The 221,774-nt window shown below is 48.9% G+C and overlaps 1 protein-coding gene and 1 long non-coding RNA gene across 2 annotated transcripts; both read left to right on the top strand.

Annotated features, from left to right (window-relative positions):
• Positions 1–23,258: 23,258 nt before the first annotated feature.
• TGFBR3 (transforming growth factor beta receptor 3) lies at positions 23,259–193,605 on the top strand. Its single transcript, XM_084758044.1, has 17 exons — positions 23,259–23,618; positions 37,867–38,021; positions 85,164–85,348; positions 120,365–120,502; positions 142,268–142,451; positions 147,227–147,395; positions 149,598–149,745; positions 155,537–155,726; positions 157,322–157,653; positions 158,087–158,239; positions 161,150–161,290; positions 161,423–161,581; positions 166,391–166,684; positions 168,958–169,075; positions 179,219–179,287; positions 181,786–181,893; positions 192,977–193,605. The coding sequence occupies exons 2-17, from the start codon at positions 37,955–37,957 to the stop codon at positions 193,093–193,095; spliced, it is 2,574 nt and encodes an 857-aa protein (XP_084614170.1). The 5' UTR covers positions 23,259–23,618; positions 37,867–37,954; the 3' UTR covers positions 193,096–193,605.
• A 20,521-nt stretch (positions 193,606–214,126) lies between these two features.
• Positions 214,127–216,865, top strand: LOC311584475. The gene is made up of 3 exons (XR_014774902.1): positions 214,127–214,236; positions 214,313–214,350; positions 216,188–216,865. It is a non-coding gene; the product is annotated as an uncharacterized lncRNA (long non-coding RNA).
• The last annotated feature ends 4,909 nt before the right edge of the window (positions 216,866–221,774 follow it).

The following is a 221,774-nucleotide window of genomic DNA, read 5'->3' as shown; positions in this document are numbered from 1 at the left end:
CTGAGTGTAATTGTTTTCCTGTTCATGTTTTTGGTTAATGTCCATCCCCCACCCCCCAGCCCCCACCCCCCAGCCCCCACCCCCCAGCCCCCCACCCCCCAGCCCCCCACCCCCCAGCCCCCACCCCCCAGCCCCCACCCCCCAGCCCCCACCCCCCAGCCCCCACCCCCCAGCCCCCCACCCCCCAGCCCCCACCCCCCAGCCCCCACCCCCCAGCCCCCCACCCCCCAGCCCCCACCCCCCAGCCCCCCATCTCCCCCCGAGCTGCCATTCACATTTTACAGGCTCATTGTTTGTGGTCTATTTAAGGCGTTTGGAGCATCCACTTATTAGTAGTTTCCTGAACTGAGAAACAGTGCCATACATTCCAGATGAGCATATAAGAAGTGCGTATTTTGAAAAATGGAATTCTTACTTCTGTAGTCTCTAACTAGATAGATTTAGTGAGATGCCCAAGCAGAGGCTATGTTAGCAGAAACGAAGCTAATACATGTGCTGGCTGCTTTCATGGTGACTTGACACAAGCTGTAGTCTCCTGAGGGGAGGGAACCTCAGCTGAGAAAATGCCTCCATAAGGTGAGGATGCAGCGAGGCAGTGGTGGCACACGCCTTTAGTTCCAGCACTCGGGAGGCAAAGGCAGGCGGCTCTCTGAGTTCAAGGCCAGCCTGGTCTACAGAACGAGTTCTAGGACAGGCAGGGCCACACAGAGAAACCCTGTGTTGAAAAACAAACAAAAAAGAGGAGGCTGTCAGGCATTTTCTTAATTAGTGATTGCTGGGAAAGAGCCCAGTCTGCTGTGGGTGGGGCCATCCTGGGGCAGATTGTCTTGGCCATGGGGAACAAGCCAGTGAGCAGTGCCCTCCGGTGGCCTCTGCCTCAGCTCCTGCCTCCCGGTTCCTGCTCTGTGTGAGTTCCTGTCTTGACTTCCTTCAGGGATGAGCAGTGGCGTGGAAGGGTTAGTCAAATAAACCCTTTCTTACCCAACTTGCTCTTGGACATGGTGTTTCATCACAGCAATAGTAACCCTAGTCAGGACAACACTTTTGGTTAAATTAGATAATTTTTTTTTCTGGGGAGGGGAGGCTGCCTGGAATTCACTCTGTACACCAGGCTAACCTTGAACATACAGAGGTCAGTTGGTCTGTGCCTGCAGAGTGCTGGAATGTGCAATACCAAGCCCAACAGTAATATTATTTTTAAATGAAATTTATTTTTAGTTACTTTTATCTGTAGATTATCTTGTCTTAATTGTTGTTATATTTATACTATAAATTATGCACACTAAGCTTATGAAACAGGGCCAAAACCCAATACTTTAACAAATCTTAACTCTATTACTGATTTACTAGGTTTTAGAGAAATTCAGACTCTCTGGCCCAACAGACTTTAAGGGGTTAAAAAGAATATTTAACAACAGCAGAAAGCTAATTTCTTTATGCCAAAGGGTCTGATACAGAAGTCAAACATGCCAGAAAAAAAAAAAACCCAAAAAACATTTTCACCATTCACTTCCTTTAGTTCCATGATGCTGGGATGACACCCAGGCCTTCAGGCTAGCTAGGCACTCGCTCTACCACTGAGCCGCACACCCCTCTGTAACTAATGGAGCAGCTACTCAAGTGCCTCTCACACTGCTCAGGTTTTTGAGAAGACAGAAGTAAACTCAGGGACCAAAATCTCACCCTCAGAGAACCTCTGTGCAGATAGAATGTGAAAGAGTCGCCATTTAAACACATCTGGTTTTATTTTTGTTTGTTTGTTTATTGCTATTTATTCTGTTTTTGCTTTGTTCTGAGTCGGGGCCCTGCTTTGTGGCTGCAAGGTGGCCTCAGATCCACGTCCCTTGCCTCTGCCTCCCAAGTGCTGAGGTCACAGGAATGTGCCACAACCAAGCCCAGCTTAGCCACATCTTTCTTTATTCTGCTAACGCTGAGGATGTAGCTGATGGGTAAAGTATGTGCTTAGAGGGTGCAAGGAGCTGGGCTCAACCCCCAACATCAGAGCCGTCACGCACTGCTCTGGTAATCTCAAGTGTGGACTTTAAAGAGCACCCATGGAAGAAACATTAAGCACAGTTTGTTATTTTTCTGAATCTAAGAAAGCTATTCACCCTATTAGCTCACTTAAAGTTTATAATGTAAGTGGTTACTTTCCCATGAATAAAATTTTATGATTTTATTTTTTTATTTATGATTTTATTTATACAATATAAAGACCTAAAGAGTTTAAGGCCACCTAGTTAAGTTACTGGCAGAGCTGATAATAGAATACTATGTTTTGTTTTGTTTTGTTTTTCGGTTTTTCGAGACAGGGTTTCTCTGTGTAGCCTTGGCTGTCCTGGACTCACTTTGTAGACCAGGCTGGCCTTGAACTCACAGCGATCCACCTGCCTCTGCCTCCTGAGGGCTGGGATTACAGACGTGCGCCACCACCGCCCAGCTCCTAGAATGTTATGTTTTATCTGCTATCTTATTAGCCTTTTATTTTAAGTCCAGCTGAGCAGCAGCCTGGGCATCCTATGAGTTTACTACAAAGGCAGAACCTGGTTATGACAATCCACCCTGAGGCCGCGCTTGGTCGTTCACGCCTGTAATCCTGGCCCTGGGGAAGAGGTGGCAAGAGAGTACGGACTCCAAGGTCATTCTGGGCCAAAGCAGGAGGTTGGAACCCAGGATGCCACCGGGGTTCTGAGCTAAGTCGGTATTTTATGTGTACGAGTGCTTTCTTTGCGTGCGTGGGCCAGTAGTGTCCGTTTTGCCTTCAGGGGTCAGAAGATGGTGTCAGGTCCCCGGAACTGGAGTTACAGCTGCTGTGAGCTGCCGTATGAGTTCCAGGAATCGAACCTGGGTCCTCTTGAAGAACAGCCAACATTCTCAACCTCCGAGCCACCTCTCTCTCTGTCCCCCTAAGCTAAAGTGGAGATTGTGGCATGATAGATCCCAGAATTATAAACCATTTCCTCAGTAAGCGTCACCAGAAAAAGGCTATAGCACCAATGGTGTCCTTTCTGTGGCACTTAATTGAGTAGTGAGAACGGCTAAGAGAGGACACAGCTGCCCCTGGAGCGACGCTTCCGGTCTATTCTGTGTCAACTAGTTAGAGAGCGCTTGAACTTGAGGACTTCTAGACCAGAGTTTACATCCTAGTGTTACAAGATTTCAAGGTCAGGGCACATCATTGTTGGGAAGACATTTACAGAAGGCTCAGCTCGTGTGTGTGTGTGTGTGTGTGTGTGTGTGTGTGTGTGTGTGTGTGTGTGTGAGAGAGAGAGAGAGAGAGAGAGCGTGTGTGTATGTATGAGTGTATGTGTACATGTATGTGTGTGCATGTGTGTATGTGTGTGCACATCCGCATGTGTGTGAACATGTGTATGCGTGTGTGTGTGCATGTGCATCTGTGTGTGTGTATGTGTGTGTGCTTGTGTGCATGTGCGTTTGTGTATATGTGTATGTGTGTGCGCACACATGTGCATGCGTGTGTACTTCTTTTGCAGAGGGTCACCTTGCATCATTTCTAACTTTTCTCCTATATTTTGTCACTGCTCTTTGTTTGGGTTATGTGCCTGCATATACTCAGTTCAAAAGATTTAAAAAAAATTTTTAAGTTACATTATGGAATTTATGTAAATATTTTTCTTATTTTCCTCCCCGATCATAAACTTGCCCTCACTCCTGGGTCTGGAATGTAACCAAATTGAAAATACAAGAACATGTCTGCGGAGCACAGCAAGGTTGGAGCAAGGCTCCCTGAGCTCAGCAGGCCGGTGGCCCCCACTCATCCGTCCAGGGTCATTTAAACATTGAAAGGAAGCAAGGGACTTAGGGTTCCCTTTTCGCGTTTCTTTATATTCCAGATAAGTGTTTTTCTTTGCAAATACGATCCTGTTTCCCTTTGAGAATTTGACTCTGCCAATAATAGCTCTTTGCCATTGCAAACAATACCAACCCTCCCTTCCACTTCAGTGTGTTTATTTCTGTCATGGAGAGTTATTAAAATGATAGCTTTTGATGAGTTCTCAGGCTATTATTTATTAATTGAGCAACTTACTTTTTTAATATGGAGAACATTTCCCCCTTTGCTATTTTTTCATGTGCTTGTATGTGACTACTATCAATTGTTAATGATCTGATTTGCTTTTTCAAAGTGAAAATGTAATTTTCCTCCTCTCATGCATCTGTGCAGACATGCTGTGTGGTGCTTCTGATGCACAGTGGGTGAGATCACTTCTTCTTCCTCTTCTTCTTCTTCCTCTTCTTCTTCCCCTTCTTCTTCTTCTTCTTCTTCTTCTTCTTCTTCTTCTTCTTCTTCTTCTTCTTCTTCTTCTTCTTCTTCTTCTTCTTTTTTGCAGATGTTTACCACATGTGAGGCTTAGTTCGTATGGGCAATAGTCACGAGTCCATAATGACCCTACCCCAGTTTCCTCTTGAAATACTTTTTATGTGGTTCCATGAAATGGCTTCATGTTTAATAGATGCCAGTGTGGCTGTGCCCCAGCCTTGGATTCAGACTCTCCTCTATGGAAGCTGCTGCTCTTCCCTGCTCTTCTGCCAACCTTCTCTGTCAGACTGTGGGGGACCAGAGGGCTCCCCTAACACGCAGGAAGACCTGGCTCTTCCCTGAGCACTGAGTAAAGCAGGCGTGGGAGTGCACAGTGGTAACTCCAGCTACAAACAAGAAAGAAAGAAAAATAGAAAAGGAAAACCAGAGAATGAATACATAAGCAAGTTTTTGAGACAGGGTTTCTCTGTGTAGCCTTGGCTGTCCTGAACTCACTCTGTAGACCAGGCTGGCCCCAAACTCAGATATCTGCCTGCCTCTGCCTCCTGAGTGTTGGGATTAAAGGTGTGCGCCACCATGCCTAGCCTGGCTTATTTATTTTCGAGGGGTCATTGTCCTGCCCTGTGTTTCCTGAGCTGGTAGGTGTCTGACTTGTTGTCAGAGGCTGGGAGGCAGCCGGAGGAGAGGGTCCAACCTGCTTTGCAGGTGTGAGGACCTGAGTCTGGATCCCTGATGCTCCCACATGAAGCCTGGTCAGTGGAGCTTGCCCGTATTCCCAGTGCTCGGGAGGAAGATAGGGATACCCATGGAATTTATTGCTCAGTCGGGCCAGTGGTAAGCTTCAGGAAGATGGTCCGGTGTGTAAATACGCTTGCCATGGAGCTTGGCACCCTGAGTGTGGGACTCACTCTTGTGACCCGATTTCTCTGCCTCTGTCTGTCTGTCTGTCTGTCTGTCTGTCTCTGTCTCTGTCTCTGTCTCTGTCTCTGTCTCTCTCTCTCTCTCTCTCTCTTTCTCTCTCTCTCTCTCTGTTTCTGTGTGTGTGTCTCTCTCCCTGTGTGTCTGTCTTTCTGTCTCTGTCTGTCTTTCTCTCCCTCTGTCTCTCTGTGTCTGTCTGTCTGTCTGTCTGTCTGTCTGTCTGTCTGTCTCTCTCTCTCTCTCTCTCTCTCTCTCTCTCTCTCTAGCACTGGGATTATAGGTGGATGCTACCATGACTAGCTCAAGAGTTGTTTTGAAATTAGGATGCTACTCAGTTGGTAACCACCAGAATCAAAATCTAAGCCCATATGTTAATGTCCAAGTCTGTGCTTTACCACTGAACCTTCTAAGTCTCCCATAGGAGTTCCTGAGTCAGGCAGTTTTCCTGTAAGTTAAACATCCCATGTTAGAGTGATTCATTATATTTGCCAGCCATATTTAATTACCGCTTCCTTAAAATTCACTCATCAATTCTTCAAAATATTTTGGGAAAAAAATGTTGCTTACATGTACCATGAGCCAGATAGAAAGATTTTCAGTTTGTCTCATGGTCTTATTTCAAAACTCTTATTTTTACTTCTTTTCCTGTGTTTGTGGTGTGCATGTGCGTGGGAACACACGCATGTGCAGGTATACTGCCTGCGTGTGTGTGTACCTGGGAGGCCTGAGGTTGAGATCGCCAATTTTCCCCAACTGCTCTTCCACCTTGTTTTTCTGAGACAATCCTCGCAACCAAGGGCAGAGCTGGCTGGTCCCCATAGCTGCCTTGCACTGGGATCCCCTCTCCAACTTGGGGAAGCAAGGGCTGGGGACCAGCTGATGGCGTGTGCCCACGGTCGTGTATGTGGGTTGGGAGGCTCTGAATTCCAGTCAACTTGCTTACTGGGCCAGCGTGTTGGCCTCTGAGCCACTCCCTGGCCCTCAAAAACTCTCATCAACCCAAATTCTCCACGAGAAGCCAATGTATATGGATTTTAAATTCTTTCCTGCAGAGTTCCAGGCTAGTAAGAAGAGGAGGGGAAAGGGAGGGGGAGAGCGAAGTGCTAGCTGGCTGCTTGCAAAGCCTGGGGTTCCTGCTCCCCATCCCCACCCCCCAATCCAGGGCCTCTGGGTGGCCATGGAGGCTGGGAAAGGCTTGACCTGGGTCCAGGACCTTCTCTCTAACCAGGCCTCTAGACTGAGCCTGTTCTCTGACCCCACCCTCTGGGTGTGTGATAGTTTTCATGTTGGCTCGTCACAGCTGGATGTGACCTTGGTCCTGCCTGTTCGAATGGATTTCTCCCACGGGGACCAAGTCCAGAATGCAATTAGTTTAACCCTTCTTTTAAAAAGATGTCTTGGTTTAAAGACCCTGAACGATGTGGAAAAATCATTTGGGAAAAAATATTGTTTCAAATATAACTATGTCCCTTTAGTGTAGGAGGAAGAAGAAGAAGAAGAAGAAGAAGAAGAAGAAGAAGAAGAAGAAGAAGGAAGAAGAAGGAGGAGGAGGAGGAGGAGGAGGAGGAGGAGGAGGAAGAAGAAGAAGAAGAAGAAGAAGAAGAAGAAGAAGAAGAAGAAGAAGAAGAAGAAGAAGAAGAAGGAATTGGAGGAAGTCGCACAGCTATGACGTCGGGTGTTTGTTAAATGTGTGTCTTAGGGGAAACTGTGCGCACTTCAAACTTTATGCAGCTTTGGATCTGAGCGTCGAACACTCCTGCCTCTACTTTCCAGGTGTTAGGATTCTAAGTGTCTGACACCTTGATTTACGCAGTGCTGGGGATTAGACCCCAGGCTTTCTGCATGTCAGGTGAGCACCGTTCCAGAGGAGCTGCCTCCCCAACCCTCAGTGACGATAGTTATTTAGTTCATAAGAATACAGGGGTGCTTCAGTCTTTGTGAACCTGAAAGCGGCAAAGTTACTACAAAACTAATGCATCCTGACTAACACTGATGCGAAAATGCTTCGAGTACGGGTGAGCGACTCTGACGTGTTTGCCTTTGTAAGCTTTTGAGAGCTTTTGAGAGCAGCTAGGTCATGTTCGTAGCAGTAGGGTTATGGTTGAGTTAAAACCATCTGTAGTCTTTTGCATCTGTAGTCTTTTGCTTTCCTTTCTCGGTGGTTCAGTCAGGCTGGCTGGCACACCCTGGGTGGACCAGGCTAGCTTTGAACTTGCAGTGACCCTCATGCCTCTGCCCACCTGGTCCCTGTGACATCCATCGCATGAGTGACTAGGAAACACAGAAAGATGACCTTGCTTCCCTTTGACCCTGTGGCACAGCTTGTCACACTTGCAGTCTCTCACACCCTTCAGGTCTGCAGGGTTGATCCTGCTGCTGTGGTTGGAGGGCAGCTGTCCTCTTCCTACCTGTTGTGGGTGTGACTCTCCCAAAGCTGAGCCCGGACAAAGAGGATGACCCTCCCCAACAGAAAGGGCTGCTCCTCAGCCCTGGCACACCAGCAGCCGTGGTGTTCCTCTGCCCCAGAAACAAACTGCTCTCACTCTGACTTGAAAATGTTTGGGTTTTTTTGAGACAGGGTTTCTCTGCGTAGCCCTGGCTGTCTTGGACTCACTCTGTAGACCAGGCTGGCCTTGAACTCACAGAGATCCACCTGCCTCTGTTTCCCCGAGTGCTGGGATTTCAGGCATGCACCACCGCACCAGGCTTGAAAAATCTTTTTAAAATTGCATTTATTATGTGTGTGTGTCTCTGTGTGTGAATGGGCACACATGCATTCCGTGGCACACGTGAAATTTAATAAAGACATTTTAATCTAGGCCTTGCGTGAAAGCTAGCCAAGAAGCACTCAGAAGAAAGTAAGCGCAGTAAGACTCACCTAGCACGGCCACAGGCCTGGAGGGGCAGGTGTGGGACGCTCGGCCTGGAGGGCAGGGGTGGCACACTCTTCTGTTTTAGAAGAGAAGGAAGTCTTGCTACATACCACAGTGCGCAAGAACCCACAGACACTATGCTACATGAAAAAAAAATCCAGCTACAAAATCAATATTTATGATTCCATCTACATGAGGTGTACGCATGCACACAAAACATTAATATATGCATGCACATACACGCACACACATTCACACACATGCATGTGCACACACACACTCACAAACTCACACACATGTACACATATGCACACACACTCCCTCACAAACCCACACATGCATGCAAACATGCACATGCGCACACGCACACACGTACACACGCACACACACATACACACGTACACAGGTACACATGGAAATGGAATGGAATTACCAAGGACTAGAGGAAAGGAGAAAACGGAGAGTTGTTCAGCGGCACACATGTTGCTGACAGTGACTCAGAAGCACTTTTGTGTAAATAGAAATAAATCACTGAGGCCAGCAAGGTGACCCAGCAGGCAGTCTGAGCCCCACTCCCAAAGCCCATATGAAAATGGGAGAAGAGAACTGAGTCCACAAAATTATTCTGTGACCCCCACACACCATGCATGGCATGAGCAGCCCCCATCATAACACACACACATGCACACACAAATAATAATAAGTGATAGTAATAACAACAATAATACATAATATATTTATTAATATAATAATATATAATTTAATAATATATAATAAATTGTTGCTATTGTTATTGCTGTTGTTGTTATTATTATTATTATTAATCTATTTTAAAACACCAAAATACTGGCAGTGTGGTAGGAAAGGTTGTAATGCTCAAGTGGATACAAAACTACTCACGGGCTGGTGAGGCATCTCAGTGGGGATGACACTTGCTGGGACGCACTTGACGGAAGAGGGGAACTGACTCCCACAAGATATGCTCTGGGCTTTCACACATGCACCATGGTATAACTGGGACCCTCCAAAAATAAATGTAATAATACAACAACCAAAAAACAATGCTAAGAATAAAAAGCAGTCAAAGGGGAGGTAAGCTTTTGGCAGACTGGACTGTCTGTCAGCCGGTTCAGTGAGCCCACTTTAAGATGCCCGTCTTCAGGTGAGTTCAGATTTCAGCAGCACTGACTGGAGCCAAGTCAAAGTTCTCCCCAGCATCTGTAGTGGATGCAGCCCAGGAACCCACTGAGAGGTGGAAGCTCCCCAGCAGTAAGTTACCTAGAGAATGGGGCTGGAGAGATGGCTCAGAGGTTAAGAGCACTGGTTGCTTTTCCAGAGGTCCTGAGTTCAATTTCCAGCACCCACATGGTGGCTCACAGCCATCTGTAATGAGATCTGGTGTCCTCTTATGGAGTACGGGCATACATGCATAATAAATAAATTTTTAAAAAGTTAACTAGAGAACTAAGTGTCAAAGTCACCCAAGGGAAATCAGAGTCTGCGTGTGACAGGTTACACGTGTGTGCATATGTAAACGTACCTGCCCAGATGGACTCTGTGCTCGAAGCTGGCAGTGGGAGCAGTCTGAAACCTCCCAGACATCCCAGCCTGCACATTCCACCACCGAGACAGCTTATTACCTCCCCATCTGAGCAAGACTGGTCTAAGACACGTTCCTCTTAGCCTGTCCACCCACACCGGTCCCTACAAGCGGACAACGTGCTCTGAGACCCTACCATCCCCAGCAGAGGGGCAGGGAGCTGTGGTGGCCCCTATCGAGAAGGCCACCTCTTCGCACAGATTGGGAGATGCATGTCTGACCCCTTGTGTGGTCGGGCTGTGGTGCTTGGAACTCCCCAGAGGACTGTTGACCAAGTGCATTCCTTGCCTCCACTGGTCAGAGGAATTTCTCAACAGCAGTGTGAGGCAGTTCAGATGCAGTTGGTGGGGGAGCTTCTGAGCTTTGTGTCACCCCAGGGGACAGCTATGGCAGAGCAAGTGACACTCAGGGGCAGCAGTAGTTTCTTAGTTGCTTCTGGAAACCCTGAAAACATTATCTTCCTCAAAGTGGACAGAGCTGCTGGCATAGTGGGTCGCCTTCCAGCTCAGTATGCCCTGAAGCAAGAGAAGGGCCAAGAACCTATCTCGGGGCAGGCAGGGAATTTTCCCTCTGGTACCCACTCCCCGGCATTGCACGGGGCGTTTAAACCATGGCCTTTGAGCATTGTCCACAGCTGAATTTTCAGAAATGATTCCAAAAACTCCCTATGCTGAGATGACAGGTGTCCACTTGCTGTCACACTGGGGTCAGGACGAGCCACTCAGATGCAAGCTTTAGATCACTGAGGATAGTAACATTGTTCCCCAAACCCAGAAGGCAGGGATGGGTGTGGCCACTCAGATGCAAGCTTTAGATCACTGAGGATAGTAACATTGTTCCCCAAACCCAGAAGGCAGGGATGGGTGTGGGCAGGAGCTGGCATCAAAGTTTCTTACTGGTATTTAAATGACTTTTGGGGGTTTTGTTTGTTTGTTTGTTTGTTTGTTTGTTTTTGTTTTCTGTGAAAGGATTTCTCTGTGTAGCCCTGGCTGACTCGCTTTGTACACCAGGCTGGCCTCGAACTCACAGCGATCCACCAGCCTCTGCCTCCCAAGTGCTGGGATTAAAGGCATGCACCCAGCCTTAAATTAATTTTTAAGAATAAGGACTCCTTCGTGAGTTGCTTCTCCTCCTTGAGCTGGATTGTTCCAGTTTTATTTTCTGTGAGGTGGAAGTGTGCATTCTCATCAGACTGGAAGGTTAAACCCAGCGTGGTTAGAAGACAGAGCTTCATTCTGCAGGTGTGGTCGCCCACACGGAAAGCGCTCCTTAATTAAAACAGGTGGATGAAACGGATCGTCTAAATCAAGTAATCACATACAGAACTTTCTACCAGAACGCCCTAAACTATGCTCTGTAGAAAATTAGTCGTACACATTTTACATTTTATTTATTTATTATTTACTGGTTTTATGAGACAGGGTTTCTCTGTGTAGCCCTGGCTGTCCTGGAATTTGCTCCGTGGAGCAGGCTGGCCTCGAACTCAGAAATTGCCTGCCTCTGCCTCTTGAGCGCTGGGATTAAAGGTGTGTGCCACCACCACCAGGCTGAATTTTACATTAAAAAAAAAAAGTGTTCCGGGTCAGGAAGTGTGAAGGATACAGGGTTAAAAAGAGGACAGTACAGCAGGGTTTGTGGATCCCAGTATCTGTAGGCTGAGGCAGAGGGTGGCCATTAGTTCCCTGCTAGCCTGGGCTACCCAGTGAGTCAAGGCCAATGTGAGGGTAGAGACTGAGAGTCTAAGAAGGAAAGAAAATCTAAGAAGGAAAGAAAAGGGTTAAAGGAGAGCAGAGTGTGTGGACAGGAAGCTCCAGAAGCTGTGCCTTTCCCGCCAGCCACCCCTCTTTCCTCCAACATTTAATACTTATGATTAATATTTCATGCGTTGTTTGGTGTGGTTGGCACACGCCTGTGATCCCAGCACCGGGGAGGCCATCCTTGGCTACATAATGAGTTGAAACCAATCTGTGTTACCCTATCTTTGAAACAAACAAACAAACAAACAATTTAACATTAATATGATCATATATGTTTTCCCAATTTTATTTCATCAAGGATCCAGTTCCTGGCCCCAGGTTTGAGAACACGGTCTTGTGCTGTGAGCTCCCTACCACACCCCACCCCACCCCACCCCAGTGTGTATGACATTTTTTGTAAGGTGTTTTCCATAAGACAGTAACTTTCATTTCTTCTGACTTTGCTTTTTTCACTATGGTAACCACTGGGGAAATAGCCAGAGAATGGCATGTTTGTTTCTGTTGCTTTGAGGTCATTAAAAGACGGTCCCATGGCTTAGCTGTCATCCCAACTCCTCTCAAGCCTTCCAAGCAGTTTAAGGTTGAGACACAGCATGGACTTGCACGGGGGTCGGTTTTGCACAGGGGTCGGTATTACACGGGGGTCGGTGTTGCCTCTGGCACTAGCAAAAAAATGAGCTAACTATGTTACTCCCAGTTGAAAACTCACACATGCTGCAACTGAACTCAACATTTTGCTTTTCATTTGTACTCCAGATCAAGACACAAGATCAGGAGGACGAAGCCTGAGTGAAAACCGTAGTCGGGGGGCAGGGGGGGTTGGGTGGGGGAGTGGAGTGTCCCTGAGTTAGGACGTTAGCTCTGACCGCTGAGCTCGAATCCGAGTCTTATAAGAGACGATGGTATCATAGAAAGAAGTGTTGATTGTGTAGTCTTAAACTTCTGGGGCTGTTCTGTGAATGTGGGTTGTTTTTTTTTTCTCCTTAACAAAGGGCCATTTCTGAAATTCCCTTTCAGAAATCAACTCTCACCTTACACTCTTTATTTGTTTATTCAAAGTGTATTTATTAAACATCTACTGTCTATTAAACATTGGGTCATCATGATGGTATTTGTGCTGGGATCCTCTATGAAGTCTGTTTTATTGGCATTAAGAACAATTTAAGGAGACATTAAACACTGGGGAGGGTCACTGGGGAAACAGAGAAGATGCCAAGATGAACTTCATTATCTGCATGTTAATCCTAAAAACTAATAAAAAGAAAGAAAATTTTCAACAGCACATTCTCTTTGATGCCCCAAATTGAAAAAAAAAAAAAAAAAAAAAGAAAGAAAGAAAACAATTCAAAGTGTCAGTTTAAGCATTAATTAACTATATGTCAAAAAAATGTTTAGTATGTGTGTTTCTCGAGAAACTGCTTTAAATTTTTCTCTTTTGAAATAGGGCCCACCCTGTTGCCCTGCCTGGCCTAGAAGAGATGATACAGTGGCCTTGAACTCTCAGCTACATTCTCTTCTCAGCTGCCGAATGCTGGTATAACAGGTGTGATCCACCACGCTAGACTTAAAATTTCTTTTAAAACTGAGCCACATATAGTGACATACACAACCTAACACTTAAAAAAAAAATCAAACAGGTAAATAGTAATTCTATATATTTTTATAGGATATAATGTGACACTTTGATATGTGAATACATGGTAGAGTAATTAAATTGGGGTAATGTGGTGTGAGTGTGTGTGCGCGCGCGCGCGTGTGTGTGTGTGTGCGTGTGTGTGCGTGTGTGTGTGTGTGTGCGCGCGCGTGTGTGTATTTTTGATTTTTTTTGAGATAGAGTCTCATCATGTACCCCAGGTCGTCCTTGAACTTATGACCCTCCTGCTTCGCTTCCCAGGCCCTGCCTTACAGGTTTCTGTCACCTTGGCTTTATCTCATACTTATTTGTGGGTTTGTGTGTGTAACAAGAACATTTGAAGTAGTCTCTCAGCAATTTTAAAATATACAATACTTATTAGTAAGTAAAGCTATCATCCAATAAACTCAAATGCTCATTCTGCCTGCACACCGGAAGCCTGTTCTTTAACCCACGTCTTTCCATGGCCACACTTTTATTTATTTTTATTTTTTTAAGGTTTGCCTGATCTAACACTTAGAATGTAGCTCAGTGACATAGTGCTTGCCTAAGTATGTGTGAGGCCCTGGGTTCAATCTCCAGCCATGAAAAATAGAAAGAAAGAAAGAAAGAAAGAAAGAGAGAGAAAAAAAAGTTCTGACAGTTATGGAATAAGAAACCCAATGAGTAAAACTGAGCGGCTGACAGAGGACGATGTTCAACTTTGCTAGGAGTCTGAGAAAGTCGCTGAGCAGGACCTGCTGAGAAAACGGCCACCGTGGACCAGGAAGCGGCGGCTCGCAACTGGACTCTCTCTCCACGCAGAATTGTGTGAGTGGATGTGCTGCGCTGAGACAAACGAAGATTTAGCAAGGAGGCATCGGGGGAGGGGGATGGGGGGGATGGGGAGGGTGGGGGGGGAATAATGAAAAGAAGAGGGGAAATAAAAGGAAGAAACAAACACCACACAGAATGTGTAAAGGGGCTGACGATGTGCTCACAGGAAGGCAGCCTCGCACACGCAGGGCCCGGGCCTGACAGCATGGTGCACACGCACACGCTTACACGCAGCAAACGCTGTGAAGGTATTTATTTATTTACTCTGTCTTTCAGCACAGGCCCTGAACTGTCAGTTTGCTTGAGTTGTAAATGCTGTTGAGGAGGTTTGGATACTAAGAAAGTCAAGGCTCAGTTAGCAGGACCATACAGGTCTGTTGGGGGTTGGGGTGGCCGCTGGGCGCTGGGCACTGGGCTCTGGGCACTGGGTCCTGGAGGTGGCCGCTGGGCGCTGGGCGCTGGGTGCTGGGCGCTGGGCGCTGGGCACTGGGTGCTGGGCGCTGGGCACTGGGCTCTGGGCACTGGGTGCTGGAGGTGGCCGCTGGGCGCTGGGTGCTGGGCCCTGGGCGCTGGGCGCCGGGCCATGCAGGTAACAAGTGCTGCCTTTCCTCCTGTAACCCAGGGTGTAGCCGAGGCCTTTTAGGTCTTGTGTCTCCTTTATTTCAGAAAGCGTCTTCCAGAGATGACAAAGCAGCACGGGTGTGGTTTTTGTCTGCACTAATACAGTCCAGCTGTGTAAATTAGAGGTGCGTAGACCATGAAGGTGCCTGCCTTTCCCAGCTCACTGGTCAGCAGGTCCAGTCACTGCAGTGTCTTGTCGTTTTCCTCAGGTCCCACTGTGGTCAGAAAGCTTTCCTCATGTTAAGAGTCTCTGGCTTCCTGGCCAAATTCCACCCACAATATATGTTCTTAAGCTTAAAAATGACAGTTTTTTATATAAATCCATCCGTCCATCCACCCATCCATCCATCCATGCACTGTGTGGGGTACGTGTGCACATGCGTGCATCACGTCTGTCCCAGGAACTGAACACAGACTGGGAGGTTTGGGCCACACTGGGTTGGAACGCTGAGCCACCTCACCAGCCCCTCACTCTGTGGCGGCCTCTCACCTGCTCCCACCGGGGACAGGAAGTCCCAGTTCCTTCGAGTCAGATATAACCTTTCCCCTCATAAATCCTTAGGCCCTCGTCTGTCTGTCTCACCCGTTGTCTCACAGCCCTTCAGGGTCTCGGGCGTCTGATTCCAGGGTGAAGCCATCCTTTCATGCAACAATGCTCTGAGGTTCCTTCTCCTTAGGCAGTGTGCGTGCATGTGTGTGCACGCATGAGTACACATGTATATGTATGTGAGTACACGTGTTTGTATTTGTGTGAGTACATATGTGTGTACGTTTGTGTGTGAGCGAATGTGTCTGTATGCTAGTTTGTGTGTGAGTGCGTGCACGTGTGTGTACACTCGTGTGTGACTGCATGTATTTCTTTTTTCACTAATTATTGCATGCATGTATGTGTGTTTATATATACACATACACACATATATACATATATATATGTAATTCTTGGTCCATATGATGGTGTATGTATGTTTTCAGTGTTTTGTTTTGTTTTTATTATACAGTGCTCTGCCTCCATGTACACCTGCAGGATGGAAGAGGGCATCAGATCACATTATAGATGGTTGTGAGCCACCATTTGGTTGGCTGGGAATTGAACTCAGGAACTTTGGAAGAGCAGAGGGCGCTCCTAACCTCTGAGCCATCTCTCCAGCCCTCAGTGTTTTATTTATTTATTTATTTATTTATTTTGAAGAACCCCAAGTGGGTCTCAAGCTCGTGAGCCTTCTCTGCCTTAGCCTCGCAGGGGCTGTGATTCCAGGTGCCCTCACTATGTCCACCTTGAGGGCTGGAGAGAGAGAGAGAGCAGTCAAGCAAACCTTTCAGAGAACAGCCAGGAGAGCCAGGGCACAGTTGCTGGGAAGCACTGAGGATCATAGTCATAAATGTGAAGTAATATTTGCAGAAGGGGAAAACATGGGAGGGACAATGCATGGGAGAGCCTGGTGTGGTCCAGGAGCTACTGGAGGCGCTGCACTGGGAACAGAGAGGTTGGTGGTTAGCCCGGAATGCTTGGGAGGGTAGGGGGGGGGGAGGTGGGAGCGGCAGACACTTAGCACTTTGACCCCACCTGGAACTCTAACCTTCCAAGCCTCCCTGACTTGGTTTCTTCCAGAGACTGAAGTAAATAGGATTTTTCAGTGCTTACTGAAGTCAAGGCTTGGTCCGGCTAATGTCTCAGTCGGGGAGGCTTAGCCTGAGGGTTTCAGTTAACCCTGGAAACCACATGACAGGAGAGAACTGACTCCTGCAGGTGGGCCGTGGCACGCACGTGCGTGCACACACAGAAGCGTAAAGAAATCAAGGCTCATCTGGTAATTATCAAATGCTCTGTGCTTGGATCCACAGCTGAGGATCCAGTAAGCTTGGAGATGTTTGGGGATGTTAACTGTATCTCTATGATAAAGAAAACAACTTTTGGTAAAATGACATAGGTTCATTAGGAAACAAACATTAATAAGATAATGACACCCCCCCCCTGCCGCCCTCCCCCCGAGACATGGTCTCTCTGTGTAGCCTTGGCTGTCCTGGACTCGCTTATGTAGACCAGGCTGGCCTTGAACTCACAGAGATCCACCTGCCTCTGCTTCCCGAGTGCTGGGATTAAAGGCGTGTGCCACCACTGCCCCAGCTGATACTGACCTTTTGAGTATGGGTGTAGCTCACTTGGGAGAGCATCTGTCCTGCATACACTACACATGCCCTTCCTGCAACATCGGGCAAACTGGGCGGTGTGCACCTGCGGATCTCAGTACTCAGGAGGTGGGGGCAGGGGGTCAGGAATTAAAGGTTTCCCCTGGCTAAGTGGAGAGTTGGAGGCCAGCACAGGGCAGGCACAGAAACTCTTAAAAAAAAAAAAAAATCAAAGATACAGCGAGCGGCCTGAAGGTGGGCGCCTCGCTTGCTTGTACTTTGCAGGTGTTCCTGAACTTAGATGCAGCCCTAGAACAGGAGGGGACAGAGGAGGCCAGTGGCTCTGAGCCCACACCGACCTCTGAGCTCCAGCATGTTTTGGGCTTGTCAAGTGACAAGCTACGGTTTGCAACACCTAAAGCTATTACCACATATCCTGGGTTCCCCTGATCCTTGTATGTCAACTCTTGGGGTGGGGGGTGGCAAGAGGACATTTACTAATTTATTATAAATAATTTTTCCCCCTTATCTAGGCCCCAAACCCACAAAGAGCAGACAGAAGAAACAAATGAAGGCTAGCTCTCTTTGCAGTGGAAAAGGGCAGGGGTGTCGGGTTCCCTTTTGGTTCCAGCTTTTGGCTGTAAGGGAGAGGGAGCCCCACCCGCCCCTGCTGGGGGGGAGACCACAAAGATCACACGTAGGGATGCTGTTACTTGGAAATGGTTTGTTTGTTTGTTTGTTTGTTTGTTTGTTTTGGCTTCGCTGGAACCCCTGCTGTGGGGAAATTGAAGTCAGGTAAATTCTGGAACCCTCCATCCTGGGCCTCTGGGCCTCAGGAAATGGCAGCCTGGCAGAGGCTGTCAGTTTTTATGACAGCAGGGGAATTTGCTCTGCGTTTTTCATCGCCAAGGCCTGGCAGGGATCGCTCAAGTCTAACCCAGGTGTTTGTTTGGCTCCCTGCCCAGCATGCAGCGTCATTTTGCCTGGCTAATGGGAACTTTGCCTGTTGTATATTTTATCAGCCCAAACTAATCTTCATCCCAGATACAGTTATAGAAAAATGCCACTTGCTGGGCGGTGGTGGCGCGTGCTTTTAATCCCAGCACTCAGGAGGCAGAGGCAGGTGGACCTTTTTGAGTTCGAGGCCAGCCTGGTTTATAGAGAAAGTTCTAGGAGAGCCAAGGCTACACAGAGAAGCCCTGCTTAGAAAGAAAGAAAGAAAGAAAGAAAGAAAGAAAGAAAGAAAGAAAGAAAAACTTTCTGCTCATGTTCGTAACCGGTGAACGGAGCTTGCGTTTGCGTGTCAGTGGCAGGCAATAGCGCCATCCAGCAAACTCTTTATCTTGTGAAGTCTCTAAAGAATTGAGCTTAAAAAAACAAAAACAAAAACAAAACAACACAATAAGACTTCCTACCATTGGAAAAGGGGCCAACTGTCACCTGTGGTACAAAGTGCGGCTGCAGACCTGGCTCAGCAGCTTGCTGGGTAAGTGACCCAGCCTCTCTGTGCATCGTTTTATACTTGGTGAAGTGAGGTTAATAGAACCGCGACAGGGTTTATTTTACTATTTATGTAGACAGGGTCTCATAGCGGTCAGGTTGGCCTCACACAGCTAAGGGCGACCTGGTGTTTCTGATCACCCTCCCTCCACCTCCCAAGTGCTGGGCATGCAGGTGTCTGGCGTCATACCTAGTGCACACGGTGCCTAAGATAAAGCCTAGGGCTTCGTGCGTATGAGGCAGGCACTGTATCAACAGAGCCGCGCTCCCCAGTCCTGGCAGCAGGGCCTGATGAATTAAATTCATAAATTGTAAAGCATATGCCTAGCTCTGTATTAAGACTTATGAAATGGAGAAGCCATCATAGGAGTTTTAAAAAGTGACCGGGTCTTTCAGAAGATTGGTTAGGTACTTTTTTTCTATAAGGGGCCAGGATGAACCTACAGCATACGTTATTATGCGTCTGCTCAGTTGTCCGCTTATCAGTGGGATCTGGAGACATGCCACAGGATGAGTCACTGTGAAGGAGTGAGTCCCTGCTTGGGGAGGGGGGACCACTCCTTGGGAGAGGCACGGGCTCTGTAAATCACTGGGATTCTGCTGTCAAACATTTCTTGTGCAAGTAAGATGAAGCATGCTTTAAAAAATGTCAATTCTCTGCTTACAACTCCTCCTGGGGGAGTGGAAGGCCATTTGTTTGGCCAAACAAGACCCTGCACAATGGCAACAGCAGTTGACGTGGGGGATGTGGATGGGGAATGTCATGAGCCCCCAGCGCCCCGCCCCCCAAGAGCTACAGGTAATTAACGGCTGCTAAGGCAGGAAGAATGCATCTTCTGTAGGGATGAGCCCTGGCAGGTGTTCAAATCCAAGTGTCAGCAGGTTTCCTTCTCTCTCTCGGTTTGTGTATGTGTATGTGTGTGTGTGTGTGTGTGTGTGTGTGTGTGTGTGTGTATGTGTGTGTATGTGTGTGTGGAATGTGTGTGTATGTGTGTGTGTATATGTGGAGTATGTGTGTATGTGGAGTGTGTGTGCGTGGAGTGTGTGTGTGTGTGTGTGTGGAGTGTGTGTGTATGTGTGGAGTGTGTGTGTATGTGTGTGGAGTGTGTGTGTGTGTGTGTGTGTGTTGGGAGTGAAGGGGCAGAGGAGAAGCTGGAAAAGAAAGAAGAAGGTGTACAAATAATGAAAATACAGTATTCAAGTATGAAATTAAGTTTTAAGAACTTAAATTAAAAATGACCCCCTGTGTGATGTTTGTCTACCGTGCACGAAGTCTTGGCTGGCGGTGGCTCATGCCCAGGTGCCGTAGAGGTAAAGGCAAGAGGCCCAGCCGTTCGCAGTCATTCTGCTGCATGGCAGGGGTCAGGACAAACCGGAGCAACTGAGACCCTGTTTCAAACCAAACAAACACAAAAGACAAAAAAAACCAGATAAAGAAAATACTGACCACCAGGAATTTGTGAATTCAGGCCAAAGGGAGCTGGTCTCTCCAGTCACAGTGAGGTGGCTCAGCAGGCCAAGACACTTGGTGGCCCATCTGAGTTTGATCTCCGGAATCTGCTTACTGGAAGGAGAGAGCCACCGCTGGAAAGTCACGCCATGCCACACCACACGCGTGCAGACAAATCAGTACCATAAAGGGTTAAGAAGATGTACAGTGATGCCAGCTCTGCGCTCAGGGTCAGTTAGTGACGTACATTCTCCTGCCATTTACTAAAACCAATTAAGCATATCTGGACTCCTTTAAAGCCCTCTGATGTCAGTGTGGAAGCTTCTGGATCCAGGCAGTCAGGCACGCTGGCTAAGGTAGGCAAGTGCTCCTCTTTCTAGCTACATTATGAGGGCAAGGTAGAAGGCCTCTGTGCATAGGTCTTGGAGAGTGTGCTCATGTGCACAGAACACTTAGTATCCTGATTGGCAAAGAGTAATTGATTAAAAAAAAAAAAGGTATTGTCTGGGCTCTATAGACAGGCCCTTAAGTGCTCTTCAAAGGCAAAGGCTATGTGACCTAGGTTGGAACTCACCGTCACCTTACCATATTCATACCACACTTGGTAATTTGAATAATCTTGCCCACCTTAGCGTTCCTGTGTGCACTTGAGACTGAAGGCGAAACCCGAGGCACCAATGCTGTGTAATTTGAAATGACAAACTACAGACCTCTGGAGGCCTAAAGTTAGCCTGCGCTTAGGCCTGGGTTACCCCGGCCCAGTCTTGTTTCTCCAGGATATCCTGTCTCCTCATATTCCCAGTGTCTCACTCCAAAATCTCGGACAGTCTTAACACCTGCGGGTAAGGGTTCTGTTAGTTACTTTCTGTTGTGGTGATGAGACGCCAGGAGCACGGCAACTTCTAGAAGGAACAGTTTATGTGGCGCACAGTTCCAGGGGTGTGAGAGCTCATTACATCAGGGCAGAAACGTGGCAGCATGCCTGGGCCTGTGGAGGGCACTTCTCATCAAATGCACATCAAACGCAGAGATTTCCATAGTAACGGATTTGATTAACGATCTTTTGTCAGCAAATCCCGGTCACTATATATATATATAAACATGTGAAAGAAGTGGGAAATGTCTCCTGTTTTCTCAAAAGTAGTGGATTCCGGTAACTTCCCAAGTGGCAGCTGGAGTCCAGTCGGCAGCTGGAGTTCTTGCTTAGCGTGCATGAAGCCTGTGTCCATCCCGGGCACCACGCAAAGCCAGGCGTGGGGGCACTGGCTTGTAACCCTCCCAGAATTACGTCCAAGAGATGGAGGCAGGAGGGTCTGAAGGTCAATGTCATCCTGGGCTACACGAGGCCCCACCACAAAATGAAAATAAAAATATAAGTCATACTATGTCACAGAGATTCTCAACCTTCCTGGTGCTGCGACCCTTTAATACAGTCCCTCTTTTGTTGTGGTTGTTGTTTTTGTTTTTTGAGATAGGGTTTCTCTGTGTAATAGTCCTGACTCTACTGGACTCTCTTTGTACGCCAGGCTGGCTTCGAACTCACAGAGAGCCGCCTGCCTCTGCCTCCCCTTCTTGTGGGGATTCCCCAACCCTAAAATGATCTTTGTTGTTGTTGTTGTTACTTCATAAAGATGATTTTGCTACAGTTAGGAATTGTGATGTAACTGTTTCCCCTGCACAGTGTCTGTAGCAGCAACATGTCTCAGTGTTGGCTTTCCCAGAGGTGTGTAGGCGTCCCTGTCTCTCCTGGGCCGGCCAGGACACCACTGTTTATCTCTGCTGATAGCCGTGCTGTGTGGGGAGGTGATAGCCACGGCTTCAGTTCTCCTTCTCCGGATGATTACTGCTGATACACATTTTTCATGTCCTGTTGTTCATTTCTGGGAATACTTTTGGTAGACGTCAGTTTATGCCTGTTGTTGTTTCCTGGCTGTGCTGTGTGTGCTGCTGGAGGCTGCCCTGCTGTGTGCCTGGTGGATACCAACTGTCTGTCACATACTGCTGTTAAATACTTTCTCCCAAGCTGTGGTTTGCTTCTTCCCTTTGCTATTTGTTTCAGCTGCTGAACACAAGCTTTGTATAATTCTGTTTGTCTGCTCTTACTTTTGTGTTTGGTGGCTTGTCCAAAAATAAACTTTGCTATTTCAATGTCAAAAAAAAAAAAAAAAAGAAAAGAAAAGAAAAGAAAAAAAGAAAAAAGAAAAAGAAAAGAAAGAAAGAAAAGAAAAACAACAACAACAACAACAAAAAAAAACAAACCCCCAAACAAAACACAAACACAACCCCCCCAAAACCAAACCTACACAAAACAAAAACCCACATCTGTTTTTTGATGGTCTTAGGTGACCCCTGTGAAAGGGTCCTTTGACCCCCAGAGGGCTTGTAGCTGGCATGCTGAGACAGTGGGAAGCCTCCCTAATTGAGTGTGCTGGATGGCTGGCTGGCTCTAATTGTTGAGCTTGGGAGGTGGGAGGCAGCAGCAACAGCATGGGAGTTCAAGGGCAGGCTTCATTACTTAATGAGTTCGAGGCCAGCCTGAGTTATGTGAGCCCCTTCTCAAAAGAGGAGGGGGGAGGGGAAGCCCACCATTTAACCCGGCAAGTCAAAAGCCCAAGGTCCTAGCACCTTTACAGGAAATCTGGGTTATCTGGCATCAGCCACACCCGAAAATCTGTCTCTGAACCCCAGTCACTTCAGGTCGTAGCACCTGTGAGTTTCCTGCGATGGTGACGTAATTCAGTGGGTAAAGGCGCTTGCTTGACACGGAACCTGAAGAACAGCACCTAAGCTGCATTCCGGGGCCCCACGTGTGGAAATAGAGTTGTCTTCTGACCTCCACTCTGGCCAAGGCTAGTTTTGAACTTTTGATTCTCCCCCACTCCGCCCCCCTTTGCTTGGTTTCACACAGTGTTGGGGGATCAAACCCTGGGCTCTGTATGCTAGGCAAACACTTCTTGGTGCTGCAGCCCCGGCCGGCAATTCGCCTTTTAACAGGAAGGAGACGTGTAAACAGGAGTATCAGATTTGTGTTGGTGATTGCATTCAAGTCTTGCAAGGTGTATCTCACCTGCTCATACACGCAGAGCCCTGCGCGCTCACCTAGCCTTTACACGCCGGGGGCTCTGGGCAAACTGCGGGGACGGAATTGAGGCACTCCACGCTAGGCTGTAGAAGGACGGGGCAAGACTGCTATTCCGAGGGAGCGTGTCTTTAGATAACCAGACTGGAGGGGGGAAAAAACCCAACCAAATAACCGGGGAAGAATAAATGTGCGCGCAGGGACTTCGACGGGGAGTGGGCTTTTCTGAGATTTTTGTTTTGTTTTTATAACAATAACCACGAACCAAATGAAACCCGTATATTCTCCAGAGAGCCTTGGTTCGTTTGTAGGATCCAGGGAGAGGCAGCGAGTCCCTGCAGTGACCACCGCGTGCCCGGTACCCCACTCTTTTCCTTGGCCAAGGATGACCACCCACTACCTCATCCCGGGCCGCGCCCTTACTTCCTTTCCTTCCTTTCCAGCCCCGTCCTTCTCCTCCCGAAGGGAAGCGCAGGCTGGAGCAGGCTCTCCTGCATCTGCAGGGGGCGGAGGGGAGGAGGGGCAGCAGCAGGAGGAGGAGTTTCTCGGCGGCCGAGCCCCCGTGGCCCGCAGCGCCCTTCCCCCCACGCGCTGATTGCTGTGGCTGCGCGCCCGGCCCCGCCCGCGCGTGTGCGCGGCCAACCTAGGGCGCTGCACGGGCCCGATGGGGGTGATCCAGGCGTCTAGGGACTCTGAGCGCCACTTTCCTCCTCCCTGGCAGTGAGAGAGGGAGTGGAAAGAGTTGGGGGAGCGGGCTGCTGTCCTGTCCTGCCTGGCCACTTTCGCTGCGCTGTTCCGCAAGCTCCCGGCAGGAGGTGAAAGTCCCCGGCGGGGTCCGGATGGCGCAGTTGAGCTGCGGCTGCTGCTGAGCTCGCGGCCGCCTGCGCGTGCTGGGCGCGGGGACTCGCCTCGGCTGCTCCCCGACCTCTCGGCGGACCGTCGCTCCTAGACTCTCGGCTTGCGAGGTACGTTGCGGGCTCTCGGCGACCGGGCGCCGTCCGTGCGCGCATTGCGCTGCGGGTCGGCTCCCGCTTTGCAGGGTTGCACGGGCCACCGGGGACCCTGAGCTAGGATCTGGCCGGGTTGACGCGGAGCGGAACACGGATCCGCGGCGGTCTCGGGTGGGCAGCGCCGGGGAAGGAGTTCCCCACGCTGGACTTTCGTTCTTCCTCTCCGCGGTTTCCTAGTCCCGTGCGGGGCGCGCAGGCCGCTGCCCTCCTTGGCGCGTGACAGCGTGGGTGGGCACTCGACCGCGATGGGGAGCAGAGGCCGCGGCCGCGGGACACGCGCGCCCACGCCAGTCCCGGGTCCCCCGCCGGCCGCGCCCTGGCTCTGGGGCTCTGGGAGTCAGTCCCGAAAACGCCGCGGATGGACGCGCCCGGGTTAACCCTGCCGCGCTCCCGCTGATTGTTAGAGCCTCGGTTCGTGAGTGAACGTGGTCGGGACAAATTGGGGACTCTTGGGTGTTGCTTGAAGAATCGCTTTAGAGTTACGCTTATTGAGGGGTTTGTCCGGCACCCGCTAAGTAGTGTAGGCAGCCGGCGTGCCAAGCCTGAGCTACCGACGCAGAGGGGTAGTGTAGTACCTCGCGGCGTAGGTGTTGGTGCCAACAGTCGCCCCCCTCGCCAGCTGTGAACGGGGGTGGGGGTGGGGACCCGGTCCCGTAAGGCGGGTGTGAGGTTGCAGGAGTGCACGGACGTTCTGCACTGGGACCTCGCGGAGCGCTGCACAGGTGCCTGCGCCGCGTGCTGCGCCCTGCGGTGTCAGTGACAGGAGACCACGAGGGTCGGGATCCAGCGAGTGGCAGACTGAGGTGTTTGAGAAACTGACGTTTAAGAGGTTTATTCTTTCTTCGAAGAAGTGAGGGGCTTGGGAGAGTCGCAACATTAAAAAAAAAAAAAAGCACACACACACACAAACACCCCCCCCCCCAAAACAAAACAAAACAAAAACCCAAAACAACACACCTGTTTCAGGTCAGGATCCTTTAATAAGCCGGGAATGGTTCTTTAGAGTAACGGGGTACTTTAGAGAGAACTCAGCTGGTTCCTTTGGAGCACTTAACCGGGGCGGGGTCGCGAGTATATTGCTCCCTTACTGTGTGGCGGCACCTCCAGCAGCTAGCTGGTGTAAGTCCGCAACAGCCACACTTCCATCTCTATGGTTAAAAGGGATTTTCGCAGACCCATTTTGCAGATCCCATGCTGGACTCTAGCAGCCAGAGGCTAAGTTACTTGTCCAAGGTCACACACAGCTTTCTGTTACTTTTAACCCAAGAGCTGCCTCGGCCATGGTGGAAAGCGGCAAGTGTGGTTAAGATCCACGGGAGGGGGGGGGGCGGGGATGGGGGGGCGGGGATTCGGGGGGGGGGGCGGGCAGAGCGGTAAGTCCTTGGCCCTCGGCTCATGCCCAGCTTCCTGTCTGAGTTGAGTACATCTTTTAAAACTCAGATAAATGATCTGTGGTAAATTTAGGTGGCCGCACAGATACTTTGCAGGGGTCAAAGCCCAGCTCCTTTCAGCCCGGCTCCAAATAATTATAAATAGAATTCTGACTCGTGCTCACTTGGATTTTTTTTTTTTAATTCTTCGTTATTTTTATTAATCCACCAGACGTTGTTGACCAAGGCCACTGGGCTTCCTTAGGAAACAGCTTGAGGCTGGCGCAGGAGGTAGGGAAATAATTGCTACCCCCTGAAGGGCTATTAAAGAGGACTTGACTTCATGCCATTGTGTCAGCAGAGGATGCTGCTCGGTTTCTTGGTGTTCTGTGCTTTTGGCTCCAATTCTGCATTGTTCAGCGTTTCAAGGCTTCAGCATACTTTTTACTCTTGACATTGTTGTCCACTTTTAACGTCCCTATTGTGATGGCTACCCCACACTAGCTCTGCTAAACTGTTGCTTAAGGTATATACATTAAAAACAACAACCACAAAAAACAATAAAGTCATCAACTGAGTTTTGAACCCCAGCACTTCAAAGGCCAATGCCCTGGGGAAAGTAATTGTTATTATTAGTATTCGCCAGTAGGGGGAGCACGGCATGTTGTTGAAGTTCTGTGCGTACCTAAACCTTTTTGCACCGTGTGTAGCGGGTACTTCAGAAAGGGCAAACATCATAGCTTAATTTAGCAAAATAACTAAGTTTCTTTCTGAGTTTTCTGTGAGGAACTGGATTTAATCTCAGCTGGCTAAAAGTGGGGCTGGAGAGATGGCTCAGCCGTTGAGAGCACTGACTGCTCTTCCAAAGCACCTGAGATTCAATTCCCAGCACCCGCATGGCAGCTTGCAACTGTCACCCACCCATAAGATATGACACCCTCATACAGACGTACGTGCAGGCAAAACACCAATGCGCATAAAATAACAATAAATTAATTATTTTTAAAAAGTGGGGTGACCTTGAGTTCAGGGCCTGAGTGTTCAATGCATTTTTTCTGGGACCTATGGTGACAAGGTAGATACTTAAAAATGGCTCCTAGGGCCTCTTTTTCTTCCAGTTTTCTTTTCTTGAGGGGTACATTTATAAAATTTTGTGTTATTTGAATAATATTTCAGGTTATTTAAGGTGAACTGGCAATCCAAAGAGATTGATTTGTGAATCTTGTAATGATCCGTACTGTGTTGTGTATAAAACTGCATAAGTGAACTAAGCCATCCTCCCGGAGGCTGATGAATTTAGTGCTGTCATCACCATCTTTAGAGAGCTGCATAAACTTCAGCCATGTCTGTATCAATACAGGTTGAGTTCCCTCATTAAAAGTGCTTGGGTGAGCCAGGCCATGGTGGCCCATGCCTTTAATCCCAGCACTCAGGAGGCAGAGGCAGGTGGATAGCTATGGTTTGAGGCCAGCCTGCTGTGACAGCCAGGACTACACAGAGAACCCCTCCTCGAAAAAATAAAATGCTTGGTGGATACAGGGCTCAGAATTTCTTCAGACTTCGGGGTCCCTGTATGTACATAGTGAGCCCTCGGGAGAGCTGAACACAGCTTGTGTGCTGTATACACCCGAGAGCACAAAGGTCGTCCCACGCGGTGATTTTAGCGTATCTGCATTTGACTTTGGCTCGTTTCATGACATCAGTGAGGGCTTTCCACTTGTGGTGTCACATCTGTGCTGAGAAAGTTCTGGAGTTTGGTACATTCTGGATGTTGGAGTTTTAGGGTGGGGTCCTCAACCAGCATATGACTGTAGTTCAAATTCTTATTCTGGGACAGTACAGGTATCTGGGATGTTTAGGCAGCCATGGCTGTAGGTACGCTTTTAAAATACTTAAGAATTAGGCTCCCCCCACTTCACCCCCCCCCAGACAGGGTTTCTCTGTGTAGCCCTGGCTGTCCTGGACTCACTTTGTAGACCAGGCTGGCCTCGAACTCACAGAGATCCGCCTGCCTCTGCCTCCCAAATGCTGTATTAAAGTCCTAAAGCATCACACCGGGCTCCTCTCCCTGTTTTTAAGACTCAAAGGAATTAATCTCTTCCTTTTGCTTACAAACTTACTTTATATAAATCAGCTTGCCTAAAATCCTAGGGAAGTCCTGTGGGGTCACTTCTGGCTTCTTTCAGTACCTGAGTGATGCTCAAATGCTGAGGACCATGAATCTGAGAGGTTCTGGTATTTTAAGCCTAAGGAGAGAACTGTGATTATTGAGCGGTGGTAGGTGGTAATGTTGCTATGGTGCTGTTTTGACTTCTCCCTGTTCATGAAAAGTCATTTGCATGTCTCTGCCCCTTCTCTGTCTGTGCTTCCACACAGGTGTGTGCGCCTGGTGCCTTCCCTCAACACCTAGATACAAGAGGGTGTTGTGTTCCCTGGAACTGAAGTTACAGACATGTGCAAGCTGCCGTGTGGGTACTGAGAACTGACCTGGTGTCCCTTGAAGCACAGCCTGTGCTTTTCACTGTGCGGCCATCACTCTAACCCCTTTAGAAGCCATTTTGAAATGTGTACTGTCTGTCTTTTCATTGCTATTGGATGGGAGATTATGGTCGGATTCATTGGTTAATAAAGGCCAGCCTTTCCACCCAGCTTTTATTTTAGTAATGATTTTAATAGTGATTTCACTTCATCCTTTATTTCCTTATACTTTCAAACATTGCTTTTTTTTTTTCACATTCAAAATCCTTAACTACTTTTTGAAATTTACATAACTGGCTAGTTTAATGCTTTTAGAGGTTTTTAACCCACAAATAGTCTTTCACTGCCATAGGAGTGTGGCCAATTAGAAACGTGAGAGTGAACCTAGGTTATAAGGAAAACTACTACTATTACTATTACTGTTATTTTGAGGTGCCGGGCCTTGAGCCGAGGGCCTTGTGCACATGGGGCAAGCGCTAGGTGCTGAGCTACAGCCCCAGACAGCAGAAGCCATCCCATAGAGAGAGCCAGTGAGTAAGAGGTTCCGCGAGTTGTCTGTGTCAGTGGAACCAAACGCAGGCTGGTGGCAGGAAGTTCTCTGGTTTCCTTGTCTTCAGGCTCACGTGTGAATTGACAGCAGTGCTCTTCTTCCCAGCCTTTTGCAGAAACACAAACTGTCGCTAATTTATTCAGTTTCTATTCAGGCTGAAATAAACCAAACACTACTTAGAAAAAGCTATCTTAAAATGATGTCGATCCATCACACTGCACTGTCTTTCTGTTTCACACATTGGCTTGTTAATTGACGTGCTTGCTCCATTTGCAAAGTCCTTGCTTAAGACTCAGAGTGGATTTCCAAGCATGCTGCCTCTCCACCTTAGGGACCAATTATTTGCATCTCCAGCTCACTCAGCCAAGATGTGTGTGTGGATGTTTTGGGTTTGACACAGCATTCATATAAATTCTGCCCAGGCTATTCTTGTTTGGACCCTTATTTTACATTTTCCCCCCTTTCTTTTTTTTTCCTCCAGGCCAAAGATGGGAGATTTTTAAAAAATTTTATTTATTTTTATGTTACGTGCATTGGTGTTTTGCCTGCATGTAAGTCAGTGTGAGTGTGTCAGATCTTGGAGTTACAGACAGTTGTGAGCTGCCATGTGGGTGCTGGGAATTGAATCGAGGTCCTCTGGAAGAGCAGTCAGTGCGCGTAACCACAGAGCCATCTCTCCAGCCCCCATAGATGGAGATTTAAATAGGCTAACAACTGCTTATGAGGCATGGAGACAAGAAAGGCTAGAGTAGAACCCTAGACACATGCCAGTGGGCATCCTGATGCACCTGCTGATGCGAGTTATTCATGGGTGTGTGTGTGTGTGTGTGTGTGTGTGTGTGTGTGTGTGTGTGTATTAGCACCTGCTATTGGTGCCAGCAATTGCTGTATGTTGAAGTTTCTTTCAGACACGCATGGTGGTACACGCCTGTAACTCCAGCCCTTGGGAGGTATAGGCAAGAGAATCAGGATTCAAGATCAAGTTACAATCCACAATGAGTTTGAGGTCAACCCAGGCTATATGGACCCTGTCTCAAAATGAAAAAAAATTTAAAAAGTCCCCAAACAATAAACAAAGCCAAAAGGTTTTTCAGATCTTGGAAAAGGATTCTAAGTGATGTGTAAAAGTGGGAAAGTTTCATTTTGATTTCAAATCTAATGTCAGTTTGTCACCAGAATAATCATTTAGATTAAGTCAGAAACACAAGATTTCTCTTCACTTGAAGTAGGTATTGCTTGGCTGTGGGACTCTGGCTAGGAGGGCCCGCAGAGTTTGCGCTGGGCAGGACACCTGTTTTTCTGTCCCTGCAAACACATCCTCCTCCCCTCCTGGGTATATGCTGAAGGTCAGGTTTTTGTATACAATCACAGAAGGGCACATTTCAGTTGATTAGTTCCTGGAAAAAAGAAAAAAAGAAAAAGAAAAAAGTAGAGACCCTCTTTAGAAAGCAGCCTGTGAAGGCAGTCGTTGGGCCTCTGCGGTTGATCCAACCCTCCTGGGAGCTGATGGCGTGTGTTGCGCTGAGTGGCCCACACGGAGGGTCTGGCAGGAAGCTGGCTTTCTTTTCTACGGTGTTAGCTCTCCTCATGGAAGCTTGATTAGCACTTGATTCCACGTGGTGTGTGGAGAGGCCTTCTGGACTGTGTCACCCCGTTAGCATCTTAGCAGTCCGTGTGTTTGACAGTCTGATGTCGGTCCTTGGATACAGCCGCTGGTGGTGTAGGGGACTCCATAATCCTCTAACTGTGCAGTAATTGCTGGTGCGGAACATGACCGCCCCCCACGCCCTTCTCACATTAGGGATGACCGCCCCCCCATGCCCCCCACGCCCTTCTCACATTAGGGATGACCGCCCCCCCATGCCCCCCCCACGCCCTTCTCACATTAGGGATGACCGTCCCCCCCGCCCCCCCCCATGCCCTTCTCACATTAGGGATGACCGCCCCCCCACCCTTCTCACATTAGGGATGACCGGCCCCCGCCCCCGCCCCCCACACCCTTCTCACATTAGGGATGACCGCTGCCCCCCCCACCCCCCACCCCCTTCTCACATTAGGGATGACCGTCCCCCCCCACCCCGCCCCCCACGCCCTTCTCACATTAGGGATGACCGGCCCCCGCCCCCGCCCCCCACACCCTTCTCACATTAGGGATGACCGGCCCCCGCCCCCGCCCCCCACGCCCTTCTCACATTAGGGATGACCGCTGCCCCCCCCACCCCCCACCCCCTTCTCACATTAGGGATGACCGTCCCCCCCCACCCCGCCCCCCACGCCCTTCTCACATTAGGGATGCTATTTGAGGTCGGACGGTTTGACAGATAGCCCAGATGAACATCATTGTGCAATCCTAGCCATGTTGTTGGGACTTATCTCTTTTGTGGCTTTTATTCTTTTAAAGCAAAATGCATGCAAACAGAAACCCTTCTCAGTACTCTTAAAGGGTTCTCCCCTCTCTCTCTTGCATATGACTCTATACAGTGGGCTGGCAAATTCAATTTGACTCAGAGGGAAAGCACCACTGAGTCATATAGTGTGTCGAGCATCAATGCAGAATCAGGTCTTCCGTGTGTGTGTGTGTGTGTGTGTGTGTGTGTGTGTGTGTGTGTGTGTGTTTCGGGGGTGGGTGGGAGGGAGAGACATTTCTAATCTTCTAACTGGGCTTCTTGGCTATTTTGGGTCCACCTCTTTCTGCCAAGGCGTTTCCGTCCATTTTCATCTTCTGTTTTTTTCTTTTTATTTTTTTGTCCCTTGATTTAGTTTTATGACCTCAGGGAGAGGGTTACATGCCGCATTTGCCTTTTCAGTTTGTGGCAACTGTGTTTCCTTGTTCCAGTGTCTGTTCACTGTTTTAGTTTTTATTCCATGTGTGGGCTTAAAGAAAGAGATTTCCTTTAGAGGGAGTTCTGCAAAGCTCTCTCGAAAACGCCTCCAGAAAATGTCTCAGGTAGAAGCCGTGCTGAATAGGGTGTGAATGGGGGCTTGCTGAAATCAAAGCAAGGGTCCTTTGGGGTGAGACTGGGCTGGGAGGCTGGGGAGGGTGGGTGTCTCTCCTGTAGGAGAAAGCACCACTGTAGGGGCTGAGAGCAAGTTCAAGAGTGCTGGCGGGAGCTGCAAAGCTCGCTACGGCTGACACTGTGGCTGGCAACTCTTAGGATCCCAAAGATTCTGTCCTCCAAAAGCCAGGGACAGCAGCCTGGTCCAGCTAGATATAGTGCATGCAGGCACGCACGCAAGTGAAATTAAAATCAATCACCTGGGGGAGGGGTTGCTGTTCTGAAGAGGGGAAGGACAAAGGACCAGCGCTATGAGCCTTAAAGAATCTACTAGGGTTTTTTTTTTTTAAATGGCTTCCAGATGGTCCTCAAGTGCTCTCTGTTGGAACTTAGAAGCAATTTTAGGATTGATTTTGGTCCCTCTGGTTTCTCAGAGATCAGAAGAGCAAGCAGCTAGGCAGCTTTTGGTGATGCTAAGGGGCTGGGGTTTCTGCGACCCAGCTGGTTTGTTTCTTTGGTCTGGTTTTTCGAGACAGGGTTTCTCTGTGTAGACCAGGCTGGCCTCGAACTCACAGTGATCCACCTGCTTCTGCCTCCCGACTGGGACTAAAGGCATGCGCCACCACCGCCACTGCCTGGCTCCTCTGTATTTCCTCACGCATTCCCCATGTCTAGGTTCAGTGGTACCCTGGAGTCTGTGGGAGGAAATGTCAGGCCCGAGAGTGAGAAGATGTTGGAGGCAAGAAGTGTAAGTGGCTGGATGGTGCGCGTGAACATGTGACCCTTCACACTGGGGCGGAAGCAGCTGCCATCCTTCCAGAAGCGGGGTCTGTAGGTGCGCTCCACCATGCCTGGTTTACGCAGTGCTGGGGCTGGAGCCCAGCGCTTTGCTTGTGCTTGGCAAGTACTCTACCCACTGGGCTACATGCCGAGCCCAAAAGCTGGCCTTCTTGAGGTGCCTGCTGATGTTCACAGGATTAGTGGGTCCTGGAGACCCAGGTGGCTAAGATGTCTCCCACCCAAACGAACCCCTTACACCGACGGAAAGTGGCCTGGAACCTTCCCGCCCTCCGGCTTCAGTTTGCTCCTTTCTCTCTGTTCTCTGTACCCATGGTTTTCTCAGAATTAATTCTCCTGTCCGACCTCTCTGCTGGCTTCCTTCTCAGTACCAAGTCTGTTTGTTGGCCTCTGTGTTCGCCCCATTTTTCCGTTGCTACTGCAGCATAGCCAAGACCGAGTGATTTATACAGAATAAGAGTTTGCTCGGTTCATGCTTCTGAAGGTGGGGGCTGGGGGGAGACTCAGCTGGTGGGGTTACTTGTCGCTGCTGCCAGGGGTGGGGAGTGCCCTCTGCAGAGTCCCAGCTGAGGTGTCTCTCCTTCTAAAGCTGTAGTTGGGATGGGGGGTGGGGAATGGCCGGCCTTGTGACTGCACTTAACCGTAGCTGCCATCTCACAGTGGCCGGGTTCTGTCCTCTTGATCGGTGTAAGTTTTGGTGCGGCCATCCCAGCTGCTAGCACTTCCCTCCTCCCTTCCTTCTTCTTCTCAGCCTGCATTTAGTTGTGTGTGTGTTTCCATGTTTGATTGACCGTATTTGTTCTAGAAGCTTCTAGTTCTCTATTTCGGACGCATATTCATGGCCGTCTGTAGGCAGTCTCATGTGGGTCGAACAAGTCTTCCTGTTAGGTGAGCCTACCCCACCCCCACCCCAGTGAACCGTTCCGTGATACACCGACTTTTCTTCTTCACTTTTTATGTCAGCGATGGCACCAGAAGCCAAGCTGGCATCTCTGCCATACTTGGCTCTATTTCCTCTGTCCACAGATGTGGCCTTGACTCAGCACACACCTCTGCAGGTTGCATTTTCGTCTCCACTGTCAGGTTTACCCAGGGCCTGGCCCATCCTCCTCCTCCAGCTGTTTTTCCTGGCTTCTGCATCTGTTTGCAAGTTCTTGTCCGTCGTCATCAGGGCCTTTGAAAGCACATCTCGCTTTGTGTCTCTTGCTAGCTTATGGGAACCTTTCCTTTTCATGGCTCACAGTTTCGGAGGGTCGTGTTCAGAACTGGCCCTGTTGTGTGGTGGGCCTGTGGTAAGGCAGCACACGGGGGTGAGAGGTGTGTCAGCAAAGCAAAACAAACAAACAAACCAAAACAACAAAAAACCCCTCACTTCCTGTCTAGGCAGGAATGAAAAAGGCTGTGGTCTCCCCACCTTTCAAGGACCTGCTCTCAGGGGCCAAAGGGCCTCTCCCTAGGCCCTGCCTCCTGCAAGGCTTTACCAGGCCACATGGTGCTTACTGTGGGGAACCAAGCCTTCTAGAGATCGGCCCTTGGGGGAACAGTCTGTCCTTCCAAGTTTCTGACGCTCACTTCCTGCAGGTTCTTAGTCAAAGCAAAGAAACAAACTGGAGACTGACATGGATGCTTCCCCAAATCCTAGGACCAAGGATCGCATGTTTTGTTCGCTGTCGTATCTGCGTCTCCGAAGCACTGGCTGGTGTGGGGCAGGTCCTTCAGAACTGCAGCCTGCGATGAGTGAATAAATTAATCCCAAGAAGCAAGCCCTGGGCGTTTCTGGTAGCTTCAGTTGGGCGTACACTCAGGTGTCTCTTCTGCCGGGAGAAGAATTTGCACAGCCTCCCTGAAGACAAGGCGGGCGGGGACCCAGGCGGCTCTCCCCCGCCTTATAAGCGGTTTGGGGAGATTCCCATTTCACCTCCAGCAGGCACAGGCTTGCTGCGGTTTCTTTCTGCCTGTGGTTTGCCCTTTAACCCATCCTGCTAAAAAGATAAAAAAAAAATAAAATAAACACAGCGGCAGAGGAAGGGGCTCAGGAGAGGGTGTGCAGAGCAGAAGGCAAAGCCACGAGGTGGCCCCACATCCTCCTTTGGCTCGGAGCTTATCCTCTTGGCGGCAGTTTATTGAACCTTCCAGATCTGCCCTGTTTAGGGCCCATGCTACAATAGTCTGGAGACTGCCAGGCTGCATGTCTCTGAGAGTCTTTTTTTTTTTTTTTTTTTTTTTAAAGGAAATGTTCCACTTCAGGCAAGAAAGACATGGGAGGAAATTAAATTATACTCTTTATTTAATTATTTATTATTATTTATTTTGAGATGGTCTCATGTAGTCCAGGTTGGCCTCAAACTCAAGACTCCCCTGCATCTACCTCCTGCATGTCAATATTACCAGTGTGCATCAGCATATCCAGTTTTGTTTTGTTTTTGTTTTTTGTGGTTTTTTGTTTTCTTTTTTTTTCTTTTCTTCCTTTCTTTTTTCTTTTTTCTTTCTTTTGAGACAAGATTTCTCTGTGTAGCCCTGGCTGTCCTGCACTTGCTTTGTAGACCAGGCAGATATAGGAACCTGCACAACCCCTTTCTTTTCTTTTCTTTTCTTTTCTTTTCTTCTTTCTTTCTTTTTTCTTTGTTGTTAGCTATTTATGGCAGAGTCCCTGCTGACAGTGGCTAAGAGCATATGGGCTGTGGAATTAGGTAGCTTTGGGCTCAGATTCTGGTCCTCTGCTTCTTAGCTGGTGGCCTTGGGGTTGCTTAGCAACCTAAAGGAAGCACCCATCTCTGGATGGTTGAGAGACTCAAAGGAAAGACTGGGGTACACAGTAGGTGCTCTGCAGTTAGTGGGCTCAGAGAAGACAGCTGGGTGCTGGCTTCTCACAGGACCTCCCTGCAGGCTGGGAGGACACAGAGGGCCAGCCATGGCCCCTTCTGAATTCTTGGTTTGCCTCTGTGTAAGAGACTGTTGTCTAGCTCCACCATTCTGAGTTGGCTTAGCGCAGGTGCCACGGAACACATTACATGTGGCGTGTCAAGGCTGGGTTAGACATAAGAGGTTTTCAGAATGAGGAGAGAGGAATGGATCGGGCACTCAAACTTTGAAAAATAGCACAAAATGGCAAGTTTTAATAAAAAAAAATTTTTAATTTATGTAAATCTCATATATATATATATATACACACACACACACACATACACACATACATACATACATACACACACACATACATACATACACACACACACACACAGATACAGATCTGGTAGAAGCTGGCTCCAGATGCTTACATTGCTGGGAACATACTGCAGTTTTGTTCATACATGTCCTAGATAAAAAAGAGTGAGTGTGTGTGAGTGTCCTCTTTACCTCTGTGTTGTGAGGGTGAACGTTTTCCTTGGACCATGTGTTCCGGTTTCGCTCAGTTGTTCTGCTAGCCCTCGCATGGTGGGGCACTTGAAACTGCCGCAGGAACGGATAGTAGCTCATTTCCTGTGAGGGGCGCGCAGCGCTGTCCATTCCTATGATGACAACTATATTGAAGGTATAGAAGAAAAAAAAATGTTTACTTAACCTATTCATGTTAAAAGTTGAAGGAGGAGGCCGGGCGTGGTGGTGCACGCCTTTAATCCCAGCACTGGGGAGGCAGAGGCAGGTGGATCTCTGTGAGTTCGAGGCCAGCCTGGTCTACAAAGCGAGTCCAGGACAGCCAAGGCTACACAGACAGACCCTGTCTCAAAAACAAAACAAAACAAGCAAACAAAAACAAAACACAAGTTGAAGGACATCAAGGCCTGGAATGTTGGCAGGCTTGCCTCCTGCACTCTGAGCGTACCCAGAGCCTCCTGCTCTTCTGAGCATGCCCAGAGCTCTGTTCTGTATCTGCCTCTTGCTCGCCTGTCGCCTGTCCTGTTACTGAGGCTGTTCTCACAAATCCCTGACCATCCACAATTCCCCTGTTGTGATACATACAGTCTTCTTTTCACGGTGCTAAGGCTCTAGCCCAGGGTCTTAGGCCTGCCGCAGGTGTGGGCCCCAGCTCTGGGCCGTGCACTGGTGCTGCTTAGTTTTAGTTCAGCTTGGTACAGTGTTCCACTGCTGTGAAGAAATGCCATGACCAAGGCAGCTCTTCTCACCATGGCGGCATATGCGGCTCTGGAGCAGTGGTGAGGCACATCCCAATCTACATACAGGTCAGGAGAGAGATGGAGAGAAAAAGCCTGGGCATGAGCTTTTGAAATTTCAAAGCCCACCTCCAAGGTTTCAAGGAAACCTCGAAGTGGCACGCTTCATCCAACAAGGCCACTCCTCCTCATCCCTTTCAAGCAGTGCTGCTCTCTGATGAGCAATCATTTAAATATATGAGCCCGTGGGGCTGTCCTTATTCAAACCACCGCACCTGAGAAGAGGAACCCCAATAATCACCTGTCAGGTTGGCCTGGGGGCCGCGTCTATGGGACATTTGTCTTGATTGACACTGATGTGGAAATGACCAGCCCACGGGAGACTACAACCTACAACTGTGAGCTAAAATGGCCCCTTTGTCCGCTAAGTGGTAGCTTTTGTCACGGTAAAAGTAAAGTGAGGACGCTCACCAAGGGCCTGGCTTTTAGGATGTGGGTCTGCTAAGACTTCTTTACTGCACTGTGTAACCCCATATTTGTGACTTTTTGCCTGTTTTGCCAGACTGTAAGCCCAGAAGTGAAAAGCTATGCCTCTTGTTTGGCTTCTGCATTTCTATTGCCTGTTGCAGGGCAAATGGAACAGAAGAAGGGCAGCTGTGCAGGTCAGCTGTCCGATCCCGTGTAGCAAACGGCTTTGCTTTCGTAGAGGTTCAGCTCCTTTTCACGTCACCCTTGGCACCTGGACCACTGCCTGACACTCAGTGGCAGTAAATATTTGCTGAATATCGACTATACTTAGAGGTGACATCTGGGTGTCTGAATGGTCCAGCCTCTCTGTGTGGAGTGAGGGAGGGGCTGGCAGCGGCTGCTGAGAGGCTCATCTGCATACAGGTCTAAAGGGCATCACAGAGCTCCCAGGCAGAAAGGCCACTGCTTTGTACCCCTTCCCCCTCCCCTTCCCATCCCCCTCCCCCCTGTCCCCCACCACACTGCCCACAGCCTTCACCGAGTAACACACAGAATAGCAATCAGAATAGCGCTGCCTGCTTTATTTAATCATGTTCAAAACCAACTGTTTATTTGTCAACAACAACAACAAAAAAGTCACCCAGCTGATGAAGTGGAAATATTTAAATATTTTAATTGGAGTGTGCGAGCGCATGCCTTGAGCCATGGGCGTGCCGTGACACTCACGTGGAAGGTTAAAGGACAATTTGCGGGAGTCAGTTCTCTCCTCTTTACTGTGGATTCCAGGGGCTGAATTCAGGTCTTTGGGCTTGTACAGCAAGGACTTTTGCCTGTGGAGCCTTTTTGCCAGATTGTTTTTTGTTTGTTTGCTTGTTTGTTTTTGTTTCCAGATCCATTCTCAGTGTAATTGAATTTGATTTTGATGAGAGCCCTGTTGTTTTGAGGCTTGGTTTCTAAGCACTTTGTCTGCTTGCTGGCTGAGCTGCACCCGCCTGCTGCCCCTGACTGCCGGAGTAGCACTGTGTAACTGCTGATGTGACAGGCGCACCTGCAGTGCCCGCCATGGCCCTCAAAGCTCCACCCAGAACCAAAGCTGGTACTGTGATGCCAGCCATCCAGGAAAGCTGAAACAGAAGGGAATTGAGCGCAAACATGCTGGGCTAGCCTGGGCAGCATAGTGAGGCCCTGCCTCATATTTAGAATGCCAAGTGTAAGCATGTCACTTCAAAACTACTTTCTGTGAAAGCCTTTTTGTTAAATCATCACCACCCACCCTAATTTGCCTGTACGGCGTCCTGGTATTTCTTTCATGACCAACTGTTTCTCTTCCATACTTTTCAGAAATGCTCCATTTAACCTTAACACTTAACGTGTACTCGTTTGTGAAATTTCAACCCTGTTTTCATACTGAAATTTGCTTGCTTTTTACAGGCAAGTTGAAAAACTGCAGAGAGGGAGTTTAAGGCTCCTCAGGACTTGCCACGCCTGCCCTTGAGCTGAAGACCAGACTGTTGGAGTCATGGCAGTGACAGCCCACCACCTGGTCACCGTGTGTGCCCTGCTGAGCTCCTGCTTGGCCACTGCAGGTGATGCTCCTTTTGAGTTGTGTCCTTCCCTTGAGTGCCCGTTTTCTTCTCTGCCCCCTTTCTAACATTTGGTTAGGAATATTCAGGCCATTTTATCTTTGTGCAAATGATGAATGTTTACACTCTTTAGTATATTTAAAATATTTAAAATATTTCACTGTCATCCAGGTGCATAATATGGTTGCTTATGTTGTAGTTTACTAGGCTGGGGCTAGACATTCTAATGGGGGCCAAGCTAACTGGTGTTGAGGCAGGCAGACAGCAAAGACTCCCTGCTTTATTTGCGAAATAAGAATTTCTATTCTTTTCAAAGAATGCTCTTATAAAATAAGTAGAACTTCTGTGTGGAGGTAACACTTTTACGAGGTTTGGGGAGGGGAGGTGTTTAGCCTCAGCTACTTCAGGTATATTAATAGCATGTCTTTAAGAAGGAGATCGAGGTTCCGAGTGGCAGCTTGCACCTGTGATGTCCTCAGTAACATTTCCAAGCACTGAGGGAAAGAGAGAGAGAGAGAGAGAGAGAGAGAGAGAGAGAGAGAGAGAGAGAGAGAGAGAGACACCTTGTGTTTCCCAGAGACTGTCAGAATGTTAAAGTGGAGGTTGTGTGGGGGGTGGGGGTGGGCAAATGACTGCATTTGGGGTACCATGCTCTGTGGATGGTGCTAACATCCTAGTGTCTCGTGTCAAGGCCACTTAACACATTAGGGAGGTTAATTTGCTCTGTTTTGCCATCCTTTGCTCTGTCTCCTTTTTCCTGTAAGGAGCTGTATAAAAGCAATTCATTACACCGGTTCTGGAAACCGGCAGTTCTCAACAAGAACAGCACCAACTTGAAATCCTATATAGCCAGCCTTCTGGGCGAAATGATTGTTAGCATATAGAAAAATGAGCAGAATACTTTAATTCAATAATCAAACTCTGAGTGAGATGTAATTATTTTGACATTTTGCAGGAGATGAGATGAGTCACGGAGACACATAATTCATTTACACGAAGTTGTGTGGCTGAGAGATGGAGGGTCCAGATTTTACATTTTGCATTTTGTGTAGTGGAAAGAAGATGTCATCTGGCCAGGGAGGCTTCCGGAGACAGACCGGGGGCTGTTTGCAGACAGACTGTGGGAAAGCCAGTTGGCAGGAAGAAAAATGTGTGAGCCTAGAGATCAGAATGCTACCCCGAACCACTGCAAACATTTTAAAAGAAAGTTGTTAGTTTGGGTTTCTTGTTTTTGGTTTTTTTTTTTTTTAAATGCCAGTGTGTGAACTTGATATGCCCGTTCTGTTTGTGTGACTCTCGTCAGCAGTTTCATTTTGTGTCATTGGTGAAGAGTTACTTGCATTTTGGTGTGTGCATTAAAATAGATATTTTATTTTGTTTTATTATTTTATTTTATTTTATTTTATTTTATTTTTTGAGACAGAGTCTCTATATGTAGCCCCAGGCTATCCTGGAACACACAGAGATCCACACGCCTCTGCCTCCAGAGTGGCAGGCATCCATGGCATATGCCACCATGCATGGCAAAACTGGATGTTGCCGTTAAAGTGGGTCATGAGTGGACAAGAGGAAGTGCACTTACTATGACGAGATGCAGAACTGTGCCTGGGGTCCCGATGCGGGCTCCCGTGGACGCTGTGGAAAGCTGGGAGTGTGATGGCTTGTACTGCCGTGGTAGCTTTAATAGTAAATCGGTCTTGCCCAACGCATTCCTTCCCCACTCATGCCATCCAGGAAAAAAGAAAAAGAAACATATGCACTTAGTCTCAGAGACGTACCAAAAGCTTTGCAGAGGTGGAAAACACAGTAGAGCTGAGGTTTTTATATAGCACCACAGTGTTCCTGGTACATAAACCCCCCTCTGTGTTTTCATGTATGTGCATACAAGTGTGCGCGCACACGTGCATGTGTGTATCAGGCCAGAGCACAACTCTGGGGTCACTTCTCGGGCTCCGTGCGCTTTTTGCCGAGACAGGTCTCTCGGTGGCCGGCACTTACCGAGTGCCTAGATGGGCTAGCCATGTGAGCTCCAGGACACACATCTGACTTCCCTGGCACTGGGTGCATTGCAAGCGTGCGCTACCACACGTGGCTTTTAAAATGTGGGTTCTGGGGACTGAATTCAGGTCACCATGCTTGCAGGACAAGCATTGTACTGACGGGACCTCTAACCCCTACAGAGACTTCTTACAGAAGTTCATTAATTAATGTCATTTTGTACAATCGAATGGGGTCAGACAGACGGAGGAGACGTAGGCTTCGCCTGTGCTGATATTTGCTTCCATCTCTACCTCGTCATACAGTCCAGGCAGACCTCAGGTTTGCTCACAGCTGAGGATGGCCTTGAACTTCTGATCTTCCTGCCTCTGTGTTTAGAGTGCTGGAATCATTGGCAATGCATTCCTACGACCAATTTATATGTTGCTGAGGTGAAGCCCAGGGCCTCACACATGCTAGGCAAGCACGCTGCTGACGGGGGTCGGGGGGCACATACCAGCTCTTTCAGTAGCTTTCCAAATAGACTCGGTTGACCTCTCAAAATGCTTTTTTTTTTTTTTTGCGGGGTGGTGGTGGTGGTGGTGGTGGTATTCTGGGGGAGTTGAGCCTCAAGGCAGTCATAATAATGAAACTTTATAGCGTAATCGCTGTATGCTGGGTCGCACCCCCAGTGCATCCCACATCATATATACCACATCATTTCTCCAGAACAGTGCAGATGCTGTGATCACCCCTAGTTCATAGAGGAGGGGGCAGAACTACAGAAGGATTGGGCCATCCCCTCAGGGCCACACAGTTCATTAACAGTTAGCGGTAGATGGCCAAGCCTTTCGTTTCTGTACCATGAGAATGCTGAGGGCATTGGCTTTGCTGTGGCTTCTGCCCGTTGTTGTTGTTGTTGTTTTGAAACCGTTTTACTTTGTAGCCCAGGCTGCCCCTGTGTAGCCTAGGCTGTCCCTGTGTAGCCCAGGCTGCCCCCGTGTAGCCCAGGCTGTCCCTGGTAAGGCCAGGCTGGCCTTGAACGGAGCAGAAGGCGAGAAGGTGGTGGTAAAGATCAGTTATATGCGCTTCTCATGGGGGAAGGCACGGCAGGGTTTGCGTGACGACCCTCAGGCTTGGCAGGCCGTCTTGTGGACATCTTTCCCTCTGTGCTTATGGTGGGAAAAGGAAATTGAAGCGGGCGGGTGGCAGCTGACTGTCTGGGGAAAACTCAGCTAGCCTTTTCCTCCCCACTTCTCTTCCTTGGCGTCGTGGGAGGGAGGTGTCTGTTCTCGAAAGACACGCCGTGTAAGAACCAGAGTGCCTTGCAATGGGAGATTACCACAGGCCGCTGACTGGCCCCTTTCTGTAGGTCGTGATCTAACACTGAGAGAGCAGGGCCTTGAAGACTGCTGCTTGCTGCTGCTGCTGCTGCTGCTGCTGCTGCTGCTGCTGCTGCTGCTAGCCCAGGCCCGCTTTGGCACACTACACATCTCTAAAAGTATAGGAGCTGCTGCCTCTGAGGTCTGCAGTGTGTCCGTCAGGGCTGAGTTCCAGAGACGCAGTAATGAGGAGAATTCAGGGAAGTCGGTCAGCTTGGCTGGGAGACACGGCCTGGGCTGCACTTGCCGGCTAGCATGCCGGGTCAGGAGAGGGCTGCCCAGGTGAGGGCTGCGCAGACCCCCCACTGTGGCGCCAGCTTGCCTTCCTGCCTTGACGTGGTGTCCAGGTGCGTCCTCTTGGAAGCTCGCCCACAACCTGCATTTTGTCCAGCCTCATGTCCGTCGGATGCCCCTGAGAAGTCCCCTGCGAAGTCCTGTATCGTGACAGACAGCAAGCCGAGATACCAGCTGGGCCATACTCAGTGTGGAGCGGGCCAAGCCGGCAGCTAATAATTATATCCTGTTGTAGCTACGGTTTTCACGGTGCTTTCTCTGCCTCCAGCCTCATCCAGCAGCCTCGGGTGGGCGGATCTCAGTCTTCTCATTTCTAGAGTGAGAATGTTGGGGCTTAGAACGAGTGAGTGATTTAGAAAGATGATTCAGTTCTCAGTCGGGCTGGAACGCGAACACACTTCCACAGATAACCTGTGGCACCGTGTGTCGCAGAGACACCCCGCCCCCACACGCGCATGTGACACAGAAGATCTGTTCATTTCGTCCACACAGAAAACTCTTGGCATTCAGCATCACCGCTGCCTCTATGGCCAATATTTTAACTCAAGTTACAAATGAGAAGAGCAGTGTGGGGGAAAGTTAAGTATAGGTATACCGAGCAACAGATCAGAAGCTAACGTTCAGCCATATGGGGAGAGGGGCGGGGAAGTAGTGACTGACGGTCCTGTCGTGAGGAGAGGCAGAAGGCTGAGGAGGTTCAAGGTCAAGGCTAAGGCTGGCTTCACTACATGACGACATCTTAAACAAAACAAAACAGAAAAAACAAAAACAAAGAAAAAAGAAAAGAAACCAAGAGCTTATACTTATGTTGTCCCAAAGATAGTGGCACTCAATTCATTTTTCATTGACAGTTAAGATATGTTTGTGGAGTCTAATAGGACATTTTAAATATATGTATATATATTCTATTGTGAGGTGGCATATTTAATATTTGACTCACCTCTCCTTTTGAGAAGACTGGTTTATGTTTTACCGTGTATGTGTATGCGTGTGGGTTGTGTGCCAGGGCTGGTGTGTGGAGGTCATAGGACATCTTGTGGGATCCAGGCTCTCCTTCCGTCCTGGAACCTGGAGCGAGAACTTCCCAGGCTCGGCAGCAAGTGCCTTTGCCTGCTTAGCCATCTTGCTGGTCTCCATATTTACCAGTTTTCTTTTTAAAGATTTACTTATTTATTACATATACAGTGCTAAGCCTGCATGTACACCTGCACACCAGAAGAGGGCACTGGGTCTCACTCTAGATGGTTGTGAGCCACCATGTGGTTGCTGGGAGTTGAACTTAGAACCTTTAGGAAGTGGAGCCAGTGCTCTTAACCTCTGAGCCATCTCTCCGGCCCCATTTTTACCAATTATGTGGGACTGTGGTAAGAGCACCGAGAACTTACTCTCAGCAGTTGCGTGTGTTCCTGCGCACGTGCGTGCGTGTGCGCGTGTGAGTGCTGTTCATTGTGGTCAGAAGACAGCCTGCTGGAGCTGGTTCTCTTCTACCAGGTGAGTTTTGTCAGGGGCTCAGACTCAGATCGGCAGCTTGGGCAGCAAGAACGGCAGGGGCCCCTGCTGGCCCGAGCTCAGCAGTTCACGTCCACGTGATCATCCTGAGATTCTGTATCGCTGGACTAATATGTCCACGGTGCCTCTTCCCAGCCGCAGGCAGCCACTGCTTGGCCTCTGTTTTCTGTACATTTGATCATTTTAGGTTCTGTGCATGCGTGAGATCCTGCAGTGCCTGTCTTTCCCTGTCTTCCTTATTTCACTTACCACAATGTCCTCGAGGATCACTTGTGCTGTAGGGGGTGAGGGTCCCCTTCTTTTGGGGCTGAGTGTTTCTCCGTTAGGTCATTGCTTCATTATCCCTAATTCATTGGCTCTGTACACTCTCTGGGTTTTGCATTAATGACCCATGAGTTAGTTTCAGAGTGGGGACCAACCAGCCATCTAACCAACAGCCAACACCCAGCCCAACCCCCAAAACAACAACTGGGAGGCTCAAGGGTTGTAGTCTGCAAGGTTCATAGCAGATCCAGACATACCCTCTCTTTCCAGCCTTGTCTTGGGACACGGGAGTTGATTTGGTTTCTTTTGTGGTTTTGGTGAGAACAGCTCCATAGGCTCCTGTGTTTGGATGCTTGGTCCCCAGTTGGTGGAACTGTTTGGGAAGGACCAAGAGGTGTGACCTTGTTGGAGGGGGTGTGCCACTTGAGACAGGCTTTCTTCCATAAGTTGCTTTGGTTATGGTGTCTCTTCACAGATACAGAGATGTAATTAAGATAGCCTGTAATTATTTTGTCTTTTTTTTCTTTTCTTTTCTTTCTTTCTTTTTTCTTTTTCTTTTTTTGGTTTATTTTGAGACAGGGTTTCTCTGTGTAACCCTGGCTGTCCTGGACTCACTTTGTAGACCAGGCTGGCCTCAAACTCACAGAGATCCACCTGCCTCTGCCTCCCTGAGTGCCGGAATTACAGGAGTGCAGCACCATACCAGCTTGTCTATTTTTTCTTTTTTTTACACATAGAGAAAGCCTATTGTCAGTGAAATAACCAGCCATCACCAGAGTGCTGAGTCTTATGTTTATTCTATTTTAAATTATATTTATGCAGTTGGTTGTGTGTGTTTATATGTGTGCACCACAGCATCATGTGTGAGTCAGACGCCTGCTAGGGGGAGTCCATGTGGGTCCTGGTGATAGAGCTCAGGTCCTCGGGCTTGGTGACAAAGTTCCTTTGCATGCTGAGCCATCTCACTGCCCTGCCTGCCACGGTCCATGTATTCCAGAGAGCAAATGACATTTTTGCAAAAGACCTGGAGTGGCTGCAGTGGCCTGCAGGCATTTGGGCTGCGTTCTCTGTGGGATGCTGCACCACAACACACACACAAACACATACACGTGGGGTGACACTCTCTTGCACTTCACTGTGTGTGTGCATGTGAGGTATGCATATGTGTGGCATGTTTGTATATAGTGTGTGTGTATGACAGCTATTGGATAAAAGGATATATGTATGTATGTATGTATGTATGTATGTATGCATGTATGTTTGAATAAAAGGATGTATGTAGGTATGTATATATTAATGCATGTATGCATATATGTTTGAATAAAGGGATGTATGTGTGTATGTATGAATGTATGTATGTATGTATGTATGTATGTATGTATGTATGTGCAAGGCAATTTACTAGCAGCTTTTTGATTTGGGTAACTAGATATACACACAGAATAGGAAGGGTGGATGGCTAACAAGACAGCAAATGAGACTGTCCACAGATCTGATGTCAGAGTCTCAGCAGGATGCATTCTTTCTCCTTCGCATCTCATTATAGGCTGGGTAATTGCTACGCTGCTCTGGATTCCTGATTATTTGAATTATTTTAGGATACAAATGACAGTATGTTTTATGAACAGTGATTAGCATTTTCGCCAGGACGGAGCTTTCTGTGTGTTCCCAGACAGCTGTGTAGTTGCTGAAAGTTTATGGTTCGGCACAGTTGTGTGCACAGGAACTTAGCTGACTGGTCTTTGATACCTCAGTGGTGACGCGACGCACTGTGTGCGGAAGTCAGTGCTGCTTAGCCCCCTCCTGGCCCTGTGCCTTTTCAAGTAGAGCAGGGGCCGCGCTCATCAGTTTGTATTTGCTTTAAACTCTCAAATACCCGCTGTGCTTTAGATAAAACCTTGTCAAGAGACTCCGAGTAACCTGCTAAGTCTCAGGCACTTTGCTGGCTTCTGAGGCGCAGAAAAGGGCACTAGAGAGCCAGTGGGTTTTCCTACATTCTTTTCAGTTGTACGTCTTAAAGTGCTAATCGATTGCCTGACCAACATTCATTGAGTGCTTACTGTATTCAAGACACTATTCCAGGTGTTGGAGATATAATAGGGAAACACACACACACACGATACTTGATCTTATGAATCACGTCTGTAGTAGGGAGAGAGCAGAAACAATAATTCTGTCTCTTTAGTGGGTCCAGTCTCCGCTGGACAAAGGCAGAGGGACTAGAGCTTGGTGAGGGAGAACAATTGAAAGCTGAGTCGGAAGGCTGAGTGTTTGCTGCTGTGCACAGAGTCCTTCTTTAATCTCCAGCACTGAATAAAGCAGTCAGGCTTATGCCTGCAACCCAGACTTCACAAGGGCATCCTTGGCTATGTGGGGAGTTCAAAGTCATCCTTGGCTACATGAGACCCTGTTTAAAACACGCGGAGGAGGAGATGGAGAGGAAGAGGAGGAGGAGGAGAAGGGGAGGAGGAGGAGGGGAGGAGGAGGAGGAAAAAGAGGAAGAGGAAGAGGAGGAAGAGGAGGAGGAAGAGAAGCAGAAGAAGTGGTGGTGAGGAGTATTCAGTTGGAGAGTACTTGCTTAGATTCCATGTGGCCCTGGGTTTTATCCCTAATACCACACAAAAGTACTGATTGAACAAAAGTTGGAATTTGGGCTTGTAGCTCAATGATAGACTACAGGCATATAATGTGTAAGGCCCATAACACAAAAGCACGTCCGTCCATCCATCCGTCCGTCTGTCCATCTATCCATCCATGCAGCCACTCATCCATGCATCCATCCATCTGTCCATCCATCCATCCATGCATCCATGCATCCATCCATCCATCCATCCATGCATCCATCCATCTGTCCATCCATCCATCTATCCATCCATGCATCCATCCATCTGTCCATCCATCCATCCATCCATCCATGCATCCATCCATCTGTCCATCCATCCATCCCATCCGTCCGTCCATACACTGATCCATCCATACGCCAATCCATCCCGTCTCTCCCACACACCCATCTGCCCATTGATCCATCCACACACGTCCCATAGGCAATGGGTCTGGGAGGCCTCATGGACTTGGTGTTTGTGCGAAAGACTGAAGCAAGTGAGCTAAATGGTTTTCTGGAGGGCGCGTGATAAAGGAAGGGTGAGGTGGGAACTGGCTTGAAGCACGCAGGCCGTGGCAAGCAGACCAGGTGGCTCTGGATAGTTGAGTCAGAGAACTGACTGAAAGGTGAGGAAATCTTGGTGTGGGTGAGACAGGTGCAGTGTTATACGCAGGGCTGTGCATAACGCAGGGTCTTTTAGGCTGCATGATGGCTCCATCTCAGGACATGGAGTCATTGGAGGGTTTGAGTCAAAGATATGATCAGGGGGACTTTTTTTTTCTTTTTAAAGTTTTCATATGTGTATGAAACTGTGTATGCACGTGTGTGTATGCATGTGTGTTGGTGTGTGGGTTGTGCATGTGGAAGCCCAAGTTTAATACCAACAACTGCCCACCTTCAAGATCTTCCATCTTACTCACTGAGGCAGGCTTCTCAGTCAAATTCAGAGCTTGCTGATGTGGCCAGTCTTGCTAGCCCAGCTTGCTCTGTGAATCCTGTCTCTACATTCAGAGGCTGGGATTACAGATGGGCAGCAAAGCCCACCCAGTATTTACATGGGTTCTGGGGGTCTGAGCTCCAGTGTGCATGCTTTTGTGGCTAGTGCTTTAGTGAGCCGTCTCCCCTGCCCGAGAAGCCGCTCCCACAGGAGCACTCTAGGGTAGCGTCCCAGAGTTGTGGTAATTGTATTAAGAGATGGTGGCAACCAAGGGCCACCTACTACAAGGGAGTGATCTGCTTATTAAATGAAAGTGACGTTTCTGTGATTCTTATCGGTTGAAGGTAAGCCTTTGAGGAGGGGGCGGGGCTTTCTGATTTGCTTTCTTAAACCTCATCCCTGGCACGAGAAGGCCTGTGAACAGCCAGGCACAGCCCTGGGCCTGCCACGGCCCCAGGAGGCAGTCTCTCTGCTTTGGAGACTGAGCGAGGACAGTTCCCCGGGAATGCTGTAACATTTTCTCTTACTGACCCCCACTAGTTTTTGACCTCTTCTTCTAGGCACCCCGTACCTGTTTATCTGTTGGCTGTGTATGATGAGCAGGCTTGACTTCCGAGGGGCCTTAGGTCATGGAGGAAAACTCCCCACATGACTGAGCTCATGAGAAGGGGAGATCTTGGATTTGTAGGGAATTGGGTGAGAGGGGGAGGTGAGGGAGGAGGGAGGGAGGGAGAGACAGAGACAGAGATTGTACTTGTATTTTCTTATTTATTATTATGTATACAGTGCTCTGCCTGCATGCAAGAAGAGGGCACCAGATCTCATTACAGATGCTTGTGAGCCACCATGTAGATGCTGGGAACTGACTCAGGACCTCTGGAAGAGCAGTCAGTGCTCTTAACCTCTGAGCCATCTCTCCAGGTGTACTTGTATTTTCTTAAAGTATCTGTTTTTTGGGGGGAGGTGGGTGTGTGCCTCTGTGAGGATGTAGCCTACAAACAATGTCAAACAGAAAAAAGGTGTTTTTATTTTTATTTTTTCATTCTGTTAGTGATATAATTGGAGAGCAGGGCCTGGCCCCAGAACCTTCATTTGTTGGCAGAGGAGCAGATCTGCTGTTTGTCACCTGTTGGGTCTCAGTGTGGCTCTGGTGGGCGCCCTCCAGTCCCGCCTCCTGTATTTGCCAGGCTTAGTTAGCTCTAGAGGGTGCTATCAAAGGCTGTCTGGCAGTGGGTTGTTAATGATAGGGGACGGATTCAGAAGCACTAATTAATTGTTAGATTATTTGCAAAGCACATGTTGGAAAAGCCAGAGCCTGCAGAGAGGCCAGGCAGAGAGGGCTGGCACAGAGGCCAGGCAGAGAGGCCAGGCAGAGAGGGCTGGCACAAAGGGCTGGCAGAGATTAACCCCCACCTTCCAGGCTCAATTGCCTTCTGGAGCTGGGCCAAGAGGGGCATAGCTGTTCTTTGTAGAGGAGTACGCTTGGCTGTATTCTCCCTTGAATTGCTACTGTTGCTTTTCAGGCTCCTGAGCTACAGAGCTTCCTTGGCCTCTGGCAGACCCAGAGCGCCCAAAACACATCCTTAGGGAGTTGTGTGAGCTCACCATTTAGTGAGAGAAATACAATCACTTAACATTCATTAACTAAGTAAACACTTCCCAAGGGCCACGCTCAGAGTGCATAGGGATCTGCAGCCTGATCTCAGAAGCTCTTCAGCTTCACAGTGTTAAATGTGCAAAGGTATCCCGCTTGGGCGGTTAGGGGTTTAGGGCACTTACTGGATGTGCCTATGGCTCTGCCCTTAGTCTGCAGTCTTACCAAAACTACCTGCCCTCCGCCCCAGAGAACACCCAGCATGTTAGTTAGCACCCTCCCATTTAAGAGGGTCAGCGAAGAATAAAAAATTTAAATTCCTAGTGTATTAGGAAAACGATGCTTAAAGTTTTGATAATAATAAAATAATAAAATAAAAACCCCTTAATATGAAATTCTGTGTTCCAGTGGAAGCTCAGTGAAGGCTGTACACAGGAAAGGGGGGACAAGAGGTTGATGCCTTTTCTCTTTTGGGGGGTGTATTTGGTGTATCTTTGGTGTATCTTACAGTTCCTAGGTGTTAGTCCACCAGACTTGTGAGACACAGAAGTGGTGCCTGCCAGTTTCCCAGTGACCCCCAGTTTCTGTTGGTTCTGAGGTCAGTTCTGTGGAAGAGAACAGGAGGGATTCGGTGCTTGTTGAAGGGTTGAAGAGCCTGGCCCTAACTCCACAGGCTGCAATGACTGCCCCGTTCCCCCCCCCCACCCACCCCCAACTGGTGCCTCCGGGGCTTGGGCAGCCACGTGAGTAAGTAGCTGCAAACGCTCCTAGACCAAATCGCCCTTTATTAACACGATTCAAAAGAAAAGAATCCTAATGAGACTTTCAGAGATCTGTTCATGGTGCTGTCACAGCTTCCTGAACCCGAGAAAGGCACACGGAGGCCTCTTACTTCTGTTTATTGCTGATCTTGGAATCCACTGGAAAGTGGTTTCACAAGAAGCTTCCAGACTAGGTGCTGGCGCAGGGCTGCTGAGCTCACAGCTCGGAAGGCCCCTTGTTTACTTCCGGACCCGATGTCCTGAGAACACAGGGAGGTACCCACAGCCAGGAGGCCCCGGGAGCGGGAGTTGCCCAGGGTTAGAGAGTTTGATGAGGCTGAAGCTCGCAGAGCTGCCAGAACGAATCATGGAAGAGGTTTTCTTCCAGCCTCAGAGCGATCCTTGGGTTGATAAGCAACTGACTTAGTGGTGTGTGTGTGTTGTGTGTGGGTTAAACTTACGGCTTTGGGCATGTCAAGCGTGCACTTTGGTGCCAAGCCCTATGTCCTTGCTGTGTTTCTTTCTTTCTTTTTTTTTTTTTTTGGTTGTTGTTGGTTTGTTTCAGCTTCATTACACTATTATTTTGGCAAAGTGATGCCAGCGACTGGGGGATGCCAGTTAAGCCATGAGATAATGGCACGGCTAACGCTTGGGTTTTATTTTTGTCATTTTTAAAAGACTTTAGCTTAGTCATTTTAGAATATAACCACTAAGTACACATTAGTGGGGGGAGGGTGCCGGCTGAGAGACAGAGATACAACAAAAAATGGCCGAGAGGTTGTAGCTTGCTTTGCTGTTCATGAGCATGGTACTCCCTTCTGTTTTTCTAGTTAAAAAAAATAAATTCTGCCTCTACATTTGCAGTTTTGTTAGGTGTTTTCTTTTCACGTGTGTGATGTGCATGCATGTATGCTAGGGATTTCCTCTAGTGCCTCACGTACACTGAGCGTGTTTCCTACCACCGAGCCTCGCTCCTAGCCCTCAGTATTGCTCTTAGACTTAAGTTCAGGGACCTACTTTAGGGAATGGGGCTTTACTGGGGAAGACACCACGGAGCGCCAGTACCCTTTCCTGGGCACCTGATCAAGAGTGTGTTTTGTTGGTGGAACTACTCGATGATGTTAATCTTGGTCACTTCGCTTGAACGGCATATGCCAGAATTTTCTGCTTACTCATAAGGCTACTATTTTTTTTTTTCATTTTAAAAATGACTCACGACTTTGGAAAAATACAATGGATTTTAATGTAGTGGAGTATGAAAAGTTCATTATGTGACTCAGAGTCAGTATTGCAAGAAGCCTTAAAAGTGGCCGCCTGTCGGTCTGAGATATAACATGGGAGAGGACAAAGGCGCAAGCACATGGAGGAACTGTCAAGATCTGCAGCTTCCGATAGCTCAGGGCTGCCAGCCCTCTGCACCTGCAGGGTTCATGGCTAAGGCTTCAGCCGGGAGCAGATCGGAAGCACACAGGACAAGTTACCCCTGCACCAGACGTGGATGGATCTCCCCTCATGCATCACTGCCCAAATCAGTCAATAGGCAAACGATTTGCACAGCACTCACATTGCGCTAGGCGTGGTGTGGAGGCCTGGAGGGGACGCACGTGGGCCATGCCATCTTGCAGGGGGCGGGGCTTGCGTGTGCCTGGTGGGGGTGGGTTGAGGGGTTCCTGGAACCACTGCTAGGGACAACTGCCTCTGTGTGAGGCCACATTTCTTCGTGTCTTTCAGCCAGAGTGATGCATCATAACAAATTGGAGGCAGAAGTGGGGCCTGAAACCCAGCTGCCTTTTATTAAGCTGGACATTAAAGAGACTTGCAAATATGCAGACCAGTGTAACTCTACCCTCTGAATCCAGCTTTTTTTTTCATGCAAGATGCTGTGTGGGATGCGTTGTCTAAGGTTGGCTCTGGACAACTTAATAAGCACTTGAATATTTATCGGTTTTAATTTCTATTCTGATAAACACATATGTATGCATATGCACATGTATGTGTCTGTGTGTATATATATGTATGTATGTGTGTGAGCCATGTATACTCATACATGTATGACTCATCAAAACACAGTCTCTTTGGAGTCCTCAGTTGCCCTGGCTGGCCTCAAACTATTGGGCTCAAGCCATCCTCCTGCGTCAGCTTCCTGAGGAGCTAGAATTACCCATCATGCCACTGTGCCCAAGTAGTCCTCCATAGTTTTAAAGCGCGGGAGGATTCTACCACCTCAGCAGTCAGTTGGCACTCTCTGACAATCCAGAGGAGGAAACAACGGTTAAGGAAGGACTTTCCCGAGGAGGCCCGGCCCTGGGAGAGTTCACACAGCCTCCACCTCAGAGTGTGGGCTTACTCAACTGGCAGACAAGGGGGTCGGTACATTGGTTACTGAGTTTTCTTCAACTGCAAACTCTGTGATTTTAATCCCCATGGTTTCAGGATGCCGTCTTATCAGCCGGGGGATTATGGGTAACGTGCAGTCCCTCTACGTGCAAGGTTAAAGATGAAGAGGGCAGGCTGCCGTCAGATTCGCGAGACAGGGATTCAAGGCTTGTTCTGAGTTTGGGACCTGTAGAAGTTTAAAGTGTTGATGGAAAAAAAAATTTTTTTACGATGATAAAGGACTTTTAATTATACCACATATATAAAACTATCTGGTTTCCTAGAATTATTCTGTTACAATGTTGCATATAAATTTACTGCATGTGAATAGTTGTTTTTCATAAATCGTTGTGTTAGTAACTTTTTGAGATCAGCCCTGCCATGTTGTCTGGGCTGTGGCACTCCTGCTTCTGCGGCTAACCAGCTACCTGTGCTGTCTAGATAGAAATGTGTAAATGCTTATAATCTGTATAAGATCAGGGGTCGGGGAGTTGCTCTTTAAAAACAAAAACAAAAACAAAAACAAAAACTGACCACTATGAAGAACGTTTAGGCAGCATTAATATTTATAGATAGAGAATTTTTAAAAATAATACCAGCTAGACCACAGAATCCAATACTTTAAAAACTAAATTGACTAACAATCTCAAACTTTGGAACTGACTGCATTTTACTTTATTTTGTTCTGTATTATCCTTTGACAGTTTCATATAAGATGTGCTGAATTTGGGGCGCTTCTGTCCCCTCTCAGTCTCTTGTTTCCCTTTGAGACTCTTTTCAACAGCCCCCTTCCTTTTCCCCCCTCTCCCTCCCTCTCTTTATGCTAAGAATTCCAGGAGCCTTGGAATTAACCTTTTGGGTGTGGGGACTGATGCTGGGGATTACATGAAGGGTTTTACACATGTATGGAGGGTTTCACACATGTATGTAGGGTGTCACATGTGTGTAGGGTTTCACACATGTACGCAGGGTTTCACACATGCATGTAGGATTTCACACATGTGTGTAAGGTTTCACATATTCTAGGCAAGGACTTTTACCACTGAGCGACAACCTTGGCCATAGTGCCTTAGGTTTTAAAGTGAGGTGACAAGAAGAAGCAAGGCTATAGTGTGGCGTCTTATTAAGTGTTAGTCTAAATCAGCTTTAAACAGGATTCTATATTCCATGTAGTTGATTTTGTAATGGAAACTGCCAACGTTGAAGGCCAGCACAGCCACACTCACCCATTGGGCATATTTAACAGAAACATAAGTTTATAATACACTGACATAAGAAAATATTGTCACTGATTTTGAGCCCAATTCTTTTTTGTTTTCACCTATTTGCTTTTATGTGTAGGTGTGTTCTGTTGGGATGTATGTCTGTCTGCACACCGTGTTTGTGCTTGGTGTCTGAGAAGGCCAGGCAAAGGCATCAGATCCCCAAAGACTAGAATTGCAGATGGTTGTGGGCAGCCAGATGGGTGTTGGGAATCGAACCTGGGTCCTTTGGAAGAACAGTCAGCGCCTTTAACTGCTGAGCCATCTCTCCAGCCCTTGCACCAGATTCTTCTGATGTCAAAGCTACTTCCTGGACCTCTGAACTAACTTTCTGATCACTGGTACAGTGCAGTACATAGTGAAGTAAGCTCAGTGCACACTGCACATAGACTGCAGATGTGTGATGCCTTTGTATCAAAAGCTTCACTCATCAGACCGCAAGTTTTATGTCTTAGGATATTTATGTGGTCCAATCTAAAAGGAAAATCGTCTTCACCCATGACAGGAGAGGCTAGTTGAGTATAAGGCTCTGGAGCCAGATGCCTGGGTGCACACCCCAGTCTACCACGGAATGGCCTTGTGACCTTGTTCGATGTTTTTGTCAATAAAATGGAGGTGGCACCACCATCTGTCTCAGTGAATTGTTTTGAAGATCTAATAACGTATTGTGCTTTTATGCACAAATCCCTACCTGCCACTTAGTACTCTGCTAACCACGCCCGTCAGTACTGGTGTGGTTTGACTGTTCACTGTCTAGTTAACCTGTGGCTTAAAAAAAAAATGACATTAGAATGTTTTTGGTGTGTGCATGCATGCACGCCCAGGCCTGACGTTAACCTCATGAGCTGTCCACCTTTTTGTTGCTGTTGTTTTCTTGAGATGGGAGTCTCGCTGGGGCCAGAGCTGGGAGAACCCTCATGTCTCTGTGTCCCTGTGTCTCTAAGAACTGGAATTGTAAGCGTGTGCCATCATGCCGAGCTCTGATGTGGGCACCAGAAACCAAACTTAGCTCTAATACCTGCAAGCATTTTACCCACTGATCGATCCATCCAGCTCTGATAGCAGAATTTTTATCTTATTGGCAGCATTGTCCTCAAGTAAGTGATGCCTGGGAATATTTATGCTTACAGGGCATCATAGAATTCTAGCTGTGTGTTGACATTTTAAAGAATCTTAATCTCTGTGCAGCTCAGCCTGAAATGATACATATTATCTTTCTAATGCCCCATTAATGGAAATCTTCAGCCTTTTAAAAAACCTCCTGGCTCATGAAATTCTTTCTCCTGTTGTCCTGTAGCCAACCTCCACTCTGAGCCCTAGATCTGCCCTGCAGAGCTGCGCTGCATGGACGTATTTAATAAAAACCACCACAATGCTGATGGTCGGGGGGATGAGCTTTGGAGAGTCAGGTGACAGCGTTTTTTGTTTTTGTTTTTGTTTTTCCCCACAATCTAGCAGAAAGGACTTTGCTTCCCAGTGGCAGAATAACCAGGGGTCGTGCTTGTAGCTTGAGCTGTCCTGGGCTAGTGGGACTTTTCCCTTGAGCCTACAAGGCTGTGAGCTAGGTGAACATGGTCAGTGCTCAGGCCTCTCCCCGAACGCCCCCTGAATGGCTTGTCCTTTCCCAGGTGGAGGGCCGAGCTGGCCAGTGTGATGGCCCCTGTGACCGAACCTGAGAGACACTTAGGGAGGAAGGCTTTGCTTTGGCTCGTGGGTTCAGAGGTCTCAGCTCTTGCCTGTTTGGTGGCAAAAGTGTGTATAGGAAGAAGGCCCTTCCCTCCAGCGATGACAGAAAGCAGTGAGCCAGGCGCAAAGAGGCCAGGGCCAAGATGTCCCTGAGGCTTGTCCCTAGGGCGAGCTTCCAGCTTCTAGGGTGTCCTTGAATAGTACCACCATGTAGGGGCCAGGATGCAGCCAGAGAGTCTGTGGGGGACAGTTATATTCAAATTTCTAATTTGACTTTAAAATTCAACTCTGAGTGTTTGGCGTTTGTCGCAGCGTCCTCCCCGGAGAAGGTGCAGAAAGGCCTGCTTTCCGTTGACAGGTTAACTGGGGTCCTTTGCAACAGGGCGAGAGAGCATGCCAGCCTAGGACTCACAGTGCAGACCGAGATTAACTGTAAGTCTCCAGTGTGGACCTATTCTTTACTTAGCACAAGAAAATAAACACTGTCCCCTCTTGTGTGTCACAGCCAATCAGTTCTTCAGGCAGCAACAGAAAGGGGACCCTCCAAGGGGAGAGTAAAAGATCTCAGGAGCGCAGTAACTATGTGCAACTTTCAAAAAATAAATCCCCCCTCCCCTTTTTTTCTTTCTTTCCTCCGTGTGAGGATTTCCTTGAAAGAATGGGTTCTAATCTTATCAGGGGCGGGAGTGCGCTGTGCCGTCAGGTGAGCAGAACATCAGTGCAGCCGGGTAACAACGTCGCACTACAGCCCTGGCCAAGCTTTGCACGAGCCCAGCTTGACGTGCTAATGAAACAAGAAGCAGTAATCGGGACGTGCCATCTGAACAGTACAATATACAGGAAAGGTACAGCAAAAATTCTATGATTTTATGTCCAAGTAGTTCCATTTTCCAGGGGCGTTAATCATTTTCTTCTGTAACTTGCAAAGACTACCTGACATTGTAGAAAATATATGTAAATTTGAAATGACACGTGCTTAGGGGAACTTGGCTCCCTTTTCCTGTTCGTGTCTGTCTACCATGCCAGTGGCCACACTTTCCACAGAGTGAGGCCTGTTTGGGTCAGGGCTCCCTGGCACAGTCCAGGGACTAACTGGGTTGTTTTCTCTCGGGGAGCCATCCTTTGGTTCTGGAACCTGGAGGGAGCTTGCCTTATCAGCCAGGTTCCCACTTGCTCCACAGCCTGCCTTGGCTCTATAGTTTCGCTCACTACTTGGTGACTTGGAGTGAGTTGTTATTACGGTTCAGCTCCCAAATTTATTTTTAACCCGTGAAAAACAGGACAATGGTTGTGTATCTCAGGTGGTTGTGAGGGGCAAGACGAGACCGTGGCACTACACATGACAGTATCGCCACGGTCAGTTTAGATGTTCTGTAAGCACCGTGGTAGAAAACAGGGGAAACGGTATTGGAAAGTTTAGTGTCCCTGTGAAGACTCAAGGGGACACACAAATGGTTATCAGAGGACACTTCAGTGTTTGCAGAGTTCTCGCTGTTGGGGGACACCGTTGTTTCCGGTGTGTGCGTTCTCTTATGGTCTGTGACATTAGTGCCTGGTTAACCCCAAACTAGGAAGGAATGCTTTGGGAAGTTGAAATTCACTAGTTAGAAAATAAAGTGATGAATCAACCTACTTTCCTTCCTTTCCTTCCTTCCCTTCCTCTTTCTCTCCCTCCCTTCCTCCCTCCCCCTCCCCCTTCCCTTCCTCTGTCTCTCTCCCTCCTTCCCTCTCTCTCTCTCTCTCTCTCTCTCTCTCTCTCTCCCTCTCTCTCTCTGTCCTTTGTTTCTCCTCTTCCTCCTGTCTTATGTAGCCGAGGCTGATCCTGATCTCCAGCCTCCTCTCCCCAAGTGTTGGCATCAGAGGTGTGCACCACCACTCCGGGCTAACTTTGAATTTCTTCACTTTATTACCTTTAGGGGCGGGTAAGGATTTACCCCAGAGCCTAATGCAGCTGCTCTGCCATTAACCATACTCTTAGCCCTTGCTTTGAATTTTCCAAGCTGTTCTAGCTGTTGAATTTCTTATGTTAGGGTTTCTTAGAACAAACTACTCTTTCATTGTTAGACTTATAGAAAGAGAGACATCAAAAGAAGAAAAAGCATATGTGTTTTTAATTTTAAACTTCATTATAGAATATTATAAACTTTATTGTAAACTGCAAATTACAAATTACATATTAAAATTAATCAGACCCAAAGACTATACATATGTTCACTATAGCAAAGACTTGGAATCAACCTAGTTGTCCATCACAGATGAGTGGATGGTGAAAAATTGGAATATATTTAAAATGGAATACTATTCAGCTCTAAAGAAATGAAATAATACAATTTACAGGAAAATGGATGGATTTATATAAAATATTAAACCAATCACACTTTCTCAGAAAGAAAAAACCAACTGCATGTCCTTCCTCATATTTAGAATCTAGAATAATATACGTATATGCAGAAACAAGTGTACATATGGATACAGTACAATAATATGTGTATACCCAGAAACAGGTGTATGTGTGGACACGGTACAATGATATGTGTATACACAGAAACAAGTGTGTGTGGACACAGTGGGCCGTCTAGAAAAGAGAACAGGAAAAGATTATTGGGATGAGGAAGGACTGGGTGCAGTGATGGACAGGAGTTATGAAAAAGGGTGTAAAGCTGATTGTTTTCTAGTTATAACGCTGTCATAAATGTTTTATTTTGGTGGTGAATAAAGGCACTAAATGTGTTCAATAGTGAAAGTGTAAAATACAGTGTAAGCTCCATGGCTTACACTCTATGTGTGTGTGTGTGTGTACATGTGCGCGTGTGCTAATGAAAACCCAACCATACTGTCTTGTCACAAAGCAGACTTGAACGTGGCACACCAGCCCCTGTCCGCAGTCCGCCCTCCCTTCCCCTGGTAAAACAAATTGGCCGTCATGTTTAATAGGACTTTAAACAGAGGTAATTAATTGTGACTGCTGTTTTGATGTTCAATAGGGAAAGGAAGCACATTGCTTTACGTGAGCAGCGGTTAAGAGGGCGCCTTTGAAGTTGGAAGTTCCTTGCCTCTGAGCAAACTTCTCAGCTATTTGATTTTTCTCAGGCTTATAATAAAAATATGGGGGCAAGAATGACAAGAATTTTAGGATTTGAACGTTAAGTCCTGTGTGCAAAGCAGGTTTAGCCCATGTTTTCAGGTTTATGAGTTTCTAGGATGAATTAGGGGTTCAGCCTTGTGATGATCTGATTGGTTCTTTTGCTAAAGACAGAAATATGTGTTTTTGGGAATGATAGATCTTAATTTCATGTGTATTTTAAATGACCGTGCTTCTGAATATGGTACCATGTATGTGTGTGTGCGTGCCTGTGTGTGTGTATGTGTATATGTGTGCGTGTGTGCGCATGTGCATGTGTGTACGTGCTTTTTGAGATAAAAGCCTTACTCTATCTAGGCTGGCCTCGATCTCGCTCTGTGTCCCAGGCTGGCCTTGAACTCTAGGCGATCTTCCTGTGTCAGGAGGTGCTGGGTTCCCGAGAGCTGGAATTACAGGTGTGGGCCACACACCCAGCTGCTTATTCCATCTGTGGGTTTCAGATGAAGACGAACCTCGAAGGCAGCCAGGTGGGGTTTGTGTTCACACACATCCTGCAGCCTCCCTGGGCCCCAGTCAGGGTGATTCGGTTTCCTCAAAAGAAGGGGCTTGATGTTGAAAGTCTGCTTGTGGCTTTTCGTGTGTGCATGCACATGCATGTTCATGAATGCACATGCACACGCATGCATGTGGAGGCCAGATGTCTTGGCCTTTTGCATGCTGGGATCATAGGTGGGTGGCCACACACCCACGTGGCACCTTTGTGTGCTCTGTGGATCCTGGTTCTGGTCCTCACGCTCTTGCATGGCGGATGCTGTACTGCCCAGCCAGCTCCTCAGCCCGAGAGATTCAGGCTTCGTAGTAGTTTTTCTTACAAAGCTTGTACAGGACAGAGGCTGCATTCTGTAAGCAGAAGGCAAACTATTCCTCATTTTTTTTTCAGTTGGGATATTCCCAGGGCACATGTCAGGCTGCAGGTGCTTGCACTTGATAGTGCCTGTCACCTACTCAGGGTGTGTTCACGGGCCTAGCAGATCTCCAGGCCTTTGAACAAAATTGCCTTGGGAAGGTAGAAGCAGGAAAGTGGTTTCTAACCTGTGGGCCTTGGGGTTCCAGGTCAGTTTTTCCTGCTAGACAGAAGGAATGCTGAGCTTCCCTGTGTGTGTGTGTGTGTGTGTGTGTGTGTGTGTGTGTGTGTGTGTGTGTGTGTGAGAGAGAGAGAGAGAGAGAGAGAGAGAGAGAGAGAGAGAGAGAGAGAGAGAGAGAGAAAGAGGGGGGGGGCGGATTCTGCCTCACCCAGAAGGGGGACAGGCATATACCATGAATTTATAAAGTGAGGACATGCCCTCCCCAAGGTGAGGCTGAGGAGGTTCTTACTGTAGATAGGACGGTGAGCACAGCCAAGGCATCTGAAGGAGTCCAGGGCAGAAAGAGAGAGCAGTACACGGAGTGTGGCCGGTGGAGTGAAACAGGCCGTAAGAGAAGACAGCAGGGAAGAGAGGAAGAGAGGACGTGACAGAGAGGCCCAACACAGAGGGGCCAAGAGAGCCCGCTGGCTAAAATGGCAGGATTCTATTGGAATCAGAAGCTGGGGGAGGGGACGCCCATGAAATACAGAAGCTTAGGGTAGGGGTGGGGTGAGAAGAGCTGAGAGGGGTCACAGGTTCTGTGTGAGCCTGAGGCCAGCAGTGCTGGTAATTACTGTCAATAGCCATTTGTCCTGAGTTTCCTTTTTTTCCCTTAATATTTATTTATTTATTATTATGTATATAGTGCTCTGCCTGCATGTATACCTGCAGGCCAGAAGAGGACATTAGATCACATTATAGAAGGTTGTGTGCCACCATGTGGTTTCTGGGAATTGAACTCAGGACCTCTGGAAGAGCAGTCAGTGCTTTTAACCTCTGAGCCACCTCTGCGTTTCTTCTGTACCTGACAGTACACAAGTGTCTCTGGCCCAGGGCCAATTCTACTTTTCCTGAGACCCTTCTGCCCTGGGCACTGCTAGCCCCTAAGGGGGAAATTTCCATTCTTCCTACGCCCTTTACTCTTTTTATACCCTTTGTTCTTCCAGAGTCTGCAGGACAAGGCCTGCCGGATGTAGCAGCCAGCTCTGCAGTCCTCAGGGCCTGCACACCCAACAGGGTGATGCTGGCTCCTGTTGACCACTGTGCAAGATGCACAGGAACAGACCTCAGGGCCCGAGGAAAGCTCTGGGTGACCCCCCTGCTAATAAGCAGCTGCACACAACTCCAGTCGCTGTGGCAACTGAGCTCTGTTTACAAAAATGAATAAGGACTTGAAGCCTAGGGCATCCACACCATGGACAGGGCTCCCCTTGGAAACTGCCTGCCTGCCAGATTGCCAGGGCTAAACCAAAACAGAGATAAACCAAACAAAAGTAGCCTGGAAGTATTCTGCCCTTGGGGGCATAATACCAGGCCCCCAGATGCCAGTGTCATTCCTCAGTAGACAGAACATTCCAGGGTGAGCTTATCTGGGTTGTGTCAGAGAGACACAGAGGCCAAGACTGTGGCTCTGGTGTGGTGTTGGGCAGGACTGGCTTCTCAGGAGCCTGGGAGGTTCCATGGAGGTGGTGTTCAGTACTAAAGATTTGTGTTTTTAAAATCTTCCTTTAGACTATATCTTTTAAAAAGCAGACTTATTTTATTTGTGGTGTGTGTGTGTGTGTGTGTGGCGGGGGCATCAGGTTTTCTGGAGCTGGCGTTGCAGACGATTGTGAGCCATCTGACATAGATAATAGGAGCTAAGTTGGACCTGAGTCCTCTGGAAGAGCAGCCAGTGCTCTTAACCTCTGAGCCAACTCTTCGGTCCCGAGTTGTGTCTTTGTGTAAACTGAGGTGCTGCATATTTTTTCCAAGACAGGGTTTCTCTGTGTTAGCTTTGGCTGTCCTGGACTCACTTTGTAGACCAGGCTGGCCTTGAACTCACAGAAATCCACCTGCCTCTGCCTCCTGAGTGCTGGGACTAAAGTCTGCACCTGTGTCAGGAAATGCTAGCTTTAGACTTCACCCTCTTTGATTTCTGTCTTTTACGGTGAGCGACGATGGTCTTTTGCACCCAGAGCACCCCTGGGTGTTTGGGCTTCCCTCTGGAAACGGTGAACTGCTGACATCTTTGAGCACCTGGTGCCTGGCTCCTCTTGTGACCCCTGTCCTGGGCACTTCTGCATCATCGGGTTTCATAATTCCGAGGATGTGGCCTCTCAGCACTTGTGTGTCTTCACTCTGACAGAGCCAGAGCCGGCGCCTGGGTCTTTGGATGCCACCCTGTGTAAAGACTGTGTCTCATCTCTGGGAGTCCTCTTGGGCCGTGGCCCAGAAGTCCCCATGGAAGACACCATGCTGGGGTGGCAGGGAGGGCTGACACTGGCGTGCTGCCGACAGAACACAATCAGGGGCGTAACCTAGAGAAAGGGCAGCCTTGGCTGTGCTGTTGGCTGCGCGCGTTGAAGCCTTGAAGTCCCTCAGCTGCCCACCGCGCCCTACTGGACAATCATTGAGTTGAGGGAGAAGAGAAGAGAGAAAGAGAGAGAGCTTCGAGGTGAGGCATGACATCAGCTGCAGCGACAGTGATGGGAACTGGCTTAAACCAGAATTCCTTCTTAGAACAGTTCAGGTCTGCCTCTGCCTCCTCGGCCCTTCGTTCCTTAGCATGCTCTGAGCCCCGGGGCGTGGCCAGCTGTTTGGGACTGCAGCACTGTCTTAGAAGTGTGCAGCCCATGAGGCCGGCGCATTGTTGGCCTCCGAGAGTCCTCGTGAGGAGCTGTCCTGTTGTCTCGTGGATAAACCCACCCCAGCTCTAGTTTTCCTTTAACCAGGGATTTCAGCTAAAGCACCCACTCGCGTGCCCAGCCGATTTCCGCCATCTCAGCACTGAACGTGCACATGGGGCTATGGAGTCGGCTCCATTAAGTCCTCACGACAAATTATCTTTCCTTCAGCTTGTTCATGAGACCAAAATCGTGGTGGAGAGATGTGGGGAGGCCAGTTGGTTATATGAGAGCATTCATCGTGGGGGGTGGAGTATTGGTGCTGGCAACTCCAGTGGTTTACTTATTTGGTCCCTGTGCGCATGTGAATGCACATGCATGCCTATTCATGTGTGTTGGTGCACTAGTGCATGTGTGTACACATGCCTGTGGAGGTTAGTGGATAGCCTGAGCGTTAGGCCTCAGATGCTGTCTGAGGACAGGGTCTCTCATTGGCCGGTATCTTCAGCGACTAGATCAGGCCAGCTGGCCAGCAAGCTCCACCTGTCTCTGCCTCTGTCTTACCAATGATGGGATGGCAGGCATTCTCCACCCTGCCTGGTCTTTCAGTTGGAGTCTAGGGATCGGAATTCAGGGCCTCAGGCAGGCAGAGCAAGCACTTTACTGACTAACCCATCTCCCTGCCTCGAACCTAGTGCTTCCTGCCAAGGAACTGTAAACTGGGGGAGCAGCAGCCTTTCTGGGGCTATCCTGAAACTGTCAGAGTCCCAGGTGCTGTTGGGTTAGGGGCGAGAAGAGGCTTGTTAGAGGCCGCCTGCCGGATACTGCCCGGTTCCCTAGGGTGGTTCAAGCTAGCAGCTCTAGCTGGTGCAGCAAACTGGTCTCTCTGCGATCTGTCAGCCAATAGGCATGCTGAGAACAAGTCAGCCTGCGCTGGGCATAGCTAGCTAGCATGAGGCAGAGAGACTGAACAGATTCATTCATTCACTGAGTGGGACTGAGTGACAGCATCCTTACCCAAGCACTGACTGACAGCATCCTTACCCAAGCTCTCACTGACAGCATCCTTACCCAAGCAGGCTGGTTTTCAGCTTTTTTGATGGCATGCACCTGTTATTGTTGTAAATAGGATTGGCTGAAAGAGTGACCCTGCCAGAGTCAAGGCTTTTCTCAGCTCTCTACATACAGGTTCTGTCTGCCTGTGTCCCTGGTCATTCTGTAAATGTCTGTGCAGAGCCAGAAACTCACAGAGAGGCCTAGGAAGTGGAGGGTAACTGGGCCCCTTTGTGTCTCTTCTTGTCCATCATTTGGAAAGGAAATAGCCTTCAATTTCAACCAGGTGCTTTGCTAATAGCAGTTTTTTAAAAGGTCTGAAACAGGACATTAAAACTATTGAGAAACTGGAAGTCTGCGCATGACTGCTGGAGTCTTCTCACTCCTGTTTCCTGGGGATTAACTATCCCAGTTACCACTGGTAATTGCCACTGTCAGCGAGTTGGCGACACATGCTGAGCACAGAAACCAGTATCATCCTGTGCGGTAACTGCCATTCTGGATGTGTCCGCCCTCGCTCTGGGGCTCTGACTGCTGTGATTTGAAGCCACAAATGTGAACCGTGTGCCTAGCACTTTACCTCACACCTCCAGGGCCCCCACTGGAAAACGCTTCCTTCGCTAGAAGCCTTCCCTTATGGCACTGTAAGGCACAGAGGCGGGGAGCTCTGGCGAGGCCTGATCTTTGCTTGAACTCATGAGTACGCATGGGGGGTGGGGTGGCTCTCCAGTTTTAATGTGGAGAGCTTTTATTTAAGCAAAATTAGTTTCTTTTTAATCCTGCTTCTTAAAGAGTTTTGAGTCAGGTGCAGCAAGGATGGGCAGACAAGTGCCCTCTGCTGTATCCCTGCTGCATCCCTGCTGTATCCCTGCTGCATCGCTGCTGTATCCCTGCTGCATCCCTGCTGTATCCCTGCTGTATCCCTGCTGCATCCCTGCTGTATCCCTGCTGCATCCCTGCTGTATCCCTGCTGCATCCCTGCTGTATCCCTGCTGCATCCCTGCTGTATCCCTGCTGTATCCCTGCTGCATCCCTACTGCATCCCTACTGCATCCCTACTGCATCCCTGCTGCATCCCTGCTGTATCCCTGCTGCATCCCTGCTGCATCCCTGCTGCATCCCTGCTGCATCCCTGCTGTATCCCTGCTGTATCCCTGCTGCATCCCTGCTGCATCCCTGCTGTATCCCTGCTGCATCCCTGCTCTATCCCTGCTGCATCCCTGCTGTATCCCTGCTGTATCCCTGCTGCATCCCTGCTGCATCCCTGCTGCATCCCTGCTGTATCCCTGCTGCATCCCTGCTGTATCCCTGCTGTATCCCTGCTGCATCCCTGCTGCATCCCTGCTCTATCCCTGCTGCATCCCTGCTCTATCCCTGCTGTATCCCTGCTGCATCCCTGCTGCATCCCTGCTGCATCCCTGCTGCATCCCTGCTCTATCCCTGCTGCATCCCTGCTGCATCCCTGCTGCATCCCTGCTGTATCCCTGCTGTATCCCTGCTGCATCCCTGCTCTATCCCTGCTCTATCCCTGCTGCATCCCTGCTGCATCCCTGCTGTATCCCTGCTGCATCCCTGCTCTATCCCTGCTGCATCCCTGCTCTATCCCTGCTCTATCCCTGCTCTATCCCTGCTGCATCCCTGCTGTATCCCTGCTGCATCCCTGCTGCATCCCTGCTGTATCCCTGCTGCATCCCTGCTCTATCCCTGCTGTATCCCTGCTGCATCCCTGCTGCATCCCTGCTGCATCCCTGCTGCATCCCTGCTGTATCCCTGCTGCATCCCTGCTGCATCCCTGCTGCATCCCTGCTCTATCCCTGCTGCATCCCTGCTGCATCCCTGCTCTATCCCTGCTGCATCCCTGCTGTATCCCTGCTGCATCCCTGCTGTATCCCTGCTGCATCCCTGCTGCATCCCTGCTGCATCCCTGCTGTATCCCTGCTGCATCCCTGCTGTATCCCTGCTGCATCCCTGCTGCATCCCTGCGCCCTATGCCACTTGTATCCATTGATCCAGCTGTAAAAATAAAATAGAGCTGCAGCCCTTAGTCCTGGCTCTACAAACGCTTCCCGACCAGGAAGAGAGGAAAACAGACAGGAGCTGTGGCGGGGAGCTTTCTATGCCAAGTGTGGCCTAGCACGTGCGAGGCCCTGGGTCCCGTCACCAGCACACAGCTTCTCTGGCGCACCTAAGTCTCTGATGAATGCTGCCGTATTTGGAACATTTGGTGTATATTGATACCTCTGTACTCCCTGCGAAGTACAGATAAAACACCACTACAAGTGAGAGAACAAAGCATCAGGTGATACAGGCGGCGCCAAGGCGCAATGCCAGGTCTTCTCACAGGTGCATTTTGTATGTGTAGAGACAGGGTCTCTCTTTGGTTCAGGGTAGCCTGGGATTTGTGGCCATCCCCCTGCCTCAGCTCCCACGTGACAGGGTTACAGGTGTTGAGCATATAGACTCCAGTTCAGCAGGACTGTAGACCTGAGAGGAGGAGGAAGCTGGGCCAGAGCTTTCAAGATGACACAAGGACGCCATCTGAGGGGAAGGGACAGAGTTCTGCCTCCAAGGGGGGTTAGTGGAGTTGTCTCCGTGGTACTATCCTGAGACCAGACAACCAGGGCAGAGACTAATCAAGCAGCAATGGCCTCGGCCTAAATCACTTCCACCATAAAGGAGGGTACATATTTTAGTTACTAATTATGCAAGTGATACTCAAAAACACCTGCATGGCAAGAGATAAATTACAAGGAAGGCTGGGCGTAGCTCGGTGCTGAGTGCCCTGTAAGTATGCACCAAGCACTGGGGTCAGCCCTCAGCATTGAATAATACGACACTGTAGCACATGCCTGTATGCTAGCACTGGGAGGTGGAGGCAGGGGTTAAAGGTTACATTCCACACGCATGCGCGCGCACACACACACACACACACATGCACGCACGCACGTGCACACATATACATAGAACTAAATCAGACTTCTTCATTTCCCAGCTAATTCTTTTTCTTTCTTTCTTTCCTTCTTTCTTTCTTTCTTCTGTGTGTGTGTGTGTGTGTGTGTGTGTGTGTGTGTGTGTGTGAGAGAGAGAGAGAGAGAGAGAGAGAGAGAGAGAGAGAGAGAGTGTTTATGTGTTTGTGCCTGTGTGCCAGGGTCTGACTGTAGCCTTGGATGGCCTGGTGCTCACTCTGAAGCCCACGCTGGCCTCAGATATCCTAACCCTGCTGCCTTAGTGCCCTGAGTGCTGGTCTTACAGGCGTGCATCACCCTGAGTGCTGGACTTACAGGCGTGCATCACCCTGAGTGCTGGACTTACAGGTGTGCACCATAACAACTGGTTATTACTTACATGGTTTTCTACAACTAAAACTTCTCATCAATGAGATCCTTCTCCTGGTGTACATACCGCCATTGGGAGTGCGGCACACCTGTTTCATGGTCATAGGTGTGCCATCGGTGATGGACATGTCATTTGCTTTCTAGCGTTTATTTAAATACTGTGGAGTTAACTCCTGTGTCTGTGACACTGTAACAGTTTTACAGTTGAGTTGTAAAGTTCTACTGTGATGCTGGTTATGGTTATGCTGATTATCTGTAATTATCACGCTATGTTAATTACCATGTGGCATATTTTGGGATATGCAGTACTTTTAGAGAGAGGCTGGACAGCCCAACAGATGCTTGAATTGGGCTTAAATGTCCTTTATTATTGAGTGACCATGCCTTCTGGTGACTGCTCTCAGATGACTAAGCACCTAAGGTGTTGCTAGGTACTCGCTTACGTGTTTTTCATCATATTACATCACATGTGACATCACTACCATGAACTGATATCTGAAACTCACTCAGAAAGATTATGACCTCCATAAGGTGGCACAACATCCTAGAAATCACTTCAAGATTCCAAACATCTGGGCAGCCCTTGTGGTCTGTGCCTCTAACCGCTGTCCCCGGGAGACTCGAGGGTGCTGAGTTCAAGGCCACTCAGGGCTGCAGGGCAAGACGATGCCACAAGCATGCAAACAAACACCAAGTCAACAGCAGCAAAGGATCCTGGGTCTCATCTCTGACTGACAGGATAGTTTTCCTGCCCTCGCTGCTCTTAGTCAGTCTGTTCTCTTAGAGACATAAAGGAAAGACTAACGAAGTCACAGAACCAGAAAATACGCTGAGGTCTCCATACTGAGTACCCCAGAATAAGCTGAGGTCTCCATACTGAGTACCCCAGAATAAGCTGAGGTCTCCATACTGAGTACCCCAGAATAAGCTGAGGTCTCCATACTGAGTACCCCAGAATAAGCTGAGGTCTCCATACTGAGTACCCCAGAATAAGCTGAGGTCTCCATACTGAGTACCCCAGAATAAGCTGAGGTCTCCATACTGAGTACCCCAGAATAAGCTGAGGTCTCCATACTGAGTACCCCAGAACACTGTGCTGAAGCCACCAGTCTTGCCATCAGACCAGAGGTGGCACTGATGGCTCTGGACTCTGGCACCATGGCTTATGCTGAGAGACCTTGTTACCCAACAGGGACACATGCTATTTTAGTTGGGAGATTCCGTGTCATCCTGGGAACTCAGTCGCCAGTGGGACCCACTCCCAATGGCCTCTCCAAGTGGAGAGCATCTCTCAGCAGAGATGCCTTACTCCATGTCAGAAGGCCTGTGTCCGTAGTAACATTAGTAAATAATTTCAAATCATAAGATAAACTATCCGATGTGTTTGAGAAAGAGAGCTAAGCAAATCTGTGGTTCAAAATGAACACCCCCCTCACTCCCCCAAGGCCAAGGACTTTAGTCACTTATAGGATACGTTAGTCAAGTGAACGTGCTGGAGGGCAGAGGGCATGGCTCAGTCCTTACCTGGCGTGTGCTAGGCCCCAGGTTCAGTCCTACGTGTTGTGAGGGAAGGGGTGGGGCACGCCAGCTCAATACATTTAACAGCTGTGTGGTCAGGTGCATGGCAATGCAGTGTGGCGCTCACACACAGGCAGAAAGCCTAAGTGAGTCAGTGTTTACGTTAGGCATCTAGAAAGCACAGAACGACCCGCTGGGGTGCATGCACTCACACCCCTGGTTATTTCTTTGACCTCATCTCTTCCCTGTTTCCCCAAACGTGTATTTTGAGCCCTTCTGCAAGGAAACGCCGTATGCGTCATGTCACGCAGACCCACAGCGCGCATGCTTAGTTGACCCACGCCTCTCTGAGTAGTGTAGAGGCCCCGGGATGAGGTATTTGCAGGTCCGTGGGGGAATCCTAAATGCTAATTTCCAGCCATGACTATGCGAAAAGAAAATAGAAAACAAGGAGGCATGTGCACAGTCAGCTTTTCTGTGTCTCCCAGCTCAGTTTTTCTACTCTCCTAAACTTTTAATTAAAAAAAAAACCAAGACAGTAAGATGGCTGGAAAGGTGGCTGCTGTGCAAGCCTGGCTTTGACCCCCAGAACCCACATAAAGGTGAAAGGAGAACACAGGAGCCACAGTGTCCTCTGATTGCCACTGTGCATGTGCATCTCTCTCTCTTTCTCTCTCTCTCTCTCTCTCTCTCTCTCTCTCTCTCCCCCTCCCTCCCCTCCCCTCCCCTTCCCCCTCTCCCTCTCCCTCTCTCTCCTGGCTCTTATCTTTCCTTGGCACAAGGAACTCATTTGCTACATAAGGATTTATGGAAACATGCCTTAAAATGCAAAAAGGAAGAAAACTTAACTAATGTGTTGAGCCTTTTCTGTGAACAGTGCTGGAATCTGGATTTACACACCTCAGTTTGTGCTTCATTGGTGACAGGCTCACTCATGAGTGCTTATTAGTGACATTTCACGCACCTGTGGGTGTACACGTGCAGCCAAGGCCCCAAAGAGCGCTAAGCACCATGGCCAGGCGCATCCCGCCTTGCTCCTTTCAGTACCATCCTCATGGCTGAGTCGGGCCCTCGTTGCAGAAGCACACTTCCTTTCTGGTTGGGAAATAGTCCATATTTTGTGTGACCTTCAGAGGACTTGTGGCCTTGCTGGAGGACGTGAGCCAGAGTTTGTGCTGGCAAGGCTGGGGCTGTTAGAGGCTTGTCCCCACAGTGGCTGCTTTAAAGAGCAAAGAAAGCTGCAGGAGGAAGGTGGCTGAGGTACAGGCATCCCTGTCCTTTCCAGCCTAAAAACTGGGGGAGGGTTTAAAATAGGCAGTATTTTCAGTCAGTCAGTCTGGCTGTCTGGCGCGCGTCTCTCTTACCACCCCCCTCAAACCTCCCCTCCCTACCCCTATCCCCTCCGCCCCCCCCCCCCCCCCCCCCCCCCCCCCCCCCCCCCCCCCGCCTTCAGAGTTCCTGTTTGTCTGAGCCTCCGAGGACTTTGCCAAGGTTAGAGTGTTCTTTGCAGCTGACCTTGGTAGAAGGGGGCCTCACATCTCATTTGTCATGCTGCGCTAATGCCCGTAATCCACTAAAGTTCGTCAAATTCAAACCTTGGAAAATGGATCACATGCCTTTTGAACAGTAAGGGTTTTTTTGTTTTGTTTTTTTTTTTTGTTTTTTGTTTTTTTTTTTTTGTGTGTGTGTGTGTGTGTGTGGTTTTTTGGTTGTAAAAATATTGTTAGCTGTAATCCCAGCACTTGGGAGGCAGAGGCAGGTGGGCTGCTGTGAGTTTGAGGCGAGTCCAGGACAGCCAGGACTACACAGAGAAACCCTGTCTGTAACCACCCCTCCCCTCTAAAAAAAAAAAAAGTGTTCTGAGGGTGTAGCTTGTGCTAGCTCGCCTAACAGATGTGCAGGGCCTTGGGCTCAGGTTGGGAAGATAGTTTAGGCCATATGGTGCATGTTACTCAAGTTCAGTTGCCAGAATCCAGGTGCAAAGTCAGGCCTGGTGGATGCGCTTGACACCAGACCCTCCTGGGACACAGGCGGATTCCCAGGGCTCACTGGCCCTGCCAGCCTGATGGTGAGCCCCAGGTCCCAATGAGACACCCTGCCTCAGAAGCCAAAAACCAAAACCCAAAAAACCTCCAAACAAACAAAACCCAAACAAAGCAAAACTGGTGGAGGCTGGTCTGATGGATTTTGGTGCTAATTACTGCTGCTGTCTCTGCCCCACCTGTGCTTTGCCTAAGAGCCTAATCTATGTGACCAATAAAAGGTCACCACACCTGGGCAGGGCAAATGGGAAAGGCATGGCTAAGGGTCCAGGCCTGGGGGAGACAGAGGGAATCTTGGGAGGAAGAGAGACCGGAGGAGAAGGGAGGGGAAGGAGGCTCGCCATCATGGGTGAGGTGGAGGAGAAGCACATGGAGGAGTTGGCCCAGATGAAGAATATGAGCAAGTATGTGGGATTATGGATGGGAGGCAGCTTGATAGAAATTATTAGAGGCAGATGGCATGGGATTGGGGCAGGGATTCCATACCTGCCCCACTATGGGAAGTAGTCTAGGGGATTAATATCTGCTCTGCCCCAGCTTAACTAAAGCTATTTTAAAATATAATAGGTGTTTGTGTCTTGATTGACTGCTAGTGGGTTAGAAAATACTGCCATAATAATAATTATAGGCCTGATAAGAAACATTATTAGGCCAAACTGGTATTTTAACTGCAACACAAAACAACAACAAAAGACCCAAAACAAGGTCAATGGCTCCTGAGGAGTACGATTCAAGGTTAGCCTCTGCTCTCTTTCCAGACACACACACACACACACACACACACACACACACACACACACACACACACACACACACACCCTTTCCTGCCTGAGTCTCACCGTGTGTTGTGGGCTTTGCTTTTGGAGAGTAGGATAGAGCAGATGGATAAATGCGATACTTTTCTATTGACTTTTCATGTATTAGTGATAGATTTCTGTTTGTGTGGAACTTTCCAGTTTAGTTTTGAAAAACTTTTAAGTCTATGATCTTACTTGGTTTTATAACCTCCCTAGGGCAGCGAGAATAAGTGCTATCCTTATTTTTTAAAAAGAAAGTACAGGCATGGGGGTGTGCTTGGTTGTGAGAGGACTTGCCCGGCACATGACCAAGCACCACGGACTGTGCCTATCACCACGGTACAGGCTGTGGGTTCAAAACTACCTGGTTTTCCTTTGTTAACAGTATAACAGAAGTGCTTAGGTCCTGGGCTGCTGGAGATTAGCTCTGGGGGAGATTCGCCTTTAGTTTGGAGGAAGTAGTGAAAGTGGAAGGCTGTGTTGTAGAATCAGGCTGCTGTTTAATTCTGCCTGTGCCTGTTTCATATGCTGACTTACTCATTACAATGCATTTAGATAGAAGAATAAATGTAATTCTGTTTTGACTCCTAAAACATTTTTTAGTGTGTGTGTGTGTGGTTTTTTTTTAATTTTCTCACTTACCATCTTTAATATTCCAAGGTTTTATTATGACTGTTTCTGGCTATACAGTAAGAGAATAGTAACCCTTTGGAGGGCGTGGAGGGTGGCTCAGCAGCTAAGAGCAGTCATTGCCCTTGTAGAGGACTTGGGTTCAGTTCCTCACAGCTACCACCCCCACCCCCCACCCCCGCAACTAGAGCTCCAGGGATCCTGACGCCCCCTCTGGCCCCTGTGGGCACTGCAATGAGTGTGATGCACAGAGTGCTGAAGACGAGCAGGCATATGCATGTCTTAAGAAGTATCCCACTTTGACGGCTGCATGAAGTAATCTGGGCAATTGTACCTTTGAAGCATGCGCACACTAATTTTCTCCGATCTGGGGAATTGTATCTTTGACGCGTGTGCACCCTAATTTTCTCTGAGCGCCGGCGTCTGTTTCACAGTTGTGAGCAGGGCATGCCCAGTGTTCTGGATGAAAGAGCCAAGTGCCAGGAGCTAAAAAGCACATAGCTAACCTTTTCCTCTCTTTGCTCAAACATGCAGTTTTACCATAAAGTACTGAAAGTTTCCTGTTCTGGCTTGCTACAAAGAGATACACTTCCATTCATTGTTCCCACGTAACTTCCTGTGCCTTTTATAGTCGAGAAGATTGAAATCTTGGATGAATTATGAAGTTATCTTTGGAGGCTGAGAGACTATTTCAGAAAGGAGGTTGGAGAGTCCGCCTGTGCGTGCGCAGGCGCGCGTGTGCAGAGTCCGCCTGTGCCTTATGTAATGGTTTGTAGCGAGTGCAGGCAGACTCCACGCTGTGACTGGGTTTGTAAACATTACAATGGTATTACACCAGAAAAGGCTTTTTAAAAAATTTTATTTATTTATTTATTTATTTTTGAGTGGTAACATTCTCTGTTTCCTTTGTGAATCGACACTTGGCAGCCTGGAGCCCTTCCCGGACTACGTCACCCACGTGGGTGGCCGTGCGTGTAGAGGAAGGAACTCTTGGTGGAACAATCTGGTCTCCATGGCGGTGCCTCATGGCACTGCTTTGAGCGGACGGACGCAGGAAGGAGTAGTGAATACGAATTCCTTGGAGGGCCACAGAGAAATAATTTGCACATGGTGCTAAAATTGCAGTTAATCTGGCAAGTCAGTTACTTCTGTAGTTGTGATAAGTTACCAACAGAAGCAACTTGAGGATGGAGCGTTAACTTTGGCTCCCTGTTCACCACGGTGGAGAGGACGGCAACAGGGGCATGTCAAAGTCAGTTGTATAATGCGCTGGTTTTTTTTTTTTCTCTCAGCTTTCCTCTTAACCCAGCGATCACACAAATCATTGAGACCCTTTTATATTTGTCTAATAATCAGCTTCACAACATAACAACTGAGACATTAGCAATCTATTCTTAACCCTCTAAACTAATCTGGTTTCCTCCCAGCTCACATCCTAGAGATACTTGCACTTTGTAGCTTTCCTTGTTCCAGCTCTCTCTCCAGGTGTCTCCTGGACCTCTCCTGTGGCTGAATCCCCTACTTCCTCCTCCCCTGGCTGGCAGGAAGTCCCGCCCCATTCTCTCCCCTGCTCAGTGATTGGCTGTTAGCTGCTTTATTGGCATATCAGGGACAATTGGGGAGCAGTGATTACACAACATTGAGACAGGAAAGTCTCAGAACAAAGATTGCAATGGGGGGGGGCGACAATACAGAAGTCACAGATATGGGGGTTATTGAATGACACAGTAACTTTATGCCCACAGGGGTGTGAGGCAGCTGGTCACAGAGTGTTTGAAGTCCAGAAGCAGAGAGAGAGGCGCTGGCGCTCAGCTCACTCCTCCTCTGTGTTCACTTCAGGATTCCATCCCATAGAATAAAAATTACAACACAAGGGGATAGAGAGACGGTTCAGGGGTTAACAGCACCCACATTTGGTTCCCAGCATCTCCGTGGTGGCTCACAACCACCTGCACCTCCAATTTCAGGGGGATCTACACCATCCACTGGCCTGCTTGGGCACCACACACATGTGGTGCGCTTAGAGACATACAGGCAAGCACCTATATACATGAAACAACAAGAAATATTTTTATAAAAAGGACTGTAGAGATGGCTCAGTGGTTAAAGGCACTGTCTGCTCTTCCAGAGGTTCTGAGTTCAATTCCCAGCAACTACATGATGGCTCACAGCCATCTGTAATGAGATCTGGCGCCCTCTTCTGCAGGCCTAATGCAGGCAGAGCATTGTATACATAATAAAAAATAAATAAATATTTTTAAATAAATAAATAAATATTAAAAAACAAAGCAAAAATGTACAACAACATGCCGACTTTTCATAAACTACAATTAGTGTTTATAATGATAACCTTAAGTTAATTCAGGGGAAAAAAATACAATAAGTGGTTTTCAGGATGCTCAAAAGACTAAAGATGGCCAGAAAGTAATTATGCAGTAGTGTGTGTTAGGTAATTTTCCATTTAAAAAGATGATCAAAGTCACCGTAGTAAACATGAGTTGGCAGGGCGGGGTTTGCTCCTGTGGGGTGTCTCACTAAGCAGGGAGTTCTGAGTAAATGGGTCTTTACGGTGGGACAGGAAGCAGGGAGTGTGGTGGGAAATGCTGAGAGAGGGAGTCAGTTATTCCAAATAATAGATATTACCTTAGTGTCATTTTCCTGTTCAGATCTCGCAAACAAAGTGCCCTATTGTCGTAGGATTTAGTGTGCAAAGCACTTTTATTTTCAGGCTAGAGCGTGCGGGCCAGTCTGCATGTGAGAAAACGCGCGTTCCCGCTGGCCGAGTGGGTTTCCACCGTCACTTCAGGAGGAAAAGAGAGAAGCTCCATGATCCAGAGTGGAAAAACACGGAAGAAAATTCCCTACCCCCCAATAACACCCACAGAGTTTTAGAAAAACAGAAATTGCTTTGACTAATGTGACATACTTAAAAATAAATCCAAAAGCTCAGCTCTAGCATGGCCGCACCAAGGCAGCCCTTCCCTGAAAAGATGCTTTGTGTGGGTGTGTGCTGTGGGACCGGTATCACGTTCATCTCATGTTTAAATTTGGGGGAAGATTTTTTTTTTAAATTAAACAAGAGGGATGTAATTTCTGTAAAGCGACTTCTGATGCCACCGCACTTTTGCAGTGTGTCGATAGGGTCTCTTACGTTCAAATCTAGGAAAACTATTTTCCTGTCCCAAGAGCTTATTTGTCTGCATTTTATGAGATCTATGTAGCCATCCTATTTTCAGGTGATCTCGGTTAGTGGTTCAGTGCTGGGCTCGGCTTTTTTAGGCAGCTTCTTAATAAGATTTCTACTCTGCCGGAATGACTTTGAATTGGTTGGCAGCCGAAGTGGGCTTTCTGGGTTTGTTGTTGTTGTTGTGAGTCTTTTAAGTTTTCTGTAGAAATAAGTATAAGACTGATAAAAGAATGTGTCTAGTGGCCGGCCTTTGGGTTAGAGAAGGGCATTTCTAGGAGCGAAACTGAAGGCCCTGCCTAGATCAATATCGGTGCGTGACCTTTGCACTAAAGCCGTGGCAGATGATGTCTGAGAAATAGTATGGTTTTTATAAGGTCTTTAAGCTCATGCATAGACATCCTTTAACCCATGGGACAGCAGTGAGGACACTAAACAGCCTCCGAGGTCCACTGAGCTGTGCTGCCTCAGAGGGGATCAAGCTGAGCTAGGAAGCACTTTTCCTTGGGAGTTTGTTGGGAAGATGGTAACCACAGCGGTGTGGTAGCAGGAGCCAGTTCGTCCCGTTAGCACCCCGTTGTGTGGATGGAGAAAAGGCGTGGGATAGTTAGGTCACTGCTTGGGCTCATAGAGCTGAAGTGTGGCAGGACTGAGATTTAAATCTAAAGAGAGGCGCCATAGTAGCGGCCTGGAGCTTGGCTGCTTTGCTGGTGGAGCCATCACTCAGCCAGACTTCACAAGTGCTTGTTGTGTGTCAGGCGTGGCGCCCAGCGATGCCGCCGTAGAGGGTTAGCAAAAGGAATGTGGCTCTTGTTTTCATGGAGCTACCAGGTAAGAGGGCAGGGGGGGGGCTGGAGACAGACAGACAGGCAGACTTTCTGTCCCCTCCCCCATCAATCCCCTTTCTTCTTTTGAGACAGGGTCTCGCCGTGTAGCCCTGGAACTCACTGTGGACCAGGCTGGCCTCTTAAACTCCCAGAGATTCCCTCATCAGGGCCTCCCAAATGCTGGGTTAGAAGAGTGCGCCACCACGCCTGGCTCGGTGTATTTGTAAGGGCTGGCCTTTGCTGTAGAGGAAGACTCTAATGTTACTTTACCAGGCTGAAGAGCATCCGAATATAACAGGCTGTGGAACATGTCCCAGGACCAGGCCGGGAGCAGCCCTGCCGTGTTTCTAAGACCGTAGGTGTACATACAGAGGCGCTGTGACTCACTCTTGGTGACCCCAGACGCTCCATGAGCTACGGGAGCTCCAGCTCCTCCCGAGCCAAGCATGAGCAGCCTTGGAAGCAGCATCTGTGACATGATGCTTAAGAAACGCCCTGCAGGCCACCAGCTGTTGGCTTCCCTGTACAGAAGCACCTGGGCAGGGGGCTAGCGAGAGGAAGAGATGCAGATTGGCCTTATGATGGGGTTTGATGCACATTAAGCTGGGTGATTTGCTGTTTAAGTTAAGCATTTCCTTCGTTTGTTAAAAGCCACTGTTGATTAAATATAAAAAGCCTTCAAGTAAGCGCGTGCGGTTCATGGGCCCGCTTTGTGCACATGGCTGTAATTATCACGAGGCCAAACCAAAAGTCGGTAGGTTTCTCTTTTTAAGTCTCTTATCTGCAGTGAGGACCGGTGGTTTCATGCAATGATTCAAGTCCTCAGCAGTTGTGTTTTCCCTCTTCCATCCTTCCTGCCTCTCCTGCTGTCTCTTCTTATGCCGCCCCACTGCCTGCCCTGCACACAGTGTGACAGCATGCCTCCAGTCCAGCGTAGGCCCGAGCAGCGCCACACCTCAGGGCTCTCTCTCTGTGGTTCTTGCCTGTTCCCCACTTCCTTTTCTTACTCTTCAGACACGAATTAGATTGTAAAAGATTTAATAAGAGGCGAGAGAGAGCCAGAGCTCAGTGCTTGTATGAAGCCTTAGATTCAGCCCCCAGTGCCAGGACGGGAGGAGAAAACTTAGTTTGGGATCGTTGTGGGTTTAAGTCGGGGTCTGCGTGGTGGCGAGCCACTCCGGGACTGTCACCGTGCAGTGGACAGAGCAGCTTTCAGCCCCGCTAAGCGCTGCACAGTAGGGACGGAGTCACACATTGTACTGCTGGGTAACTGGAGGTTGATGCTATACGTTTAGAGCAGTTCAACATTTTTGTCTAAACAAAGGAGCAGATTAACTCTCGGCCATTTTATATTCCAGACTCTAGGCAGGAGGGAAACAAAGAAATCAGTTGGTTTTTCTCTTTTTTTTTTTGGGACTTTAAACCTCAAGTTTTATATATTATCATTAGTGTGCATGTGTATGGTTTACACATGTACCATGCTGCATGGTAGCTTGCAGGACTTGCTCCTCCCCTTCCACTGTGTGTCCCGAGGACTGAACTCACATCCTCAGGCTTGTTCAGCAAGCGCTTAGCTCCTGGCATCACTCCAGCCAGAGAAGCCCTGTTCCTTTTGTCCTCTCTGAGCTTCCGTTTTGTTCCTGGTCTCTGTGCTGAGTCGTGTGGGTGATGCCACCCGTTAGGTTCTTATCTGGTCACTGAGCGCTGCAGGCTGTGTCCCCTCCTGCCTCCGCCTCCTTTAGGTTAAGAAGGACGCGTGGGTGCCCTTGTGTGAGTGGAAAGTGGGTAGAAGCATGGCCAAGCTGGAGCTGAGCTAACCGTCGCCAGGACCCTGAGGAGGCTCAGGCCCGGCCTGCCTGTTGTCCCTTTCTGCGCTGCACTCCCAGAATGCATTCTGAGAACAGGGAAGAGCCTGAAGTCTTCCCGCTGTGATTCTTAGAAATCTTCGCGGGGTGGTGATAACTGTGGAGTGGCATAGGGATTCTTACTGTAGACGCTTTACTAAGCTTTGCAAAAGGCCACCGAGAGGACATTTTTCAATTGGGGGAATACTTTTCATTCATTCATTTCTCCTCCTTCTCCCAGGGCAATTTATGTCTCTTAACACCACTTGAGTTTGTGAAGTGATTTTACATATAGTGCCTCATTTTAGCCACACGTCAAGCCCTGTAAGGGAATAAGAGAGACTGTGGGATGCGTCTCAGGCCATGGCTGGAGCCCAGAGCCCAGTGGCCCAGCACCTGCCTAGCAGTTGTGAAGCTTAGGGTTTTATCCTTAGCATAGCATGAACATAATGTATATTTCCCCGCACCCCCACTTCCAACCCCCAACCTCACCCCACCCCTACCCCCAACCTCACCCCCACCCCTGCCCCCACCCCCAGTTAGACTTGGCGGCACTAACTCTGTGGGGCTCGGCACCTCACTCACTCGTCTCCGTTGGCAGGACTTACTGTATATATATATTTTCTGCTCCACCATGAAAACACACCACTAAAGTCCTAGGGGTTCCTCTTGATGTTAGTAACCAGTGTGGACAGTACTAGCTCCTGCCCCTCCTCCTCCTGGGTCCCCTCAGTAGATTCCTGCTGAGGCAGAAGACCTATGCTGCCTTTACAGCTTGGAAGTCTCCCAGCTCTGAGAACTTAGGCTCCCGGTGAATCTCTGCCCTTTGTTTCCTTTGGACCATTTTAAAGCACAGTTTGAACACAGGAAATTCTTCAACATGGTTGCCCCCAGGATTTCAACACAGCAGTATACAAGTATGCACTGGCTTCCAGCCCAACAAACTGGCATTTGACTTCTTGGAAGAGAGTTGGTATTGTCAAGAGGAAGGCTTGGATCCTGATAGTCACTTGGACTCGGGGGGCAAGGAACCCGGATGCGCTGAGCCCACAGACAGGCTCTCTTCTGTCAAGAAATATGCATTTCAGGTTTAAGATTTTTCCCTATCAGAAATAAATGTCAGATTCTAACTAAATCTTACTGTTGAAAACCCAAGTGGGAACTGTGGTCTGAGGGCCCCTTCAAGCATTTAATGACCATACATTCCCAGCTCCACCCCCAGGGGCCTGAGAGCTAATGCATTGTAACTTAAGATGGTCCAAACATTAGCTCATACTGTGCACTGGCCAGAGGCTCTGGACGCAGGGCCTCCCAGGTGTCTCTTCTCTTTGAGCTTTGTTTCTGCACCACATCCTGGTATTTGTGACATTCCTTCTCCCGGAGCTCAGTGAGAGCCAGCCTGTGCCCTTGGCTGAGACAACATCCCTGGGCGCCCCTTTCTCACTGATTCTGGTACCCCCCTCCCCCCAGTGGGTAAGGCATTTTCTGCTCAGGGACAGAATAGGTCCTACAGTGCACACTCCCACAGTCTGTGGGACTTTGTCCCCCTTCACAGTTGACAGCATTGCAGAATTCCCTGTGGTACAATAACACAAACCCTTATTAGCCAATGGTGTAGTTGCAATAAAAACCTCCCCACTGCAATGTCCTGGTCCCAGGCTATAATGTTACCCCCTAATTCCCACTGCATCTTTACCACTTTTATTGCAGCTGAGCACACGTTTCTCGTTAGTACCCTGGGTGATATGGAGAATCAGAATACTGGGAAATTATGTGGAATAGGTACCAGATGTTTGCATCAGCTTTCTGTGCGCTAGGATTTAAGGCGCTTGCAGCTCACATTGAGTAGACGTGAAAACAACTTCCTGTACCTTCCTCCAAGCAGTGTGCCCTTCCGCCCGCATTTGACGATATTAGGGGAGGTGTAGCAGCAATGATTTCTTTGGGGGGAGGTGGGTAGATTAAATGTGGTGTGTGTGGTGAATATACATCTGTTCCCAAAAGTTTCATCTGTGTTCTGTCGAGGCAGGTCACCGGCCCACAGCCAATGTGGGCATGAGGGTTCTGGAACTCAGGTTGGACCGCTGGGTGCAGCCAAAGCACATTACAGAAGGGTCCATCGACTTGTATTTTTCTCTGTAAGTAGAACTGTGAATTTAGATATTGATAATATACACAGTCCCTCATATGTCCAGATAATCAATAATTGATTGAAAAGACCAAGAGGAGATTTGGTCAAAGGAAGAGGGAACTTTTGGTCCCTTCCTCAGTGAGGACAGGAAGTCTTTTAGCTGGTGACTTCTAGTGTGAACTGGGCAGTTTAGTTCTTATTTTTTTTTCTTTTATCATTTTATCTTGTGTGTCTGCCTGCAGAGATCTTAGTGAACACCGTGAAGTGCAAAGCAAAAGCAAGTGGTATGTTGTTGTGGGAGAGGCTGGACAGAGAGTCTGAGGGAAATGGTTTTCTGCTTTTGGCTGGTGGAATGTGACTTTTGGCCAGTAAAGGACACTCCGTGTAGCCCAGTTTCCATCACTCTCAAATCATAATGTTGGCTACATCATCCCAGCTGAATTTACAAGGATCAGAAACAACACACTCAGGATGTGTGGCCCAGAGCTGGTGGTGCATGCTAGCCCTTCCCTGGGAGAGCTGGTGGGCCGTTGTCACACAAGGTGGACAGCCTTGCCTGCCACTGAGTGCCCCACAGTGTTGCTTCGGGGGTGCTGCTCTGTGATGGAGGCCTTGCCAGGGTGGCTGTGGTGGGCGCTACGCGTCTGTCCTGAGGAAGATGATGCTTGAAGCCGAGCCAACCTGAGGGAGAGAGGTCCCAGGTAAGACACTGTGTCCAGTAAGATGCAAGGAGGCTGGCGTCCTAAAGGGCCAACAGAGAGGGATCAACTCAGCTTATACCTGGAGACCACAGGAAATTCAGATGTTTGGGAGGTCGGGCAGGAGGGATGACCCGGGGCAGAGCAGGCGGCAGATGGCTGGAATCAACAGGAATGGCCAGTTGGGAAGGCTCAGGCATGGAATGGCCCCCCGAGGGGGAGCTCTGAGTGCATGGCTGCCAGGGGCTCAGCATCTTGCAATAATTTAGTTATAGTGGAATAAATAAGATTTATTCTGCCCACTTACACAACTTTCTGTGGGGATTCAGAGAAAGCATCTGTAGTGTGACTGTCACTATGAAATGTAGGGTGAGGGGGCGTGGCCTGCGTCATTCCCGTTCATTTATCTGTTGGAGGCAGCCTTGTGTTGTAGCCAAGGCTGGCCTAGGACTTGCCATGTAGCCAAGGATGACCTTGAAGTTCTGATGCTCCTGCCTCCGACTGCAGGCATGAGCCACCAAGCCTGCTTTAGGCTGTGCCTGAGCCTGAACGCAGACTTGCTTATGTGCTAGGCAAGCAGTCCACCATGCCAAACCCCAAGCCCTTTTCTACTTTTTAAACAGCAACCAAAATGTGGAGGTGGGGGGAGGGGGGCCACGAACCTAAAACCAAATGAACAAAAAAGAAAAACCAAGCACATGTGTTTATGGATACGGAGAAGAGCAACCTGTGGCCAGGACGCCGCCAAGGTGGCGAAGGAGCCTTTGTTCCTGCTTACTGGTTTCTGGATTACGGGGACAAGATTGCATAGGAGGAGGAGGACTGCAGGTTTCCAGCTGCGGCCTCAAGGGAAAACTCCAGCTTATGAAGAAGCTCCATAGCTGAGTCAGTCAGGGGTTCAGGGCGTGATTTCCTGGGTATCTCTTGACTGGAGGTGCTGCCCTTGGAGTGGGCCGTACAAGATGGAAGTTTGTCTGAATTGTAGCCAGGCCCAGCTGTGTGTGGACAGGCTGAAAGGGAGCTCTTAACGCTATGAGCATGGCATCTGCACTCCAGTCACGTGGCCGGCCGTGTGTAGCCACAAATGGGGCTCAGGCAAGCAGCCTTCATTTGGCATGATCGCGAGCCTCACAGCTGGGGAAAGAACAGTTGATGTTGGGAAGCTGATAGCAGGCCTGTGCCTCGGCCAGAAAATAGTAAGCAAGTGGCGGTGAGGCCAGGCCTGGTCCGGGCAAGTTTTGTGAGTCCTAGGGGGATATGGGGCTTGAGAGAGAGAGAGAGAGAGAGAGAGAGAGAGAGAGAGAGAGAGAGAGAGAGAGAGAGAGAGAGAGAGAGAGTGAGTGTGTGTGTTCAGAAAGCCCTTTTAGGAAGGACACTGCCACATTTATGGTTTTTGAACTCTTTCTTTTCCTTTTATTGTCTCTCTGGGTTTTGGTGTCAGCCCCTGGTACATGCTGTTCTCTGCACACTGTTCTCTATGGCGAATTCCCGGAGGAGAGCCGCTGGGTCAGAGGATTGCGTTTGCTCTCTCACCCACAGCTTGTGGTTTCTGGACGTTGCCCTGGCCTTACATATATATTTTTATAAGCGCCCCCTCCCTCTTGGCAGTTCTTAAAATGAAACATTTCAACATAAAAAGATGTCGAAACCGTACTTGCCGAACACCCCAGATTCCACAGCTGACGTCCTGCAGTGGTTGCTCTGTCCATGTGTCCGTCCATCAAGGCATCTTGATTCTGATGCATCCCAGAGTTAAGTTACAGACCCCAGGGTCCTCCACCACCTGCGCTAGGATGGCTTTTATTTGTTTGTTTTATTCCCCCAGTTCAATCTTGCCTCCTAGAGTGCTGTCTACCAAGGGAGAAGGCCAGAGGCAGGTCCTCCTGTGAGGCCGCAGGTGACCCTAGAACAGGGCTTTATCTCTTCAGGCTGTGCAGCACCCAGCTTTGCCCAGCAGAGCGGGGTGGGGGGGTGGGGGGGGTGGGGGAGAGTGGGGGGGTAGGGGGGAGTGGGGGGGTGGGGGGGTGGGGGGGTGAGGGGGGAGTGGGGGGGGTGGATAAACAGGAAAGGTTTCGTTGTTAGATTTGCTGTGTCAGTCTGACACATCGTTTTTTATAATCTTTAAAACTTGTTAACTTATTTATTTTGTGTGTATGTGTGTAGTTACCCGCGTATATGAATGTGTGCTTGTGGAGGCCAGATGCTGGTATCGGTGTCTTCCTTCATCACGGCTCCACCGAGGTTTTTGAGACCGGGCCTCTCACTAAACCTGGACCTCCCTGACTGGCTGGGCTGGGAGGCCAGCGAGGATCCACTGGTCTTGCCTCCTCGTTGCCGGGGTCACTTGCTACTGTGTCGGCTTTTATGTGGGTGTTGGGGGTCAGGGTTTGAGTCCTCATACTGTTAGAGCAGGCACTTTATCAGCCAAGCCGTCTCCCCACTTTCTTACACACACACAATTTGTACTTTTGTTTGTTTTTAGTGTATGCTTTGTAATATGCTGTGGACTTTTCCTCCCTCCTTTCATACTTGTAGGTCAAAAAACACCGATGTGTCGGGAACACTGTGTGGTGTCAGTCAGCTTTCTGTTGCTGCAACAAAACGCCTGAGGCAGCTAAGGGGAAGACATGTTTGCTTTTGACACACCATTTCAAGGTTTCCAGGCCATGGTTACTTGCCTCCATCATTTTGGATCTGTAGGGATGTAGCATGTCATGGCAGGAGTAGGGTAGAGGAGGGAGCCACTCACTTCAGGATAGCCTGGAAAGATGGAGAAGGGGCTGGAAGTCTGTCTCCTCCTTCACAGGCATCCCATGACTAACTTCCTTGCATTGTGCCCCATCTCCTGAAAACGTTGTCGCTGCTCCATAGACGCCCTGGAGACAGCCACACTGCAGGCACCTGGGCCTTGAGAGAGCCACACTGAAGATCCAGCACCCAGCACTGGGGATGTTTACACACAGGCTGCAGAGGGACCTCAGGAAGGGCAGCTGTCCCACCTCTCGATCAGTAGACTGTGTGCAGCTTCCATTAGACACTTCAGGCTAGAGCTGAACCTCAAGCAGGAACAGGCAGCTCTTCCTGGAAGCACTTGAGGAGCGGCGATGACCTTGGAGAGACCAGGTGTGCCGAGCAGGTCGCAGGCCCCTTGGTAGATGTACTTTGGGTTAAATGACGGACCGTGTTTTATTGTGTTTAGTTTGTAATCATTGTAAATCATGGATGAGGCTCGTGTTCCCAAACACAGTAGCTGTTATGTGTCATCTATGTCCCCAGAATCAGGGGGACAGTCTTTCTCTGAGGCTCACCCACAAATTCATCCCCTGCCACTGCTGTCACAGCTCCTCCCTTAGCCACCTCTGCCCTCTCAGAAAGCTTTGCGGGGCAGCGCCGGCGCCCATTTGAAAAGGCACAATACTTCATTTCAAACCAGATTTCTATTATCAACCTAGATAATTTCTGTGAGTCCTGAAATAGACTTGGCCCAGTAGGCAGGGTGCCTGCTTGTACAAAGGAGCGACTAGGCCAGAATTACAGATGCCATTTGAAATGAGGCTGCAATCAATCCTAATCCTAAAGAGTGTGTTTGTTACTTAGAGGCCGGAGGAACTCACTGGAATGCGAGGAGGACTTTGATCTGGGTTCCCTTAGGAAGTCTCTGGTGCCCTGTGCTCACAGGGATGTGTGAGGGTGGAGAGTTCTAGCCCTTCCCTCTGCCGTCCCAAGAGTCTTTGGGAAACACTGACAAACAGATTAAACAGGAGAGAAAGAGTAGGAATTTATTGTAAAAGAAGAAAACTCATGGGCGTGTGATAACCAGGAGTGTTGAGGGGGGGTGGGGTGGGAAATCTGAGTGTTTGAACGTGAGCTTTAGATAAGCCAACGGGCTTCTCTGTGGACAGTGGGCTGCCCAGTGTCCCATGCACGGCAGAGGACAAAGGTTCGTAAATGATCCTCCCTGGAACACTGAGTGCGACTCACACAGAAGACGATGGAGTGTGAGAAAAAGTGTCCAGGTGTGCTGACGCTGCAGCCTCTCTGCCCGCCGCGAGCTCAGCCAGTGCCCTGAGCCAGAGGCGACTGTCTTCTTCTTTGGGGTCCAGATTTAAACAGACACAAAGTCACCGGGGAAGTCACCTCCAGCACCCGCTGACATACCAAGATGCCGTATTTTGGGGGTGACAGTTCCTGAGTACCCTCTGTATCTCATCTCCTCCTTTTAGATGTCTGTCCATCGATGTGGGGTGAAGCTGAGGAGCAGAATCACAGCTCTATCACTGTAGCAACCCCGTTTCTCATTAGTTCCTGTGGCCAGGCCCCGCAGGCAGGGAGATGTGGAGGGAGGGAGGGAAAATGAATATGTGAATGTGACTCTCCAGGCCAGGTGCTATGGGGGAATTCTGACGACCTAGTGGTGAGTATGAGAAAACGAGCGTGTGGCCATCGGGGAGGTTTCACCTGACTGGCTGTAACAGGTGTGCACACCTGCTGTGGTCGGTGACTGCAGCAGAGCAGGTGGGTGAATAAACTGTGGGGCCATCAGGAGGTTGGGGACAGAGGACGACCTCCTTCAGCCTGGTGGTGCCTGGGGGTGCTTGCTGTGTGTGGGGGCGATTAGAGCTGAGGAGTTCCGGTGACTACGACAAGCTTAGGTGAAGACATGACGTTGAGAATCTTCTGGCTGCATCTGACGATCTTTAAGCAACTCTGTGCCTGCTCGTGCGCCCTGTTCTGGGTTCAGGTTTTGCTTGGCAGTTCTCCGAGGTCGGGTGTAGCTGCAAGAAGGAGGGTGGGCATTTGCACGTGGAGCAGCTGCGGGGTTGGGCCCCTTCCCCCCTCTCTCCTCCCCCTCCCCCTCTGTGGTCAGAAGGACCACCTTGCTGTAGAGATGGCTCCGACAGAGAGCTTGGGGTGTGGCGCCTCCTTCGTTGTTTGGGGGCAGCTGGGAACAGAGGTGCGAGGATGGATGGGTTTAGAATTGGAAGCATTGTCAGCTAGAGCGGCAGAAAACGGGAGGCAGGAGCCACATATGCGCAGGGTTCTGCCTTTTCCTTTCTGCAGCTCTGATCCTCACACTCTGCTTTTGGGGAAGGATTTCCTGACCTCTGCCCCAAACTTTGCTGTGCAGGTCTGGCTGCAAATTCCTCTTCGAACACATTTTTCTTTGTGTAGGTCTTGAGTTTGTTACATGTTTTTTTCCCTTAAAAAAGGAAAACTCTTAAAATGTTATCTTTGACTATTTGGGGGAGTACAGATACGATTATAGATATTTAATATTATTTGTGCGTAGTATTATTTGGACTTTAAATAATTTATTCCAGCTATAATATTTATTCCCAGGTTTTTTCCCAAGAGAGGAAATGAAAACACAAATGCCAAAATGGACGGTGTCCTTAACCCAAAGGGATACATTGGGGACCTGTGAGCCTAAAGAGAATTTAAAAATCAAACACACATATAAATTATGCAGAAAAATGTGAAAGGGTGAGATGTCAGATGAGACTAGCTTTTTAGTCTTTCTGGAGCGCTAGAAACAACTTAGTTGTAAAGGGTCTTCAGACAGGTTAGGGGTGAGTCCATCCCTCAGGGCTCTCTTGCTAAACAGCACTTGTCTGTGGTCACGTCCGCAGGTCCAGCGCCCAGCCCCCGATGCACACTGTCGCCAACCAACGCCTCTCATCCCGTCCAGGCCCTGATGGAGAGCTTCACCGTCCTGTCTGGCTGTGCCAGCAGAGGCACAACCAGGCTGCTACACGAGGTTCATGTGCTAAACGTCCGCACTGTAGATCAGGGACCAGGCCAGGCCCAGAGAGAGGTAAGTGTCGGCGTTGACCTGAGTCTGAGACTGTGCACAGCAGAGACTGGCTTCTGTGAGTGGGTCTCTCCTTCCATCTTGAGTTCTGGCACCGGATCAGAGTCCATGTTGTCAGCCTTGTATGGACAATGCTTCTTCCCGCTGAGCCACCTTGTGGGCTCCAGTCTTCTGAGATTTTAAACTGTCCTCTCATTTTCACACATGCCCCTCTTTTTTTTTTTTTTTTTTTCCTTCCCTCACTGGGTCCTGCAGGACAAGTCAGAAAAACTCTAGGACAAAGATCAGTAGTACTCCTGAGGATAGTTCCTTATGGCAGCTCTGGTATCTTCTCCAAGGTGGCAGTCTTGGTGGTCATGGGCAAGAAAACAGACCAGGCTCATGACTATTTGCTGTTTGCCCTGGGCTCAGCAGTGCTACACGGCTAGGTGTCTCTTCCTTATATTCATTTTACAGGTCAGGGCACAGGTGTGGGGATGTGAGGTGCAGAGGTGAATGACCTGTTCTTCCCTGTGACTGGGCAGTGGCGTAGGTCGTGGATTAATGGTCTCCTTGTAGCTTTTCTTTTTATATTAAATATATATATATATATATATATATATTTTTTTTTTTTTTTTTTTTTTTTTTTGGTTTTTCGAAGCAGGGTCTCTCTGTATTAGCCTTGGCTGTCCTGGACTCACTTTGTAGACCAGGTTGGCCTCGAACTCACAGCAATCCGCCCACCTCTGCCTCCCGAGTGCTGGGATTAAAGGCGTGCGCCACCACGCCCGGCTCTATATTTTTAATTATTTTATTTATGTACTAATAAATTTACATTACTACACATATATACTTTGAAAGTGCTACCAAGCTGCTTAGGAGAAATATGTTATACAAATTAAGTGTTGGTAGATTAAATCATGGTCATGTCAATTGCTAGTCTACTTTTATCACTAGAATATACATCTTAGGTGTGGCAGATAGATAGGACTCTATAGAAAGACAAGGTCTTCAAAAACCCCAGAGACATGCAGAATATGGCGTTTAAAAATTTTTTTTTTTTAAATTACTTTAAAGATTCATTGACAATGAGACAGGTTAACTCCTGGCAACACCCAGCCTACCTCAAGGAAGATGAAACTCCTCGTAGTCTTTACGAGGATAGGTCTTCCTCACACCGTTGCCGTTCTTCCTGTCATGTAGTGTATGTGACAACAATGTTTTGAGGCAGAATTGTCTCCTCAGGAAAAAGCATCTGCAGGAATTCCTGGTAAAGGTGGGAGTTTGGGGAAATGGCTGAAAAAAAATGGAACTTACCTTTCAGCTCTCTCTTGGCCAGAGAAGTGACTGTGTACATGTTGCCGGCATCTCCTTGCGTTTTGGGGTGCACAGTGGTGGTGCCAGCGCAGAGCCTCCACCAGGGAAAAGTGACTGTGTACGTGTTGCCGGCGTCTCCTTGCGTTTTGGGGTACACAGTGGTGGTGCCAGCGCAGAGCCTCCACCAGGGAAAAGTGACTGTGTACGTGTTGCCGGCGTCTCCTTGTGTTTTGGGGTGCACAGTGGTGGTGCCAGCGCAGAGCCTCCACCAGGGAAAAGTGACTGTGTACGTGTTGCCGGCGTCTCCTTGTGTTTTGGGGTGCACAGTGGTGGTGCAGGCGCAGAGCCTCCACCAGGGAAAACCGAACTGACTCTTTTAATCTGGTGAAAAAGTGTGCCGTGTTGGCTCGTTTCAAAGTCAGGGCATCTAACCTTTCTCAGCTCCGTTGGAAATTATTGTCAATCCTCTTGGTGGCTTGCCACTGTGGCTGCAACACATTTTTTCAGGTCAGATTTCTTTATCCCAGTAATGTGTCTTTAATTCTCAACGTACGTGGGAGAGTTTGTGGTGGGAGGGAAAGGAGGAAATACAGCCCCCGCGAGGCATTGCTGACTCCAGCAATTCCTCAGCACACAGCAATTACTCATGTCCTACACACTTCCCTCAGAGGGGCTGAGGAGGAAAAAGAAAGCCCGGGACATCGCAGGAACACCAACAACCGAAAATTCTTAGTGTTAAATCGTGCGGTACTGCTGTGGACTCTGAAAGTGGGTCTGACGAAGACTGCGGCAGAAAAAGGAGCAGACTCCAGGGATGGACATTTCAGAACGTGGCAGCACAGAGGGTGTGCGCTTAGCTGGGGGGCCTGGAGAGTTCGGTGAGAGGCCTTCTGCAGGGCAGCCCCAACACCATGCTCCTTCCGTGCTTGTTTAGTCAGTTTGTGTCTGCTCTGCGGCCCTTGGTTTAAAGGCGTTTCTGCCAACAGACCTCCGAGGGATATGGCACTGTTGCCTTCCTCGGAGAGCTTTGAGGATAGATGGCTGCAGTCCGAGGCTGCTTGCAAGCACGATGCTACGACTCTCATCTTTGGACACTCCACATCTGGCTCTGCAGAACTGTCGTGTAATAGACCTGAGGGTCTTTTACATAAACACAGGAGCATTGAGGGCGACTCCAGACAGAGAAGGAAGGAGTCCTGTTGGTTGGCAAGGTGGCTGTGAAGTGGTAAAACTCTCCTCCCCTCTTTACATATGGCTGCAGACACATATGGCTGCTGTTGCGCTAACCTTTAGAAATAGGTTACCCAGTCCACGGGTTAGCAGTTCCGCTTAGGGAGATACCCAGCAGAAACGACAGCTTAAGTGCCTAGGAAAAGCTCCTTAGAGTACTTAAAACTCAGAAATGCCTTCATGCCACCGTCCGGTGAGTGGGTAAGTTAACTGTGGCATATCCATACGCCGGGAGGTTGTCAGACAATTACAAAGGCACAGTCACAGAAATACCCCCACAGGACAGATGAAACTTAAAATACTATGCTAAGTAAATGAGACGGATGCACAACTACGCATTATGCGATTGCATCTAAGTGAAGTGTATAAAATACATAAATACAGAGAGGCAAAAAGTTAAGTAAGTGCTTGCTTAGTGCTAGACAGGAAAGAAGAAAGTTGGGGTGATAGAGGCCTTAGAAAGGGAAGATAGAAATATTTTAAAAGTTAAATTGTGTCAACGGTTATACAGCCCTGTAACTATAATAAGAAAATTTGAATTATAATGTAAATTTGATGGTAATGAATTTTATCTCTTTTTTTTTAAAGTCCTTTGACCTGCCAGTGTCTAATTAGCTCATAGAGTCAGCTTTGCCCACCCCCTATCCTTTTTTTTTTTTTAGACCAAAGTTGCTTCATCTTTCAACTTAAACGCCGTTCTTTTTGTTACTCTCACTGGACAACTTGATTTGTAGCTATGGCATTGCACGGGTAGGCAGATTGCAATGGAGGCATGTTTGAGGAATGTATGTGGAAGGGCTGGAGTTGGGCTTTGTAAAGTCTATAGCAAATATTTAAGGCAAAAAAAAAAAAAAGTACCTTCACTTACAAACTAGCTGCAGAGTCCGCGCTGCCCCAGGCCCATCTGCGTGCCTAGCTATCTCAGCAGTCGGTCCCTCATAACATTCTCGAATATGAGGGAATTATGAAACCAGCCCTATTTGCCCTCAGCTTTTAGGGGCGCAGGATCAGCACTGGGGCTATGATTGCGCCCCCTTTCTCTAACATTTGATCAGGCCCCTGCCCCCAGGCGCCATGACTGAGCTTCTCCTGGGACAAGGTTTTCCTACTTTCCTTGGCAGAAGAGGTAACAAGAGTCTCCATGCCTGGAAGTAGTCACCAGCCGGCCGAGGTGGTGAGGGTTGTGCTCAGGGAGGGAAGAGGGGGACAGGCAGCCTGTGGGGACGATCTGTTCCTGGGGCGCTGCTCCCCAGGCCACTCTCTGCTGGCGTGAGAAGCGGGGGGAAGCGAGAGCTAGATTTAGGGTTTTTTTCATGTAGGACCATGCTTCTCATTCGTAATCACAGGCTCCGGGAAATAGCAGCTTAGGAGGGAACAGGAAACTGGGCAGAGACCTCTGAGTGAGTACAGAGGAGGGCAGAAGGGTCGGGAGGCCCCGGGATAGTAGATTGTCTATGTGTTGAATATGTGTTGCCACTTTCTTATCTTTAATTGAAAGACATTATTATTGTCACCACTGCATCATAATCATCATCATCCTATATATAGGTGGGGTGGGGGCGAGGCGGCACGTTCGTGGAAGCAAAGGGTGATTGTGGAGTCAGTTCTGTCCTTCCATCTTCACAAGGGTTCAAACTCAGGCCTCGAGCATTCCCCCCCCCCCCCCCGAGCCATCTTTCCGCCCCACATTAGCCGCTCTCGTCACTGTGACTGCTCCTTGTGCCTGTTGACTGCAGCCAACGCTGTTCTCCCCTGTGAGTCGGTACCTCAGGGCACTTCCTGGCTGTGAGAGCGTGTGCTGTGGGGAAGGAACCAGGTTTAATAAAGCCACCTGCCAGAGAGCGCGTAGCCCCTCATCGCTTGATGTATTTGCTTCTCCGCCTCATTCCAAAACAGGCCCCGGTGATCTCCCGACAACAGGTGTAGCAGCCCTGTAGGTCAAAGTGCAAAGTGATGCCGGAAGCAAGAGAGAACCAGCGTGTCGGCACTGCGCGGGTCTGCACCGTGGACCCCAGCTTCTCGGCTGTGGCAGATGGTTGTGTAACCATCTCTCGTCAGACCTTCGTGTGTGTAACTTGTCCATTCCTTGGCTCTTCCTAAGGGCAGGAAAGACCAGAGTAGGAGAAGGAGAAGGAAGCGAACACCCTAAAATGTTCCGCTGGCCTTTTAGCTGCTTCCTCAGTTCCAGATACCAGTGATGGCAGCTCTGCTGGGACAGGCCATGCTGGGCCACCCCCTTACCAGGCACACACAGGAACTCAGGTGGCCCTCTGCAGCCTGAGAGGAGCCTTGGCTCGTCTCTGTTTTAGTGGAGGAGGATGTCTGGGGTTTGGGGGGGGGGGTCATGCAACCAGTGGGTGAGTGGGCTTGCTCCCTCTGAACAGTGTCTGGTAGTGCTCTGTCTCCCCACTTTGAGGTGGCCAAGTGAGCCTTGTCAGTTAACTGGGGAGGAGCCTCTCCCAGAGAGGCTCACGTTTGTGTTCAAGCTTGTCACAGGAGCTTCCCGCTCTTGGGTTATTACCATCATTGTTTTAATGAGAGAGCTACAGTTGGTCTCTGTGTGGCAGGGCCTCTTCTTTGGTGTGGTTTAGGATTAGCATAGCAAATGCCAGTAATTATGAAATGCGGGGCTCAGGCTCAGGAGCCATTGCTGGCCTCACAAGGGCACCCCCTGGCAAGGGCTTGTTTTCAGCCTACTGTCCCCAGAAACTTTCTGTGGCGACCTGAGAGCCCTGACACTTCATGTGACTACACCCGCTTTAGCTGTGTGTGGGGAGACTTGCGCTCTGACGTCACATCTTCTGGTAGCCCCACCTGCTGCCTGAGTGGCTTTCCCACACTCACCTGTCTGTCAGCATCTAATGGTCCCTTCTGTTTCTGTGATGTTAATACAAGTCATCCTCGGCTGTACTTGGGGACTCAGGAAAGGGCCTTGCCTGAAGCCTTCCCACAAAAGAGCATGTATGCCCCTTCAAGGCTATGTACTGTACGTGTCTGGAGAACCCAGAAAGCAGAGCACCTCCAAACTCCCTGCATTTCTTCCCTGTGGGGGAGCATGCCTGTTTTGCTGCGGTCACTAAGGCCTTCCCAGTAGGAGTCTCTGTGTCCATACAGGAGGGAGCTAGCCCCTAACCCTGAGGAGATATTTGTTTGTCATCTCTTACATAGGAGTTTCACTAAGCAAGTGGTCAACTCAACTCCTCCCACAGAGACATAGTGATGAAAGTTGGTTTCCTGAAAAAAAAAAATTAATGTATGTGTTTGTTTCAGTGCTGGGGACCAAACTCAGGACCTTCTAAATGGTAGGTGTGCTCCCTCCCACCGCGTTACTGTAGTTTGGTGGTGTCTGGCAGTTAGTTCAGGCGCTGCTTGCTTCCCGGTGAGAATGCATGGACCTTGAGGTCAGAGGTTCCATTCTAAACAAGCTCCAACGACACGTGAGCCCTGCCTGTTGGCTAGGAGATCATCATCATGGGAGCAGGGAGGATCATGGGACTTGTCACCTCAGGGTAGCAGGATGGATGACTTCTAAAATCATCACTGGCCCCCAAATCTGTCTCTTTCCCTACTTTTAATGATTTCCTTCAAAGGGAGGTGTCACTGACACATGGGGCCAAAGACCCTCACTGGATAGGACACTCACATCATTGAAGAAGTGTCATCCCCTCTCCTAAATGATGGTGGGCGGTGTGACGGTGTCCGCCAGGCCTAGGCAGAAGAGCGGGGTGGGGGACAGCGATCTGAGCAGCTGGAGGTGACACTGCCCGCTCTGGTCAAGTCGGGGGCAGTATGTGTAATCTAAAACTACAGCTAAGGACTCTTCGAATCCAATCTTGGTGTTCTGGATGCCAAAATCAGAGGCGCTAGTCAACACTAGCCTTGGCAAACCAGGACAGAGGCTGGGCCGAGAAGTTAAGCAGCAGCCATACCAGACTCAGCTGGTTGCGTAGTTTAAACCCTGTAAGGGCTGCTCACACGGTGTAACCTCACCTAGCAGAGCTTAGGCCCCTGGCCCAGCAGGGGAGTTGAGCCAGGTAGCCGCCATTCCTCCAGCATGCGCCTTCAGTGCTGGGATGTGTCCCGCGCTGGTAGATGAAGCAAGTCTCTTCTTCCTGCCGCATCCTCTTCGGGAAGGAGAGGAGTTGAGCCTTGACCCCTTTAAATCTGTGCAGCAACAGTGTTTCCCAACCGGTGCACTGTTTGACATCCCTGGAGGAGGTTAGCGTCACAACCTTGATCTGTGCTCCTGCTGTCCTGCCCTGGGCCCCTCCATTTTCCTGGACTCTCGTTAGAATATGTTTCTACACGGGTGCCCTCCACATTTGAAAGTGTGATTTGTTTTCCCCCTTTAGCATTGCTCGTAGCATATAAAAGCCATAGACTAATGCCAGGAGCAGATCTATCGATCAGTCCAAGCTCCCCACCCCCCTACACCAGCTGGGCAGATGCCAGTGTGTGTGGGCCTAGGACCCCGTACTTGACATTTTGTTTGCAAATAAAGGGAAATTTACTACTAATAATTTTTAATTTGAAGACTCACGTTCCACAGCAGTGTTTATTATATTACCTCCCATCCTTCCCTTGACTGTGTTTTTGAAATATTTTTGTATAAGTTAGACGTACTCGGTTTACCTTTTTTGTCCCCCACTTTGGAGAGGCCGTGTGTGAACTTGGCCCCTTTGCCTCTAGGCAATGCCTCGTTCCTCCTGCGTTCCCCCCTCCCCGCCCCCGCCTCTCCTTTCTGAATTCCTGACTGGGTGAACACAAGGACAGCCTTCTACCCTCTCTGTTGTCTGATACCTGTTCTTCTTTGCTCACCTCCGGGTGTCATATATGGCGCCCTCTGACCAACTCATGGGCTGCTGGGGGCGGGGAGGGGCCAGACCAGAGGGTAAAGCACCAATTCATCCCCTGTCAGACAGCGCTGAGGAGGCAGCTGGGGCCCCTGGTCCCACCGAGAGCTCTCTCCACCACATTACACCCTCCCTCTGCCCTTCTACTTTTGCTGCCTTCCAAGAGTCCCTTTCCTGGCGGCGCTGCCATCTTGGTTGCCAGGCACTGTGTCAGTCTGCTGGTCTGGCTTCCTTTGCGTCTGTTTTCTGGTGTCCTCAGTTTCTCCTTTTTCCCTTTCAAGGGTTCTGGACTGAGCAGCCGTTGGCCTTATTTTTGTCCCTCTACTGTCCTGGGGATGGCTTGTCTGCTCTCAGGACTTGGGCTGTCACCCCTGCCTCTGACTCCTGACACTTAGGAGGCCCCTCCAGGGGAAGCACCAATGGGGTGTTGCTCACTTCACTTGCTAGTCCCACCTCAAGCTCCTGGGTCCCCGAGATGCAGCGGGGTCAGCCTCAGCTCTGCCACTTCCCCAAGTGCGGGCTTCTGATGGGCCCCTCAACTTCCCTCCTAGGAAACGGAGACGATGGTAGACCCTGTTTGAGAGATGCCCTATGCCCTTTGGGCTGGCACGTATGCCTGTCGGTCATCAAAATAACATTACTTTAAGATCCTGTCTCTGAAGTGGAATTTAAGAGCCTCTCTGTCAGTTCTCCTTACTCCAGCTTCCTGGTGCCACCAGCGTCACCATGCCATCTAAAATCTGAAGCATCTTAGATTTACCCCCTCCCTTCAAACCCTATCTCCATTTCCTGTGCAGTTGCCCTGGGATGTCTGTTCCTCTCTACTAACCGTGTGGCCTGCTTAGTCTCCCGGGACTGTCTTCTTCAACTGCAGGCCCTCCTCAGCCCCGTCTAGCTGAGAACTACTTCATAAACGCCATCTTCATAACCGATACCCCCACCATCGCTCCTTTGTGTACCTGTTCACAGACTCCCGGGTTGAACCCTGCGCGGCTCTTACTCACCTTTGTGTCCGTGGCACCTGCTCGAGGCTAACGAAGAGTAAGTGCAATCCAGCGTGACAGGTGATGTAACTTAAGGCGTTAACAAAGTTTTGCAGGAGCGCATGAAGGGAGCGGTAGTTCTAACTGGCGATGAGAGGGGATTCCCAGAGGACAGAGTGTTTTGTGGAAGGGCTTAGCCGTCGTCACGCAGATGTTGTCTGGCAGAGGGCGAGGCCACCGTACCACAGGGAAGACAGGAGACCGCACATGGAAGCGCAAGGTCTTTGCTGTGTGTGGCGTGGAGTGGCTGTCACCTTCAGACCAAATCCTGCTCGTGGTTTTATTTGCTTTTAAATAACTCTATTGCGAGGCAGTTTGCGTTCACTAAGTTTCACCTGTCTAAGATGAACAAGGCAGTGCTTTAGTATGTTCACGGAGCATGTGACAAGCAAGTGGGTCTGCTGATAGCCGTTGTCAATTTGGCAGGATCCTCTGTGAGGTTAACTGGTTGACTAAATGTGGCTGGTACTGTCCGTTCCAGCGGGGAGTCCTGCATTGAATGAAAGGGCGGATGGGAGCTGGGTGCAAACATTCACTGCCTCTGCTTCGGACTGTGGCTTCCCCGTGGCCGTGGCCGTGGCTGTGGCTGGGGCCGTGGCCGGGTGCTTGGAGGTCCTGCTGCCACACACTGTTCCCTCAAACTTCGAGCCACAATAAACCCTTTCTTCCTTCGGTTGCTTTTGTCAAGTGTTTAGTCATAGTCAGTACCTAATACAGCCCTATAATCTAATTTCACATTTCCATTATTTCTCAAAGAAAATTTGTCATTGCCCCATTTTTCTTTTCTTTTTCTTTTCTTTTCTTTCTTTCTTTTTTTTCCTGCTCAGCCCAACAACTGCTGATGTATTTTCTTGTTTCTGTTCTGGACAGTCATATAAATGGAGTCATGTAGCAGGTGATTTTTGTGGCTGGATTCTTCCACTTCACATAATGCACTCAAGATTCACGCATGTTTTTAATGTATATCTGTTAATTTTTTTTATTCGTGAGTAGCGTTCTACCATATGGATATATTATAATTTGTTTGTCCATTAATCAGTCTGATGTCTATTTTTGTAAATGAAGTTTTATTAGGACCCATACTGCTTTTTAATGTATTGCCTGTGGCTGTTTTCCTGTTATGCCAGGGTTGAACAATGTGTAAGCTACCCATGTGGCTTTTGAAGCCTTAGATATTTGCTTGGTCCTTTGTAGAAGTAGCTTGCCAACCCTGGGATAATAGTGGGGTTGGATTAGGGCTAAGAAGTGGAAGATGAGACTGGGACAGCCACATAAATAAGGGTTAGGACATAGTCACGTGGGTGGGCGGGTGAGGCTGGTGACAGCCCCTGTATCCTTGGAGACACTTCAGAGTGCCATGGGCCCAGCTGCTTGACTGAGGTAGGAGAATCGCCTAAGCCCAGGTATTCAGAGCCAGGCTGATCGACACACTTAGACACTGTTTATTTAAAAATATAAAAAAGATACAGGGCACAGCCTCGAGAGCTGAGTCCATTGTTCCGTACTTTTTGTTTGTTTGTTTTGTTTTTTGAGACAGGGTCTCTCTGTGTAGCCTTGGCTGTCCTGGACTTGATTTGTAGACCAGGCTGGCCTTGAACTCATGGTGATCCTCCTGCCTCTGCCTCCCAAGTGCTGGGATTAAAGGTGTGCTCCATCACGCCTGGCTTTGTTCCATACATTTATTCTCCTTTTTAAAATATGATTTTAAAGATTTATTTTTGATTGTGTGTGTGTGTGTGTGTGTGTGTGTGTGTGTGTGTGTGTGTGTGCGCGTGTGCGCGCCCACATGAGTGCAGGTGCTTAAGGAGGACATTGCGGGCATTGGGCCCTTTGAACCTGGAGCTGTAGGTGGTTGTGATCTGCCGTGTAGGCGTAGGAACTGACCCCTGAGTTAGCTCAGGAGCAGCAAGTGCTCTTGACCCCTGAGCCATCTCTCCAGACCCTGCTCCTGTTCTTCTCGCATGAGTCCCGTGCCCGTGCGTCACCTGGGAAGTTGACTCCTAAGCGTGGGAGCCAGGTGTAGGGACTCTCTTGCAGCGTGCCGGTTGGCCCACACCTGGCTTGTTTCTTACGTTACCCCATCCTGCAGTGCCTGCCTGATTGACCTGCACGGTGTCAGTGGACTTGGGCTGGGTTTTCACGCGCTCTCGGATAGTCTTCCTTAGTTCAATGTCAATTCATCCAGCTCACCATTTACTCTAAAGCCTGCAGGGTTCTGTTTCAGGCTTTCTGAGGTCCGTTCTAGACCCTGACTGCATTCTTGTTTCTTCCTCAGGGTTTAGTCATTTGCTAATAAACTAGGTAGTCTTTCCCTCAGCCGGGTAGAAAGCTATAAATAGTTTGTGTGTGTGTGTGTGTGTGTGTGTGTGTGTGTGTGTGTGTGTGTGTGTGTGTGTGTTTTCCTCTGTGCTGCTCCCTTGGGTAACTCATTTGATCTGAGCCCGGTTTGAAGTCGTGCCATGTGGAATGATCTGTCCCTGTGGTGGTGGTGGGGACTCCCAGCCAGCTCTTAATTAATTTTGATTTTTTTCCAATAGAGAGAATGTGCTTTACTCTAGTGTCTTCTTAAATAACTAATAACTTGATTTTTTTTTTAATTTTGTTTTCTTCCTTGGTGACTACTTAAAATATCCTGCCTATATAGTAATTTGTTCCTTGTTTAATGTGGCTCTTCCTTTGTTTACTCTGGACTCCAGTCTTTGTAGCTTGTTTTCTAAGGCAGCTCAGAAGTTGGACTTGGCAGTGTCTTCCAAGCCTTACCCACCAGAACCCTACAGGAAGTTGTGCGTCGGCCAGAAGAATCTGTTTATTTAGAGCGTGGTGTCCAGCAGGAGCAAAGCCATTTATGAGGGTCTGGTCTTAAAGACGCAGGGGCTGGGTTGGATGGCCCGTGAGTCTGACCTCCTCTGCACTCATGTGCCCTGGCTTTTCTCTCTGCCTTACCAGGGAACTGTAGCCAGACCTCCGGCTATCCAGGCGGTCCTGTTTGAAAGGCTAGCATGCTAGGTAACCCATCTTAAACTTGAACGAGTTGGGCTTGTTTTTTTTAACAGAACCAAAGCTGGCTTTTGTAAGGATTCCGCTGTAGGTGAGGGTTTTACAGAACTCAGGACCTGGGTGAGTCCCTGCCTTCCCCCACGACACTGACAATAATACTGCTGTGAAGGCATTTTTCAGTCCCAATGTGAAAGTTCTCCGAGTGAAGCCAGAACGTTTCTCTGTGTTGGAGGTGAAGGATGAGGGGGAGAGTGGCCGAGGGAAGATGCCTTTGTAGGTGGTTTCAGCTCCTCCTGAGGGAGAGACTAGAGGAGCTGTGCATGCTGCAAGCCAACGCCAGAGCCGGCATCAGGGCCCAGAGTCACTGCAGCCTCTTGCCTGGAGCCCAAACGTCCCGTTGTGCACATTAACCTTAAATTTGTATTTGCCGGCATGCATGAACACACAGATCCTTTGTGGGTTCATCTGCCTGGCCTTGGGCCTGCCCCGGCCGGCAGCGTCTGTGCTCAATAGCTGGGTGCTGGGTTGAGTGATAGCTGTCTTAAGAGCCTTCGAGGTAAGTCTGGCCTCACTTGTGTGGGGAGCAATGGCTGCTGAGGGCTGGCAAATGACAGGTGGGACGGGGAGGGGACGCTGCGCTCCTTGGAGCCTGCTAGCCATTCCCATGGGTACTTTAATGGCCTCACTGTCCTTTGGGTTTCGGTGGAGTGCAAATTGAGATCTCTTGCTTCTGACAAACTTCTGACAGAGACAGTGAGTGACTTGATTAAAGCCTTAGGTGAGCTTAGCGCCTCGTTAGGCCCCAAACAATGCTTCTCTTTCCCATTACGCCTCTCAGCTCAAGTTTTACAGTACAGCAGCAGTGTTGTGTCCGGGAGCCAGAGGTTTCTGAAGGTGCAGAGAAGGCAGGGTAAGGGAGACAGGTTCTGTCAGGATGACTTGCTCCTGTGTGACGTGTGAGGCCTTTGGGCTGAGGCCTTCCTTTTATGGTGTTAGTTTAGTTCCCCTTTAAAATAATAATAACAACAACAACAATAATAAAAAGTATGGGATGTGTGTGTGTGAGAGAGAGGGGGGGTGGAGGGAGAGGGGTGAAAGTGTGGGTGTTTATGTGGAGGTTGAAAGCACAACTTTCGGGAGTCAGTTCCCTACTGTGGGTTCTGGGCCCCGACCTCGGATCGCTGGACTTTTCACATCAAGTGATTCAGGTCACTGAGCACATGACAACCATAGCCACTCTTCTTGCTGCTGTGACAAAACACCTGGCTGGTGCCTCTTAGGGAAAGAATGCTCACCCTGTGAGGGAAACCGAGGCAGTGGGCGCTGCCTCTGGCTTTGGTGTCCAGCGCCCCAGGCTCATCGCTCATGTCTTGGCTGACTGGGAAGCAGAGAAGAAGAGTGGGGCAACCATAAGGCCCATTCCACCCCTACCCTATGCTCCGTTTCTTAGGCCACAGCTGGGGCCCCACCACCCGAAGGTTCCACAGCTCCCTGAGCAGCTTGGCTGTCTGTTTGTGTTTCCTGCTTTCATGATTTTGAAGAGCAGCCTCCCCTGCCCCCCCCCACCACCCCCCACCTCCCGACTGAACGTTAAGATAGTAAGACTCCAAACGGTAAAGGCACCCTTGTGAACGAGAGCTTTCCTGAAAGAATCGTGTTCATTTTTAATGCCGTTAAAGATCTAATTCTCAGTGTTTTAATTGGAAGCTGTTCAAATTTCCCCAAATCATAAAATCTTTCGAAGCCTGCTCCAAGTTACCTTTTATTGATTCAGCTTTCCTCCTATTTGCATTTTAAAAAGCCCAACTTGTTTTCTTGCAAAGGGGGGGTGGGGAGTGACTTGTGTGTGTTAGGGACCCATGGCTTGCCGTGAGCTTTTTAGGTGTGGTGTTGGAGCAGCATGCAGGGGTTAATCTCCGCCACGTGTTCATATATGTTTCCCAAACACTTCTCCTGGCCTGGTACCGTGACTGTGCATGTGTCCCGCATGTGTTTCCTATTTTTTATGACTCATACTTACGGCACTCGTAAAGATTTCTTCTTTATCTTGGCTCTGAGTAGTGAGCCGGCGTGCACACTTCCAGCAGAGATGTGGGATTTTGCATGTAACGCTGAGAGAGGCCCCTTGCAGGGCACAGCGCAGTTGTCTACACATGCTGAGCACTGCTTACTCCCTGCATGGTTCAGAAACTCTGTTTTTTGTTTTATACTGTACTTTTGTCTTCTAGATTCCAACCCTCCCCCCCCCCCCATTTTTGTCAGGAAGTTTGCTGCTAATGAGTGAGGCTACCCCGGGGGTGGACAGGAGAAGCCAGCCGCTCTGTTCCTGTCCCTTGCTGGTAACTGTGGTTAAGGGTTCAGTGGAAGGAAGAAATGGAAGCAATTAACTAAAAATGACATTTATGACCTGTGGCCACAAACACATACATTACGGGGGCTGGGGGGGTTCCGTCTTGGGTTTAGAGAAATGGTCAGACCTGAGACACAGCTGGCTTTAGTCTACTCAGATGAATCTAAGACAAGGATGACAACTGATGACAGGACAGCTGTGTGTGTGTGTGTGTGTGTGTGTGTGTGTACTGTGTATGGGTGAGGCTGTGTGTTTGTCTGTGTCTCTGTGTGTGTCTATGTGTGTTTATGTATTTATGTGTTTGTGGGGTGTGTATGTGACTGTGTGTGTCTGTGTATATGTCTCTGTGTGTCTGTGTGTGTGCATAGATGTGTGTAACTGTGTGTTTGAGGCTGTGTGTTTGTGTCTGTGTATATGTCTATATGTGTTTGTGATGTGTGTGTGTGTGACTGTGTTTCTGTGTCTCTCTATGTGTTCATACGTGTGTGTAACTGTATGTGAGGCTGTGTGTTTGTGTCTGTGTGTGTCTTTATGTGTTCATATGTGTATGTGTGTATGTGTGTCTGTGTGTGCATGTGTGTGTGTGTAACTGTGCATGTACACACTTCTATGCATGTACCTGCTGCTGTGTGTATGTATACCACCCTAACGTAAAAGTCACATGCCCCGCCTAGAGCTTTGCTCCCTGGGGATTATGTTCTTGGTGCCTGTTAGGCCAGTGCTCCCAGGAAGTCCCCTCGAATTTCTTCCTGACAGACCATTAACATTTTTTCTGCAAGTACACGAGTCGCTATATATTGTGACGGGCACGCCAGGGTTACAGAGCTGAAGAATTTACAGACGATCAATCTCCACGCAGAAGAGAACAACGTCTTGTTAACTCTAGTCACCCCATGGGTCACCTCTGTGAACTGTGCAGTACACAGAGCCTGCAGATGTGGACACCCACCTTCCAGCGGGGAGGTTATCTGGGAGGCCCACGAGCTATCACGGGGGCGGGGGGTGTAGAGGGATGGGGTCACAAACCGAGGGGCTGGAAGAGGCAACCAGAAACTGCTCTTCCAGAGGCCATGAGGAGAGAATTCCGGCCTTCAAAACCAGAGGGAGCAGTCTTAAGTCATTATGGTCTTGACTACTTGGAGTGGCAGCCACATGGGGTGTGGAGGGTTTACCAGTTTGGAGAGTTAGTCTGAGTCCCGCACAGCCCTGGCTCCCCTCATGGGTTGCCCATCTCTGAAAAGAACACTATCAGATGCTTGTGAAAACCCAAGCCCTGGAATTACCTACAACTTCTAGGTTTTCTAAGATGTCGTAACCGCTCTGCTTCCTTCCACCTTGAGAGTCTCCTCTGAGTGTGCCCGTGTTCCACCCGACACATTGATGTTTGGGATGTAGCCATTTCTACCCCAATCTTAGGGGTTTGGGGTAGCGCTCACATTGGAAACCAGGTTTCTTGCTTTGGCCTCTCTCTGCCTCAGTCCCTGCCGTAATGACACAGTCTGCTTCGTAGGGTCGCTGTGACAAAGAAATAATTAAAAGATGACAGGCCGACGGTGGCTGGAGTCAGGCCGTCACCCAATAAATGCCAGGCGCTATCTTTATTGGCTAATAAGGTCTCGTTCTCTGAACTTGATTCTTTAACAACTGAGGCCCTATCGCAAGGCCCACCCATTCATATTTTTAAGCTGGTTTCTCATATCTAGAATAAAACCTACATTCCCTTCCAGGGTCCCAGTGACCTGCCAGCGCCTCTCCCGGCATTTCACCGTTTGCTGATCACTGTATTTGCATTGTCAGCCGTGATGCCTGCCTCCCCTCCTTGCGGGGGCTTGGAGCATCTTTCCCAGTTATCTGGGAGATTTTTTTCTCCCCTGTATTCGTCGCCAATCACCCATTTACAATACCCGTCTCCCTGTCCCCCTGCACTCAGCCCCGCCACAGTATACAACCTCGTTTTATGCTTAGAATAGTTTGTATCATCATCTCAGAGTCATTTTTAAATAAGCTGGTTTCTGTCTCTTCAGGGAGAATACCCAAGCTAATACAGATTTTTTTTTTGGGTCCACTGATTCTTACTAAAGCAATGCCCAGCACATAGTGAGCGCTGAAATATTTATGAAATAATGTTCTGAGTAAGCAAATACAAATTTTGATACACAGTTTAGCCTTAGCAAATATGTTAAATCTGGCAATAACATGTACTGATTTGTTACATATTTGTTTGCTTAATTTTTGAAGACAGTGCCCTTACTGTATAGCTCAGACCAGCCACAAGCATTCCATCCTCCTGACCAAGCCTCCCGAGTCTTGGAATTGCAGGCAAACTTGACCACGTTCGCAATTTTGTATTCGGAAAATTCTCATTAATTATTATTATTTTTTTTGGAAAGTCTGGTCACTAACAGCTGACTATGTTAGGGGTATGAGATTTGTTTTGTTTTGTTTTTAATCAATACACAGGGCTGGAGAGGTGGCTCATCAGTAAAGAGCACTGGCTGTTCTTCCAGAGGACCCAGGCTCAGTTTCCAGCACCCGCATGGCAGCTCACAGCTAACTGTAACTTTCATTCCAGGGGATCTGACACCCTCACACCAGTGCATATACAAAATATTATTACACTCATTATTTGTATGTGTATGTGTGAACACATCTCGGTATAGCAGAAGACAGCTTGTGGGGGACCCCAGGATCAAGCTCAGGTTGACAGGCTTGGTGGCAAGCCCCTGTAGCTAATATGCCGTCTCTCTGGCCCCAGTAGTTCTGAGCCAAGGCTTCACGGCATAACAGACAGCTTGGCGTCGACCTTGAATGACCTTCCTTTTGCTGTGCTGATGTTAGGATGCAGCCCCATCTCCTTGTTTAGGTTTAGTAGTATGTGCACAGAGCCATGTGACGCCCTTTTCTTCTTTATAGGAACAAACTGGTGAGAACAAACTATTAAGGTCTCCTTCAGCGCTGTTGGTTTCTGAGTCTGCACTGGAAATTAAGATTTTTAATAAAACTAGTCCAGGCCCCCAACATGAAAAATTGAACAATTTTGCCTCTAGTGAGAAACACCAGTAGAGCATTAGAATTGAAAGTGCTTCTGGAATTGGCAAACTAGAAAAATAGTCCTTAAAGAGACCCTCAGCAGAAGTGGTCAGGGAGCCACCTCATAGCTCAACTGGTGACTTAAAACAAAAGACTTAGATGCCACAGGGTGCAGAGACCTGGGGTTGTGTTTCCTTTCAATACTTGGAAAAACACTGTTGAGTTCAATGCTTAGCTCTTCCTCAAGGGTGAGCATTTCATGGTTTTCCCAAGTGCCCTACTGCCCCGTCAGGACAGAGTGCCCTCTCGAATCTCTCCCTCTTTCTTTTGTTTATTGAATTCTGGATGATTAGAGGAACTAATCGTTTCAGTTTGCTGAGCAAAAGGCCCTCTCTACAGAAATTAGAAGCAGGCCTTTGGACGGTGAACCATGCAGCCTTCATGGACTGTGCGCAGAGCCTTATGGGTAATGATGAGAGAAGCAGGCTTGGAGCTCACGATTGCTCCTGCCAGGGAGAAAGAAGACTGTGTGATCAGAAAGGACAGAGACCGAGAAGTGTAACGTTGCCTCAAACACACACACACACACACACACACACACACAAACACACACACACACAACAGGAACCTAACCACACAGCCTTAATCACCTCCAGCTGGCCTGAGATAAACAAGGGCTAAGTCACAGAGCGTGTTGGAAGAGCCCCGGCTGGAGTAATTGGACCCAGGTGTGTTAACCTGGCACTGCTTTTTGGAGGTGAGAATTTGGAGAAGTTTGAAATAGGGATGTGGTTTGGCTAGGGGCTGGAGACAGAATTTTCCAAGACCAGAGTGGCGACCGGTAAATAAAACAGAGCAGAGCTGAAGATGAAATGCGCTGAGGGCCTCAAGTGCCCCCACGACCCTGACAGCTTGTGCCCGCCCGCCGGTCCTGCTGGAGTCTGTGCAGAGGCATGGCACGGCATCCAGCTGTACTTTGGGTCATTATGGCCAGCTGGGTTGATACGTTGAACACTGGGCAGGGTGGCTGAGGATCTAAGGGGAGGGGTATCTTTAAGCCCCTGAACGTAAACACTTGTCCCTAACCCTCCCAGCTGTTGCTTTCCCCGGGAACCAGGGAAGCCATTCCTTGCTTTGGCCTAGTGTTTCTGATGTTCCTGGCTCGCCAGAGCTCAGCACAGAGCATAGGTGATTGCATTTTTACTCAGAACTTTGGAACAGATGAGGCACAGGTGAGCTGCTGGATAAAGGCAGAGATCTCAAAATCTTTCTCGGTCGGATCCAGAACCTCTGAAAACCGCAGCTGCTATTGCAGAGCGGGGTGCAGACCTGCCCAGGCTCTCAGGGGCTGGTTTAAAGAGTGAGGCGAGCCGGCCAGAGCGCAGCGACTGCACCTGCCCTGCCCACGCTCTTTCTCCTCACCCTCTGCTAAGCTCCACGCCCCAAAGGGGGAAGGAAAGGTCCACAAATTGCAGATGCCATTAGTTCTCTACTAGGAGGAGAACACAGCTGTCACTCAAGCTCAGGGATCTGTAGGTGCGAGGGAATGGCATCACCCAAGCGCTGGGAGCCACAAGCAACCATTAGGAGTTAAAAAAAAAAAAAAAAACAAGTGGTCTGTGCCATCTGCTCAGCACAAGGGCTATGTTCCGAGGCCCATTACACAGACTTGGAAATGGAGGCTACCCGTGCTCACGGGGACTCGGGCGTCTCCTAAGATGAAGCTCACGGGCCCGGTGAGAGGCTGTGGCGCCATAGGCTTCCCCCAGCTGGGGATGGTTCTTCAACCATGAAACCATTATTGCTGAGTCCCTGGTGCTCGCCCAGCACAGAGCCAGGCACTGTCAATCCTGACGTCCATGACTTAAAAGTTTTGCCAAACAGCGAGAACACGCAGTGGATGACGGAGCAACAGCCCCTCTTGCTCTCTGCCTCACTTAGGCTAGCGCCCTTCTCTGCCTTTTTTTTTTTTTTAAATGTGGCTTTCAGTGTTGCTCTGGATTTTGCCTCTTGAGTTAGTCACACTGGAAGCAAATCTCTGAGCTGCTGTGGGAGTTAGATGGGGCGACATGAGGAGCTCAGGAGGGGCAGGTTGGGGGCCGTGGATCAGGACTGACGTTCTATCCAAACATCTCTCTTGACTGGGTTATCTGTACCAAAATATTACTAAACAGCCTGGAGACCTCAGGGAGAAGACCGTGGCGTTGGATCTGGAAAGTTGTATTGGGAAATGCTTCAGTAGAGCTGTGTGTTGGTCACACCCTCCCAGACTCAGCAGTGTTGGGTGAGCATCCTCCGGCTGAGGCAGGCTCAGCCAGGAAGGGCGCGCTCACTCAGTCCCCAAGTTCTGGCCTATCCTGACTCATTGGAAAACATTGATTACTTTGATACAAGGGCCTTTAGAGGGAAGCCTTTCCATAGGCTTTCTGTTTTCTCTTCCCTTTGTTTTTGTTTTTTCTTTGTTTTTATAAAAGCGTAAATGAAACAGTTGTCCTGGTATTGGGGGTGAGGCTTAACCCCACATGGCAAGCAATCATCAAGCAATGGCGCCACCACGCCCGGCTTCCATCTTAGTCTTTTGAGACAAGGTCTCAGCAGTGTAGCTCAGGCTGGCCTTGAATACATGACCTATCTAGTACTAGGATTGTGGTGTGTGCCACCACATACGTCGACTTGGCTGCTGCTTCATATTCCTAAGTCTCTGCTAACCAGTGGTGACGAGCTGCCTCTGAATTGTAGACACAGAGTCTGTGTTTCACAACAAGACCTGTGGCTGTAAGAGATGGGAACAGTCCACTGGCTGCACAGGTAGGAGCCAGGTGATGAGTGGGTGACGGGTCCCCCATCTCTGTTACACCACAGCCTGCTATGTGAGTTGGACACCCAGAGACCCTCAGGGTGGACACCTGGAGTGGACTGTCACAAACTCTCTTCTCTCACTAAAAGTAAGGTTTTATTATGTCTCTGGTTTCGTTCTACAGGATTTCTTACCAGTGTTCTCACAGCGACCGGGCCCACTAACGGATTCTGATCTCACTCTCTTCATCCTCTGCTCCTGGAGCAGCCGAGGGAGGGACTGCTTGGAGAGTATGTAGTATGTGTGCCAGGAGGGAGTAAGCAGTGGGCGCCACAGGGACCGTCTCAGCTCCACACTTTGTTCCTAACAGCACCCTAACCTGGAGTTGCCTTTGTCCCCCTCAAGAAAGATTTGTGCCATCAAAATTATACTTCAAGATACTGGCAACACAACTGTGTCATTTTCATTTACTCTTGACTTTTTTTAAAAAAAGATTTATTTATTATGTATACAGTGCTCTGCCTGCATGTACTCTTGCAAGCCAGGAGAGGGCGCCATATCACATTACAGATGGTTATGAGCCACCATGTAGTTGCTGGGAATTGAACTCAGGACCTTTGGAAGAGCAGGCGGTGCTCTTAACCACTGAGCCATCTCCCCAACTCTTGACTTTTTTTTAAAAACCATATTTGGATATATTAGAGGCTATATATTTCAATACTAAATAGAAAAAAAATTTTTTTTCAATCTTCCTGAAGTCCATTCTCAACTCCTCCTGTCAAAAAGCATCTCTGAAAGAAATTAGCAAGACCAAATAACTGAGCTCGTCCTGAGGGCCACCCCTTGTCAGCACCAACTGCTTTGACAGACACCACGAAGGGCAGTTGCTCTTGGGAACTGTAGTTCATCATTTGGTTTGCTTCTGCCCAACACAAAAAGCTCCAGGGCAGTACTGTCCCGAGTAAGTTTGGAAAAGGAAACACTGGGACACGTTCACACCGGTCAGAGAAACTGGCTAAATCCATTTATGGATCTTCTCAGTTATAGAAAGGAGACTGGCCGCTCTTGCTCTCAAGTTTTCACTTTGTATTCGCTCTCGTCGATTGTCCCTTGTATACTTGCACAAACAAATTAGTGTGACTTAGCATAGTGATGACTTAGCCACAAAGAGGCGCCTGTTGGTCCTCACCGACATCCATCCCCAAATTTCTGTGTTGAAGAATTGCTACTGACTCCGTCAGTCCTGGTGTTGCCAGTGACCACGTATGGGACGTGCCGAGTGGGAGCTGGTGACGATCTGGCCACAGAGCTGAGGTGGCCAGCCTTGCTGGGCAAGCACCATTACCCACTGAGTTATCTTGATAGCTCAAGAGGTTTTTCATTTTGTTTTCTTAAATCTGCAAGAATTAATGCATTCAGGGTCATCTTGGGATAAAGTCTAACATTTTATCAGGAAAACCACTCGCCTTGTTCTTTAACCCAGCGCTGGGACCGACGTCTGTTCTAGAACGCCTGGGTAATTTGTTCTAATGACATACATTTTTACCCTGGCTTGTCTTAGACCAGATTTGAAGTGGTTGTTTTGGAAATTGTGCTGTGAGGTTCTGTGTAGACCTTCACGCTGGGGCAGGAGGTTCAGCCTGGCAAATCCGTGGCCCCTGATATGCATCTTTCATAACAGAGCGTTGACGCTTGACTGGAGACCTTGGAACCAGCACAACAGCACAGGGCTTGGGTGCAGGGTCAGCTTTGATCGTCTTTCAATTCCGGTGCCCTGGCCTTTTCACAGCGTCCAGATTGCTTTACCAGAGGTATGGGCTAAAGCCCATGGGCTGTTTTTGTAGTCTGGTTGCTATGGTGACTTGTAGCCTTCCATGGAACTTCTGTCTCCAGGGAAACTGAAAGCCTTGCAGCTCTCCCAACCTTTCTGGTGTCGTACCTGGTAGAGGTCTTCACCAAGCTTGTATCAAGCCCAGCAGTGGTTGGTTTATGTCAACAGATACTTGGAAACACAGCGTCTCACCCACAGAATGTGGTATTTCCAAACAAACGGCTCCCTGTCGCTGTCCAGTGCCCTACGGGGCCTTTGAAGCACCTCCAAGCCTGGCTGGAGGCAGAGTCAAGTGAGATCTGGGAATAAAAGGGTCTTAGGAAGGTGATGGAGCTGCGAGAAGGAAAGTGTGCACATGAGGGAGGGAGCTTGCCAGACGTGTGTAGCCAGTGAGATGGAGCTGGCTTAGGGAGAGGGTGTGGCGAATTTGAATTTGGAGGACCGTTAAGGCAGGCTCAGCTTCTTTCCATAGGAACCAAAAGAAGAGGGAACAGTTGTTGGTGACTCTCACAGGGGAGGTGTAAGGCTAGAGCACTTACCGTGTGCCTCTCGGCATTCTGAGCGACTGGCACAGATCACGTCTTTCTTTAATCCTCTGACACCTGATAAAGTAGGTACAGTAATCGCCTCCATGTCAAAACTGGTAACAAACGAAGCACACGTACTCGAGGTAAACTGAAGGCGTTAGGCTGGTCAGGGGAGAGCTGAGGTTCCAGTCCGGAGCTGGTCTCTGAGTCACGAGCCCTCACCACCTGGTCAAAGTGCCTAGAATCTAGGAAGGAAGGCAGAGTGACCCGAAGCATCACATTACGGGAGATGCCAGCCGCGGTGGGATAGATTAGGTTTTGTTTCAGAATGTGTTTGTGAGTTCACTTATTCATTTGTCCCACGCTCATGAGTTTCCCTCTAAACTCCAGGGATTGAGCCGGGCGCTGAGGTGGTGAAGCAGTGCTGAGCGCCCGTGCCAGTCAGCTTCACCTCTGCGGTGCAGCGCCCAGGCTCATTCGTTTTCAGAGATGGAAGACTTGGCTCTCAGCTTTGGGGGGATCTAGTCCTTAGTTGACGGATTCTCTTGAGTCTGTAGTGGAGTAGCACAATTTGAGACAGTTCACGGCACACCAAAACAATTCACCTAATCAGCCAGGAGGCAGAGAGGTGGAGTTCAGGATCCCACGGCCCCCATCGGGGCTTGCTTTTCTGTGTCATCTCTCTAGCCCTTTATTAACTTTTCAACTATAACCATAAGAAGTCAAAAAAGTAGATACGACTATTTGTTGTTTTGTTTTGCTTTTAGATATAGTGTAGAGAAATCATGTGACTAAGGGAACAACTGAGCCTTACTCATCAGGTGTCCACACTGTCCTCGTGTGTGCAGCGTTGTCTTACTCATCCACGTATCCACACTGTCCTCGTGTGTGCAGTGTTGTCTTACTCATCCACGTGTCCACACTGTCCTCGTGTGCGCAGTGTTGTCTTACTCATCCACGTGTCCACACTGTCCTCGTGTGTGCAGTGTTGTCTTACTCATCCACGTGTCCACACTGTCCTCGTGTGTGCAGTGCTGTCTTACTCATCCACGTGTCCACACTGTCCTCGTGTGTGCAGTGTTGTCTTACTCATCCACGTGTCCACACTGTCCTCGTGTGTGCAGTGCTGTCTTACTCATCAGGTGTCCACACTGTCCTCGTGTGCGCAGTGCTGTCTTACTCATCCACGTGTCCACACTGTCCTCGTGTGTGCAGTGCTGTCTTACTCATCCCCGTGTCCACACTGTCCTCGTGTGCGCAGTGTTGTCTTACTCATCCACGTGTCCACACTGTCCTCGTGTGTGCAGTGTTGTCTTACTCATCCACGTGTCCACACTGTCCTCGTGTGTGCAGTGCTGTCTTACTCATCCACGTGTCCACACTGTCCTCGTGTGTGCAGTGTTGTCTTACTCATCCACGTGTCCACACTGTCCTCGTGTGTGCAGTGCTGTCTTACTCATCAGGTGTCCACACTGTCCTCGTGTGCGCAGTGCTGTCTTACTCATCCACGTGTCCACACTGTCCTCGTGTGTGCAGTGCTGTCTTACTCATCCCCGTGTCCACACTGTCCTCGTGTGTGCAGTGTTGTCTTACTCATCAGGTGTCCACACTGTCCTCGTGTGTGCAGTGTTGTCTTACTCATCCACGTGTGCTGCATTCCTGTGCAATTCAAACATCCACACACAGAGAGAACATATTCATAAATAAAAATACACTTTTTTTAAAAAAAATAGGAGAGATTTAACAATACTTTAAAAACAATTAATGCCTCTTGTAAAGCTATTTTAATTTCAGAATCTTGACTTTTAAGCAAGTGGCAAGAGTCCCTTGGATCCCCGTACCCCTTATTAAGAACAGTATGCCTTGGAACTATCAAGGCAGCTTTCCAAACCCTTTGTGAAATACCAAAGCGTCCTCATAATTTTCATTTTAAGTTACTATCATTTTATTTTGACACTCACTATTGAGAAACAATCTCCAGGACATTGCCAAATGTATAAAATGTTAAAAATGTAGAATGTTCCAAAATGTACAAGATGTTAAAAAGCAAATGTGGGGGCCAGGTGTGGTGGCTCACACCGTTAATCATAGAACTCGGGAGGAAGAGGCAGGCGGATCCCTGTGAGTTCGAGGCTAGCCTGATCTACAAGCGAGCCCAGGACAGCCTGGGCTATACAGAGAAACCCTGTCTCAAAAAAAATAAATAAATAAAAAAGTAGCAAACATTGTTTTTTGTTTGTTTGTCTGTCTGTAAAGAAGGTATGGGGTTGTCAAGCTCCAGGTTAGGAGCCCTCATTGGCCGTTCAGTCTGTCTTAGACCTGACTCACGAAACCCCTACCTCTGTGTTGATGGCTACTATTCAGTCCTCCCAGAATCCTCTAGGACAGTCAGTTTCCGCTGCCTGTGGCATCACAGCTCCACGTTCGTGGGGACCCTGGGGCTCAGTGCCTCCGGGTTCTCAAGGCTTAGGTCTTGGACTGGAAGTCACACAGCATCCTCGGCCGGTTTCCCAGCTATAGATCCCAGGACTTCTCAGCTTCCGTAATTTCATGAGCTAATTCCATGGCAAAGCTCCTTTCAGGTAGATGTTCCTCTGTGTCAGAGGCCCAGCACGCGCTGGAAATGCATGTAACATCCTGAGTGTCACGTCTTAGCCGCACAGAAACTCCAGAATGCCAGTTACCTGCTTCTGTGACCCTGCCTGCTACCCACCGGCATTGGGAAAGAGTTTTCTAGCACAAATCACTGGCTTTTGCATAAAGATAACATTTGGGAGCCTGAACATGAGTGAGATGTGGTTGCTGTACCTTTGCAATCCCCACTACTCAGGAGATTGAGGCACAGGGAGTCTGAAACACTTGACACTGTCCTGAACACAAGCAAATCTGAGGCTAGTCTGGGTGATATAGCAAGACCCTATCTCAAAAAACAAAAACAAAAACAAAAACCACCAAATGAGGAGGAAGAGATGGAGGAGGAGGGAGGGGGAGAAGAGGAAAAAAAAGAAAAGATTCTCCAAGCGTGGTTTCCGTCACAGCCCTGTGACCGGGGTCTTATCTGTGAGATGTTTATGCATCCCTGAAGAGCGCTGATTAATACAGGCATTTTAGCCATTTTGAAGTGTGCAGTTCAATGATGTTTGTATATTTAAAGTGTTGTGCAACCAGGGTGATCGTCCAGAAGAAACCCAGGCCAGTAACTCCTCGTTCCTCAGCCCAGCATCTGCAACTCCCCATCTGTGGTGTTTTTCTGGACCCACTGGTTCTGAGCATTTGTTAAAACGTTAAAGCAACAGCTTGGTAGCACGGTCTGTCTGGTGTTTGCTTCACATGATGTTCCTGAGAGGCTCATCCGTGTTGTGCCACACGGCAACACAGCTTTTCTTTTTTAATGGCTAAATAATAGCTTATTAGGTAGGCAGTGCCACATTTAATAATGTCAAGCCACAGTTTAATAGGAAATTTTTGTATTAATGAATTTGAGTGGCTTCTACAGAATCTCGCTAACTGTATTTAAGTTTGTAACGGGAGACTAAATGTTTGTGATGCACCCTGAACCCTCATTTCTTCTTTTCCCCATTTGGGCTCGATTTGGGCTTATTAGTGGTATTTTCAAAGTATTACTTAGAGGCAGAATCACACATCAGTTTGGTTGACGGTGAGATGAGGGCCAGCAGCTATGGACATAACCTCTGGGGACCTGGCCAGATCATAAAACAATCTTGGCATTTCTAGGACCTTCAAGGTTTTGGTAAAATTAGAAAGCTCCTAGAGACACATTATGAAGGTGTAGCGTGGGCTGCGTCTGTTTGTAAAGTCAAGTAGGCACGCAGCTTTAGCCTCTCAGTCAAGTATGTTTCCCGTGGTTGTCATGGGGAGTGGATGTAAGAGACCAGCTCTTTTTATAAAACACATTGTTTGGCCGGGCAGTGGTGGCGCACGCCTTTAATCCCAGTACTCGGGAGGCAGAGGCAGGCGGATCGCTGTGAGTTCGAGGCCAGCCTGTTCTACAAAGTGAGTCCGGGACAGCCAAGGCTACACAGAGAGACCCTGTCTCAAACAAACAAACAAATAAACAAAAAAACCCCACATTGTTTATACTGTACAGGGGTGTCTAGTACTTCATATGTAAAGTTAAAAACGATTTAAAAGTTAAAGTACTTAAAACATATTTTGCAGTTAGGGAGATAGCAGAAAGTGAAGCTCATTTTAAATATGAAAATTTGACGTTATATATAGAAATAAAAGTTTGGCATAGTATTGCCAATTGTTAACTAGAATCTTACATTTTCCTTTGTCAAATATGGAAAGAAAGTATTTTAATTATTTGCTTGGAAGACAGTTTGTAGTGAGAATTCTGGAATTCTGGTTTTTAAGAAAAACACAGAAATATAAGAATGTTTTTGTCCTAATCCAAGGTGTGGTCATACGGGGCTTCTTTGCAGCAGCTGACTATGATTTGCCTCAGGCTCTAGCAGAAGGTACAGTTTTGTCAGCTGCAGGTAGTTTCCGCAGTTGTGTGATGTTTGGAATTCTGGGAACTTTTCAGAGGGTATATCAGTGTAAGGGGCTCCAATAGGTGGGGTCAGTGATTGTTGGTCATTAAGCGGGGTGGTAGCAGTGAAATGACAGGGGGAGGTAAAGGGGTTTGGAAAAGACCCCACAAAGTAGCAAAGACTGGCTACAATAACTGGCTTTTTTTAGATGTTAAACCATCAACAATCACAAATTCTCCAGAATTTGAGGTGTATACTAGGGTTTCATTTGGCCAACAGCGCATATAGATTTGACAGGCCTACTGTATGTTTTTGTTGTTTGGAAATGAATGTCCTACTTTAGTTACACAACTTGAAAGTCAAATGGTTTGTGTTCAGTTTACGAAGCAAAGCGCTCTGCAGCTAAGGCCTCTGCTGGTCCCTGCCGTGGCCTTTGCTGCTGATTTCTCTGTAAAGAGATGTCCATGGGGTCACTGCTCGGCTGCCATGGGGTAGGATGTCTTTTGCTTTATTTTTTCTTTTCAGTTACTAACAGGTACTGAGATTGTGTGTGTGTCCACACGCGTGTGAGTTTGCACATGTGCGCATGTGTGTACACATACGTGTGATGCATGCCAAAAGAGACGTTCTTGTCTGTCGCACTCCACTTGCTTGTTTGGTGCAGGGTACTGTCCTGAACTTGGGGGCCCATGTTTTCCCACACAGTGAACCACACTGAATTGCGTCAGGAAGGACAGACATGGGGCCAGCCTGGGAATTCTCCTAGTCCATGCCCAGCTGCCCATCTCCTCCGCTCCAGCTAGGCTCTGCCTGTCCCCCAAAGTGTCTGTAAGATTCTGAAATGTCACCACCACCTGGTGACTGTTGAAACACATGAGCCTGTGGGGACATTTCGCGTTCGTGCTGGCCTCATCTAAGGGGAGGAAACTTTGAGAAAATGCCTCAAGGTCAGGCTGCAAGCGAGCCTGTGGGGCATTTTTTAAATTAGTGATTGATGGGGTAGGCCTAGCCCATTGGGGGTGGGGCCATCCCTAGGCAGGGTGGTCCTGGGTTCTATGGGAAAGGAGGCTGAGGAAGCCCTGAGAAGCAAGCCAGTAAGCAGCACCCTCCATGGCCTCTGCATCAGCTCCTGCCTCCAGGTTCCTGCCCTGTTTGGTAGCCCTGGCTGTCCTGGACTCACTTTATAGACCAGGCTGGCCTCAAACTCACAGCAGTCCACCTGCCTCTGCCTCCCGAGTGCTGGGATTAAAGGCATGTGACACCATGGCTGGCTCCCAACTTGCTTTTTGGTCACGGTGTTTCATCCAAGCAATGGGCACCATTCTCCATGTCTCAGGAAAGGCCAGGTGACACTGAAACTCACCGCCCTCTAACCTGCCCGGGTCAGATTGCCCTCTCAGACCACGAATTGGTTCTTGTCACATTTTCAAGAGACAGGAACATGTACTTCTCAAGGTTTTCCTGTGTGCAGCATCAGTTTCCTTTGGGGGCCATCGGGTCTGACGCCCTATCGGCTGGGGCCCTGTGCTTGGCAGGACGGTCTCTGGTACCCTTGTGGTTTATGGAGACTCAGAGGAGAATCATTCCAGCAGATTGGGCTAGCCTTGGGTTCATGGGACACCGTCATGACTCTACACGTGGAAGGCCTGAGACACACCTGGTTGACTGGGAACGACATGCTACCTCATGGGGCCGTCCCTCAGGACAGCAGCGAGAGCTGTGAGAGCATCTCCCGGGGTCAGTGGAGGAGGCTTCCCTGCCGAGCACACCAGCTGCCTTGGCGGCAGCCACGGCCCAGGCCCACCGTGTGCAGGGTCCCGTGTAACTCCTTGAGGGTGTCTAAGCAGGTCTCAACTCTCTCTTGGGATTTCTTAGGGTTTGGTGCCCCCTTCCCTCCTCTCTTTTCCAGCAGTGAAACAGTTTGACTTTGTCACCTGATGTCCACCCAGCTCCTACCACTGCCCCTTTCTAGCTGGATACATTACCCTGAGCACTGATGCCTTCATTCAAATGAGATTGGATAATGCCTGGGCCTCTGTGTTGTCCTTTCCTGGGAGCTAGTGATGCTGGCTTTTCCCACTGCCTGTGCTTGGGCTGGGCGCCCCAGGGACATCTGTCTCTGAGCTTGACCAGGTGCGGCTTCACTGTACAGCCTGGCAGGGGCAGGCCTTGTTTTGGTAGTTGGGGATCTGTTTGTTTTTCTTGACCCAGCTTTTCACGTTCACAGTGTACTTGGTCGCGAAGTGCTCTCTGGTCAAGAGGTGCCTCGCCTCTTTTTGGCTGGAAACTCATGACGGTGTGACCTCATAACCATTACTGGGAGTCACATTTCATTAATCTTACTAATGAAATTTATTTATGGTTCCTTGTATTTTTTTTTTTTTTTAAGAACTCGTTGATCTTGCCCTTAGAACGTCCGGCCCTGTGCTGGGCGCAAGGCTGCGGGGCTGAGTGTGCTTCTGTGTTTGCCCTTGGGTTGTGCAGTCTGAGGATCTCACAACTTGGCAAAGGAGACAAACATCTGCAGTGTCCTGTGGAACTTTCCATCTCTGCCTGAGGATAGGGAGGGAGGTCGCTGGAGACCGCCACCTTTCTGGGGACATGACTGTCTTGTACTTTAAGCTAGAAGCCTTGGCTTAAATATCCAACCTTGATATATTAGTGACCTAGTGCACTGTCTACACAGCTACGGTTCATACCGAAGGAGAAAAGAAAAGTCTCGTTGGATTTGCTGTGGCTGGTGGCCTGCTGAGGGCCCCGGGTGTGTCCTGACAGCAGAGGACACCTAAACCACCAAGAGTCTCCACTGTCTCTGCCCTCTTCCCTGCAGTGGCTGAGCCAGCCTTCTCCGGGAAGGGAGGTCCAGGATGCCTGGAATCCCCGTGCGAAGCTCCCAGGACCCCTTCACAGGGTCATGACCTCTAGTTTCATAAATACTGTTCTGTTTATGTGCGTCCTTGCCCCTCATCCCCAACCCAAATTTAGTTCCTAGTGTTTTTTTTCCAGGGCATTCAAAACATGGAGTGGAGAAGACAGACTTATTTCTGCATCAAATTGCAGGCGTTTAGGTTTTTTTTTTTTCTCTCTTTCCTTTTGTGTCACTGTGTTAGATTATTTTAAGATACTCCCAGGGAATCCAGAATCGCATCCTTGTTGCGGGGAGGGGCTTAGTTTGGGAATTCACTGACTGTGGTCCTCTCGGCTCAGCAAGTAGATTTAAAATGAAAGCACTGGGAGAAGGCTCGAGGACGTCATCTGCTGTGCAGAGTGACGCTTGACCCCAGCACTTCCCTAGCTGGAGAGGATGGTCTCACACGTCCCTGGGGATGCGTGGGGACACTTGGAGCCTTGAACTCAAGACCAACTAACTGATCCTTAGAGATTCAGAGTAGCATAAAAAATTCTACAAAGCTTTCTTTTTTTGTCCTTTATTTAAGCAAGCTGAATCAATCATTGGACTTGCCTACTATACCCCGGGTTGAACTATTTAATAACTTATTTATTTTTATTTTACGTGCATTGGTGTTTTGCCTGCATGTTTGTCTGTGGGTGTCGGGTCTTAGAGTTACAGACAGTTGTGAGCTGCCATGTGGGTGCCGGGAATTGAACCAGGGTCCTCCGGAGGAGCAGCCAGTGCTCTTAACCACTGAGCCATCTCTCCAACCCTTCTACAAAACTTTTAATCTACCCTTCCAAGAGTGTTCTAAGGGGATCTTTTTATCCTAATTCCCAAATGTTGGAAGATGAGTTACCACATTAGCGGTGAGGGCTCCTCAGGCCTGAGGACCCTTTAAGACCATGCGGCACTGGTTAGCTAAGCACAGTTTCCTTCCCCAGCAATCAGTACCCCATTTCAGACCCACTTGGTGGTCACACTTGAGTCCCTAAGAGTATTATTGCATATAAGCCAATATATTTACTTATATTACCAAATATAAGTAGGATCTGAGGCCAGCAGGGACCCTGGTGTCCTGAACCGGTTCTGCACTTCCGCCTCCCCGTATAATAGCCGAGTGCCGGGAAGGGAAGGTGTAAGGCGTGTCCTGTTACCAGCACTGTTGGTACCGCCTCCTCCCTCTGCAGAGGGGACGGAGCAGGCACTGCAGAACATCCCCTGACTTGTACAGGCACGCTGCTGGAGTTCTTCTTCTTATCTGTAGTATAAACTAATTACTGAATCATCCGTTTCGGAACATTACTCGGCTTGGTTTTAGATAACAGAAACCTCCCAGGGTGAGTTTTAGATGACGTCATTGCTTCACAGGTCCACAGTGGGGACAGGAGGCTAGTCTAAGACTCGGAAGACTCGGAGTAGAATCTCAATGACAAGTTAGAGGAATTGGGCAACCGTTAGGCTCACACATCAGCTGCTGTGTTCACTGTTGCTTTGTTTGTCTCAACAAACCCTAGGAGTGTGTGTGTGTGTCGGGGGGCGGGGGTCTTACTAATAAGAAATCTTTTGAAATCTCTGATAAGAATATCTTGCATGCAGAACTGTGAATTCCAGTAAGTCCAAAGCAGTTTCATGGCATCTTCCCATAAAGAGTAGCTTCCTCCCTTTCCCTGTAAACACAGTTCATTTTCATAGTGACCTGTGGAGTTTGAGAAAATGTACGGTGTTTTATTTTTATTTTATTTTGTTTTTCAAGACAGGTTTTCTCTGTGTAGCCTTGGCTCACTTGTAGACCAGGCTGGCCTCGAACTCACAAAGATCCACCTGCCTCTGCCTCCCAAGTGCTGGGATTAAAGGTGCACGCCACCACGCCCAGCTAATATTTATTTATTATTTATACAGTACCCTGCTTGTAAGTGAGCCAGCAGGTCCAAAGAGGTCATCAGCTTTCATTATAGATGGTTGTGAACGACCATGTGGTTTCTGGGATTTGAACTTAGAACCTTTGGAAGAACAGCCAGTGTTCTTAAGCTCTCTGAGCCATCTCTCCAGCCCCTGCTTTTCTTATCAACCGTAATATTTAGAAAATGGAGAAGCCAGCTGGGCATGGCATCATATACCGTAAATATCAGTCCTCAGGGGGCTGAGGCAGGAGAGAAGGTTTCTCCATGACAAGGGTCAGAGAACTTTGTCCTTGTCTGGTGTGAATCAGGAGGTCTCTCCGCTCAGGGGCCCCGTGAAGCTGTGTAGGGTCTGCAGGATGCACCCAGCTCTGTTCTAAGTCTCTTCATAAAAGTTTGTACTCAGCTCACTTCAGTGCAGGCGGAGAACTGGTTAGACCAGCTGGCATCCGTTCTGGTGATGGATTAGGGGGTGTGACAGGCCAGGATCGGGGACCATTCCTGCTGTTTGACACAAATACAGTTGGAGCAGGAGGGTCTCAGCTGGGCTTTGTAAAGAGTGAGGAGGAAGGAGGAGGGAGCACAGCACCCCAGACACTAATCCGAGCTGCCCCCTGTCCGGTTTTCCCCTGGGAGGATGGCCTCTTTTTTTTTTTTGTTTTTTTTTTTTTTTTGTTTTTGGTTTTTGGTTTTTCAAGACAGGGTCTCTCTGTGTAACCTTGGCTGCCCTGGACTCACTTTGTAGTCCAGGCTGGCCTCAAGCTCACAGCGATCTGCCTGCCTCTGCCTCCCGAGTGCTGGGATTAAAGGTGTGCACCACCACCGCCCGGAGGATGGCCTCTTAAAGTGCAGCCACATGCATCCTAGCTCAAGGAAGCCCTTTTGTTTCCATTTCTGCCTGTAGAATTTTCTTGCTCTTCCACCGTGGTTTCTTTCCTAGGACAAAGTTTTAGGTGTATTTCCCTCACACTGTGGCAGGACTTTATGTGCTGTGGCTTTCTGGTGTGCGTAAGAAAAGAGGGCTCATACTCCTGTGTGCTCTCAAAGGCTATGTGACTGATTCCCGAAGGTTATCAAGCCCTGATAGAGTGCCTCAGAGCCTCCATGTGCGAGGCTTCCCCTCACAGCCTTCCCACCTCACGTCCCCTCCACTGAGTTCCGGTTACTGTTGTGGCTCATAAGGCTAAGCTTCGTGGTGTGTGTGTGTGTGTGTGTGTGTGTGTGTGTGTGTGTGTGTGTGTGTGTACTGGATAAAGGATTGAGGGCGAACTTTTCAAACCACTATTTGGATTTCTTAGAGATTGTTGCATACTGACTGTCCCATTTCTTCGTTGCAGTCGCCTCATATCTGCTCTCTAGACTACTACTAATGCAGAACTTTTTTTTTTAAATTGGGGTAGGTGGTGGGTTGAACATTTGATCCCCCCTGCTTCGGCCTCCTGAGTGCTGGGTTACAGGTGTGCATCACCACATCTGGTTTGTAATTATTGTCATTTCTAAGCCATAACTGATCCTAGGAAGGTTTTTCTTTTTCTATCCCCCCTAGAACCCCCTACCCTGTTTTTCCAGCTTAGAAGAAATTAGGCAATTTAGCCCAGAGTTCTTTAAGATGTTGGGGCCATGTCCTCCTCGCATTCCGAGAGGCTTTCATGCCTTCCTGCTTCTGCTGTGCTTGCTTGTCTGCATCCTTCCCTTCTGGAAGGTTCGCTCAAGTGGACAGGAAAGGAAAGGAAGAGGCCTCCGAGCGTCAGCTCAGCCTGCGCTCACGGCCTCTCTGTGCCGGCCAGTTTTTCTTTTAATTTCCCAACCAGAGTGTGAACCCTTCTTTGCCAAATGGTTCTGGGCAGAGACGCATCTTGGCCAGACAACGGCCACATATTGAAGAAGGGGCCGTTTCCAGGAAAACTATGGGCTAAGCTTCTTAGAAATCTTCCCTCGCTTGCCTGAGCCAGGCCTCAACACTTAGACCATCTGGAGAACTTTGGACCCGAGCACCAATATCTGTTACATACATCTTACTTCGTAAGCTTTAAGATGCTCTTGTCCATCTGAGATATGTATTTATTGATTTTTTTTAATACATCTTGAGTGAAGCGTTTGCATATTTAGGAGCTTTAAGAAGACTTGTCTGCCTCAGGGCTGACTGGAAAGCAGAAAAAGGGTCCACGCCCCCGGAGATGGCAGTTGCTGTTCTCTGGGCCTTGATGGTGCTGAGTGACAGGGGCGACCTTTGCTGCCACTTGCTTTCTTCTTCTGAGGGTCTGTGAAGCTTTGTAGTTTTCTGGTGCTGCGCCTCCCATGCTCCCTCGCCGTAGCGTGCGCCCCCTGTCACGTGCTGCGGTCTGGGTAGTCGTCTCTGCTCTGTTTCGGTTGTATCTGTTTCCAGTGGTTATCAGTGTTTATATCCAGATGAAGACAGTGACTCCAGAGTGTGCTATGTGTCTGAACAGCCAAGGGACAGTTATTTTGCTGTAGCTGTGGTTGACATGACAGCTCCTTTAGTGCTTTGAGTCGGCGCAGTGCTCACTCCGTGTCTAAAAATGGCCCTGTGTACAGAAATAGCTCCTAACAGTCTAAGTATTGTTTATGTTTTTGTATTTTGCTGCAAATTAGCTAGCTAAGCCCCTTTGAACTTAGCCATTTCTTCAGCCTCTTTTTAATTTTTGGGGTTACGTATACATTCACTGTAGACTGGCTCCAGTGAATCAATAGTGTTGCTGCTGACAACATTACAGATAACAGTACTCAATTCAGGATGCATCTTTTTGTGTAGTCGGTTTTGGAAATTAAGACAGCTGTCCTCAATAACGCTAACAAAGTGATACAATTATATGCGTATGCGTAAACTGTCTGTAGAATAGTATGCCACATGGCATCAGAAAATGGAGGGTACATTTAGAGGGTCTTTACCATAAGCTGAATCATGGGTGTTGAAAGCTAAGAAGACCTTGGTGCTGTCTTTACCCATAACTTGGGTAAGAAATGAAATTGGTTCGGGATTGTCCCTAGAAAAGAAGGCAGAGATGGCCTGCGGTCAGTGTGGGCCGGCAGCCGTGTGTGTGAAGTTGTCGGCGACCCGGTGACTATATAGACTGATGTGTGCAGGCGCCATCAGGGGCCCTCTGGAGCTGCAGCTACAGGCGCTGGGAAGCATCCCCTGAGCCTCTGCTTTCTTTTGACCGAGGCTCTGCTGCCATTTGTTTATTCTGCCTGGTCCCCGGGCTTCATTTCTTTGGAGAATCCCCTTCATGCGAGGAGCTGGAAGGAGGAAGGCAGCTAGCTCCCCTTGGCAGCCCCTCGCTCGGCCCTTTTTCCCCCCAGAGCTTACCTAACTTTGTAGATATTGGAAGTTACCTGGGAGAGAAGGAAGTCCTTTCTGTATGTGTGTTGGGGGCAGAGCGGGGTGGGGGTGGGGCAGGGACAGGGAGCTGACCTATAGAAGATCCTATTCTGTAATTTCAGTTTAGTTTTCTGACTTGAAGGATAGGGAGTCCCAATGGGAGGAGGGGGAGGTAGTTTTTATTTCTGTGTTACCAGTTTGGGGTAAAAGAAAGTGTAATGTTTACTTGAGTTCTATTCTTAGTGGGTGAGGCTTAGTTGAGTGGCCCTGGTCACATGACACAGCCACAAGGTAGGCAAACAATGGCTGGGTACCAGCAGCGCTTAGGTCAACCTCGCATTAGCTCTTGGCTTTGAGTCCTGAAGTGTCCGGATGCTTCTCTGCGTGGCCTGCGGAGACCAGCGCTAACTTCTCCTACTGTCTGCTGTCTCCTAGGTTACCCTACATCTGAACCCCATTTCTTCAGTGCACGTTCACCACAAGCCTGTTGTGTTCCTGCTCAACTCCCCACAGCCCCTGGTCTGGCATCTGAAGACAGAGAGACTGGCTGCTGGGGTCCCCAGACTTTTCCTGGTAAGTGTTCAACACCCCTCCCCAAAATGATCCTAGTGCAGAGGTCGTGACGGGTCTCAGTTTTCGCAAGACATTTTGTTTCTCGAGGCAGTTTCTTGCCACGTAGCTGAGACTGGCTGCAAAGACCCAGCCCTTCTGTCTCAGTGTCCCGAACACTAGGATTACAATTGTCTGTAGCGTACCCTGATCGCAAAGGGTTTGAAAAAAAGAATTGTTTCCATTAAAGTGATATCAAAGGGTGTTGCGTTTTTGTTTGCACATGGGGATGTTTGGGTGGTGTAGGAAGGAATTCACAGAAAGCCACCCACATCATGTTCTATGGAGACAGAGTTGGGTCTCATTTGCACAGTGGTGCAGCACCTGCTGTCATACTCCGTGTGGCCGGAGAACTGATGCTCTCTTCCGCCTTGTGGCATTAAGAACACAGAGCTGTAAACTAGCCTCTGGGTGTGTGGTCTCTGACCACACAATAAATACGCACAAGCCCATTGCTGTTTGTATATATATAACGGGCTTTGCTTCTGATGCGAGGAACAGTTTGTTGAGAAAGTGACACAGTGAGCTCCAAGCATGAAATCATTTGTATTTTAGTTTTAAAAAAAAAGGAAAGAAAGAAAGAAAAAAGCAAGCAAGCAAGCTGGAGCCCAACTCTTGCAGAATGGTCCAAGTATTACCTACTATTTGTAAATCATGTCCTCTGGAGTTTGCCAGAATGTTCGTGTTTGCTGGTTGTGGAGAAACGGATGCTTGTTTGGATGAAATGTTTGGGGTGTGATATCATGTCTGATGAGCAGCAAGGCAGCAGCTCCGCCGGTGGTGGCCTCTCACAGTCAGTTGTCAGGCCTTTGTGTTGTCCTCACCAAAGCGCCCCAGGCTCCCTGAACCTCACCTGTAAGCGGTGACAGCTGTCAACAGTTCTACTTTTGCCTAATGAGCCAGTTTTGCCACTCTAGTGACTTTAGTACAATCTGTAGTTTCTTGTCACTTGCATTTGAGAAAACATTCTTTTTTAACCAACTGAGGTTATCTACCGAATGAAGTAAGGACCCATGTAACTGGTAGTTGAATAAATGTGCAAAATAGAAGAGGTAGGGTAGCTCTTAATTGTAGTAAAAAAGCCAGTCACTAAATACGCATGGGAGAAATGATTAGAATATTGTTTGCAACCATCAAGGTGAAAGTTGGTCAGACAAGAATTCCCAATAGATGCTAGGTCCAATTACTGGACCAGGAGGGACTTGGAGGAACAGTGTATTCAGATACTCTCTAAATACTTTTTTCCACAAGTTACATTAATTAAAGGTGAATATAGCAACTATAGACAGTGGGGAGTCCTCAGCAGTGCTTTAAGCCAAGTAAGTGATCAGAATCAATGACACCAGCACAGGGCAGGGGGGTGGGGGGGCGGGGCAGATGGACATTGTATGCCTGTAAGTGAGAAAACAAAGCCCCCCACCCCTAGCCTTAGGGTTACTATTGTTGTGATGAGATACCACGGCCAAGCAGTGGTGGGGGTGGGGGGGAGGGGTGATGGGGAGCACTATTTCACCCACAGCTCCCATGGCAGCTCATCACCAAAAGCAGTGAGGGCGGGAACTCACACAGGGCAGGACCCTGGAGGCAGGAGCTGATGTAGAAGCCACGGAGGGTGCTGCTTACTGGCTTGCTCAGCCTGCTTCCTTATAGAACCCGGACCACCAGCCCAGGGGTGGCCCCTCCCCCATCAATCGCTGATTAAGAAGATGCCCCACGGCTGGCTCTATGGGGCGGTTCCTCAGGTGTGGTCCTCTCCTGGCCGATGACTCTAGGTTGAGTCAAGTTGACATGAAGTTAGCCGGCACACCGAAAGAGGTAATCCTGCCAGGAATGCGTGTAGCCTGGATTTAACCGTGAGCAAACCCAGGACAGAACCAAGTACAGCAGCATCTTAGCGGAACTTGTGAGTTCTCTAAAAAAAGTGTGCCATGCAGGGCTGGAGAGATGGCTCTGAGATTAAGAGAGCTGCCGCTGTTCAGCTCCCAGCACCCAGCAGACCCAGGGGTCCTGACACCCTCTCTGGCCTCCATGGGCATGAGGCGTGTGTGTGATGCACAGACATACATGCAGATAAAACAATCACACACATACAATAAAACATGAAGAAAAAAAACTTCTAAAAAGTGAGTTATACAATTCCAGAAAGGGGGAAAAAAACACATATACAGAATCTAGCCAAATACATAGGCAGGATGTAGGCGTTGATAAAAGTTGTGTCTCTGCTTAGAGACTACTAGAGTCTTTGGTAGAATACTTAACATTCTGCTGTAAATTTAATTTCAAAACAAAGCATTTAACATCTCTGTCATCTATGATATATACACACATACATATATGCACATACATACATATATGCACATATCCATATATGTACAGTGAAAGCTATTAAGAGTTTAAAATTGTGCCTTTGCATTTAAAATATCTTTTCTTTGGCATGTTGTAAGGAGCACACATGCCATAGTGAGCATATGAAAGAAGGATGCCTTGAGGGAGGACTTCCTGTTCTGTGCTCTGGGGAATCAATCAATTCAGGTCACTAGGTGTGGTGGCAGGCGCTGTCACTAAGCCAGATCACCAGGTGTGGTGGCAGGCGCTGTCACTAAGCCAGATCACCAGGTGTGGTGGCAGGCGCTGTCACTAAGCCAGATCACCAGGTGTGGTGGCAGGCGCTGTCACTAAGCCAGATCACCAGGTGTGGTGGCAGGTGCTGTCACTAAGCCAGACCACCAGCCCCAATTGTGCATTTTCTTAGAGACAAACTCTCACTGTGTGTACTATGTGGACCAGGATGGCCTTGAACTCAGAGATCTGATGTTCTCTAAATGCTGAGACTAAAGGCATGTGCTGCCATGCCTGGCAACTTTTTTTAAAAAATAATTAAAAATGTTGCTATTTTACAGTTAAAGAGATGGCTCAGAGGCTAAGAGCACTGGCTGTTCTTTGAGAGGTCCTGAGTTCAATTCCCAGCAACCACATGGTGGCTCACAGCCATCTATAATGAGCTCTGATGCCCTCTTCTGGACTGCAGGTATACATGCAGCCAGAGGACTGTATACATAATAAATAAATCTTTTAAAAAAGAACTAGAACTGTGATAATTAGTGGCCGTTATTATTACTACTTTGTCGTGCAGCACCTTTCGGGGATTGCACCAAGGGTTCTTCTAATACCTTATCTCATTTTTTATCTCACAGTTTCCCCAGGGTAACTTTTGTTATAAAACCCACCCTACAGCGCACATGCTAAATTGCCACCTTAGCCACACCAGCCTCTGCAATTAAAATGACTTGTGATAGTGAGACATAAAGTTGAATGCACATTTAGTCTGTATACTGTAGCCCCAGGCTGTAGAACTACCTGTACATGGCTGTTTAATTAAAAAAAAAAAAAAGAAAGAAAATTAATCTGAGGTCAGTGGCACAAGCCTGTAATCTCAGCTCCTCTGGATGCTGAGGTAGAAGAATTGCAAATTGAGGTCTCAATGGGCTATTTAGTAAAATCAAAGCTGGTCTGAGCCACTTAAGGCCCTTTCTCAGTTTTTTGTTTTGTTTTTTTAATGAAGAGGGCCGTTGACTAGGTCAAGCATTTATTTACCTAGCCTGCACAAGGTCCCATGTTCAATTCCCAGAACCAAAAGAAGAATGTTGAGAATAGTTCTTGTGCTTAGCACCTTTTGAGCCCTTGGTAATTTCTGGCGAGAAGCAGCTGCCATGGTGGCCAGGACGACAGTGGTGAGCAGAGGCTGTGCCCAGGCAGCGGTGGTCCAGGCGGTAACTGAGCAGGTTCTGTAAACCTGACTTTCCCAGGCTGTAATTTGGGAATAATGACAATCCTCCACCATGGAAAGAAACGTCTTCTTGACGTGAGGAGATTCCATATAGTTTGAGTGCAGTGCCCACCGCTGCCGGGTTCACCAGCGTAGCCTGTTTCTGTTGTGATTACCAGAGCAGTGGGTACCGGGGGAGGGTATTGAATTAACGGTTGCAAGTGTAAGCAGCTGTGTTGACGGAAGATGTAAAGTCCTCTGGGCTGAGGGTTCCATGAACAGTGTGGACAAGGACACACACACACACACACACACACACACACACACACACACACACACACACACACAGACGTAGTTTGCTTACTATCGTTGGAGCCTTTCTTCAGTCTGCCCTTCTACTTAGATTTAAGAGGGCTTAGAGGAAATTATCTTTGTTATTATTTATTTACTTTATGAGCCATAAGAACTGTGCCTTGACTATTAGTTGATACTGATAATACTAACGAAGAAGCCAGTCTTAGTACACAACTTAATGTCAGCCTTATTTGGAGTTAATCCCATATAAGGACATTACAAGGGCAAGTGATGAACTCAGAGCAAGGGATGCTGGGAGGCAGCTGGTTGGGGGGTGGGTGAGAAGTTACGAAATCCCTGGACACCCCGGCTCTGCCTCCCCTGTCTGTGCATTCTCCGTGGCTTGCGTAGTCATCGGACATCTGTGGTTCCATCAGATCAGGACACCACAGGTGGTTTGGGACACCTCACCAGCCAGGTAACTCCCACCCCCACCCAGGCCTGAATTGCGTCCCTCATCCTCATTCGGTTTGTCCATCTGTGGAGTGTTTCTCCACGCATGTCCTTAGGCCCGGAGGCTCCCCTTGACAATGACCCAGTGAGCCACCTGCTTCAAAGAGAGAACAGTCCCTTGAGCCTCAGTGCCCTTCTGACCCGTCATGTGACTATCCCCAAGCTACCTTTTCCAGTGCAGTTATAATACTTTTAACTGGATGATGAGAAAAGTTTGGATGGTGGCATCTACCTGCTGATTTAAACCAATAAGTCGTGGTTGTTTTAGCTGCCTAAGCTTGCATAATTAGTTAGAAAGACTTGTGTTACCCAAAAGTCTCAGCTGCTGGCTTTTAAAATGTAAAATATCTTTATGTTTATATTATTACTGTCTCTGATAGAGGCATCTGCCCTTATCAATTCACCATTTTGAATTCCACAGCACAAACCAAAACCGTGTCAGGCACAGAGGCGGCGGGGATGTAGTCTTCTTTGCCAATGAAGTTGCTTTGTCCAGTTGCTCGAGTTACCTAGCAACCAGGAATGGACGAAGCAAGCGTTTCAAGATGCATCTCAAGTCACACATGTGCACATGCATGACAGAGCGGTCAGAGCCTCACAGTACTTTCTGGGTGGTCTAGAGAGCATCCACTAGATCAAGGTTGTCCCTGGATGCAATCAGAAAGGAAAACCACCTTGCCTTCAGGGATGGAGGTTTAGCTTGGTGGGAGAGTGCTCGCCTCTCTGCATGGAGCTCTGAGTTCAGTCTCCAGTGCTGCCAGCAGCTGGGTGTGGTGTCACATGCTGTTGTCCCTGCACTCACAGCCGTAGAATCGGGGATCGAAAGTTAAGGTCACGTGGGTACATGAGACTCTGTCTCAAAAATATATGTGTGTTCATGTGCGTGTGTCTGTGCATGCTATAATTTGAATAAACATTTCTACAAGGACAAGACACAAATAACCAAACAAAGCACATAAGATTCTGAATGTTGGAGCCTGTGAGGGAAAACCCACCAAACAGCGCTGCGCACCTCTGTGGTAAAGCAGACGACATAACACATGCTGTCAGTATAAAGAGAAATTGGAAGACTTATTGCTGGTGGGGATGTAGCAGTTGTTTATGCAATTACCCAAAGTCCCTGCCCACAGATGTCCAAAGTTACTTGTAACAGCAACCACAGAAGCAAGTGATGCAGCTGTACGGGGGACCGACTGCCTCTCGACTACAGAGTCTGACCCACACCACATGGTGTGATACATAAACTATATGTTGTATGATTCTCCTTGAAATGTCTGGAACAATCTGTAGAGACTAGAAGTCACGGCCAGGGGCGTGTGGGAGAGACGAGGGTGTGCACTCACTACTGACCATAGTGTGAGGTCTCTTGAAAAACACGATGATTCTGGTATGTCATTTAAAGCCATTAGGAAACAACACACCCACACCCACATGCATGTGCACATGAAACACACACATGCACATGTTCGAGCACACATGCACATGCATGCACTCACACATACACATGTGCACATGCGAACACGCTTGTGCACCCACATGCATGTGCACATGCGTGGGCACGTGCACACTCGTGCATGCACACATGCACACACTGGGGTGTAGGTCTGTGGTAGAGTGCTGGCCTAGCATGCACAAGCCCTGCTTTCCATTCCCAGCACAGCCGAACAGTGTGACTGGACAGGATTCAGGCAGTGCCGGGAGCTAACCTAGGCTGCATGCTAAGCCTGTACTCAGTTGCTAAACTGTATTCTCAGCTCCAAACTGGTTATTTTTGCTTCACTCCTTGTGCCTGGCTGAGGTGGGGTTAACAGTGCTTGTTTTGATCTTGTGGGCCCACATAGGCCTCAGGGGGTCAAGGCGCAATGCTTGCTGCACCATGCTCCTAACAGAATTTGAGCCCCAGAACCTACAAGGTGAATGGCGAGAGCTGACTCCACAGACTGCTCCTCTGGTCTCCATGCATGCGCCCTGCCCCGCTAATAATTATTATTTTGTTGTCATATATAATTAGTGTTCTAACATATGCCCTTATGTTATAAATGCTATATATGACATAATTATTATTGTTAGGGTCACTTTGAGCCTTGCTTTGTCAGCACTCCAAACCCCAAGCTCTGCCTCCCCTTCAGAGTCTTAACATAAGCAGAGATTTTCAAGATGAGCTCCTCGCACCCTGGTGTGGTTGGTGGTGCGTTCCTGCACTCCCAGCACATGGGAGGTAGAAGCAAGAGGAACCAGAGTTCAAGGCCAGCCTGCCTCATGGTGAAGTCCTGGCTTCAAAAATCAATGTGTGTGTGTGTGTGTGTGTGTGTGTGTGTGTATGCGTGTATGTATGTATACGCACACGTATATGGATGAGAGACTAGTGTATTTCCTTTAAATTTTTTGTATTTATCATTTTTCACAATTAATTTATTCACTTTACATCTAGATCATAGCCCCCTCCCTCCTCCCCCTTCCCTCTTCTCTGTCCTTCAGAGCAGGACAGTTAACCCCCCATCACGTCCCACCGGGACTGAGTCTTCCCAACATAAAGCGTCTGGCCTAGAGGCCACACCAGGATGGTCCGTTTTTGAGGTAGTCGTCTTGCCTGCTGGTTAAAGTGGGGCAGGGGGATGTCTGTGACTGGGGAACTCAGGGAGAAGGAGCTTCTTCCAGTGCTGTACTCCCGCGGGATTACTGCTCCATGTCTCTTTTTTTTCCCCCCCCAGCCATTTATCATTAAAACCAGGAAGGAAAAATGTGGCTATCTTTGGCAGCCGATGAGAACTAGGAGGCGGGTAGATGTTGGTCTCACAGGACAGTGACCAGAGTTTGGCATAGAAAAATGCAGTCTTCCAGTTAAAGCTGAATTTCAGATAAACATAAATAATTTGCTTAAGTATGCCTGTGCAGTATTTTGGACATGATTATGCTAGTAAAATCCATCCATTCTTTATCTGAAAATTCAAGTTTAGTTTGTTTTGCTCTGGTAGCTCTGGTTCTTGTATTTTAGCTGCTGTGTCCTCAGCAGGGAGTGTGTGGTCGTGGCTTCACCGCTAACTGGTTATGCAGCGCTGTTCGTGGCCGTGAACTACACAGGCTCCATTCTCCAATCAAAAGATAAAGGGTTTGAGTTAAGCTCCTCCTGGTTTTTCAACTCTGATGCTCTGATAACGATATCCGAACTTAATTGGAAACAGAAGACAGCAATATGAACCCTGCCCGCCTTGCAAATCCAAGTAAATATCAGGGCAGGGCCGTTGGATAAGTGAGGGGAACCGAACTTTTATTCTTTGGCTTTGGATTAAAAACAAATCAAAACTTAATCCTAATGAAAAATGTAAATTAATACCAGGAACTCACTGAATATTTAAAAAACAGCTCTGCTAGTCCAAAGTTGGGGGTGGGGTGGGGGGATTTTGTTGTCAAAATCTAGTTTATTCCTTTTACTTAAACTGGAGGGCTTGGGGAGGCCAAGTACTTGGGCCTCTGCCACTGAACCACAGGCAGTTCTCTGGTCTGCACTGCAGTTTGGATGCCTGACAAGACTCAGCGAAAACAAGTGCTATTTGTTTTCCTGTGCCTAGTGTTTAACTGGAAATCAAAAGGCTAAATTTCCAATCAGTTGTTAAACAGCCCCAGATGTGAGCAGAAGGGGTATACGGCCGCCTGACACAGCACATGCGCAGCCATTACCTCTCACCCGCCCCCCAGCCCCCAGCCAAGCTCTGTGTAACTGAGGGTTGCTGTGGCCAGAAAACGCTCTGAGAATAACTCAGACAGTCAAGCTTGTATGTGGAGGAGGGAACTCAAAAATAAACAAACCAGAAATCCTCTGTGTTCTATTGTATTGCGCTTTTTAAAAATCCAGATTAAAACAAAACAAAAAAAAAAGGCTTTCTAACGTTCTCCTCTGCCAGGCAGTCCTGCTCCCATACTTGAGAACTCACAAAATTAGCATGCCTTATATGATGTTTTATGTATGAGCTGTTATTGATTCAGCATACATTTTTTTCTGCCTGTGGGCTTGAGTTGAATGGCCCAACGGACACCACCACGGGAAGGAAGTGAGTGTGTGACCAACCTTTAGGGAGCCTCTACTGTTTAGCTATCCCTAGCCAGAGAACTGGGAGCTGAGGCGTAACCATGTGCCACTGCTTAGACCAGGAGCCTGTGCAGATGAGGTGCACTCTGGGGCATGGAGGATGGGAAGATGGGTTGTGGGGGGCTGGAAACACATACAACGTTCCCCACGGCTGGCGGTGTCCGCCCCTGTATCCTAGGGGTCTGACCGAATCGTCCCGGCTTTTCCAGTGAGGTCTTTACCCCCCAAATAAATTCTCTCTTTAAGGCAGATTAAATAAACACTTCCCAGATTCCTGGTTCTTCTCAGCCTTTCTGGCAGGGTGACTCACTGAGTCCTGCGGAGGCTCCAAGCGGTCGGTCGTGGTCCACACACCGCTTTTGAAGAGGGCTGCTTCTCCGCTGGTTTTGTGGCTTGTCCCTAAATGCCTTAATTATACAGAGATCGGTCTCCTCATGAGCTGGGGTCAGTCAACTACCGTATTCCCTAGGAATGAGTTTCTGCCCCTTTGCGGGAAGAGAGCGTTTCCTGAATGTCACCGTGGCATTTAGAGCATTGGAGAGAGTCCAGTGTCGGCTGGTAAACCTGCTCCCCTGAGGGTTGTACCATCCTAACAACGCTGCCAGTGGATGAATGTCCCAGGCCCTGCTTGGCCGGGTCTCGTAGTTTCCTGAGCAAGATGTCCTGTGCGGGAGGGACTCACCCAGGGTGGACATTTTCCTGGCTCTGCTTGGTGTGTTGTGTCATGTCTGTGTGTAGGCCCAGCCTAGGCCTGTGGAGGCTTCGCTTTCATTCAGCAAAGTGAGGTTAAGTAAACTTGACCGCGTTGAAGGGGGGAGGTTGGTTCTTCCTTGTGTAGCCCAAGGAAGTTAATTTTAAAGCTTCAGAATATAGGCTAAGCTGGTGATCTAACGCACCTGCCCTTCCCAAGCATGGGGAAATGTGTCAAGTGTTAGTCTCCGGGGCTGTGGGCAACATGGTGACATGGCGGGCAACCTCCAGAGAGCTGGTGTGGCAAAAAAAAGCAAGGGTTTCCTTAAGGGAACTTGCGGAACGTTTTATTTTCATATAATGGGCAGGGGCGGGGGCTGTCTCCCAGGAGGCTCTGGGGCCCTGATGTGAAAGCACTCCGCTGTGCCTGGTGCGGACGGTGATGTGTGCGGCTCCCATGGCTGCCTGCACAGCCCACTTCAGGAATGACTGCAGAACGGCCTAACTCCTTTCTGGGTACAGATTATCCCACTGATATGAGACGGTGTGGTTTTCCCATTCAGCCTTTATCTTGCCGACTTCTGGCTTAGCATCATTGTACTATATCTGTGTGCGCGGTAGAATTTGTTTTTTAGACCTGGCGTTTGCCCCCATTTGTGGGTGGCTTTGGAGTCCTTGTTGCTCGTGTGAACTGCTGGTGGGTCATCAGTGCACCATTTGGATTGTGAGTGACAGTCAAAGCTGGGCGAGGCTCATGCGCCCGCCACCTCTGGCTAAAGCCCGCAATGGTGGTAGCCCCGCTGGTACCCAGTCCCTTTATCTATGAGAAAATATTCTTAAGATCCTAGATCGCTTTGATCTATGGACGCAGGCAAAAGAAAGCCCTTGCTAGAGTTTGGATAAGGAAGCTCAGTTCTGCCCCCAGAGAGGAACAAATGCGGCCTATGAACCTCAAGGTCTGTCACGCAGCCCTTGTGGCCTGTTTGGAGGATATGCGTGAGCACACTTAATAAAAATTAAACAGTATGCACCCGGGCTCTGGGTGCTTCAGAGCGCTTGCACGCTTGTTTAATCTGCGTGACAATTCTGCGGTGTGGGGGCCATTATCATCATCGTAAAACTATTTCGCTGTGTGATACTTTTTTTTTTTTACAAGTAATTTTCATGCAGGCTATCATTCGTCTTCATTTTAAGATGAGGGAAGTGTGGCAAGGGGGTTAGTACATGTGTGGACAGACAGCCGCCAGACGGTGGTGACGACGGGTGACCGTGGCGGAGGCTTGACCATCAGCAGTAGCACTGCTCAGAATGGTAAACTGAGGCCTTGCTGGGGAAAGCCCACACTGCCTGGCCTGCAGACGCACCTCTGACGTCATCTGTGACGCTGGTGTCCAGCGTGGAACCGCTAATGGCTGTCCCAAGATTAGGGCTTCAGAGCAACCCGGGACATGAGGTCAGGTAAGCGGTGACCTCGCTTAAACAATGTCTGTTGTAAACGGCGTCAAACCTGGGGTGTAGGCCCTGCGAATTTGTTTCTTTGACTACCCCCCTTCCCCAAGTTCACTTTTGTTCTCAGCTCCCGGCTGGACTGTTTCTGGAACAGCTCCATGGGCCACCTTGCTTAATTAGTACACACATACCCTTAGCATTTAGGTTAAATGTGCGTAGTTCAACTTTCTCAGCTTTTGCAGGGGGAGACGGTCCTGGTTGTCCCCAGAGACAGTCGATTATAAACTAGGAAATGGGTAGGCACTAAGAACCAGACCTGCAGGTTCCCTAAGGACACAAACCAGGGTGTCTGGCTTATGGCTCCTTCTCCATTGCTTCTCCCCAAGGAAATGTCCTTGAGGCCCTGTGCTCCCCTACAGTTCTCAGCAGACCAGAATATAGCTCTGTTCCTCCTGGGGCTTGTATCACCCAGTCACAGAAACTGTATCATCCAGGGCTTCGGGAAGTAGACCCGGTAGTGAAAATCAACAAAGAGAGTTACTGCAAGGAAATGGCTCCCACCATTGTCGGGGCAGGCAAAGAGAGTTGGAGACACAGAGAGAACTTTCTGGAAGAAAGCCGACACCCCCCCCCCAGGCATGAGCTAAAAGCTAACTCTCACACCAGGAATGTCTTCTTCCTCAGAGCAGCCTCTTCTGGGCTCTTAAGGGCTTCCCGCTGCCTAGCCCACGCCATCCCAATGACCTAGGACAGTCCCCGTCCTTAGAGCCAGGCATTCTTGGACTTTGGTCACACCTTCCCAGCAGCATCCTGGTGTGGGTGTGGTGACCAATGGGACTGTAGCTGAACAGTCACCTGACAGAAGCAGGGGAAGGAAGCATGGGTTTAATTTGGTTTGGTTGGAAAGCACAGTCTATGGGGAGGAAGGTACGGTGGCAGGGACAGGCGGCAGCTGGTCACGTGTGTCCGTCGTCGGGAAGTAGAGGCGGGTGCTAGGGTTCCGCTTGCTCTCTTTGGTTTTGCCCAGGACCCTGGCCCATGGATTGGTGCTGTCCACATTTAGGATGAGTCCTCTCACTTCAGATAAACCGGTCTGGAACTCCCTCACAGACACATCCAGAAGCCTGAGCCGCCAGCATTAGCTATCCCAGCAGCCAAGCCAAGCTGGCGTGTAGCATGCGCCATTGTGCCTGTCCTCACGCCTCACACCTGTACCGCCTGATAATCCTGCGCTGCTCTGTCCACATGGGCACCAGGCAACCATTTTTAAGCCATTGGGTACTTGGGGGCTGTGCCTACTTTACCATGGTTTCTAGCCAGATGATTTGTGTCTGACGTCATGCCTGCCTGCTCCTGTCTTTCCTTTCCCTTCTCTTGGCTCTCGCTTTTCCTCAGGCAGCAGGGCAGGCAGGGTTAGAGAGAGAAACAATATGGAAGGCCAAAAGAGGCAGAAAAGAGCAGGCGCCCCTTGTATAGCCTTCTCGATCTCCCCTCCCCCCTTTTTGCTTTCCTCAAAGCTTGTGTATATATCTGCCCACCCAGTCTTGGCAGACAGCTCAGATCTTTGCTGACCTGGGGGCAGATTTCCTCACCAAAGGGAGCTGGCCTCCCCAGGGAGTCAGTGCCCGCAGTCCTACATGGAGGGGAATGGCTGGTGAGGGCGGCAGTTTCCATGGGTACACGTGCCTGGCTCCACTGCAAGACCTGGCGCTTGCCTTAATGGCTCTCAGCTCCTTTCTCCAACTGTTTAAACATAAACATTGAGACTCTGTGTAGGATCTGCTTAGCAAGAATCCACACAGAGGCTTTAGCTGCTCCTCTCCCAGTGTTCCGTTTACACGGGGACTGGGGTTGGAAGAGGCTTGACCCTACCACGTGGGGACTGCCTGTTCGGTGATGGACACAGGCTCTCGGTTGTCAGCCCTGCTGCTTACCCTATGTGGATTGGCACTTTACATGCAAAGGAAAAACAGCCCTCCAAAGCGAGAGGCTCCTAGAAGTGTGCAGCCTCAGCTCGAGGGGCCTCCAGGCCTCCTCTTCCTCCTCACTGGTGCTTTTTGTTCCCCTGAAGAACGCCTTTTAGGTGGCAAATATACTTTGAAATTAGGCTCAAGTAACTCATTTGCTGTTATTTGTTTGTTTGTTTGTGAGTGAGTGAGTGAGTGATACGGTCTCGCTGTTAGCCCTGGCTAGCCTGGAACTCACTATGTAGATCAGGCTTGCCTCAAATGCATAGAAGTGCACCTGTGTTTGCCTCCCCAGTGCTGGGATTAAAGGCATAAGTTGACATACCTGGCTCGTTCCTTTAATATCACGTGACAATAGGAGATGAGGAAGGATGAACTCGGAAATCTGGGCTGTTGTGTTGTAAGGCCCAGGATTGTCTCTAGTCAGCCTGAGGTCCTTACTTGCTTGCTTTGGGGTAAAGTGAGAGGATGCTGGCTAAGCTGGATCTTCAGGCCATGCGTGAAATCTGATTGTCTTTGTACCAACACTCCCTTGCGTCCACCCGTGCACCGCTCCCGCGGGTGTTAGCACATTGCTTTCACGCCAGCTTACCTTCAGGCTTGTGTATGCAGCAGCGTCCCCTTTGTGCTGTGCACACGCCTGTAGAGAGCAGAGCACGCACATCAGTCTCAGTCCTGCCGCATCTTATGTTTCAGGAAATATTAAAGCATCCCAAGATGGTCATGGTAAAGGTTTTGGGAAAAATTAATAGTCATGTGTGTTCTAAGTTATTTTGTTGGAAGAAAGCAACCTGGTTTGGGTTACAAAATTTAAATAAAATAAAAAAAACCCAAGAATTTTTTTTTAAAAAATGGTTACGTAAATTTGCATTTCCTGGATGCATGATTGGCAAACGCTGTAATCATATGGCTCCAAATATGTAGCTTTGCAAGTTAACGAGAGTAGGCTCAGGGCATGGAAGTAATTACTGCTTTAGAATAAACCCCTTTAAAACAGCATCAAGTCATGACATGTGTTAATAGAAAAGCATGTGTAAGCTTGAATTTCGCCTCACGGGGCTTTGAAGGAAACAGGCGAATACGGTCCTCCTGAGGATGTAGTGGAAGCAGCTGGGACATTCGGACCTCACTGGAGGTCAATCTTTCAGAGTCCTGAAAGGTGTCATTTTTGCACACAGAGCAACCCAGTATAATCTCCTTGATCCCTTCCTGTGGAGGCGGCAGGCACCCAGGGCCAGTCTGCGGATCCTGCCTGCGGATCCTGTCTGCGGATCCTGTCGACTGCACAGAGGCAGATCCCAGTGAAGGGAGCCTCCTTGTTCACGGTTCCCACCATCGCCATGACCGACCGAGCTAGCAGGTTCTCAGCATGGCAGAGGTTCCTGAAGTATCAGTGTCTATCTGTGCTTTATCTGCCTCCCCCTCTTTTTATTTCCCCAGCAGGCACTCTGTAAGGAGATGAGGTTCCTTGGGAGCGCTGAAAGGAAAGTGGGTGTGGGGCAGGCAGAGAGGGCAAGAAGCTGGTATTATAAGTGCAAGTGTGGAGTTCCCACCAGAGCCCTGCGAACGGGCAGCGGTGGGCCTGTGAGCCTGAGCCAGCCCCAAACAGCGGATACTCACCCATCTGATAACCCGGGCTCCAGGGCATCAGGATTGGGCTGTGTGGTTTTGGGGGGATAAGGGGTGCACGTGTGTGATAATTCCTGGGATAGCTTTTCCTGCGAGGCCTCAGCAGGCTTTTCTCTGTCTCTGTGGAGCTGTGGTTTCTCTTACATTGCAAGGCCCACTTCTTTTTAAACATACAAGATGATGACTCCATCTGTGGTGTGGCCTCTCTTTTCTCCCTTTGGGCTTTTTTTTTTTTTCCTTCACCAGTGTAAGGGAGGAGATTCTTACATAGTCACAGAGCAATCTGGCTCAAGTATCTGATCTGCACATGCCCTCTGTGGTAAGAATCGCCCCACATACACACACTTCATGCATATTTACTTACAAAACAAACAGAAACATGAGGGAATGGGAAGGAGATAGCATTTAATTCATAGTTTTCAAGTATGAAATTAATAAAGAATCTGTAATAAATAAAAATCAGTACCAAAGCCTACTTGCAGGCCTGGTGATGTAACCGGGCAGAGCGCTAGTCTAGTCTGCAAAAGTCCCTGGCTTCAATCCCCAGCACCATGAAAACAAATTAGTAAATAAGATTTGTGCCTCTGGCCCAGACTAGTGTTCCTCGGTTATGCCCTGGGGTCAGGGATGGTAAGAATTACAATGTAGTTTCCAGGTCCCCACCACCCTGGAATCTATGTTTTGACTTTTTTCTGCTTGTCATATGCACTTGGGGAGTCACTGGCTCGGGGTGTCTTCTTGCCATGGATTTGTGTTCTGAGTCTAAGAATCTGATGGGAGAGTGTTCATCACCAGCCTGTAAGAGTGTCCCTCCGTGAGGGCCGTCCTGAAAGAAGACCATCTGATAGAAGCCACGTGGGCCACGAGTAATTTTAATTATAATACATAAAAATACAAGTAATTCATTCAACATAATATTTAAACACGTAATGTTTTATTAAAACTTTTCCAGGGTACTTTTTAAAACAGAAATCTTTATAAACTCTGGTGGTATGTGTCTTTTATCTTCAGTGTGGGTCAGTTTAGCAACCCTTCAGGTGTTTATTAGTGATGTGCAGTCCATGGCAACGCTTTTGAATAGTGAATGAGTGGAAGCAAAGATGGCCTCCTCCAGCCCCGACAGTCACAGTACATTGTGGCATTTGATCCTGTTTCTCCTAAATATGACCTTAGAACCCCCTCACCACAAAACTCACAGCAGGCACAGCCAGAAAATTGAATTTCAAGATGGATTCTATCAGACACTGTCTTATTTGCTCTCGCCACCATCCCAAGTGCTTGGGATATATCTATCTACCCCTGCACAACACGGGTGAGGATTCTGGGCTCCAAAGGAAGAGATGAAAAAAGGAGCCCAGTAGATGAATACATCCTGTGGAAGATGGGCACAGGACGAGAAGCAGCACTGGGCAGCCATAACGCTGCCTGCCCCGTAGCTCCCTCTTCTCCTCTGCTGAAGACCGAACTGCCTTGTGGAGAAGCTCAGGAGAAGCAGTGCTGGACCTTGTGGGCCTCCGAGTCAGCTGACCTGCTGAGGTCAGTGCTAAAGTGGAGAAGCACATTTCCCGGAAGACACACTTGGCCTCCGCTCGGGCCTGTGAGCTCAACTGACGTGTGAGTCCACTCAGGACCCGAAGAGTTAAAGCTTGAGCCACAGGTGTGGAAACAAAAGGGCTGGGTTTTTTTTTTTAATTTTTTTTTTTTTTTTTTACTTTCATGTACTTTTGGATGAAGTTATTGAATCTTATCCAGAAAAAATAATAAACTTGGCTCTCACGGCCTCACCATAAGTTCTTGTAATAAAACTCCAGCCTTGGCAGATAGAGTAATGTTCTACTCTTTAAAAAAAAAAAAGTCTGGTAGCATAACCAGAGTTTAATATACCAATGCTGTGCACAGCTCAAGCAGGAGAGAACCTTCTGGTGAGGAAGGTGCTCAGGTGACCTCAGCTCTCCGGGATTTGATAGACTGTTTATCGCTTGGTGACTGTCCCTTCAGCAGATCCTTACTAAGAGTCGAGATCCTTGGAGCTCAGTGTCCTGCGCGTTCCCACAGGAAGACATGTGTCATGTCAGGGAGTGTCAGCGAGTTGGGTTTTAATTAGAAAGCAGGAGGGAAGTTCGGTGAACTGTGGGTGGAGACCCAAAACAGCTAAGTATGCATTAATAATTGGGCTTTAGCTAGAGTTATTGGGTGAGAAATCAAGTCATTAGCATTCAAGCCTGGCTGAGAGTCTTTTTCTGGGGAACTGGGGTGACTGAGATCTTTCCTGTAAGTCTCGAGAGGGAGGGTTCCATCAACAGGCAAGTGTTAACCTCTGCCTTGTGCCGTGCACTGTGCCAGCTACACATTGAGAATGGACACTCGCTTCCTGGGCCCTCGGGTCTTTGCCAAGGGAAGGTGGCAGGTGTGCCAGTCGGCACTCAGGAGCCGTTATGTGAGAGAGGGAATGACCAGAGGCCTGTGCGAGCTGGGTCCTGAGGAGAGCAGGGAGCCCGGGAGGCCTCACAGAGATGGGGACAGAAGGAAAGTGGGCTGCTGGCCAGAGAGGGGGGAGGGACAGAAGACCCAGGAGTTGCCATGGGCTGTGTGTGGTGAATCCTGGGTGCCTGGGCAGGGGTGTGCAATGGAGGGAGAGCAGAGACAGGCTCTTCCCCAGCTCTGTGCTACATTAATGCTTAACTGGTCTATATTATCGTGTGTTTACATATATTAGGGAGATTTTTCAGGAGACAGTGAGGAAGATGGGTGGAGGGATGGGATTGGCTACTTTTTTAAATACACACACACACACATACACACACACACACACACACACACACACACACACACATACACACACACACACACACACATATATTCCCCTGAAACAAGATAGAGGGTGGGCAACAGAATAAATAGCCTTAGCAAGTTTCTGTTATTTTACCCAAATATAAAATCCTTGTGCTTAACCTCTTATTCTCTTAAACAACAATTTCACATTCACTTACTGTGGCACAAGAAATGTACAATCAGTCCCTGCTGTTTCTGTCTGGCACACTAAGAAGTGGTACCCTGTGTGGTACTCAGTGGTCTCCTGGGTGGCCTCAGGGTGGGGGCTGGTTACCAGCAGAACCAACCACTGACCATAGCTTGGAACTTCCGGCCTCGCTCCCACAGCTGAGGAAGGAGACAGAACTGGGCCTCATTGCCAGTGGCCGTGGGTTTAATTCAGTCCTGCCCATTCAGAGGAACACTGAGTCTTTCCCCAGGACTGTGTGCAGAGTCTGCGCGGTGATTACATAACAGCCGCGGTGTCCAGCAAGGGTTGAGGAAGCTGAGAAGGTTGCATCTCTGAAGAGAGAATGTGAGATAAAAGTTCGGTGACATCTTCAAGTCTTTGAAGACTGGCACTACGGAAGAATTAGGATGAAGTTTCTGACCTGGTGGCCATGACTCAGACCAGCAAGCCAAGGGCGAACCTTAGAGGGAGAGAGAGCAGGGCTGTGGGGATGGCCCAGAGGTGAGAGCGCTGGCTTCTGGGAGCCACGTGACGGGAAGAGACAACCGACTTCCACAAGTTGTCCCTTGAGGTCCAGATGTGTGTCATGCCACACACATACACACACATACACAGGCAATTACACATACAAACACACATGCATACAAACACACATACACATGTATACACACATACACAATACATGCATACACACAGGCAAATGTACATGCACACACATACACAGACAAATACACATGCATACATGTATACACACATACATACCCATACATACATGTACACACATGCACACACATATACAGACAAATATACATACACACGTATACACACATACACACACACACAAATGAATGTCATTTTGGAAGGAAGGAAGAGGAAGGGCAGGAGGAAGGACCATACCATGGCAGTGAATGTGGCGGTCTTTCTGGAGGAGTCAGAAAGCCACTGGTGCGGGAAGTCACAGCCTTATGCACGGCCTTGCCCTGCCACTGAGGGGACTATTAGTCTCTCTCAGGATCTTTCTCTGCTGTGGAACTCACACTTCTGGCCCTGAGGATTAGGGGGGTGGGGGCGCCGTGAGCAGTAGCTTCCACAACTCCATCATGGCTGGCAGGGGCCTTGGTTGGCCCTACAGAGCTGGTGGCTGAGCAACCGCTTGTGAAAGCAGAAAATTTCCACTGACCTGCAGCCGGGGACGCCTCCCTGCCCCGGGGGGGGGGGGGGGGGGGGGGGCGGCAGCTTCACTCTCCTCTTATTGGAATGTGCCTCAGGAGTGGCGGCAACTCTCTTTCCAAATTCCTCAGCTTTATGAACCTTGGGGCTGCTTGGAAAGGAGGCTGCACTGGGCAGGGTTGATGGTGTGTGGCAGGGAGGGTGGGTCCTCAGGGCGACCCCTTCGTGAGCCTCGCCGTCACGTGGCAGTCACGTGGCCGTTCTCCATATTGCTGCTGACCTCTTCACCCATTTACAAAGTTCTTGCCTGTGGAATATACCAGTAGGGCACATCTCCACTCTGGGGGGGGGGGGAGGGAATAAAACTTTGCTTTGCATAATGTATTTTAAAGCCCAGAATTAAAATTTATAGCTATAACATGGGGAAAAAGGACACGGGCAACACACATCTAGGGATCCCCGCCTTCGCACCCAAAACAGGGCTAGCTGGGGCTCAGAGCCCGCTCCGTACCGCCCTGGGTTTCTTCCGGTAACGAGCTGAGTACAAACATCTAAGTGCTTTTCAGAAGCAAGAAGATTCTCTGCAGGGCTAAAGTCAGAAAGCCTGATGGAGATGGTTCAGGGTTCAGTGTTGGTGAGTGGCTACACCCCAGCAGAGCTGCCCGGAGCTGGCCTGGTTAGTGTGAGGGAGCAAGCTACAACAAAACAAGGTCAAAGCAGAACCGTCCACACTGGCTGCACTCAACCAGCACAAAGACCCTTAGAAGTCGCCATTGCGGTATGGAAGGCACATGGCAGTGCCTGGCACATGGCTGGCGGGCAGTTGGTGACCATTTGTGACAAGTTTTACCCAGGTTATTAATGATTCACTTGTGCGTTCCAAGCTAGTACCAACCAGAAAGGCTTCTTTGGCCATTAAGAACTGAGGTGGCTTGGGGGGTAAAGGAGCTTACTGCTAAGTCCGACAGCGCTCGAGTTGTCCTCTGACCTCAACACATGTCCACACGCATACATGCACAGAGTAAACGTGGACTTGGGGGAGGGAGAGGGGGGAGAGCACAGGAGCGAGCGCTAACTGAGCAGCAGCACTCCACCACAGCCTCCCAGGGTGCACTCGCTGTCTACAGCAGGTTTGCTCAGGCCCAGTGTGGGCAGCACTTTGGATGATTCTGTGTTGGAGCAGTGCCACACCTCGGAGGAAGGGCAGGAGAGCCTCTGGCGGGGACAGATGCCAGTGTCACTCCCCATCCTGGTTATTGCAATCAAAATTATTTCTTGACAGACGTTTGCCAAGTGTATCCCCTCAGGGAATAGAAGTGTCCCCGGCTAAGAGGCACTGGGGCAGAGGCATCTGCAAGGTGCCCACAGTAGTCTGTGCTTTCCACACCGTGGGACACTCGTGAGGCCTTTCCCGACAAGGCCAGAGTCACCCAGCAAGTGCCGAATGACACTGGGCCCACCGGAGAGTCCAGTAGAATGTGGGTGTTAAGATGGTCAGCAACTCGTCACGCCTGATTCAGCCATGATAGAGGTGGTAGTGTCATAGGTCAGGGGTCAGTTCCAGGAATAGGTCAGCAGTGGAGACATGTGTGCCCAGGCGTGACGGCTGAAATCCCAGCCCTCGGGAGGCTAGAGCAGGGAGATCAAGAGTTCAAAGCTAGGCTGATGCAAAGCAAGAGCAGTTGTCGTAAAAACAAACAAGTCGCACGTGCCTATATGCATGCGTATGTGAAAGCGAGTAAGATATTGAATAGAAAGTTTTAGTGCACATCACAATAGAGGGGCAGGTACTAGTTTCCTGGTGTGAAGAGCGAAAATACAGTCCTAAATGATGGAGCCACTTTGGTCCCTGCCTTCGTCTTGCCTTTGGTTTGAGGTTCATTGTTCGTGTGTGGCTGTTCAATGCCTCTCGATAAGTAACTTGGTTTTTGTTAAGAACGGACAATTAAAATGACGTTAACGTATGATGCTTATAGTTTTGAGACATATAAACCTTGTTGCTACATTTTGACTTTTCATGTTGACGCTGATAACGGATCATTTTATAAACACAGCCAGCACCACTACAGCAGCAGGCGTCTCCTCCTTTGTGTGTGTCTGTTTATGCGCTATGCCCTGCCAGGCCAGGGACGGTCTGAACACAGCTCAGCAGTGTGGCACTTGCGAAGACCTTCTTGGGTGTTTTCCTGGGGGTCAGTTTGACACCCTCTTGACCTCACACCCCGTGGGAACTTGGGAGTTCACTAAATGAGCTGTTACAAACTTTCTCCTTGCTGCTGAGACATCTGAAGTGGTGTAGCCTGTGGAAGGCTGCGCACCGCCAACTGCTCTGTATACGGATGCCCAGGGGAACACAAACCGTAAAGGGTTCTCACTGTAGTCCTGCTGTGGTGACTCCACTGGCCGATGTCACAGCTGTAGTAAGCCATGTTCAGTTGTTCACTGGACTTAGAGGTCACTTGCCAACACTTCCTGTGTGACATCCAATGCATTACAGTATTGACTTCTGCACTCCCTCCATCTCCCCTGCCTCTCCCCTGCCCCTGCCCCTCCCCTACCCGTCCCCTGCCCCTCCCCTGCCCCTCCCCTGCCTCTCCCCTGCCCCTCCCCCTGTAGATTTTCAACCGTTCCTGGATTACAAACAGCATTCAATGTAGAATAAATGCTGTGCTAAGAGTACTTACTGTTTAGAAAATGCTGTAGCCAAACAAGCAAAACAAAACAAAAAACCGTAAAGTCCATCTATGTTGAGAGGGGGTCTGTGTTTCCCCTAAATGTGCAGTCTATAGGCACTGATGTCTCTGAGTGTTGAGAGAGTGATGTTCCTCTTCAGTCCACAGGCCTGGAACCAACGTGGACGAAGACGGTGGTGCTTGGAGGTTGGCCCTGAGTGGAGGCTTGTGAAATGTGGCCAAGACAGTTCTAACCATTAGTGCACACTCTTTCAAAGCTTGAAGGGACACCCTGCCTGGGGCTGTCTGGGAGAAGTAGGTTTGGGGTTGCTTGCGTCAGCTCTTAGAGAGCTTGCCCCTGTCACACCTACTTGCGTATCAGAGAGGAAAGACAGTCAGGTGTGCTGGTTGAGTCTGGCCTGGCCTTCCTCTGGGTCTGCTTTGGCTCTGGGTAGCTGTGTGGTGTTGACTACACGGTTCTGTTTGCTCAGGTGTCCAAGGGCTCGGTGGTCCAGTTCTCGTCCGGGAACTTCTCCCTGACAGCAGAAACGGAAGAGAGGAACCTCCCTCAGGACAATGAGCATCTGCTACACTGGGCCCTAAAGGAGTACGGAGCAGTGACGTCATTCACCGAGCTCAAGATAGCAAGAAACATCTACATTAAAGTGGGGGAAGGTGAGTCTTGTGTGGCTTCTGTTATGGCAGATTTAGAACCATTAGTTGCTCGCCCATCTGGGTCCAGGTGGTCGAGCTGGGCTGGTGGATTCTGGAGTGCTGGGGCTGGCCGAGACCTGAACGGTAAGCTGAGACATACTCTCCCTGCCCGTTTCCATCTCCTTCTTTCTTCCTTCTGCAGAAATGGGGCTGGTTCTAACCAGCTGAGAGGTAGGGAGAAGTGTCCAGCATAAGCAAGTGGCTGGACGGGGTGGGGCGTGGGGTGCATCGGTAACTGAAGCAATGAAGGAGGCGGGATGGCTTATACAGCGGCATCTGCAAATGTTTGAAGCCAGTGTCCCTTCCCGGTATTGAGACATCAGTTAAAGTTTAAACACCAACTGAGGGAAAAGTGTTCAAATGTATTTTCAGTCCTAATTCTTGTGACAAGGACAAGTTTTTGGAGTAAGGAACTACCTGTTTTGAAAGAGATTGACCATATTTAGTTCCTTGCCTTGCAGAAAGACACAAATATCCAACAACTCAAATCTTGAAAGCCCATTTTTTAAAAAGTATTTTAAAAACTCATCTTTAGTTGAAGATATTTGGAACACCACCCCCAGCCCCAAAAGTTACTAGGAAATAACTCTCGTGAATGGGACCTGTTGTCCTCGGCTGGCTGTGTGAACAATGTTGCAGCCCTTTAGCGTGTCCCATTGATTCTGACAGCAGCTGTCACCTCCTTCCTATATGTCATGCGGTGACAGGGGCTGTTGAATGTTTGTTCCCCAAGCCTGGATCTGGGCTGTGCTTTAAAGTAAAAACGAGGCATGTGGGTGCCAACATTGCTGTGTCTTCAAAGGTAAGGCCCAACATTGGTGTGTAAAGGTGAGCCCCAACATTGGTGTGTAAAGGTGAGCCCCAACATTGGTGGGTAAAGGTGAGTCCCAACATTGGTGTGTAAAGGTGAGCCCCAACATTGGTGGGTAAAGGTGAGTCCCAACATTGGTGTGTAAAGGTGAGCCCCAACATTGGTGGGTAAAGGTGAGCCCCAACATTGGTGGGTAAAGGTGAGTCCCAACATTGGTGGGTAAAGGTGAGCCCCAACATTGGTAGATAAAGGTGAGTCCCAACATTGGTGTGTAAAGGTGAGCCCCAACATTGGTGGGTAAAGGTGAGCCCCAACATTGGTGTGTAAAGGTGAGTCCCAACATTGGTGGGTAAAGGTGAGCCCCAACATTGGTGGGTAAAGGTGAGTCCCAACATTGGTGGGTAAAGGTGAGCCCCAACATTGGTGGGTAAAGGTGAGTCCCAACATTGGTGTGTAAAGGTGAGCCCCAACATTGGTGGGTAAAGGTGAGCCCCAACATTGGTGGGTAAAGGTGAGTCCCAACATTGGTGGGTAAAGGTGAGCCCCAACATTGGTGGGTAAAGGTGAGTCCCAACATTGGTGTGTAAAGGTGAGCCACCAGTGGTGGTGTTGGCTACATGCAGAGACCATATCTGGAGTTTTCACATGTACTTCATGGCAATCCCAGAAAGAGGGTGTTGCTTCTGTCATTCTATGCAGGGCTTAGGGAAGCGTTGAGTGAACATGTTTCCACTCACTTTACTAGAAAGTGGCAAAGCCAGCCCTCAGCTCCTCGCTCTTGAGTCTAATGCTTTACCCGAAGCTATTCAAGTCTTAGCCAGGGAAGCGTGTCCCCAGAACAACTGCTGGCCGGAGAGAAAGGGTTTCAGGTGGGAATGGGGTTCGAACTCCCCAAGTTTGTTCCTGGATTCTCATGGCAGTCAGGCATCATTGGAACTGAGAGATAAAACAGAAATCTCTTAATGAAGGTCGTGAGCCAGTGAGCGCCCTGCCTGTCGGAAGCAGAGTCTAGCCGCGTGAAAGGAAGAGAGGAAACACCCCCTGGGTTGTTAGAATAAGAACATTTGGAGTGGAAACATTTAAAACAGTGGGCCCGCCTCCTTGACAGTGCATATAGCACAGTAGTCAGTCTCCTGCCCCGGAGCTGTGTGGCTGACTCCTTGAGTACCGCTAGGATCCCCGGAAACTTGAGTCCAACCATCAGCTGGGTCAAGTCCAATGGGTCTAGTCTCTGGCCCATGTCATGGGGAGGAGCCCTGGGGTGGGGGCGGGGTATTATCATTGATGGTCACTCTGTGTCAGCCTCATGGGTCAGCTCTCCAAACAGGGACCTAGGCTAATGAGTCACTGTTTGCTCACACCCTGCTGGTCGTTAGAGTGTGGTTCCCATCTTAGAAGCATCAGGGTTACTGGGAACCTTGTTAGAGATGCCATTTTAGTTGCTCAGTCCTGGCCAGCTATAGAAGAAACTAGGATTGGGTCCACAAAAACGTCCTTCCCCGAGCCATCCAGGTGATGGTACTGGCTGTCTGCGCAGCGTGGAAGAGCTTGGTAAAGAGTGCTGGCTCTCGGCCAAGCACTGTGGGTTTACGACTGGGCGTGGGCCTCAAGGCAGGAAGAGGGGCCTTCATGTGACCTCCAACGTTCACTCCTGCCTTGGGGTAGATGATGCTGGTCGTGGAGTCGTCAGCCACGTCACCCTTACTCTCCCCTACCAAGCTTAAGAGGGGCATTGTCTCTTGTGGCTCTTTCCGCCTGGCGCTTAGCGTAAGTTTTTACACCAAGCATATGGAAAGCCACTTGATCTGAGGGACTCCACACATCAGAAAGTGATCAGCTCCTTCAGCTGAGTTGACAGTGGCATCTGAAACTGGGACCCTTAATAACAGCAGTGTTTGGGTACTTAAAGCTTCCTTACGGCTCGCCAACCTGGGGGTGGGGGAGGGGTGTTCCTTTGGCTATTTGTCTCAAATTTCACATCTCCTTTGTGGACCCACAAGGCCTATACTGTGTGTCTAGTGTGTGCTAGCTGCATACTAGGCACACCTGTGTCTTGCAATCTACAGTCCCAAGAGGGTCCTGATCCCCTGGGTCTTCTGGCCCATACACACGCCTCCTGATTCTCGACTAGATTTCAGCCCTGCAGTCTGATATCATTTTCCATCTTGTGAGCTGGGAAGAGGCATCACAGGGGTGCAGCTGTGAGGTATGCGTTCCTCATCTGCACATCTGGAAAACACCTTAGCAGATGTAGCGAAGGCTGCGTCAGCAGCCTGGGTTGTGAGGCTGTGGGCTGCTTCCTTGGAGGAGGTTTCTAGAAGAGAGTGCAGGATACTTGAGCTAGCATCCTTGCAGCAGTCACACAGCTGGGGCCGTATTTACTGCTGTGGTGCCCTCTGTTCTGAGGTGGTACTGGGGCTGTTGCAGCGGTCGGAGCTGCAGTGCATGGCTTGAGCTGCAGACCGGGGAATGGAAGTTGTACAATGCTGGGGAGGGGCAGTGCCAACCCAGCCTTGGAATCTTGAAAACTCATCCCATATTTTTTAGGTGAGACTTCCATGTGCATGTGACCCAGCGTCCCATCCTTAACATTTAAGAGACACAGGTCTTTCTCATTAAAGTGCCAGGTCTGCTTAATCCCCCTTCTGAAAATCTGGCTTCACCTAGCCCTTCCTGGACACTGGCCCACCCCAGATGTCACTGTGCCAGCAGCTTCTCTCAGGGTCTGCTTAAACACTTAAGCTGAGAGATGGAAGTCCCAGCATGTGTGTAGTGCTGTGTGAATAGCATGTGTAGTTGGGGAGTGTCTTCAGGACCCTGGGGCTGGCATGTCTTTTCCCAGGTAGAGGCAGTAAGCCGTCCTCAGCCCAGTGGTATTTGTAAAAGCACCTTGAAAATGGGAAGAGATGTGTAGGCCTGAGAACCGAGACTTGTATTGACGCGGCAACTGCCCAGGGGGAGAAGCCTATAGGACTGGAAATGGATTCAGTACTGAGTTGTGCTCCTGGGAACGCCCGGCCAGGTGGGGACCTCTTGGGAGACAGATGGCAATGCTAAGCCTGCATCCCAGGAGAGATGCTGTAGTCTGGGAACAAGTGGGTGCCACAGGAGACACTGGGGTTGTCTGGAGAAAATGGAGGACGAGAGGACTGAGGAAAGAGCTAAAACTAAGTCTGGATCGTGTAGCCTGAGACTGAGTCTGGATCATGTAGCCTGGACGTGCTTAGGTTTTCAGTTTCTTAGATTTTCCTGCAAATGCCGTGATTTCATTTTTCCTTAGGGCTGCATATCTTTTTGTTGTTGTTGTTGTTGACTTTTTTTTTTTTTTGAGGTAAGGGCTGTAGCCCAGGCTGGCCTCAGACTGGTTATGTAGCTGAGGATGATGGCAAATTTCTAATTTTCCTGCCTCCAGCCCCTGAGCGTGTGCTATAACACCTTATGTGCAGCGCTGGGGTTGGTACCCAGGCCCTTTGCATAGTGGGCAGGCACTTTACAGACCGAGTGAGATTTGCCAGCTCGGGGCTGAGAGTCTTAGCCTTGGCGTATGTTAACTATGGAGCCTTTTGGAACAGACACCTGATGCCCTGAATCCGATCGTCAGGGACACAGTCCTAACAGGTGGGTCCTGACCTGGACCAAAGATCGAGGACATAGTGAAAATGTCCTCAATGGTGAAAAATGGTGGGATATAACATGGGTCAGAGGAAATGAACAGGGACAAGAAACGAGCAGGCGTACGCAAAAAAAAGAAGCCACTCGAACTGGCCAGAGGAGGTCACTGGTAACCAAGGTGGAAGGCGTTGCCAAGCAGTGGTCAAGGCCACAGAGACCCTCCCTTCTGCCCTGCATTCGTCACCTCTTCCCTTCCAGCCGGCTTCCAGTCGCTCAGCGGTTTGACCGAGTGCACTCTGGTCTTTACTTGCAGATCAAATGTTCCCTCCCACGTGTAACATAGGGAAGAACTTCCTTTCGCTCAATTACCTTGCTGAGTACCTGCAGCCCAAAGCTGCGCAAGGCTGTGTCCTGTCCAGTCAGCCCCGGGAGAAGGAAGTGCACATCATCGAGCTGCTCGCCCCCAACTCAAACCCTTACAGGTGAGCGTCTGTGTGTGTGTACACATGTGTACACGTGTGTACATGTGTATATACGTGTGTGTATGTGTGCGTGTGTGTATGCTCGTGTGCTCTAAACAGAGATGAAACTAAAGATCTGCTCTTCCCTGCTCCGAGGGTGGCAGGGGCAGCTGCCCACTTTATCTGGGAGAGGGAGCCAGCCATGTTTCAGCCTGGATTACAGAAGCTGTAGAGGCACAAGCACGGTGCTCTGCCCTATGTCAACCTGATTTTACGTACATAGATGCCAGAGGGGTTCTTGAAGCCCATTTGTAATTTCTGGATATAATTTTTAAGACACTAGCACTCTCGCTCCCTTGTGATCCCCTTTGATTGACGTCATAACCTGTTGAGAAAGTCAAAGTTATGGAGCGACCTTACCGCCATCGTTTCCATTTTAGTCAAAGTCTCTTTTGATAAGGTTGTATTTATAACAGTCCTCAGAGCATTTATGCATGTAGTGATTTTATCCCCCACTGTGTGGGTGGGGTGGGGTGTTGGTGGAGTGCACTGTTACACTACGCACCAAGGACCCACTGGATGACACAATTTGCCACTCGTGTTTTCATTTTTCCCCTCAGCTTCGTCCCCCTGGCCTGGAAGTTTGATTCTCCCTATTGAAAATAATTCGATAATTTTTTGTAAAAGAGAAAAAAAAATTGACTTTCCACTCTGAACTGTATTTCATACAGACCAGTGTCTCAAACTTTACAGATTATAATTTGGTAGAGAGATTTTATTAAATTGAAAAGTGTAGTAGAGTTTTCAATTTCAAATTTTAATAGGCTACAGATCACTTTGGGTAAGATTCCACTCGGTCCCATTGTAGAGCTCTGTGGAAAACTCAAAAGGAATAGAAGGGACCTGGAGAATGTGGGGGATGCGCAGACCTTTGGCCGGGGCGAGGGGGGGCGTGCCCTGGTGGGCGTGCCCTGGTGGGGTGCCCTGGTGGGGTGCCCTGGTGGGGGTGCCCTGGTGGGGTGCCCTGGTGGGGTGCCCTGGTGGGGGTGCCCTGGTGGGGTGCCCTGGTGGGGGTGCCCTGGTGGGGGTGCCCTGGTGGGGGGCCCTGGTGGGGGGCCCTGGTGGGGGTGCCCTGGTGGGGGTGCCCTGGTGGGGTGCCCTGGTGGGGGTGCCCTGGTGGGGGGACCTGGTGGGGGTGCCCTGGTGGGGGGCCCTGGTGGGGTGCCCTGGTGGGGGTGCCCTGGTGGGGTGCCCTGGTGGGGTGCCCTGGTGGGGGTGCCCTGGTGGCGTGCCCTGGTGGGGTGCCCTGGTGGGGGTACCCGGTGGGGGTGCCCTGGTACTTGTGCTTCATGAGGTGAAACCAAGACCGACCCCCTCAGATTCAGAACAAAGGCTGTGATCACTTAGTAAAATCCACCCCCTTTTATGCTCAGTTCTTAGAGTTTGTATTGTGCTCAGAACTCTGCATCAGTTGCTTGCTCGACCACTAATGTTCATTTTTTTTTTCTTTTTGTTTTTTAAGACAGGGTTTCCCTGTGTAGCCTTGGCTGTCCTGGACTCACTTTGTAGACCAGGCTGGCCTCCAACTCACAGTGATCCTCCTGCCTCTGCCTCCTGAGTGCTGGGATTAAAGGCCTGCACCACCACCGCCCAGCTTGACCACTAATGTTCTTTAATGACTATGTATCCAGGTCTAGGGAAAGCAAGTACAGATACTATTTAACCACTGGTGATGCCGTAATCAAATCTTACTAAGCCGAGGCCCCTCGCCTCTTATTTTACTCTAGTTTCTGAGTGCGTGTGCCATCATGTCTCCTGCCTCCCTGCCATCTGCCACCCACAAGTCAGGTTTGGAAGGGCTTTAGAAGTTACACAGTGAAGGGCAAAGGCTTGAAAGCAGCCATCTTGCTTCCCAGGGAAACTCGCTTGGTGTCTTCAAGTCCCTTCAAATGGCGCCACATTGAGCAACAACTGCCATTCCCCTCCTCCCCTCTAGAGGAGAAAAACTTGAGTGGCTAATTAGCACCAGGCCTGTGTTCCTGTTGTTATGTAAACCCGTGTTGTTGTGTGTGCAGCTGCAGTCTGTTCTGCACATGTCATTTGCCTGGGATCTGCGCCAGCTTTTTAATCAGCTGGCCAGACACTGGGAACGCGGGCTCGGGGGCGCGGTGGCCACCTTCTGGTCCTGGGGCTTGACTTTGTCTCTGCTTTTCACATACACAGCGCGTTCCAGGTGGACATAATAATTGACATCCAACCTGCTCGGGAGGACACCGAGGTGGTCAAAAGCCTTGTCCTGATCTTGAAGTGCCAGAAGTCTGTCAACTGGGTGATAAAATCTTTTGACGTCAGGGGAAACCTGAAAGTTATTGTAAGTTGGTTGCACATTTCTTCGTGGTCTCGTTAAACAGCAATGAGTTAAACTGTGGTTATGTGTTGTGTTACTTCTGCGAAGATTCTGCTTCTTTGAAGTTCCTAAGCTCTCTGTTAGGTTTTACTCTGTAAGCTACGCTTGGTTTCTCCTGCTGGGGTGCAGTCTGTGGTGGCTGAAACATGGCCCCCCTTGGGAGCGTAACAGACTTGGATTTGAGTCTTGGTTCCATTACTTAAAAATTATGGCCTAGGACAAATCCTTGAAGCTTCCTGAATTCCAGTTAACTCATTTTAAAATGAACGAGTGTGTTTTCTGGTCATACTAATTATGAAGCAATGAGCAGAAGTGCTTGTAAAAAATTAATTAATAAATTTATTTATTTATTTATTTATTTATTTATTTATTTATTTTGCCTGAGTGTTCTTTGGAGACTCAGTATCATAGACCTGAATCTCAGCTTTTCCTCTGGAGTCAGGCACTTAGGAAGGAAAAGCAGGGCCGACCCCACCCGTGTCATACCCTCCCCTGCTGAGACAAATGTGTAGCATTTGCGTGGCGTTTTGCTTGGGTCCAAAGGCAGAAGAGAAAGTACTGCGGACACTCAGAGGGTGCTCAGTCAGTGACTGGTTTTACCCTGCAAAGTGCAATCCTGGCGCTGGAGCGCGGGAGGCCGAGACGCGAGACTCCCATGAGCTCATTGGTCTTCAGCCCAGCGGAACCGATGGCGGGCTCCTGGCTCAGTAAGAGACCTGATCCCAAAAAGTTAGGGCAGACACAGACTGAAGAGGACACCTGGTGCTGAGCCCTGGCCGCCACGCACACCTGTGCATGCCCTACACACATGTGCATGCACCACACATGATCCTTTCAAGAGTGACCCTGGGTCTGCTCCAGCTTTTTACCAAGACGTCATTTTGCAAAGCTTCCTGTGACGTCCTTGCTGGCTGGCCTGGTAACCAGTGGCTTGTGCCGAAAAGCTGAATGTTAAAGTTTGGCGAAGTAAAGTTCATCTCATATATTCAGGGAAAATGCAAATGAATGTTGGAGCAAGGCGTGCATGCGTGTGTGTGTGTGTGTGTGTGTGTGTGTGTGAGAGAGAGAGAGAGACATCTCCTTGGCATCTCTTTTGTAGAGTCAATACTCTAATGCATTACTAATTGACCAACTTATTTTTCATTGCCTGTATCATAACAGCTGAAGCAGATTTTTAGACTTTTGGTATTTTAAAAGAGATTATGTTCAGTTGTGTTAGTTCTGTATTCAAGTGTACATGGCATCTTCCGTGTGGTCTTATTTACCTGTACACAGCACTTTCCATGTGATCAACAGTTTGCAAAACCAGCAGTTCCTTACAGGGTCCAGCCACATAGGCGAGCTCATCAACAAAGCCAGGAGCACACACATCGTGACTTAAAAATAAATTTTCCTGTTCCTAGGGGTATCAGTTCTATTATTATTATTATTATTATTATTATTATTATTATTATTATTATTATTATTATTATTTTCCTTAGACTTTAAAACCATCCAAATAATCCATCAAGTGTAATAGTGACACACGAAGCTGGTGCTGAGTGCAGAGCCTTGCCGTGATTTCCCAAGGTCACCGATACTTTGATTGCTTTCCCCTGGCATGGCATGAGATGGTGACCTGGAGTGTCTGCTGCTTTTGTTGCCTGGCACACCAGCCACATGTTTTCAGTTTCAGAATAACAAAAACAGGAAAGGGAATCATGCTTTGAAAGGCAAAAAGCATACGGCACATTTTACTCCGAGCTGGAGTTCTTATGTACTCTCAGTACTGGCCGGTGGCTCCTGCTGTCCCAGTGCCTGCACCTGGACCAGACCACAGCCGTCCTGGCTCTGCTTTGAGAGTCTGTGCCTCTCAGAGGAATCAGAAAGACTAGGAATGTGATAGACCATCATCCCAAACGAGCTCTGTTTATATTCCTCTCCTTGGCTGGCCTCCTGTTCCAGGCCAATTTTGGACAATACATGGCAACATTGCTAAACAATTAGGTAATGTTTCATGAGTTCTTTTTATTCTCGAGTCAGCTTCAAGCTATTGGCCTTCTAACTCCCTGGTCCCAGATGTGAATTCAAGCTGTGCTGGGAGGCACAGGGACCTGCTGAGACGGAAGTTTACCGTGGTCAGTGTAGAGCTGTAGGTCCTGTCTTTGACAGACCACATTATAAGTGAAAACAGTGAAGGACCCGACCCCACTGGACAAGGCTCTCTCTGTTCAGCCTCCAGCTCCAGCTCCTGGCTCCTGGTGGATGGTCTAACTGAACATCATGTAACTGTGGAATAGGTACATGGTGGCCGTGCTCACCCTCAAAGTTGTTGTAGGGTTTAGCAAAGTTCATCCATTCAGCAAGTGTTTGTTAAGGGCATAGAAGCTGGCATGTTCTCTCTCTCTCTCTCTCTCTCTCTCTGTTCCTCTGTCTCTCTCCCTCCCTCCCTCCCTCTCAATCTTTCTCTGTCTCCCCTGTAGCCCTGGCTGTCCTAGAACTCACTCCGTAAACCAGGCGGCCCACTGCCTGCCTCTGCCTCCCTAGTGCTGGGATTAAAGACATGTGCCACCACACCCAGTGCAAATCTCTCTTTAAAGCACACAGGTACACGGAGAGTTCTCAGCTGCGCGTGTCACTCAGTCAGCTTCCCTTTCACTGTCAGAGGAAGGGCAGATCCTAACCCTGAACATACATTCCTTCCGTAAGGGCACGCTTGAAGAGCTTGTCCGCAGGAAACTAGAGGTGAAAACAGGAAGTCAGCTACCAAGGTTCGTAGGAATTTGGTGGAAAAAAAAAAAAGAAAGCAAAAAAGGATGCCTTGACACATGCACTGCTGGGCCTAACTCTGTTAGAAGTACAGCACGGGGCGACACGCAATGGAGAGAGGTAAAAGAGATGGGAAGGGCAGTGTGGCTCTGGCTCCCACCGCCCAGCCCCACGCCCCCCAGCCCCCTACCCCCCCCCCCCCACTGCTGGTCTCCTATAGACAGGGCACAGTCACTTCCACAGCAGGGAGAACCCCAGAAAAGAAAAGGTAAGGGCAGCTTCTTAGACGTGTCCTCTTATGGCTTAGAGAGGTGGCTCAGTGGGTAAAGGCACCTGCTGCCAAGTATGAGGACCAGAGTTCTGTCCCCGGGCCCCTCATGGTGGGAGGTGAGGACCAACTCCTCCAAGCTCTGTGTATGTAAAGCAGGACACATCTAGACACTAAGCTTTCTGTTGTGCTACTTGACAAAGCCTCGCAGATACAACTTACTCTTATAAAAATAAGTGCATTGCTAGTTTAAAGCCTCGGTGCGCGATGCTTGCACTCTGTACCCACCCTCCTAATGCCCTGCTCCCTATACCATCGTTTCTATGGCAACGGGACAGAGCCTTGGACTCAACCCAGTTAATAGTTCACCCATAGAGCCGAGGATATAGTGGTATTGGGGAGGCCCCTTTGAGCACCCGCTTGGCAGCAAGCACTGAGGTTGGGAAAGCCTGGAACATCCCAGGAGTACAAAGGTGAGGCATTTATTCAGGGCTGGGAACCAATTTGCCCCCCATGGTGCCGGTCTCGGTGCTGTATTGGTGTGTAGATCGACATCTGATCTTTAGGTTTCCAAGCCATAATTAATACACTGACTGTATCTAGGTCTAACGTGGAAAAGCGTGAACAGATTCTTCCGTGCTGGCACAGCAGAGCAGGTGGCACTGCAGCCGTGGGATTCTGGGAACAGTGTTTTCTCAGCCGTCTGTCAACATGGAAGTCTAGGGCAGATGGGGCCAGGGTTGTGGTCCCAGCCAGTCAGAACACGTGCTGGCTAACAGTCCGGGGGGGATACTGTTCCTCATAGCCTGCATCTTTCTAATTTCAGAGCCATTTTCTTCTTCGAGCATTTCTTTTTTTTCATTCCCATTTCTTTCTTTCTCTTCCTCACCCACCCTCCTCCTCCCCCACCCCCCACCTGTCCTTTCTCCTTAGGAACTTTCTCTGAATTTGAGTAAGAGCTAATCTCGGGCTATACAACCGAGCTTACCAAGGGTGGCAGGATTCGGTTACGGCTCCATCCAGTCTCTCTGCATGCACACTGGAACTCGCGACTGCCCAGCCTGCCAGGGTTACCCTTAGATTAGCTCTTTGTGCAACAGGGGAAGATCTTGGGTGACACTTTGAGGCTTCGAACTGGGGTACATGTGTCCTCAGCCAATCTCCCACAACCAAGGGGGTCCAAGGGAACTGAGAGCCTGTGAATCTCTTGTGGCCTTACAGTGGGAAAGGATTAATTTTTAGTCACATTTGGGACAGATAGAATGGGGAACAGATGAGGAATCTAGGGAAAATGCTGCAGACACGCAGGAGAAAGTCACTGGGCACGGAAACTAAAGGGACGTTGATGCGGCGTGACGGGGGCCATAATCTGTGCTTGGGAAGCGCCTCAGCCCTGTGGAGCAGTTGTGGAAACCGTGCCTTCCCACTGGGCCCCTCTGCAGCGGCCAGCTTCTTCAGTCGCTCACTCACCAGACCCCTCCCTGCCTCAGGAGCCGGCAGGGGACACAGACATTCACTGCCAGTGACCTGCTACTCAGAGGCCCGCATATACTTCCTTGAATGAATCCTATCCTTTGAGTATTGTGACAGGTTATTAATAAAAACTAACCTTTTATATGGCTTCATGAATTTTCATATAGTTTTTATGGAGGAGCCATATCAGTGTTTATCTCCTTTCAGCTTTTTAATATATGTTTTGCCTGTATAAGTATAAGGGCAACTCTGGGCCCCTCCTTTATTACTAAATAAAATGCTAATACTTAGACAATATCTTAATTAGTACTACAGGGCATAAACTACAGTATACTAACATAATTGGCACATGAGTAAAATTTCAGGATGGCTAAACCAATCATAGATGAAACGTGGTAGTTAGTAGTTTATATACCGTTGGGAGAGTCACAAGACCATACCATCTTCCCTGTAGATCCAGGCCATAATATGTGAAACCACAAGCATATTTGTAACACAGTGTGCACACCATGTAATTCACACACACAATTTCAAATAAAAATAGCAAGGGAACATTTGAAATGTGTACTTATCGGTACAAGATAAAGTTAAGTAAGCAGCGTGAATGGCGTCTCTTTGTGCGTGTTTTTAATCTCGGTGTCTTTTCCAAGGAAGACAAGGGTTAAAGGGTAAAATCCTCATTTATACAACCTAGAATCTGTTGGCTCCAGATAATTCCTCAGTTAAAGTATCTTCTTAGAATATCTTTTATTCCTTGGCAACTTTATACATGTATACAATGTATCTTGATCATACTGACCGGCCAACTGGCCCTTCCCTCTGTCCTTCCCTCTCTTGCTGCCCTCCCTCCCTCCCTTGCTGCCCTCCCTCCCTCCCTTGCTGCCCTCCCTCCCTTCCTTGCTGCCCTCCCTCCCTCCCTTCCTTGCTGTTCTCCCTCCCTCCCTTCCTTGCTGCCCTCCCTCCCTTGCTGCCCTCCCTCCCTCCCTTCCTTGCTGCCCTCCCTCCCTCCCTTCCTTGCTGCCCTCCCTCCCTCTCTCCCTTGCTGCCCTCCCTCCCTCACTCACTCACTGCCCTCCCTCCTTCCCTGCCCTCCCCCCCTCATGGGCACCCATACAACATGCCCTTTCCACCTTCACGTCCTTCCTCCCACGTTTATTCCTCCAACTTGCCTGCTGGAATGCTCACTGATCTTGGCTTGACCTCACGCAGGTCTTGGGCAGCACTTTAATTTTAGATTTGTGAGTGAAAATTTGCTGTTCTCTTTAGGCTCCCAACAGTATTGGCTTTGGGAAAGAGAGCGAAAGATCCATGGCCATGACCAAATCAATAAGAGATGACGTCCCTTCTACCCAAGAGAATCTGATAAAGTGGGCCTTGGACAATGGCTACAGTCCGGTGACGTCATACACGATGGCCCCGGTGGCTAATAGATTTCATCTTCGGCTTGAGAACTATGGTAAGAGGGCTGTTTCCCCACCTGTTGTCTTTCTGTCTCTCAGAGGAGGCTTTTTGGTAACAGATGATTGTCATTTCCACGTGTATGTTACAGGTTTTAATGATTTGTGTGACCGTTTTCACTGTAAAGCTTAAACTAATGTAGCACTGGAGGGAGGGGTCTATAACACGCGATGGAGAGCTGATTGCATGTCAGACATCTTTGCTCCCTGTACCCACTGCGATGACATCAGAAGGACTGGACCACTCATGAGAACACCAAGGGGCGGGACCATAGGGAAGAGGCCTCAGTGGTGGCAGCCAGAGGCTGACGTCTCCAGGAAAGCAGCCCTGGGGGCCTCAGGCTGAGATCGGTTCATTCAGGGAGTGGAGGCAGACTAGATGCTAGTTTGGCTAGCAGGAGCCGAGTCTGCAAGCCCCCTGGAGTTTCTATGCTTTGAGCCCTAATTTTCTGACCCCTCGACCTGTTCCAGGATGCAGGGCTGATGCACGGAAGGTTCCAGATGTAGGTTCTCATCCCTGGTTTACCATTTCTTTACTTTTAGGGGAGATGTTGCTTAATCTCCAACCCAGAGCCTCAGATTCCTTGTCAATAATCAATGTATCCTACTGGATTGCTATGACGCTATGGGGGAGGGGCTGGCTTTGGTTTAGTCAGTGTACATGTTAAAAGCAGCCCAGAGCTGTGGCTTCATTCCGACCCATATAGCAGTAACATCCTTTTCAGAAGGATCTTGTTGGAGGAGAAGTTGTGCTCACCGATCATCACTGTGCCTGCCTTGCACTGAGGGGGGTGCCCTGAGGGGGCACGCATTGGCTGGGCTCAGATAGTGGATGCAGAGAACAGCTTTTTTCCTTTAAATCATTGAAAAGACAACAACCCCGCACATTGCTTTTATGAGCTCCATCTTCCTCTGAAGGGTTAAGTGTTCCTAAGCAGCCTTCCTCCCAGAGACAAGGTTCTAAAAAACCAGGGTACCCGGATGTCTCCTAGATTTTTATCAGTCAAAAAGAAGGCAGCAAAATGACTCGAAAAGACTAGCAAGGTGGTAGAGGGGCCCATCTAGTATGCTGAGGACCTGGGCTTGACCTTTGGTACTACAAAATAAAACAGAAAATAAAAATACCAACATTGTTTCTTTTGAAAAAATGGTTTTAAAAGTCCTGGATTCAAAAGCGAGTATTTTTTAAGGGCCTTTGAATCGGATGTGATCCTAGTGGAGCAGTTCTCAATTGCGGTGGAGCGTTGCCATCACACTAGGAACTTAGAACACTGATGACTAGAGTTTGCACTTTTTTTTCAAAGCCTCTAAAGTGAGTTAATGTGTAGCCAAAGTTGGGGATCGCTGATACAACCTGAACTCTTAATTTTAAAACTTGGGAAACTGAGTCACAGAGAAGCCCACTACTTGTCTGAAGCCACTCAGCTAGTTCAAATGCCGTTGTCAGAATCCAGGTTCCCACATCTCTCAGCCGAGGCTGCACGTTGCTCACTCACTGTAGTTTCTGCCCGATCCGGTGCTGTCACATTCCGCCGGTCATGTTCCACCTGACCGGCCTCAGTCAGTCAGGACTCTTTGCCTTCTCTTTCCACAGAGGAGATGAGGGATGAGGAAGTCTATACTACCCCTCCTGAGCTCCGGATCCTGCTGGGCCCTGGCCACCTGCCTGCCCTGGCCAGCCCACCCTTCCGGGGAGGGGGAGGCCAAAATGGAGGTCTCCCCTTTCCTTTTCCGGACATCCCCAGGAGAGGCTGGAAGGAGGGAGACGATCGCATCCCCTGGCCAAAGGACCCCATGGCTCCCAGCCTTCAGCTGTTCCCTGACCACAGAGAACCAGAGGAAGTGCAAGGAAGCGTGGATGTGGCCCTGTCAGTCAAATGTGACAATGAAAAGATGGTTGTAGCTGTAGACAAAGACTCTTTGCAGGTTGGTGTTAGTCTCTTAAAGGAAAAAAAAAATACACACACACACACACACACACACACACACACACACACACACACAAAGCTTTCCCCAGCCCCAGCAATTCTGCGTTCATTGCTTCCTAGTGGCTGTTTTACTTTTAAACCCTGCACTTGGTCGTGTTTTCCCACTTGGACAGGCCACTTCCCTTGGCTACAACCCTCACTTCCTGTTGTTCCTAAAGAGGAGGGGAATTCAGATCCTCGTATGTCAGCATTTTGTTCTTGAATGTTCAGTGCCAACAAGCACAGTCCTTGGGCTGTGGGCACGTGGCCAGTGAGGGGAAGGTGAGGTGGGAGGGCGCGATGCTGGCCTCGGGAGGCAGGCGTGGCTTGTTGCTGTGCAGGCTGAATGGCCGCTAAGCCCCCCGTGTGGCCTTTGGTGGTTTCTATTTCAGACCATTGGCTACTCGGGGATGGAGCTTACCCTGTTGGACCCTTCATGCAAAGCCAAGATGAACGGGACCCACTTTGTTCTGGAGTCTCCCCTGAACGGCTGCGGTACTCGACACCGGCGGGCAGCCCCTGATGGCGTGGTTTACTATAACTCTGTGAGTATTCTCTAAAGCAAAGCTCCACCCTTTGCCATGGCATGGTGGGATCCTACTCAGTATTAGTCTTGTCTCTGAAAAGGACGGCGTGGAGATGAAGCCAGGTGTCAGTTCTCAACAAAAAAAGGGGACGGACTTTGACCCTGGACTCTAGGTGTTTTGACTCACTGGCGAGTCTTTGGGACTTGAGGGTCCTGGGTTTTTGCAGCTGGAGTTGCAGTTCTCTCTCACACCTCCCTCTTCCACCTGATGAAATCCAATGGCGAGCTGGCCGTACCTGCACCTACGCCATCCTGCTGTGGTCACACTGGCGGGGCAAATAGCCTGGTCTTTATGGGACTAACACTTCAGAGACCCGTGGTCTGTGTGAGCAGCCCCAGATGTATTCATAGTCCCTTGCTTGTCCAAAAGTGAGAGTAGACTCCTTCCCTCAGGAGTCTCAAGTCAGAAAGGAATCCTGATGAAATTATGAAGTTTCTGTACCTCAAAGAAAGACCCGGGGGCTGGAGAGATGGCTCAGTGGTTAAGAGCACTGACTGCTCTTGCAGAGGTCCTGAGTTCAGTTCCCAGCACCACATGGTGGCTCACAACCATCTCTCATGTGATCGGATGCATACTGTATACATAATAAATAAAATTAAAAAAAAGAAAGACCCAGAATTAAGAAAATCTATGCTTAGAGTTAACTGAAAGAAGGTTCCACAAGTTCCCCTCCAAAATAATTCATTGCAGAAATCATTTCTGCCAGGCAGATGAAACCTACTTTCTTGAGGCGGGGGGAGGGAGAGAGAGAGAGAGACAGAGAGAGAGACAGAGACAGAGAGACAGAGACAGAGAGACAGAGACAGAGAGAGACTGGGCAGTAAATACTAGGCTACTGAAGCATTAAATTTCACAGCTGCTTTAAGGTAGCAGTTTTGCAGTTCAATTTTGAAGTACTTCTCAGCACTGCACCCTAATTCCCGCGTGAGCCCCAGGTGAGCTCTTAGCTCTTGTTCCACTGTTGACATGGGCCAGGGCTCCGAGCGGCTGGCTCATCCGATGCCCACTGCCACACTTGACCCAACCTAGGAGGAGGTCCTGCGGTCAGAGTGTTGTGTGGCTGTCCCGTGAGCTCACTGCTCCTCAGGAACCCTTAGAAGGTTGCGGGGGAGGGGGGGAGCTGCACCCTTATCTCTGGTTACAGAGGAGAGCCAGGGCCAGCTCCATCTTACAGTCTCACGAGTTTCCTCAGTAGCAGCTGGGCTGGCCTGTGTTACTCAGCTCGTCAGCTAGCTTTTGACGTCCTATCCATTACAACACGAATTTTCTTGTAAACTATTCAGTTCTCTAACCGTACGACTGCCAGGTAATAGTAATATACTTGATTTTGACACTTTAACATGGTTTCCGAGTTAGCACGGCCGAGAAGGTGTGGTGACTGACCGAGTTAAAGCTTCAATCTCTTTAAGAGAAAAACAATATCCAGGCCCTAAAAGGCACCTCTCTCTCTCTCCTATGCCTTTGTTTTCTTGACTGTTAGAGGAAGGCTTGCCATGCCCCAGGTGTCCTCATTTTCCGTATACACCCCCCACTCTGTTCCCTTTAGTGGGTGCTTTAACTGCGGGCTCCAGTTGTGACTGTGTGTAGGAATCTTCAGACTTCCTGTGTATTTTTATTTTCCATTATCTCCACAAGCTAAGCATATGAAATGGAAATAAATTGGGATTTCATCTGTAGAGTTGTACTCTTTGGGTCACCCTTTCCATCCTATTTAGAACTAACCCCGTACAGTAATTTCAGCCAGTGTTGATACAGATTGATTGTGAATAGGAAATTTTATTTTATGCACCCATACACACGAGAGAAGTGGGGTGACTGTGTAATAGTGGGTGCGAGGTCAAGCAGGAGAGGACTGGTACTGTGGGAACACTGGGCCCCGTGCCTTTGACTTAAAACAAACTTTATACAAACCTCAAAATTTAAGGACGTTCTTAAGGCTTAAAAGGTCCAAAAAGAGCCAGTGAGATGGCCCAGTGGGTAAAAGGACCCGAATTCAATCCGCAGGACCCACACAGTGAAATAAGAAAACTGACTCCCACAAATTCCTGACACAGTCACACACACATGCTTACACACACATATATGCTCACACACAGATACAAGTCATACACACAGATACACAGTCACACACCACACACACAGTGTAATTTTAAAAATTTGTTTATTTTTAAAATTTAATTAATTTATTCAGATTACAACTCAATTGCTATCCCATCATTTGTATCCTTCTGTTCCATACTCACACAGTGTAATTTAAAAATTACAAAATGTTAAAAACTGATACGGATTAAAAAGCACCTTTGAACCCATAAGAAGCTGCTCTCAAAACATGGGCAAGCCTATTGACAGGCCTACCAACTCCATTTCAGTGCCTAGTATCCCTGCTATTTGAAGTAACTTATAATTAATCAACATAGAAATAAGTAAATCTGTAACTTTTTGCATGGAAAAAAATCCAAATGTTAGTTCAGGTGTTTAGTTTGAATTGAGCTTTTTAAAAAAATATTTCTTATTACTTTGAAGATTTAAAAAAAAAATCATAGCTGGGCGAGGTGGTGCACACCTTTAATACCAGCACTCGGGAGGCAGAGGCAGGTGGATCACTGTGAGTTCGAGGCCAGCCTGGTCTACAAAACGAGTCCAGGACAGCCAAGGCTACACAGAGAGACCCTGTCTCGAAGAACCAAAGGGAAAAAAAAAATCCTAGAAAGTTTGGAGAATTTGCTCTTGCTGTCGTTTGTATAAAGTTGGATTTTCTGTTTGCATGTGAGTTGTTAGGTAGGCGCACATGGGAGGTAGAACAAGAGGCGTGTGGCATGGCGCTTTCCTACGAAAGGGGCCAGCAGCTGTGCATCCTCTGCCTTCTAGATTGTGGTCCAGGTTCCATCGTCTGGAGACAGCAGTGGCTGGCAAGACGGTGAAGAAGACCTGGAATCTGGTGACAATGGATTTCCAGGAGACGCGGATGAAGGAGAAACCGCCCCCCTGAGCCGGCCTGGAGTTGTGGTGGTATGTGTTGACTTCCTTTAGACTTTTTTGTGGGTACTGTTGTTGTTCACTTGGTTTGTTTCCACTGGGAGCTATCAAAAAACAAAGCCACTTGTGTGACTAATTATCCTCATCTGCTTGGTGGCTTTCCAGTTCAACTGCAGCTTGCGGCAGAAGAGGGAACCCAGTGGCTCCCAGGACAAGCTCTATGAAAACGCCACCTTCAACATGGAGCTGTACAGCACAAAGCTCTTCCTGGTGCCCACCCCAGGGCTCTACTCTGTGGCGGAGAACAGACAAGTCTATGTTGAGGTGAGACTGGTGGGTTAGCCTCAGGTGTCCGCCCTGTGCTGTGCGGTTCCTGTGACACTGCCTTCTGTGCCTCGCACGGGCCCTGCATCTAAGTCAGGGGCTGGCTCGGAAAACACTTCCAGGTCACTTTCTGACCAAATAAGAAATATCAGGATTTTATAGATAGATGTAAGGTTTTTAAGTAAATATAAAAAGAAAGAAAACAAGTATAAATCCTACCAGTAAAGCGCTGTACTTGTTTTGATGTCAACACCTTAGGGGCCGTTGCTTAGACATTCATGGCTAGCGTTATCCACAGACTCTTTCAAACGTCTCGTCCATCACCTTGGACTTACTTTCAAGTCAAAAGCTATGTTCTCATGAAAGTCGTTTCTGCCGAGCCATCCAGATAGCCTCACAAATTTGTCAAAACCATTTCCTATCTACAACGGCAACCATCGTGGCCCGCTTTAAATCTGGAATGCCTGTGAAAACAACTCATAGTGGTGGAATAATGAAATAATAACAGCTAATATTTACTACCATCTTATGATGTGCCAAGTGTAGTTATGAATATAATAACAAATTGACTGCTAGAGGATTCTGTGAGAACGGACTAACTATTAAAGATACACCTTTGGATGAGAAAGTTAGGCACAAGCCTGCCCAAAGTAAAACAGCCCTGAACCTGGTATAGTGTTTCCCTCTGGAGTCCTGTCTCCAGAGGCCATACTGTTGACTGTCAGGCGCTACTGTAGTAATTCCTCCCCTACCCCCTCAAATTGCCATTTGAAAGGGAAAAGGGGCTGGAGAGATGGATCAAGGGGTTAAGAGCTCTAGCTGCTCTTCCACAGGACCCAGGTTCAAATCCCAGCACCCACGTGGAAGTTCACAAACATCTGTAACTCTAGTTCCAGGGGATCTGACACCCTCACACAGATGCAGGCAAAACACCAATGCACATAAAATAAAAAGTAAATAAATTATCTTTTAAAAAAAGAAAGGGAAGGAAGCATAACTTCATATAAGCATCAATAACTAAGTTCACAGACTCCATTCTGGAGAAGAAAGGCCAACGCTCCAGGCTGTCTGCTGTCCGTGTGTCCACCCGGGGTACTGTTTGTTGGTCTCGAAGGAAAGCATCACGGATGAACTGGCTTTAGCAGCTGGCTGCTTTGTACTTCTCAGTCGGAGGGGTAGAAATGGCATGCTTCCCCAGGTAGCTCCTGCAGGGCATCATGGTCCATTTTGCAAAGACAAACAGGCATGCGCAGTGGCTCTGGTGGGGCGGAGCCAGCAGCTTCTCTCCCTTTGACTCCCCATTGTGAGTGCCCTTGGGGCAACCCCCCAACCCCCAACCCCCACCCCCAACCCCCCACCCCGTTCTGCTTATGCTGTTCCTCATGGTGGATCTCTCCTAATCCAAGGCCGCTGTTTTCTCCTGCCTTTTCTATATTCACAGTCCACACGACACTCCCAGGTACGCCACAGGTTTGAGAGGACACTGCTTGGCTGCAGTTTGCTCTCGTCCAAATGAATGGCTCCATCCACTCATTTGTGGCTTTGTTAACTCATGCTGGCCAGTGGCTAATCTGCTTTGTGCAGCCTACCCTATTTTAATAATCCTGGAGTGCTGGCTTGCTTGCAATAGGTTGTTGGTAGATTCCCCCTCCCTCCCCTTTTTTTAAATTCTTGTTTTTTCTCCTTTTGCATCTCTTCACATATCACATGTTTTTGCAGTTAAATTTCATTTTAAGAGTAGATCGCTCTCTCTCTCTCTCTCTCTCTCTCTCTCTCTCTCTCTCTCTCTCTCTCTCTCTCTCTCCTCTCCTCTCCTCTCCCTCTCTCTGCTATTTTAAATATCAAGTATGTTTTTAAAAAATTATTGGGGGCTAGGAGAGTTGTTATAAACTGTTTTAAAATCCATTGAAACTACCCAAAATATGAAAGAGGATCTGCAAATGTTTTGCCAAATAAGATAGCAACTGGCCATGCCTTGTCTTTCTTTCCTGGTTTGGACTTTGCTGCTGGTAGGAAAATTTTGTTACTTAAGTAAAATAAAACTTCATAAATCATTGGCTTAACCCGAAGAGCGAGTAGCCATTTCTTGGTTTCTTCTCCAGCTGCCCGACTTAGCCTCTCCTGGAACCTTCCACTCCCTCCAGACCGCAGTCCATCCCATTAATCCAAGATATTCTCCCCTTGGCCACCTTCGGTCGCTCCTGGGTGAGCCGTTGGTGACGTGGTGGCCCTTCTTATTTTCATTAGTTTGGCTGGCTTAGTGCTGCAGCATTTAGAGCCGCACGGCTGATGCACACGGGGTGGGGGGGGTGGGGGGGTGGAGGGGGGGGTGGCGGGGGGGGGAGGGCGGGGGTGGTCCTTACTGTGCAGCCTGGCTGTCTGTGCGTACACCTGTGCTTCCCTGTTTCCTACGCTAACTGCATCTTCTACGTTGGTTACTGCCATCGTCCTTGGCATGCACGTGAGCAGCACAGCATGTGATTTCCTTGGGCTGGCCTCATCCCAAAACCTATAACGGCCCTACTGTCTGCTTCAAGTCCATCCTACAGCAAGACTCGCTAATGCCTTTCTCCTCAGAAGCACCCGTGTGAAAGTCTGAACCAGCGGTTCTCCACCTTCCTAACGTTGAGAACCTTTAACGCGTGTTGTTGTGATCCCCAGCCATAAAACTAGTTCATTGCTACTTCATTGCTTAATTTTTCTACTGTTATGAATCATAATGTAAATATCTGAGCTGCAGGATGTATGACATAGGAGCCCAAAGGGGGTCACGACTCCCAGGTTGAACTGCTGGTCTAGTCAGACATTCTGCATTGCACACCTTCTTTGAAAGTAAAAGAGCCTGATCATCCTGAGTGAGTTAGCCCAGGAGCAGAAAGACTCACATGGCATATGCTCACTTATAACTGGGCACTAGCCCAAGGGGCATGTCCCGTGAAAGTCTTCACTTACCAGGAGATTGGGATAGATGTGAGGACATCCTATTGGGACTCTAGGTGAGGGAATTATGGGAGAATGGGGAAATAGAAAGATCCAGAAGGTCCTAGAAACCTACAAGAAGAACATTATGATGGGCAGATCTGGGCCCAGGGGGGTCTGCTCAAAATATAGCACCAGCCAAGGACAATACATGCAGTAAACATTGAACCCCTACCCAGATCTAGCCAATGGACAGGGCATTCTCCACAGTTGAGTGGAGAGTGGGGACTGACTTTTACATGAACTCTGGTGCCCCAGATTTGACCACGTCCCCTTGATGGGGAGGCCCGGTGGCACTCAAAATAGCAGGCTACCAAGAAGAGACTTGATACCCTAGGATCCTATACAGGGGGAGGAGGTCCCCCTCAGTCACAGTCATAGGGAAGGGGAGTAGGGGGAAAATGGGAGGGAGAGAGGAATGGGAGGATACAAGGGATGGGATAACAATTGAGATGTAATCTCAATAAATCAATTAAATTTAAAAAATAAAAATATTTTGGTCATTTCAAAAAAAGAAAGTAAAAGAGCCAGCATATTAACATATTTCGAGCTATAGGCTTAGCTAATGTTAATGACACCGTTTATTTGTAGCATGTGTATAACATCATCTCAACAGGATAGAATATCCTGTTTGTGTGGCAGAAATAACTCAAGGACAGTGAAAGTGGATGTTTACAGAACATTGAACAAGGAGGCAATGTTATAATTCTGTTCACCTTCTGTTCATGTTGAATATCCCATGGTTAGCAGTGCGGGGTCTTTGGGGAATGCGAAGGGTTGAGGATTCCTGCAGTGTCAGAGATTTCCCCTGGGCAGGCTCCAAATGCGAAGTTTGTTACCCACGCATCTTTCTAAGCATTTGGGAGCTTTGGTCTATGGGTGAGGACTGACTTTGTTCCTGAAGTGTTTACGTTTATTGTTTATACTTAGTTTAGTCAAGGAAAGGGGCACTAACGTCAGAAGAATAGATCGCACAGCAAATCATGTGTCGCCAAACGGTGGAGCCCATTTTGTTGCAGGGATTTTAGCAGCGTTCAGGATAGCTAAGGGTTGAGTTCTGTTTGCGTTTGGCCAAGCACGACTTCCTGTTTCTAAACAAAAGGTCCTCAATAAGATTTGCACATGATGTGCACAAGCGTTTTGCAGAAATGAATTGGGCATGTCTCTAGGTTAGTTTTCCCTCTGGTTTCCCCGACCCCCATCTCCTGGACTGGCGAATGATAAGATTCTTGGCAAGGCTGGTTTGGTCCTGTGAACAGCTGGCACACTTTGCCAGGCTGGTGATGGCCATAACACTGTCCCTGATACAAGGCAGCAGAGTCCCGCTTACTGACCAAGCAGGATGCATCTGTGGCTTTCTGCTCTCTTTGGTTTGCTCTGCTTTGGTGCATAGTCGTCCCTGCCTGTGCCACCTGGAACCTCTGTCCTGCGCTGTGGGGCAGCATTTAAAACATTTGTCTTGGTAATAATCCACTGTTACGATGTTGGAGCCTTTACCTGTGTTTTACTTATTTTGGAAATTCACTTAGGCACACAGTTAGTTTGATTTTGTTTTTTATTTCCGAGGATTTTTGGGAGGGCAGAGAGACTTAAACCTGTCTGGCAATTGCCACTCATAGGGTAGCATTTGGACGAAACAATGCATTGTCACTCACGCCAAGTTTAAATGGGAAATACCTTTCATCAATCACTGTGTTACTGTTACAGTTAGAAAATTATAAACGTTACGAAATTTGGAGCAGTGTTTCACCTGTAGAACTACGTCAGCAGATTGTCTAGGTGACTGAAGTAAATGCCCTCCTCTGACTTGGTCTTTCTCTTCCTCTGCAGGTGTCTCTCACTAAGGCTGACCAAGACCTGGGATTTGCCATCCAAACCTGCTTTGTTTCTCCTTACTCAAACCCAGACAGACCGTCTGACTACGTCATCATTGAGAACATCTGCCCCAAAGATGACTCTGTGTTGTTCTACAGCTCCAAGGGAATGCAATTCCCCATCACTAGTGCCGAAGTGGACAAAGTGCGGTTCAGCTTCCTGTTCAAGTCCGTGTTCAGCACCTCCCTGCTCTTCCTACACTGCGAGCTGACGCTGTGTACGAAGAAGGGCTCCCAGACGCTGCCGAAGGTGAGCGGCCACCATCCTGTTTGGACCGACTGCGCTTTGGGAGTATTTAGGTTAAGGGGATGCCATGATCGGGAGGTGTAATCTGAGTTACTGCAGTTCTGAGGTTTTGGGTCAGAGGTTTTGAAGCCTTCCAGCTGAGGTAGCTGTGTGAGGAGGGAACGATGCACTTTAGGATTCTGGAGAGTAAATCCTGAAAGTGTAACAGTTTGTCTTTCCAAGTGCGCTTAGTGGTAACGGTGAGCGGTAAATCAGCGCTGTTTTCCACCGAGGGAGAGGCCCGGCTCTGGTGCAGCCGGTCAGATAGCACAAGGTGCCAGAATTCAGCGAAGTAAAAGCACCAGCGCGCACACACGCGGGGATTAACTTTTCCAGGTCCCATGGAGACCGGGATCACAATTGTTTTTTTGACCTTCTCTGTGTGAGTTATAAGGCTGCCTTATCTCAGGAGGACTTCTAAGGGAAATTAACAAATATTTTACTTTTGCCTGGTTTCTTATCAGTTCATCTTGTTTGCCTCATGCCATTGCCCATAATAAACGGCTATGCTCTGTGGCCAGAGCAGAAATCAGAACCCTTTGACCTTGTTGGAGCAGCCACCTGCAGGCCTTCTGTTGGCTCAGTTTTGATACCTTGTTAGGCCTGCCTTGTGTAGGACAGGCATCTCCTGCTGTCCCTTCTTGTGTGGCCCCGGTGTCATGTTTATTCCAGAGCTGTTACACAAATCTAAGCTGGATTCTAATTTTCTTACAATCATGGATCCACTGATGTTTCAAGAGCACAGCATCAAGTTGGAGCCTTTATATGTCTGGAACTCTCACATACAGACTGGAAGGAAAAGGAGAAGTGAAAAGGCATCACTAATAGATAGATTTCCATCAACCCGGGTCCCTTGAATCATTTCTCCAAGCAGTTTTTTATTTGGGTTTTGCCTACAAATACATGCACAGAAAATCACCACTCACCAGATGCATTTGTTTCCTTCTGCCCTACACCCCTACCCGCCCTCCCCATACTCCCTCCCCCACATCTCCTCCCCTCCCCACCCCTCCCCACTCCCCCCCCCACCTTGGTCTTTATCTAGAAGACTAACAATGTGCTCCCCTCCTGGGTGAAGGAGCAGAGGAAGTAGGGGGCGTGCAGTCAGCATGTGGAGGAAGAATCAGGCTTCCTTCTGCTTATAGGCAGCGTTTCCCCATTTCCAGTAACTCCTGAGCACTTGTGTGACAACAGAGAAATCCTGAGAACCTTCTAGGAAAAGGTACCGGTGGCCACCACCGAGTCCAGCCCTGCCATTTGCTATGAGTTAAGCGTCTGGCCCAGGGTCAGCCTCTAGCTTAGCATCATACTTTCCTATTGAACTGAAGGGCTAACCAGACCGTAAGAGGAACCCGTAGTCATGAGTGAACTACCGACAATGTGCCTTGGGGCAGAAAACTCAGCTTCCCTCTACAAGAAGGCCCTTATCAGGCTGTTTGGTTTATTCTGTGGGGTGGGGGTGTTGTCTTCCAACAATGTGTATCTTGCTTGTGTGTGGCCCAGAGAAGCATACACATTTTCAGATATGATCCCCCCCCCAAACACACACACACCCTGCCCCCACCAACATGTCCCTGTGACTGTGGCACAACTTGAAATAGCTAGAAACCGCCAGCTTCCACCCCTGAGGGTCACCCCTGCGTAAGGACCTATGTTGTACATTAAAAGCAGCTGACCCCAGGCTAAGCCACGGGTGAAGTGACAGAGCCTTGTCAGGTCACGTATGAGGCCCTGGATTAAGTAAGTCTCTAGCACCAGGGGAGAAAAAAAGCCAAGCCAAGATGATGAAATAAACAATGGCCGAAAGCCTGACGTTGTGGAAGATTTTAAAAAGGCCTAACAAACATGGCAGTATACTTTAGACAACAAATGTCAGTTCTGCTTTATAACACAGTAAGTGCGGCTTCCCCAGTCACAGGCTGCAGATGTTGTCACACCCTTGGGTAGGAAGCCATTATGGGGCCAGCCAGGAGCCCATTTGACAGGCTAATTCTGAAACTTGCCGCTCTTGTGTGAGGAAGGGGCGAGAAGGATGTTTGTAAGCTGCCCATGGATATCTGCATCTTTGAGCTCACCACTGGGCCTGCATTCTATCTCTCTGGTTATTCTTCACTTCTCCTGTTTTCTCATGGTTCACAGCGGTGAGCCACATACTAAGGGGCCAAAGACAACCGTGTGCTGGCTTGGTGCAGGTACTTTTCTCTGAGCCATGACGGCCTTGCTCTGCCTTTCTGCAGTGTGTGTCTATTGACGATGCCTGCACCTCCCTGGATGCCACCACGATCTGGACCCTGATGCAGAATAAGAAGACATTCACCAGGGCTCTGGCTGTGGTCTACCAGGTGGATGATAAAGGTGAGAGTGGCAGCCTGCGGCCTGCTCCTGTAAAGATCCCTAACTCCCACATGACAAAGGACAGAGAGGATGCCTGCAAGGGTCCTCCGGCCTTCACTCCTTCACTTCACACCTGACACATACGTGAGCACGCATGCACACAGACACACGGAGTAGTAAGTTTCCTCTTGCATGGTGTGGCATATATGACTACACACACACACACACACACACACACACACACACACACACACACAGAGCAATAAGTTTCCTCTGACCTTGACTTGAATGGTGTGACACATGTACACACATGTGCACACAAACACACAGAGCAAGTACTTTAAAAAAGTTTTTCCATGCTGAAATCAAAAGTCCAGTTTTATTGAAAAATAAACCAAGGCTAATGAGATAGCTCAACAGGTGGAAATGTTTGCTGTCAGGCTGGGTTCCCTGAGTTGCGTCGCTGAGCTCACATGATAGAAGGAGCAAACCAGCTTCCCCAGGTTGGGCTCTGGCATTTATCCACGTGTATTCTGTGGCTCACACACACACACGTACATATACTCACATATACCAAGTTTATAATGATATAAATATATAAATATATAAAAAATAAATTTAAGATACGTTAAAGGCCAGTCAGTGGCTTTAGAATATAATTATTTTTCCCAAGAGGTTTCCCCACCCCCAGCTGATTCTTCACTGTGGCTGTTTGTAATTCATTGACAAACTATTCTTTCTCTAAGGAATAGATCAAGGGGCCAGAGAAGCAGTTCAGTGGAGGGGTGCTAGCTAGCACGCAGCAGGCGCTGGGCTTGATCCTACGCGCCATAAAAAGACTTCTTAGACTAGGGAAAGGCTGGCTCTGCCCTGTTGCTCTGCACTGTATCCGGATGTGCTTCTGTGAGTCTGTGGCATGCTGGGCCTTGCACACTCCACAGCCCAGCTTCCCATAGCTCAAGCTGCTATAACCGTCCATCAGACCACAGGCAGCCCCGAGGGGGCGGGGGTCTGTGATCTGTGAACATTGTCCATTGAGGGATCCAGGTGGAAACGAAATTGATGACGTTCATAAATGAGTTTCCAGAACTTCATACAATGGCAAACGCCGGTCCCCCTGGTCCCCCTCCTACCCAGCGTTCCCATCCCTTCTGCGTAAGAATGCTCACCACGCTGTGTTGAATGTGAGGGAGGAGGGATGTGTCCTGAGATGTGCGTTGTCAGCACCGTAAGAGCAGGCAGGGCAGACAGCGAGCGGGGAGCCCTGAGGACCGCAGTGAGGACACCACAGCACCAGGGCAGAGAGCAAGCCAGGACTTGTATCAAGCGGCTGTCAACAGCTTTGGTGTGGCACCGATGTCACATGGGTGATCTGAGGAGTCACAATCCTCCCTGTCTAGAAGCAGATTGTCACTCTCCAGAAGCCTGGCTGCCCAAGAGTGTCAAGCTGAGAAAAAGGCTGGCACAGTGAGAGGGTGTCAAGCCTCCAGGGTAACGTATTTCAGAGTTGGAGTCACGCACCGTGTCCCAGCATCCCGCAGGGCAGAGTAGCCTAGCAAAAGCCGATGAGCAGTTTGGTCCCAGCTGCTGGGCATTAGAAGGGAGCCATGGTGGCTGGTCCTGACACCAGATCTTGGGTTTAGGGGCCCCTGGGATGGCGCTTTGGGGCCGGGATTTGGCAGGACTAAGCAGTGGGAGGCTCTGAAGCAGGCATGAGCTCCCAGAGAGGAGGCAAGCCGGTGCTGGCCAGTCTCAGTACGGTTTGGCCTTTGTAAAAAGAGCTGTGCCATCCCAGGTGTCACATCCTTTCAGAAAGGCAGGAGAGCTCGGTTAGGGACTAGGTTGCAGCCTGGAAGTTTGGGGTACTGCTCAGCTGACCGTGGCAAGCACTCATGACCTCTGTTTTATGCTCTTCATCTGGAAAGGAGGAGTTAGTGCAAGGGACACACAGAAGCCTGCCAACCATAAGCGTTGCTGGGAGTTGCAAACAGGTTTTCGGTTCGTTTCTGGCCATCCTAAACTCAGGATGTATAATCAGACATGCTTACTGGTTTTTGACCTGAATGTGGTTCGTTTTACTTTCATTGGTTGTTTTTTCAGTTATTTGAATGGTATAGTAGGTTTGTACAGTTCTCTTTAGCTGGGCTGTCGGGAAACTGCCAACCCCTGAATATGGAGACAAGGAATATGAATAAATTAATTGTGTGGCAAAGAAGTCATAGCTGGGCACCAGCTGGCTGAGTTTTGTGCTATGTGGAGTTAGCAGCAGCAGCAGCAGCAGCCCCCTCGCTCCTGTCCCCTGCCCTCGCCCCTGTCCCCTGCCCTCACCTATTTTGAGAACACTCACTCAGGCTGCTGATTGAACGCAGCAGCTGGCTGTGCCCGAGCCGGGCTGCACTCAGGCATCAATAGCACAACTCTGTAACTTCCAGCCGTTCTTCCTTTCTTTTCTTTTTTTAACTCCAGTGGTATTTTTCTAAGTAATTTCTCTTGTAAATTAGGTAATTACTTTTATTCAATTGAACATTCAGTGTTGTTCTCTTTACAAAAAAAAAAGTTCGAGGAAAGGTGTTTTGTTTTTTTTTTTTTAACCAGATATCAAAGCAATTTCATAAGATTTGCTAATTGAGGTTTTAGTGGAGAAGGAAGTGGGTGGACAGTTTATTGCTTGGGTTTGTGAAACGAGTTGAGGCAGTTGAGCAAGCTGGTCCCCAGGGGGCTGTATGCAAATCCGTCTTTCTTGGCAGGAATAGGTGGGTTTTCTGCTGGTTCTCAGTTCCATGATTCTCTCGCCTTTGGGGTTTATTTTCCTTGCCTCTGACATGATTTCTGTTCCGTGTAGACCACTGGAACCTGTTTCAGCCATGCAGAGCTTTGGAGCATCATTGGCCAATGGCAGTGGCTTATTTAAATAACCACAACTAATTTTCTTTTTGGAGTGGGAGGTAAGGGATGACCTGTGGGGCATGATTTCCCAGCAGCCTTCTTGTCCTGATGTCCTTGCCACAAAGCCAACTACCCTAGGCCATTTGGCCCTTTTTTGTTTTGTTTTGTTTTCCAAGACAGGGTTTCTCTGTGTAGCCTTGGTGTCCTGGACTCACTTTGTAGACCAGGCTGGCCTTGAACTCACAGCGATCTGCTTGCCTCTGCCTCCCAAGTGCTGAGATTAACGGTGTATGCCACCATACCCGGCTGCCATCTTTCTTTTTTGCAGTTGCATTTTTATGGACCACAGATGCAAGCAGAGAGTGCAACCACTGCTGCCACTAAGAGGGACATCTTTCAGGCAGTGCCCCTCTCTCTGTGGGCAGGCAGGGAGGGAAAGGGCCGTGGAAACTGCGTGAGAGATTGTTCTTCCAATGGGCCACATTTTCAGTGGCATCTTCATTGTCGTTGTCACCTTCGGCCTGTGAGTAATCAACATTGGCTAGTCATCGTTTTGCTGCTTACACCTTCAACAGTGGATGAAGATGCCTAAGACTATTGATGGTGCTGGTGACGGGGTGCAGCATTGATGAAGCGTCTGTTTTGTGTAGGACCCCATGCTAAATGCTTAGATCACATGTGTTACAGAATTTCTCATAGCAAACTTGGCCACACACCTACTTAGGGCAGACCAGAATTCAAACCCATTCCTTTGATTTTTACAACTTTTGCAAACCCTCACATGTAGTCTAATTCCTGTATTTAATTTAAAAAACAAAACAAAACAAAACAAAACAAAACCTGCCAGTACCACAGAGAGATGCCCTCTCACCTCCATTCTGCCCCAGCCCCTTCTCACCCCATGTCCAACTGTTGTCAAGATAGTGCCCAAGCATTCTAATAAATATGAGCTGAAAGGCAGATGAAAATTTTTAAGGGGAGAAAAAAAAAAGACAACACATTCCTTGACAGGATTAAACTGTTAGAGTTTGCTTAAAAGTGCAAACCCAGATGTTCTGTGACTTTATAACTTAAACACAAAAGCAGAAAATACAAATAGCTGATGCGTATCATGGCTTATGGCAAAACAATTAAAATAGTTGAGGTGGAGCTGTCCTCCCTCATTTCTGAAATACTTCAGCTTATTGGCAGTTTCCCAGTTTGCCACGATTTACACTCAGTTTTTAATTCTTAGCAAGTTAAACTTTTGAAATCCTGGATTTTGTCCACATTTAAAAATAAAAACCCCCACATAACATGGACACTTAGTAATTGTGAATTTCCTCCTTTTCCTCCCGGCCAAATCCAGTGTTGTTTAGGAGAGGAAAGGGGAGTTGTGAATGGCAGCTGGGAATTAATCTCAAAGAGGCATGACTATTTGGAAAACATTTGGGTTTTCCAGAACCAAAAATACTCAAAAAGAAAAAGAGAGAAAAAAAGAAGGGAAAAAAAGAAAGGAAAGTTTGTCCTGAGGATAAGGAGGAAGAGATGAGGGGAGGGCAGGAAGAAAGTAGGAGCCCCCACTGACGGCGAGGCACAGGTGTCTAGCACTGAGAGAGCAGGTGTCTAGCATTGAGAGAGCAAGTGTGCCCCCAATGACGGTGAGGCACAGCTGTCTAGCACTGAGAGAGCAGGTGTCTAGCATTGAGAGAGCAGGTGTGCCCCCAATGACGGCAAGGCGCAGCTGTCTAGCACTGAGAGAGCAGGTGTGCCCCCACTGACAGCAAGGCGCAGCTGTCTAGCACTGAGAGAGCAGGTGTCTAGCACTGAGAGAGCAGGTGTGCCCCCAATGACAGCGAGGCACAGCTGTCTAGCACTGAGAGAGCAGGTGTGCCCCCACTGACTGTGAGGCACAGGTGTCTAGCACTGAGAGAGCAGGTGTGCCCCCACTGACTGTGAGGCACAGCTGTCTAGCATTGAGAGAGTAGTTGTGCCCCCACTGACTGCGAGGCGCAGCTGTCTAGCACTGAGAGAGCAGGTGTGCCCCCACTGACGGCAAGGCGCAGCTGTCTAACACTGAGAGAGCAGGTGTCTAGCACTGAGAGAGCAGGTGTGCCCTCACTGACGGCGAGGCACAGGTGTCTAGCACTGAGAGAACAGGTGTGCCCTCACTGACGGCGAGGCACAGGTGTCTAACACAGAGAGCTCACGATTCTAGCTGTTTCACATTTTTGAAAGCTTATTCTTTGGAAGATTTTAAATGTATGCAAAAAACAAACAAACCAGAGTGATCCCTCGGGAACGCACCATCCAGCTTGAGCAACTGCCTAGTCCTAGTGAATCCTGTTTGGCCACGTCCCATGGCCTGTTTGTATGGAAGGGAACTAGATAATTTCATCTAACAGGGATCCAGGAGATGCCTCTGAAGTCATGAAACATCAGAAGGTCTTTCGGAGAGGGCTAGGCATGGTAGCAAACACCTTTAATTCCAGCACTTGGAAGGCAGAAGCAGGCCGACCTCTGTGAGTTCAGGGCCAGCCAGGGTTACATAGAGACCCTGTTTCAGAAAGGGAACTTCAGAGCGGTGCTCTGAAAGCAACACCAATGCTACAGCGCTGGGAAAGACCTGGTAAGAGAACATGAGGGCCACTTCGGGCTCTCTGCTATCGACATGTGTTTTTTGGGTCCTACTATACTCTAGGTCTTCAAGGCCTTGGAAGCAGGATGTTTCTCACTCTGCACAGCCCCGCCCTGGCCGGATGACTCTGCTGTGTCTGCACATTGGAATGTTTAGCATCACCCTTCACTTCTACCCACTAGAGGCCTGTGTCTACCCCAACCAAGTTGTCGAGACCCAGTGTGATTCTAGAAGTCCCCATGTTTCCAAAGAGCCCCCACCCCACCCCACCCCTGCAGGAAACCATTGTCTAATGGCAGAGTGTACATGTGTTAACAGGCCACTGCCAGGCATGCCATAAATACTGAAAAGAGCCCAGAGAAAGAAAAGGTCAGAGTCGAGAGTAAGGTTAGTAAGGACGCTCTGGAATAGCTGCACAAACCTCCTCCCTCCCTCCCTCCCCATCCCCCCTTCTGCCAGATGTCAACACATGTGTGTGCCAGTGTCTTTGTGAGCCTGCAAGCGTTTAGAACTGAAATGGGAGGCCAAACGCTGTGGTCAGTTACTCATACATACATACACACACACACACACACACACACACACACACACACACACACACACACACACACACCAGACCATGAAGGCCATGCCCAGCAATCTGAGGGGGGCAGGAATCTTGGTTCTAGAGGTAACCCAAAATTTGTTCAGAGTAAAGATCTGAGCCAGCATGTTGATTATAGTGTATTCTTTCTGCAAAGAAATCTACCGTTAAAATTCTCTTTGCAGCAATATCTAGGATTCCTTCCTAACATCCTTTTCCCTGAGCCCAAAATAAATATTCTTTTCTTTTCAGCAGGCAGTTCAGTTACAGCCCTCCGGAGGAGGCGAGGCTATTTTAGTTACACTTGGGGTTTAGGGGAAGTGGAGAACAAGAAATGTTAGAGGGTAAATCCTGGAACCTGGGCCCTGCAATGTAGGCTTGTCTCCGCACGGATCGTCACGCAGGGCCTTGACACAGGACCCGAGGAGGTGGGAGTGCTTCTGTTTAGCTCTCAGCGGCCGGAGCCCTGTCTGGGGGAAGGGGAAAGTATTAGATCACAGCGTAAGCCCATTAAGAATTTCCAAACAATACCATCCATCACGAAGGCCTTGCCGTAAAACCTAAATTCTTACATGAGCCGTCCCCCTCGGGGAAGCATTCTCTTTAAACCACTTGGGGATTCTGAGTGGCAAAGGTTAACCGCAGGCAGAAGACTGGATAGAGCTCTTCCCAGATCTGTGGAGACCCTGCAGATTTGCGGGATGCACACTGCTGAGACCTTCAGATGCCTCTGCCCTTAGTTCAGTGAAAGTAGGTGAATTTTGTGGTTAGATGCCCCCACTTCGTAGAGTTCTTAGGGGTGTGGGGGAAGAGAAGCAGCATTGCTGCTGACTTCCGTGTGTGACAGAAACCTACACATGCTGGCGTTGCCGCCCGTAAGCTGGTACCCGAGCACAGACCGTGCACCAGCTGTGCAGTATCCCCAGACCAAAGGCGCATCTTTTAAAAATCTATTTTGTTATTTCACGTGCGGGGTGTCCTGCCTCCGTGCGTAACTGTGCAGCACCACTCGCCTTTCCGATGTGCTTGGAAGCCAGGGGAGAACATTCGATCCCCTGAAACTAGAGTCACAGACAGTTGTAAGGCGCCGTGTGGGCGCTGGGAACCAAACCCAGGCCCTCTGGGAAGAGCCGCCAGCGCTCTGAGCCACGGAGCTGTCCCTCCTCGCCCCAGGAAGCGTCTCTCATAGTTAGTGTAAGGAGCGTGTGCTCTGGCTTCATTTCTGTTCCTGTAATAAAAGAGCCAAGAGAGAACCCCACAGAAGAGGGGAGGGGTTTATTTAGCTTATATTTCTAGTTTACAGTCTGTCCCTTGGGAGAAATCAAAGCAGGAACTCCAAATATCTAGCCAACCACGCCTACGGTCAAGAGCAGAGGGAAACGCACCCACCGTGCTGCTGGCTTGTTACACTCTGCTCCGCTCCTGCCTAGGGAGTGACGCCTCCTACACTGGGCTGAGCCTTCTCGCACCAGCTGACTTAGGACTGTCCCCCACAGATGTGCTTACAGGCCACCTAATGTAGACCGTCCCTCGGTGGAACTATCTTCCCAGGTAATAATCCCCTAGCTGTGCCAAGCGGATGGTCAAGCCTAACCACCGCAGACAGCTTCTCACCACCGTGTAGCTGAAAGTGGCCCAGCGCCTCCGTGGGCCACGCTATCCATGAATTCTGGTCGCCCCCCTCCCGCCTGCCAGGTGTAGGGGGACAGGATCATACATGATGCCTGGCTCCTCTGAATTAACTTTTTAAAAACACCTTCATCTTCTTAGTATAACTCAATGTATCCTCAACAACGGGCCCTGTGGTGCTGTTTCAGGCGTCCGGACAGTTGCTGATCACTCGTAACCGGACTTGGTCCAGTTGAGATGGTTTCACACATCTCCTTTCACATTTATTTATTTCTTTATTTATTTTTGGTTTTTTTGAGACAGGGTTTCTCTTTGTAGCCTTGACTGTCCTGGACTCGCTTTTGTAGACCAGGCTGGCTTCTTTCTCACATGGATCCACCTGCCTCTGCCTCCCCAAGTGCTAGGACTAAAGGCCTGCGCCACCACCGCCTGGCCTACTTTTATTTTTTTAAAGACCAACTTGGGTTATTTTTGCTCTAAATTCTGTAAGTTCTTTTTGTTTGTTTGCTTGCTTGCTTTGCTCTGGATACAAAGATGAAGTGTCCGCTTTAGTGAATGAAGAATGCACTAAGGCAGACGGGCACTAATGCAGGGCCTTTTAAACTCCAGAGAGAGAGGTGGGCCCTGAGCCAGGGGCTCCTCACCCCTTTTCTATAAAGAGCCGGATAGACAATGTGTTTGGTTTGGGGCATATCCAGCTCCTGTCTCAAGCGTTCGGATTATGTGTACTGAGCAGGACCACAGAGCGAGGCGCTTACGGAACAAACTTGAATTTCATGCAGTTTTTCACCTTGTGCAATATTCTTCTCTTGCTTTCTTAAATAAATCATTTCCCATTACAACTTCCCGTCTCAGGCCACAGCGTCCTCACCCTGGTTAGGCCCGTCTCATTGCGGAGAGCGGCGCGCACTGTGCACAAGCTGATTGAGCGCTTGGGCTAGGTCGGGGCTTCCCCAGGTAAAGACAAGGGACACACACCGCTCTGTAGCCTTGAAGTAGGAGTCAGGAACCACGGCTCGGCCCCGATGCGTCCCAGTTGTGCTGGTCACAGGATATTAGAGTCTCAGGCCACTCATGGTGTGAAATAGTAATTGCAAATTCTTTTTTCTGACTGCCTCGGAGGACTAAGTCTAGCATCATATAAAACTTGGGCCTTCTGGCGCTCCGAGACCATGAAGCTCCAGGGTGACTGAGGCACATACGCATCTTGGTTCTTGCTCCAGTCATTTTCCAAAAAGGGCTGTCAGGCATTTTAATCACCACTCAGGAGCAGTTCTGCAAGTCTGAGTCCATGCTGTGCTGAGGCTCGCCCTGAAGGCGGGACAAGGTGAATGTGGGGCAACCTCCACACTCCTTGCCTTCGGCGTGACCCGTGTGACAGGAAAGGGGGTGAAACGAGGAGGTGTGGGGGAAGTCAGCCCTGCAGGAGAGAGCCAGGCCAGCAAGGCAGAGATTGGCGCATACACAGTTATGAAATGAGCCTGTGGGAACCTCAGGTGAGGAGGACCCGGGGAAGGGGAGCAGGAAACTACGTTTCGTGCTAAACAGACTGGACTTGTTTTCCTCTGTATACAAAGGACAGTCTCTGGGGGCTCTGGAGAGTTCACTTTGGGGGACCATATAGGAGAAAACACTTGGAACTTGGTGAGAAGAGAAAAAAAATCTGAAGCTGAACTGAACCCCGCGGTTAAGGAGAGAAGAAATGGAGTTATAAAAGCCATAGATTCTTGTAGTGGTGGTGGTGGTGGTTTTTCCAAGACAGGGTCTCACTGTGTGTCACTGGCTGTCCTGGAACCTGTAGACCAGGCTGGCCTCGAAGCCACCTGCCTCTGCCTCCTGAGGGCTAGGGATTAAAGCCGTGCGCCACTATGCCCAGCTAAAAGGTGTAGATTCTTAACAGCGTTAGGGTAATAGTGTTGTGACTGTATTGGAGAAGCATGGTTTCGAGGCATTGAACCCTTGTACAAGTCAGTGAAAAGACTGAATGCACGCACACACCGTCAAAGTCTTTAAACTGAGGTGCTTGCCTTCAACTCTCCTTCGAACTGGAGAGGCACTGTACTCACTCGTTCCTCATCAAAGCATAGTGCCTAGAAATTTCCAAGATGTACCTTTGATACGTAAAGAGGGACATGGGCAGTGGTTTCATAAAGTATTTATGAACATGGCGCTGCAGAGCTGGCTCCGCGGTTAAGAGTGCTAGCTGCTCTTCCAGAGGACGCAGTATAGTTCCCAGCACCCAAGCCAGGCGGCTCACAACTACTGTAACTCCAGCTCCAATAGCACCCACACACAGAGTTACACACACGCGCGCGTGCGCACACACACACACACACACACACACACACACACACACACTATTAACTGATAGAAAAATGTCCACATCTGCTGAGAGTCTGAGGCGCCCTTGCGTAAACGGAATGCATTGTGACTTATGCTTTTGTTTCAGAAAATGTTCCAGACACCAAGGAGTCCAGTCCAATTCCAGTTCCTCCTCCTCCTCCTCCTTCTCCTCCACGTAAGTCTTTTATGCAACTATTTCCAGGCAAAGCCTCCCGGGCTTTTCTAAGAATGTGTTGGTTAGGGAAGACTCGCCAAGCTGAGCTGATAAGGAGAACCTGGCGCTCCTTCCCCTTCCTCTTCCCTCTGTCCTTTTCCTCTCCTCTGCCCTTTCTTCGTCCCCCGTTTCCTTTCCCTTTCCCACTTGACTCATGCAGCCTGTCTTTATCAAGTTAATTATTCCTCTGTTTTTTTTCTGTCCTGCCCCAAACCCTGTCATCCTGCAGGGAGGGTACTAAGGAAACTTAGCACCTTAACATTCAAGCTGATCGCCACGGGGCGGGGTGAGCCAGGGAGGGCGCGCGAGAGCGTAGGCACAGAACATGTAAGTCGCTATCAGTTTTTGTATGTTGTTAAAGCGAGTTTCCATGTTATGATTGGCATGGAAGCAGGATTCCACCTCAGCTTCTAGCTGCCTGCCCAAGGTCTTCCCCTGTGAGGGGAAATCTCTATTGTCTGGGCTCCCAGGACTGACCCCAAGGCATACACAGCATTCTCCTTTCTTCTTTCTTCTTCTTCTTCTCTCTCATTACTGTTTTGCAAGTCAGGGTTTCTCTGTGCAGCCCTGGCTGTCCTGGAACTCACTGTGTAGACCAGGCTGGCCTTGAACTCAGAGATCTACCTGCCTCTGCCTCTTGAGTGCTGGATACAAATCATCCTTTATAGTATTTTTATAGAAAATCCTTTTATGTCCTAAGTGGCTTATTCCAGAAAATTATGGAATAGGAGCATCACAACCTCAGTGGCAGACACAGGATAGACACGTTCTTTCATAATCAGTGGGCTGGTTTTCAAAAATGGCATCTCTGTCTTTGGAATTCCAGAATGTTTTTGCTAAAATTATTGTCATGGCAATCCTCGCATTTGAGGGCATAAAGCAGATCGCGTCCTTGCTGTATCTTTCTCTTGGCCTGATGGACTCTAACTTCCACCAGGCTCCTCCTTGTCCCTAGTCATCTCCTGTCACCTCCTGACTGTGGTGGGTGGAGTCACCCACATGTTTTCAGAGTGTAAATGAACATTCCAGCAAGCTTACAGCCCCAAGGGCTTGTGTCCTTCTAGGCGCCTTCCATCGGGAGACAGGTAAAGCCTTTGGATGGCTCTGGGTGCCTGGGGTTTGCATTTGCCTACAACTGAATCCTTTTGTGTTGATGTGAGTTCAAAAGCAAAGAGATTTTATTTCTAGATTGGTCGGTTAGCGTTGCTTCTGAACGGGGTGGAAAGAAGAAACTGTCATGGAGAGAGCCTGGACTTTCAATTTTATATCTCAGACTTTTATTTTACCAAACACTCCCTTACACACTAGTCCTAACTCAAAGATGCTTCCTCTTCAGTGAAAAGAAAGCCCAGTCTCTGTGAGCTGAAACCAGTTTCAACCGTTTCAAAAATGAAAACTCTCTGCCAAGCAGAGGAACAATTAGTTCTTCTGCATGTTTTGCCGACCATAAAACTGACATGGCAACCCCCTAAGAAGTAATCTTCTTCACGGGAAGATCGGGGTTGCAAAGGTGTCAAAGGGCAGGTTGTTTAGAACGAGGCAGTTCTTAAGGATTAGGATGCAGGCTTCCCATGACATCGGTGGAGTGTTAGGGTTAAGTTTGTTCCTTACTCCCTCTCATGCTCTGTAAGAGCCACAGAAGCGTTTCAGAGTGGCTACTACGGCTGCTTCCCGTGTGGTGAGTCTCACTGTTCACAGTTGCTCCACAAACAAGAAGCAACGGGTCTGATTTTGATAGTGGGTATTTATTTATTTTTAACACAAGGTCTCACTATGTAGCCGTGGCTGGCCTGGAACTCACGGTATAGACCAGGCTGGCCTTGAACGCGTGGTGATCTGCCTGCCTCTGCCTCCCAGGTGCTGCCTGGGTTGGAGGCCGTGGGCCACCACACCTGCTACTTTACCACCTAAAATATCTTGATCTGTGAGGTTTCAGACCACAGGCTTAAATTGTCACAGAAATTTATAAATCTTATTTTGTAAGAATGGCTTTCGGGGAGCTGGAAAGATGGCTCAGTGACTAAGAGCACTTGATGCTCTTGCTGAGGGCTCAGGTTGGATCCCCAGAACCCCCTGTGTTGGCTCACAGTCATCCATAACCCAGTTCTAAGGTAGGAGATTAAACAAGCACACACATGTGCACTTACGTGCATGTGCGAAAGGACTCAGACAAACAGAGCAAAGTAAATAAGCCTAATTTTTTTTTAATAAAAATGTCTTTGCTCAGAATAAATCACAAACAGAATATTCAAAAACCAAAATCAATCCATCTTATCCTTTGTCAGAAAATTTGCAAGTAACCAAAATGTAGTTTAACATAATTAAACTCTGATAAGTCTCTGACCTTACTAGCCAGCATCCAGGCTTTAACAACCATGTTTGTAAAGTGAGAATAAAGCTGAAGTGTGCGAGGCTGACTTACATGGATTATATATGTCTTTCCCCCCCTCTTTTTCTAGAGGTTTTCCACGGCCTGGACACGCTAACTGTGATGGGCATTGCGTTCGCAGCGTTTGTGATTGGCGCACTCCTGACAGGGGCTTTGTGGTACATCTACTCCCACACAGGTTAGTGACCTCTTGCTCTCAGCTGCTGCACAGCTCGGGCCCCGCCACACAAGAGAAAGCCAGCATTTCTGTTGGACATGGGTGAAATATTGAGCAAAAGAAGAACAACATTCATTTCCACTACTCTTGTGTTCACGTATTTGGCATAAGTTGGGTCACGTGAAAATACAACCTGATCTAAGTGATGCTTGGACCAAGAGATGTTTGCCCGCTTGTTAGTTGCCGTTACAGTGCTGGTGATGCTCAGCTTGTAATAAACTATTCTGTCATAGAATTTAGAGGAAGACTGTGCAGGAGGACCAACTATAGCTAGAAACCGTCCCTCTAAAGGGAAAGACTGTGGAATAAACTTGACGCGATGAGGGAAACCACATCTTAGGGCCACAGCCGCCAGGATGTCGAGCGGTGCCCACCAGTGTCCTCAACTGGGGACGCTAACCATGATCTCCTGGTCTGGAGCTCATGGCGTCTTTGACAAACAAGATTCTCCTATGCTTACAAAGTTTAAAATTTCAAAATATATATTTATGATTAGAAAAATATAAAAAGTGAAACAACAACAACAACCATCCTCACCTTCCAGTTCTGATGGTCCCCTCCAGGCAGCTCCAAGGTTGAACCGAACAGATGATAGGCCTGGCAAGGGGGAGTCTCTAGCCCCACGGTTTCCTACAAATTAGGAAAGGATGTTGAGGCGTGTTTAAAGCCTTGTTTTGGGATACGTTTTGTTTGTGCTGTGAACCTGGTAAACCATGCTGATCTGAACTTCACTCACTCTCCATGGACTCCCCTGAATCCTCGTCCTGAATGACAGCTTGAGACAGTCGGCTAGCCTCATCAGACCAGTGAAGGGAGCTGTAGGCATCATCATACCTTTACGTTTTCTTCATGTATGTGCGTGGGAATGTCCTCGTGTGTGTGCACATGTGTGGTGGCCCAAAGCTGACTGACTCTGAGCGATTCCCCAACTGAAGCACAGTCGTTGGGTGGGTTCAGAGTTGCCAGTTGTGATGGTCTAGCTAAGCTACCTTGCTCCATTGACCCTGTCTTTTCCTCCCAAGTGCTGATGTTACAGTTGGCTGCCACCCTCACCTTGTGGGTTCTGTGCCCCGGTCCTCGTGCTCACATAGCAGGCACTTAGCCCCTAAGCCGTCTCCCCAGCCCCTGTTTTCTGATTGTTAAGAAAGTATATGACACACAGCTCTTTTTGTTGGCTAAATTCCTGACTTTTCCACTAGCCATTTCAGCTTCGAATGCTACACCTCTTGACAACAGAATTTTAGATAGGGCACAGAGGGAGGCAAAGCTTCTGTGGGCGGCCTGTGAATTCTACCCTCCAAAGCCAACCTGGGGGCAAAAGCTTAGGAGGACCTAATAATGGAGCTGTGAGTCCTCCGAAATTGTTCCCAACTAGCAACCTTTGAGTGAACTGTGTTTCTCGTCAGAGACGGTGAAGCTCATCGTGGGATGGTTCTGAGCGTTACATAAATGCCTGGCAATCATCAAAAGAGTGCAGAAAGGAACCCAAGGGACAGCTTTTAGCAGAGGAGAAGTTTGGAGTAAATATTATTATCACAGCAATACTGACGTGTTTAGATATCAAACTAATAGTTCTTCGCAACTTTTTCCAACCTCCTGCATGGAGGAGGTTCTAGGGCACTTGGCGACCTACCCTGTCTACTGGGAATGAACTTTGAAAGTACTCCAAGGCGGCCGGAGCCCTGAGGGTTCTATGTAGGGCTGGTCACCCACGGATGTTTTCCATGTGTCTGCTCAGCCACTGGCTGGCTTTGGTCTTACAACTGAGACCTTTACGGTCTGTCTTGGGCTAGGAAGTGAGGCCCAGGCATGATAGTGGGCCCACCTAATGGTGCTCGCTGCAGAAGCACACCCCACTGAGACCCCTCCAGCAATTCCAGGTGTGTCCACAGCCAAGTATCATGCTAACAGGGGGCAGAGATTCAGTGTATTGTGACCTGCTCCTCCTTGAACTTGGATGTGGTTGTTCCTCGGCCATTTCACGCAAACAAAGTCTCAGAGGAAAGCTTAAGTATTGTTAGTACAAAAAAGTTTGCACATAGATTAAAGACAAATAAAAATCCTTCCAGCAAACAATTTATGCCAGCTCGGAAACTAAAAGGCTATAGACCCTGGTGTTTGGGCTTTAACTCTGTTGACATTGCTTATGGCGCCAACTCCAAAATTACTTTTCTCAGTCAATGCTGTGACTCCCGGTTCATTTCATGCTAATTAATCTTAGTGCCATACAAACACTACGAGAGGGCTCAGCTCAGAACCCAGGAGGTTCTGACACGGGTCAGCCAGAAGCAAGCTTAGATGAACAGAGATGGTCCGAATGCCATGGCCAGCGAGCAGGGGTGGGCGTCCAAACACTGACTCAGTCCCTTTAGTTTCCACAGTAAGCTCAGCTATAGAACGCAGGCCTTATATGGTCTATTTGGGGGTTCAGACCACGTCCAGAACAACTCTTCATGTGGATGACTCCCCTCTGCTTATGTTCCCATGGCACAAAACAAGCCACAGATTTGAGCTGTGATGCTGTACTCATGTCCCTGGAATACCTTTTGCTCTAACCAGGCTCCCCCTATGCCATGTAGCATCTCTGGGCACAGTGAGCCACGCTCCTCCGGCCTCCACTAACTCTGTTTGGAGAAGCCCATTTTAAAACTCAGTGTCAGCAGCGCACTGAGGAGAGATGGCTGCGGGCAGGGCTGGTTCTAATCCCAAGGTTTCTCACCTCTGATGACACAGGTCCAAAGTCAGAGGTGTGTTCACCTATGTGCTGTTTTCTGGAGGGCAAAAGCTCTCGTGTTCACTTTGTAGAAAACTTTTTTTTTTTTTTTTTTTTTTTTTTGCCTCATCAAAACAGTATGTGAACAGTGTGCTGCCTGAACTAGCTCTGCAGGACTTGCTGAGACAGCCGAGGACACTCACTGACTCACTCTTTTCTTCCTCCTTTGGAGTAACATTTAAAAAAAAAAAAACAACTCTTGTCTGATTCTTTGGGATATTAACTGACACCTCTAAATAACATGAGTGTACCGCTGCCTCTTTTTGCTTGCAGTATTCTGTCAGCGTCCTACTGCGTGAAACGAGGCCTTATTTCTGCTTTGCCTGGGAGCCCCAACCCAGCATCTATTTCCTTTCTTAGTGCAGTGGTGCGCACCCTCCCTAACGCCATGACCCTTTAACGCGATGGCGACTCCCAACCCAACCATAAACTTCGTTTTTGTTGCTGCTCCTCCATGCCTGCAGTTTTGCTGCTGTTATGAGTCACAGTGTAAATGCCTGATCGTGCGGGATGTCTGATATGCGACCCCTGTGGAAGGGTTGTTTGGCCTCCAGACAGGCTTCCACCTACAGGTTGAGAACCACTGGCCCCGTAGAACCATGTGGGATCCTGGTTGGGTCCGGATTCACTGTCTCTCTGGTTATCACTACCTGTATGGCAATCTCACAACTTAGCCACTTGGTATGACAGTTCTTTTTTTTTTTTTTTTAATTATGTATACAGTGTTTTGCTTGCATGTATGTCTGCACACCAGAAGAGGGCACCAGATCTCATTATAGATGGTTATGAGCCACCATGTGGTTGCTGGGAATTGAACTCGGGACCTCTGGAAGAGCAGGCGGCGCTCTTAACCTCTGAGCCATCTCTCCAGCCTGATAGTGCTATTATTTCTTCTACATGTTCTGGTTTTGCCAAGGACCAGCAGCATTTCTCTGCCCACCTCTATCCCATTCCCCACTGGTTTACTTTTTTTTCTTTAGACATTTATCATCACCTCATCTGCTGACTGCCAGCTGTTACGATCTCTTAATGCATCCCGCATGCCATCCATTTCCTTTCCTTTAGTACTCACTGGGCCTTCGGGGAGCCTGGGTTTCAGTTCCCAGCATCCCTGACCAGCAGCTGTGCACACGCGCACACGTGCTCACTCTCGTCTTCCCCCCAGCGTTTAGCCAGCTGGACCTATCAAGGTTCACTTCCCCGTGGGTGTCAGATGTCTTGTGCCATTGTATGTATGCCATTGTATGTCACAAGCCTGCCCGCCTCCTCCTTGTTAAAGGGGCGTGGGAAACAGTGCTTCCCTTATGGTGTGAGTCCGAAATATTCTCACTTTATACAAGCGCTCGATGTGTGAACATGGCATCGACTACCGGGTGATAGGTAACCCTTGGGATTGTGAAAGTTCTCCTTTTCCTCCAGCCCTGAAGATTGTTGCTGAGGGCTTTGAGACCACTTAGATTCCTATTTCTGATTCTCCCTGTGTGTGCTCTGTCTCTCAGGAATCATCTGTGTGATCATGTCCCTTGATTTAGGTGTTTCCTATTTTGTATTGGGAAGCAACTGTATGATCAGCCTAGAAATCCATCCATCCTTCCATCTCTCTCTGCTCCTTCCTTTCTTCTTAGTTGTTTTTAGGGGTGGGAAATACAGAGTATCTCAGCCTTTGTTGGCTTTGAACTCATAGTGTGGCCCAAACTGGCCTCTAACTTGTAACCCTCTGTCCTAGGCTCCTGGGTGCTAAGGTGGCAGGCATGTGTCACCATACCTCACTTGCTCCCCACTATTTTCTGTATTCTCTATGTAAATTATTTGAAAGGGGAAGCTCTTAAGTAGCCCTCCACTTCATCTCTTTGAGTTACCCATAATACTGCCTTGAAATTCTTTAAGGACTACGAATGTCTTTTGTTCTGTAAGGTTCTGTTCTTGCCTTGTGCCTGCGCCATCTGTCTGAAAGTAAGGGAAGCAGTTCTGAATATGGAGGGCGTGCTGAGGGGGATGGTTTAAGGATGAGCCCCAGGGTCATCCTCCTGCATCTTTCCCTCTGAGCTCCATCACGTTTTCCATGAAACAGGCCTTCCTGTTTCCCACCTGCAGGGTACAGGTCTTGCTGTCTCAAAAGCTTTTTTTAAAAATCCGTATTAATAAAAAGCACTGACACAGCAACGCAGACTTCCTGGGCAGGGCACAGCCCCGATAACTTTTCCTGAATTCAGATAACCAAAGGCAGGGCCATCTTCTGGAGGAAGCACCCGTGGGGGCTGTCGCTGGAGGATCAAGGCCATCCTGCCTCAGTAGCTGTGAGGCCGAGCCCGGATGTCAGCAGAGCCCAGAGTGTGCGGGTGTCCACTCAGTCCCTCCTTCCCTCTCAGCTGTGTCTGCGTTAGGGGCGTTTCTGGTACCCTCAGTGTCACCCCCATCAGAGGGCGCATGACTGTCTTCCTCCTGGATAAGGTCAGGCAGGGCCTAGCCTAGCAAGGGACAGAAGAAACTCGGGAGCCATATTGCTTCCAGGCCAGCAGCATGATGCACTCCACTGATGGCCGAGGCCTGGGCTCTTCTGTCAGCTGCAGTTCCCAGCAATTCCTCAGCAGCTCTTAGTATTTTATAGACGTCCTCACTTGCGTTGACTTTGGTTTCTGGGGTTCTTAAAGAGCCCTCTCTCCCTGGCGTCCTGGTGAGATTTAAGGAGGGGGGTACAAGTGCGTGTATGCTTACAAAGCACTATCTTTTTATGCCTCTTTGCTAAGTCTTGCCCTTAGTGGGGTCTGTTTTTTTTTTAAGGGACTCCTCCTTTGGCACAGGGGAAAAACAGGGCAGAGCCCCGAGGGACAGCTGTCAGTTTTCCCGTATTTGCAGTCTGCTTTCTCCTTCCTGTTCCTGTTACAAACTCAGAGTAGACGGCTCCAGCCCTTTCATCTCGTGTTGCTTGTTGAACAAGCATTGTGATGTGTACTTTTGTCTAGCTGGTTAGTAAATGCTAATCTCAGCATTCCCACAACTCTTCTATTCATCCTTTCACTCACGCAGTGAGAATCTTAGCTCTTCTTAAATGCCAGGTGCTGTCCGGGGAAAGCAGGATGCAGTTGTTTTAACCCTCTGTTGTTAGCTATTTTGAAAAGAGTGAGGAGGGGCTTTTCAGCAAGAGAGAGCAGGCCCCGCCCTGTTTGCAGTCCCGCCCGGCTCTCACTCCGCCCAGCCCCATCTTTCTGACCCTGGGGCTCACTTGGTCTCTAGCCTCCCACTGTGGTCAAACCTTTATCTAGCTTGGTGATCTTTTCCCAGTAGTGTGGGAACTACACCAGAAACTTCAGACCTCTAAAAAACTGTGGACACCTGCAGAGAGTCTCCTAACTGAAGCTCTTTCCCGACTTTTGGGTGGTGTGCGCTTGGCTCCTGCTCCAAGAACACATGGCCGTGTGTGGTGGTGTGTGAGGTGGAGGGTGACCGGCTGAAGTCTGAGGCATTGGAGCAGGAGGCCTTGGTTCAAAGCCTCTGCGTCTTATTTTGCTCTGTGAAACGTAGTCCTCCTCCTACTTGTAGAGTGCATTCTGCTTGCCCATCGGAGCCGCCTGAGATGCCTGATGTTTTTACAGGGCTTTGACATTCAAGAAGCTTTTCATGTGTCTCTTGTTGGAGCATCTCGCTCCTAAGAACCTCATGAAGTCGCAGTCTTCCCCGCGTCCACCAGGGAAACATGGCAACACACCCAGCTCATATGACAAGCCCGGCGACAAAGTAAACTAGAGAATCTAAATCCAACTTATTAATAATGAACGACGTGTAGGGCTTGTAAAGGCACACAGGTGGGGCCTGGGGATGTAGTCAGTTGACAGAGTGCTTGCCTAACATGCAGAACGCTCTGGGTCCGATCCCCAGCACTGCACAGACTGGGTGTGCCCGCACCCCAGAGGCAGAGGCTCCTCCTCCACAGTCTCCCCTCCCCTCCCCTCCCCCCCAAGTCTCTCTTATTGCCAGACTCGGGGTGCATTGTGTTCATCACAATGTCAAGTTAATGTAAGATGCATAAAACCAAAGTGCAGTTGGGTAGCAGGCTGGCCAGAGCTACAAGCGCAGACAGGAAATAACGGGCAGAGTGTTGGGAGAGACTGCCTCGCAATATGCGTTTCTGCTCATCAGAACTCAGGCAGCGCCCAACCTACCCATCCTGGGAAGGAACGGGTTCTTGGAAGGACAAATGACTGAAGGCTCTGTAAGCGGAAGGTAGCCTAGCTAGCTATCCTTAGAGGCCGGTGGCTAGCCGCAGTTAGTATGAAAAAAAAAAAAAAGTTAACTGATGACAAACTACAGCCAACACATAGGCCTGAAGGGAAATCTTTTTTCCTGTGCTTAACTGTCTTCCAAGAAAGAGATAATTCCCCTCCATAGCAAACCAGAGCTCCTCTTTCTGCGTCACTAAGTCCCAGCGCCTGACCTTTAAACCCAGTTCCTCACCTCCAGGGAGACAGAGAGGCTGCAGGTCCCTGCAACAGGGCCACAGGGCACGCCTGCAGGGCCCTCCTCTGGGCACTGGAACACCTAGGTTCCTGTAACCTTTCTTGTAAACCATTTGTATTGTGTCTTCCTGGAGTCTATGTGACAAAGACTTAGAGGTAAGAATCCACTTGCGAGGGTTGAAGAGAGATGCTCAGAAGGATCAAGTTTATTCCCAGGCAGCTCACTACTGCTTGTAACTCCAACTCCAAGGTAGCCGGCCTCCACACCTGAACACACATGGGCGTACACACACTCCTATATACACACATTAAAAAGAAAAAAAAAATCTAATTGTGAAGTAGGCAACCAAGAAGTGCAAGAAGTCAGGCCTAGGCAACACTGTGCTAAGGCACAAAAGTAAAAGCCATTGTCTTTAGGACGTATGTTTGGGGCTTCTCTCTCTGTCTCTGTCTGTCTGTCTCTATCTCTGTCTCTATGTCTCTGTCTCTGTCTCTCTCTCTCTCAAAAGACTATTGAGGGCTGGAGAGATGGCTCAGCAGTAAAGAGCACTGGCTGTTATTCCAGGAGACCTGGGGTTCAATTCCCAGAGCCCACATGGCAGCTCACACCTGCCTGTAATTCCAATTCCAAGGGATCTGACACCCTCACACAGACATGTATGCAGGCAAAACCAATGCACACAAAGTAAAAATAAATTGTATATTTGGCCGAGCATTGTGGTACCAGGCAGAGGCAGGTGGATCTCTGTGAGTTTGAGGCCAGCCTGGTCTACAAAGTGAGTCCTGGGCAACCAAAGCTACACAGAGAAATCTGGTCTCAAAAAAAAAAAAAAAAAAGTCACTGACATCATCCAGACCCAGCCACATGCTAGGACGTGGAGTGGGTGGAGTTGATCCTTGCTGCTTGTCTTCCATCCACTCACACCCCATCTAGAACGTTCCAGGCATCACATGTTCTTTTGCCTAATCATCCTCCCCACACCATGCGGTTTGGGATTTGGAAGCACAGTGACTGAACACACAGGCCCCGGTGGCTAACTTTGCTGTGTGAGGCACAAGCTGTCCTAGGGCGCCTTGTATTGCACTCAGCCTGTTCTGGTTTAGCCACAAAGTCCTCCCAGCCTGCCTCCTACAGAAGATGCCTGGTCGTACCTGTCACCCAACGGGGCTACGTTAGAGAAACCCCATGCTCTCAAAAGCCAGAGACGCTGCCACCGTCACAGGACCATTCAGAAACAGTGCTAGCAGCGGGAACAGCAGTCGGCCACACTAGGCTGTCTCGTCAATGAATCTTGCCTCAGTGTCTCCTTTATCTCACAAGAATAGGAAAGGGGGAAGCTTTTTTTTTTAATTTGCCAGACAATGAAAAAAATTAGATTGGTTATATTGAGAAATATTAGGTTTTACATGTGAAAACAGCCACAGAGCAGATGAGCTGATCTGTGAAAGGATTTTCTTCTTGGTCTTACTACTAGTATTGTGTGTGAGCATACCTGTGTGTAGGCCAGAGGCTGGCTTCAGGGTCTCCCTTGATAGCTATATACCTTATATATATTGAGGCAGGGTCTCTCACTTAAACCAGAGCTCACAGATTCACCTAGTCCACACAGCCAGCCTGCTCCAGCACAGGAGAAGGGGTCTTCAATGTTTACACACGGGCTCCCTGACAGAGATTCTCCTCCAAAGAACAATGCGTTGACCTCAAGTCAGTAGCACACCGGGTTAGCCTGACTTGCCCACCTGGGGTGCACCCTAAAGTCTTGAGTATAGGGCTCAGATTCTGTCTTTGGGGTCTTACTTTACATGGCATTTTTACATTACAGAGGCAAGAGTTTCCAATGCTCTATAAGTTACAATATCTCTTTTTAATGGGCCTTGATTAAAATAAACTGACACAGCAACAACTTATGTCCAGCAAACAGATACCAGGAAGCAGATATTTAGACTTCCCGGGCAGGACACAGTGCTGACTTTTCCTGAACATGATTTATGAAGCATTTGTCCTATTCTGGAAGAGATAGAGGCACAAGGCCATCCATCCTCCTTCAGCCTTAGAGATGGGGCTCACAGGCCAGCAGAACCCAAGGGGGCAGCAGGAAGTGGGGAGCTGTTTGTTTGTGAGGTTCAGGGATTAGGGGTTTAGCTCAGAGAGGTTACCCAGCAAGTTCAGGGACTTGGGGGTTGGGCTCCAGCCCCAGATGGACAAACAAACAAATAAGCAAGCTTATGTCTGGCCACCTTAGCCTCCTAATGGGCAATGTGAGGACCCAGCTGAGAACGGACTAAACATGTGGTTTGTAAAGGAGTGTGCGTGCGTGCGTGCGTGCGTGCGTGCACGTGAGAACAGTTAAGGGATAGGAAATATATGGGAATATGTATCTTAGGGGCAGGGCCTGTCGTATGCAAGGCTCTGGACTCAAACACAGAGAAAGGGGCGGGAAAGGAGGAAACAGATTGGATTATTTTCTAGAAATAATCTCCCATTTAGGAGAAAGTGGATTTCTGGCAAAATGCTCCTTCCCACCCTTGATTACATAGGCATCTGAAGAGGCAGCACTGGGGAAGCTGAAAACACAGCGTCTTGCCCGCTCCTTGGGAATACTGACCCCTTCCCCTCTCCAGCCCTCCAATCCCAGAAGAGAAAGTAACTAGAGGAAACCACACACATGCAGAGCTCTGAGGCTGACGGAGCTGTGTCAGGGACCTGAAACCTGACCCAGGCAGGAGCCGCTCCGCACTCTGCAGAACTGCTTTTTTGGCAGAGGTTTTTTTTTTTTGAGGGGCCCCAGGAAGGCAGTGGAAGTCCAGGCCTCTAGTTCCTGCGCTGCCTCAGAGGTCAGAGCCAGTCCTAGCTGCTGTAGCGTTGTGCTTTAAGGAAGCAGGAGGGAGGGCTGCTCATCTCTGGCTGACAGATGCGCACCTCCTCCTTGGCATGACAGGAAAGAGAGGCCTTAAACACATGACAGACCCAGCCCGCTGGGGGCTTCCCGCATCGGTGGGGGGTGGGGACTGCTGCCCCGTCACTTTCCTCTAGTTAGAGTCTTTTTTTTTTTAAAGGCCAGATTTACTGAAGAGACTAGCTAACTGTAGGGCCTCTTACACAGTTAAATGCAAACCATGTGTGTGACCTTAGCTTCCCTCCGGCTCCAGAGCATTGCACACACTTGGCACAAAGAATTGGGCTGAGCTGTGACGCAGTGGGGTGTGTAATGACAAGTAGGATGCCTAATGTGTTAGGAGACACTCTCACCGAACTCAACAGAGAGCCGCAGCGTGCAAGGAGGCCGTGTGCTGGCAACCCCTGCAGGTCCCACATGCCCCAAAGTGTTTTTTTTCCAAGGCAGCCCCCTCCCCACTCTCAACCCCAATACAGAATTGTCAACTTACGTAAAGCATGTTGATGCTGATTTGCGATTGCTTCTATATAACTTGGTTGTGTGGTTCTTGGTCACAAACTTGGTCGATGGTTATGCAGTTTCACGGCATCAGAAGGTTCACTCCCACTTAGTAGACACTGGTGCTGTCTCGGGAGATTTAGGCACTAGAATCCAGAGCGTTTGTCGTCCGCCACCAAGATCCTAGACACAACTGACCAGATAGAAAACACTCTTATTGGCTTACAGAAACAAGAGCAAACTGAACAAACAAAAAACTGCGTAGTGCAAGGCCCTCCAGCCAATCTGGGCTAGCTATTTCTACCTATAGTTGACAAAAACACCAGGTAAAATGTCAAAATGGGATGGGGGGGGAGGGGCAGGGGGGAGGACGGCATTTCTTTTCGGATTGCACATGTATAACATGTCTTTATTAACTGCAGGGGAGACAGCTCGAAGGCAGCAAGTCCCCACCTCACCGCCAGCCTCGGAAAACAGCAGCGCGGCCCACAGCATCGGCAGCACCCAGAGCACGCCGTGCTCCAGCAGCAGCACAGCCTAGATGCCCACCAGGGCACAGCAGGGCATGAAGCTGGTGCTGCGCGTTCAGAGCTGGAAGGCTTGCTGTGGGTCCCGAGAGAGAGAGAGAGAGAGAGAGAGAGAGAGAGAGAGAGAGGGGGGGGGGGGGGAGGGAAGGAGGGAGGGGGAATATTTCAGTGTACACTCAGCCTGTTGTACCCACTCCTCACCTCGGCCCATGTATATGTGACCCTGGACACGTGTCACACACAGAAAGCTAAGCTGGTGGCCTTCTCCACCAGCCCCTCACAGGATGGGGGTTTCAATGTGAAACATATGCCATTTGTTTGTTTGTTTAATGCTGCTTTGTCCAGGTGTCCAAACATCCATCGTGTGGGGTCGAAGGTTACAGAGTAAAGGAAATGGTGAAAGATTGGCAGCTAGAGAGGAGAGCCAGGGAGGCAGCCAAAGAATCTTTTTCAAGATGAACCAAGATATAAAATTGAAAAAAAATGCACCCCCCTCCCCATATCAAATCTGCATCTCTCTCTCTCTCTCTCTCTCTCTCTCTCTCTCTCTGGATACCCACGTCTGGCCTGCCACACACTATACGGTCCCCTGTGTAACTTGCTAGCCTTGGGGGGCTGTCACTTATCAAGGCAACATTCCTGTCTTGGGCCAAAATGGTGATTTCTGTTCCTACATACATACACACACACACACACACACACACACACACACACACACACACACACACACACACACCAACTCCAAGAGTGCCTTAAAGCCAAGTCTGTTTATTCTTACAGGTGCACAGAAACCGAAAATGGTCATTGTATGGAACAACAAATTTGTGCCTGTTTCCAGTATTTTTGTCCTAAGCCTTATGCTGAAACATCTGGGTGGGTGGGATTCAGTGGTAAGCGAAGGAGTTAGCAAGATGATGTGTGTGTATGGGCACAGAGGCACAGTGCACACTGGCCAGATAGATAACCACTCCCTACGCTTCCAGAGTCGGGATTTGAGTTATAAGTGGTAGACAACATTGACTCCAGGCCATCGGACCTTCCGATGAGCCTGTACAAAAGCCCGGATCGCCCCAGCGCACCCGATGATGTCACCAGCTCTGCACCCTGAGGATGCAGAGACAGGGAGAAGGGCGCTAACTTTAAAGTGTCTCACCGCAGAGGGTTTCAGGTGAATGTTCGCAGAATGGGATGCCACTCGTGACCGTCACTGAGCTCAGTGGCACCTCTGTGTTAAAACTGAACCGCAGAGGGCCAGATCCACTGCAAATAAATAATACTGCTTTTCCACAATCCCTGCCTCCCCCACCCCCAAACAGCCAGATCTTAGCCTGCAATGCTCATGAGCAAACCCCAGTGCCTGTGAAGCCGGGCAGCCGTGCCAGGGCCTTCATGAGCGAAAGCTTCAGCAGGAAACGCTGCTGGTAGAGACAGCAGACGGACAGACGCACTGGTTTGGAGAGGCAGCACAGCTTTCATTTAATTGGGGAAATGTGAACCAAAGCCGATTCCTTCAGAGCTCAGACCGGTGCACTGAAAATATCCCAGCGCTCCCCATCGATGCAGAGAGTGGGAGACTAGAGGAATGCGTTTCTTTAGTTTATGTTTTTTTTTTTACATGAAGGTGTCGTTGTGGAGGACCTAGATTACGCTACCTGTGTTTAAAAATAATGCGCTTTGCCTAACCTTCAGCAGAATGTAATTGTTAAGTATATTCTATGTATAAAAAAATGTTTAAAGATGTCTTCAGAGAAGACTAGAGTCTTTAAATCACCTATAGCTATATTTTACTACAAAAATTCTGTATAAAGATATATTTAAATGTTTTAGAGAAATTTAAGTTACTCCATATGAAATGTTTAATTTCAATTACTGTGAATTCTTCTAATCAGTTCTTTGCTTAAAAAAAAAACCCTTTTCATCTTGTTAAGAGAAAATTAGCTATGGGAAGGCATTAAAGACTTCTTAGATGGATGGGGTAAAAAATTGTAATATATTTAAATGTATATTTTTGAGAGAGATACATTACCAATGATTTTATAAAAATCTTAAATTAACTTACAAATTTATAAGATTCAAACAAAAAGATTTTTTAAAAGAAAGAAAAGAAAACGATCTCCTTTTATTTCCTTGGCTCTCATCATCAGAAGTATTATTCAGCTTGAGAAACCCAATCCCTACTGGAGAATGGATGTCCTTAGGTATCTGAGGGGGCCAGCTGGGCCATCTCCCGCCCCTCCCTGCCCCCACCCCTCCCTCTTGTTACAGTGTTTCTGACTGCTTTATCCTGCTCAGACTTAATACAAAGTACAAGCTTTACTTTCGTGGCATACTCCGCAAGTTTCTTTAAGACCTGTTGTTACAATCTGGTTGAACCCAGTTCCACCTGCGAAGTCTTGTATTGTTTTTGTGGGCCACAGGTGTGGTCACAGAGTCCAAGGCTGACTGTCTGCAGTGCACTATTGGCTCTTCATGTTGTGGTGTTCGCCAGCTGTTAATGCTGCATTTTCAAAGGTCAGAGATTTTTCTTCTGCCTGAACTGGCCTTGTAGCAATTTTTTTTTCCCTGAACACAAAATGGCCTTTCGCTTGTCTGGTAATGAGACTGTCCATCCATTTCCCGCATGTGTTGTCCGCAGGCACGCCTGAGTGTGTATGGCACGCAGGCGTGTGCCCGTCTCTTTGTACTGTAACTACCTCATGGTTTGAATGATGAGTGTACTGCTGGTTGTATGAACAGAGCACATTTTGTCGGAGGAATCGTGTATGCAAACTTTTTTAACCCTGTTTGTTTTGTCTGGGGGTTCATTCATAAAACTGACATATTTTTCTGGGAAAGACTATTACCAGTTTCCAAACACAACACTCTGTTCTGGTTTTCCCTGAATGAGCCTGGTTCTGTTACTGTTTTTCATCTGTGAGGGTGTACGGTTCCCTGAAAATCCCTGTGGCCAGTTTGAACCACCCTGCTGTATCCTTCCCTCTGTTCCGTGGGTCTGTGTCTTTGTGGGCCTGCCTAGAGGTATATAGTTTTGATAACCACAGTTTTAATTCTTTTATCTGTGCATAATAAAAAGATATATATCAATTATTAATTTATGTCTTATTGGTCATCACTTTATCCTCCCCTTGGGCTGGCACGGCCTTGATTGCACCTGTTGGAACAGGGCCGATGAGGAAGATGATGGCAGTGCAGGGAAAAACAAGGACACGAGAGCAGAGAGCAATGAGACGGGGATCAGGACAGCGCCCCGAGTTCATGGCCTTCTGTACTGAGTCAAGGGGGGAAATCACATGCATTTGGGCTCCACTCTTTTTGTCTCCCCTAAATGTCGATGCTGCTACCACAGTTCACCGTCTCTGACTGCCATAGTCGCCCAAGACAGAAACAAGGACACAGGGGGAGCCTCCCTGACACCACACCCGTTTCCCGGGCTTCATTCAGCCTCAGGATTATTATTTTAAAATGATGAACTCAGTCTCCCCTAGAGAGGTATTTTCTCTAGCTAATCCAGAAACCAGCTCTTTGCCTTGCTCCCTTCAGTTCCTCACCACACAGCAAAACTCTAAAAAGCAAACCGTGTTGACTGCCCAACTGCCTTCAAGTACTTCCCTTGTTTTCCTCACTTTCTTAGTAGTCCCCACCTCGGCTGGGCTGCCCGAGTAGAGCAGCCACCATCGATGAGCCCAGCCACTTCCCTGAGTGCTTAGTCCCTACGCTGCCTCTCAGATCCTCTAGCCATTTCCCTGAATGCTTAGTTCAAACTCAAACTCGCTGGTATGTTTTCATAAATAGAGATTTTGTTCTGTTCACTAAAAATAGTGTCACCGTAACAAACTCTACAACTGGTCACATCATACAGCACAGCTCCCCCCCCCTCCACCACAGCCCCCCAGGTTAATAGAGAGCAACTTCTTGCTTCCCTTTTAAAGATTAATTTGCTGGGTGCTGGTGGCGCACGCCTTTAATCCCAGCACTCAGGAGGCAGAGGCGGGTGGATTCCTGTGAGTTTGAGGCCAGCCTGGTCTACAAAGTGAGTCCAGGACAGCCAAGGCTACACAGAGAAACCCTGTCTCGAAAAACAGACAAAAAAAAGATGTCTTTATTATGTATACAGTGTACACCTGCAGGCCAGAAGAGGGCACCAGATCTCATTATAGATGGTTGTGAGCCACCATGTGGCTGCTGGGAATTGAACTCAGGACCTCTGGAAGAACAGACAGCACTCTTAACCTCTGAGCCATCTCTCCAGCCCCAACTTCTTGCTTCTTGACAGCTACATACTACTACTTACTGTGAATTATGCCTAACTACAGGAAATGGATTTTAGAAGTACTGGTTTCAAAGTTTTAACAAAGTACTCTGCTGCAGTTCACACTGTGTGTGCATTCATTTATGCATAATAGCCACATACTCAATAATGTAATAGATATTATTTCTCTACACACACATTGGTGCTTTAAAAACAACCACAAAGACTGAAAGACAATCTCATCATTACAAGAGGAGATTTTGACATACCACACCTAGAAACTGGTCAAACAAATGGATTTGGTTCTGGAGAGCTAGCTGTGGGTTCACACCCATAATCCCAACCCTCAGGAGACTGATGTGATGACTGCGTTCTGAGACAGCCTGGGCTATATGACAAAGTTCAGGATAGCCTGGGCTACCAATCAAGGCCCTGTCTCAAAAACAAAGTGGTGCACGCCTGTAATCCCAGCACTTGGGGAGGCAGAGGCAGGCGGATCCCTGTGAGTTCGAGGCCAGCCTGGTCTACAGGGTGAGTCCAGGACAGCCAAGGCTACACAGAGAAACCCTGTCTTGAAAAACCAATAAACAAACAAAACATCAAAAAAAAATTAGATGTGAGAGATTTCAAAGATGCAACTAAGCTTGATCCAATGGGTTTATGAAAGACTGTTCCAGATGTGGGACTGTAAATAAGAGCTCATTCTAGAATTCCCCAAAAGGAGGCCCACAACGAAAACCTCAGCAAACATCACGGAACTAAACCACACTGACTTAACACAACGCGAGGTTAGGAACCAATCTGGAAAGGATACTTTTTGGATGTCAAATACATTTATACATTTTACAGCACCACAGAACGGTTAAGGCTTACAGAACTTGTGATGGTAAACAGGAGCGGTTTAGAGGTGAAAACTTAGGAAAATCCATGGGAACACGGAGCTAGAGCAGCACTGTGTGAGGTCCACAGCCATATATGCCTCACATTAGAAAAACACACTAGAGAAAAAGCTGAAAGTATCAACCAGTCTGGAACGACTGTAGAGAGTCAAGTTAGGCAGTGCACACAGGCATCAGCCATAGAACAGCCCCTGCTACAGAAACTGCTGCTGAGTGGCTGCTGGGGCCACGCCATCGCCATCCTCGTGAACCTGGAAACTCAGGCAGGGAGGGTGGGTGGCAGTCAGGTCAGTGTGGGCCTACGGGTAAACCGAGGCAGCCCTGGTCACGTGGGTGTTGGGAGAGTGAGGGCTGAGCTGGCTCGCTGAGGCTGACTGGTAAGGAAGAGCTGCACTCACAAGCTGGGTCCAGCTGACCTGGAGGTGTGGTGGGGGAAGGGAGGTTTGCAGAGCCTCCATATGGGCCTCACCGGGCGGGCGCACGGAAAAGTGTGAATTGGGATCAAAAATGTGAATTGAGATCTTGGGGGGGTGGGGAGTGGGGCCAGGGGAGCTTTCTAAGTGATAGGGATGATGTCCTGGAAAAACATAAAATGCCCAAGATAATTCGAGAGCTAACAGAAGCCTGATGAAGTGGTTCAGCAAAGACACTTGCTGCCAAGACTGAGCTGAGATCATGGCCAGGCCCCAGGTGACAGGAGGGGAGAAAAGCAACAAGTCCTGCCAGCCGTCCTCTGACGTCACACAATGCAGCAGAAATAAATTAACAGGGGCTTAAAAAAATTCAATATTAATTATTAAGAAAAGTAAACTGGCCGGGCGGTGGTGGCGCATGCCTTTAATCCCAGTACTCACTCAGGAGGCAGAGGCAGGTGGATCGCTGTGAGTTTGAGGCCAGCCTGGTCTACAAAGCGAGTCCAGGACAGCCAAGGCTACACAGAGAAACCCTGTCTCAGAGAAAAAAAAAAAAGAAAGAAAAAAAAAAGAAAAGTAAATTACATAACCAAACAGAGCATAAAGTTGAAAAATGAGACTGGAGAGCAGGCTCGGCGGTTAAGAAGGCTCACGCCTCCTGAAGAAGGCCTGGGTTCAGGTCCCAGCACCCACATGACAACCCGCAACCCTCTGTGCCTCCAGTTCCAGGGGATCCCACACTTACTGCTTTCTGGTCTCTACAAGCACCAAGTATGCATGTGGTACATATGTATATATGCCGTCACACACAGACACACACAGACACACACACATACACACCAATTAAAATAAATCTTTAAAAAAAACCACTGCTGAGCCCAGGTAGTTTTGCAGGTAAAGTTTACCAAGAGTTGAGGAATGCAGAGATCATCATTACGGTTTCTGGGATAGCAGGGCCACAGGGAATGAATGAGGTTTTCAAAGTTACACTGAGCATGGTAGTCGCACACGCTATAGCCCCAGTACTTGGCAAAGGAATGAACAAAGATCAGTTCAGTTCTACAGAACTGCATCATGGTCTCAAGGCCATGAGACCCAGCTTGAGAAAAAAGAACAGAGATGTACTGCCGCACTGTGAGGCCCCGTGTGAGCTTGCCGGCTTCTGGCTTCCCCACAGACCCTGGGCATGTTGACAGAGCTCAAGCCCAGGAATCAGAATGTACAGACTGGACCTTAGCTGGACCACGAGGTGTTCATGCCTTAATTTAAAAAAAAAATCTACTTCTTAACATTTTTGTGACTGTTAAATGGGATAATCTACATAAAATTCTTGAGATAAAATAACTCAATAAACACCATCTGCTACTGTTACCAGTATTACATGGTTTGAGTTTTGGCAGTGGGCGCAGTGGGTGAAACTCCATCTCGCTGTCTAAATGTGTGCCACTGCACTGGTGGTGAGCTTTGAACTGTCTCCTAACGACTGACCTTCTTCTGTGCGTTTCCACTTTCTCTGCCTGTTTCTCTTTTTTCTTTCTTTCTTAATATGATACTTTGAAATATTTTTATTAACTCTTTGAGAATTTCAAGCTGTGTTTTGATCATATTTACCCCTCTGCCAACTTCTCTAAAATAAAATATATCTTATTAACTTTTTGAGAATGTCATACATAAAATATATTTTCATCACATTCACCCCCTCACTCCTCCCACTAACGACCCCTCGAGCCACCTTTACCCATTCCTCTTTTTTAAAAAAAATAATCCTCTAAGTCCACTCAGTGCTGCACACAGGCTCAAGGATGTGGGACAGACACTGTGGTATGATGAACCTACCAAAGACCACACACCCTTGAGGGACACTGACGCTCCCTCCCTGAGCAGCGATCAGCTAACCGTCCTCAGATAGGGGTGGGTCTGCCCATTTTTCTAATGAGTGCATTTTTTAAAAAATATATCATTGGGGAAATTTTGTGTCACATGTATGAGCAATATCTTCTCTCACGCCGTTGTCCTTTCGTTCTGTTTACAGTAAATACGTCACCAGGATAATTGTTTTTCACTTAGGTAGTTGGCAATGCCTATCTCTCTCTCTCTCTCTCTCTCTCTCTCTCTCTCTCTCTCTCTCTCTCTCTCTCGGTTTTTCAAGACAGGGTCTTTCTGTGTAGCCTTGGCTGTCCTGGACTTGCTTTGTTGACCAGGCTGGCCTCGAACTCACAGCGATCCTCCTGCCTCTGCCTCCTGAGTGCTGGGATTAAAGGCGTGCGCCACCTCAGCCTGGCATCTATCTCTTTCTTGTACCCGCTATGGGCTCTGTAACTCTAACACACGGTCACTTTCCTTCTTTAGGTTTGGATGTGTGCTTAGTCCACACCTGTATGAGGTGAAGGAATGGCCCGTTTCTGTTTCTTTCAGATGAGAACTCAATTCTACATGGAGAATTTAACGTTCGCCCACTTCCTACTGGATTAAGATTTAAAATAATGAGGGGCTAGAGATGAACTAAGTGGCAGGCACTTGCCTGGTGTGCCTACGGCCCTAGGCTCAACCATACTGAAGGGAAAAAACGGGAAAGAAAATGCCAAGATTGTCTGGCATTAAGGGATAGATTTGGGGTGAAATCATTAAACAGCGCAGTTAGCCAGCACAGGAAAGACAACCAGGGCAGTAGGCAATCCATCTAAGATGTCAACATGTGACCACAGGCTACAGTTTTCATTAAGTTCTTAAATGAATCCATGTCCCCAAAGAAAATGTTTAAACCCTGAAACTCACATAAGCTGTCTGATTTTCACGAAAAAAACAAATCTGGCTTCTCCCTCCTTGTTACTGCAGAAATTTTGAGAAAAGGTTGTCTGGCTAGTAATTAAAAACCTGGCGATGTCAGGCCTGTCCCCAAGGGTCATGGGTCAACATGCAACTCTGACCTGGAAAAACATCACCTATAAATCAAACATCGTTTTAATGGTGTTGTTTCTTCCAGCTGCCTATGAATGCTATAATAATTCTATGAAGTGAAGAAATATTACCAAACATCATCTTTGAGCAAAAATGTTGGCATCTTTCTCTTGTTTCCTAGCAAGCCAGCCTCATGCATTGCTCTTCCCTAGGGCAACATGCTCAGAAGCACGCAAGAGGCTTGATTAATTTTTACAGACATCATTAATATTCTGAGGTTTGAGTTTCGGCATTTTTCTGTCTTTGTCTCCAAATTTCCACTCAGCTTTTTTTTTTTAAGAGAAACTGAGCACTGCTTTACGTAGATTTGATTTTCACACTAACATAAAAGTCATATGATGTCACCCTCTCCTTAGAAGGCCACAGCTTGAATTGATTTTTAATGATTTTTCTCCACTCACTGCCTCTGAGAATTCATTGAAAAGAAAAACATTCAAAATTAGAATCCCAGGACTGTATTTTTTTTTCTTTTTTTTCCTGCACCCAAACACTCCCAAAAGAAGCAACTTACAGATCTGTTTTGGCCTTAATCTGAGGGGACATGTCTGTGAGGAGGGGAAGAGGGTCAGCAGGAGACCATGCAGCTGGGCGGGGCTCCCACCACCTAGCATCTTGGCAGAGCAGGAAGTGGACAGGAAGTCGGCCCAGCCCCCAGGGACACACGTCCTCTGAAGAGGTTCCACCACCACCATCCGAGCAGCAGCGCCGAGTGCTCAGACACACAAGCCACATTAAAGCCACATATCCCACCTTAGCTTAAAAGCAAGCAGGAGCTGGGAATGAGCGTGTACTCCTGAGCACCCCGGCCCTGGCGTGATGAGGGCCAGCCGCCAGGAACCCTGGCCAAAGAGATGCAGGCACGTCTAGAGTTGTGCAGAGGGTAGCTTTGTGGGGGACCAACTCATGGAAGTGTGGTCCTGCGCTCCCAAGATGGGCACCTTTACAGGTTAGGACAAAAGAGAGTTCATCCGACCTGGGATGTTTTAGAACAGGAGGTCCATAGAACAAGATGGTCCCGTAATAAAGCCCTACACATATTTCTAATGTTTGGTCTACTTATGATTTGCCAGCACACTATTCAGAAGGAAAAAAATACCGCACGGTTACTCGGACATATCATGGTAGTTATGGCTTTAATTGTGTCTAAACACATCACGCTATATCCATCCATCTCCCCCTTCTTAACCGGCTCCTACAATCTCACATCCTAGGACGTACCCCCCTCAGCCTGCCAGGGGTCACGAGCATTGCGTAGGCGGCAAAACCATTTGCTCAGCTTGTAAGCCTTGTAGGCTCAGTTTTCTTAACAAATTTATTTTACTTCGAATTTATTAACCGAGAGTACTTCAGTTATAACCCGACTAACCTAAACAATAGGAAAAGGAGATTAAAGAATACAATAATGAAACCATAAGGATATCAGTTCCGAGGAACGATTCTCCTGGTGTAGTCAGCAGGATTTCTTCTGCTGGAACCTGGAGCAACCAGAACCTGGAACCTCAGCTGGAGCCCCAAAGCCTTCCCTCAAGCAGTTCTCTCTAGGAGCATCTTGAAGTGGAGCAATGAACAGCCAAAACTATCCCCAGTCTCCAAAGGCCCCGCCTCCTGCTCTTGGCTCACATTTATACCTCCTCTCAGAATTTATTCAAGGATGTTTTTCAGATGGTTAACAACCAATCTCCCCCACATGGAGGTTCGACTTCTAAGGGGGATAAACATCACCTGCTCTCTCACATGTCTTTTTCTCATCCCCTGCTTGTGATCTAAACAAAAAAAAAAACATGTTTATCTCTCCTTCAAAGCCTAATCCACAGCAAGTACCCCAAATCAGACACAGTCAGGCAGACAATAGTGACTGCATCCACCCAGAGCTCCAAGAACCAAGCCACTGGCTCAGTTTACCTCCCATGCTGGGACGTGGTCAGGCAAGGCAAACACTTGGGTTTCCTAGCAACACAGTCTCCTAGGACAATAGGGAGAACAGCAAGATTACAACTGTGGGTAGAGGGAAAAAGTGCTGCTTAGGGTCTATTAAAGGGTAAGTCTGTATCCTCCAACAGCACAGTCTGGCAGCAGCATCCTCTCTTCTGGAGGGTAGAGTGGGAGTGCTGGCAGCTGGTCTAGTGGAGCAACCACCCGCGCAGGCTGGTGCCGTGGACAGGCTGGCATGGTGGAGTCTGGTGAACCCTGGCTGTAAAAATGTGCCCCCACCGACTTGTATGCCTGAACATGTGGGTCCCCAGCCGGTGGCACCGTCTTACAAATTTGTTTGGGGACGATGTAGAAGCTTTAGGATGTGGCCTGGTGAGTGGGAGTTGGCTGAGGGCAGGGACCTGGAGGGCTGTGTCTGGCTCTGCCCGTCTCTGCTTCCTGGCTCTTCAAAACTGTAACAAACGGTTACTCTACGATGCCCCCAACACTACCGACAGAGCTACGCCAGGCGTCGTGGCCTCCTGACGCCATGGGTTGTATTTCCCGAACCGTGGGCCAGGATAAATCCTTCCTCCCTTAAATTGTTTCGGTCGGGTGTACCGTCGTCAGAAACTCGCAATCATTTTCAGGTGTCCTTGTGATGTTCCTGTAACAGCGTGTAACCGTCAGCAGCCAGCACGAGGCCATCTGCGTAACGCAGCCAGATCACAGCAGTAGGAAATACCCACGGCCTGTACTCCAAAGTGCAGAAAGCCTGGTTCTGCCTGTCTAGTCTCAAAAGAGATCTCACAACAGTCTTCTGAAGAAGAGGGTGCCCAGAGCCCAGGAAGGATGGCACATTTTTCAGCACTTGGGCAGCGGCAGACACCACAACATAGTCAGCAGGCGTGGCCTGATTTAGGTTCCTATATTCCACACTCTGTCTATCCGGGTGGAACGTATGGATACAGCTTGATGTAACCACAGCCATCTTGAGTGGTAGCCGTTAGCCCGGAGCAAGCCCGCTTTCCCTATATAAACATGTAAAAACCACTAGACTCATAGTAAGAGCCTGGATCCAAGCATGGGCCTAATTCCTTGATATTATCCTAGGATAAACCAGATACAATCCTGCTAGGATGAAGTCACTTATGTACCACATCACAAAATTCCCCATCCCTGGCCCAAATTGAAGCTATCTTATTACCTCCTGGGACCTCACTACCTTCTGCCTGTAAGTCCCCCAACAAATCCCATGGCCATCTCGTGTGTGTCCGCCTTTCTTCCTTTGGCCCCGTGGAAACTTGGGCCAGTCTTCATTCACTACGTTGGGTTGTTCTAGAAGAGTGAGCCTTTGTTCATGTGTGTGTGTGTGTGTGTGTGTGTGTGTACACATGGGCTGCACATGTATGCACATGTGTGTTTAGAATCACATAGAAACATGCCTCTAGAAATGCAGCATTATCCCAGCACTGTCAGAACCATACCCTGTGCATGACAAATTCACAGGTGGTTTATGATGAGGAAGCAGAGCAGACACCTGGGTGTAGTGTCTCTCCACCCCAAAACTGCAAATGCTTTCAGCTCTGTGTCTTTGGTTACTGAAGTGAAAGAAATCAGGCTGGACTAGAAAGGCATTGTTGCTGATGTAAGCCCAGCACAGACAGCAGTAATCGTCTGTGAACGTGGGAACCAGAGCATCCAGAATCTTCACTGGAACCCGACTTCAGGGGTACCTGCAGGTTTCCAACGTTTTCAAACCTGCTGTTTGTTTGTTTGTTTGTTTTTTCCAGACAGGGTTTCTCTGTGTAGCCTTGCTTGTCCTGGACTCGCTTTGTAGACCAGGCTGGCCTCGAACTCACAGCGATCCACCTGCCTCTGCCTCCCAAGTGCTAGGATTAAAGGTGTGCGCCACCACGCCCAGCCTTGCTTGGGGGGGGGCTTTAATGCTTATACCTCCCTCCCAACCCACCTCTCCTATATAGGTGGGAAGAGGTTAATGGGAGCAGGAAAAACAGACCTTCTTAGACTCAGTTCCTGGGAGCAATTGCACTGGAGTAGTCGGCAGGATTCCAGCAATTCAGCAAAGGGGACTGCAACCGCAGCAGCAGGAACCAGAGCAGCAGTGGAACCCTGGGCCTCAGAGCGCTCTCTGGAGCGGTTCTCTCTAGGAGTATCTCAAAGTGGAGCGATGAGCAGCCAAACAATAGGAAACAAGACCAAGACCAAAAAGCCCAGCCTCTTGTTTGTGGCTCATACATATATCTCCTCTCAGAGTCCTTACTGAGATGATTTTCAGCTGGCAAAGACCAAGCCCCCAAAAGAGGCGGTTCTTCTTCTAGTGGATAAACATCACCTGCTCTCTCACAAGTCTGTTTCCCATCCCACACTTGGGATCAAAAAAAAAAAAAAAAAAAAAAAACACATGCTTACATCCATTGCAGGTACCCTTGGCCATTCCGCAGACAGTGCCCGAAGAAAGGGTGATTCAGCTGCGGTACCCACAGAGGAAAAGGCAACAGGGCCCACAGGCCTGGGGCACCTTTTCAGCCCTCCTCCCTCAAACTCGAACTCGAAGTGATCAGCCTGCCTCTGCCTCCCGAGTGCTGGGATTAAAGGCGTGGGCCACCACCTGGCGCTTTTTCATTTCTTAAGTAAGGCAAGGATTGCCCTTCATGCTTCCTCACAGTGTCGACTCTTCAAGGTAAACATACACATGTCCCCCGTGCTCCCATCATGAGAAACTATGCTGCTCTCAGGCCCCTTCTTCCTTCCTGCCCCCCCATCCCCCCCACACACCCACACCCCTGTCTTTTGCAATAGACTTGATTTCCCACATGGTTTGCCTCTTCAGCAACTGTCCACAGGGCTTAAGAATCTGTAGGTGAAGACTCAAGTCCCAGATTCACGTCCGTGTTGTGCAAAAGGACCTTATACACCATGAGGGAGAACACTACACCACTAGGGCAGAGCCTGAGAGAGTGACCTCTCGGAGCGCCCGCCCACACGGAATTCTCTCTGACACTGGGTCTCATGAAGGCCAGGCTGGCCTTAAACGCCCTATGTGGCTGAGGGTGGTTTTGAATTCCTGGTAGCCTGTCCCCCACCTTGTGCGTGCTAAGGTTACAGGTGAGCTGTGAGGTGCGGGGTGGGGAAGGTGGGGGGCGGGAGTGGGCGTGGTCAGAGGTGAGGGTAGGAGGGGCGGGGTAGCAGCACTTCCGGTGGTCTGCTGGGCAGAGGGTTGGACTTGGTTCGGAATGAGAAGCCTTTGGAAAGTGCTGACTTGTAGGACACAGCCTTGAGACCCGCTAGAGAAGGATCACCCTAGAGAAGAGACACGGAGATGACGGGGAGAGCCACGCAACGGCTCTCGCCACAGTACCGACGACGTGAGATGACAGGGCAGGGTTAAGCCAAGGCAGAGCCGCTGAGACTCAGACCTTTGAAACAGGCCAAAGAGAAAATCTGAGACTATCTGCTGGTGGACTGGGGAGAGTGTGAGAGAGACACCAGGTTCGGGGCCTGGGCCAACAGGAAGAGCCGCAGTGGCCTCAGCAGGAAGAGCAGGGTGGCAGGACCAGGCAGCAGAAGATTTCTATCTGAACTGTCGCGTCTACACAGCATTCTGAGGTGCGGAACCTGAGTGGAGGGTACAGATGCAGAACCCTCAGCGCAGACATAGACATTGCTTACTGTTGGATGGAACCCGGGACATTGTGCATGCTGGGCGGATGCCCTGCCGCAGAGCCCCAGCCTAGACAGCATTTACCGTCATTGGATGGGATGGGCCTGTCTAGTATCATGCCGGTATTTAGGGACAGGATGAGGAGGGTGCAGGTTAGAGCACTAAGGAGCCATTTCAGACGGATTTGCACCATATTCTGGATTGCCTGTGTCCTGTCCCACCCTCACCCCCACCCGCACCCGCACCCCGCCACCCCTGTGGCTCTGAACTCCCAGACTCTGCATGTGTGCAGCACAGATGACAATCCCTAGCTCCTGAGAAAGGAAGGTTAAAGGAGGTCACGCCCTGGCCTGGCAGGCAAACAGCCCACTCAGCAACAAGGGCAGGAAGCCGTGCTTCCTCCACACGGGCTTCCCCTCTCTGTCCTCTGCACTGACTGGCACAGGATCACTCGGCCATTACTAAAGATGCTCTGAGGATGACGGGGACTAAGCTCGTCCTCCAACTCCTGGGAACACCCCAAGTTTAATGCCACAGCTCTAAGGACAGGCTGGCTTTGAAGGTGAGAAAAGCTGCTATCTGTGAAGGGTGGCTGAGCAGCGTTAAGTTAAAGAGCCACCTGAGAGAACGTAGTGGGGACTGGACTGTCCCTGGGGATCCCTTGACCCTCAGACCTAAGAGTGTTGGAGACTGATGTTCTCTGCCGACTACTTCCCTCGAGGTCAGGCCCCTCCCAGCAGCAGCCTATCCTTGGCAACAAGCTGATAAGGACTGTTAAGTCTTGACGTCTTTCCTCCAAGCAGAACAGGTTCCGAAGGGCTTGGACACTTGAAAGAGTGGCTGAAACATGCAACGGGGCCTGGCTTCTCTCTCTGCCCACCCTTGCTTCCCTCACTCCGTGGCAGACATCTGTCCCAAGATTGCTCCCCAACAAGACTTCTGCGTGCACATCTCAAGAGGCTGGCAACCCATTCCTCAATGTTGGTCAGAAAGAAGACTGCAGAAAGTACGTTCTGAAATGAGGTTTTTGAGCTGGCTCACTCCCTGGCAAGCCGGCTGTGAAAACCTTGATAGGTTTCCTAGAAAAATGTAGCAGTCATCCTTAAAACCCACAGCTAGGTCAAGTCCTAATACAGCCCAACTGGAGAAGTGCTGGGGCCACTAAAGGGAGGAAGGAACCCAGTCAATATACTGGGGAAATGCGTGTGGGGCGAAAACCCTGAACACTAAATCAAGGTTTGGGGTGTGGGCAGAAACACACTTGATAAGAGGACGCTTGTTAGCCATCTACAGTTGTGTGGTAATACTACCAAACTCAGTGGCTTACACAGTGCAGTTTTTGTTGTTGTTGTTGTTGTTGTTTGGTTGGTTGGTTTGGTTTGGTTTTTTGTTCACAGTTTCTGAAGGTGTGACTTCTGGTGCTGGTATGTTTGATAATTCTGTCACCGGGCTGCAGCCCAGGCTGAGACCTTAGCTAGGGGAGGGCAAACCCTCTAAGTTTGCCTGACTGTTGCCAGGGTTCCGGTCTTTGTAGATTGTCCAAACGAAAGCCTCAGTTCCTTGATGGCTGTTTGCCAGAGGCCATCCTTGGGGCCTTGCTCCCTGTCCTTGTGAGGGCCACTTATACCTCCTTAAAGCCAGCACAGAGGTGGTCTTCTAGCAAGACTGATGTTCCAGTCTCAGGCTGCTCCCCCCTCCCTCCCCTCTCTCTGGAATCTTGTCACGTGTCTCAACTACAACTGGCCAGAGGGCTGACACGTGACTCCATGACTACAGGCTGGAGACTACAGGAGCCTCCCAAAGACCCGTGGAGTTTACTGACACAGGGACACGCTCCCACGACGCAGGATTCAGCACCCTGGCAAGTTCCCTAGGACTAAAGTGTTTCTCAGAAAAACTAAGGGCCCAAATTGTATGAACCGGGGACTTGTGGAGGTTTCTGTGGTGGACAGTTGAGGGACGCAAAGAGCCGAGAACTCCAGGCATCGCAGGAGGGGCTGCAGGGTGTGAGGCTGGGAACCGGGAGGGAGGTTCTGAGCACCTGCTCGGGCGCCAGGCACCGTCAGCCCGCGGCCTGGAGGAAGGACGTAGTGGTGGAAGTGCTGAGAAGTGGATGGACAGGGTTTCCTGTCCGGATGAACGTGGGATGAGGGAAAAGCAGAAGGCTTGCGGGCTTGCGGGCTTGCGGGCTGAGCACAGAACAAAGACGCATTAAAGAGAGGGCAGGGAAACACGGAAGGAAAGACGATTGGTGGGAAAATTCAAGAGTCCTGTTGTTCACCGTCACAGGGAGCTGTGGACAGGCCGGCGGATCTGCGAGTCTGGAATTCAGGAGGAAGGTCTAAGCAAGGGACAGAAATGTGGCAGTTATCAGAGTCCGCATGCATAGACCTTCCACACAGATGACATCACCTAGAGAGTAAGAGTAGAGAGGCGGGGCCTGAGAGGCCGGAGCCTCAGAGTACCCCAAGGCTGCGGACCGGAGAGATCGCAGTGGAGGCGGCACATCAACATGATGAGTTCAGGGAGTAGTGGGGGAGACTGCACTATGACCAGATGAGGGGGGCTCAGGGAAAACTGAGAACAGTGGGGGGGAGGGGGCCAGCCTAGAAGAACGGCTGACTTTGGGAGCCTCATGGTTGGAGGTTATGAGCTGGTGCATCATTCCTGACTATACACCCAAAGACTCCAAGTCAACAAACCACAGAGACAGCTGCGCATCTCTGTTTATTCCAAGACTGCTCACAGCAGCCCCACGTTCTGGAATCGGTCTAAATGAACTGACAAAGAAAATGTCACGTGGGCTGTGGAGGTGGCTCCGTGGTTACGGCGCACTTGCCTGAGTGCAGATCTCCAAAACCCACACAAAAGCCAGGCAGGTGCGGCGACACCTGGGCCCCAGAACTGAGAAGGGAGAGGTGGAGAAGCCCAGGGTAAGGAGGAAGCTTAGGATCCAGGGAGTGGCCCTGTGGGGGCCCAAGAAGATTCCTTACGTCAGCCTCGGGTCTCCGCACACAGGCAAGTCATCTGCAAACACTTGTGTGCCATATGCATGTAGACATGAATGCACACACACACACCACAAATACATATGTGCCAAAAATCCTACAAAAGAATAAGAATGAGGCCGGATGGTGGTGGCGCACGCCTTTAATCCCAGCACTTGGGAGGCAGAGGCAGGTGGATCGCTGTGAGTTCAAGGCCAGCCTGGTCTACAAAGTGAGTCCAGGACAGCCAGGGCTACACAGAGAGACCTGTCTCAAAAGAAAAAAAAAAAAAAAAGAAAAGGAAAATTAAAAAGAATAAATGAAATTATGTCATTTACAGAAAGATAGATGTAGGTCATTTTTTAAAAGGCTAAATCAATTGGATCCAAAATATACACACCACTTCCTGTTCTTTTCTCTCACTAGTGGGTCCTAGAACTTATAAGATTATATAGATAATAAAATTTACATATCATATATATATGTATTTATGGCACGAAAAACAGAGGGTTGTCTGGGGGAACTAATGAAGATAGGGGCGGGAAAAGGGAAAGAAGGGAGGTGAGTATGGACCAAGTACTTGTATGAAAAGGTCCTTATGAAACTTGTCACTGGAGACAATGCGTTATACACCTATTATACTTAAAAAGAGAGACTGAGAGTCACTTCCTAGGTGGTGTCACTCAGGCATATGGATGATCTATGCACATCGATTGACTAGTTCATGCTTATAAATCCCCTGGGTCTTCCAAAATCGTATACCCTATGGTCTGCTGGTCACAGCTCGTAGCCTGCAGTATGACAAAGCGCACAGCACAAGACAGGCACAGCTGGGGTTCAGCCAAGTCACAGAGCGGTCAGGACTTCACCAATGAGGGGCTGCAAGGGGCCGCCTCTCCCCGTTTCTCCCATGGCAAGCCGCGGAAGCCAGTGCGGTGATTCTAGAGCACTCTGCCCAGCCCCCCAGCCCCTCTTCCAAGAGCACCTCTGTCGGACTTACTGCTGAACCTCCGTGAAAGCACCAGGCTTAAAACACACGAGACCAGATGTGGGCAGGCCTACGAAGGGGGTGCTTACACGGAGGACCTGGGGTGGGGAGACGGAAGCGTCAAAACGGGAGTTAGGGGTGGCATTGTTGTGAGAGAAGGGGGTGGGAGAGTTAGTTTAAAAAAATAAATAAATAAAAAGTATAGATTGTTCTGGGAACCCAGAGGTGGGAGAGGAGAGGGTCCGGCAGAGCTCCTACATCAGGAAGCCAGAGGACCAAGGAGAGCCGCTGTCAGTCCCTGCTCCGTTCACTCGGGCCTCTTGTCTCTACACTCAGGGTTAGGGGCCAGGCGTGTAGCTGTTCTCTAGGGTAGGGTGGTGCTAAGTTAAAGATACTTAGGATTCAAGAATCTGTTTGTTTCCTTGCTTGCTTTTCGAGACAGGGCTCTCTGTGTAGCCTTGACTGTCCTGATTCTTAAATTAAGTCAAGATACTAGAATCAAGTCAAGTTCAGAAGAAGAAGGAAGAAAGAAGAAGAAGAAGAAGAAGAAGAAGAAGAAGAAGAAGAAGAAGAAGAAAAGGAGGAGGAGGAGGAGGAACGGGTGGACAGTCAGTAAGAAATACTATTATAGGATGCTTAAGCAATGCATTCACTCACTCACTCATTCATTGATTCACTTTCCAATCAATCAGTTCTATTTCTCTGACATTCCCAACACCTAGAAGATGGATATTCCACCCATTTTGCAAACTGCTTGGCTGTGCCACCCACTGTGCCCACCATAAAGGAGAGCCGTGTGTCCTATGCCTGTGTTGGTAAACGATTTCATATAAGAATATTGTGACCAGTCCTTAGGCCAAGTACCAGCTGTAGTTTTCCAGTTGACATTCTGTTCTTCCTACAGTTAAAACTGGCAAGTGACTTTTTTTTTTTTTTTTTGGCTTTTCAAGACAGGGTTTCTCTGTGTAGCCCTGGCTGTCCTGAACGCGCATTGTAGACCAGGCTGGCCTCAAACTCACAGGGATCCACCTGCCTCTGCCTCCCAAGTGCAGGGATTAAAGGCGTGTGCCACCACTGCCCAGCAAATGACTTTTTTTTTTTTTAATCTGGAAGAGTTGAAAGTGTATCCTGTTGTCTTGATTGCATTTCTTTGGCAACTGTCAAGTAAACACCTCTTGTATACTAGGCAATTTTTTTCCTCTGTGAACTGTGTGTATGCCTCGCAAATTCCCCCACTTACCATCTGCCCTGTTTTCACTGATCAGATTTTAAAAATCATTTAAAATGTATTTCCATTAAAAATATATTTACCTATCTGGGTGTGATGGCACACGCCTTTAATCTCAGCACTTGAGGCGGCAGAGGCAAGTGGATTTCTGTGAGTTCGAGGCCAGCCTGGTCTACAAAGTGAGTCCAGGACAGCCAAGGCTACACAGAGAAGCCCTGTCTTGAAAAAGAAAAAGGAAAGAAAGAAAGAAATTAATTTACCTATATGACTGACAAGAGAACAAAGGGATGTCACCACAGGACCCAGTCGCTGTGGGCCGGCTGGAAGGGGAGGCCACTTCTTGCAGCCACGCGCTGACAGCTTGTCTTTTTGTCTCTTTAGCCCTCAGCCTCCCGCAGGTGATATGAAGACAGGTGACAGAACAGGAAAACCTACACCCAGAGGAGAAAACAAGAGTTTCCCAAGTCTCTCAGCCAGCGCCAGTTTCCACCTGCTGACGCCCCCACCCTTTCCCCACAGCGGGTGGTCTTGCCAGGTCTGAAGGGATTATCCAGGATCAATATTTGAAATAGTTGATTTTTTTTTTGTCTAACTGGAGTTAAGTTTATAAGCTTTTTTTTTTTAACCACCAAACACCAGAAATAAAAACCTGGAGGGAGGCCAGTTTGACTCTGTGCCAGGGTCCTCCCTAGCAGAGGAGCGGCCATCAGCCCCAGTTGCTTCCCCCTAGCTGTTGACAATTCCTTTCAAGGGCTGAACAATCCCATCGCTTCTCAAGTTCTTCATGGGAGTAATTCAGCTCCGAGTGATTCCTAGAGATCCTGCCCTCCCAGCGTGGCTCCTGAGACCTGAGCTTTTGCAGGACAGGAGCCTCCTGAGGCCTGGGGCTCCATGTGACCCAGGCCGCAGCTCTGGGACTTTCCTAGGGGGATTTTTCAGCTGCTGGCTCTGCACATGTTAACAAGGTGGGTCAGGGGTTGGGGTGCAAGGATCAGAGCATCTGTGGTCCAGTCCCCGGGAAGTGGGTGGGGAGCGTGGCTTCATCATAGTAATCCCTAATTAAGAACTACACTGCAGGGAGGCTTTGTCTCCTCACACACATGCATGGAGAACCAATTACACATCTCGCGCTCAGCTCACCCAAGCCCTAGTGAACAAGACAGCACCCCCACCCCCATGTCCAACACACACACACACACACACACACACACACACACACACACCAGGCTATTGAATTCACAGTCCAGCAAGAAAGACAGACAAATAATTCTATAACTTAAGTTAATAGTTACAAGTGTGAAAATTTTGTTTAGTCAAGTGGGAACAATTCTGTGCCTTTTTGTATGAGTTCTTTTTCTTTCCTTTGAGAGAAAAAAAAAAGACATCAAGGCAAATGTAGTGGTGTCTCTTTCTTCTGCTTCCTACACTTCGGCATGGCCATCCTGAGAAAACAGCCCCCAGCCACGGACAGGGCTGGAGGGAGGCAGCTAGGTTCAGCCCTGACATCCCCACACCACCGCAGTCAGCTCTAAGGGCTGGTCCTGGGAACAACCTTTGGCCCAATGTTGGCCTTGGATGTGATTTCTGAGTGAGCTCTGCCTCACAGCACATCTGTGGCTCCTCCTCTGTCTCCTACTCTTCCATGCTCAGAACTCATGTTCCAGATGGGCTCTGCTGGCAAGCATCTGAGACGTGTCTCAGAATCTTGTGATGCGTTCCTGAACCCCTGGGCTTTGTGTGCAGAGTGAGTCATTGGCTCCTGATTCATGCTGGCCCCTGGGGCCTTGGCCCATAAACCAAGGCCCAGCAAGGCCTGCAGGGGACCCCTGTCCATGAGGTGTTCGGTTGGCTCTGCAGGAGCCCCCTGTCCACAAAGCATTTGGTTGGCTGCGCAGGAGCTCCTTGTCCACGAGGCGTTTGGTTGGCTGCGCAGGAGCCCCCTGTCCACGAGGCATTCGGTTGGCTCTGCTTTCTACTCTCTTGTAACCTTTGTCTCTGTGCTGATTTTCTTCAGTCCTTCTGGTAAGAGAAGGGCCTCTGAGCACAGTCCTGCTCTGTACACTTGGTCCCTACCTTCTGCTCCAGCTATGCCTCAAGCCCCGGGGACTGCTGGGAATCCTGTCAAGGCAAGGCTACTGCTGCTACCACCGAAAGGAAGGGCTTGGCTAAGCAGGATGACCTTCTCAGGCACTAGGAGGGGAGAAGCTTTCACCACAGTGACTGGGATCCCGCAGCTGCAGCTCCCCAGCTAAGTAGCAGGTTTTCTGCGCCTCAGATCCACTGTCTTTCAAAGTGTAAACATAAAAATTATGGAGACAAAAATGGGTTAAAACGTACAGATCTCGGAGAGCCCTGGCATGTGGTTATTGGAGCCCTGCTTTGGCAGGCGCTCAGCCGAGCTCCACAGGGCAATTTTCTGCAACTTCAGGTCAATAATGTCTGGTTTTATGGCGTCTCCTCTTTCTGCTCCTTCTCGGAACACCACAATACCGGCACTCCTTCCTTTTAAATGCCGTGACGTTTCTTTTTATTTATTTGTGAGCATGTGCGCACACCAGTGCGTCCATGCAGAGGTCAGAGGGCAACTCTCAGGAAGCATTTCCTTCCATCTACCATGTGGGTCCTGAGTAAATCTCTCAGACCCTGAGGCGGGCTGGCAAATGGCTTCCCACTGAGCCCCCTTTCCTCCAGCACATCCATTGCAACGGGCTAGACCAACAGTGCGCTGTATTCTGGTGTTTGGGCTCTAATTACCCAGGTTTGGATTCAAGCTCAGCCCACCTCACCTTTACAGGAAGATATTCTTAGTGGCTCTGAGTTGAGGTGGCTGCCAGGAAGGCAGTTCCCTTCCTCCAGGGCAGAGCCTGCAGCAAGCCTTCATCAGCTAACACTGCTGAGAACTGAGAACTTCAAGAAAACCAGAACGGTGTGCACTAGAGTGGGGCTGGATGAAGGGCTCAGAAGCAGGGTCATGGGGGGAGAACATGGGCTAATGACAGAAAGCTGAGCGCCCACACACTGTGAAGGCCAAGCAAGGGGCCACAGGTCTACTATGGGGTGGATTGTGACTGGTTATTAGACCAGGGGCAAATACAGCAAGGAACTGTTGGGGATGCACCTGAGAGTGCTGCACAGACCCAGCAATTCCTTGTTACGGTGGGACTCCAGCCCCTTTCCCACAGCACTCATATAACTTGTTGTCAGGCTCTGAGAGGTCAGGAGAACTTTCTAGAAGGACAAACTAGAACAAGAGAAAAGTCATGTAGCCTCGGGTGAGGTGTTGAGCACCTCACTCAAAATATCAGTCAGCGATGGGGTTCTTGTACTTGAGTGAAAACTTAGTAGAAAGGACAGATGAAAACTATCGCTTTTACATTTTGTCCTCTGCCTATTAATGCTATTGATAAATATATATTTTAATGCTGTAGTTTGAGGGCGCACCTCAGAGTTAAGAGAGGGGAACTTGAGCCCTAATGTAAGAGGGCTAAGATGTAAACCCTTCCAGTGGGTGATGAGGTCTTGAGGATTCTGCCCTGTGAAGAGATTAATGTCACTGTCGTGGGAGCGGGTCAGTTGCTGCCAGCGTAGACATGCTGTAAAGTCGGATTCACCTCTCTCTCAGCCTGTGAAACCCTCTGCCATGCCAGGTGCGGGGTGAGGGTCCCAGCAGGTCCCAGGCTTCAGCCCTGAGCAAAATCCTGTTACAAGCTTTCCGGTCCGTCAGCGATCGCATGAGATAGTCCCGGAGTCGAGGCATGCAAACGCATATTTCAACGTTTTTCACACAGATTTGTGCAGAACTTCAGAAATTCTCATGAAGTGACCCTTCCTCTTACAAGAAAGAAAACTGAAGCCCTGAGAAAGGAGAGACCCAGCTGGTTCTAGAACCTTCTGGCTGGTGATGGATGACAGCACAGAAGACCCAGCCAGATCCTCCACCTGTGTTTGTGACCTCTAAACTTGACCCCTGGCTCCCAAGCTGTATTTCCCACGGGGTCCTCATTTTGGGGGAATTACAGGAGCCATTTCCCACAGTTTGCAGCATTTTTTTTTTGAAGACTGAGGACAAACAGCTGAGAGGATTTTAAGCTAACTTGAGAACCCACACAGTTTTGTCAAGCCCTCCATTAGCACCTTGCAAATCTTTATCACACGGTATTCAGCTGCATTTTGTCCGTAATTCAAGTCACAGTAAAAAGGATTAGAGAAGCCCTGTTATAGAATGAAAACAAGCTTCTGATCTCCCCAGCACACCAAGGAGGGTGGGCAAGCAGCAGGCAGCCATATAATGATCTTTTCACCTCTTATTGTAGTGAGTCACATAAAGGCGTTTTCATGCAAGAATGACAGAGTCTGAGGACATCTGCCCAGTTCCGTCTGCTCTCTCCTCTCACTCCTGCTCCTTTCGGTCCCCCAACCTCTGAGACGGTTTTGTTTCAACTCTCACATCATCTGTACAAACATGATTTTATACACACACACACACACACACACACACACACACACACACACACAGAGAGAGAGAGAGAGAGAGAGAGAGAGAGAGAGAGAGAGAGAGAGAGAGAGAATGTGGAATCTCTCTTTCTGAGACAATCTTTGGTTGTTTTCACTCCCCTCATGTGACACAGGACATGGCTTCACTCTTCTTTATGACTGAGAAAGAATACACCAGTAGGGAGACCATACTTCCTCGGTCCATTTCTCTGCTGATCAACAGCGAGTGCTGCAGTAAACACTGGTGTACAAGTCATCTCTTTGATATGTTACCTTGTGGTCTTCAAACACCCAGGAGTGGCAAAACCGGGCCGGATGGTGGACGTATCCTTAGTTTTTGAGAACTGCCCATTCTGACGTCATAGCGTCCTGACTAGCGTATCTCGCTTATTCGCCACCAGCGTTTGTTGTCGTGTGTTTCTGTAATGGCTGTTGTTCCAACTGGTGTGAGACAGAACCTCCCAGTGCAGTGGCTTTTGTCATTTAAAAAAAATCTATCCATCTTTCGTCTGTCTGTACATCTGCAAGTGCACAACAGCACATACTGGAGGTCACACTTGCAGGAGGCAGTGCTCTGTTTCCATAAGGTGGTTCCTGGGGTTTAAACCCAGGTTGGCAGGCTTGCGGGGAAGGCCTTCCACCCAGTGAGCTTTCTCAATGGGCCTCAGTGAAGTTTTAACTTGCATTTCTTTGGTGCCTGCTGAGGCTGAGCACTGTGTGCATGTGTGTGTGTGTGTGTGTGTGTGTGTGTGTGTGTGTGTGTGTGTGTGTGTGTCTGCTCACTCCATTGATCAGGTTTTTAAATTGGGTTGCTTATTTTCTTATTATGTAATTTTTGAGCACTTTGTATATCTGAGAGTGATATTAGCCTCCATCAGATCTATAGCTTGCAAAGATTTCCCCATTCTGTAGCCTTCATTCATTTAATGTTTCCTGTGCTCTCCAGAAGCTTTTAGTATCTTGAGGGTCCGTTTGTCAGTTGTTGGCACTGAGTCCTGCCCTTGCCTGTAGAACGCAACCACTGTAATGTTTGCCCTGGTCCTCTGAGACCCTGTTTCTGATGATGCATCTGACTCACAAAAGAGATGGGAAATACACAGATTGTCGTGGGACCACATTTGCCAGCCTCCTACAGTTCCCACTGAGCATCCTGACACTGAGGCCGTGTAGTCTACAGCAGCAGATTTGCAGAAGAGTGAACAGGGCCCTAAGCTCTGGAAGGGACCGGAGGCCTTGGACAGGGTTCTTTCTTGATGGGGAACCATTTTGTCCAGAGTACAGGAGGGCTGAGGTGTCAAGATTCGGTTACTATCTCCTATGGCTTGGAAGGTGAACTGCTGAGCGCTGAATTTTAATTTCTTTTCCCTTTCAAAATACACTCCAGCCATGTCGCAATAGGCCAGACAGATGTCTCAAGCTGCCAGCAAGAGTGGAGTCGATTTATTTCCAGTGTAGAGAGCAGAGAAATTTGAAATTATGGAGACATGGTTCTGAGCCTCCAGAGAGCAAATCTCCAACGGCAGCAGGCAGAGGGCGGGCTCTGGCCAATACGTGGAAATAATGTGTGTCACACATCATGCAACACCTCAGTCATCAAACCGTCCCGTGAAATAAGCACCAACACACACACACACACACACACGTACGAGGACCAGAGTGGAAGTTACTAACAGCCTCATGGTAGATTTCTCCAGATCAGAGCAAGCACCCTGATCCTGAGTTTGAAGTGCTGTAGCCTCTCAGCTCTTCTACACAAAGGACTCCAGAAACAGTGGTCGGCCAGAAAGATTCACCAAGGAGAAGAGCCACGCTGCCCAGCCCAGGTCAGGGCCAGGTTCTCTGCAAGGTCAGAGAGATCTGAAAGTGTGACGAAGTGGACTGTCATGGCCCCTCTAGTGAATCACTCCTCAAACTCTTGCTTAATATTCAGCCAGTGGGAGGGGCGGGCAAGCAAATGTGAGACGGCTCACCAAGCGAGCGTGCTTGCTGCCAAGCCCGCAGACCCGACTCTGACCCCTGAGACGCACACTGCAGCATGAGAAAAACGGTTCCTCCAAGTTGTCCTCTGACCCCTGCACACTCGCCACAGCACACAAAAACACAGGCACACAGTAAATGTAATAACATAAACATGTAAATACAATGATATGTAAAATTCTGCCAGCAATACGTATATATTTGTGCATTTTTTTAAAGGAGAAAGCACATTAACACACTAATGCAATTATTTTCGTGTGGCAAAAATATGGGTGCTTTTAGTATGCCAACAAGACCCCAAGTCCAGCCCCTGAGGCCTTCCAGGGGCTTGTTATCACAGGTGCTGACATAAACAAATTTTATTTTTTAAAAACCTGAATTTATTTTCTTTTCACTTACCACCTAGATTATTAACTACCCTAGTGAAAAGGTAAGGTGAAAATCAGGGAGAAACGGAAGAGAAAGTCCTCAGCTTTTACAGATCACCTCCTAATCTCTGGTCCTGATCTCACTGTGGCCCCTCACCTCTCACAGTCCTCCTGGCCTCCCCAGGCATCACCCCCTGCTGGCAGGAGGCCCCGGAGGAGGGCCAGTCCCACATCAGCTTGACCTCTCCAACTTTGTTATCCTGGGAAAAGGCGCCTAAGCCACCCTCCCCTCGCGATGGGATGGAGCAGTGAGACACCCCCGCTGCCCTTGCTCCCAGATCAGCCTTATCCCTGCTAAGGGGCCCCGGCTTCGGCTTCCTTCCTGCCAGGAAGCCCTGGCCTGGACACAAAGGGGGTTATCAGTTCCCATCAGGGGAATAGGGCCACGGGGCGCCATGCTCTCAGCGGCCAGGTTCCCAGGCCTTCCTGTGTGAATCTTTACTTCCATGAAACCTTACCTCAGTCTTTGCTAAAATGGAAGTCCCTCCACATCCTACTGCCCTTTGACCTTCAGTCGCCAGGCTTTTGCTTTTGGCCCTGCCTCTTCCGGGTCGAAATCGTCTAGACGGATGAAGAACCCAGGTGAGGTGTTCCCATTCTTTCTGGAGCTTTTTCTTTGTAAACTGTGCACAAAATTGACCGGTCCGGTGTTCTTCACAAGAACACGTCCGTTGGCCGTGCCTGTACTGAGGTTTGCAGTATTAAGCTAATGGCTGACTTACTTACCAGCCCTCAATACCAGTTGCTCGCCCATTTTTTTTTAAACTGGTTTTTTGAGGCAGGGTTTCTCTGTGTAGCCCTGGCGGTCCTGGACTTGTTTTGTAGACCAGGCTGGACTCAAACTCACACCAATCCACCTGCCTCTGAGTTAGTTCTTCCTTATTTTAAAAGCAGAGATTTAAAAACAAATAAACAAACAAACAATAAAAGAAACAAAAACCACAACCCTAGCAGACTGATTAAAAGAAACTTCAAAAGAAGCAGAGCATCTGGGTGCCTTCCTGGGTGTGTAAGGTCAAGGTGGGGCTCCATTGTCTCAAAAATAAGGCTGGGACAGGCGGCTGGAAACACAGCTCATCAGTTAGGAGCACTGGCTGCTCTTCTAGAAGACTTGGGTTTGATTCCCAGCAATCACATGGTGGCTCAAACCGTCTCTAACTCCAGGTCTGGGGATGACCAGGCCCTATCTGGCCTCCTTGGGCACCAGGCACATAAGTGGACCACAACACAAACACATGCAGAGACAGAATACCCCAGCACATAAAGCTGAGGCGGGGTGCCTAGTGTAGGGCCAGGTCCAAGAGGGATGCTAGGAGGCAGGACAGTCTGCGCAGCGATGCCCTCAGGGATGACGGGTGTGCCCCTCTCACAGATCTCACACCCGGGCTCCCCAGGGCCCTAGACTGCAATTAGTCAAAACTGTTACTCAGTCGAGCTTTTCTGCTCCTGCCAAACCCAGCAGAAGAAGGCGAATTCCCTGGAAGAAGCAGAACTGGAGCCCCACACTGAGCTTTCCTCAGCCAGGTTGTAAGACACTGCAGAGAGGGCTCAGCAGTTGAGACACACGCAGCTCTTGCAGTTCACAACTGTGTCTCTAGCTCTGGTAAAGGGAGTCTCAAACCAGGAGGAACGTGCCATCCCGATAAGCAAAGGCATGGCTTTCTGTCTGAAGTGTGCAGCTGTGTCGGTGATTTTATATCTATGTACGTACATGATAAGTTATGACACTTTCTAAACAATTATGGGTATCTCCGCCTCACTCTATCCACCTAGTGGTCATTTAGATATTTCTAACTCCTAGTTCTCAACATGGGAAAAGAGACAGAAGGGGGTGGGGGTGGGGGTGGGGGGAAGTTGGGGTGATGGGGGTGGGGGTGGGGGGTGAAAGAGGAGAGATAGAGGAGAAAAGGGGGGACTAAGAGACGAAAGAGAGGGGAAAAGGAAGGAAAAGGAGGGGAGGAAGGGAGGGGAGACGTGATCATCAGAACCTGCTGTGCCTCTTCTAGCCTGTGACTTGTGATTTCTGTGCAGGTGTCTGTCTGTCCTCTCTTGGGGCAGTTATGGCCCAGGGCTGAGCCTGCGTCAGAGACCAGGCCCACACTGACTCAGCAAGCCAGATCTGTACCTCCCTGTTCCCGTCAGCATAGCTCTTGCTGCCCTGCAGAGCTTTGTGTGTGTGTGTGGGGGGGGGGGGAAACGGGACATCTATGTTGTTCTGAGGAAACGCCCTCACGGCCCATCTGAAGCCACTGAATTAGCTTTTATGGCGTCCAGTCAGCCTGCCTGAGAGACCAATGTCTGAGCTCGAGAGGACACATGTGGCTGTGGCTCCTCAGACGCCTGCAGTTGCCATGGTTTCCTCAGGAGCATGATCTCCTGGCTGTGCATCCAGAAAGAGCTTCATGAGAGAAAAACCTGTGCAGGAAAAAGACCAAGGGCTTTCCTGGCAAGGGCGGTGACTGTATGCTGGAGGAGT

The sequence above is a fragment of the Acomys minous genome, assembly GCF_964271855.1.
Source record: "Acomys minous genome assembly, chromosome: 15".
Taxonomy (NCBI): Eukaryota; Metazoa; Chordata; class Mammalia; order Rodentia; family Muridae; genus Acomys; species Acomys minous.
Note: the sequence above shows the minus strand (reverse complement) of the source record. Positions and strands in the feature narration are given on the sequence as shown.

Bases quoted from the DNA above. Each gene is read 5' to 3' on its own strand.
- TGFBR3 (XM_084758044.1), top strand. From the start codon at position 37,955: ATGGCAGTGACAGCCCACCACCTGGTCACCGTGTGTGCCCTGCTGAGC. The intron at 169,076-179,218 runs GTGAGAGTGGCA...CTTTTGTTTCAG, and splicing joins CTACCAGGTGGATGATAAAG to AAAATGTTCCAGACACCAAG. The intron at 181,894-192,976 runs GTTAGTGACCTC...TATTAACTGCAG, and splicing joins GTACATCTACTCCCACACAG to GGGAGACAGCTCGAAGGCAG.